Here is a 286,164-nt window from a genome sequence, read left to right as displayed (position 1 = left end):
GCAGTGATGTGTTCTACATATCAATAACTATTCAAGTATGACACCTAATAGGTGTGTACTGACTTACTTAAATACACAAGAGGAGGATTTCTTAATTTGTGGCATTTTGTGCCTAAGTAATTTAAAATAATTTCTTTTTACTTCAAAGTTTTACAATTATTGATTTTAAGTCCATTTAAAAAACAAATTTCAGTCCATCAGAAAAATTTAAAAAAAATATGTTTCATAATGTATCATTTTAGTTTTAAGAAATAGGTAGAAAAATTATACAATTTTTAATTTCAATTTTGTTAATTTTTCCAGAAAACCAAGAAAAGTTAATTTTATATTTAATATTGAGTGTTAGTGGAGGACTATTATCTATTTTAACACTAGTAATAGGAAGATTGTTGTGGCAACGACGTACAACACATCAGCGAGCCAAATATCATGCTAGTGCTGCTACTACAACATTGCCAAATGGATTTGCCGATGATATCAGTGAGATTGACGCAGACATTGGATTAACTACTGTTAATACACCTCCTGTTACAATGATAATTCCGTCTCAGATGCCATCACATCACTCACACTCCCACTCGCATTCACCTAGTGAGGTATGTTACTGTAATATCTTTTTACTGTTAATATAATTTGTGTCAAAGCTGATTATGAATGATTTTTTTTTACCCCACTCTTGTTTTTCTCATATTTCCTAATATATATATATATATATATTGAATCTACATGTAAAATCTGATTCAAATTAGATTACATTGTATGAGAAATATGAAAGCTAGTTTTTACCCAATAGCATCTCAGAAACTAGTTTGGCTTTACTTTTTGTGCAACCCTGAATAGAAAACAGCATCTTTAGATGATCAAAGCATAAAAAGCTTCCTTCCGCTGTACTGAGCCTCAATAAAAACTCAGCTGCGATCTTTGCAGTTTTTCCATCTGCAAAAGCCAGCTAAACTAGAGTGGCAGGTCACCATATCCTATGGTATTCATCAAAGGAAGATTGGAATAAAGGATAAGGAAAAGGAAAAAACAGGAAGGGATAGTTATAGTTATAAGCATATTCCCCCAAACTATTTGTTCTCTTACACTATTTTTTTTTGTGGCTGATGTATTACAATATTTTATTTGTCTTCTTTTATGTATATTTTTTTACACATTTCTCAAAATTTTAGTACTCCTATGAATTCAAAGATTCATATAAAACTCAGTACTCTGATTTTTACGTGAATAAACATTGAAATATTATACTTTTCACCTCTATTTCTATTATTCCTCTATTTTCTGTCTCTATTATGACATGTGATAATGACCTGGTGTATCACTTAAAAGTAAGAGTGATAATCTTTTGTAGAACAGTTATTTTATATTAGGCTAGTGTAAACTTACCTCTATCACTAAATACTCACTAAATACTTCAAGAATACAATATTCATTTAGACATTATATTCAAGTTAGAGGTAGTATTTATTTCTTTCTTTAATCTGAAAAATTCTGGGTTCAAATTGTGATGAAGAATTGCGTTTTTTATATTCTTCAATACCATATTCCCATTCATAAGCACTGTTTATGTTAAAAATTAATAATGCACATAAGAAAAACACTGGTAATCTGGATAATTATAATGTTAAAATTAGTTTTTCATTTCACTCTTTCTCTTCTTATGAGGAACATTTGCTTGTAGTCTGTCAAAATTTGTAATAAATTAGGATAAATTCATTATTTGTAATGACTTCATTAATGTTTTTAACATTAGTGAAAACTAATGGGACCACTGAAGGAAAACATCAATTCCAAAAGGTACAATTTTGGCTTCAGGAAAATTCTCAACCTCATAAGGTCAGCAAAACAATCCTTTACTTTAAAGATTTCAGAACTATAAGGGAATCAGGAATAATTTTTGTTCTGATGAAGAGTTCATGAAAGTGATACAAAACTGGCTATACATTAAATTGAAAAGTCTCTTCTAGCAAGGAATTTAAAAATCTGTTTAAAAGATTGGCAAGTGCATAGAAGTAAGAGGGGAAAATTATACTGAGAATTAAGCTCATGTTATTTATGTAAGTACATATAAAAATAAAAACTTTTTTAATTTCTCTCTACCTTTTTACTTACACTTATATTTTTATTGATATGCAAAACTTGAAAGTTTCATGTAAAATGCTCCTTGTTTTATAAATCTAAATCTTTTCATTAAATTTTAATAAAGATGCTTAGAATAATGAGTCTATGAAAGTGAACATTTTTATGCTCCCTATTAGTTTTTGTTTGGTAGATGTTCAAAATTTAAATTTTCAGAGAATTCATAAAAAGCATGGATTGCTGATTTTCTAGCAAATTTTTATTGGTTGTGAATGTCTGTATTCTTACTTTTCCAATATTTTTTGGATTCAAAAAGTTATGGTTGTTATACAGGGTATCTTAAATTTGGAATGCTGTTGATATTTGTCACTGCCTTTAAAAATGGTGACCTATCTGTTATGCTTTACTTTAAAAGATCTGACGTTGCACTGTAATAGATTATGAAAATATAATCAAACATATATCAACAACCTAAATTAGAAAATTTATTTTTGTCATTACTTAAGTACAGAATTAATTATATATAAAAATAATTTTAGTCTCCTTTCAGATCTGTATTTTTAAAAATTGTTTTGTGATTGAATAGTTTTTATTGTTAATACTTATATAAATATAAATATTATATTAATATATATATAAATTTATATTTGCAGGTTGTGCGGTATGGTGGTGGTGATAGTAATGCACCTCGGAGTTTGAGTCGCAGTGGTAACAGCCAGTATTATTATGGCTGACCTGAGGGAGGGGGCCATGCAAGCGGTCCCCCTCAAGTACAAGTGCACAGAAGTAGTAGTAGCAGTGTTTGTCCACCAGGGTCACGTACCTACTGTTTCTAGCAGGAGCTTGGCCAGTATCAACCGATTCATTCACATCAAGTTACCACTTCGAATTGTGATGACTGTGATGATGATGATGACGATGATGTTGCCCATTTGTGACTTGTTAACTTTTAAAAGACTAAAGTATATATTTGTTATGATGAATATTTAATTTGAAATTAAAATGTACAGTTATTTATTATTTAAATTAGTGAATGATATAACGAAATAGCGACCTCAATTTAGCCTAAGATTATTCTTTTTTCTTTAATAGTAAATTAATGAACTAATCATTTTGTTTTTCTATTAATATTGTATAAAATGGGAACAGTGTTTTTTGATTTATCATAAATTATAGCTTTTGTTTCTTTAATGATAGCTGTTTAGTAACACCCCATTTTCTTGTATTTATGTAGATGATCACCAAAATTGCATAAAATAAGAAAAAATGTATGTAAGTGAAGATATTATTTTTTGAATTATATATATATAATTCATATATATATATATATATATATATATATATGTATAAAGAGTATAACATGTAATATTATAAAGAGTAATAATATTGCTGTATGTAATAGTGGAAATGAAGTTTTTTTTTTTTAATTTTTTTTTCATAACAACTGATTAAAGATAATGCTAACTACTAATTTAAAAAGAAGTTCACATCATAGTTTTGTTGATGTTTGTTCATCAGCAAAAAATTAGTTACAAAAGCATTATTTATTTATCTTATTTTTTTTTATATTACAAAATAGAGAAAAAAATATAAGATATTGTAATTAGAGCTGTAAAACAAACTTAGTTCATAAACCAATTGTTTTAAGTTGAGCCAAATAATATATAGTTTCTTCCTACCAATCAGACCATGGTATTTCTGTTACATCTGACAGATCACATGATCATGAAACATGATCACTACTTTCGGTTAGTTTATTGTATTCGTTCAAAAAATAGAGTATGTTGATTATCTACCCTGGTAGATAATATGGTAGCCATCCACCATTATCCTGTTTTATATGTTTTGGGTCAGGAATAATGTCATTTATTGCTCATGGTCATTCAGTTTATATATATATATATAAATACACTATGTACACTTGGAATGATCCACTGCATCATTGTAGTCTGTGCATGCACCTTGTCCATCAGACCATTGAGATATTTTCACATTTCATTGAGAATATTGGCACTGACAGCCAAATTTTTATTATAATCACCCCTTCATCATTAATCTTTGGTATGAGTCAAGTTTTTTTTAATTTTTCAGAGTATGTTTACCAGATGTTTGCAGACTTGCCGAAGAAAACTGGTTCATTTATTTTTGGATGATCACGATTCACTCTCTTAAACTTATGAAAATATGCTTCGTCATTAAAGAAGAGTGAGTGATTTTACAGAATCATTAACTGCAAGCTTATTCAAATTAAAATGCACTCTTGTATCACTGTAATACTGCAACTGCATATTCCTCCAACAGCTGAAATTTGTAGGGTTCATCCTACAGTTTCTTAGAAAAGATTTTATATGTTTCTAACACATAGAATTTCATCTTTGCTACTATTCCCAGCCAGTGGACAACTACACCCAACCAATTTCCTCAACTGTAATTTAAAGAGTTAATCTTAATTTTAATTTAATACAACTTAATATCTGTTACATAACCTGTGAATGGTAATTATTTCAATTATTTTAGAGGTTTGAGAATTACTTGGTAAAAAGAACTGAACACAATTATAAACAAGTTGTATATATTTCATTTTATGATTCTGAGTCAGCATATAGTGTTATGCTACCTAAGCTACATTGATAAGATTATTTCCTGAAGATCCCCTGGGCTAACTATTGAATAAAATATTTTCTTGCATATGTGTTTGAGCAGCCAGTAATTTTTGTATTAATTAACAACTTCAACAAAGTTACATTCATTGAATGCTTAATTTATGGTGCTAAACTACAGTATACATCCATTCGACTATATCTCAGTATGGAAGTTCTTTTAAAATGAACTCTATTCCTGCTCGCTTTTCACAAATTAAGACTTTTAATTGCATCATTCAAGGTATTAATTAATGTTTAAGACTAGCACTAAAATTTCTGCATGGAATCTTGAGCTGCTTAAAAGTACATAATTTGTTCATGTATACCTATTCCTTCATATATCTCCCATAAAATGTAATCTGAAACTGAAACATTCAAAGAATGAGGTGGGCAACTAAACTGAGAATATTTTCAAAATTATTTTCTCATCAAATCTTTGTGGCCCTGCCTGTAACCATTATGTCTATTATGGGTAATAAATAGTCTTACTAGAAATTACATTTCAAAATAATTTTTAACTGCAAAATAACAAATCTTTCAATCATTTCCTAATATCACATCAATAAGAATCACCATAGTCAGTTTCAGGGAAGTAGGGCGTAGTAACTTACTGTAAAATCACTTTTTACCATAGGGTACATTTGGTAAGATGCTATTGGCGCTGATGAATTATCCATGGATTTTCTGTATTTCAAAAGCAGTAGTTTTGCTGATTAATGAAACCATTTAAATTAAAATGAGCTTGATCAAACAGATGAGTTGGTGAATTTAATTCATTGCTTTCTCTTATTAATTCTTGAATGCAAAATTGCATGACTTATGTGTTGAGATTGGTCTGTGGTTTTTGTTCTTGTGCCAAATTCATATTATATTCAAATTATCCTTAATTTTTTTTTTTTCAAGATTCACCTTACCGCTGGAACCGCTGTCTGTTTTCCTAGAATAATAAGCAATTTTTAAGCGTAGTGAAGGCCTGTATTAAAAATTATTACATTTAAGTTTTGCAAATAAAATGTAATTTACCATTTTATTTGCAAAATTCTGAATAACATGCTAATGTAAAAATTAGAAATTTTCTTGTAACCTTTTATTCTAGTAGCTTTACTTGATAAAAAAAAGAAAAAACAAAAATTGAACTTTTTTGTGTTTGCTTTCACTCTACAGATAGCACAAATTTTACACTCATTTTATTCCATTATACATAAAAAAACACAAAATTAATTCCAAAACATAAAATTTTGTAACTAAAATAAAATAAAATTATAATATTTACACACACATGAACTGTAGCATAAGTTTTAGTATGATTCTGAGTCAGAATATTGTCTTTTCCTACCAAACATCATTGGTCTCCATAAGTACTGCAGTTTGTGATAGGAAGTAGGGTGTATTCTGGAATTGCAACCTGGGCACCAAAAATGGCTTCTTGATTTTTTGTTTCCTTGAACAAATAATTCACAGCCAAAGTTTGTTACCAGAGAGACATACATTTAGTTCATTTTTATCTGTGCCATTCAGACCCGGGATGACATCTATTACTGGACCTGGTAAATTTTCTTCATATATTAGATCATTGCTCACAACAAAATCTGTCATTCCAGAGGTTTGTCTATATTGTTTGTATGCAAAATATAGGCATTCAACAATTCCATGTCCAACACATTATAGAACATTTTTTTTCCAATATTTCCTGGTCAGTCGTAAATGAAATATGATAAACATGAGTTATGATTATCTGATCAGTCGTATTTGAGATATGATTATCATTTGAATCCACCCCTCTCATATTCAAATTGTACTTAACAATTAATATGGGCTTTTTCACCTATAATGCACTCCTGCTTTGGATTACAGCATCTTCAGTATGACCGCCTGTAGATACTAAATACATTGGTTTCGGATTAGTTTTTGCTTGTTACACAGAGAAGAATTTCATTTCTTCTAAAATAAACACTGGAGCTATTAGCATGATCTATAAGAGAAATTTGGGTGAATCTTTTGTTTAGTGTTCCAGTTACATAAGATAAATTTTCAAACAGCTTCTTAGCAAGCTTTAACCTTATGTAGAAATTGTCTGGAAACAAATTGTTGCCCTTGTCTAACAACCTACTCTTAGTCATCAAATCAAGTATTATTACTTTTTCAGCAAAAGGAGCATGCTCAGCTTCTATCTACTGCATAGTTCCACATGTACAACATAACTGGTCTCGCTATTGCAAAGTTCAAATTCTTTCACTTCAAATCGAGCATGCTTTTTATTCAGCATATATTTGTATACTGAATAAATCAGTACAAATATTTTGTTTAGGTATGTAATATTTTTTAAAGGCTTCATTCATTGCATTTATATTTTCTTACTTATACCAAGGATCATGCCCAGGTTGCCCCTCTGGAATATTTGGCTGATCGAACTAATTGTCTGAAATTGGTTAAGAGCCATTGTCTCAGGAAAGTAAAGCATTCTCTGTGATCATTCTATCCCATTAATGGTCTACATTTTTTCCGAGTGATACCCATGTTTATTACCAAGGAAATATATTTTTTCATTTGACTGTTGCATACATCCATCCAACTTTATGATCTAGAAATTTTTTTTTTATTTTCCCCAGAATCCCTCACCATGTTTACGTTTTTTGGGCATAAGCATTGGTTTCTGTAAACAAGAGATTCCATATTTTTCTGGTAAAAAATAAGTAATAGGGTTACTGTTATGAGGGAAACAGTTTCTTATTCCAGGATGTCTAACCTGAGATTTGTTTCCATTATCAGCCTCTGGGGGATAACCCATAACCCATAGAGGATCATTTACAGGCCTAGTTGCAGGAATATCTACTTCTATGAGGCCATCTCCCATGTCACTGAATAAGTCACAATCTATCTCTAAATAATCATCAATTATCACTTGCGTCATATATATCATTCATATAATTTTCAATGGCTTGATTTATAAATCACTCATTTTCAGCAACTTTTTATAGAAAAAATAGAAATTCACAGTAAACAGAACACAAACAAACACAAGTGTAAACTGTAAACAAAACAATCCAGTAAGATCAGCTGTGTGCAAACCATTGTGATTACTTGCATAACTGTAGTTTCACCAATAAATTTTAAATAATTTTCTTTTAAAAAATTGTAATTAATGGTTTTTAAAAATTGAAATTTTAGCTTTATAATGGTGTATGATACATTAATATTTTTAGATAATAAGCAGGGATATATAATCATAATCTAAGGTTCTATGTAATGTATCTGTAACGATTAGCAGTTGATGATGTAGCTAATACATCGAATATTAAGATGTTTAGCAATTCCAGGGTTAAGGATGTCCAGTACAGTCAATATTTCCTACAATATCTTCTGTTTGATATTTATTGTTCTTCTTCACAACTAATTTTCAACTGTCTGTGATTTTCTTAATCGCAAGCTAAACATAATATGCAAGTACATCACAAAACCTTTTTCTAAACATTGCATTAGTTTTCGAATCATAGTTACTGTGGATTTCTTATACCGAGTGATAACAGTAATTTATTTACATTAAAATAATGGATCTGCCATTACGAAAATAAATTTTACTACCTTTACTCATTATAACTTTGTTATTACGTTTAATAATTACTTTATTTTATTATCAGTTTGTAAGTTTAGGTTACAAACTTACCTTCTATATTAAATCAGTTATTTTCATTCTGGAGTTAATTTTGTATAGTAAATATTAATGAAGAATGTTCTCATTTTAAAATCATAGATGTTTGTGTAGAAGACCACGGTTAATAGAATAAATAAAAATAAAACAATTTTTTGTCGGGTGGGCAGTTATATTTCTCATTTGTTTGGTTTGATGCTTTTATTTGTTGCTTTATGTTAGGTTGATATACACTATATCATGAGTTATTTATTATACACCTTTGATATTTACCTATTAATTTTATAAACTAACTTGAGATCCTGTCAGGATAGACTAGGTTATTAAATTTATATGTAATTATTTACATTTCTGCATTAACAACAAAAAAATTACAAATTTTGCTTGCGAAAAAATATTTTTAAATAAATCTCATTAGGTTCCAAAATCTTAAAGAACAATCATGAATGAATCTTATGATTTTATTATGAAAATGTAAATTACTTGAATTTATAATCATTAGTTGTGAATTGTTGTGTAAAAACTGCAGCAGGCTGAATGTTGTTAACATAAAATACAAGATTTTTATTGTTATTCTTATATTTCTATAAATATCATTTAGATTGCTATATCATATTGATTTGAATATTAACTGTATTTAACTGTCTTTTATACAGTAACAATCTGTTTAAATCTGAAATAGTACTGATTACTATAATTGTTAAGTCTCCAATAAATTTTTACAACATTTAATGTTCTACTTGTATAATCCATGGAGAGGTACCAGTCTAATAATGACTTTGACCGCTGGTATTTTGTATTTATTTCACTTCCTTTAATTACCAGGATGCTACTACCTGAGGTATGAGATCTGATCAAAAGTATCCTGGTTGGTGGTATTACATCAAAGAAGCATCCTTGGTTAGTCATAAACAACTAAGTAGAGGTTGATGTTGGAACTTACCATATATTCAGTATGCATTAAAAATTCCCTGCTTACCTAATTTGCTTTTAGTAGCTCCTTACTTTTATGTGTGTAAATGTGTTTATTGCAGTTATCATATTGGGAAAATAGATCAATAGATTTCAGCTGGATTTTCTTAAATATTTTTGGTGAAATTTGCAAATACTTACAAACAGCCTATGTGGAAAATTGTACAAATCATATGCAACTTTCTTATAGGAATATAAACATTTTAAAGATGACCATGAGAGTACTGAGAGTAAGGGACACCTACTGTGCTTGGAAATTAACAAATCACTTTTCTTAAGTTATCTTGAGGCTTATGTTTTAGTTTCATTTCAATCAATTCTTATTCTTGCTGTTTTAGGTGTAGATACGTATCAGCCAACTTAGTGACAAAACTGCTTCAGAAATTGGCCCATCTTTTATTTGCTAATGATTGCTTGAATGCACTGAAAGTAATGAAAACTTTTTAATTATTACTGATAATGAATCTTGTGGTTATGAGTATGATCTAAAAACAGAGTTCAATTTTTACAGTGGTAGATCTAAACTTATCTAAGATCCAAAAACTTGCAATAGACCTGCTACAATAGCAAAATTAATTTGTGTGTGTGTGTGTGTGTGTGTGTGTGTGTACACGTATAAGTCAATTATTAACTGCAATGTAGTAATAAATTTTATTGCAGTACAAATAGGAAAGTTACATGTACATAATTTTTCAACATAGTCCCCTTACATTTCAACTCACTTGGTCTATCTTTGCACAAGCTTCCTAATGCCCTCATAAACGAAGGTTTTCGGTTGAGCTGCAAGCCAGGAATGCACCACTTCTTTCACTGTTTTGTCCAAGGTAAATCGACGGCCCCTTAATGCCTCTTCGAGTGGACCAAACAAGTGGTAGTCAGAAGGGGCAAGATCAGGACTATACGGAGGATGAGCCAGTACTTCAAAGTTGATCTTCTGGAGTGTTTCAGCAGTGTGGGCAGCAGTATGTGGACGGGCATTGTTGTGAACAACACAACACCTTTTGACAGCAGTTCTTGGCGTTTGCTTCGAATTGCAGGCTTCAGCTTGGCATTAAGCATCTCACTGAAACGCGCACTGTTAATTGTCATACTCCTTTCCTCATAATGTTCCAGTACTAGGCCTTGTGAGTCCCAAAAAACCATAAGCATCAGTTTTCCTGCAGAAGGTTGGGTCTTAAGCTTTTTTTTGCAGGGCAAATTTGGATGTTTCTATTCCATACTCTGTCGTTTACTCTCCGGCTCATGATGGATCCATCTTTCATCATCAGTGATGATTCTGTCTAAGAAGATGTCCCGTTCGTTACCATAACGATCCAAATGTTTTTGGCAGATGTCCAAGCGCCTTTGTTTATGCAACTGTATGAGTTGTTTTGGGACCCATCTTGCACAGACTTTATGAAACCCAAGTCCGTTGTGGATAATTTTGTAGGCAGAACCATGGCTAATTTACAGACGATGTGTCACTTTATCAATAGTTACTCGTCTGTCTAAGAAAACCATGTCACATGCACGCTCAATGTTTTCATCATTTGTGGCAGTAAATGGTTGTCCGGCTCCTTCGTCGTGCAACCATTTTTGAATTTTTCAATCCATTCGTAGACACTCCATTGCGGCAACACACTGTTCCTGTACTGTACCGAAAGTCTTCAATGAATTTCGGCCCCTGTTACACCTTCCAACCACAAAAAACAGATCACTGAACATTGCTCTTCTTTGGTACAAACAGAAAGCGAAGCAGCTGTGGTTAACGGCTAGGCAGTAATAATGGAATTAACCTAGCAGCATCAAACCTGCACAGACATAACAACAATTAAACCACGCATGTGTCATCTACGCAACACGACAGTACTGTACTACCAACATAAACAAAAATATAACCAAATTGCGGATAATAATTGACTTACCCTCATATATTCTCAGGTAAGCAATAAACAAGGAGTATTATTCTGAATTCTAGTAGCAAATTGGCTGGGTTGCAATTCACTGCAAACACCCAGCATTGCATTAGAGTGGCAGGTACAATGGTGATGCTCACGTGTCAAACTTTGTTCAGCAATTTCTTGTGATCAAATTCTACAGGCTCAACAGCCAGTCTATTTACCTGATCTCATTTTCTTTGGCTTTTCTCTCTTTCCATTAATTAAACATAAGTCTTTTTTTTTTCAGTATGATAATCACAACAAATAAATTCACACAAGTAAGAAAGAACAAAGCACTACTGGAAATAAACATGAGGACAAGTTTTTTTTTTTGTTGTGAAAGAGCAGGCATCAACAGCTATATTCATTAATTCGATGGAAATTGGTAGCGTATGAAAAAATGGCATACCGACCAAGATTCGAACCCAGGACCTCCACACAAAATGCTGAGACTGCTACCTACTCGGCCTCAGAAATTGGCTAAAGTGAAACATGACACGTGCAATAGATTCCAGTGTCAACCCCTGCCCATTCACATGCGATCCATCAATTGGTTTTGGAATTATGCTGCCAATTAGATATCTGAATAGACCTTGTACTCCAGTTGTGTGAATCTTCTGATAGTTTAGAAATGTTGTTTACCAACCATACATAAGAATACTGTATAGAAGAGGCACTTAGCTTTCTTATTAGTACAGTTGATCTTGAAAAGACCCATACCTTAATTCACTATTTTATCTAGGTTGTTTGATACATTCTTAAAGATGTAGAGTGAGTGAGTTGCATTTGGTATTTTGACTTTTAAACTTAACAGGTATTTATCATGCCAAAATGGGAATTTTGAGAAATGCCAAAATGGTAAATATGAACAGTTATATAACTGTTCATGAATGGGGACAGTTATAACTGTCAGTGGAATAGCTGACAGTTATTTCTTTATTTGGGCTCGAAATATGGTAATTAAACATTCTGAATGCCATTAGAAATGTTTACTTCTATAAGTCTTTGAGGGGTTTCACAAAGAGCCAAACTAATGGCTGATGTACTTGCTAGATATCTGGTATTTGAATGATGTCAACCATTAATAACAATTAATTAAGGGGAAAACCCTTGAGAGTTCTGATGTATTACATAAAATAAAAAAATTAAAATTCGATTCAAATGAGCTGACTCAATTGTAAAATTCTGAAATGAAGAATTTTGCATCTTTAATAAACGACAGGCACTTTTTTTTCTGTAGTTACATAGGAAAATAATTTGAAGTAGATCATTACAAAATTAATTTCTAACTTTATATGATCATTTGTAGTCTATATGTTACTAATATACAAAATAAAATAAAGCTCATTTAATGCTTTTAAATGTCACAAAAATAGTAAAATTTAACCTAATTGAGTTATCTAAAAAGAGAGAGAGAAAGACAACTGATTTGGTGTTTTATATAGAAAATAGTGTACAAAAAATAATAAAATTTGCTTAGGACGTGTAGACAGATAATAAAATCTGCTGTAATTTTACTAAAGTAAAAATTCTGTTCCCAAATCTGGTATAAATGTAAATTGAATAAAATTATTTAATTTTGGTTTCGGGCAAAAGTATTCATTTAATTGAAATTTTTAGCAGAAGCATGTAATATATAAATATTAAATAATGATAACTCAATAAGAACTCTCATTATGTCAAATTGTTATAACCTTTGATGAGGGCTGACTTCAATGCTCAATTAAAAACTTAAAAAACACTAACTAAAATATATATATTATTCAAAAAAACAATTTTATAAAGACCTTCAAACAAAACAAATTTATTATTGAAATCGCTGTTATGCAAGATGACTTGTAGTACCTTTCTTTCTTCTTCATTTCCTGAACTAATAAAAATGTGGCACAATAGTTGTTAATCATGAATTTGTGGAATTCTATTGTTTAATATATATCTTATTAATACAAAAGTTAAATTTATTTACTGTAATAAATAACTAGATTTAAAATTAAAATCATGTTAAATTATTAACATAAATTTAAACCCTATAGTGTGAAATTGGTCCTTAAGAATCCACACCAAATTGACATAATATCCTCACTATTATGTAAAGAGAGAAAACTAGAAGGTAGGTTCCAAACAGCTAATCAGGCAATCATTGGTCAAATTACTATATATGACATATTAATTTGGTTGAAAGGAGAAATGATCTCATTGCTAAAAACATAATAAAATTTGCTAGAAAATCAAGAAAAAATCTATGTGGTAAAATAATCAATTTCCACAATGCTTAACAAAGGTACGTTTATTACAGAATATCAGAAGTTGATTTACCACATTATGATATTGAGTAAAAGTGAAGTTTATTTGATTTGTATTCCTTCATACCTTATGAATTTATTATATACCGGGTGATAATTTGGGAAGTTACCACATTTATTATTCAACATCTATCAGTCGCATCGTATTTCTGTTTATAGCCATATATACCATTCTCAGGGGGGAACCTTTGTAAAATTATTTTCAAAGCAGTGGAATGCACCCCCCTCCACTACACCTTCCCCAACTCAAAACTCTTAAATTGCAGTGGTAACATTTGATTACATTATTTGACAATCTGAAAAAAATAATGAATTTTGATGAAAAAAAAATTAAAATCCACCCACTCCTTCACTTGGTAGATGCAAAAAACTATTTGGGGGACTTTTTTAAATTTCATTCCAACAAAAATAACTATAAAATTATGTGATATAACTTTTTAAAGCATTTGAAATACTCATAATCTGTGGATTAAAACTCAGAAAATTATTTTTAAAATTACCAACACAAAATGTCACCCTTAAGTGACACTTTGTCACTTTAAGTTAAATGTTTTCTAAGTTATAAAGGGTTGAAAACTTTTTTTTAAATAAAACGATATAGCTTATGACACCTCATTGGAAGGCCCTTTTAATGGCAAATAATAAATAAAGTACAAATAAAATAAAAATTGAAATTGGTTTAGTGGTATTGAAGTTATGATTAAAATATTTTGTTTTAGGTTATGTTGGGATACAATGTTACTGTATTTTAATGTAATGAAAACAGAACCATAAGAAACCCCAGTTTTATGGGATGTTTTATGAATTGAGCTCTGAGGATTTATTTTACATTTCCCAAAATTTCAATCATAGTAATTTGTTTAAAACCTTTTGTCCTGCCCGTTTCTTATTCATGACAGATACTGTTTCTTGCAATTTTTTACAAGTCATTCATTAAACGCTTGGGCAATTCTAGCACATTTATTTTGTTCTCCGTATGTAGAAATTAGTTCAGTCCTTTCTTCCAGATCATTTTATCAACAAAAATTTACAAAAGACATAAATGAAAGGCCAAATGGTAGACTAATAATCACAAATCAAATGCCAATTTTAACTAAAAAAAACTACAATTTAAACAGAATATGACAATAAATTAAATACAATAAATATTTTTTGCCACTAATTACATTATGAAAGAAAACAATTTGAAAAAATTTACCATAGAAACTGAGATTTCATTGACAACAATGGGATCTTCAGCTTTTTAAAACTGTAGAGTGCATTTGCCAGCTTTAGAATTCAAAATATCAAAGAACGGTAATTTCAGACCTAATGCTTTGAGCCAGTAACACTGTATCCCAACATAATCTAAAAAAAATCCTAACATAATCTAGAAAAACACATTTTTAATCATAACTTCAACACCAGTGAACCAATTTTTATTTTATTTATACCTAATTACTTGCCGTTAAAAGGGCCTTTCAATGAGGTGTTACAAGCTACATCATCTTGTTTAAAAAAAAAATAAGTTTTCAACCCTTGAAAATTTAGAAAACATTTAAAAGCGATTTTTTGTGTCAGCAATTTTAAAAATAATTTTCACAGATTATGATTATTTCAAATGGTTTAAAAAGTTATATCACATAATTTTACAGTTGTTTTTGTTGGACTAAAATTTTAAAAATGTACTACCCCAAATGGTTTTTTACACATAGTAAGTGAAGAAGGGGTGGGCGGATTTTAATTTTTTTCCACCAAAATTCATTATTTTTTGCGGATTGTAAAATAATGTAATCAGATGTTACCACTAACATTTATGATTTTTGAGTTTAGGTAGCTGTAGCAGAAAGGTGGGTTCCACCATTTTGAAAATAGTTTTAAAAATGTTCTCCCTGAGAATAGTATACATGGGTGCAAACAGAAATATGACGGGACTATTATTATTATTATTCAACAGATATATGTTGAATAATAAATGTGGTAACTTTTTAAATTTTATATATATATATATATATATATATATATATATATATAAAATATTTACTTATATGTATTTTTTATATTATTTATGTATATATATAATTTTTCTATATATATATTATATATATGTATTATATATTATTTAAATATTATATTGACTGAATAAGCAAATTTAAACATCATTTTATTGGGATAAAATGAATGAAGGCTTTTACTGGTTGCTGTAATTATAGTGCATAATTATTTGTGTTACATTTTCCCTATTGATAGATAAAAACTATCAAAAAAAAAAATAGCAATTAATTACAACTCGAGCTAAGTATAACAACGTGAAAACTCCTAATACTATGACATTTTGTGTGTTATAAATTAATGCTTTCTTTATTAAGTTTTTTTAAATATATAAACCTGTAATGATATGACAGAAATACTGGTTGATCTTTTACATAATTTTAGATTGTTTCTTGCAAACCGACTAATAAATTTCTGTTTCGTATCATGATGGCCGAGTGTATATAAACTAAATAATTAAGATAAACTTAAACATCACTTCATTATGATGATTGATTTTTCTTTGCAGGGTACCATCATTATAGTGTATATTTACTCGTATTTTATAAGATATAACTTTTTGTTTATGTAGTGATTAATAGAGATAAAGAAAATACTCACATAATGATTTTTTTCAAGATCGATACCCGTTCTGAAAAAACTGATGGTTGTCCAAATAATGAAAGATCGAATTTATAATTTAGCTGAGATACCTCTATTTATTCTTATTTAAAAAAAAAAACATTGATAATATGTGGCCCCTGCATTATGTGTACATGTATATAACTAGTCAAAAAAACGTTTAAGCCAGTAAAACGAGAATTGTTTATTTAAAAGTATACATAATTAAATTTGTTTTTAATAACATCTGTTAAGAAGATATATATATACTGTATAAATATTAATTATTAAAAATGTAAATGAAATATATCAATAAATATAAATTATAAATGTTGGTTTTATTATATAATTGTATATATGAATAATTATACAGATAAACTTCTATAAAAAAAAAATGTAATTTTATACTGTCGTTAAAAATAAAATTTATTAACCAAATAATAGTGTTTATATTTTACAGAAAATCATGCATTTCAGGATGATATCCAATTATGTCCTGAAATCTGACCAGTTGGATTTAAGGCAGTTAATGTACCTTCATCATTTTTAAATTCATTATTTTTAATATTGTTATGTAAGCTAATACTTGACCAGGGTTTTAGCAGTAACCTGGTGTTGGGTAAAGTTAAAAAAACACACAGCTAGTATTTGCCAAAAGAAATTGGACTTTAATGAAAACAAATGAATTTATGTTATAATTATCATAACCTTAAAAACTAAAAAGAAATTATGAAAATAACATAATTTAATGATACATGAGAATATCAACTGAAATCAGCGTCTGAACAATGATAGTTAAATGAAAAAATACATGAATATACGCTTCTAAATATAGATTTTGACAATATACATTTTTGACAAAGCCTGAAAGAGAACATGAAACACCTTAATTTTAATTATAACTTTAGAAAAATATAACATCAATAAACATAGTATGTCTGAAAAACTATTGCATTGCTGACAAATGCTGTAATATTGAAAAATTAGGAATGAACAAATGTCATTAACTTAGAAAAATAAATTACAGTAAATCTTAATTGGCACTGGCCTTTCCTGATTTATGAACCACAAACTTAACATTAAATAATGTAAAAATGTAATTCTAGTTTAACGTAGAAAAAGGACACAATAATATTACAGTACAAAAGAGTTAATTACAATATAATCACACTGAACTTAATTGAGCACATGAAATAGGTTGCAGCTGAACAATGACAGCCTTATGTAAGTAACCTGTCGTGACTGTACTTAAGTGAAATTGAAACTTGAACGGCATAGGTATGATGAACTGAATGTTCCACAAATTTGAATGATAACATAATGGTTTAACGTAATAAGTAATGAAAAACTGAACTTGCCTGTAGCACACAAATATTAGCCAGAGATGAACTCGTAAAAGCAAGTACAGATGAATACCTATGTAATCCTGGGCGTAGTCCGCACGGTGTATCAGGAATACAGAGGTGTGATGTGGTTTGGTGGTAGAAAGATGCGTAGGATCTCAGATGTGTAGTGATGAGTTTGAGATTCTGCTTGAATGAGAAATGTTACCACAAAGTTTGCAGGAGAGTATGGCCATAGGCGACTGCACTGGTGAGATGTTGGATTTACTCTGCCGAAAAGATGGCGAAAGAAAAAGGGGGAAACCAGATCCAGGTAGTGGTCAGGAGAGAGTGTGTGTAAAAGACAAGAGATGTGTGCATGTATTAGTAAGGGGACGAAAGAATAACGGGTGTATGAAAAGGGTGGCCAAAAATAACTCGATAGAAGAATGAACGCGGGCGCTAAGTATGACGGAGGGAGGGTCGAACACAAGAACAAGAACAAGAACAATAACGAACAAGAACAATAATAGAAACAGGTGGACTTTACAAACACAGAAATACGAAACAAAGTGAGATTTAAACATTCCTTGTAACAAAACAACGGGACCCACCCTAGCTTGGAATTCGTAGAAAATAACGGAAACTTTATGCCAGAATGGCGTAAACACCTGGTAAAACCTTTAGGTATTACCCAGGGTTAGGTAAGTCCATACCTGATCTTGGACTACAACCTAGAACCTTTCAGATGAAGGCAGAGATGTTATTTTGCCACCAATACTGGAAAAATGCATATAGAGTAAAACAATGTTAATTACATTTGTATTTTGTTAAAAGTAAGAAAATGTAATTATCAGCTGAAATTTGTTGCAGAGTGTTTAACCAGTGTTAAAAAAAAATATTTTACTGTATTAATATGTAAAATCCTTAGCACTGTTTCCAGAAGTACCAAACATTACTAATTAATGACTGTTAATAATCTAATATACTTTCCCAATAATCTCCATGTTTTTTGAATTTAAAATAATGTTCTAACTACAGTTTATACAAAAAATATCTACATTGTAAAACTATATATAGAAAGATTTTATATCAGGGGTGATTACTCTTGAGTTAGGTGTAAAGTCAGGAATGTTTCCAAAGCTATATTGGCAACTATTTTGAAATGGAACTACTACAAAAATTATTACACACATATACTTTGTCTAACAAGGGAAACTTAGAATAAAATTTCATAAAAATGAGAAAATGTCTGATTATAATTGCATCACAAACAGAAAAATGCTGAGTTAAAGTAGGATCTCATTTTTCTCAGGCAATGCATGAACGGAAGGAATATGATAAGAATTGTAATCTACACTACATAGAAATTAATTTAAAATAAAAAAAGGAAAAGTGGATAAAACATAATTTTGAAAATGATGTACAACGCTACAATTATTGTACATTCTACTAGTTAACAATTTTTCTTTTTGAAAAAAAAAATCATGTATAGTTTCAATGCTACCCATGTAAATTGGTTTTGTACTTATCAAGGATGAGAAATTCATTACAGAGCAGCAATTCTCAACCTTTTTGGAAGTGTGTAGCAACACACTTCCCAAAACCTAAAAAAGTTTATAATGAATATTTTGTGCCCCCCCCCCCCACACAAGGAAACCTAGTTAAAATTATTTAGCTGTGTTGATAGTGACGAGTATGGACATGCATGTATAAAGTGTACAAAGTAATTTACAGATTCCAACTTTATGTGTATGTGTTCCTTATTGTTTGGTCTGCTTGCATAATATTTGCTGTGAGAGTGTCATGTTCAAACATGCATATGATATGTTTGAATATGTCGTGCTCTCAGCAATATAAAAGAGGCATAAGGGATTGCAGAACATCAGTTTAGTTTCGAATACAAAGTGTGTGTTTGGTGCCTTATTTAAGTTTTAAAAGCAGTTTCATTGAAAATAATAATTAAGATTTTGGTTTTTTAGTGTGCGGCCAAACGGTGTAACTGTTTCTTATGCAAAATGGATAAATTTGTGAAAAAATGAAGTGAGTCATCTATATCCAATGAATAGATTGGTAAAAAGAGAAGATTGTACAGTGACAGTTATTTAAATTATGGTTTTACCTCATTGGATGGAAAGTCACAATACCTTGTTTGCTTTAAAGTCCTATCTGATGAAAGCATGAAACCATAAAAGTTAATTTGACACTTGGGGACTAAACATCCGAATCATAAAAGCAAACCCTTGGAATTTTTCAAAAGAAAAGAAAATTACATAATTTGAGAAATCAACGAGCTTCTATTTGTAAATCAAGTCAAACTGATAAAAGTACACTTGAAGCATCTATCTTGCAGCATTAAGAATAGTTAAGATGTCCAAACGTCACACAATCCCAGATAACCTCATATTGCCTGCTGCAGTTAGTATGGTTAATGTTTTTAATAGGCATGCAAGAAGCAAAAAAACTGAAAAAAATTCCACTTTCTACAGCATAAAGATGAATTGAAGACATGGCTGCTGATGTTTACAATTAGATAATTCAGCCAGTGAGTTCAAGTTAATGTTTTAGTATTTAATTTGATGAATCAGCAAACACTTCTCAATTCTTATGTTTTGTAAGATATGAATAGATCATTAAAAAAAAAAAATATGTTATTTTGCAAACCAATACCTGGTCATGCAACAGGACATGTCTTTTTGATGTTTTTTATAAAGCTACTTAAAAACTATATAATATAAATTGAACAAGATGTACTGCAATATGTAGTGATGATGCAAAGGTAATTAAGTTTACTTTCTTTCTTGGACAAGAATGAAAAAAATTTAAGATTTCAACAGATTAAAGTGTTTTAATGCATTTATAATGAATATAAACTTTTTTAGTTGTTAATGTAATTTATTATTTATCGCAACATCCCAAACCTTACAAACTGGCCTCATGATTAAAATTAACAATCATGTTTACTTAAAATTAAAAACTACCATTACGTGTTTATTCTTTCAGTTTTGAAAATGTACTGACTACACCGTATAAAAGAGTATACATTCACATGTATATCCATCAGCAGGTGTTCGTCTATGGTGTGCTCTCTCTCTCTCTCTCTCTCTCTCTATATATATATATATATAGATGAAAGTATAGGTAGGAGAAGAAAAGTAACTGAGCACACTGTAGGCGAACACCGGCTGATGGATGAACAAATATATATAATGTTCACAGTTATAAGTGTATAAGGATATAGTTTTTAAGGATATACATATGTAGATACAATTATATGTATTCATAATTGCTCCGAAACTGTAAATTCATAAATTTACATGCTCCAAAAATTTCACTGAAAAAAAGCAACTAATTTTTCAACGATAACTTACTTCCTTTATTATTAAGCTATCCATAATCATTCAAAAAATCATTTTGCAGTGAATTTCAAGGACTACAAGGCATGTTAAGTTCAGATTCCTTGAGCCCTTCTTTTTTTAAATTTTTGAGTTTAAAGGGCTTGGGGAAGGTGGTCCTTACATTCAGATATAAAATTCTAATGATGCGCCCTTACATTCAAATACAAAATTCTAACGATGATATCTCAATCAATTTTTATTCTACAGAAATAAAAAAAAACCATAACTTTCAATAAAAAAAAACTAAATTTTTGTATTCTAGCATTTTTCTTCATTTTTACTGATAATAATTTTTTCTACAAAATGTAATTAAGATTATTATTATGGTACAGAATGTGTAGCTGATTGAAGGTATGGGTAAAAAGTCCTTTATGCTTTTTAAATTGAATTCATGTATTTTATATCAACAAAAGTAACAATCATTGTTATGATTAGTTGGTTCTCTCCAAAGTAAAAAGACTATTATTTTTCTTTGTGACCACTGGCTCTTCAATACACTCTGAACAAACCTTATGAGGAGCCCAAGATTTGTCTTGGTCTCCTAATTTCACCCCAAAATATGCAAAATATAATTTTTATATAAATTTTGAAATGTTATTTTGTTTTTTTTTTTTACAGTAAAGTTTCCGCAAATATAGCAAAAAGAGTCAGGTGTATTGACACAGCCTCTTGACACCATTGGAATTTAATTTAATAAAAACTTGTAAAATAAAAATTACATAAAATTAAAAAGAGTTATGAAAAAAGATTGTAATATATATTAAAAAATTATGATTAAAAATATTATAAGTTAAATGTATGAAATTGTCACAAACTAATAGTGCAAATGTACACAACAGTTGTAAACAAGAGATAAATATTAAAAAACAAATCTGCCAAACAAAACATTGCTGACAAACACTGATTACTATTAACCATAGGATAATTTAGTAATTATATACTAAATTATGCATATAATATCATGCTATATTAGTTATAGCAGAGTAAGGTGACAATTTTGTATGTAGTATTTATACAGAGTATAATTTTTTCAAACTTTTTAAATTTATTTGAACTTATACATGTATATGCAATATATACATATTTATATAGCCTATGACACTCCCAATGACATAAGGATTCCAATGCAGGGTCATACATTTAAATCGGTTCAGCCACTGAGCAGCTACGATGGAACAAACCCCCCCAAAAAAAAATTTTCAAACCTAAAACAAATTCATCCTAAATACATTATACTCCTTTCTGGGCAGTAATGGAAAAAGGTATTGAACTTAATTTTTTGTCTAGAACAGCAGATGGTGAGGAGACAGGCACACAATAACAGGAAAATGATCACATGTAGTAACATGAAAATTGCTGTATGTACAGTTAAGTTATAGATTTTTTACTGTTTAACTTCTTTGTCATAAATCCACTATATTTTTATTCAAAATATCAACTTCTTGCATTTTCATATATAAAAAAAATTATGATAGTTTATTTAAATAACAGTTTTACAGAATGATCCTTTGTAATATATCATCTATAGATCGAACAAAAAAAGACAAATTGTGAAATCTTTCATGATGGAATTTTTTTTATATTTTCCCATTTTCAAACCAAAAAATCTATTGAAATCATTAGATAGATTCCAGAAAATTTTACCATCGCAGACCTGTGTTGTGATTAATGATTGATGATAGATTATAATTCATGTGATGAATAACACCCGATTTGACAATTTTATGGTCAACATAAAATTTAGAACTGAAAAAGGAGTAGATGTTCTATATAATATATGCTGAATCTGAATATGTATTCTTAAACAACCCACCACATAACATTCTTAAATTACAACACCTTAAACTTATCACCACAACACCTTTAATTTGTTTGTTCCATCATTTGTGGAACAAATTAGTATGTTTGTATGTTTGCTTATTTACATCTGATGTAGATTGTGATGCATACCGTAAACAGATTTATATTTGATACATAACAGTTGAATGATATCATTTCAAGTCAAGCCAGACATGTCAGTGAGTAAAGTAATGAGTAATTCAGTGTAATTCATCTACAGCTGAGTTTCCAAGAGCCGCGTTCAACTCTTGAAAAGAAGATTACAGAGAATTCACCACAAAAAATCGATGAAACCAGTAAGTATCAAATCTGCTAAAAACTGCTTATAAACATTATTTTGACTGTCCTTTGGGAGACCAAGATAAATCCTGGGCTCCATATGTAACATGCATCAAGTGTTACTTAAACTAACCCAGTAATTAAAAGGAAACCCTTTAACAGGCAAATTATCTAAAAGTAACTTAAAGGCAGTGTGGTAGTATAACTTGAATAAGTTTTCTTCTATACTGGTAGCACATGCTGTAGGACTGAAAGAAATATATTAAAGTATGTCAAAAATTGTAAAAGCTATTAATTATTATGAACACTCATGGCGAATCATCACTGACATGAAAGCGATAGGGCTTCTTCTCAGTCTCCAGAAAGGCTTTTCAAAATATATGTGTTTCTTGTGTTTATGGGATAGTCGAGCTACAGTAAACACTACGCACTTAAAAACTGGCCAAAAAGAAATCAGTTTACTCCAGGAAAGGAAAATGTTATCAATATCCTCCTTGTCGAAGTAGATCATATTATTTTACCATTTCTACAGATAAAACTAGGCCTGATGAAGAATTTTTTAAAAGCATTAAATAAAGATGGAAGTGGGTTTAAATATTTAGCTGAGGTTTTTTCATGATTAAGTGAAGCCAAATTAAAAGAGTGAATATTCATTGGGCCACAAATAAGTAAATTCTTTTGTGGAAATATATTTGACTGCAAACTGAATCCTAAAGAACTAGCAGCATGAAGGTCATTCAAAGATGTTGTTACTGATTTTCTTGGAAACAAAAAGGATGAAAACCAAGATTGGTTTATAAATTAACTCCTAGCGAAACTACAAAAATTTAGGCTGCAGAATGTCATTGAAAATTCATTTTCTACAATGTCATTTTGACTTTTTCCCTTTAAACTTGGGTGACATCAGTGACGAACAAGGAGAAAGATTCCACCAATATATATTGGAGATGGAACATTGATATCAAGGCAGATGTAATAAATCTATAATGAGTGACAAATGCTGGATGATAAAAAGAAAAGATTTCACTGAACACAAAAGGAAAAGAAGAAAAAAGAAATTAAAATAAACGTAAATGTCTGCAAAATAAAGATAGGAATTTTAATTGTAATTTATTTATTTATTTATTATTTTTGTATTCTATTCTTTAAGAAATTTCTCAATATTTTAAAGGGTCATAACTAAAAATCTGAGGGTGATGAAGAAAAAACTAATTTCATTTTAAGATTTGGTGTAAAAAATACATTCTTCTAATTCACCTACTTTTATTTCAGTACCAATTTTTTTTTTTTTTTTTTTTTTTTTGTTGACCTGTATGTTGATTGATAATTCATGTTTGATGATAAATGTTTGTGACTGGTGATAATGCATCGATCATTATCATGGGGACTGATGAATGATAAATTGATTTTTGATGATGATCAATGATTGATGGTGACTGATCAAGATTGATAATTGATTATGATGACAATGATGACGGTGGTGATGGAAATACTATTATTGATAATCATTTTAATGATGATAATGATAATGAATATGAAAATGATGATTTCTATGATATACCTATTACAATTGAAAATGAAAAAAATTGAAACTTGTTAATTACCCAAATTCATCGCAATCATAATAAAAAGTTAATAACAATAAAAAAACAATATAATTAATAAAATTAATTAAATCAGTTGTATTTGAAATATTGCATAATTTATCATTATTGAACTTAATGGAAAGCACCAGTACATGTAAAAAACTAACCTGCTGATCTAGTAGCAGTTAAATTGTATAATTATAATCCATATTGTAAAAACTGATTAATGACATATTTTAAGAATTAGTTACATTATGAATTCGTCGTTCCATATTAGAATTTTGTTGTTTTTTTTTTTGTAGATTTAGAATACAGGATATGAAATAACATAAAGACCATTTAAAATATTTAAATAATGTACAAATGGGCACATACAGTTTTTCCCTCCTGCTTTCCCTACACCTGTAACTGATAGAAGTTTTCTATTTTAATTTCAACTTCCTGTATTTGACAAGATTATATTTGTAATATTAAATCAACATCAATGTATTATTACAATAGTATCCAGTATCTCTTTATAACTTGTTAACGAAAAATGGCTATATGGTTTCAGTTTAACAAAAACAGAATTAAATTTTGAAGAAACAAAGTTAAAGTATATTTAGAAATTCTAAGTTCAAAAAAAATGTTTTTTTCGAGTTGGTTGCTTCAGTATTAAAAAGGGGTTTAAACAGTTTCCAATTAGCTGTGCTGAAACTGTTTATTAATTTAGATCTAACAGAATTGTTTAACTATTGTCAGTTTTGAATAACCTCAAATTTGTGAACTGCAGTAGTTCTGAAATTACACATCTCATCTTTTAAATTAATTTTAAAGGTTAATTTTGAGTGTTAGTTTTATATCATACTGTTGTTAGCTGCCCATGTAACAAAACAAGCAATTTTTTGAGAGCAAGTGCTGCATTCTGCGCCTGTTGTTGAAGCAGACTACGTGATTTTCATTTATGAAGTGCATACTAGTTTGATTGAAATGGTTTATAGTTAGTAGGATGATTTACTAATACGTTTTGTATTTTTCAAATATTGCAATATTATTTTTGATAAATATTACGAAATTTCATAAAATGAATTCAACTTTAACAGTTTTAGTTAGTAGATATTAGGAGTTGATATTCTCAAAAATGAATTTACAGAAAGTGTATGGAAATAATTACAAATTCCTGTAATATTTTCATTTTTATCATACAATTTTGTTTTTTCCGAACGATACAACAGTTTAAAACGAAAGCATGCATTAATGGCGGCACACTTGATTGAAGTCGATTAAACGAGTCGAGTTCGATTCTGCACGTATTTTATAAAGTGTTACTTGGAAGGTTATGTTTACGTTGCAAACTGATAGCTGTTCTGTTAAGCTGTTTGAATGTTATACGTGCGTTTGGTCTTTATAGTGGTGTTTGTTAAATAAAAGATTTTTATTTAGTAATCTGAAATGAAACCAGTTACGGTTACCTTTCTTCATCCGGACTTGGGTATTGGTGGAGCTGAAAGATTGGTAATTGATGCCGCATTAGCGTTGAAGAATAAGGGTTTTGAAGTAAATTTCGTTACAGCTCATTACGACTCTTCACACTGTTTTAAAGAAACTTGTGATGGAACGTTTTCAATTACTGTTGTAGGTGACTGGTTGCCAAGATCATTATTTGGACGTTTTAATGCAGTTTGTGCTTACATTCGTATGATATATGCAGCTTTATATTTAATATTTTTTTCGGGTATAAAGCCAGATTTAGTGGTCTGTGATATTGTATCAGCGTGTATTCCAATTCTCCACTTTGGTGTTAAAAATGTTTTGTTTTATTGTCATTTTCCTGATCAACTTTTAAGCTTACCAGGTAACAATTTAAAAAAGTTGTATCGTTTACCAATTAATTGGCTTGAAGAACGAACTACAGGATGTGCTGATAAAATTTTAGTTAATAGTGAATTTACTCGTGGAGTATTTAAAAACACCTTTACTTCTCTCAATATTATTCCAGATGTACTTTATCCTTCCATTAATACTAAGCATTTTGATAGTGAAAAACCTAACAGTTTAAAAGAATTAAATTTGAATTTATCTGAAGATGCTATATTAATTTTATCTATTAATCGTTATGAAATAAAGAAAAATGTGAAATTGGCCATATCTGCCTTGCATGAATTAAAAAATATTGTTGAAAATTACGTTTGGGAAAAAATTAATTTGGTAATTGCCGGTGGTTATGATCCAAGAGTTGAAGAGAATGTTTATTACTTAAGTGAACTTAAAAATTATGCCAAAGAAATGAATTTGATAGAAAAAGTACACTTCTTAAAATCACCTTCTGACAAAGAAAAATTTTCTTTATTGATGAATTGCAGATTATTAGTTTATACACCATCAAATGAACATTTTGGCATTGTACCGCTTGAAGCAATGTATGCTAAAAAACCAGTAGTTGCTGTAAACTCAGGAGGACCAACTGAAACAATAAGTGACAATGTATGTGGTTTCTTATGCGAACCAACACCAAGTGAATTTGTTAAAGCAATGAAAATACTATTGGAAGATGAGAGTAAAGCCATAAAAATGGGAAATGAAGGCCGTAAAAGATTTGAGGAACTATTTTCATTTAATGCATTTACCAATCAGTTAAACTCTATTGTTAATAATATGTTAAATAAAAATAAAACTGATTAATTTTATTTATAATTACATTAATATAATTATTCCATATATTCGTTGACATTATTATTGAATAATTAACGCGTATTTAAGTATAAGTGTATGCAAATATGTTAATTTTAAATCCCATATTTAAACTCAAATAAACTTTATTTTTGAACTGTATTTTATTATTGTTTTAAATTTTTAAAGTGCTTTAATAGAACTAGCAGAATTAAGGTAAAAGTCAAGTTTCAATTATTTCATTTAAACATGCAGATATATGTTCAGGTTACAGCATATGGACTGCATATCAATCTGGTTTTGAATTAGCAATAACTTGCATGCTAATTTTAAATTTAATGAACATTTTTGTGTAAAAAAATTAAACTTCATTACTGATAAAGAACAATAAAAATTATAAAATATTTTTATTATATTAATTTTTTTAAATAATTAATTCTTAATTATTTTGATTAATATTAATGTCTGTTCTATAATGGATGATGAATTATGTAGTGCAATCTTTAAAAGTGTATTACAGTATGGGTGAAGTTATGTAATTATTACAGTTATATAATTATATATATTGATACTTACTTACGTATTAACGCAACCGCAGCTACAGCATTATTTAAAAACAAAGTAGTCAATTGGATTTCGGTGGAAAATGAACAATCTCTTTATTAGTTTTAATAAATGGTTATTTATATTTATTTATTTTATAAATATAATTTAACCAAACTTAACCTACGCTCGCTAACATTGACTAATTAACACCGTAATTTTTTTGAGTATTTATGTAATAAATTCAGTAATTATTGCAATTATTTATTATTTAAATAATCAAAACACTCCTGTTAATTAGTCAAGGTTAGCAAGCGTAGGTTAAGTTTGGTTAAATTATATTTATAAAATAAATAAATATAAATATTTATTTATTAAAATTAATAAAGAGACTGTTTTGAATCTATGTTAAACTCTATAACGACCCATTTTCCACCGAAATCCGATTGACTACTTTGTTTTTAAATAAAGCTGTAGCTGTGGTGGCGTTAATATGTAAGTACCTATATATTATAAGTATATTATATTATTATAATAGTTATACCATTATATAACGGCACTCTGTTATATAATGGAATAATTTTTTTTTTTTTTTTAAGAAACAGCTACTGACTGACATATTCTGTGTTTCATTTCCATAATACGTGAATGTATGTTGTCATTGGTTCATATAATAATAACTTTAAAATTCATATTGGATGAAGTAAATATAGTGAGAAGGCAGCATTATGCAGAATTTGACACTTTAAAGGTGAATGTATGTTCTCATTGGTTCATATTATATAGGCTTTAAGATCTTAATGGATGTAGTACAGACTTTGAGAGGGTACCATTAGGTGCAAAATTTGATGCTGATAGGTGAATATATGTTGGCAATAGTTCATATTATATAGGCTTTCGAATTTATTTTCTATGAAGTAAACACAGTGAGAGAGCAACATTAAGCGTAGGATTTGATTCTGAAATGGGAATGTATGTTCGCATAGGTTCATATTATATATCCTTTCCAATTCATATTGGATGAAGTAAACACAAACAATAAATGAAGAATTTGATACTGTTATGTGAATGTATTTTGGCATTGGTTGATATATATAGGATTTCCAACTCATATTGGATGTTGTTAACACAGTAAAAGTCCAAATTTAGTGCAGAATTTGATACCGATAAGTAAATGTATGTGGTCATTTTTTCATATTATACAGGCTTTCAAATTCAAATTGGATGTAGTAAACATACTAAAAGGCTAACATTAAGATTTGAATGTGATACTTATAGGTGAATTTATGTTGGCATTGAATCATATTATATAGGCTTTCAAATTCATATTGAATGTAATAAACACAATGATAGAGCAAAAATAAGTGAAGAATTTGATTTGCTAGGTGAATGTATGTTGGCATTGGTTCGTTTTATATTATCATTCAAATTTTTATTGGATGTAGTAAACGCAGTCAGAGGTTTACATTAGGTGCAGTATTTGATACTGATAGGTGAATGTATGTTGACATTGGTTCATATTATATAGGCTTTCAAATTCATAATGAATGTAGTAAAAACATTGATAGGACAACATTAAGTGAAAATTGGATACTGATAGGTAAATGTATGTTGACATAGCTTCATGTTATATAGGCTTTCAAATCATATTGGTTTTAGTAATCACAGTGCGAGGGCAACATTAAATGCAGTATTTGATACTGAAAGAGGAATGTATGTTCGTATAGGTTCATATTATATAAACTTTCAAATTCATATTGGATGAACAAAACACAAACAATTAATGAAGAATTTTATACTGTTACGTGAATATATGTTGGCATTGGGTCATATATATATATATATATATATATATATATAGGCTTTCCAATTCATATTGGATGTTGTTAACACAGTGAAAAGGCAAAGATGTAGTAAACACAGTCAGAGGGCTACATTAAGTGCAGTATTTGATACTGATAGGTAAATGTATATTGTCATTTTTTCATATTAAAATGGCTTTCAAATTCATATTGAATGTAGTAAACACGGTGTAAGGGCAAAAAGTGCTGAATTTGATAATCATAAGTGAATGTATGTTGTCATTAGTTCATACTATATAGGCTTTCAAATTTATAATGCATGTAGTACACACATTGAGAGGGTACCATTAGGTGCAAAATTTGATAATGATAGGTAAATGTATGTTGGTAATTGTTCATATTATATAGGCTTTCAATTTTATATTCCATGAAGTAAACACAGTGGCAGTGCAATATTAAGCGCAGAATTTGATACTGAAAGGGGAATTTATTTTCGCATAGGTTCATATTATATATCCTTTCAAGTTCATATTGGATGAACAAAACACAAACAATAAGTTAAGAATTTTATACTGTTACGTGAATGTATGTTTGCATTAATTCATATGTATATAGGCTTTCCATTTCATATTGGATGTTGTTAACACAGTGAAAAGGCAGAATTATGTGCAGAATTTAATACTGATAGGTAAATCATGATAGGTCTGTTGCCATTGTTTCATATTGTAGAGGTATTCCAATTCATATTGGATGTAGTAAGTCAGAGGGCTACATTAAGTGCAGTATTTGATACTGATAGGTAAATGTAGGATGTCATTTTTTCATATTATGCAGGCTTCAAATTCTCATTGGATGTAGTAAACACACTAAAAGGCCAACATTAAGATTTGAATTTGATACTTATAGGTGAATTTATGTTGGCATTGATTCATATTATATAGGCTTTCAAATTCATAAAACATGTAGTAAAAACAGCTAGAGCACAATATTAGGTATAAAATTTGATACTTATTGTTAAATGTATTTTGTCATTAGTTCATTATATATTTGTATTAATTCATAATGGATAAAGCAAACGCAGTCAGAGGGCTAAATAAAGTGCAGAAGTTGAAACATAAAAGGGAATGTATGCTGGCATAGGTTCATATTATATAGGCTTTCAAAATCATATTGGATCTAGTAAACACAGTGAGAGGGTACCAATTAGTGCAATATTTGATACTCATAGGTGAATGTATGTTCTCATTGGTTCATATAATATTGGTATTAAAATTCATATTGGATGTAGTAAATGCAGTCAGTGGGCTACATTAAGTGCAGTATTTGATACTGGTACGTGAATGTATGTTATCATTGGTTCATATTATAATGGCTTAAAAATTCATATTGGATGTAGTAAACACAGTGTATGGGCAAAAAAGTGCTGAATTTGGTAATCATAAGTGAATGTATGTTGTCATTAGTTCATACTATATAGGCTTTCGAATTTATAATGGATGTAGTACACACTTTGAGAGGGTACCATTAGGTGCAAAATTTGATAATGATAGGTTAATGAAAGTTGGTAATTGTTCATATTATATAGGCTTTCAAATTTATATTCGATGAAGTAAACACAGTGAGAGGGCAACATTAAGCGCAGAATTTGATACTGAAGGGGAATGTATGTTCGCATAGGTTCATATTATATATCCTTTCAAATTCATATTAGATGAACTAAATACAAACAATAAGTGAAGAAATTAATACTGTTACGTGAATGTATGTTTGCATTGGTTCATATATATAGGCTTTCAAATTCATATTGGATGTTGTTAACACAGTGAAAAGGCAAAATTAAGTCCAGAAATTGATATAGGTAGGTAAATGTATGTTGTCATTGTTTCATATTCTATAGGCATTCCAATTCAGATTGGATGTAATAAACTGAGTAAGAGGGCTGCATTATGAGCAGTATTTAATACTGATAGGTGAACGTGTGTTGACATAGGTTCATGTTATATAGGCTTTCAAATTCATATTGGTTTTTGTAATCACATTGTGAGGGCAACATTAAATACAGAATATGGCACTCTGAGGTGAATGTATGTTCTCATTGGTTAATATTATATAGGCATTCAAATTCATATCAGAATTAGCAAACGCAATGTCAGGCGGATACGTTAAGTGCAGTATTTGATACTGATAACTGAATGTATGTTGCATTGGTTCATGTTAAATAGTCTTTAAATTCGTATTGCTTGTTGTTAACACAGTGAGAGGGTACCATTAGGTGCAGAATTTGATACTGATATGTGAATGTATGTTGTCATTGGTTCATAATATATAGGCTTTCACATTCATATGGAAAGTAGTAACTACAACGAGATAGCTATAATAAGTGAAGAATTTTATCGTGCTAGGTGAATGTATGTTGGCATTGGTTCATATTATAATGGCTTTAAAAATCATATTGGATGAAGTAAACACAGGGAGAGGGCAACATTAAGTGCAGAATATGATACTCATAGGTGAATGTATGTTGTCAGTGGTACATATTCAGATTACACATCAGTAAATCTATTGTCATCATATAACGCTTCCAACATACACTTCATTTTATCATAACCAAGTTCAGGCTCATGAAGTATCACAGCCGGATCTAATGATGATAGACCCGTCACAACTTTATATTTTAAAGGACTTCGTTCAACAAGCTTTGAGATGAGTTTGTCACTCTTTACAAAACCTCAATTCAGCAACTTCTTAGAAAATTTACGTAACTTAAAGAAAATTGACTGGGATTCCACAATACTAAATATCTGAAAGAAATAAAAACATAAGAAGTTGATGAATTGAGGTTTTATAAAGACAAACTGTCTGTGTATTTAGTACATACAATATGAATTTGAAAGCCTATATATTATGAATTAAACACAGTGAGAGGGCAACATTAAGCGCAGAATTTGATACTGAAAGGGGAACGTATATTCACATAGGTTAATATAATATATCCTTTCAAATTCATATTAGATGAACTAAATAGAAACAATAAGTCATGAATCTGTTACTGTTACGTGAATTTATGTTAGCATTGGTTCATATATATATATATAGGCTTTCCAATTTATATTGGATGTTGTTGTTAACACAATAAAAAGGCTAAATTAAGCCCAGATATTGATACTGATAGATAAATGTATGTTGCCATTGTTTCATATTCTAGACACATTCCAATTCATATTGGATGTAGTAAACACAGTCAGAGGGCTACATTAAAAGCAGTATTTGATAGTGATAGGTAAATGTATGTTTTCATTTTTTCATATTATACAGGCTTTCAAATTCATAATGAATGTAGTAAACACAACGAGAGAGCAAAAATAAGTGAAGAATTTGATCTTGCTAGGAGAATGTATGTTGGCATTGGTTCGTATTATATTAGCATTAAAATTTTTATTGGATGTAGTAAACGCAGTCAGAGGGCTACATTAGGTGCAGTATTTGATACTGCTAGGTGAATGTAGTTTGTCATTGGTTCATATATATATATATATATATATATATAGGTTTTCCAATTTATATTGGATGTTGTTGTTAACACAATGAAAAGGCCAATTTAAGTCCAGAATTTGATACTGATAGGTAAATGTATGTTGCCATTGTTTCATATTCTAGAGTCATTCCAATTCATATTGAATGTACTAAACACAGTGAAAGGGCATATTAAGTGCAGAATTTCATGCTGATAGGTGAATGTATTTTGGCATTGGTTCATATTATAATGGCTTTAAAATTCATATTAGCTGATGTAAACACAGGGAGAGGGCAACATTAAGTGCAGCAATTGATACACATAGTTGAATGTATGTTGTCATTGGTTCATATTATATTGGCATTCAAATTCATATTGGATGTAGTAAAGACAGGGAGAGCGCAACATTAAGTGTAGAATTTGATACAAAAAGGGGATTGTATGTTCGCGTAGGTTCATATTATATATGCTTCAAATTCATATTGGGTGTACTAAACACTGTGAAAGGGCAATATTAATTGCAGAATTTGACTGATAGGTGAATGTATGTGTTCATTGGTGCATAATATATAGGCTTTCAAATTCATAATGCATGTACTAAAAACAGCTTGAGGACAACATTAGGTAAAATATTTGGTACTGGTAGGTGAATGTATGTTGTCATTAATTCATAATATATAGGCTTTCAAATTAATATTGAAGGCAGTAAACAGAATGTAAGGGAAAAAAGTGCTGAATTTGATAATCATAAGTGAATGTATGTTGTCATTATTTCATACTATACAGGCTTTCAAATTTATAATGGATGTAGTACACGCTTTGAGAGGGTACCATAAGGTGCAAAATTTGATAATGATAGGTAAATGTATGTTGGTAATTGTTCATATTATATAGGCTTTCAATTTTATATTCCATGAAGTAAACACAGTGACAGTGCAATATTAAGCGCAGAATTTGATACTGAAAGGGGAATTTATTTTCGCATAGGTTCATATTATATATCCTTTCAAGTTCATATTGGATGAACAAAACACAAACAATAAGTTAAGAATTTTATACTGTTACGTGAATGTATGTTTGCATTAATTCATATGTATATAGGCTTTCCATTTCATATTGGATGTTGTTAACACAGTGAAAAGGCAAAATTATGTGCAGAATTTAATACTGATAGGTAAATCATGATAGGTCTGTTGCCATTGTTTCATATTGTAGAGGTATTCCAATTCATATTGGATGTAGTAAACAAAGTCAGAGGGCTACATTAAGTGCAGTATTTGATACTGATAGGTAAATGTAGGATGTCATTTTTTCATATTATGCAGGCTTCAAATTCTCATTGGATGTAGTAAACACACTAAAAGGCCAACATTAAGATTTGAATTTGATACTTATAGGTGAATTTATGTTGGCATTGATTCATATTATATAGGCTTTCAAATTCATAAAACATGTAGTAAAAACAGCTAAAGCACAATATTAGGTATAAAATTTGATACTTATTGTTTGTTGTTGTTGTCAAATTCATTTTGAATGTTGTAAAAACAGTGTGAGAGCAAAAAAAGTGTTGAATTTGATACTCATAAGTGAATGTATGTTGTCATTAATTCATATTATAATGGCTTTAAAATTCATATTGGATGTACTAAACACAGTGAGAGGGCAACATTAAGCGCAGAATTTGATACTGAAAGGGGAATGTATGTTCGCATAGGTTAATATTATATATCCTTTCAAATTCATATTAGATGAACTAAATACAAACAATAAGTGATGAATTTGATACTGTTACGTGAATTTATGTTGGCATTGGTTCATATATATAATGAAAAGGCCAATTTAAGTCCAGAATTTGATACTGATTGGTAAATGTATGTTGCCATTGTTTCATATACTGGAGGCATTCCAATTCATATTGAATGTACTAAACACAGTGAAAGGGCATATTAAGTGCAGAATTTCATGCTGATAGGTGAATGTATTTTGGCATTGGTTCATATTATATAGGCTTTCAAATTCATACTGGATGTACTAAACACAGTGAAAGGGCAGTATAAATTGCAAAATTTGATACTGATAGGTGAATGTATGTGTTCATTGGTTCATAATATATAGGCTTTCAAATTCATAATGCATGTAGTAAAAACAGCTTGAGGACAACATTGGGTAAAAAATGATACTGAAAGGTGAATATGTTGGCCAAATATGTTGGTGAATATGTAGGTGCCAAATATGTTGGCATTGATTCATATTATATAGGCATTCAAATTCATAATGAATGTAGTAAACAAAACAAGAGAGCAAAAATAAGTGAAGAATTTGATCTTGCTAGGTGAAAGTATGTTTGCATTGTTTCGTATTATATTAGCATAAAAATTTTTATTGGATGTGGTAAACGCAGTCAGAGGGCTACATTAGGTGCAGTATTTGATACTGCTAGGTGAATGTATGTTGGCATTGTGTCATATTATATAGTCTTTCAAATTCATATTGGGTGTATTAAACTCATTAAGAAAGCTAAATTAAGTGCAGTATTTGATACTGCTTGGTGAATGTATGTTGGCATTGGTTTATATTACATATGGTTTCATGTTCATGTTGGATGTAGTAAACACAGTGTAATGGCAAAAATGTGCTGAATTTCATACTCATGATTGATGTATGTTGTCATTGGTTCATATTTTAATGGCTTTAAAAGTCATATTGGATGAAGTAAACACAAAGAGAGGGCCACATTAAGTGCAGAATTTGATACTCATAAGTGAATGTATGTTGTCATTGATTCATATTATAATGGCTTTAAAATTCATATTAGATGATGTAAACACAGGGAGAGGGCAACATTAAATGCAGCAATTGATACACATAGTTGAATGTATGTTGTCTGTGGTTCATATTATATTGGCATTAAAATACATATTGGATGTTCTAAACACATTGAGAGGGCAACATTAAGTGCAGAATTTGATACTGAAAGGGTAATGTAAGTTCGCATAGGTTAATACTATATATCCTTTCAAATTCATATTAGATGAACTAAATACAAACAATAGTGATGAATTTGATACTGTTTCGTGAATATATGTTGGCGTTAGTTCAGATATATATATATATATATAGGCTTTCCAATTCATATTGGATGTTGCTAACACAGTGAAAAGGAAAAATTATGTGCAGAATTTGATACTGATAGGTAAATGTGTGTTTCCATTGTTTCATATTCTAGAGGCATTCCAATTCATATTGGATGTAGAAAACACAGTCAGAGGGCTACATTAAGTGCAGTATTTGATACTGATAGGTAAATGTATATTGTCGTTTTTTCATATTATACAGGCTTTCAAATTCTCATTGGATGTAGTAAACACACTAAAAGGCCAACATCAAGATATGAATTTGATACTTATAGGTGAATTTATGTTGGCATTGATTCATATTATATAGGCTTTCAAATTCATATTGGATGTACTAAACACAGTGAAAGGGCATATTAAGTGCCGTATTTGATGCTGATAGGTGAATGTATGTTGGCATTGGTTCGTATTATATTAGCATTCATATTTTTATTTGATGTAGTAAACGCAGCAGAGGGCTACATTGAGAGCAGAATTTAATACTGATAGGTGAATGTATGTTGTCATTGGTTCATAATATATAGGCTTTTAAATTCATATTGAATGTAGTAAACACAGTATAAGGGCAAAATGTGCTGAATTTGATAATCGTAAGTGAATGTATGTTGTCACTAGTTCATACTATATAGGCTTTCAAATTTATAATGGATGTAGTACACACGTTGAGAGAGTACCATTAGGTGCAAAATTTGATAATGATAGGTAAATGTATGTTGGTAATCGTTCATGTTATATAGGCTTTCAAATTTATATGCGATGAAGTAAACACAGTGAGAGGGCAACATTAAGCGCAGAATTAGATACTGAAAGGGGAAGGTATGTTCGCATAGGTTCATATTATATATCCTTTCAAATTCATATTAGATGAACTAAATACAAACAATAAGTGAAGTATTTGATACTGATAGGTAAATGTATGTTGCCATTGTTTCATATTCTAGAGGCATTCCAATTCATATTGGATGTAGAAAACACAGTCAGAGGGCTACATTAAGTGCAGTATTTGATACTGATAGGTAAATGTATGTTGACATAGATTCATGTTATAAGGGCTTTCAAATTCATATTGGTTTTAGTAAACACAGTGAGAGGGTACCATTAGTTGCAGTATTTGATACTGCTACGTGATTATATGTTGTCATTGGTTTTTATTATATAGGCTTTCAACTTCATATTGGATGTACTAAACAAAATGAGAGGGCAACATTAAGCGCAGACTGATACTGAAAGGGGAATGTATGTTCACATAGGTTAACATTATATATCCTTTCAAATTCATATTAGATGAACTAAATACAAACAATAAGTGATGAATTTGATACTGTTACGTGAATTTATGTTGGCATTGGTTCCTATATATATATAGGCTTTCCAATTTATATTGGATGTTGTTGTTAATACAATGAAAAGGCCAATTTAAGTCCGGAATTTGATACTGATTGGTAAATGTATGTTGCCATTGTTTCATATACTGGAGGCATTCCAATTCATATTGAATGTACTAAACACAGTGAAAGGGCATATTAAGTGCAGAATTTCATGCTGATAGGTGAATGTATTTTGGCATTGGTTCATATTATATAGGCTTTCAAATTCATACTGGATGTACTAAACACAGTGAAAGGGCAATATAAATTGCAGAATTTGATACTGAGAGGTGAATGTATGTGTTCATTGGTTCATAATATATAAGCTTTCTAATTCATATTGAATGTTGTAAACACAGTGTGAGAGCAAAAAAAGTGCTGAAGTTGATACTCATAAGTGAATGTATGTTGTCATTAGTTCATATTATAATGGCTTTAAAATTCATATTGGATGTACTAAACACAGTGAGAGGGCAACATTAAGCGCAGACTGATACTGAAAGGGGAATGTATGTTCGCATAGGTTAATATTATATATCCTTTCAAATTCATATTAGATGAACTAAATACAAACAATAAGTGATGAATTTGATACTGTTACGTGAATTTTTGTTGTAATTGGTTCATATATATATATAGGCTTTCCAATTTATATTGGATGTTGTTGTTACCACAATGAAAAGGACAATTTAAGTCCAGAATTTAATACTGATTGGTAAATGTATGTTGCCATTGTTTCATATACTGGAGGCATTCCAATTCATATTGAATGTACTAAACACAGTGAAAGGGCATATTAAGTGCAGAATTTCATGCTGATAGGTGAATGTATTTTGGCATTAGTTCATATTATATAGGCTTTCAAATTCATACTGGATGTACTAAACACAGTTAAAGGGCAATATAAATTGCAGAATTTGATACTGATAGGTGAATGTATGTGTTCATTGGTTCATAATATATAGGCTTTCAAATTCATAATGCATGTAGAAAAAACAGCTTGAGGACAACATTGGGTAAAAAATTGATACCAAAAGGTGGCATTAATTATATATGTTGGCATTGATTCATATTATATAGGCTTTCAAATTCATAATGAATGTAGTAAACAAAACAAGAGAGCAAAAATAAGTGAAGAATTTGATCTTGCTAGGTGAAAGTATGTTTGCATTGTTTCGTTATATATTCGCATTCAAATTTTTATTGGATGTAGTAAACGCAGTCAGAGGGCTACATTAGGTGCAGTATTTGATACTGCTAGGTGAATGTATGTTAGCATTCTGTAATATTATATAGGCTTTCAAATTCATATTGGGTGTATTAAACTCATTAAGAAAGCTACATTAAGTGCAGTATTTGATACTGCTTGGTGAATGTATGTTGGCATTGGTTTATATTACATATGGTTTCATGTTCATATTGGATGTAGTAAACACAGTGTAAGGGCAAAAATGTGCTGAATTTCTTACTCATGATTGATGTATGTTGTCATTGGTTCATATTATAATGGCTTTAAAAGTCATATTGGATGAAGTAAACACAAAGAGAGGGCCGCATTAAGTGCAGAATTTGATACTCATAAGTGAATGTATGTTGTCATTGATTCATAATACATAGGCTTTCAAATTCATATTGAATGTGATAAAAACACAGTGTGAGAGCAAAAAAAGTGCTGAATTGGATACTCATAAGTGAATGTATGTTGTCATTGGTTCATATTATAATGGCTTTAAAATTCATATTAGATGCTGTAAACACAGGGAGAGGACAATATTAAGTGCAGCAATTGATGCACATAGTTGAATGTATTTTGTCATTGGTTCATATTATATGAGCATTCAAATTCATATTGGATGTAGTAAAGACAGGGAGAGTGCAACATTAAGTTTAGAATTTGATACTCATAAGTGAATGTATGTTGTCATTGGTTCATAATATATAGGCTTAAAAATTCATATTGGATGTAGTAAACACAGTGTACGGGAAAAAAGTGCTGAATTTGATAATCATAAGTGAATGTATGTTGTCATTAGTTCATACTATATAGGCTTTCAAATTTATAATGGATGTAGTACACACTTTGAGAGGGTACCATTAGGTGCAAAATTTGATAATGATAGGTTAATGTAAGTTGGTAATTGTTCATATTATATAGGCTTTCAAATTTATATTCGATGAAGTAAACACAGTGAGAGGGCAACATTAAGCGAAGAATTTGATACTGAAGGGGAATGTATGTTCGCATAGGTTAATATTATAAATCCTTTCAAATTCATATTAGATGAACTAAATACAAACCATAAGTGATGAATTTGATATTGTTACGTGAATTTATGTTGGCATTAGTTCATATATATATATATAGGCTTTCAAATTCATATTGGATGTTGTTAACACAGTGAAAAAGCAAATTTATGTGCAGAATTTTATACTGATAGGTAAATGTATGTTGTGATTTTTCATATTATACAGGCTTTCAAATTCTCATTGGATGTAGTAAACACACTAAAAGGCCAACATTAAGATTTGAATTTGATACTTATAGGTGAATTTATGTTGGCATTGATTCATATTATATACCCTTTCAAATTCATATTGAATGTAGTAAACACAACGAGAGAGCAAAAATCAGTGAAGAATTTAATCTTGCTAGGTGAATGTATGTTGGGATTTGTTCGAATTATAATAGCATTCATATTTTTATTGGATGTTGTAAACGCAGACAGAGGGCTACATTAAGAGCAGTATTTATTACTGATAGGTGAATGTATGTTGGCATTGGTTCATATTATATAGGCTTTCAAATTCATAATGAATGTACTAAAAACAATGATCGGACAACATTTTCTGATAATTGGATACTGATAGATGAATGTATGTTGACAAAGATTCATGTTATAAAGGCTATCAAATTCATATTGGTTTTAGTAAACACAGAGAGAGGGTACCATTATTTGCAGAATTTGATACTGATAGGTGAATGTATGTTGTCATTGGTTCATAATCTACAGGCTTTCATATTCATATTGAATGTAGTAAACACAGTGTAAGGGCAAAAAGTGCTGAATTTGATAATCATAAGTGAATGTATGTTGTCATTAGTTCATACTATATAGGCTTTCTAATTTATAATAGATGTAGTACACACTTTGAGAGGGTACCATTAGGTGCAAAATTTGATAATGATAGGTAAACGTATGTTGGTAATCGTTCATATTATATATGCTTTCAAATTTATATGCAATGATGTAAACACAGTGAGAGAGCAACATTAGGCGCAGACTTAGATACTGAAAGGGGAATGTATGTTCGCATAGGTTAATATTATATATCCTTTCAAATTCATATAAGATGAACTAAATACAAAAAATATGTGATGAATTTGTTACTGTTACGTGAATTTATGTTGTAATTGGTTCATATTATAATGGCTTTAAAATTCATATTGGATGTACTAAACATAGTGAGAGGGCAACATTAAGCGCAGAATTTGATACTGAAAGGGGAATGTATGTTCGCATAGGTTAATATTATATATCCTTTCAAATTCATATTAGATGAACTAAATACAAACAATAAGTGATGAATTTGATACTGTTACGTGAATTTATGTTGTAATTGGTTCATATATATATATAGGCTTTCCAATTTATATTGGATGTTGTTGTTAACACAATGAAAAGGACAATTTAAGTCCAGAATTTAATACTGATTGGTAAATGTATGTTGCCATTGTTTCATATACTGGAGGGATTCCAATTCATATTGAATGTACTAAACACAGTGAAAGGGCATATTAAGTGCAGAATTTCATGCTGATAGGTGAATGTATTTTGGCATTAGTTCATATTATATAGGCTTTCAAATTCATACTGGATGTACTAAACACAGTGAAAGGGCAATATAAATTGCAGAATTTGATACTGATAGGTGAATGTATGTGTTCATTGGTTCATAATATATAGGCTTTCAAATTCATAATGCATGTAGAAAAAACAGCTTGAGGACAACATTGGGTAAAAAATTGATACCAAAAGGTGAATATATGTTGGCATTGATTCATATTATATAGGCTTTCAAATTCATAATGAATGTAGTAAACAAAACAAGAGAGCAAAAATAAGTGAAGAATTTGATCTTGCTAGGTGAAAGTATGTTTGCATTGTTTCGTACTATATTCGCATTCAAATTTTTATTGGATGTAGTAAACGCAGTCAGAGGGCTACATTAGGTGCAGTATTTGATACTGCTAGGTGAATGTATGTTGGCATTCTGCAATATTATATAGGCTTTCAAATTCATATTGGGTGTATTAAACTCATTAAGAAAGCTACATTAAGTGCAGTATTTGATACTGCTTGGTGAATGTATGTTGGCATTGGTTTATATTACATATGGTTTCATGTTCATATTGGATGTAGTAAACACAGTGTAAGGGCAAAAATGTGCTGAATTTCTTACTCATGATTGATGTATGTTGTCATTGGTTCATATTATAATGGCTTTAAAAGTCATATCTGATGAAGTAAACACAAAGAGAGGGCCGCATTAAGTGCAGAATTTGATACTCATAAGTGAATGTATGTTGTCATTGATTCATAATACATAGGCTTTCAAATTCATATTGAATGTGATAAAAACACAGTGTGAGAGCAAAAAAAGTGCTGAATTGGATACTCATAAGTGAATGTATGTTGTCATTGGTTCATATTATAATGGCTTTAAAATTCATATTAGATGCTGTAAACACAGGGAGAGGACAATATTAAGTGCAGCAATTGATACACATAGTTGAATGTATTTTGTCATTGGTTTATATTATATTGGCATTCAAATTCATATTGGTGTAGTAAAGACAGGGAGAGGGCAACATTAAGTTTAGAATTTGATACTCATAAGTGAATGTATGTTGTCATTGGTTCATAATATATAGGCTTTCAAGTTCATATTGAATGTTGTAAACACAGTGTGAGAGAAAAATGTTCTGAATTTTACACTCATATGTGAATGTATGTTGTCATTGGTTCATATTATAATGGCTTTAAAATTCATATTGAATGTGATAAAAACACAGTGTGAGAGCAAAAAAAAGTGCTGAATTGGATACTCATAAGTGAATGTATGTTGTCATTGGTTCATATTATAATAGCTTTAAAATTCATATTAGATGCTGTAAACACAGGGAGAGGACAATATTAAGTGCAGCAATTGATACACATAGTTGAATGTATGTTGTCTTTGGTTCATATTATATTGGCATTTAAATACATATTGGATATTCTAAACCCATTGAGAGGGCAACATTAAGCGCAGAATTTCATACTGAAAGGGTAATGTATGTTCGCGTAGGTTAATATTATATATCCTTTCAAATTCATATTAGATGAACTAAATACAAACAATAAGAGATGAATTTGATACTGTTACGTGAATTTACGTCGGCATTGGTTCATATATATATATATATATATATATATATATATATAGGCTTTCCAATTTATATTTGATGTTATGTTAACACAATCAAAAGGCCAATTAAAGTCCAGAATTTGATACTGATAGGTAAATGTATGTTGCCATTGTTTCACATTCTAGAACTATTCCAATTCATATTGAATGTACAAAACACAGTAAAAGGGCATATTAAGTGGAGAATTTCATGCTGATAGGTGAATATATTTTGGCATTGGTTCATATTATATAGACTTTCAAATTCATATTGGATGTACTAAACACAGTGAAAGGGCAATATAAATTGCAGAATTTGATACTGATAGGTGAATGTATGTGTTCATTGGTTCATAATATATAGGCTTTCAAATTCATAATGCATGTACTATAAACAGCTTGAGGACAACATTAGGTAAAAAATTTGATACTGATAGGTGAATGTATGTTGTCATTAATTCATAATATATAGGCATTCAAAATCATATTGGATGTTCGATACACAGTGAGAGGGCAACATTAAGCGCAGAATTTGATACTGAAAGGGGAATGTATGTTCGCATAGGTTAATATTATAAATCCTTTCAAATTCATATTAGATGAACTAAATACAAACAATAAGTGAAGTACTTGATACTGATAGGTAAATGTATGTTGTCATTTTTTCATATTATACAGGCATTCAAATTCTCATTGGATGTAGTAATCACACTAAAAGGTCAACATTAAGATTTGAATTTGATACTTATAGGTGAATTTATGTTGGCATTGATTCATATATACATATAGGCTTTCCAATTTATATTGGATGTTGTTGTTAACACAATGAAAAGGCCAATTTAAGTCCAGAATTTGATACTGATTGGTAAATGTATGTTGCCATTGTTTCATATACTGGAGGCATTCCAGTTCATATTGAATGTACTAAACACAGTGAAAGGGCATATTAAGTGCAGAATTTCATGCTGATAGGTGAATGTATTTTGGCATTAGTTCATATTATATAGGCTTTCAAATTCATACTGGATGTACTAAACACAATGAAAGGGCAATATAAATTGCAGAATTTGATACTGATAGGTGAATGTATGTGTTCATTGGTTCATAATATATAGGCTTTCAAATTCATAATGCATGTAGTAAAAACAGCTTGAGGACAACATTGGGTAAAAAATTGATACCGAAAGTTGAATATATGTTGGCATTGATTCATATTATATAGGCTTTCAAATTCATAATGAATGTAGTAAACAAAACAAGGGAGCAAAAATAAGTGAAGAATTTGATCTTGCTAGGTGAAAGTATGTTTGCATTGTTTCGTATTATATTAGCATTAAAATTTTTATTGGATGTAGTAAACGCAGTCAGAGGGCTACATTAGGTGCAGTATTTGATACTGCTAGTTGAATGTATGTTGGCATTGTGTCATATTATATAGGCTTTCAAATTCATATTGGGTGTATTAAACTCATTAAGAAAGCTACAATAAGTGCAGTATTTGATACTGCTTGGTGAATGTATGTTGGCATTGGTTTATATTACATATGGTTTCATGTTCTTATTGGATGTATTAAAGACAGTGTAAGGGCAAAAATGTGCTGAATTTCATACTCATGATTGATGTATGTTGTCATTGGTTCATATTATAATGGCTTTGAAAGTCATATTGGATGAAGTAAACACAAAGAGAGGGCCGCATTAAGTGCAGAATTTGATACTCATAAGTGAATGTATGTTGTCATTGATTCATAATACATAGGCTTTCAAATTCATATTGAATGTGATAAAAACACAGTGTGAGAGCAAAAAAAGTGCTGAATTGGATACTCATAAGTGAATGTATGTTGTCATTGGTTCATATTATAATGGCTTTAAAATTCATATTAGATGCTGTAAACACAGGGAGAGGACAATATTAAGTGCAGCAATTGATACACATAGTTGAATGTATTTTGTCATTGGTTCATATTATATTGGCATTCAAATTCATATTGGATGATGTAAACACAGGGAGAGGGCAACATTAAGTTTAGAATTTGATACTCATAAGTGAATGTATGTTGTCATTGGTTCATAATATATAGGCTTTCAAGTTCATATTGAATGTTGTAAACACAGTGTGAGAGAAAAAGGTTCTGAATTTTATACTCATACATGAATGTATGTTGTCATTGGTTCATATTATAATGGCTTTAAAATTCATATTAGATGATGTAAACACAGGAAGAGGGCAACATTAAATGCAGCAATTGATACACATACTTGAATGTATGTTGTCTTTGGTTCATATTATATTGGCATTTAAATACATATTGGATGTTCTAAACACATTGAGAGGGGAACATTAAGCGCAGAATTTGATACTGAAAGGGTAATGTATGTTCGCATAGGTTAATATTATAAATCCTTTCAAATTCATATTAGATGAACTGAATACAAACAATAAGTGATGAATTTGATACTGTTTCGTGAATATATGTTGGCGTTAGTTCAGATATATATATATAGGCTTTCCAATTCATATTGGATGTTGCTAACACAGTGAAAAGGAAAAATTATGTGCAGAATTTGGTACTTATAGGTAAATGTATGTTGCCATTGTTTCATATTCTAGAGGCATTCCAATTCATATTAGATGTAGAAAACACAGTCAGAGGGCTAATTAAGTGCAGTATTTGATACTGATAGGTAAATGTATGAGGTCATTTTTTCATATTATACAGGCTTTCAAATTCTCATTGGATGTAGTAATCACACTAAAAGGTCAACATTAAGATTTGAATTTGATACTTATAGGTGAATTTATGTTGGCATTGATTCATATTATATAGGCTTTCAAATTCATATTGAATGTAGTAAACACAACGAGAGAGCAAAAATAAGTGAAGAATTTAATCTTGCTAAGTGAATGTATGTTGGAATTTGTTCGAATTATAATAACATTCACATTTTTATTGGACGTAGTAAATGCAGACAGAGGGCTACATTAAGAGCAGTATTTAATACTGATAGGTGAATGTATTTTGACATAGATTCATGTTATAAAGGCTTTCAAATTCATATTGGTTTTAGTAAACACAGTGAGAGGGTACCATTAGTTGCAGTATTTAATACTGCTACGTGATTATATGTTGTCATTGGTTTTTATTATATAGGCTTTCAAAATCATATTGGATGTACTAAACACAATGAGAGGGCAACATTAAGCGCAGACTGATACTGAAAAGGGAATGTATGTTCGCATAGGTTAACATTATATATCCTTTCAAATTCATATTAGATGAACTAAATACAAACAATAAGTGATGAATTTGATACTGTTTCGTGAATATATGTTGGCGTTAGTTCATATATATATATATAGGCTTTCCAATTCATATTGGATGTTGCTAACACAGTGAAAAGGAAAAATTATGTGCAGAATTTGATACTGACAGGTAAATGTATGTTGCCATTGTTTCATATTCTAGAGGCATTCCAATTCATATTGGATGTAGAAAACACAGTCAGAGGGCTACATTAAGTGCAGTAGTATTTGATACTGATAGGTAAATGTATATTGTCATTTTTTCATATTATACAGGCTTTGAAATTCTCATTGGATTTAGTAAACACACTAAAAGGCCAACATCAAGATTTGAATTTGATACTTATAGGTGAATTTATGTTGGCATTGATTCATATTATATAGGCTTTCAAATTCATATTGGATGTACTAAACACAGTGAAAGGGCATATTAAGTGCCGTATTTGATGCTGATAGGTGAATGTATGTTGGCATTGGTTCGTATTATATTAGCATTCATATTTTTATTTGATGTAGTAAACGCAGCAGAGGGCTACATTGAGAGCAGAATTTAATACTGATAGGTGAATGTATGTTGTCATTGGTTCATAATATATAGGCTTTCAAATTCATATTGAATGTAGTAAACACAGTGTAAGGGCAAAAAGTGCTGAATTTGATAATCGTAAGTGAATGTATGTTGTCACTAGTTCATACTATATAGGCTTTCATATTTATAATGGATGTAGTACACACGTTGAGAGAGTACTAAAACAGCTACAGCACAATATTAGGTATAAAATTTGATACTGATTGTTAAATGTATTTTGTCATTAGTTCATTATATATTTGTATTAATTCATAATGGATAAAGCAAACCCAGTCAGAGGGCTAAATAAAGTGCAGAAGTTGAAACAGAAAAGGGAATGTATGCTGGCATAGGTTCATGTTATATAGTCTTTCAAAATCATATTGGATCTAGTAAACACAGTGAGAGGGTACCAATTAGTGCAATATTTGATACTCATAAGTGAATGTATGTTGTCATTGGTTCATATTATAATGGCTTTAAAATTCATATTAGATGCTGTAAACACAGGGAGAGGACAATATTAAGTGCAGCAATTGATACACATAGTTGAATGTATTTTGTCATTGGTTCATATTATATTGGCATTCAATATCATATTGGATGATGTAAACACAGGGAGAGGGCAACATTAAGTTTAGAATTTGATACTCATAAGTGAGTGTATGTTGTCATTGGTTCATAATATATAGGCTTTCAAGTTCATATTGAATGTTGTAAACACAGTGTGAGAGAAAAAGGTTCTGAATTTTATACTCATACATGAATGTATGTTGTCATTGGTTCATATTATAATGGCTTTAAAATTCATATTAGATGATGTAAACACAGGAAGAGGGCAACATTAAATGCAGCAATTGATACACATACCTGAATGTATGTTGTCTTTGGTTCATATTATATTGGCATTTAAATACATATTGGATGTTCTAAACACATTGAGAGGGCAACATTAAGCGCAGAATTTGATACTGAAAGGGTAATGTATGTTCACATAGGTTAATATTATAAATCCTTTCAAATTCATATTAGATGAACTGAATACAAACAATAAGTGATGAATTTGATACTGTTTCGTGAATATATGTTGGCGTTAGTTCAGATATATATATATAGGCTTTCCAATTCATATTGGATGTTGTTGTTAACACAATGAAAAGGACAATTTAAGTCCAGAATTTAATACTGATTGGTAAATGTATGTTGCCATTGTTTCATATACTGGAGGGATTCCAATTCATATTGAATGTACTAAACACAGTGAAAGGGCATATTAAGTGCAGTATTTGATACTGATAGGTAAATGTATGAGGTCATTTTTTCATATTATACAGGCTTTCAAATTCTCATTGGATGTAGTAATCACACTAAAAGGTCAACATTAAGATTTGAATTTGATACTTATAGGTGAATTTATGTTGGCATTGATTCATATTATATAGGCTTTCAAATTCATATTGAATGTAGTAAACACAACGAGAGAGCAAAAATAAGTGAAGAATTTAATCTTGCTAAGTGAATGTATGTTGGAATTTGTTCGAATTATAATAGCATTCACATTTTTATTGGACGTAGTAAATGCAGACAGAGGGCTACATTAAGAGCAGTATTTAATACTGATAGGTGAATGTATTTTGACATAGATTCATGTTATAAAGGCTTTCAAATTCATATTGGTTTTAGTAAACACAGTGAGAGGGTACCATTAGTTGCAGTATTTATTACTGCTACGTGATTATATGTTGTCATTGGTTTTTATTATATAGGCTTTCAAAATCATATTGGATGTACTAAACACAATGAGAGGGCAACATTAAGCGCAGACTGATACTGAAAGGGGAATGTATGTTCGCATAGGTTAACATTATATATCCTTTCAAATTCATATTAGATGAACTAAATACAAACAATAAGTGATGAATTTGATACTGTTTCGGGAATATATGTTGGCGTTAGTTCATATATATATATATATAGGCTTTCCAATTCATATTGGATGTTGCTAACACAGTGAAAAGGAAAAATTATGTGCAGAATTTGATACTGACAGGTAAATGTATGTTACCATTGTTTCATATTCTAGAGGCATTCCAATTCATATTGGATGTAGAAAACACAGTCAGAGGGCTACATTAAGTGCAGTAGTATTTGATACTGATAGGTAAATGTATATTGTCATTTTTTCATATTATACAGGCTTTGAAATTCTCATTGGATTTAGTAAACACACTAAAAGGCCAACATCAAGATTTGAATTTGATACTTATAGGTGAATTTATGTTGGCATTGATTCATATTATATAGGCTTTCAAATTCATATTGGATGTACTAAACACAGTGAAAGGGCATATTAAGTGCCGTATTTGATGCTGATAGGTGAATGTATGTTGGCATTGGTTCGTATTATATTAGCATTCATATTTTTATTTGATGTAGTAAACGCAGCAGAGGGCTACATTGAGAGCAGAATTTAATACTGATAGGTGAATGTATGTTGTCATTGGTTCATAATATATAGGCTTTCAAATTCATATTGAATGTAGTAAACACAGTGTAAGGGCAAAAAGTGCTGAATTTGATAATCGTAAGTGAATGTATGTTGTCACTAGTTCATACTATATAGGCTTTCAAATTTATAATGGATGTAGTACACACGTTGAGAGAGTACTAAAACAGCTACAGCACAATATTAGGTATAAAATTTGATACTGATTGTTAAATGTATTTTGTCATTAGTTCATTATATATTTGTATTAATTCATAATGGATAAAGCAAACCCAGTCAGAGGGCTAAATAAAGTGCAGAAGTTGAAACAGAAAAGGGAATGTATGCTGGCATAGGTTCATGTTATATAGTCTTTCAAAATCATATTGGATCTAGTAAACACAGTGAGAGGGTACCAATTAGTGCAATATTTGATACTCATAGGTGAATGTATGTTCTCATTGGTTCATATAATATTGGTATTAAAATTCATATTGAATGTAGTAAATGCAGTCAGTGGGCTACATTAAGTGCAGTATTTGATACTGGTTCGTGAATGTATGTTATCATTGGTTCATATTATAATGGCTTTAAAATTCATATTGGATGTACTAAACACAGTGAGAGGGCAACATTAAGCGCAGAATTTGATACTGAAAGGGGAATGTATGTTCGCATAGGTTAATATTATATATCCTTTCAAATTCATATTAGATGAACTAAATACAAACAATAAGTGATGAATTTGATACTGTTTCGTGAATATATGTTGGCGTTAGTTCATATATATATATATAGGCTTTCCAATTCATATTGGATGTTGCTAACACAGTGAAAAGGAAAAATTATGTGCAGAATTTGATACTGACAGGTAAATGTATGTTGCCATTGTTTCATATTCTAGAGGCATTCCAATTCATATTGGATGTAGAAAACACAGTCAGAGGGCTACATTAAGTGCAGTAGTATTTGATACTGATAGGTAAATGTATATTGTCATTTTTTCATATTATACAGGCTTTGAAATTCTCATTGGATTTAGTAAACACACTAAAAGGCCAACATCAAGATTTGAATTTGATACTTATAGGTGAATTTATGTTGGCATTGATTCATATTATATAGGCTTTCAAATTCATATTGGATGTACTAAACACAGTGAAAGGGCATATTAAGTGCCGTATTTGATGCTGATAGGTGAATGTATGTTGGCATTGGTTCGTATTATATTAGCATTCATATTTTTATTTGATGTAGTAAACGCAGCAGAGGGCTACATTGAGAGCAGAATTTAATACTGATAGGTGAATGTATGTTGTCATTGGTTCATAATATATAGGCTTTCAAATTCATATTGAATGTAGTAAACACAGTGTAAGGGCAAAAAGTGCTGAATTTGATAATCGTAAGTGAATGTATGTTGTCACTAGTTCATACTATATAGGCTTTCAAATTTATAATGGATGTAGTACACACGTTGAGAGAGTACTAAAACAGCTACAGCACAATATTAGGTATAAAATTTGATACTGATTGTTAAATGTATTTTGTCATTAGTTCATTATATATTTGTATTAATTCATAATGGATAAAGCAAACCCAGTCAGAGGGCTAAATAAAGTGCAGAAGTTGAAACAGAAAAGGGAATGTATGCTGGCATAGGTTCATGTTATATAGTCTTTCAAAATCATATTGGATCTAGTAAACACAGTGAGAGGGTACCAATTAGTGCAATATTTGATACTCATAGGTGAATGTATGTTCTCATTGGTTCATATAATATTGGTATTAAAATTCATATTGAATGTAGTAAATGCAGTCAGTGGGCTACATTAAGTGCAGTATTTGATACTGATTCGTGAATGTATGTTATCATTGGTTCATATTATAACGGCTTCAAAATTCATATTGGATGTAGTAAACACGGTGTACGGGAAAAAAGTGCTGAATTTGATAATCATAAGTGAATGTATGTTGTCATTAGTTCATACTATATAGGCTTTCTAATTTATAATAGATGTAGTACACACTTTGAGAGGGTACCATTAGGTGCAAAATTTGATAATGATAGGTAAACGTATGTTGGTAATCGTTCATATTATATATGCTTTCAAATTTATATGCAATGATGTAAACACAGTGAGAGAGCAACATTAGGCGCAGACTTAGATACTGAAAGGGGAATGTATGTTCGCATAGGTTAATATTATATATCCTTTCAAATTCATATAAGATGAACTAAATACAAACAATAAGTGAAGTATTTGATACTGATAGGTAAATGGATGTTGCCATTGTTTCATATTCTAGAGGCATTCCAATTCATATTGGATGTAGAAAACACAGTCAGAGGGCTACATTAAGTGCAGTATTTGATACTGATAGGTAAATTTATGTTGTCATTTTTTCATATTATACAGGCATTCAAATTCTCATTGGATGTAGTAATCACACTAAAAGGTCAACATTCAGATTTGAATTTGATACTTATAGGTGAATTTATGTTGGCATTGATTCATATATACATATAGGCTTTCCAATTTATATTGGATGTTGTTGTTAACACAATGAAATGGCCAATTTAAGTCCAGAATTTGATACTGGTTGGTAAATGTATGTTGCCATTGTTTCATATACTGGAGGCATTCCAATTCATATTGAATGTACTAAACACAGTGAAAGGGGATATTAAGTGCAGAATTTCATGCTGATAGGTGAATGTATTTAGGCATTAGTTCATATTATATAAGCTTTCAAATTCATACTGGATGTACTAAACACAATGAAAGGGCAATATAAATTGCAGAATTTGATACTGATAGGTGAATGTATGTGTTCATTGGTTCATAATATATAGGCTTTCAAATTCATAATGCATGTAGTAAAAACAGCTTGAGGACAACATTGGGTAAAAAATTGATACCGAAAGTTGAATATATGTTGGCATTGATTCATATTATATAGGCTTTCAAATTCATAATGAATGTAGTAAACAAAACAAGGGAGCAAAAATAAGTGAAGAATTTGATCTTGCTAGGTGAAAGTATGTTTGCATTGTTTCGTATTATATTAGCATTAAAATTTTTATTGGATGTAGTAAACGCAGTCAGAGGGCTACATTAGGTGCAGTATTTGATACTGCTAGTTGAATGTATGTTGGCATTGTGTCTTATTATATAGGCTTTCAAATTCATATTGGGTGTATTAAACTCATTAAGAAAGCTACAATAAGTGCAGTATTTGATACTGCTTGGTGAATGTATGTTGGCATTGGTTTATATTACATATGGTTTCATGTTCTTATTGGATGTATTAAAGACAGTGTAAGGGCAAAAATGTGCTGAATTTCATACTCATGATTGATGTATGTTGTCATTGGTTCATATTATAATGGCTTTGAAAGTCATATTGGATGAAGTAAACACAAAGAGAGGGCCGCATTAAGTGCAGAATTTGATACTCATAAGTGAATGTATGTTGTCATTGATTCATAATACATAGGCTTTCAAATTCATATTGAATGTGATAAAAACACAGTGTGAGAGCAAAAAGAGTGCTGAATTGGATACTCATAAGTGAATGTATGTTGTCATTGGTTCATATTATAATGGCTTTAAAATTCATATTAGATGCTGTAAACACAGGGAGAGGACAATATTAAGTGCAGCAATTGATACACATAGTTGAATGTATTTTGTCATTGGTTCATATTATATTGGCATTCAAATTCATATTGGATGATGTAAACACAGGGAGAGGGCAACATTAAGTTTAGAATTTGATACTCATAAGTGAATGTATGTTGTCATTGGTTCATAATATATAGGCTTTCAAGTTCATATTGAATGTTGTAAACACAGTGTGAGAGAAAAAGGTTCTGAATTTTATACTCATACATGAATGTATGTTGTCATTGGTTAATATTATAATGGCTTTAAAATTCATATTAGATGATGTAAACACAGGAAGAGGGCAACATTAAATGCAGCAATTGATACACATACTTGAATGTATGTTGTCTTTGGTTCATATTATATTGGCATTTAAATACATATTGGATGTTCTAAACACATTGAGAGGGCAACATTAAGCGCAGAATTTGATACTGAAAGGGTAATGTATGTTCGCATAGGTTAATATTATAAATCCTTTCAAATTCATATTAGATGAACTGAATACAAACAATAAGTGATGAATTTGATACTATTTCGTGAATATATGTTGGCGTTAGTTCAGATATATATATATAGGCTTTCCAATTCATATTGGATGTTGCTAACACAGTGAAAAGGAAAAATTACGTGCAGAATTTGGTACTTATAGGTAAATGTATGTTGCCATTGTTTCATATTCTAGAGGCATTCCAATTCATATTAGATGTAGAAAACACAGTCAGAGGGCTAATTAAGTGCAGTATTTGATACTGATAGGTAAATGTATGAGGTCATTTTTTCATATTATACAGGCTTTCAAATTCTCATTGGATGTAGTAATCACACTAAAAGGTCAACATTAAGATTTGAATTTGATACTTATAGGTGAATTTATGTTGGCATTGATTCATATTATATAGGCTTTCAAATTCATATTGGATGTACTAAACACAGTGAAAGGGCATATTAAGTGCCGTATTTGATGCTGATAGGTGAATGTATGTTGGCATTGGTTCGTATTATATTAGCATTCATATTTTTATTTGATGTAGTAAACGCAGCAGAGGGCTACATTGAGAGCAGAATTTAATACTGATAGGTGAATGTATGTTGTCATTGGTTCATAATATATAGGCTTTCAAATTCATATTGAATGTAGTAAACACAGTGTAAGGGCAAAAAGTGCTGAATTTGATAATCGTAAGTGAATGTATGTTGTCACTAGTTCATACTATATAGGCTTTCAAATTTATAATGGATGTAGTACACACGTTGAGAGAGTACTAAAACAGCTACAGCACAATATTAGGTATAAAATTTGATACTGATTGTTAAATGTATTTTGTCATTAGTTCATTATATATTTGTATTAATTCATAATGGATAAAGCAAACCCAGTCAGAGGGCTAAATAAAGTGCAGAAGTTGAAACAGAAAAGGGAATGTATGCTGGCATAGGTTCATGTTATATAGTCTTTCAAAATCATATTGGATCTAGTAAACACAGTGAGAGGGTACCAATTAGTGCAATATTTGATACTCATAGGTGAATGTATGTTCTCATTGGTTCATATAATATTGGTATTAAAATTCATATTGAATGTAGTAAATGCAGTCAGTGGGCTACATTAAGTGCAGTATTTGATACTGGTTCGTGAATGTATGTTATCATTGGTTCATATTATAATGGCTTTAAAATTCATATTGGATGTACTAAACACAGTGAGAGGGCAACATTAAGCGCAGAATTTGATACTGAAAGGGGAATGTATGTTCGCATAGGTTAATATTATATATCCTTTCAAATTCATATTAGATGAACTAAATACAAACAATAAGTGATGAATTTGATACTGTTACGTGAATTTATGTTGTAATTGGTTCATATATATATATAGGCTTTCCAATTTATATTGGATGTTGTTGTTAACACAATGAAAAGGACAATTTAAGTCCAGAATTTAATACTGATTGGTAAATGTATGTTGCCATTGTTTCATATACTGGAGGCATTCCAATTCATATTGAATGTACTAAACACAGTGAAAGGGCATATTAAGTGCAGAATTTCATGCTGATAGGTGAATGTATTTTGGCATTAGTTCATATTATATAGGCTTTCAAATTCATACTGGATGTACTAAACACAGTGAAAGGGCAATATAAATTGCAGAATTTGATACTGATAGGTGAATGTATGTGATCATTGGTTCATAATATATAGGCTTTCAAATTCATAATGCATGTAGAAAAAAAAGCTTGAGGACAACATTGGGTAAAAAATTGATACCAAAAGGTGAATATATGTTGGCATTGATTCATATTATATAGGCTTTCAAATTCATAATGAATGTAGTAAACAAAACAAGAGAGCAAAAATAAGTGAAGAATTTGATCTTGCTAGGTGAAAGTATGTTTGCATTGTTTCGTATTATATTCGCATTCAAATTTTTATTGGATGTAGTAAACGCAGTCAGAGGGCTACATTAGGTGCAGTATTTGATACTGCTAGGTGAATGTATGTTGGCATTCTGTAATATTATATAGGCTTTCAAATTCATATTGGATGTAGTAAACACAGTGTAAGGGCAAAAATGTGCTGAATTTCTTACTCATGATTGATGTATGTTGTCATTGGTTCATATTATAATGGCTTTAAAAGTCATATCTGATGAAGTAAACACAAAGAGAGGGCCGCATTAAGTGCAGAATTTGATACTCATAAGTGAATGTATGTTGTCATTGATTCATAATACATAGGCTTTCAAATTCATATTGAATGTGATAAAAACACAGTGTGAGAGCAAAAAAAGTGCTGAATTGGATACTCATAAGTGAATGTATGTTGTCATTGGTTCATATTATAATGTTACGTGAATTTACGTCGGCATTGGTTCATATATATATATAGGCTTTCCAATTTATATTTGATGTTATGTTAACACAATCAAAAGGCCAATTAAAGTCCAGAATTTGATACTGATAGGTAAATGTATGTTGCCATTGTTTCACATTCTAGAACTATTCCAATTCATATTGAATGTACAAAACACAGTAAAAGGGCATATTAAGTGGAGAATTTCATGCTGATAGGTGAATATATTTTGGCATTGGTTCATATTATATAGACTTTCAAATTCATATTGGATGTACTAAACACAGTGAAAGGGCAATATAAATTGCAGAATTTGATACTGATAGGTGAATGTATGTGTTCATTGGTTCATAATATATAGGCTTTCAAATTCATAATGCATGTACTATAAACAGCTTGAGGACAACATTAGGTAAAAAATTTGATACTGATAGGTGAATGTATGTTGTCATTAATTCATAATATATAGGCATTCAAAATCATATTGGATGTTCGATACACAGTGAGAGGGCAACATTAAGCGCAGAATTTGATACTGAAAGGGGAATGTATGTTCGCATAGGTTAATATTATAAATCCTTTCAAATTCATATTAGATGAACTAAATACAAATAATAAGTGAAGCATTGGTTCATATATATATATATATATATATAGGCTTTCCAATTTATATTTGATGTTATGTTAACACAATCAAAAGGCCAATTAAAGTCCAGAATTTGATACTGATAGGTAAATGTATGTTGCCATTGTTTCATATTCTAGAGGCATTCCAATTCATATTGAATGTAGAAAACACAGTCAGAGGGCTACATTAAGTGCAGTATTTGATACTGATAGGTAAATTTATGTTGTCATTTTTTCATATTATACAGGCATTCAAATTCTCATTGGATGTAGTAATCACACTAAAAGGTCAACATTAAGATTTGAATTTGATACTTATAGGTGAATTTATGTTGGCATTGATTCATATATACATATAGGCTTTCCAATTTATATTGGATGTTGTTGTTAACACAATGAAATGGCCAATTTAAGTCCAGAATTTGATACTGGTTGGTAAATGTATGTTGCCATTGTTTCATATACTGGAGGCATTCCAATTCATATTGAATGTACTAAACACAGTGAAAGGGGATATTAAGTGCAGAATTTCATGCTGATAGGTGAATGTATTTAGGCATTAGTTCATATTATATAAGCTTTCAAATTCATACTGGATGTACTAAACACAATGAAAGGGCAATATAAATTGCAGAATTTGATACTGATAGGTGAATGTATGTGTTCATTGGTTCATAATATATAGGCTTTCAAATTCATAATGCATGTAGTAAAAACAGCTTGAGGACAACATTGGGAAAAAAATTGATACCGAAAGTTGAATATATGTTGGCATTGATTCATATTATATAGGCTTTCAAATTCATAATGAATGTAGTAAACAAAACAAGGGAGCAAAAATAAGTGAAGAATTTGATCTTGCTAGGTGAAAGTATGTTTGCATTGTTTCGTATTATATTAGCATTAAAATTTTTATTGGATGTAGTAAACGCAGTCAGAGGGCTACATTAGGTGCAGTATTTGATACTGCTAGTTGAATGTATGTTGGCATTGTGTCTTATTATATAGGCTTTCAAATTCATATTGGGTGTATTAAACTCATTAAGAAAGCTACAATAAGTGCAGTATTTGATACTGCTTGGTGAATGTATGTTGGCATTGGTTTATATTACATATGGTTTCATGTTCTTATTGGATGTATTAAAGACAGTGTAAGGGCAAAAATGTGCTGAATTTCATACTCATGATTGATGTATGTTGTCATTGGTTCATATTATAATGGCTTTGAAAGTCATATTGGATGAAGTAAACACAAAGAGAGGGCCGCATTAAGTGCAGAATTTGATACTCATAAGTGAATGTATGTTGTCATTGATTCATAATACATAGGCTTTCAAATTCATATTGAATGTGATAAAAACACAGTGTGAGAGCAAAAAGAGTGCTGAATTGGATACTCATAAGTGAATGTATGTTGTCATTGGTTCATATTATAATGGCTTTAAAATTCATATTAGATGCTGTAAACACAGGGAGAGGACAATATTAAGTGCAGCAATTGATACACATAGTTGAATGTATTTTGTCATTGGTTCATATTATATTGGCATTCAAATTCATATTGGATGATGTAAACACAGGGAGAGGGCAACATTAAGTTTAGAATTTGATACTCATAAGTGAATGTATGTTGTCATTGGTTCATAATATATAGGCTTTCAAGTTCATATTGAATGTTGTAAACACAGTGTGAGAGAAAAAGGTTCTGAATTTTATACTCATACATGAATGTATGTTGTCATTGGTTAATATTATAATGGCTTTAAAATTCATATTAGATGATGTAAACACAGGAAGAGGGCAACATTAAATGCAGCAATTGATACACATACTTGAATGTATGTTGTCTTTGGTTCATATTATATTGGCATTTAAATACATATTGGATGTTCTAAACACATTGAGAGGGCAACATTAAGCGCAGAATTTGATACTGAAAGGGTAATGTATGTTCGCATAGGTTAATATTATAAATCCTTTCAAATTCATATTAGATGAACTGAATACAAACAATAAGTGATGAATTTGATACTATTTCGTGAATATATGTTGGCGTTAGTTCAGATATATATATATAGGCTTTCCAATTCATATTGGATGTTGCTAACACAGTGAAAAGGAAAAATTACGTGCAGAATTTGGTACTTATAGGTAAATGTATGTTGCCATTGTTTCATATTCTAGAGGCATTCCAATTCATATTAGATGTAGAAAACACAGTCAGAGGGCTAATTAAGTGCAGTATTTGATACTGATAGGTAAATGTATGAGGTCATTTTTTCATATTATACAGGCTTTCAAATTCTCATTGGATGTAGTAATCACACTAAAAGGTCAACATTAAGATTTGAATTTGATACTTATAGGTGAATTTATGTTGGCATTGATTCATATTATATAGGCTTTCAAATTCATATTGCATGTAGTAAACACAACGAGAGAGCAAAAATAAGTGAAGAATTTAATCTTGCTAAGTGAATGTATGTTGGAATTTGTTCGAATTATAATAGCATTCACATTTTTATTGGACGTAGTAAATGCAGACAGAGGGCTACATTAAGAGCAGTATTTAATACTGATAGGTGAATGTATTTTGACATAGATTCATGTTATAAAGGCTTTCAAATTCATATTGGTTTTAGTAAACACAGTGAGAGGGTACCATTAGTTGCAGTATTTAATACTGCTACGTGATTATATGTTGTCATTGGTTTTTATTATATAGGCTTTCAAAATCATATTGGATGTACTAAACACAATGAGAGGGCAACATTAAGCGCAGACTGATACTGAAAGGGGAATGTATGTTCGCATAGGTTAACATTATATATCCTTTCAAATTCATATTAGATGAACTAAATACAAACAATAAGTGATGAATTTGATACTGTTTCGTGAATATATGTTGGCGTTAGTTCATATATATATATATAGGCTTTCCAATTCATATTGGATGTTGCTAACACAGTGAAAAGGAAAAATTATGTGCAGAATTTGATACTGACAGGTAAATGTATGTTGCCATTGTTTCATATTCTAGAGGCATTCCAATTCATATTGGATGTAGAAAACACAGTCAGAGGGCTACATTAAGTGCAGTAGTATTTGATACTGATAGGTAAATGTATATTGTCATTTTTTCATATTATACAGGCATTCAAATTCTCATTGGATGTAGTAATCACACTAAAAGGTCAACATTAAGATTTGAATTTGATACTTATAGGTGAATTTATGTTGGCATTGATTCATATATACATATAGGCTTTCCAATTTATATTGGATGTTGTTGTTAACACAATGAAATGGCCAATTTAAGTCCAGAATTTGATACTGGTTGGTAAATGTATGTTGCCATTGTTTCATATACTGGTGGCATTCCAATTCATATTGAATGTACTAAACACAGTGAAAGGGGATATTAAGTGCAGAATTTCATGCTGATAGGTGAATGTATTTAGGCATTAGTTCATATTATATAAGCTTTCAAATTCATACTGGATGTACTAAACACAATGAAAGGGCAATATAAATTGCAGAATTTGATACTGATAGGTGAATGTATGTGTTCATTGGTTCATAATATATAGGCTTTCAAATTCATAATGCATGTAGTAAAAACAGCTTGAGGACAACATTGGGTAAAAAATTGATACCGAAAGTTGAATATATGTTGGCATTGATTCATATTATATAGGCTTTCAAATTCATAATGAATGTAGTAAACAAAACAAGGGAGCAAAAATAAGTGAAGAATTTGATCTTGCTAGGTGAAAGTATGTTTGCATTGTTTCGTATTATATTAGCATTAAAATTTTTATTGGATGTAGTAAACGCAGTCAGAGGGCTACATTAGGTGCAGTATTTGATACTGCTAGTTGAATGTATGTTGGCATTGTGTCTTATTATATAGGCTTTCAAATTCATATTGGGTGTATTAAACTCATTAAGAAAGCTACAATAAGTGCAGTATTTGATACTGCTTGGTGAATGTATGTTGGCATTGGTTTATATTACATATGGTTTCATGTTCTTATTGGATGTATTAAAGACAGTGTAAGGGCAAAAATGTGCTGAATTTCATACTCATGATTGATGTATGTTGTCATTGGTTCATATTATAATGGCTTTGAAAGTCATATTGGATGAAGTAAACACAAAGAGAGGGCCGCATTAAGTGCAGAATTTGATACTCATAAGTGAATGTATGTTGTCATTGATTCATAATACATAGGCTTTCAAATTCATATTGAATGTGATAAAAACACAGTGTGAGAGCAAAAAGAGTGCTGAATTGGATACTCATAAGTGAATGTATGTTGTCATTGGTTCATATTATAATGGCTTTAAAATTCATATTAGATGCTGTAAACACAGGGAGAGGACAATATTAAGTGCAGCAATTGATACACATAGTTGAATGTATTTTGTCATTGGTTCATATTATATTGGCATTCAAATTCATATTGGATGATGTAAACACAGGGAGAGGGCAACATTAAGTTTAGAATTTGATACTCATAAGTGAATGTATGTTGTCATTGGTTCATAATATATAGGCTTTCAAGTTCATATTGAATGTTGTAAACACAGTGTGAGAGAAAAAGGTTCTGAATTTTATACTCATACATGAATGTATGTTGTCATTGGTTAATATTATAATGGCTTTAAAATTCATATTAGATGATGTAAACACAGGAAGAGGGCAACATTAAATGCAGCAATTGATACACATACTTGAATGTATGTTGTCTTTGGTTCATATTATATTGGCATTTAAATACATATTGGATGTTCTAAACACATTGAGAGGGCAACATTAAGCGCAGAATTTGATACTGAAAGGGTAATGTATGTTCGCATAGGTTAATATTATAAATCCTTTCAAATTCATATTAGATGAACTGAATACAAACAATAAGTGATGAATTTGATACTATTTCGTGAATATATGTTGGCGTTAGTTCAGATATATATATATAGGCTTTCCAATTCATATTGGATGTTGCTAACACAGTGAAAAGGAAAAATTACGTGCAGAATTTGGTACTTATAGGTAAATGTATGTTGCCATTGTTTCATATTCTAGAGGCATTCCAATTCATATTAGATGTAGAAAACACAGTCAGAGGGCTAATTAAGTGCAGTATTTGATACTGATAGGTAAATGTATGAGGTCATTTTTTCATATTATACAGGCTTTCAAATTCTCATTGGATGTAGTAATCACACTAAAAGGTCAACATTAAGATTTGAATTTGATACTTATAGGTGAATTTATGTTGGCATTGATTCATATTATATAGGCTTTCAAATTCATATTGCATGTAGTAAACACAACGAGAGAGCAAAAATAAGTGAAGAATTTAATCTTGCTAAGTGAATGTATGTTGGAATTTGTTCGAATTATAATAGCATTCACATTTTTATTGGACGTAGTAAATGCAGACAGAGGGCTACATTAAGAGCAGTATTTAATACTGATAGGTGAATGTATTTTGACATAGATTCATGTTATAAAGGCTTTCAAATTCATATTGGTTTTAGTAAACACAGTGAGAGGGTACCATTAGTTGCAGTATTTAATACTGCTACGTGATTATATGTTGTCATTGGTTTTTATTATATAGGCTTTCAAAATCATATTGGATGTACTAAACACAATGAGAGGGCAACATTAAGCGCAGACTGATACTGAAAGGGGAATGTATGTTCGCATAGGTTAACATTATATATCCTTTCAAATTCATATTAGATGAACTAAATACAAACAATAAGTGATGAATTTGATACTGTTTCGTGAATATATGTTGGCGTTAGTTCATATATATATATATAGGCTTTCCAATTCATATTGGATGTTGCTAACACAGTGAAAAGGAAAAATTATGTGCAGAATTTGATACTGACAGGTAAATGTATGTTGCCATTGTTTCATATTCTAGAGGCATTCCAATTCATATTGGATGTAGAAAACACAGTCAGAGGGCTACATTAAGTGCAGTAGTATTTGATACTGATAGGTAAATGTATATTGTCATTTTTTCATATTATACAGGCTTTGAAATTCTCATTGGATTTAGTAAACACACTAAAAGGCCAACATCAAGATTTGAATTTGATACTTATAGGTGAATTTATGTTGGCATTGATTCATATTATATAGGCTTTCAAATTCATATTGGATGTACTAAACACAGTGAAAGGGCATATTAAGTGCCGTATTTGATGCTGATAGGTGAATGTATGTTGGCATTGGTTCGTATTATATTAGCATTCATATTTTTATTTGATGTAGTAAACGCAGCAGAGGGCTACATTGAGAGCAGAATTTAATACTGATAGGTGAATGTATGTTGTCATTGGTTCATAATATATAGGCTTTCAAATTCATATTGAATGTAGTAAACACAGTGTAAGGGCAAAAAGTGCTGAATTTGATAATCGTAAGTGAATGTATGTTGTCACTAGTTCATACTATATAGGCTTTCAAATTTATAATGGATGTAGTACACACGTTGAGAGAGTACTAAAACAGCTACAGCACAATATTAGGTATAAAATTTGATACTGATTGTTAAATGTATTTTGTCATTAGTTCATTATATATTTGTATTAATTCATAATGGATAAAGCAAACCCAGTCAGAGGGCTAAATAAAGTGCAGAAGTTGAAACAGAAAAGGGAATGTATGCTGGCATAGGTTCATGTTATATAGTCTTTCAAAATCATATTGGATCTAGTAAACACAGTGAGAGGGTACCAATTAGTGCAATATTTGATACTCATAGGTGAATGTATGTTCTCATTGGTTCATATAATATTGGTATTAAAATTCATATTGAATGTAGTAAATGCAGTCAGTGGGCTACATTAAGTGCAGTATTTGATACTGATTCGTGAATGTATGTTATCATTGGTTCATATTATAACGGCTTCAAAATTCATATTGGATGTAGTAAACACGGTGTACGGGAAAAAAGTGCTGAATTTGATAATCATAAGTGAATGTATGTTGTCATTAGTTCATACTATATAGGCTTTCTAATTTATAATAGATGTAGTACACACTTTGAGAGGGTACCATTAGGTGCAAAATTTGATAATGATAGGTAAACGTATGTTGGTAATCGTTCATATTATATATGCTTTCAAATTTATATGCAATGATGTAAACACAGTGAGAGAGCAACATTAGGCGCAGACTTAGATACTGAAAGGGGAATGTATGTTCGCATAGGTTAATATTATATATCCTTTCAAATTCATATAAGATGAACTAAATACAAACAATAAGTGAAGTATTTGATACTGATAGGTAAATGGATGTTGCCATTGTTTCATATTCTAGAGGCATTCCAATTCATATTGGATGTAGAAAACACAGTCAGAGGGCTACATTAAGTGCAGTATTTGATACTGATAGGTAAATTTATGTTGTCATTTTTTCATATTATACAGGCATTCAAATTCTCATTGGATGTAGTAATCACACTAAAAGGTCAACATTCAGATTTGAATTTGATACTTATAGGTGAATTTATGTTGGCATTGATTCATATATACATATAGGCTTTCCAATTTATATTGGATGTTGTTGTTAACACAATGAAATGGCCAATTTAAGTCCAGAATTTGATACTGGTTGGTAAATGTATGTTGCCATTGTTTCATATACTGGAGGCATTCCAATTCATATTGAATGTACTAAACACAGTGAAAGGGGATATTAAGTGCAGAATTTCATGCTGATAGGTGAATGTATTTAGGCATTAGTTCATATTATATAAGCTTTCAAATTCATACTGGATGTACTAAACACAATGAAAGGGCAATATAAATTGCAGAATTTGATACTGATAGGTGAATGTATGTGTTCATTGGTTCATAATATATAGGCTTTCAAATTCATAATGCATGTAGTAAAAACAGCTTGAGGACAACATTGGGTAAAAAATTGATACCGAAAGTTGAATATATGTTGGCATTGATTCATATTATATAGGCTTTCAAATTCATAATGAATGTAGTAAACAAAACAAGGGAGCAAAAATAAGTGAAGAATTTGATCTTGCTAGGTGAAAGTATGTTTGCATTGTTTCGTATTATATTAGCATTAAAATTTTTATTGGATGTAGTAAACGCAGTCAGAGGGCTACATTAGGTGCAGTATTTGATACTGCTAGTTGAATGTATGTTGGCATTGTGTCTTATTATATAGGCTTTCAAATTCATATTGGGTGTATTAAACTCATTAAGAAAGCTACAATAAGTGCAGTATTTGATACTGCTTGGTGAATGTATGTTGGCATTGGTTTATATTACATATGGTTTCATGTTCTTATTGGATGTATTAAAGACAGTGTAAGGGCAAAAATGTGCTGAATTTCATACTCATGATTGATGTATGTTGTCATTGGTTCATATTATAATGGCTTTGAAAGTCATATTGGATGAAGTAAACACAAAGAGAGGGCCGCATTAAGTGCAGAATTTGATACTCATAAGTGAATGTATGTTGTCATTGATTCATAATACATAGGCTTTCAAATTCATATTGAATGTGATAAAAACACAGTGTGAGAGCAAAAAGAGTGCTGAATTGGATACTCATAAGTGAATGTATGTTGTCATTGGTTCATATTATAATGGCTTTAAAATTCATATTAGATGCTGTAAACACAGGGAGAGGACAATATTAAGTGCAGCAATTGATACACATAGTTGAATGTATTTTGTCATTGGTTCATATTATATTGGCATTCAAATTCATATTGGATGATGTAAACACAGGGAGAGGGCAACATTAAGTTTAGAATTTGATACTCATAAGTGAATGTATGTTGTCATTGGTTCATAATATATAGGCTTTCAAGTTCATATTGAATGTTGTAAACACAGTGTGAGAGAAAAAGGTTCTGAATTTTATACTCATACATGAATGTATGTTGTCATTGGTTAATATTATAATGGCTTTAAAATTCATATTAGATGATGTAAACACAGGAAGAGGGCAACATTAAATGCAGCAATTGATACACATACTTGAATGTATGTTGTCTTTGGTTCATATTATATTGGCATTTAAATACATATTGGATGTTCTAAACACATTGAGAGGGCAACATTAAGCGCAGAATTTGATACTGAAAGGGTAATGTATGTTCGCATAGGTTAATATTATAAATCCTTTCAAATTCATATTAGATGAACTGAATACAAACAATAAGTGATGAATTTGATACTGTTTCGTGAATATATGTTGGCGTTAGTTCAGATATATATATATAGGCTTTCCAATTCATATTGGATGTTGCTAACACAGTGAAAAGGAAAAATTACGTGCAGAATTTGGTACTTATAGGTAAATGTATGTTGCCATTGTTTCATATTCTAGAGGCATTCCAATTCATATTAGATGTAGAAAACACAGTCAGAGGGCTAATTAAGTGCAGTATTTGATACTGATAGGTAAATGTATGAGGTCATTTTTTCATATTATACAGGCTTTCAAATTCTCATTGGATGTAGTAATCACACTAAAAGGTCAACATTAAGATTTGAATTTGATACTTATAGGTGAATTTATGTTGGCATTGATTCATATTATATAGGCTTTCAAATTCATATTGCATGTAGTAAACACAACGAGAGAGCAAAAATAAGTGAAGAATTTAATCTTGCTAAGTGAATGTATGTTGGAATTTGTTCGAATTATAATAGCATTCACATTTTTATTGGACGTAGTAAATGCAGACAGAGGGCTACATTAAGAGCAGTATTTAATACTGATAGGTGAATGTATTTTGACATAGATTCATGTTATAAAGGCTTTCAAATTCATATTGGTTTTAGTAAACACAGTGAGAGGGTACCATTAGTTGCAGTATTTAATACTGCTACGTGATTATATGTTGTCATTGGTTTTTATTATATAGGCTTTCAAAATCATATTGGATGTACTAAACACAATGAGAGGGCAACATTAAGCGCAGACTGATACTGAAAGGGGAATGTATGTTCGCATAGGTTAACATTATATATCCTTTCAAATTCATATTAGATGAACTAAATACAAACAATAAGTGATGAATTTGATACTGTTTCGTGAATATATGTTGGCGTTAGTTCATATATATATATATAGGCTTTCCAATTCATATTGGATGTTGCTAACACAGTGAAAAGGAAAAATTATGTGCAGAATTTGATACTGACAGGTAAATGTATGTTGCCATTGTTTCATATTCTAGAGGCATTCCAATTCATATTGGATGTAGAAAACACAGTCAGAGGGCTACATTAAGTGCAGTAGTATTTGATACTGATAGGTAAATGTATATTGTCATTTTTTCATATTATACAGGCTTTGAAATTCTCATTGGATTTAGTAAACACACTAAAAGGCCAACATCAAGATTTGAATTTGATACTTATAGGTGAATTTATGTTGGCATTGATTCATATTATATAGGCTTTCAAATTCATATTGGATGTACTAAACACAGTGAAAGGGCATATTAAGTGCCGTATTTGATGCTGATAGGTGAATGTATGTTGGCATTGGTTCGTATTATATTAGCATTCATATTTTTATTTGATGTAGTAAACGCAGCAGAGGGCTACATTGAGAGCAGAATTTAATACTGATAGGTGAATGTATGTTGTCATTGGTTCATAATATATAGGCTTTCAAATTCATATTGAATGTAGTAAACACAGTGTAAGGGCAAAAAGTGCTGAATTTGATAATCGTAAGTGAATGTATGTTGTCACTAGTTCATACTACATAGGCTTTCAAATTTATAATGGATGTAGTACACACGTTGAGAGAGTACTAAAACAGCTACAGCACAATATTAGGTATAAAATTTGATACCGATTGTTAAATGTATTTTGTCATTAGTTCATTATATATTTGTATTAATTCATAATGGATAAAGCAAACCCAGTCAGACGGCTAAATAAAGTGCAGAAGTTGAAACAGAAAAGGGAATGTATGCTGGCATAGGTTCATATTATATAGTCTTTCAAAATCATATTGGATCTAGTAAACACAGTGAGAGGGTACCAATTAGTGCAATATTTGATACTCATAGGTGAATGTATGTTCTCATTGGTTCATATAATATTGGTATTAAAATTCATATTGAATGTAGTAAATGCAGTCAGTGGGCTACATTAAGTGCAGTATTTGATACTGGTTCGTGAATGTATGTTATCATTGGTTCATATTATAATGGCTTCAAAATTCATATTGGATGTAGTAAACACGGTGTACGGGAAAAAAGTGCTGAATTTGATAATCATAAGTGAATGTATGTTGTCATTAGTTCATACTATATAGGCTTTCAAATTTATAATGGATGTAGTACACACTTTGAGAGGGTACCATTAGGTGCAAAATTTGATAATGATAGGTTATGTAAGTTGGTAATTGTTCATATTATATAGGCTTTCAAATTTATATTCGATGAAGTAAACACAGTGAGAGGGCAACATTAAGCGCAGAATTTGATACTGAAAGGGGAATGTATGTTCGCATAGGTTCATATTATATATCATTTCAAATTCATATTAGATTAACTAAATACAAACAATAAGTGAAGTATTTGATACTGATAGGTGAATGTAAGTTGGCATTGGTTCGTATTATATTAGCATTCAAATTTTTATTGGTTGTAGTAAACTCATTAAGAGGGCTACATTAAGTGCAGTATTTGATACTGCTAGGTGAATGTATGTTGGCATTGGTTCATAATATATAGGTTTTCAAATTCATAATGCATGTAGTAAAAACAGCTTGACGACATTAGGAAAAAAATTTTGATACTGATAGGTGAATGTATGTTGGCATTAGTTCATATATATATAGGCTTTCAAATTTTTTAATGGATGTAGTACACACTTTGAGAGGGTACCATTAGGTGCAAAATTTGATAATGATAGGTAAACGTATGATGGTAATTGTTCATATTATATAGGGTTTCAAATTTATATTGGATGTTGTTGTTACTCATAGAAAACGCCAAATTAAGTCCGGAATTTGATACTGATAGGTAAATGTATGTTGCCATTCTTTCATATTCTAGAGGCATTACAAATCATATTGGATGTAGTAAACACATTCAGAGGGCTACATTAAGTTCAGTATTTGATACTGATAAGTAAATGTAAGTTGTCTATTTTTCATATTTTACAGGCTTTCAAATTCAAATTGGATGTAGTAAACACACTAAAAGGCCAACACTGAGATTTAAATTTGAAACTTATAGGTGAATTTATGTTTGCATTGATTCATATTATATAGGCTTTCTAATTCATAATGAATGTAGTAAACACAACGAGAGAGCAAAAATAAGTGAAGAATTTGATCTTGCCAGGTGAATGTATGTTGGCATTGGTTCGTATTATATTAGCATTCAAATTTTTATTGGATGTAGTAAACGCAGGCAGTGGGTTACATTAGTTGTAGAATTTGATACAGAAAGGGGAATGTATATTCGCATAGGTTCATTATATAGGCTTTAAAATTCATATTGGTTGTACTAAACACAGTGAAAGGGCAATATTAAATGCAGAATTTGATGCTGATAGTTGAATGTATTTTCGCATTAGTTCATATTATATAGTCTTTCAAATTCATATTGGATGTACTAAACACAATGATAGGGCAACATTAAGTGCAGAATTTGATATTGAAAGGGGAATGTATGTTCGCATAGGTTAATATTATAAATCCTTTCAAATTCATATTAGATGAACTAAATACAAACAATAACTGATGAATTTGATACTTTTCATTGATACTCCATTTCATATTGGATGTTGTTAACACAGTGAAAAGGCAAATTTATGTGCAGAATTTGATACTGATAGGTAAATGTATGTTGCCATTGTTTCATATTCTAGAGGCATTCCAATTCATATTGGATGTAGAAAACACAGTCAGAGAGCTACATTAAGTGCAGTATTTGATACTGATAGGTAAATGTATGTTGTCATTTTTTCATATTATACAGGCTTTCAAATTCTCATTGGATGTAGTAAACACACTAAAAGGCCAACATTAAGATTTGAATTTGATACTTATAGGTGAATTTATGTTGGCATTGATTCATATTATATAGCCTTTCAAATTCATATTGAATGTAGTAAACACAACGAGAGAGCAAAAATCAGTGAAGAATTTAATCTTGCTAGGTGAATGTATGTTGGGATTTGTTCGAATTATAATAGCATTCATATTTTTATTGGATGTTGTAAACGCAGACAGAGGGCTACATTAAGAGCAGTATTTATTACTGATAGGTGAATGTATGTTGGCATTGGTTCATATTATATAGGCTTTCAAATTCATAATGAATGTAGTAAAAACAATGATCGGACTACATTTTCTGAAAATTGGATACTGATAGATGAATGTATGTTCACAAAGATTCATGTTATAAAGGCTTTCAAATTCATATTGGTTTTAGTAAACACAGAGAGAGGGTACCATTAGTTGCAGAATTTGATACTGCTAGGTGAATGTATGTTGGCATTGTTTCATAATGTATATGCTTTCAAATTCATATTGGGTGTACTAAACTCATTAAGAGGGCTACATTATATGCAGTATATGATATTGCTAGGTGAATGTATGTTGCCATTGGTTTTTAGTACATATGGTTTCAAATTCATATTGGATGTAGTAAACACAGTGTAAGGGCAAAAATGTGCTGAATTTCATACTCATGAGTGATGTATGTTGTCATTGGTGTATATTTTAATAATTTTAGATGATGTAAGCACAGGGAGAGGGCAACATTAAGTGCAGCAATTGATACACATAGTTTAATGTATGTTGTCATTGGTTCATAGTATATTGGCATTCAAATTCATATTGGATGTAGTAAAGACTGGGAGAAAGCAACATTAATTGTAGAATTTGATACAAAAAGGGGAATGTGTATTCGCATAGGTTCATATTATATATGCTTTCAAATTCATATTGGATGTACTAAACACAGTGAAAGGGCATATTAAGTGCCGAATTTGATGCTGATAGGTGATGTATTTTGGCATTGGTTCATATTATATAGGCTTTCAAATTCATATTGGATGTACTAAACACAGTGAAAGGGCAATATTAATAGCAGAATTTGATACTGATAGGTGAATGTATGTAGTATTTATTTCATAATATTTAGGCTTTCAAATTTATATTCGATGAAGTAAACACAGTGAGAGGGCAACATTAAGCGCAGAATTTGTTACTGAAAGGGGAATGTATGTTCGCATAGGTTAATATTATAAATCCTTTCAAATTCATATTAGATGAACTAAATACAAACAATAACTGATGAATTTGATACTTTTAAGAGAATTTATGTTGGCATTAGTTCATATATATATATATAGGCTCTCCAATTTATATTGGATGTTGTTGTTAACACAATGAAAAGGCCAAATTTAGTCCAGAATTTGATACTGATATGTAAATGTATGTTGCCATTGTTTCATATTCTACAGGCATTCCAATTCATATTGGATGTAGTAAACTCAGTCAGAGGGCTACATTAAGTGCAGTATTTGATACTGATAGGTAAATGTATGTTGTCATTTTTTCATATTATACATGAAAACAGCTTCTGTTTTCAATGTACTAGGGTCATTCATTAATTAAAGATACAAACTGTTCTGGAATTAAAACATTTTATTTAATCAATGTAACTTTTTTCACTTTTCAACATAATCTCAAGCAACATTAAAGTTGTCCAATCTGTGAATCAGGCTATTTATGCATACTGCAAAGAAATCTTTGTCTCGTTGGTCCCAATTTGGCACATTCTTTTTGATGTCATCAACGGAATTTTACATAGCGTCTCCTTGAGTGAAAAATCAAACCAATCAAGTGAAAATCCATTGGGGCTGAAATAGGACTTCCCAATGCAATTTTTTGACTTCTAGTGTTACCTGAACTGTATAAGGTGGATTTTTATCAGGAAGTAAAATGATGCCTTTGTGCCGAGATGAAAATCAGACCTTAAACATCCCAAAAATGTGTCATCCTGATTTTTCCTGCTGATAATTGGTTCAGAATTTATTCTTGACAGGTGAACTTATGCACTTCCACTTCAAGCTCTGTCTTTTCGATTTCAGTTTATAATGGTGAGGCCATCACAGGTTAGAACACAGTGCAAAAAAGCAACATCTATCTGCTGATACCTTTGTTTCAGCTCTGTGCACATGCCATGTCTCCTTTTGGTGTTTGTCAATTTTCTTGAAATCTTTTTTGCACTTATTTTACATTAGCTTTATGAGCTTGTTGGTGATAATTTACTGTACTGATACTTACTTGTAATTTTTCAACTTCAGTCGGTCGTTCAGAACGGTGCTCATAATTTGCTGAAATTTGACTGTTTATATTTTTCTACCCCCGTATAAAAATTTTTGCAGTTCACACAACTTTATCCGTATTGTTTGGTCATACAAGATTAAATATTAACTGGTTTTTCACCTTCAGAAAGCCAAAAATGGATCACTGAACACTGTCAATTAATTCATAGTAAAAAACTTGTTCAACTAATTCATAGCAAATTATTAAACTTAAACATATTCTAAATAAAATATTTAAGTGTATTTGAAAAAATATTTTATTATATATTAAAGAAAAATATAATTTTAAATATATTTAACCATTTTTTCAATCTCATAGTCCACTTAAAAAATAATCTCAAGACAACACAGAAATGTATTTCCTACTCATGACTATGGCCAGTAATTGATTCATCAGTGTGACAGATAATTTTTAATGACTGAATACAATATTTTATTTTTCCTGTTGAATTTGCTATTGCCTTTATAAAAGTTGCTGAAAGTTTATATTTTTTTTAATTTTTTGATAAAATAATTGATAATATTAAGTATTTATTATTAATAAATAATGCCATAGTAAATTTTATTAGTCATAAGTTACTTGTCAATTTTTCGTTTTTACATCTTGTTTTATTTTTAATAACATTAGCTTTTAAGTATAACAGCTTTTACTATACATTTAATTTTTAAAGAACTATTCTTAACATGTTATAATTGTTGATTGATAATTTTTATTTATTCATTATTGTCGCATAATAACGTAGTTTTTTGTTTTATGTATGTTTTGTTATTTTGTTATGAGAAAAAAATGTAATTGTTATCCCACCGATAATTTATTATATATATATATATATATACTTTATAATTAAATATAACTTATTTTATATATATAATATTTATAATTCTATATATAAATTGCATTTATTAGATTCTAAGACACTTTCGATTCCATACTAAAAAATGTTGTATAGCTTTACTTTCCTAGTAAAGAATATATATATAAAATAAAGGGTAAATATATATAGAATAAAGGGTAGATTAAAGGGTATGGTGATCTTATCAAAAATGGAGTATCAGGTTTTTTCAAATCTTTATGTTTTTGGGTCCAACTAGTTCATCTAAACCCAAAAAAAATGTATGTACATGTATGTGTTACTGCTTTTGGCCCTATATCCTAGGTTTAACCAAGCTGATTTTTTTCAAATTGGCTCAAAAATTTCTATATATATGGGGCATTGATAGTATTAATTCTTTTCAAAATTCATTAATGGATTGAAGACATATCGCAAAAAAAAAAACAATTTTGATTTTCTTTTGATGCATTTTAGAGAAAACTTTATTAAAGAAAATTTGTTGCTTACAATGAATACATAAATAATCTCAAAAAATTTTTTTCCAAAAAATCAATCTCCCTAAAGTTGAAATATATGTTTTTACTCTTTTGCTCTGACTCCATTTGGTTTAATAAATAATTTTTTTCAAAAAAAAAAATTTGAAAAGTTATATAGTGCTGTCAAGAAATATTCATAATTTTATTAAATTTTAGACTTCAACTAAATTTTATTCAGGATTCATAAGAATTCTAATTGCACTTCTTTATTGGCATCGAAAAGTTTATAAACAAAGTGAATAGTATACAGGTGAAATTTGATTTTGCACTGTAAGATATGTCAAACATTCAGTCGGATATGTTTAAAGAAACATATGTTAGACATCATATGTATGATGCCTAAAAGAATGAGTTAAACTTTGAATAATTACTGCTGTAACTCTCAACATTTCCTGAGTACATACTATTCGTATAATAACTACAAATTTCACTAACATTACTCATGTTGATTACATCTCGAAATAACATTTAACTAAGAAATTCTTCCATGTCTATTTACTTTAAATTCTTGGGTAAATCTTCTTCTTAGATAGAAAATTGTAAATATAATGGACATTTTAAGAAATAATACAAGTAATGATGGATACCATGATCTGAGATTGTGTAAGTTGAGCTACCATGAGCGTTATGCTTAAGATTACTACATCCTGTCTATGGAAAAGAATCTTACTGAGTTTTTGTGGTTTCCTGAACTAAAGATTAATTTCAGTTCAGTGCTCATTATAGCATACATAGAACTTTTTGATCGCACCTTTCATGTAGATAAAATTATATAAAATTATAATATTGTATAAACTTATGTAATGTTTGCTTATATAAGATAAAACTCATGAGACTTGGCTGCTGATCTGTATGCATTCTCACAGATATTTTGTTGCTTACCATATAGTACTGAACACAAACTATGTTGTGGATGCTTCCATCAAGCATCACATTCTCTCTTCACTTCAGAGGATTGGCTGCTGTCACAACTGTTTGAAAACCATCGAATTCCATTGTTGTACCCATTATAGGAACTTTTTCAGTTCTTCATTAATAAATAATGTTTTGCCAAATTGATTAGTCGTTTAGTTAAGTTAAACAGTTGTTTTTTTTTTGTAATTTGTTGTCAACTTCTAAAAGATAAAATTAAAAAGTATGAAAAATTTTGTTTATTTCAGCATTTAGGTTTGTTTTATTCAATTTTTAACAGTTTTAATAAAAGGAAATTTTTGGCCTCATCTGGTTACTTATAAAATAACATGTATCTTTCAATTAATTATCCAGATTATTTGATAATCCAAATTTCTTTTGTATTATTATTATTAGTGTTATTTTAATGTTACTATAATTATAATATATTTAATTTAATAATTAACTCATGGGCTTCTCTTTTTCTATTTTTTTAAGATTATTCATTAATTATGGTACTTCTTCCGTAAAACATTGTCTTCCATGCTATTTAGTTCATCCATTAAATAATAAAACACTGTATGCTTCCAAATGAAAGAATTTGCTACCATACAGCTGAAACTTATTCATTAACTTTGAATAAGCTTCTTTCTTATTATTGCCAAAATCCATCATCAGTAAAAGTTTATGGAAAAATTAATATTTCAAAATCTTGCCTTAAATAATTGAAGGGCTGGGAATAATAACATGGTAACCTACTGAACCTAAATTGTTGGCAAAATGAGGTTTTATGTTCTACAAATAACTGTTAAATGTACGATTTTCAGATTTTGTCCATATGTTAATACAGGGTTGCAAAGCAACTGTCAAATCAAATCGCATTTAAACATTTTCTAATGGATCTTCATTCAACTCTTTTTCAGGTCTATGACCTTGAAATAGTTTCCCAGAATACATTCAGAATCTAGTTTTTAAGTGGGTAATGTATTTCATCCTTGAGACATAAGTTTTTCTTTTTGATGCTTCTAAGGGAACAATGATGAACTTACAAGTACTTGTTTTCCTCTTGAGTCACAGACTTACTTTCATTTCTTTAGAGGTGTAGCTATGTCTTTCTTAACCTTCATAGGTTTTTCAGATGAAAATTTACAGCTTTTGCAAACTCTATTGGTTGCTTCTCTTCATCTTTGATTCTGAAAGTAAACACTTTGATTGTAGATCGAAATACTATAGAAATCTTCTCTTTTCATATAGGTAACAATGAATTTATTTTTATAACAGGAGTTTTGTGTAATGCCTACCCGTTGTTCAGGAGTATAAACATCTTGCCCCGTGCCTTCCGACATAGTTCTCTATGCCAAAATCCTGGAAAATCATTTGGAAACAAGGTATGACTTGATATTGGAAAATAGTGAGTTAATGTTTTTAATCGCCCTTTTGCTACTAAATATGACCAAAGTGATACCTTAGACCAATTCTTGATTTGGCTGCCACCTTTGTCACTTATTAAAACCAGCTTCTCACCGTTAATCATATTTCTTAGAGTGTGTTTTTAGGCAACTGCCAATTTCTTTGGAGCCACGTCCTGCTGTAAACTAATCCCAAAAATAAAAGTAGCCCCCTCTCAGTTTTGCAGTCATGTAAGCTTATGTTATACCCCCATAGGTTTCAACAGTAAAATGCAGGGCCTGTGTTTAACTTAGGAAGGGGCAAGGCTTACTGCAAATCAAAAGTATAAACATATAAAAACCATCCTCTCTGGCATCTTTCCTAAAAGTTTTTATTATTTCTAATCCAGCCTTTGCTTTCCTGTGGTGTAATTCTTGTTCAGATAAGAACTTTGGAAGTGGCTTGAATCATTATCCATTCTTCATTGTTTTATTTTTATATGCAAAGCATTGCATGAGTCAGTTTTGGGCTGTTTGAAAGCAATGTTGAGTTTCCTCAGCATACTTCTATACTTGTCAGAAGATACAAGGCTTTACATTACATTCTTTGCAAAATTTTTCACAGTAATTATCATATATGTTTGCAAAAGAGTACTCATGATCAAAATAAACTTTGTCTGGGTTCTTCTTCCCACTGTAATGACTTTGGAATTTAGAAATTCCATTTACGTGGGCAAGAACAAAGTTAGTTTGTTCTAAAGTATATTTATTCGCTCTGTTATCACAAAGTTTCCTGTTACCTAATGAAGTACTCAAATCTCTGACATTTTTTTTATTAGCAGTTCTACTCATCCTCTTGACTTTTTTTGCCCATGAATGTTAAGAAATGCCTTAATACGAACGTTTACTTCAACAGAATTGATTAATATTGTTTAAGACACAGTATTATTCCTTCTACTCTCATCATTCTTGGTGTTTCTGTGCTTTATTGTAAAAATTTTGATTCGTTCATGCAAATAAGAGTTTTGGAGATCAAAGCTTCTGTACTTCCAACACTCACTAATTGTTTTTCCCTGTTTTCTTTCCCAAGCCTTTCATAACACTTTATAGGACATTTGCAGTCGTCACAATATCTCTTTTGTTTAAAAGTCCCCAAGCCATGGTTTCTTTTCCTTTAAAGGCCGTGTATTAGGCCCAAGTTGTGTAATCCCCTCCTGTACCTTTTCCAACTCTATAACAGCCCTTAGCGCAGGTCTTTTCTTCTTCAGTGTGAAGATAAGAGCTATTTGCAGTCGCATTACTTCCATGTTCTGCAATTTTTTCTCAGCATTTAACTAAAAAAATGGATATGTGATCCACATTGGCTGGTTATAGAAAAGTGCAGAACATGGTAAGCCACACGTTTTTGTGTTCGGTACATTGGACGCCCAAATGGTTATGAATATGCCATTATTGCATGTAGAAGCATCTTAACAACTATGTTAAATCACATTTAATGTCCAGAACTTTATTTAAAACTATATTTTATTTCCTAGAGTTCAAAACATGGTAATCAACATAATATTTTAGTACATGTTGAAAGTATGTAAACATAATTTACCAATTCACATTTACCTCTTACAACTCGCTATCTTCTTCCCTTCCTGGATTATAATCGCTTCCAGAAGATTCTGGAAGATTGGATGCACTATTTGAAGATTCAAATAGTGCATCCATTCAAAGAAGTCATTAATATTAGATCAAGAAGGGCTCTTCTACGTCTTTTTGCCACACAACACTACTCAAACTTTCCATTATAACTACGTGGTTTTAAGGGTTACCAGTTTATGCATTGTGAATCAGGTGGGTGTGGGATATCATAACATGCCTTACTCTGCCAGCTGTAGAGCTTCCAGCAAACTACTTAGTAGTGTTCCATAAATGTTGATATCAACAGTACAGCATGGTTAAAATACTTCGAATTTGCACAAAGTGTGGGTTACCATGTTATTACGTCAAGCCCTTCAAATTTTTTTTTAAGGTTAGTCATTGAATTTTTCACTCGTTCAGCTACTTAAACAATAATAAAAATATTTTATTTTTTTTATATTTACTTATAATTCATGATGTATGAATTATTGTAAAATAAAACAACCCATTCAAATAAAAAATTAAATTAAAAAAATATAGTGTCTTAGAGTCAAAGAATTTCAATGTACAGCAGAGTCTCGATTATCCAACTTAAACATGAGCAATTAAGTAAAAAAATTGATAAATCTTGCAGAAATATGGATACTGACAAATATAAATAGAAAATGAGTAAAAATTAGAACAATTAAATAATTCTATTGTTTTTAATTCAACTAAAACTTTTCCACATTTAAAAATTTATATATTGAAGTTATATATGTAATAAAAATTGATATTTCTCATATCAAAGTCCAAAAGGTCTTTGAATTAAAGGAATAACCAATAAGAAAACAATATTAAAGGAATAAGAAAATTCATTTAGGAATAAAAAATAATTAACAATAATTTTTAAATATAATTTTAATTAATTGCTTTTACAAAGAATCATAAGTTTATTTACTGAATACAGAAAGTTTCCTTCTGATAAGATTTATACTTATTTAATTAAAAAAGTTTTTTAAGCTGAAGAATGTTTTTTTTTTCATTTGAATAACTATTCTGATTATTACATTGTGAATTATTTTTTTAATTAAAATTAGTATAAGGTATTATCCAAGGTTTGTTCAAAAAAATAATCTAACTTTACAGTTGTATGGCTATAAAAATTTTATTAATGTGTAGTTGTTACCACTATATGAAGTAAAACTTATGTATGCCATATCACTTTAAATTTAATTTGTTGTGCCGTCATTAACTGTGTGTAAATTTTTGTTTGTGTTAAATATCATATAACTTATTAACTTGTCATAATTTTTGTCATTTTTATGATTTAGTGATGTACAGGAATAATATATTAGCCTGAAACTCTACAGAAACACATGAATTGTTTATGAAATTTCACTGTGATAATTGTTTTAAGCCGTACTCTGTGTTAACAAATTGGCTGGAGTATTGGTTATGTATATCCTATATAAGCATTTACAGCAAGGCGTCCTGATCTCCCACTGATAAGCCTTTTGTTTAGCAGATGTATTTTTCTTCTATAAATCTCATTTATTTTTGGGAATGTTTCATCCTCATGGTAGTTGTTCGGTTTATTTTATTTGAACATTAATAGCGCTTCATTTACAAACCTATCAACTGTTACTGCATGATATAAAACGAATCTTCTACCTCAACCGGTAGACACAGGCATAGTATCGTCAAGAGTTTCATCAGTTCATGCTTTTGGGTTTTTAGTGGTTAGCATTAGCCAAAGTTTTGTCTAATCAAAGCATTTCATTAAAATTAACAGTCTTCATTTGCTTCAGAAATACTACTACGAGCAACAATATTATGCAACACTTTTAGTAAAAATGTGTACTTTCCGTAAAATAACTCAACCTACCGAAGAGAAAATAATAGCTTCTTAGTTGTTGGATATTCATTCTTTGAGTACTAATTGTAAATGTGTCTGCAAATGAAAACAGCTGTAAACATATCTAAATCAGTTACTGGAGAACCTCTTGGTCGTTCTTAACTCAGTGTTGATAATTTGGATGAACCATTCTGCACAGTTAAAGAGCCATTTCCCATACTTGGCTATGAACAATTACGCCCTGACTGAAAACTGCCTTATCACAAATAGAGTGACAGGCCTACCTCTTTTTGAAGTCATTGCACGACAAAAATAATTAAAACCAACAATTAACTAATGGTTCTTGAAAAATATTATATACATTCTACAGTATATAAAAATACTATGTAGAAAATCTACAGTTATATGTACAGACTAATGTAATTTCTGGCAGTAATAGTACTTGTATTATTAGTACTCTGTTTTGTATTATTGATGATGAGAGCCAATACCTTTCCAGCATTTCATTTAGAGAGAGAGTAAGAGAGACAGCAGTACTTCAACGGCCAGAATCAAACATTAGATAACATTAGTATAGTATACTTTTCTGTACAGTTGTTTCACTGTAGAACAGTATGAGATAACTGTATTGTTTTTTAACAAATTACCTAAATTGCCAGCAATTTTAATTTGTTTGATTCAGGAACCAACAAAAAATAATTTTTAATATAGTGTAAAACTACTTTTTTCCCAGAGTGGTTTTTAAAATACAACTTTTAGCCAAGACAACTTACGCTTTCATAATAATAATGTAGCACCGTAATTATACTGGTCAATCATTTCATTTAGTTTATAAATTTTATCTGAACATATAAACTACTGGTATAATTTTTACAGCCAGGTATATTTGTTACTAAAATATTCTAAAGAAGTGATGTATGAAATATGTAATTACATGTAATTTATCCATTTTTGATTGTGTTAGATATCTGTAAGTTGGATAGTCAGTATTTTATCTTTATTAATTACTAGTAATTTATATTAATTTAAATTATTACTTGTATTTATGCATTTTATATTAACATTATAAATGATAAAATGTTGTAATTTTTTTTATTTTATAATTTTTTTTTGTATTTAACTTTGGAAGTTAGGAGTCTCCATTTGTAATTAATATTATTTTTATTTATTGTTTTTGGTATTTTTGTATTATCCCAATTCAGTTGATTTCTTTTTTTTTTAATTTTTAAGAAAAATCTCATGATTTTCTCTCATTTATATTTCAAATATAAAGTATCATATAATATATAATATATATTATATATATATTATATATATTATATATATATATTATATTGTATCATATAATTGATTCTTGTTTTATCAAATTCAGTGTTATGAAATGGTAGTTAGAAAATAATGATTGTTTTTAAGTCTTGGAACTCAAAATAACTATAAAATCATCTGTGATGATTTAAATATGATGTAGGTTAATAAAAAAATTGTGTTTAATATATTTTTTTTTATATTTTTACAAGGACTTACCCAAAAGCTGTTAACTGGTTGACATGTTAAAAAGAAAAAAAATTATTGGTTGGCAGTATATGATTATTTCAAATCAAATAATCATAAATTCATTTGATTTTAAATATCTGTTATTAAAACTATTATACTAATTGCTGTATAAATGAAAAAGATATCAATTTAGAAAAAATAAATAAAATGAGGCGAATAAAGATAATACAAAAATACATTTTGTTAGTATTACTTTAGAGCTTTTCTGTAGATTTTATTGGTAAATAATTTACCTTTAATCAAACAAAGGGTACAAGTAATAGAATTTTTGATTCTTATATTTTTGTTAATATTTATTAATTTATTTTACTAATTATTTATCTTTTTTTTAACAAATATTTATGTTATTAATAAATAATATACGTGTACATTTTGTGTATTTATTTATTTTTTATTTTTTAAATTTTACAGGTGAAACATGAGTAATTTTTTAAGTTGTCAACACTGTTTATCTAAGAAATTAAGGTTAGGTTTTCTTACTTTTACGTTTCATTTTTTTAAATAAAATGAGGTGTTAGGTGAGGCAACCTTGGAGCTAGTCGATAAGGCCACCATGCTCAATCCATTTGTTTAAAAGCGTTGTCTAACTGCTAGAAAAAAAGTGTGGAGTTGCCACATCATGTTAAAAATCTTCTGCCTTATTATTATTTGAAGAACATCTGCCAAATTTTTCCTAAGTATGAAGAAGCACTTGAAACAAACACATTGAAAATAAATGGTTCCAATATTTTTTTAACTATATACTGCACCAAACATTATGTAGAACCTGTGTTTGTATCCAGTTTTGACGGTGCTGTATGATTTTCATGACTTCATTTGTTACTTTTTTTAATTAAAAATATCACTTTGAGTAAATGGGGTTTCATTGGTAAACAATATAAAATCTACATTATTAACAATGTCCAGAATCCTGTAACAAAAATTTTAATATACAGGAAGATCTCTAGGAAATAAATGTTGTACCTTTTGTAGATTAAAAGGTTTATTAAAAGTATATATTTTCTAAACATTCGTCATACTTTGTGTTAAGAACACAACCAGTGTGGTAAGACATTCTTCTGGTACTGATGTCTGGGCTCAGTTCAATATCCTAAATTACATTTCCTTCTTCCCTGTTAGGATATTTTTCTTTTCATTCAGCAGTATATGAAGAAGATTGCAATGATCCAATGGTTTGTAAGCACCGAAAATACCAAAGCAAGTTCTGTGGCCTGGAATTCTATTCAAAAAGTTGTAAAGATATCCTTGCTGTACAGCTCTTGCGTTTCTATTGTAGAACCCATAATAAAAAAAATTATGTCTGTGTATTCTTCACCGGAAAATTTATAAGGCATTTTGAGTGATGTCCTTCAAAATGGTCATTTGTGCGTTTTGTGAGGCAGCCCTGAGAAGGACTGTTGGGTCCGGAATGTAGTCTCCAGCGATGTTGGCTCGCCTATAATAGGGGAGTAGGGGCTCGTCCATTGGAATCTGACCGAGCTTACCCTCAGCGGCAGTTGGGTCGCGGCAGTCACGGCACACCCTTATACCAGGTTATGTGTTGGACATCCTGCTCGAGAGATATCCTCATCCCAACCCCCTAGGGAAAGACACCCACCTTGTGACATTACCGATCGCCACATCACCCCCTCCATTCCGAGTCCTGAGGGGCTTTACCGGAAGTGTCTTTAAACCCTCTAACTGATTGCATCTCACAGTCATCAGCCAGGCCTTGGTTGGGTGCCACCGATGTAAAAGCCTCGGCAGACATTTACATCAGTAAAATACAATTCAAATTTTGCCTTCACGTAGGCCTCATACGGACATCTTCACATCCAACCTTACATGATTCCCTCAAATTAACTAACCGAGACCACGCCTAACTGGGGTCCACAGAAGCGTGGACCCCGCGCCTAGTCTAAATTTGACAACACCGTTCATGACTGTCAGTGCCTCAGAAAACAAATGAGTCATAAGTCTAATAAGTACTACACTCATACCAATCAAAATTATGTTTTATGCAACATAGAAATTCAGACCTACACCCAATAAATTGGCCAAATTAGATTACCTAACTAGGGGGCATAGTCACAATCAGGGACACTGCCACGCCCCCAGCCATATCCCAGCAGTGCGGCCACCCCTACCAATGGGAGCCCCAAATTGAATCACAAATGATACCAATATAACCATGGCACAATGCCAATGCGCCTACCTCCAACCAATCTAATGTCTAGGCTCGACCTCTAGCCACCCAGGATCCTACCATGATCAAATACCTTGATTAAACTCACTCTGCAGACCTACATACCGCAAGGGTGTGAAGAAAACCAGCCACTTATAGACCACTCCTCGCGGATCTTCCAGTTCATTCGGAGATCCAGAAAGGGATGTATTCTCTCAAGTTTCCTAACAGCTCGTGAACATTCGACCTCATATCAGGAACAGACATAGAGGACATGGGTCCACTGTATCATTAGTCCCACAATCCAGTCATTGACCCAAATCCACCAAACAAAACCTATCCAAACTCGCTCTAAAGGCGCCATGCCTGGAGAGAAACTGTGTGATATACCAGTTGGAGGAAACCCATCTAATTGCACCTAAATCAGACACTATAGGAAATATACTGTGCGTGTAGCAACCTGTGGGGGGATTCATCCCATCTAACCTGCCAAGACGCAAGGCCCAATCTTGATTGAAAAAGACATTGAGATATCCTCAGTGTCTTCTTCACCTCCTCATTACGACGTGCCGTGGATGGTAGAAGGGAGTCCAGTGTGCAATGTGACGGAAGCGGCATAACTTCTTCCACTTACATCTTGTAAATGCATTCCCATTATCTGTCAGGAGGGCTACAGGATACCTCCATCGGCAAAACAGTTCTTCCTCTAAACAGCTTTCTCCTCCAGTTGCTCGAGCAACGGGCCTAGCTCTACCTAGCAGGAAAACAGATGTCTGTTGCCTCGTTCCGTTTCTGGATATGGACCCATTAAGTCAATCGCCACATCCTTCCAACAAGTTGTATTATAGCAGAGTGATTGCCGGGTGGTTAGGGTCCTATCCTAGCTAGTGCTACTATACCTATGGGCACTGTTGCCCATATTATGCATATGAGTTCCTGAGGCACTCGCCTTAGAATTTGGGTCCTGGCATAATTGTTGGCAACTGGTGGTGACTAACAAATTGACTCGCCCACTACAACAACAGGGAATGTTAATTAACTACTAACAGATTATAAAATAAATTCTAAAGAGTAATTCATTAAAATGAAGGTAAATTTGCAAAGTTTTTCTTTTTATACGCACAATGTGTTTAACTTTGCAGATATGATAGAATTCAGATGATACTCCATTTCATCCCATATTATATAAGAATCTACGGTTGCAGCTGTGATAATATATATTAAAGTGACATGAAAATATTCAAAACAGTATTTTTCATGAATATGAGAATTGACAAGAGTTGTCTTTGCTTTAGTGAACATTATAGATAATTTTTTCTCTCTGTTGATTAATTAATTTACATCATCATAATTTGCTAGTAAATTTGTTCTTTGTGAAGTATTCTTGAATTTAGAATCTACAGCTATAACAGAGAAGTATACAGATTCTTAAAAAAATTGGTTTTTTAGTTTTGTGCCTTAAAGAATCATTTTAATAAAAAAATGTTCAACAAAATAATAAATTTTAATAAATAATCTCCAAAAAAAGTTTTTACTTCTAATGCTCCCAAATCCAAAAAATCTATTTTGTATCAGATGGACATTTGTTTGTATGTATGTATGTAGGTAAGTCTATATTTGATTTTTATAACTTTGGATCCTGTTGATGAATTTTTTCAAACTTGGTTGACAGGTGTTACCTTCAGGAGGAAATTGTGTAATAAATTTCTGCAAAAATTGGAAAAAGCTGTGTTATGTTTTGGCTGAAATAAAATTTCAAATCTTTACTTGGGGGATACTTTAGCAAAAATTTTTCATAGAAAGTTGAAGTTTCTTTTATCAAAGTCATAAATTACAAAAAAAATTATTTAATATTCACCCCCTCCCCAAAAAATGAATTAATAATTTGTGCTTCCTTTTACAAAGTCAAGGAAGTGAAAAACTGTGAATGTGAAAAATGCTGGTTTTTAGATTTCAACAGAAATCTACATTTTGACCATCCCTCAATCCATTTTGACTAGTTTCAGTATGACGTCTATACGTACGTACATTCAAATGTGTGTTTCTCGCATAACTCAAAAACAATTAGGTGTAGGATGTTGAAATTTTGGTTTAGGACTATTTTAACACCTAGTGCTGTGCACCTCCCCTTTTGATTCCAATCGACTGAACCAAAAAAGCCCTTTCTTAAAAAAAGCCCTGGATTTTGGACCTTTCTTAATTGCAGTAATAACCCCCCTCATTGAGAGCTTTTCAATGATATATCATAAGTGGTACTTTCATTGGTTCCAGAGATAGCCAAATAAAATTAAAATATTTTTTTTTCAATATACTGATTTTATTTTTAATTATAGAATAATTTCCACTTACTAACAATTTTTATTATTATGTCTGAGTGCTTTCGGAAATTAATCCATCATCAGGGACATTTATGTGTTATGGAATAATTATTTCCTTCACAAATTAATATATTTAATGAATTTTGAATTTTTTAAAAACAAAAATTATAAATACAACAATTGATCGTCAAAAGGTCTACTGTCGACGTTGTCCATCATGTCAGTATGAAGCTCTCAATTGTTGTGTTTGCTAGTATGAATCAGTATAACCAATCTAGGAATCAATATTATTATTTAACATTTGTTTAAATAATACATCATTATCAAATTTTGTTTTTTCATTTATCAAATTTGTATTATTTAAGTATATGTAATTTGTTTCAATCATATTTGTTTTATGAAAGTTACTGGAATATTCAAGAATATAAATAAAATTATCTGGATTATAATTATGATTATTTTCTAAGATATTTCTAGCAAAATTGGATTGTTCCATATTTCCCTTATTTATACAATTAATGTGTTCATTAATTCTGATCGAAAAAGATTGGTTTGTAATCCCGATATATTCCAAATCACAACTTGCACATTGTAAACTATATACTCCCTGTTTATCTAAATTAGATTTATTGTTATGTTAAGTTTTCATTGTATCCATTAATTATAACTATATGTTTGATATAATCCAATGTTTAATTTTATATTGTTATGTTTTAAATATTTCATAGCTATATTAAGAATTAAACATCAATATTTTTTGATTCCAAGGTTGAGACGAATGGTGCCCTGTTTAGTGGGTTTCCTATTTATATCAATATCCAGTTTGTTAGTATTATAGTTTTTATTAATTTTTATATCTAAAAAATTTATGATAATAAATTCTCTTGAGGTCGAGAAAATAACGGCATGAATTTTTCACTTGGCATGAGTGCTGCGCAAAAATGTTCATTTTCTGTATGGTCCTAATATTTAGAAGCGTAAATAACTGTTTGGCTAATTTTAATCATTAACCTATTGCCTTGCTTGCAATGATAAGATTAATGTTCATTCTTCTGTCAGAGTTGATCAGTAGATCTGTAGTCATATTTAATTAATATAACTTTAATATTTAAAATCATTTTATTAATTAAAAGGACACAATTATTATAAGACTGTAAAATCCTAACCTATACACTTGAAAATATCATATATCATGACTTTGTATTGTATCAAATAGATCGTATATTGTGGTATTGCAATAAGAGTGTGGTGTTCCAAAATTAACTTACAGTCAGAAAGATCTAACCTCATTTATTTTGATGATTATAATTTAATTCCTTTACTATTAGTTATATGAATTAAATCAATGAATGGGTGTAAGTGAGAGAAAAGTCAATAAGTATAGTGGATTGACACATCTGATCATGATTCAAAATGGTACATGTATGCATTGTGTACTGTTATAGATGTTTAAAATGGTTATAATATCTTAAAAGTATTAATTATATATATATTTATATTTATGTTTTTTTTTTCTCTAGGAGAAAACAACAAAACGTCCTGATTTCCAGACATTTGTATCAAAAGGTAAAGAAAATATTGTTGAGAAGACTATTGGAAGTGAAAATAGGTCTGCAAAAAAGGGGGAAAAACCTAAAAAGGTATTTTTTATTTTTTTTCAATTAAAGTGTTTTTGTTCATGTGTTCTAATGATAATGCACATTTAATACTGCTCCATTTTAATCAGTATTAATTAGACTGCTTTAAGCGAATCAGAATAAATAAATTAAATTTAATCATTTATTGAGTGGTGGCATTTTATTCAAAATGCAATAATTCTCAGAATATTTTAATAGTAAAGTCTATTTAATATTTTATCGTTTAGTATTTAATGTCGAGGCTAAGAGTCCAGTTTAATTCAACAAGAATATAGGACCTTAATGTAGTCCGGCTTAATCTGAAAGGATTATCATGCAGCCACCAGACAAAACACTCTGTGTTGGGTTGATCTGTAGTCAGCTCTTAGATCACAATAAAAATGCACTGATTTTCTCAGTGTTCCTGGCTTTACCAAACTGGTTTTCTCAAATTTTTCATCTACTTTTTCAATCAAATTCTTACTGCCAGCCGGCTTCTATGGTCATCATCATGAATGTCGTTTGTCATTTTTTTTTTTAAATGATTGCCACCACTGTCTTACTTTAGAATCGGTTCATAATATTTGGTCCATAAATTTCACAAATTTGTCTTTGAATTTTAGCTACAGAATTGTATTTTGTCATCAAAAATTGGATTACTCTCATATTTCACACTTGTGAGAGATCACAAATTGTAGCACTCATTATTAATAGATGAATATAAACAACTAATAACAAAATGACTAATTTATTATTGCTAACAGCTGACTACTGATTGAAATAACTGAGTTACACAAGCGCCATCTGTTTACATCATGTATGTAGACAGCCAGTTCAAAACACATCTTACTTTAAAAATAAGTCTGGTATTATTACTAGAATCTGAGTGCTGAAGAGATCTTGTAGTAAATGAATTTGATGAATAAAGTTGATCATTTTTATTTATGCGCCTTTATTGAATTATTTATAAATAATTATGTTTTCACTTTTTTGTGCTTATTTTTAGGTTTTATCTGCGAGATCGTTGACCGATGCAGAATATGATGAAATATTTACTGCTGCTATTCAGAGGTCGTTTACATATAGTAGTGATGAGAAATTTCTATCTAATGATAACAGTAGAGAAAACTCTACATTTTTTGATGGACTAGACTCTTCTTCAACAACTGTAATTATTATTAAATTTATGTTATTTCTTTTCTTGTTTTTTAGTTACCTGTAGATGTAGTTATAATACAACAATAATTTTTAAAACTGGTAATCTGATCACAAGATTTATGAGTAACTGTGTTTTAACAATGATTTAATGTCATATCTATTTATAAAACGTAGTTTAAAAAGGTTGTTGAAATATTTTTATTTTATTTTACGAAAACTGTATAGAAGAATGATTTTTTATTATATTGCGGTTAGGGAAAAAGTTTCTTCGTATTCTCCCAGCAGATGACTTTAAGATCACATATTTCTGGTAATATTAATGAAATCTGGTAACATTTTAATTTGGTGTTTTTTAAAAGATAGCAGCATATCACTGAGTACTTTTAAAAAGATTATGATTATATTAGTATATTTAAAAATTATTGTGTCGAAAGGAGTGAAAATAATAATTAAATGAATTACAATACATTTTGAAATTTTATTACAAAAATGAGAAGAATTGATGGAACCCAGGCTGCTAAAAAAATTGTTGTTATTTTTGGACATAATGTGATATGAACATGGAATGAAATCGAAACATTTTTGAAACTGCTCATTACAGATGATGAAAATGAATGGATCGAAATGTCAATAACATATGGAAAAATTCATGGTTGAAGCATGTTAAAACTCTGCAAATGGTAGAAAAGCAAGAACTGATGCCAAAAAATTGTGGTATCACAATTTTTGCCAGGAATGTGTATATGATGAGATTGAAAAGCCGTTGGTCAAATGATTGACCGGTGCTATCAACGACTGAAAAGATTACACCAAGCAGTTAAGATAAAGCAGCCAAAATTGATTGACTGGAAAAGTGTCTTCTTCCATCACACCAGTGCCAGACATCTTTGGTGATCCATTGAAAATAGTGAAAGAAGCTTGGCTAGGAATTTCTGATGCATTCATCATATAGTCCTATTCTTGTACTGTCAGACCACCATTTATTTTGGTCTCTACAGAACTGTCTTAAATAATATAAATTTGGCTTCAGAAGAGATCTGTGATGATCACTAGTCACAATTTTTTCATCAGAAAACAAGTTTTTAGGTTCTTCATTTGTGTTTTGTGAAGACAGTCATTGTTAACCTGGTTGGTATCAATTTTCTTTTAAAATCAATCTGAAATAAGAAATATGTCAAAATTATCAATGTCAGTCTGGGAGAGTATGGAGTGTTCTACATCTTAGTGATAAATTTTATGTGAGGAAATAAAATATGTACCCTATTCACTGATATTTTTTTCCCTTTTATTGACAGTCGGTTCTAACTGCTTAAATGCTGTATTCTCTCGGGTTATTGTTTCTGCAACAACAACCCACAACAGCTCCTGTATCATAAAACAGGGATTGAAGGTATATTTTATAATGATCTCAAATTTAACACCAACTTTCAGAAATTATATATGATGTGATAGATCTTGTGTAAAAAAATCTAACAAAAAAGGATCTATGATAAGATCATACGTTTTTTGTTGTCGCTATAAAGTTTTACTCTTTAAAAGAGTGAACTAAATTTTTTTTTAAAAGTTGTTTTACTTGATCTCCTAGTAGCTTAAAAACTTAGCTTAATGTTTAAAAGAGTTTTATTTAAACAAATTTTAGAGACATTTAGGTCAAGTAAAGCAATTTTAAATTATTTAGTCTTGCTCTAATAAAGAGTAAAACTGTTAGAGACAGCTAAGAACCTGTCGTAGGTCTTTCTTGTTATATTCTTTCTGTCTTGAAAGATGATGATATGCTATTTATTTTTTAAAAATATTTTTATGTGTATATTTTTTTTAGGCTCCAGGCAGTAAAGGAAAGAAGAAGAATATTATAGAACCAAAGGGCAGTATTAAAATGGTTGAAAGTAACAAGAAACCTTTATATGAGGAAAATGAAGGTCATAAAAATGATACAGGTACGTGCTGTGCTATGTTTAATAATTGTTTTTTAACAAATCATAAGTTTGTATAATTTACTCTGGTAATGTATACAAGATTATAATGTAAAACAGTTTGTAAGACTTAGAAAATTGTTATGTACCCTTACAACTAACTTTACAGTAATACAGTCTTTTAATGTTTGTGTAAAAATGTAATATCTTCTCTCTAGTAAATCGTGCCTAAACAAAAAATATTCTCTATTTTTTTTCTTTTATGATTGTGCGTTTATATTATTTGTTTTACTTTCCTGGCATCACAGCTCAAGAAGAAAAGTGTAAATCAATCAAAGAATCGAGTATGGTTTTTTTATATTTTTCAAAGTTGATGACCAGAAACCTCAAAAACCAAAAATAAAATGGTGGGGGTAATGTTCATATGTACTTAGGTGGTGTGTATGTACCCATCGGGTTGGTCTAGTGGTGAACGCGTCTTCCTAAATCAGCTGATTTGGAAGTCGAGAGTTCCAGCGTTCAAGTCCTAGTAAAGCCTAGTAAAAATCAAGTCCTAGTAAAATTTTTACACGGATTTGAATACTAGATCATGGATACCGGTGTTCTTTGGTGGTTGGGTTTCAATTAACCACACATCTCAGAAATGGTCGAACTGAGAATGTACAAGACTACACTTCATTTACACTCATACATATCATCCTCTGAAGTATTATCTAAACGGTAGTTACCAGAGGCTAAACAGGAAAAGAGAGAGAGGTGGTGTGCATGTGTGTTAACATATTTGAAGCTAATAACTTTTGATTGGATTGACTGATCTTGAAATTTTTTTGCAGACTTGTGTATAGGGGGCAATTTTTTGGTAAAATTTTGGAGTCAATATTTCCAGGGAGGTTTTTTGGAGGTCATTTTCTCAAAAACTTGCAAACATAACCCCACTTTATTTTAAGCTTAGTATGTGTGTGCATGCTTATCTTACCATTTAAAAAATAAAATTGCCACATATTTTCCCCTTTCCCCCAAAAATTGAGAAAAGCTATCCTTTTGTTTATTGCATATTTTGTATCAAATTTTTTTTTAATGTCTTCTTAGGCATAGTAGTAGTGCAAGTGACCCCAAAGAAATACTTTGGTAGCAATATTGATGGTGGGGAACTAATCAAAATTTAAAAATATTGATTTTTTTTTCAAAGCTTTTTTGGATTATTTAAACTTTAATGTTATTAAAAGTTTAAATAATAAACTTTTAGTAATAATATTACAATAAAATTCATCATAATTCATCCCCACTCCCAAAAAAGAAATCTTAGGCAACATGAAATATTTTGTAGTTTCAATGTTTAAAGTTTCAAGTTAACTTTTTTAGTTTCATATTAAGCCCTTAACTTTTAAAGGAAAAGGTATAAGTAGTGAAAAAATACAAGTATTTTAAAAATTCAACGTTGGTGAGGGTTGTTTTGAAAAGTTCTCTGCCCGACAAAGAAAACAAGGTTCAGAATATTTCTTTATTTTTCAATGAAGTCACTCCTGCAATGTTCGTAAAAACAAATTTGTTTAACTGTTCTAAATAAGTGGTTTTCTCAGCTTTGACTTTATCGTTTGAATTGAATATTCATCCAGCGACCCTTTTCTTCATGTTTGGGAAGAAGTAATCAGTGGGAGCCAAATCTGGTAAATACACACATGTAAAAAAACTTTGAAGTGTAGATCATGGAGCTCTACAGCAATAACTTGAAACGTGTGTATTTTTTTATCATGGTGAAAGAGAACTTTATTTTTGGCCAGATGTGGATGTTGAGTTGTTTGTAATGTCATCAAGTTCATACACCTTCAGTCAGCAAACATTTAATATAGCGTTGGTGATGATTTCATTGGCCGTAGCAGTTTTGGTTAACCCGAGTGTTTATCTTGAATGGATGTATGAGGCACATTTAAATTTGCAGCTCACTTTTTATTTTTGAAAACAAAGGAAAAATCGTTTAAAGTGGTCCATTCCTTTTTTTTTGTCCTTGGGGTTAATCTTTTAAAACAAAGTACCTTATAACAGGTTGAACTTTAATTTTATCCATTTGTCAGAAAATGTTTGCTTTATTTGTTTTAAAAAAGAAGCAGCTAAACACCACCTACACATCTGAAAATTTGCAGCATGCAAATCGTGCAAAAGATCTTTAATGATTATGAAAATCTATATAGATCTATAGAAAACATCTAAATGTATACTGTTTTGATCATACTTGACAAACATTATACTAATTTGGTCATATTTGCACAGTCTCTGTGTCAGGCCTACAACTTTCCAAAAGTCTGTAGTATCGTATCATTACAGTTAAATGCAAAATATACAATTTATAAACAGAAAGGGCTTAAAATGAATTGTTTCACATAGGAAGAAATTGATTAATTCATTGCTTTACACTGCTTTTAAATTTCTGTTATGCGACTGTGATGCTTGTTAAGCATGTAAGATACAAATGGTGTTAGGATTGATTTTTCTAAAAGTAATGATGTTCATTATACAATTTCTATGGTAAATGGAGCATTCACCATGAATAACTTGTAGGATTGAACATTAGTTGTATCTCAGTAGTTTAATATAATAATGTGACATTTCAGCTTGATGGGGAAAAAATGGGAAATTGCTTCATTTCTCACTTTCTTTAATAAACAGTGTTAATCTTGGAAATGGCTCTGCCATTTTTATAATGACTGTTCACATGTCAAATTGTATAAACTATTATGTTTACTGAACCTAACCTAAAACATGTACATTTTAGTAAGCATTTTAAAATGTTAGAAAATTTGAATTGCTTAAGGTTTATTTTTATTTACTTGTTTTCACAAATAATTTTTATCATATTTTACAGTGGAATCTCACGACGAAAGTGTAATAATGGAAGATAGCCGTGAAGATATAGTATCTAATTCTGATTTAGATACTACATTTGATAAGACAGTAGATATTTTTGAGAAGAAAAAGAAAAAGAAGAAATCAAAATTGTCACATGGTGAAAAATTAAGGATGATTTGTGAAATGATGAGTCCTTGGGGAAGTCAGGCTAGTAAATCACATAGTCAAAGTTCTTCACTTAGTACTCAGATTGATTCTGTAAGTTTATAAAGTATTTGTTGTTTTAGAAATGTTAACATCTGTTATTGAGTTTGCCATAATTACTCAGCTGCCAAATTTTAACTACACATCTAAGATGGGTGAAAATGTATTAACACCAAATTTTCATGTAATCTAGGCATGTACGTTCACTTGAGATGTTCAGAATGTAAATGACCTTGTAAATCATTTTTTCAACAATCTTCCAAAATGGTATCATGAATTTTCTCAATGATTACTGATGTTTTTATCTTATTTGGATGATCTTTGTGCGATTCCTGTTTTGTGCTTGTCCAATCGTGTTTGAATCCACCAAATTGAAAGATAAATGGTTGTTTTCAATGGTATATCTGTAAAATCATTACTGAGCAAGGCTTAAAGACCCATTTCTTGAGTCAAAGATTTTTTTTTAGTGGTTATAACTAATTGATCAGCTCTTATATTATTAGCTATTCTTCAGTGATATATGTTTGAATTCCTGGGAGTTCCTGAATGCACCTCATATAGGGTGTCCTACCTTACTAAACAGCATTCTGTGTGTGCATCTCCATTAGCTTAGCATCAGAATGTACTGATCACTAGTGGAAAATCACCATTTATTAGTACATGTCTCGTCTTGGTCAGGTGTATACTTGTTATATTATTATATAATGATATACGGTATATATATATATCTGTATATATGCGAAATATGTATTGAAGTTTAGGGAAAATTTAGTATTTTTTAAGCAGATTTGAATTTTCAGACGAAAATCACAAATATCTCGAAAACGGCAAGTCCTTGCGTTCTGAAAAACTTTTTTGACCCCCTGGACGAGTGCCCCATCTGTTCACAGTGGTACCCGTTGGATGATAATATTTTCAAGTGTCCCTGGGGTACCATTCAGAAATTGGGGAAGGGGTATGATGGGGGACCTCCATAATATCTCTGCAATCGCTCGTCCAAGCTTGAATCCTTATTCTGCATTTTCATCCCTATAGATTTTTTCGTAGCACAGAAAAATTGTTTGTAAAATTAATTACCCTCAGTGATATTGTATTCTTATTATTTTTTAAATATATTTCTTTCACAAAAAATACATGACATATAAGCAACCTTAAAACAATCTCTCAATTTACTAACAATAACATCAGCATTGTAGCTGTTTGGAAAGCCATCATCATATTTTTAATATAACTTAAAGTATTTATACATATAACGCTTTCAAAATAATGATATTTATTTTTTAATATTTCTATTGAATAATACATTTTTTTATTAGTGCTATCAATTTTTTATTCTAGTCATTTCAAGATTCTGAGGAAATCATTTCAGAAAATTTGAACAAAAAAGTATCAACAACTCTTTCAAATGAAAAATTATCTGAACGACAGATTAAATCAAATAATTCTAATCAAATAATCAAACCAACTATGGTATTATATGAGAATAATAACAACAATAATAATGATATTGTTTCTGAAGAAAATAATCAGATAAAGGATTCAAAAAAAGGTACTACTAGTGTTAAAAATGATAAAAATAAGAGTTTGTCAGTGAAGAATAATGAAGTTATGAAAAATCCAAAAGATTCAACTTTGAAAAAGAAAAATTTATCGCATAAAAATATTACTGATATTCCAAAAGTTCAATGTTCATAACTCAAATAATAATAATAATGTTCAAAATGAATCAGTTGCGTCATCGTCATCAAGCGATAAATACTCATGGTCAGAAGTTAAGAAAAGGTTCTATCAGCCACTGCCGTCAAAATTTAAAAATCATAAAGAATCTTTAATGTGGTTAATGAAACAGCGAGACGTTGGGACTTGGGTAAGTTGTAATTTTATATTACTAAGAATTTACTATTAAGGAAGCTACTTTATATACGTATGTATAAAAGGTACATCAGCAAAGTAGAAAATTTTTAAAAGAGATTGGTTATTCATTTTGGTTGCGGGGAGCTAAACTTGATGGTATATTGTCAGTCATTTAATGCATTTAATATTCTGTGTTAAATCGTTGTATAAAAATGGTAATTCTGCGACAACTTTACAAAGGTTATTTTGAAATCTGTTCAATATTTTGTGTCATGAGCAGCTACTGTCTGTTCATGCAGTTAACTTATGGTTTAAAACATTGTGGAAACCAGGTCAATATTAAATTTTAAACTTGAAGGACCAGCACACTGATACTGATTGAAAGTTCAAACTACCATTACACACAGTACAAAATTTTTTTTGGTCATTTTTCTGTATTTTTTTTTTATTAAAAAAATGTAGCAAGATGCGAATGTCAGCTGGCAACCATATGTTTGTGATGATTAGTTTTTAGTTTTTGATGATTTTAGTCATATCATTTTACTTGGAATCAAATTCTCCATAGATTAGGTTTAAAACTTAACAAACTTTTTAAAACATTCAACAAAGTTATTTTTACACCAGACATAAAATAGTGTAAAAATTCATAAAATAGTGTGTTTTTACCCCAGATTTCTCAAAAACTACTAAAAATACAGTTCCAGGACCTATTTTTTTTTTTTTTTCAATTTTTAAGTTAGATTTCATGTAAACCATAAAATTTACCTCATTGTTTTGGTTCCAACAGTTACAGAATGGCTTAATTTTACCAAAGGCACAGAAATCAGGGTGAAATATTTCACCAGTAGACTTTTCTAATAAAGTATTTCTGAACCTGTGTTTGTATGAACTTTCTTCTTTATTTTCACCAGTAGTATTTTCACCATGTCAAGGTGTGTTACTTTATTTATGAATCACCTGGTATATATAAAAATATAGAACAATATTTATACTTTTTATTTTATTTTTTTTTACAGATAACGTGCTCCAATTCATAGTGTAAAAAATGGCGATATGTTCATAGTATAAAAGATCCAAGTGATGTGCCAGAGAAATGGTTCTGTGATATGAATCCAGGTAATTGCTATAAAATTAAAATACAAGTTATCATGTCTATCTATATTAACGTGATAATTTGAGAGCAATTTATCATGCAAATGGAGTTTGTTGTAACAGTTTTTTCTTAAGAATTAAAAAATTTTTTTTAGTCTAAAGTATTTACAGAAAAACTTTACTATATTCACCAAATTTAATTAAATTAAAGTGGAAAGTTCCAGTAAAATAACTTGTTGACGATTAGTAAGAAGTAAATTTGTATAATATAATTAGATTTTATGAGAAGTAAAAGGTCTGGATTTTTTCCAAAGTAGATGCCTTAGCTGTTAGTTGGTGTTTTATATAAAATTGTCTACATGTATTTTTTTTTATATTTTATTAAAGATTTTTTTTGTTTGTACATGTAGAAATTGTCATCCAAACTGTGCATTCTTACGTTATACTGCAGATAGTCAATTGGGAAATTTATCAGTCCATAGTCTTAATTCCTACAAGCTTTTTTGTTTATTGCTAAGCATAGTACCTAATATACAGGATGACACAGGGAATTCGGAAATTTTGAAAGTACTAGTGGCAGCCCTTAGGAACTGGTAGAAAGGTCTTCTGAGCACAACTACCTGCTATTTAGTAATCATAGACCAGTGGGTCGGTATACAGCATGATGCATTTGCTGTGAAGGCATTTTGCAAGAATGGTGACAGTGTGACTGCTGCTTAACAGGAATTCCGACATCATTACAATTTAGTACATCATGATCGCGTTCCATCTTGTCACGCATCAAGACGTGGGTTGAGAATTTTGAGGAGATGGGTTCAGCTCTAAAAAAGAAACCACCAGGAGTTCAAAGAACTCAATGAACACCAGAAAACACTGAAGCAGTTCAGGCCTCAATTGGAAGGAGTCTCCGATGATCGACAAGGAAACACGCAGCAGCATTGAAGCTAAACTGAACAATTGTCTGCCAAATAATCCACAGTGATTAGAAGTTTCATCCTTACAAAATTCAAGTTGTGTAAGAACTGAAACCATCAGACTATATGGTCCCATGGAAGTGTTTCAAAGTGCCATGCAGAATCTCAACATTTACTTCCAAGAATGCATAATGGCCATCATCTGATGGACATTGTTTTTAGAAATTGAAAATTTTTATGTTGGTACGTTTAATGGCATGTAATTTGCTTTTTGTTTTCAACAATAAAACTTGTAAATTCATTTTATTTTATTTTTGAGAGAGTTACTTCAAAATTTCTCGTTTCCTTGTACCACACTGTAGAAGGATTCTGGACGGAGTGATAATCACATATCAGTCCAAGCTCTATTTATGGTACTGTACTAGATACTTTTATTTAGTTACATATGTGAAAATCATAAGGAGCAGGTCTGCTATAACTAAATTTTGTTTTTTATTAAGAATTACAAATTAAAAAAATTAATTTATATAATTCAGTTTTATTTAACTGTTACCTTTTAGATCCAGATTCATATAAATGCAACGAAGGACCTGATGTAGAAATACCAAATTTTGACCCTGAATATGATTTTGATATATTATTTAACAAATTTACTGCTGGTTCAGTTGTATGGGCTAAAATGGTTGGATATCCATGGTGGCCAGCTATGGTTGATGATGATACTGATAAAGAATACGGAAGCTTTTTATTGGTTGGATGATGAAGATTCTCTTGTACCAGTGAGTTAAAATTGTCAAACTTATTTAATATATAATATGTATATATATATATATATATATATATATTTATTTTTAGTAAGTGTATTTTAGTGATAACATCTGAGAACTAGCTTTTCATAGAATTTTTTTTTTCTGTTCATGTTTATCTGTTAGTTTATGTCTTTTTGATATTTTCTCAATATCTGCTGAAGAATTTGGATTGATACTGAGAAAGCTTATGTCTTGAGGAATTTCAAAGAATTGTAGGTAGAAAGCATATACATTGATTTCATTAAGCTCCTTATAGATCAATATATATCAGGTTAGAATAGGTTTATGAATGACAAGATTCATAATAGATATGTGTATCTGTTCTGTCATGTCCATGTCTCTGCATTTAACCCATTTGCTCAGTTTGGCTGATGAATATGTGTTGACAATTCAGATTGTAAAGATAAATATGGGTACACTTAACTTATTTTAAAAATACCAGTTCTTGATATTAATTGTGTTGAGGGAAATAAAATGTATTCTCTAATATTTTGATATTATTATTAAATCTTTATTGACATCATTTCTATCCCGTAAATGCTTTATTTTGTTTACAACAGTGATAAAGATTATGTTCTGTGTTGATATTAACTAAATAGAAATTTTTTAATGAAACTAAATTAGTTATCTTGTTTTTCTCTATTTCAACTTTAATTTTACCGTAGATTTTTTTTTGTCTTCAATCATTTGACTGGTTTGCTCTCTTAAAAGATTCCCTATCTAGTTCAGTCATTTCATTTCGATATACCCCCTACATCCTACATCCCTAACAATTTGTTTTACATATTCCAAACATTGCCTGCCTGTATAATTTTTACCCATCTACCTGTTCCTCCAATATCAAAGCGACTATTCCAGGATGTCTTAAGATGTGGCCTATAAGTCTGTCTTTGCTAATTCTTTTAGCTATATTTTTCCAAATGCTTCTTTGTTCATCAATTTGCCGCAACACTTTTTCATTTGTCACTTTATCCACCCATCTGATTTTTAACATTCTCCTCTAGCACCACATTTCAAAAGCTTCTAATCTTTTCTTGAACTAACTATCACTTCGGTACATCTTCTTCAAACCACGACCACCTACCATAACTTACAACTCTCAACTATCAAATTAACCTGTTCGTGGAAGCGTGATCCCTGCACCTTCTAACATCAAACGTTTCACACAAAAACAACTATATTTAAAATTCCTATATCTAACTTTAATTAGGCTGTGCTCTTAGATCATTATTTGATTGATTCTTTAAACACATATCAATAAAACAAGTCTTTATCGCAACAATGACAATTTTATCCTACAGTTCAATTTACTCTTGGTTTACTTAAAAATCAAGAAACAGGTTCATAAACTTAATAAGCCTCTAATGAAAATATACTCTATTTCTCTCTGCTGTGGTCTGCTTTCAGGAGCAAGGCCAATGCTTATACCCTCCCACACCACAGTGTTGAATGGAGACTATTAAAAACTAGCAGACACATGTAAGATGACTGTAAAAATCCATTGCTTAAAAAAAAGTGTAAAAATAAAAGCACAAAAAAAAGAATGCAATATTTGACGTAAGAGTATAAAGAAATTGTACTGAAAATGAACATGAGTTAGAAAAAGGCTAACAAAAGCCTAATAAACATAAAAAATATTAGTTTGTTAATTTTTGCTTTATCTCTACTCAAAATACTACTAATAGTTTGTGCTAAATTTGAATCTTTGCCAATTATGCACACCTGCAGTGGTAGCGTTACTATATCTTAAACCAGACAAATGAAACTTTATTTTGATAAGTCATCCGTTTCTTCTAATCATACTGTTCTCAGTTTGTTGATGTGTATGGAATCACAGCACACATGAAAATGGTAGTACCAATTTGTGGCATGATGTAAGAACTTAGTACAGGAAAAAGTTCAGCTCTTCTGTTTGCTGGGTTGATGAGGAAGATAGAACATGCTGATTTGAGAATGTAACAAGCGCTCTCTTGATTGAATCACCTTGTTTATATCCACAATTCTTATTAACAATATTTGTTTTAATATGACAAAGAAGGTTAGAGAATAAATTACTGATATTGAAAGTCACATTACCGTTCGTTTCCGAAAATCACATTCTTCTGCATTGCACATAATCTAATACATGTTTGCGCTTACTTATTTTGTAATATATAACCCTAATTTTCTATAGTAATTGTTTCCATATTCTTTTATTTAATTTTAGTGCTTTGTTTTGTTTGTTATTGTTCATTTTTGTGTATTTTTTCTGAAATTGAGTCAATACCAGGCCCATGTGGAAGACTTACCGACGATGATATTCACGAATATTTTGACAAGTATAATGATAGTGAATATACACAAATAGGGGTTATGAAAGTGACAGTGATCTTCTAGTTTACATTTTAAATGAAAGTGAAGATGAAATGAAAGACACAATACATTGAAGTGATAGCAATACAGAAAACCAGGAAAAAAATTGTCATGTATTCAAATTTCTATTTATCATAACATTGTAAATAATAATTCAAATTTCATACTTATATGATTTTATTTAGTAATTTATGTACATTTTATGGAATGGTGAGTTTTCTTCAAATTAAGTATAGTGTTAGGAATATGGAAACAAAATAAACTTTAAATATTCTTTTTTATTTAAAAATTAATTTTGTGAACATTTTAAAGTGAAAAATATGACATTTTGCTAAATATCATCATATTCTACATAATTTTCTGAGTAATTTGTATTTTTTTCAAATTTATAAATTGAAAACAGCATTATATGCAATGCCAGTATAAATTTCTTGACAGTTCAGGGGGGGGGGCACAACCCCCTCCAAAATAGCTGACAGCGAAAGGGTTAACTTCAGTAATCTGTGGAAATTGGTTGATTAAATATAACTTTGCTTATTAACATTTGTTGTATGCAGTTGTTTAACATTTTATTGTTTGTTTATTTTCAGAGTTACTACAATGTAGTTTTCTTTGATGAAAAAGTTACTAGAGCTTGGATATCAACCGATAATATTATGAAATATAATAGAGAATTCAGATACTCAAAATAGTTCAAGGTATGTAAATATGAATTTAATATGATTAATACAATTCCTCTTTAGATTTACTTGGTTGTGTAATCTGCAATTTAGGTTTTATTTGCTCTTGTACAAGTTTGTCCACAAAATTATTTTTCTTAGACATACTGCGTGGAAAGTGAGAGTAACGGTGAACTCTCATATGCATGATTGTAATAAGATATAAGATTTGCTGGATTTCATCTAGCTGTGTCAGAGTACTTTTTCCCCATCATTCATTTAGTAATAGCTTTTTAAAATGTGTGCTGCAGTTTAGAAACTCACAAGTTGTAAAGTACATTAAGTAAAAAAATTATGTTTTCACCAGAAACTGTGAAGCAGTTAAAATCCTTTCATCAGCTGAAGGATAATGTTGCAATACATTTAGAAATGGATAGTGACGTGTACATACCTGTGATGAGGAGAGAACTAGACAGACAATGAATGGTTACAGTCAACTACATGGTGTACAGCATGTAACAAGCCACAGTTTCAAAGTTTTTTGATTGGTTTCTTTATAAGTTGCTCGATTCATTATGAAGTGATCAAAGTTAAGCTAGGCTATTGAAAATTTTCTACCTAATTAGTTCCTAAACTTCTTTCAAAACACAAAAGTCAATGGATGAACTCTATAGTAATATATCTTCAGCATTACAAAATTAAAGGTGATATTTTTTGTATATAGAATTGTTGCAAATGATAAAACCAGAGACATAAACTCAGTATTTGGCCATACTTGCTCGCCAACAAAATCAATAAAGTGTCAGCAAACATTTTCTAGTCAGAAAATCATGGCGAATGTCTTCTGGAACAGAAAAAGAGATGTGATGGTTGATTTCCTGGAATTGAGGTCTACAGTCAATTTAAAAGTTAACAAGGGCCATTCAAAACAAATGTGGCATATTGAGCTATGATATTGTTCTTTGTATGACAATGTATGCCTGCATATTCCAAAATAAGTTGAAATTTTCTGTTACAATTCAAGTTAGTAATCCTCCATACAGTTTAGTTTGGGTACTTGGTGATTGTAATATTTCATGAATGTAAAGTATGACATCCAAGTACTTTGACAATGAAAATAAGATGTGAAAGGCCAACTTAAATCACAGAAAAATTTTATAACAGTGGCTATGTTTAAGAAAAAGGTTTGTTTTTTGTGTACATTACAAAAATGGTTTTACTTATATGTTTAAATGAATAAAGCTGCTTTTGCATAGCCCTTCTAATTACAGCAACTGGATATTAAACCCAGCCCACCAGGTTGGTCTGTTTGATAACTTGTCATCACAAATCAGCTGATTTTGAAGTTGAGAATTCTAAGGTTCAAATCCTAGTAAAGGCAGTTACTTTTATATGGATTTGAATGCTAGATTGTGGATACCGCTGTTCTTTGGTGGTTGGGTTTTATATCTCAGGAACAGTCAACCTGAGACTGTACAAGACCACATTTCATTTACATTTATACATATCATCTTCATTTATCCTCTGAAGTAAAACCTTACGGCGGTTCCGGAGGCTAAACAGGAAAAAAGAAAAAGAGAGAGAGAGTATTAAACCCAGTTGCTGTGGTTGCGGTTGGATTGTTGCTTTTTAACTACCATAACCACAATGAATGTAGGTCTCTGTGGAATGAAATTAATAATGGTTTATTATAATACAGCTATAGTAACAACAATGAAAATCCCACATCACTATAATTAAGAATATTAATATTGGTGCAGTTTCCCAAATTTTAATTGAACTGACTAACTTAGGCTTGTCAACCCACTAAATTTGTCTGTTAGGTTAGCTCTCCTCCAGTCTAAAGTCTAATTCTCAGAAAACATCTTTTTGCATGTATCATTTCATTCATCTCAATGATGATGCCCTGACTGTGCAAAAGCACTGTTTTATAGCTGCTGGATTTCAGTGATGGGTGACTCGTGATTGGTGGTTGAGTCGGTGCACGATGTGGTTAGAATAGCTTTCATCTGACTGATTGCCATTCTCAATCCACTACATATTGGTGAAAATTTCTAGTCTCCCATTCAAAGACTTTGACAGTCTGGTAACCCAATTGTTTTAAATATTGACAGCCAAGAGAATTCTAATAGTACTTTTATTAATCTTTTTTTTTTATTACATTGATTTTATCATTTTGTAAATTCAGTGAATTAAGAAACAAAATTTTAGATAATTCCCTGTATGGTTTCTTATCATGAAAATATAAATAAATAACTAGATAAGTTTAAAAAAAAGAGTTATCTGTGTGACAAACATTACCAACATTTAAAAAGTATAATGAAAAATAAATACAGATTGGAATTATAACCTAGCATAATACTTTTTGAATAACAAATTAAATTCTTTGTATATGATTTAGAATAAAATGTATAACTCTAAAAAAAAAAAGTGTGTTAGATTTGACACTGGTTTTTTGTAATAAAAATTTACGGTGTGATATCAGATTAGAAAACCTAGTTTGCAAGTTAATCATAACTATTTTTGCTTAATTCTTTTAATGTAACATTCATTATTACATTCACTATTTATTGCTTTTTATACTTGGTCATCAGTTTTGAGGTATGCAGTTTATATACAGTTTTTCTTTTACCATGTGTGTAATTGTATATATTGATATACACATACATTTTTCCACCTATTTAATGTTTGTTTTCTTTTTAGACCAAAAAAGAAGGTGTTGATTATGCATTTAAAATTGATAAAGCTATGATTGAAACTGATAAAGCATTACTCTTGTCTAATAATGAACGTTTGAAGAATTACAGTTTTTTATCACGATATAATTGACCGATTCGGCGACCAAAAGATGTAGATAGTAGTGATGATGAAAAATGTGGTAAGTTATAAAATCAGTTTTCTTGATTATTTTTCCGCTATAATGTTTTACCTTCTTCAACTGATAGATTTATTGATTATATTATTATATGAGAAGAATTCTTTTTATTTTGTTTCTTTCTACTCGGATTTTTTTCTTTTCTTTGTTTGCTTTGTATTTTATGTTTTTAGATAGTGAGGAATATTTAACATAAAGGATCAATTGTTTTATTGTTTTCACACTCTTTTTAAGACTTCAGAGTATTAATGCCATTTGACAACTTTTCCTTAATATTGGCATCTTTACTTAAAAATCAAAAATTTTTATTATGACCTTGATTTTTTCAAACTTAACACGCTTATTTTGCGCTTTGTGAACTTTTCCCTACTGAAGTTTACATCATAGATATAAATATATGTTTCATCACTATTATAATGTTACTGAAAAACGTTTTGTCTACATTGGCACAGTTTAATCTTGTTTTATTTTTGGCTAACGAAACAGATACTCTTCAAATTTTAGAAAATAACCTTTGTGTATGTTTGTATTTTTAAAATATGTTTTATTAATTATATGTTAATAAGGAGGATTCATTGATTTCATTACATGTTGTTTGTTAAAAGAGCAAAAATTGAACTTTCAAAGTAGTACAGATTTGAACTGCTCGTAGGAATTTATTCAAAAAAATATTCCGTTTCTACATCATTCTATGCTGTGTTTCATTTTCTGATATTAATGGAATGAATTCTTGTAGAGCACTGTGTTTGTGAGAAATTATGTTTCAAATTGAGGAACATATTTACAGAAACCTTAAAATCTTTGGAAGACGTTTAAGAAGTAGGATATATAAACCAAATTCAGTGTTATGATTAGTTATCAGTGTTTCTCAGATTTTGCACAACAAAGTCACTCCGATTTGAAATTGATGTTGATCATTTTTTTTTTGGAATGGTGTTGTTCATTATTCCACATGGTTATAACAACAATAATAATTTTATTTAGCAATATTTAAGAGGCAATGAATAAGTGTGGGCAAGCAAAAGATGGATAGTGCATGATGACAATGCTATCCACATTTGGCATTCCCATTCTCCAAGGATGTTACAAAAACTTTGTACCTCAGCCTCCCTATTTGCCTGATTTTCTACCTCCTGTAGACTTATCTAGTTTTCTGCTGACATCACAACTGCTAATGTGTTGGTCTTAGTCAAATTTTTCCAATGATCTCATTAACTTTTCAGTCACTGGTTGACCAGACAGAGATCACCGACAACAAAATTTCCAGATTGAAAATCTTTGAACCAACTCTGTACCACACATACTGATACCGCATCGTGTCCAAAAACATCATAATCAAAAAAGTAAAATAATAATTTTTAATAAAATTTTAAAACGTATTAAATTTTCACTCATTTTCAAGATGTAATAAACTAATACAATCTCAATGATATTTCGTCTATCAAAAGCACACATATGCAAATATAGACAAATTTGATTAATATTACCACAGTTATGCGATCCTAAAGAAACTTTTTCCTCAAATCCAATATTTATCTTTGCTACCAGTCAAGCTTAAATAAAAATCAGGTGTGTACCATTAAGAACAGGCCAAAAAAAAAGAGTAGATGACATGAAAATTAAAAATGTCGGTACAAAAAATACACGGTGACCAAACATGTTTAATGGTAAATGATAAACTTTATGATCTCAGCTATTTTTGAATTTGTATTCTTACTTGTTATTTTGTTTTTCAGGGACCAGGAAGAAATGCAGAAGAGAAATAAATGAGAAACAATCGCAAAAACATAAGGAGTTAAACCAAGATGGTAGAGATGATATTACTAGCGATCATAATGAAATTAATAATAATAGCAATAAGTCTATGACAATTACAGAAAAGTTATCGTCTGCAGATGAAAACTGTAAAAAAATTTCTGGTAATAATAATAATAGTATAATATCTTATGGTAACGAATCCTATATAGGTATTGATGATGATGATAATAATAATGAAATTAATTCAAGTGATGTAGTTGTTAGTTGTAAAAAAATAGGTACTGATAAATCAACTGTTAATGATGGCAGTGTTAACAAAAATTTAGATAAAGAAGAAATGGGCAGTAGAGAAAAAATTCATTGCAATGATACCAATAATGATAAATATCAGGATTCTATGGAATCTTTTGATGAAGGTAATAATGATGTTGATGAAATAATCAATAATGACTTTATGAACGATACTGCAATGAAAATTGATAAATGTCAATTGTTAAGTGGTACTTCTATGGCGGTTGATGATGATAACGATGACTTTGTTGAAGTTCTTGGTAGTAGAGAAAATCAAGAACCGATTTCATCTAGTGTTCTTAATAACGCATTAAATGATGCACCAAATTCACAATCATCAACCCAGTCTTTCAATCCGTTGATTGAAGATGTATTAATAAATAGATATGATTGTGATGATGAATTAACAGATAGTATTCTGTCAAATTGTTTTGTTAGTGAAGGCGATGCTGTTGTGCCAAACAGTTGTAGTTTTATAGAATCATCACTGGTATTCGAGGAGTAATTATTATATTATCTAAATATCCAATATTGTAAGTGATATTTAAATCGCTTTAATTATTTCAAAGTGTATTTTAAGAATTTAATTTGTATGGATAATGGAACATAGAAACGTAATTGCCGATTTGTATATGACGGTATAGACAGATATCAATAAGATTAATTAATTAATTATACTGCAGCTCATATTGTAACTATTCATTTTGTAGTTACATACATGATATAGACATATAGTCCTTGGATTATATTTGATAACACAGCATTCCACATTTACACATTAGCGATAATGAATTTAACAAATAACATAGAATTACTATTCATTTACATACACCATATTTACACATACACATTAAAGAAAGGATTTAATAAATGAACATAGAACTAGTATTTATAATGATAATTTAACATACATCATCTTTCATCATATTTTTCAATCTTCATATATGTGATAAATTACTTTATTTATTAGATAGTCCTCCAAAATTTTTTAAGAATGTTTTTCCCCAGACATTTGTCTTACGTAGACTCGTAATTTGTAGGAATTTCTTACCTTGGTATTAATGAGGTCTTCTCTGCAATCGACAGTTGTGTGTTTATCAAACCCTGTGTAGAGATGTACTGATGTAGTGAATATCATGGTACAAATTGCTTATTTGGGACCACAAAAATGTTTCTTTGTCTAACGAACAAATATATAAACATTTTCTTTTTTGAATTCAGTATATTTTTGTAACCTAGTTTTTTAACACTTACACAATGCTCTTTTTTGTTTAAAAATAGTGATTTTCCCCAATTTGTTTGGGTGCACAAACTAACCACTTCATACTTTCAAATTTCAGCAGTCTCCAAACCATCCATGTTTTTAGTACTTTTTTGACTGTCACATACTGCCTACGTTTGGATTTTCTTACTTATCTATTCAATTGAAACCTACCTGTTAGTTCAGATATATAATATTTTCATTTTCCTCTTTTGTTATATGACTCCAGTCACAGCACAGAATATTTCACCCTCCTTATTTCATTCAGTTTTGATGTTCACTTCATTAAATAATGTGTTATTTGTTCAGTTTTCATTTTTCTATGTTGTACTAAAGGTTATTTTATTTTCAAACTATGAAATTTTTGATTCCAATCAATTTTTAAAAAACCTCTGATTGCTAACCTCAGTCAAAATTTACTCAAATCAATATATTATAAATACATCAAACTTTCTTCTTCCCGTGTTTATTTTCAGTTTCCTTTTAACATATGAGATATAACTGATAAATCATTTATAAAAATAATTTTACCTGTATATCAATATTATTAGGTCACGATAAAAATATTACCTGTAAAGTATATTCTCATTTTCTAATAATCGTAGATTATTTGGAAGTATTAATCTTGATAAATAGATCCATTAATCGAATTTAAGTGGGTTGTAACTAATTTATATTTATAGACTGATCTGTATCGCTTCACAAATACCATTCACTTCTGTTTAATCTCTTTCTAGAACTTCATGTGGTCTTCTGTCATTAGTTTCCTCTGTTAAAATTATTTTTTTAATTATATTTATTTAATTTATTTTGTTTTTAAGAGTTATCTATGTATGCCACTATTCTTGATATCGATTGTCAATTTTATTGTAATTGATACTGGAGTGTAATATAAAATGTATATAATATTTAAAATACTCTGTTTAAGTATTAAATTTAATTAGTTTAATAAATATATTTAAATGTGACACTTGTTATAAAAGTCAATTCAAATTTAGATTTTTGTATATGTAGTACAAGTTTGTACAGGTGATAATTTTTTATTTATTCATTATATAAATTGTGTTTATTATGATTTTATACATTTATTTACTTATCTTTTATACATTTGTAATATGTATATAAGCTTTAGTGTGACAATTGTAATAATACAATGTTTAGTTTTTTATATGTATAGTACAAGTTTTGTACCGGTGACAATTTTCTTTTTTAATAATATTTTTGTTTTTTGTTATGTATGTTTAGTACACAGATAATCTTTTTATTTTTTGAGAGTACATTTATTTTTTTTTCAATATAATTGATGTATTTGTAAGTAAATTTATGTAATTAAAATAAATTTGTTACAAATTTAAAGTTACCTATTGTAAAAATTTAACATTAAAAATAAAGAGAGTATATTTTCAATTAATCCCTTATTTCTTTACTTAGTATTGTGTATTACCTCATTTGTGTGATTTGATGAAGTGTGTGGCTCATTATAGACACATGTAGCCCTCGTTAGAAAAGTCTTGCTCATTGCTACAATTAAAAAATCTGTCTTGTCAAATTAAAATATTCTTACCAGTGAATTAATCGGCACGCATATTATTTTATATAATTTTCTTATTATGTATTTTTTATTTAACTAATGCTAGTCTTAAAATCGATTTAAGTACTATGAAGTAAAAACAATTATAGAATAATCATTTCATTACGTATCATTCATTTGGCACCCAGAAAATAGATATTCCTTCCAAGTAGTGTCGAGCGGTTTTCTGGTGTTTTTTGTTCCTCCATTCTTTCGATTTGCTGAGTATGTGATACCATCTCCCCGGGTTTATGAAATTGTGATGGGTTAACTTATGGATATGTATAACCAGCCGCCTCCAATTCATCATGCTGATAACAATGCCGACAGTCTGATATGATAATCGCTTCAACTTTTTCTTTAATAATTCCCAGTAGTATTTTTGCAGAACAATCAGGAACTTTGGCAGTGAACATTTGGCTTAGTTCTTTGTAAATTCCCCCAAAAATCCACTCTTGTGGAAGAACCCTGCTCGCATTATATTTGCATCATGTAAACAGACTTTCAATAGTCTCCACGACTGCCACTTATTTTGTTACAACTTATTTTGCTTATCGGAAACTGATGTACAATAAAAGCAGACATTTCTCTTTTGTACATATTCCAGTCAACTGCAGTGCATTGATTTATGTTCAACTGCTGATCACTGAAGTCGGTTCCTCACACCAAAAATAAATGTATAGTGTAACAGTAACTATCAGAAGCCTTATACCCTCCAGCCAATTTCCAACATGAAATTGCTTAGTTTCATTATAAATTCCTTTGTTACATTTCCACTTCACAAAGTCACAGAAATATAATTTCAAGTCGTGATCCTGTCTGCATTTTCAGGAACATAACACTACTACATATTCCTGTAACAACTGTATTTCAGTACTGCTGTCCCCTTCAGTATTTGATTACTGCCACAAATTCATTACTGTTTCTTCTTATTACAATGGAAAAAAACTGAATGACAAAAACACCACAGCCAAATAAACTAAATAAATGAACAAAATTATTGCGATGACAAGTAGAATAACGTGAAATAAAATAACTTACAACAAAAATAATGTGTTACAATAATATATATAATTGGGGCTAATGACCATAGTAGTCAATGCCCTTAAAACTTCAAAAAAGATGAAGAAATTTCTTCTTTTTTATTTACACATATATATCTATATGTGTAAATAGCTATATATGTAAAAAAAATATGCGTCGGTTAATGCACAAATACCAAAATATTAACACATTTTAAGTCTATTTTTACCGTGAGCCCACTTGGTTAGACCAGCCTAGTTAAACTGTAATCAGGATCATAAGGAGTGTATAAGAACAGAGAATACAGTTAATTTTGAGGAATAAGAGAATCCACTGCAGGTCATTCACAGGACTTTATTATAAACTGTAGGGGGTCAGAAGGAGTTCTTAAGATTGAAGTATAGAAAAAATGTATTGAAGAAAGAAGAGTATGTATATATTATATATATATATATATCAGAGAATAATTAAAATTTACTATAATTTTTTATATTTACTATTAATTAATTTATAGTGGTAGCGTCTTGGCCTTTTACCCGGAGGTCCTGGGTTCAAATCCCGGTCAGTCATAGCATTTTTCACACACACATACTACAAACCATTCATCTCATCTTCTACGGAATGAATTGCTTGACTGCAGACCCGGAGGTAAAACAAACCAAAAAAAAAATTAATTTATATAGAAGATTTTATTGTTATTAGTCAGCTCACTGTTTATCCTAAAACTAAACAAATAAACGTATACTAACAAATAACAAATAATAGTAACAAATAATACTAACCAGATAAAAGTTTTTGGGGTAAGTCCTGTTTTGTAAGTTCAAATTATCCATGATTCTGAATTAAAATATTTTACTTTTTCTTTATACATCAAAAAAAGTTACTCCCCAACAAATCAAACAACTATACAATAAAACCTGAAATAATGGAATCCTGTCTACAACAGAAAATTTCCCAGGTCGTGTGAATTTTACCAAAGATATGATGTTAATTTTCCCAAACTAATTGAAACCTGGCTGATCCGGATATGGAAACAATCTCACGAGTTTATGGAAATGTTTTTTGAGAATAATGTAGAGTACTGTAATTTACGCAAAATAATACATATGTCCATTTTAATGCTATACATAAAGTACGCTACTAAATTTTCCCACAATGCCTACTGCCCTGTGAATCATAACACACTCATCATTACTTATCTAGAGTCACAGCCCGAATGTTGACAGAAAACAGAGTAGCTAAAAGTAAAAGTTCAGTACAAAAAAATAACCAATTTTTTTTTTGTCTTCAGTCATTTGACTGGTTTGATGCAGCTCTCCAAGATCTCCTATCTAGTGCTATCCATTTCATGTCGGTATAACCCCTACATCCTACATCCCTGTAAAACAATTTGTTTTACATATTCCAAATGTGGCCTGCCTACACAATTTTTTCCTTCTACCTGTCCCTCCAATATTAAAGCGACTATTCCAGGATGCCTTAATATGTGGCCTATAAGTCTTGTCTCTTCTTTTAACTATATTTTTCCAAACGCTTCTTTCTTCATCGATTTCCCGCAACACCTCTTCATTTGTCACTTTATCCACCCATCTTATTTTTAACATTCTCCTATAGCACCGCATTTCAAAAGCTTCTAATCTTTTCTTCTCAGGTACTCTGATCGTCCAAGTTTCACTTCCATATAAAGTTATGCTCCAAACATGTACTTTCAGAAATCTTTTCCTGATGTTTAAATTAATTACAATCATAACAAATTATATTTCTGACTGAAGGGTCGTTTCGACTTTGCTGTTCGACATTTTATATCACTCCTGCTTCGTCCATCTTTAGTAATTCTACTACCCAAATAACAAAATTGTTCTACCTCCATAATCTTTTCTCTTCCTATTTTTACATTCAGTGATCCATTTTCTACTACATTTCATTATTTTCGTTTTGTTCTTGTTTATTTTCTTGCATAGGACTTCATTCATGCCGATTCTTTTAAATCTTTTTTATTCTCGGCTAGAATTACTATATCATCAGAAAATCGTAGCATCTTTATTTTTTCACCTTGTACTGTTACTCCGTATCTAAATTGTTCTTTAACATCATTAACTGATAGTTCTATATAAAGATTAAAAAGTAACGGAGATAGGGAACATCCTTGTTGGACTCCCTTTCTTGTTACGGCTTCTTTCTTATGTTCTTCAATTATTACTGTTGCTGTTTGATTCCTGTAAATGTTTGCAATCATTCTTCTATCTCTGTATTTGAACCCTAATTTTTTTAAAATGCTGAACAATTTATTCCAGTCTACATTATCGAATGTATTTTCTAGGTCTGTAAATGTCAACTATGTTGGTTTGTTTTTCTTTAATCTTCCTTCTACTATTAATCTGAGGCCTAAAATTGCTTCCCTTGTCCCTATACTTTTCCTGAAACCAAATTGGTCTTCTCCTAACACTTTTTCCGCTCTCCTCTCAATTCTCCTGTATAGAATTCTAGTTAAGATTTTTGATGCATGACTAGTTAAGCTAATTGTTTTGTATTCTTCACATTTATCTGCTCCTGCGTTCTTTGGTATCATGACAATAACACTCATTTTAAAGTCTGACAGAACTTCCCCTTTTTATTAAATATTACGCACCAGTTTGTATAATCTATCTATCACTTCCTCATCTGCACTTCACAGTAATTCTAATACAATAGTAATTTCTAATGTGGAGGAGTCTTTCTGGCAGAAAGACTCCTGCGATAATGCTCTATTAAATTCAGATCTCAATATTGTGTCTCCCTTTTCATCCTCTTCTTCCTCTATAACACCAGTTTCTAATTCATTTCCTCTATATAACTTTATAATATATTCAACCCACCTATCGACCTTTTCTTTCATATTATAAATTGGTGTACCATTTTTATTTAACATATTATTAGATTTTAATTCATGTACCACAAATTCTTTTTAACTTTCCTGTATGCTTTGTCTACTTTGCCAATGATCATTTCTCTTTCCATTTCTGAACACTTTTCTTTAATCTACTCTTCTTTCACTAATTTGAACTTCCTGTTTATAGTATTTCTTAATTGTTGTAAGTCCTTTTACTTTCTTCATCACTAGCATTCTTATACTTTCTTCATTCATACATCAGCTGCAATATATCCTCCGATATCCAAGGTTTTTTATCAGTTTTCTTTGTTTTGCCTAAGTTTGTTTCTGCTGATTAAGGAATTTTCTTTTTATCATTCTCTCATTCGCCTTCTATATTTTCTACATTATAGTTTATGGTTGTCAATGGGAGATATTGAAAAGTGATTGCGTGTTCATTGGTTGAACTATTGTCGGCTTTCCTGCTCAGATTATATTGTTACTTATGTAATCTTAGTACATAAAACCAGTGATGGTTTTATGCCGTAGGAAATATTGAAAAGTGACTGCGTGTTTTTTTTTTTTAACTATTATCGGCTTTCCTTTTCTGATAACCAGTTACTGATGTTATCTTTAAGACAGTAATGGTTTAATGTATTAGGAGATATTGAAAGGTGTCTGTGTGGTGTCACTGATTTCCTGATCTGATAATATTGTTACTGAAGTAATTTTAGAAGGCAGTGCTGCTTTAATGTAGTGGAAGATAATGAAAGGAGACTGTGTGTTGCCATTGGTTGAACTATTATCGGCGTTACTGTTCTGATAATTTTGTTATGTAAGTAATACTAAAAGGCGTTGATGGTTTAATGTTGTGAGAGATATTGAAAAATGACTGCGTGTTGTCATAAGTTGAACTATTATTGGCTTTCATACTTTGATAACTTGTTACTGAAGTAATCTTTAAGACAGATAGTTTAATGTAGTGGGAGATAATGAAAGGTGACTGCATGTTGTCATTGGTTGAATTATTATCGGTTTTCCTATTCTGATATCATTAATACTGAAGTAATCTTAAAAGGCGGGGATGGCTTAATTTAGTATGTGATATAGAAAAGTGACTTCGAGTTGTCATTGGTTGAACTAATACCAACTTTCCTATTCAGATAACATTGTTACTGAAGTAATCTTAACGGCGGGGATGGTTTAATTTAGTGTGAGATGTTGCAAGCTAACTATGTATCGTCACTGGTCTAACTGTTATCGGCTTTCCTGTACTGATTACTTTGTAACTAAAGTAATCTTAGAAGGCAGTGCTGGTTAAATATAGTGGGAGATATTGAAAGGTGACTCCGTGTTGTCATTGGTTGAACTATTATCAGTTATCCTATACTGATATCATTGGTACTGAAGTAATGTTAAAAGGCGGGGATGGTTTAAGGTAGTGGGAGATATTGAAAGGAAATGCGTGTTGTCATTGGTTGAATTAATATCTACTTTCCTATTCTGATAACATTGTTACCGTAGTAATTTTAGATAGCAGTGCTGCTGTAATGTAGTGGGAGATATTGAAAGGTGATTGTGAGGTGTCACTGATTTTAATATTATTAGCTTTCCTGATCTGATTATATTGTTACTGAAGTAAATTAAGACAGCAGTGCTGGTTCAATGTAGTGGGGGATTTTTAAAGGAGCCTTTGTTTGTCATTGGTTGAACCATTATGGGTTTTCTTATTCTGATAAATTTGAACTTAAGTATGGTTAGAAGGCGGTGATTGTTTGATATATTCGAAGGTATAGAAAGGTGACTGAGTGTTGTCATTGGTTAAACTATTATTGATTATGTTATTCTGATAACATTGGTACTGAAGTGTTCGTAGAGGGAGGTGATGGTTATACGTAGTGGGAGATATTGAAAGTAAACTGCATTTTGTCATTGGTGAAATTCTTATCAGCTTCCCTATCCTGATAACTAGTTGCTAAAGTTATATTTAAGACAGTAATGGTTTAATGTATTTGGAGATATTGAAAGGTGACAGTGTGGTGTCACTGGTTTAAATATTACCTGCTTTCCTGATCTGGTAATATTGTTACTTAAGTAAATTTAGAAGGAAGTGCTGGTTTAATGTAGTGGGAGATAATGAAAGGAGACTGTGTGTTGCCATTAGTTGAACTATTATCGGAGTTTCTGTTCTAATAATATTGTTACTTAAGTAAATTTTGAAGGAAGTGCTGGTTTAATGTAGTGGTAGATATTGAAATGAAACTTTGTTTGTCATAGTTTGAACTATTATCGGTTTTCTTATACTGATATCATTGGTACTGAAATAATCTTAGAAGGCGGTGATGTTTTATGTAGTGTGAGATTTTGAAAGCTGACTATGTGTTGTCATTGGTCTAACTGTTATCGGTTTTCCTGTTCTGATAACATTGGTACTGAAGTATTATTGGAAGGCGGAGATGCTTTAAAGTAGTGGAAGATATGAAAAGTAAACTTTGTATTTTCATTGGTGTTGCTATTATCGGCTTTCCTTTTCTGATAACATTGGTACTGAAGTAATCTTAGAATGCGGCGATGTTTTATGTAGTGTGAGATTATGAAAGCTGACTGTTTGTTGTCATTTGTTGATGTATTTTTTGCTTTCCTTTTTTGATAACATTGGTACTGAAGTAATTTTGAAGGCGGTGTTGGTTTTATGTTGTGGGAGATATTGAAAGGTGACTGTGTGTTGTCATTGACTTAAATATTATCGGCTCTCCTATTCTGATAACACCGTTACGGAAGTACCTTTTAAAGTACAGGTAGCAAGCTAATCTATTGAAATGAACTTAAAAGAGAATTGGCATTTAATTTTTCAAAAGTAAAAATTCTACTCATATATTGAAAACAGAATAAAATAATTTTATGCTTTGTGGTAGTGTATGTGATTTTTCACTCATATTTTTTATTTCTACATGCCAACAATCTGGAAATTTTTTTAAACAACTTTGAAATTAAAAGTTTTTTCTTCGTATCGGTATAAATTTAATACAATTTTTTGTAATTAACCTACACTTTGACAAAGCAATACTTGTTGACACTTACATTCTATCTCTTTTAAGAGACCTAGTATGTGCTTAATTCCTTTGGACAACCATGTTACAAGTTCATGGAATTTTTGTACAGAAAAAAAAAATTTTAATTACTATTTTTTGACTATACATTTTGTATGATGCTATTCTACTGTCCAAATACAATACTCTCTACTGTATCATTCTGTTGGAATTGTACATTAATTTAATGTAAAACATGTTTATATTTATACTGCAATAGTTCTCATGTGTATCTGTATATGTAATATGACACAGATCAATTTCAACAATTTTTGTTGAAGAGAAAAATGATGACAATTATTTAGAAAGATGATCTTCATTCAAAAGTCAATAGACTTGGCATATGTTGTTACGGTCATCATGTTAATCATCAATAAACAAGAAAAATCGGTCACTCTACGGTAGTTTTTAAATTTTACAATCTTTTTTTTGTAATAATGATACATTTTTTTGGTTTTTCTTAATATATGAGAAGGGAATAAAAACTCAATTATGACACAAGCATTAATATTTAAATAACTATATTTGAATGGAAGAAAATTTAAAAAGGGAAATGGTTAGGGTAAACATGGATATAGTAGGAATTAGTGAGGTTCAGTGGGAAGAGGAAGGCGACTTTTGGATAGGTGACTTTAGAGTAATTAACTCAGTGTCAAATAATGGGCAGGCAGGAGTAGGTTTCGTGATGAACAAGAAGATAGGGAGGAGAGTGGAGTATTTCAAGACGCATAACGATAGAGACATTGTAATAAGGATAAAATCAAAACCTAAACCGACAACAATTGTTAACGTCTATATGCCTACAAGTGCCCATGACGATGATGAGGTAGAATGTGTATACGAAGAGATTGATGAAGCAATTAAACACGTAAAAGGAGATGAAAATTTAATAATAGTTGGAGATTGGAATGCAAGCATTGGAAAAGGCAAGGAAGGAAATATAGTGGGTGAATACGGACTGGGCAAAAGGAATGAAAGAGGGGACCGACTTATAGAGTTTTGCACGAAGTATAATTTAGTAATTGCCAACACCCAATTTAAAAATCATAATAGAAGAATATACACTTGGAAAAAGCCAGGCGATACTGCAAGGTATCAGATAGATTATATCATGGTTAAGCGAACTGGTGGAAAACCTTGGGTTTCAGACGATATATTACAGCTGATGGATGAACGTAGAAAATATAAGAATGCTAGTGATGAAGAAAGTAAAAGGAACTATCGGCAATTAAGAAATGCTATAAACAGGAAGTGCAAACTGGCGAAAGAAGAGTGGATTAAAGAAAAGTGGAAAGAGAAATGAACATTGGTAAAATAGACGGAGCACACAGGAAAGTTAAGGAACATTTTGGGGTACATAAATTAAAATCTAATAATGTGTTAAACAAAGATGGTACACCAATATATAATACGAAAGGTAAAGTCGATAGATGGGTGGAATATATTGAAGAGTTATATGAAGGAAATGAATTAGAAAATGGTGTTATAGAGGAAGTTGAGGAGGATGAAATGGGAGAAACAATACTGAGATCTGAATTTAAGAGAGCATTAAAAGATTTAAATGGCAGAAAAGCTCCTGGAATAGACGGAATACCAGTAGAATTACTGCGCAGTGTTGGTGAGGAAGCGATTGATAGATTATACAAACTGGTGTGTAACATTTATGAAAAAGGGGAATTTCCGTCAGACTTCAAAAAAAGTGTTATAGTAATGATACCAAAGAAAGCAGGGACAGATAAATGTGAAGAATACAGAACAATTAGCTTAACTAGCCATGCCAAAAATCTTAACTAGAATTCTGTACATAAGTATTGAGAGGAGAGTGGAAGAAGTGTTAAGAGACCAATTTGGTTTCAGGAAACCAAAGGGAAGGAATTAGGGGCAAGGGAAGCAATTTTAGCCCTCAGATTAATAGTAGAAGGAAGATTAAAGAAAAACAAACCAACATGCTTGGCATTTATAGACCTAGAAAAGGCATTCAATAACGTAAACTGGAATAAAATTTTCAGCATTTTTAAAAAATTAGAGAATAAACTAATACAGAGAAATACAGAGAATAGACTAAATACCTGTCGAATTACTGCGCAGTGCAGGTGAGGAAGCAAACCAGTCAAATGACTGAGGACAAAAAAAAAATTTTAATGGAAATAATTCACAAATAACCTCAACATGACACTTTTCACCTGAGTTACGTACCTTGTACCTACAAGGTACAAGGTACAACTTTATACATACCTACGTATAAAGTTTTCTGTAAGTACCATCACAAAAAACTTCATAATTCAGTACTATTAGTAATATACATTATTTTCAGACTGAATAACTGGTTATTGTATACAATTATTGACTCGTCCTAACTATCCACCAATTTAATATTTGAAGATAATTACACGAGGTTAGGTTATGTTTGCTGAACTCCCTCTAATTGATCTGAGTGTTATTTCCTAGCATTGTCACTTTAATAATCGTGGTTTAAGCATTTTGGAGTACCTCTGAAATTACATTTAGCACTTGGAGCTGAGTGTTAAAAGTAGTTTTTAGAGTGAAGGGCTGAAAATAAGTCAAATCAATTATGATAATTATAGTGGAAATATGAAATATTGTGGAAAAAATCTCTCTTAACTAATTTAATAACATTCTTTACAATCTATTAGTTGATACAAATTTCATTGGTTTATTTAAGAGCAAATAATCATCATTAGATATGGATCATACGAAAAGGAAAAAATGTAAACAAAAGTATTCAAACAAATTCAAATCACTATTCTCAGCTGCTATGGGAATAAGTAATTTTTTGATTTTTCATTTTAAAACTTTAAAGTCAAAAACTACAATAAAGTGATTTTTTGTAGAATTAAAATCAACATGGAGAAAACAATATATACAAAAATTAATGACTTGAATGTGCAGATCTTTCGAAATGAATTATACACAGTGTACATCATCCACTTTTGCAAAAAAGTAAAAAAAACTGTACCACCCCTTTTATTTATTTTGATTATTAGATTGTACAGATTATAAAATACTGATATAGCATCAATAGAATAAAACTGGTGGTATTATTGGAGATAATTAATTTTCCAGCAAACTTTTTATCCATCATTATTCTAATAAAAATGAGTAAATAGCATCCGAATATATTTCTGTCTATTCATTTGCATTTATCTGTATACATAACATGATTATATTCATTAAAAAAAATAATAATATACATCATCCAATTTTGTGAGAAAGTAAAAAATCATAATCCCCACCATTTTTATTTATTAGTTTTATTGATTATAAGAGTAATGACATATCATTAATATTTTATTAATTGCTGGAGAAAATCCAATTTTCATGTAACTTTGAATGCATCATTATTATAAGTATATTAAAAATAAATTAAATATCAACCAAATGTATTAGTATGTACTACTCCTGTATATTTCTTTATATATATCATATGAGAGAGAGAGAGAGAGACTTTTGCTGAAATAAAAACGAATTATACACCAACAAAGTGAATTAAAAATTTCAACAGAAAAATTTTTAGTGATGAGGCTCATTTCCACCTTGTTGATATCACGAATATACAAAATTGTTGAATTTGGGCAAGTGAAAAGCCAAAAACAGTTCAAATGTGTTCATGTATCCACAAAATGAAACAAAATGTTGGTTGGGCTCTTTTCTTTGTGAACAACACTGATGTTACTGTTATGGTAATGCTGTTCGTTATTGCACAATGCTCATTAATTTTTTGTCAGGTTTGGCTGTGGAAGTTATGATTCCAACAAGACTGTGCACAAAATATATGAAACCATCCAATTTCAGCAGACCAAATTTCCAAGTCGTGTAATTTTTTAATTTGAATATTAGAACTGGCTGGCAAGGTCATGTGATCTAACACCTTGTGACAGATATGTGAATATATGGTTGAAAAGTTTTTAAAAAGAATGGACACTACCAACAGACCTATGGATCACTTGGATAACATATAATTCCATATTTAACCTCCTATATTGTACTTTACATTACAAAAACAAAAATATTAAATATTGTCAACAAAAATTGAGTTTTTCTTAATTAAAATACTAGTTATTATTGAGACATATAAACAGGATGTTCATTTTTAAATCTGCCTCACTGGGATCTCATACACAAGACAAGGTTAGAAGAAAGAAGAACCTTTCCTCAACTTTTGAGTACAATCAAATATTATCTCTGACAATAAATTTACCCCTATCACTATCAGTTTTAACAAACAGTGAAATTAATAATTGCCAAAGATAGTATATTATTTTAATAACTGATGATGAATCCATGTCTTCAAAAAGCTTTTTTTTATTAACTCATGTTTGCACTGACGTTGGTTTTTATTTTTTGTTGTTTATGGTGATAATATATAATTCAAAATTTGTACCACTATAAAGGTCACTTTTGAAACAAGCTGTGAAAAAATCAAGTTGCTGTCATTTTGGCTACATTGTTATAGCCCAAAGTTTTTATTTTATGATAAAATTTTTGTTTTTAATGCCTTTAAAAGGATATGTTACAACTGCCATTCTTTCCATTTAATTTTTGATTTGCATTCTCCCATGGTTGCTAGGTGTAATAATATTAAATAGTAGATTATTTTAAGGTGAAAGAGTTATTTGCTGAACTTCATTTTACTTTATTAACACTCCTTATATATATTACAGCATGCAAATGACTTTTTTTTGTTTATTTCCAGATAAGATAAAAATATGTTCCTGATATTTGTTCATATCAGTACCAATTCTATAAGATAAAAATAAAATATTTTATATATATATATATATATACTTTAATAGCATGCTTGGAATGTTCATATCAGTATTTCTCTATTCTCACAAAACTACACATACAGTAGAATAAAAAAATTCCCAGAATTGCCTCATATTGATAGTAATTGAAATAAGGTGCTGTGTGACAGCACACATATCAAATTCTGTATTTTACTTACAAAAAAAAAATCATCAGGAACATTATGACTGCTTGAACAAGCATATGTGAAGCAGTAATGAACAAATCAGCAGATTACAATCTCTGTAAGTATTTAAGAGATGGTTGTACTATTGCTTAAATGATATTCGTAGCAGATACTCAAATCTACCACGATAATACTGAGCATGTCAAAATTTTGTTTGAAATGGTAGAAAAGAAACTGTCAAGGAAATAACATCCTAGTCTGAAATTATCACAATATTCTACATAATGGTCTGAACTTCCAAAAATGTTATCTGCAGATTAGAAAATATCCCACATGACAATGGCAGGGCACCACCACAGAATGGACCTATCAAGATCATAACAGGAGAAATTTTTGTTTTTTGTATGACCCATAGACAAACAAAACACCTGTTTTCAAGAGTGTATATCAACATAATCACAATCACAGAGATATCATTTGGATAGAAGTAAATTTTTAAAAGTTTTTTTTGATTTGCAGGATATCATTCAAAACAAATACATTCCTGAATTTGAAATGAACAATACCAACAAGGAAATCTACTTCATTATACTTTTTTGTTTACAGGAAAGAGTTGGGAAGAATCAACTTGAAGAATAGGAAATAAAGAATTGTTTTCTTTTGCATTACAATGCAGCAGTACATATTTGTGCTCATCTGATACCTGGCATGAGACTATGTACGAACTCTGGAGCATCCATCATAGTTTTCTGATTTAGCACTAGCTTATTTTTTATTTGTATTTGTTTCCTTGCTTAAAAATGTTCTGAAGGAGAAAAATACAAATATGCTGATTACATAAAGCTTGATGCAATGAAGAATCTGGGTACACCTCAAAATGTATCCTAGTAATGTTTCCAACTTATAGAAACTGGCAAGAGAGATGTAGTAACAGAAGGAAACTACTTTGAAAAAGTGTATTACAAAACTTAATTACTTAATATATATAGTTATTACAGATTTCACGGCATCTCTCGGGAGATGATCCTATAGCCAATATAAAATTCATATAAACATAGGTCAGAAAACAGGTTTGTCAGCAATTTTTGACTCGCAAAATATATAGCCCAGCTTTCTGCTTCGTCTGTGAAATTGAACAGTACTAAAATTCTTGGATATGAGTCGAGTATGGATACTCAGCCTGAGTGGACGTGTATTTCTTGCTCTGCGTTTTATGCGTTTTTGGTTTGGTTTTTTGCGGCTTTTTTATTGGACAAGTAGTGAATCATTTCGAGGTAAGGATAACGGACAATTGTGTAAGATTTTGTGAATTTTGGTGACCGGACTGTGCTGTAATTACGTTTTTTTTTTCTCTGTCGTAACGTTTTTCTCCATAAGAGCCAATGTTAAATTGGCTGTTGAGGCTAGTGAAAATAAGTTAAGACAATAGACAAGTAATCTTATCTATAATTACTTTATATTATTAATAACAATAGCTTACAGTGATAAGCTATTGTGGCTTGAACAGAGTTAAATTTATTTCTTTTGTTTGCGTTATCTCTTGATAAGAGACCTATAAATATAATATTAAGCTTTTTTATTATATTAAGACTGTGCGTGTAAGACTATACACAAGTAAGTATACTTGTGTATAGTAGTGAGTAAACTATTTACATTTAACTGCATTTGTGTGTGTGTTATTAACATAACAGTGTGTTAGTATATAAATATTTAATTTATAAGTTACTGGAATAGAAGTCAAGTTTAATCTTGTTATATATAGACCTAGTTTTATTGAATTTACTTCTAGTAAGTGACCCCCTGACCCCCGTATTGGACCCCCTCCGATTATAGTGAGTGGGGTATCAAGTTAATTGGGATTGAGTTGAGAGTTAGATTTTTAACATTTTATAATTTTATCTGCTTTTGCTGAATTGTGAGATGGCTGACAAATGTTTTAAACCTAAAAAAACACTGGCTCGTTCCCCTGTTAGGATGGAAGTATCGCAGCAGGAACAGTCTGTGAGCCAATTGGAGAGCGTGGCTCCGCAGACTACACCTAGTGTACGGACAGTCCCACTTCCACAAAGAGACAAGAGAAGGGAGGCCCCTGGCGATAAGCCTCAAAAACGTAAACTAGAGGAGATTGAAGCTAGCACAGATAGTGATTCTATCGAGGGCACAGACTTTGATCAGTTGATGAAATTAGTTGGAAATTTAGTGAAATTAGTGCATTGAAGCACTAATACTAAGAAACAAATTAAAGAATGCGCTTTTAAGATTCTTGAATTAGCTAAAGACTTAGGAACCTCGGTGAGGGCTCTTTATGAGCTCTCACATCCGAAACAATGTAATGAGATTCCGACTCAGACTGAATTGCCACACCAAAGTCAAGTAGTGGACATAATGGCGGATATAACATCGGACGATGATCTGATACACCTCCTACATAGGAAATGGCCTATTGATTTATTGCAGCGTCTTGTACAACTAGAGGAATATCCACAGGAGGGTGACACGTGTCATTTTCATGACATTGTGGAAAATAAAAGCGTTCAGGAATCTAGGAGGTACCAAGCGAAACCAGGTGAAATAAAGCAAGATATCTCTACTATAATGTATAGTGATGTTTCAACGATTCAATTTACGCGATATACAATATTTTATGACTCATCGGAGCATGAGGAGCCATTACTCAAGACGATATTAGCTGCCTTGAAAAGAGTTGTAAGTAGTTCTGCAGTGCCGACTTTCGTTCTTCCTGGAGGCAAATTCGGGACAAGCTTACGCAAGATTATATTGTACTTGCTTCGTCAACAGGAGGGAAACATTAAGATTTATGTCCGACCAGGAGAAGGACGTCAAGAAGTAAAACAGGTCTTAAGAACTACACCCGCGGTAACTGATAGCGGTACTGTTATTGTTAAAGCGCAGGGAAGATCCTATGCGGATTTATTACGGACTGTCAAGTCTTCGGTGTCACAAGAAGAAGTGGGTGATATTTTGTCACTAAAGAAAGGTGTAAATGATGATTTATATATTCGGGTCCAAGGTTCAAAGAAAGCTGCCGAGCTGAAAACGTTATTGAAAACCAAGGCGGCTGATCTTAAAATTGATCTCAGGTCACGTGAAAGCAGGCGGATCGTGGTACATGTTAAGGGCATAGCCATGGATACAACAGAAGAAGAAATAACCACTGCGTTATCGCGAGTACTCGGTGAGGACGAAGACTTTAAATTATCGTCAATAAGACAAGCTTACGGTGAAACTAAAAACGTCACCGTAATCACGAACCTCCGGGCTGCAAAAAAATTAACGGAAAGGCGGGTTCGCATCGGCTGGGTTCATTGTGGAGCGTACATAAGAGAACCGGAAGAAAGATGTTTTAGATGTTGGTCTTTTCTCCGGGAAAAAATCCAGGTGCGAGTGGAGGAAATGTATTTTCAATAACATATTACATCCTATAGCTCTGTATGAAAGTAAGAAGATGATTAACAATATTGTGGTAATGGTCGCATTTTTGTTTGTCAAGAAAACTTTTACAAACGTCTTTAAATGAAACCCAAGCTACACTTTCTACAATATTTAACATTGAATTAAATACATCATCTTTGACCAACTCTCTTACTTGAGGACCAACAAATAATCCTTCTTTAATTTTTCCTTCACTTACATTTGGAAATTTATGCCTGATGTTCAAAAATCCAGGGCTATCCTTCTTCATTGCTTTTAAATGATTTTCCTTTAGTCTTAGCTTGATATGGTGAGGGGGTAAAAATATTTTTTTCGGTTCAAGTAAGGGGTCGTGAATAATATTTTTCCCATTTGGAGTTAAGTTGTCTCGTTTCTTCCACACTCTTTGGTAACGTAATGTTTATCCCTAGCTCGGCTGTCCCGTTCACAAAAAAACCACAAGCACTTAGTATAGCCTAGCAAAATAGCTATAACTTTCAAATCACCACATATGTTCCAGCTGTTTTTTTATAATTTATTTTTTCAAGAACGTCCTTCATCACATCGTATGTCTCTTTCAAATTAATACCACAAGCGATTGGTATCGAAGGATATTTGCTACCATTGAGTAGTAGAACCACTTTTAAACTATACTTGGACGAATCTATGAAAAGGCGCAGTCCTAAGGTTTATGAACTTGTCCAAGTGTAACATAAACTCATCAATATTTGTGGAATAAATCAAATTATTTCCATCAATAAAATACTGAGAAAGTATTTTATTGATGAAGTACTTCAAAAGCGCGATATTTTTGTATTTTTTTGAAGTAAAATCCGACCTTGCAGTCTTGATCCTACGTTGACCCTAACATAGTCATTTAATTTACCTTGTGATACAAGATGTGGCTTATTGGAAGATAATTCAAAATCAAAATCATTGTTGTCTTCTTCAGTACTGCCAGATTCTTCATTGCTGCTTTCCAAACATACATTTACAGGTGGCTCAGGAACCGGAATAATTTCACTGTAGGTACAGGCCTGATACAGATTGCAATGAAGGGTATTTTACAGTATGTCTAAATTTTTTTAGAAATTCCAGACAAACTTGTTAAACAAAACTATCGGTTACATGATGCTTTGGTTCACACCAAACCACAGGTACACCAAATGGCAGAGCCTTCTGTGTACCTTTCAGCTATCCTCTTAAATATACAGAACAATTAGTGCGTATTATATGAGAAGCCCGCATCTTATCCCGATCAATTTTACATTGAAAGTACAAATGATATGCATTTTTAATTAAAGGTGTAATGTTTTTCAATATGATTTTACAGTAAACTCACCACATACATATCAAAGGCATCGCATCATTTACACAATTTTGAGGCATTATGACACTGCACTGTTAACAAACTTAAGACATCAATAAGACTGAAAAAAATTAATTCATTCCTAAATCCAGTGCTTAATACAAACAACACAGCTGTTTTCCAGCTACATGTTCTGGCCTGTTTAGACATGATTAATCTTGTCCATGAAGGCTCACTCTTCAGTATTACATACATTCACAGGTGGCTCAGGAACCGGAATAATTTCACTGTAGGTACAGGTCTGATTGCAGATTGCAATGAAGGGTATTTTACATTTTGTTTAGATTTTTTTTAGAAATTCCAGACAAACTTGTTAAACAAAACAAAAATATATCACAAACACATAAAAACATATCACAGTCACATATGTGACTGTGATATGATTTAATTCTTTATCTAGTATTGCTTATTTATAGCTTACAAATTATGTTAAAGTTAAACAATAAAAAATGAGGTAACAAAATACAATATATAGGAGCTTAATAAGCTAACTTTACAGAATAATGAAAAACATACTTTAATTAAAATTAAAAAATTTTTCAAAAATTGTGGATGATAGAAGATTCTGAGTTCATATTCGTTTTCAGCATCAAAAAACAATTAAAATCATATATCACATGTTAGGACACAAAAATTATGTTAATCAGGGTAATTAGAGAGGAATTTCTCTTCTTTCAGTCACTTATACAATCTTATCAAAAATTGTACAGAACAGAATAGAAGGGCACATCAATAAACAACTTGAATACATCAGAGTGGTTTAGAAAGTTAATGAACAGAACAAATAGTTTGTGCAAGAATAATAATATGAGACAGAATGGTGAAATACAAGAACTATATAATTATATTTTACAAAGGTATGTGATTCTGCTGGTAGAAATGGACATAAACATTAAACTTTTTAAATGAACAATTTTCATGCCTTTTCTAAAGTTAAATTTATTTTGAATTATCGGTACCATTAAATTAGAAAAAATGCTTGGTAATGAGATTCTCGTCCCTTTTAATTGTTCTGGATAGTGAAAGAATGGAGGAAAACTAAATGTGGTAGGAAAAGTTTAGGTTACAAAAAGGTCAATCTAGGAAATTAATAAAATTATAAATTATACATCACCCATTTCAAAAAATAAAAACTGTACCCCATTTTTTATTTAAAATCTTGATTTCTTCAATTGCACAGATTATAAACTGCTAAAATTTCATTATTTTATGAATTTGTGTAATTACTGAACATTAATCATTTTCTAGCAATTTAAATTCTATTAAAATACGAAAACATTTACTAGTAATCAAGAAGAAGAAAGATTGTTTGTTTTGTCACATCTTTGTAACAATAATAGAATACTGAAAAAAATTAATAGATTTTTGCTGTAAGAAAAACAAAATAAATTACATTGAAGCAATTAAAAAAAGGATCTTGAGAGGTAGGAATTGGACAAAAGTTCTTGAAAACAGGAACTCTTTAGGAAATTAATTTTCAATCATGAGTTGAGAAATAGAAAAAGAAAATGGCTGTGGAAACGAACTGAAAAAAAGAGAAAGAGAACGAGTCAAAATTAAAAAAAAAAATGCTGGAACAAATTTTCTTTAAATTATTGTCCATAAATGCCTAAACAAGAAAATAAAGCAACATTACAATGATACATAAAAAGAATAACAAGTATAGGTAGTGTAACACAGGCCCTAATTGCTGTTCGGCCACTAGACATAAAAAAATGAAATTTTTATAAAACTGCATCTCAAAACAATTATTTTTTTATAAGACACCACACTCAGAACTCCACAGTTGGAACACAACATTTAAAATGGAATAGTTAAGGTTACAGAATCCCAAACCTGGATGTACACACACTTTAGTAGCACTTTCACCACATAGGTTGGGCAACTTTAAAAGAAAAAGGTAACTTAATTTAGTTTTAATCATCATAACTAATACAAAATATGTTTAATAAACTTGCACTCAGTCACACTAATACAATCTATTTATTTTTACAAAAAGGAATGGTGTATGTTTTAAATAAAAAAGCAATCTGTTTTCTGTGGAACTTTGTTTATTAGATTAAAAAATGAATCACTTGGAATGTACATTTGAAAATTAATTGATAATACAACTTTTAAATTAAAATAAACATACATAAACTATCGTTTCAATTTCACAGATATAATAAAAAAATCTAACTAAATAAATCTGAAATATTTTACATTATAAATAAAATGTTACTAACATCACATAAGAATTACAATTTATATTTTATAGATGTGTATTTCTAAAACTGAAATTTTTATTACAATAAAATATGTCTATTCACAAAGAAAATTAATTGCACATAAAATTTAAGTAAAACTATTTTTAATAAGTCGTATAAACTTCTTATAGCAAACCTTTAGTAAATTATTATGAAAAACTATTGAAATAGCAAAGAACGCCAAAGAAAAGCTCAACTGTTTAAAACCAGTAACTTAACTAAAAAACTCAATCCCCCAAATAAACAAAAAATAAAGAATATATAATCATATTTCTAAAAATTAATAAAGCATCTGGTGAGACTAACAATGCAATTTTTAAAATTATGATGATTAGATAATTAATGTATGATCTGTTGGAGAAATTATTTGAAAACATTTCGGAGACAGAAAAAAAATCCCACAAGAACGAGCAGTCTGCCCTAATTCACCTTCTACACAAAAAAGAAGACAAAATGGAAGTTAATAATTTCAGAGGAATTTCTCATCTTTCAGTAACCTATAAAATCTTGCACAAGTTGTAGAGAACAGAAGAACACATCAATAAACTATTTGGAGAATACATCAGGTGGTTAAAACAGGAAGATTTTGTGTGGAACAAGTAGTCTGTGTAAAATTAATAATCTGAGATAGAATAGTGAAATAGAAGAATTATGTAATTAAATTTTAAAAGGTATATGATTTTGCTGGTAGAAATGGACATAAATGACAAACTTTTTAACTGAACTAACTGGTGGCAAGAGTAATTTATTTTATTTTAAAGATTCTTCATTTTTTTAGGAAGGGTTTTTTACATTGTCAAGTAAACAAGAAACATTTTTTTATATTTTCTAACAGTGTATACTTTCAAAGATATGTCTGTAAATATTCATGTCTGTAAAAATTCATAATATTTGATAAGTTATAACAACTTAAACTAGCAGAGATGCAGAGAGAATTTCAGAGCACGGTGAAAGAACTGGCATCTAAAGTTTTTATCCTCTATTGTTTAAGGTTTGCAGCTTCTATCCTTCCAAAACCTCTTTGTATTGTGAACAGAATATATTTGACAATTTAATAGGACTATTACAATGATCTGAGACGTACATTTCAAAATGTTAGTTTTTGTTTTAGGTTATGGAGCATTTTTAATCATTTTGTTAATGCAAAAAAAGGAAAATAATTCACAACCAGGGGATAACAATAAAAGAAAACATTTTTAAAGAAATCGAACTAATAAAGATTTTGAGGTCAATATTGATAACAGGCACAAATACCAGATTACACACTTCTTGTTTAGATTCATTCAAGACCAGTGTTATTTGAGAACGGCAATGTTCAAGAAAAACACATTTAATATGTGATTTTTATAAGAAGTCTCAGTTGTGAACTTTATACACGTTTTTCTACACCACTTTTTCTGAACTGATGGAATTCCTCAGTGCCAACCAAATCACTCAATTGGCATTATTCTGGGCTTAAAATGTTCATAAATATCACCCACTTATTATAAACTAAAATTATATATAAATCTAAAGCTTTTTTAAATAGTATCTAATTTTTCTAAAAGTAGTTTGTAGCCTTGGCTGATTTTTGTGGCGAGTGATAGTATCTCAGCCTTTCATCTGGATGTCCTGCGTTCAAATCCTGGTCAGGCATGGTATTTTTCACATGCTACAAAATTGCTATTTTATCTCATCCTCTGATGCGATACCTAACAGTAGTCCTAGTACTACTTTGTAGCTAAAAGTTATTTTTTTTAATTTCATTCTAGTCTACTTGTGTTGATGTTTACCTGTTATAAAGCTACTAAATTTTAAATTTCACATAATTCCTTCAATAACTATCCCTTATACCATCAACCATCACGTTCAGACCTTGACTGATTGCCGTTCATTACCTTTGTGTTGATAAAAAAATGTAGTAATTTTTCTTTTCCTCAATAAATATACATGAACTACATAGTAAGAAGATTGCATCTTTATTAGGTTTTTAAAAACCTATTTAAATATCACCTGTGTTTGAGGCATACAAGGTAGAAACCTCCCTGCCTGAGGTTGTAACAAACAAAAATGAGAAAATGTAACGTTAAATTGTAAACCTTAGATAAATTTTGTAATACTTTTTTTTAAATATGCACACTTGAAAGAATGCTATCAATTTTTTTCCTTAATCAATTTTCTTAATATAAGATTTTTAAAGGTCACAATGATTCAACTGATTAAAAGATTTTTGATAAATGTTACAAACATTAATTCTTTTCTTTAGCATGGAAATGTTTTTTTTTTTTAATCACAACTGCAATTATAAAGACTTTTATAAATATGCATGTTAAATTAGAAAGATAATTTAAAACCTTTTAGTAGAAGTTACAAATTAATTTTTCTCTTTTATATGAATATTATTAACATGTTTTTTTTAAATCGCTTCTGAAATTAAATGACTTTTGACAAACGTTACAAATAAAATTTTTCTGCTTAGCATGAATATTTAAATGTAATTTTGAAGCAGAACTTTGATCAAAAAAATTCCGATTCTCGACTAAATTTTCTATAGTTACATCACCATATACACACTTACAATCACTGGATTTTTTGTTTATAATTCCATCATTTACTGAATTATTCATGCATCTCTTACAAGTAATACAACTCTTGGTAGTTCCCTTGATGTTTCCTTTATCTTCAGTAATCTGTAGAATTAAAAATAACTAATAATTAAACGGTAATTGTGAATTAATGTAAAATTATTTCAATTACAATAACTTGCTATATCTTGTAAAAAGGCACTAAATGTGTTTAAAAATATATATAACATATATGTTATAACATATATTCATAATAACCTTATAATAAGGAACTTTACTTATCTTATAGTATGCACTTGGCTAAAACTTAATTAGCATATACATGTTTTAAGAAAAATGAACAAATTAACTATACGAGGTCTGTAAATAAAGTAATGAGACTAGTTTATTTTGGCAGCCAAAGTGGCAACACTGTAAAGTTACTAGTAAACATATGGTTATAGAAACAGCTGATTATATTTTAACTTTTCATGAAATGTTTTTGTTGTGCATTGAAAAAATGAGTGATACTAATTACGAGCAATGTTGTGCAATCAAGTTTTGTGTTAAACTCTCTGTCACGAGCCCACGTTTTTAGGTGGTTTAAAGCATTTTCAGATCGCCGGGAGTCAGTTGCGGATGATCCACGCTCTGGAAGACTGTTAATATCAAGAAGTGACGACAATATTGAGCAAATCAAAGACTTGATATGGTACGACCGGTGATTAACTGTCAGAATGATTGCAGAAGAATTGAATTTGAACTGCACCACAGTCCATCAAATTTTGACAAATGAATCAGACATGAAAAAAGTTTGTGCAAAATTGGCCCCAAAAATCTCATACCCTCACTGTTGAACAGAAAAACAACAGGGTGGAAGTGTGCTGCGATCTTCTAGGGCAAATTGAAACCGATCCTGACTTTCTAAAAAAATGTTATTACTGGTGATGAATCTTGGATATTTGAGTACAATCCAGAAACAAAATGCCAGAGCAGAGTGGCATACTTCAAACTCAACACGTCCCAAAAAAGCAAATATGAACAAATCAAAGCCAAGCTAATTTGTTTATTCAATAGTAATGGCATTGTCCATAATGAGTTTTTGCCTATAAGATCAATATGTTTACCGAAAAATTCTTGAAATACTGCAAAAAGGAGTTGCCTGACTGAGACCAGTCATCAAGGCAACTGGACAATGCACATTGTCATACTGCACTCTCAATTAATGAGTTTTTGACAAAGAAAAACATTCCTGTAATTCCTCAATCACCTTATTTACCTGACTTAAGTCCTTCCAACTCTTTCCTGTTCCCAACTTTAAAAGAACACGTAAAAGGACAACATTTTGGAACAGTAGAAAACATTAAAAAAATGTAACCAACCATCTGAAGGATAATCCAGTTTCTGAGTTCCAACACTGCTATAAAGAGTGGGAAAACCATCTGAAGCGTTGCGTGGTTTCCCAAGGGAATTATTTAGAAAGTGATAGAGTCCACGTATAATTGGATTGTAAATAAAAAGTTTTTCTGAACTAGTTTCATTACTTTATTTACAGACCTCGTAGAGCAAATTTACAATAACATATTTATTACTTCTATATCCAAACTGATCAGATCTATAAACCCACCAGCACATTTTAAAATATAAAATTTTACTTACAGGATGTCTGCATGTCCAAAAGTAATGACTTATATTTAGGAAACCAGACACTGTAATTTCTTAAATGTTGGCTCAAATGACACGATATATCTCCAAGATTTGTTCAGTGTACTCTCAGAGTCAGCAGAATACGCATGTGTGGACAAGCCAACTCCAATGCAATTATTTATTTATGCTGTTATCACAAAGCTTTGTAACCCTCAAATATTTACTGGTACTCCAGGAATAAACTTCCCAATTGACGACCCTAATAATGTATATTCTTTATTCAAGTTAGTTTTTACTGATAAATTAGGTGATATTCTAGTGAAGCAGACTAATCTTTACGCCAAAAATTTCTAAAAAAATAAAATACTACTAGTTTTCAAGGTTTCACCTATGGAAACCAACTGATAATTATGAGAGGCTTTTGTTTCTATCTGTACATATGCTAACAAGAATTATTTGGAAGCCACAAACTGAAAGCTATTATACAAACAAGCAGCCTTTTTTACACCTCCAGGATTTGGAAAAATTTTACCCCATAAAAATCACTTCTGTCACGTTTCCTCCATTTTACTAATGATAATAATACTAACCCACCTCCAAAAAAAGTAAAACAGATTATTCACTACCTTGTTAACAGATTCAGAGAATATACGCCTGAAAAAAATTTAGCAGTTGATGAAAGCTTACTGCAGTTGGAAAGGTAGGGTAAGCTTTATTCAGTTTAATAAAATAAAAACGGCACACTTTGGCATTAAGACATATGTTATTTCAGTCAGAAACTGGTTATATTTATATCATGATAGTTTATGTAGGTGCTCACACAGAAATTGTAAAAAACCCGAATCATATTGTAGCCATTCTTGGCTACACCACTTATTAGTGGTGTAGCCAAGAATCTTTTAAAAACTAGGTACCTGTTAGACAAAGGTTACTATATAATATTTATGAATAATTTTCATAAAAAAATAATCTGTTAATAGTTTTTAGGGGGTTTAGTGTTCATTTATATCATATATTTTTTAATTGTGAAAAATATATACATAGAGAAGATGTATATTTTTTCTTCAGTCATCATGTCAAGTTAGTTCATTATACACAGATTGAGCCAAAAGATCTATAACCCAATAATTTATATTCTTAAAAAATCTTTATTAACATAATATACTCTACTGTATTTTGGAGGTGAACAAAAATATATTTATATTTATTTTTCTCACAATAGATGTTGGAAATATTCTATATCTGCTGTAAACATGCCTCAACACATTTCTTCATGTTATGTGCTATTTTTCAGAGGGTTGCTGCACTTGTGGGATATTTTGTCTTAGATGTTGTGTTTGAGTCGGTAGATAGTGTGAGGGTTGTTCTTATCGACATTAACCTTCAGATGTCCCAAAAGAAAAAAGTCAGCAAGAGTTAAATCTGGCGATCTCAACAGCCACAGTCCATGAGAATGATGTGATCCCTAAAGAATCTGCGCAACATTGTGCTATTCACTGTGTATGGTGTTGCACTGTCTTGCTGCAGCCTCGTTCAACAGTTTAATAGTAACACGAATTGTATGACGATATCCTGGTAACTTCAGCTGTTATCAATTCCGTGAAAAAGATTGGTCCTAAAAGATTGATTCTTTTCTGTAAAATTGCACCCCAAACTCCAACCTTCTGTGAATGTAACAGGGGTCTCATGGAAAATGCAACGGTTTTCTGAACTCCAGTATCTGTCACTCTGGCTGTTTATTAGCCACTTAGGTGAAATTGCACTTCATCAGAGTAGTGTTCAGATGTTGACCACTGAACACAACATCTGAATACTGCTGCGAATTAAAAAAAACCATTAAGAGTAATGTAGTCTTTTTCTCCTATGAGGTTCTCAAACCTCATGCAAAACATTAATGCAATACGAACAGAGTTTCAGCTTCTTTCTGGTTCTGCCAATACTCCCTTAAGACATTTTGGTTTATTGACACAATTTTCTTATCGATTTTCTTGAAGAGTGCAGCAAGGATACGCAGTTATTTTCCAAGGACAGATCACTTAAACTATAAGTAAGCTGGACCTCTCTTTTTCCTGTTTAGCCTCTGGTAACTACCGTTTCGATAATTCTTCAGAGGATGAATGAGGATGATATGTATGAGTGTAAATGAAGTGTAGTCTTGTACATTCTCAGTTCGACCATTCTTGAGATGTGTGGTTAATTGAAACCCAACCACCATAGAACAATTTTTTAACCACCAGTTAAAAATAACTGGCTTTACTAGGACTTGAACACTGTAACTCTCGACTTTCCAAATCAGCTGATTTGGGAAGACGTGTTAACCACTAGATCAACCTGATGGGGTTAGGTAAGCTGGATTCATCCACACTTCCAGTTACTCTAAACCGAGCAACTACGTGTCAAATCATTGATTTATTAGGGACCTGCGATTCAGGAAAAGCTACCCTAAAGTCTCCCTGACATTTTAAGAATGACAGCAATTTAAAGTTACTTTAAACAATGAATGCAGTGTATAGTCTACGAGAAATGCATGGTTTGTTCGTTCACAGCTTACTCACTACTGTCATCAAAAGGGAGGGAAATTGCTCACTTATTGTGCACTAATCTTCTACCATAGCGTACCTGTTGCCTACACACATTCTCCCACCAGCAAAAAAACTAAATCTCCCTCTGGAGTAAGTTTTAAAATTTAGGGTTATATATCTTTTGGCTCACTCTGTTTTCTTTAAATAGGTTCTTAAATTTGTTTTTTTATCGTATTTCATTGCATAATCAGAATATGTGAAAAAATATGCCCTTTTTTTAATCATAATAATCGCTAAAACTGTTAAGGGGTTAAAAACATTATTACAGAAGATACCATTCAAAATCTGTCTAACTGTTAAAAATGACAGAAACATTCAAGAATAAAGACAAAAATGTGCCAAAGTAATAGAAAATTGTTTTTTTTTTTTAATATAAATTTACTATCAATGAAATATTGCAAAAGTAATTTAAAAAAAAAAAAAATATATATATATATATATATATATATATATATATATATATATATTACTCTCTTAATGTGTACGTTGCAATTTGTTCAACTAGTGAACAATAAAGCTACTCCTCCACAGCCCAGTGAGATGAGGATGATGTGTATGACACATAAAATATGTACAATCTTGTACACTCAGGCCGACCATTCCTGAGAGTATGGTTAAATGAACCCCAACTACTAAAATACATCAGTATCCACTGTTTAGTTTTTAAATCCATATAAAATCAACTAACTTTTACTAGAATTTGAACCCGAGAACCTTAGACTGAAAATCAGCTGTTAAATAACTGATTTACGACAAGTAGACAACCACTAGACCAGCCTGGTGAGCTAAATATACAATGAAATCTATGTAATCCAAAATTTAGAAATTAAGTAATAATGAAAATATAATACAGTGATACACCAATTTTCCAGATGTCCAGTTCGACTGGACTGTTCAAATCCAGACTAGGCAATTTAAAAAAAAAACTAATACATATTTGAAAAATTTAAATACCAAAATCTTTGCTTCAACAGGAATTTTTTTATTTACCTTTTATTTTACAGGGTTTTTTAACTGACGGTTTTGCAATTCATTTAGCAAAAAATAATGTGTATCTAAAATGTATATATATATGGCCCTTGTTAAACTAGTTATAAATGAAAATTTCTATACATTGTATTTTTTACACTATATTACTGATCTCTTTTTTCTTACATAAAATATGTAAATATTTAAACATTAGAATACTATGTACAGTATATCTGATAAAAAGTTTTTAAATTATCCTTTCCAATTATCCTGACTTGGCTTTGCAAAGTCCATCTGGATAATTAGTCTCCACTGTATGTGAAATCTAACACCCTTACCACTTCATTTTCAACTTCTAGATTTTTTGATTTAACTAAGTTCGTCTCTTCTATTGTTAAAGAATGTTTTTCAATACCACCATTATCAATATCAAGCGGTTCCTCTTTCACTTGTACTAAATCTCCTTGCTGTAATGAAAAACAAAAAAATGAATCCTACAAAGTAAATATGTTTATCATTATTTGTATAATTTATAAAATTAAAATAAATTGTATCTATAATTCACTTACCACACACATTAATAGTGCAGCCACAGAAAAGTTATTAGCGACTTTAATTTGGCAAGTTTTGCATGGGAAAACCTAGAAAATATTTCTTTTGCTAAATGTTATCCAAATTTAAATGTTAAAAATGCTGTTTTCTGCAGTAAATCAAATTGTTATAAGTATTTCTGTAATATTTCAGTTTAATTTATTCATTAAATATTTTGAATTTTACAATGAATAAAAAATTGGACTTGTAAAAAAAATTCTCCAAATAATTTTTGTTATGTTTGCGGAGAATTCACCACGAAAATTCAATGAAAACCAGTATCAAATCTGCTGAAAACATTTTAGAAACATTAATTTGATTGTCCCTTGAGAGACCGAGATAAATCCTGGGCTCCACGTGTAATATATATCAAGTGCTACATTAAACTAACACAGTGGTTAAAAGGAAAAAAGACCATTTGTCTTTTTGCATACATATGTTTTGGTGAGAGCCTACTAACCATTATGATGACTGCTATTTTTGCTTAACAAATGTTTCTGGTTTCAATTCAAACAATAAAAGCAGTACTGCATACCCAAATGTTCATTCAACTGTGAGACCAGAACTTCATGGTGTTGATTTACCGATTCCAATCACTCCAACCTCTAGGAAAGAAATTTCTGATTCCCTCAGAAGGCTCAACCGATGAATCCTCAACTTCAATAGATATTAATTACATTCCAAAAGAATCAAATTCTAAACTTCATCTCATCACAGAAACAGAACTGAATAACGTAATTCATTTGCATTTGTCAAAACAACATGCAGAACTCCTAGCTTCACGTCTTAAAGAATGGAATTTATTAATCAAGAATACTAAAATTTCAGTATATTGAAATTGAAACGAAAATTTACTGAAATACTTTAGAAGAGATGGTTTAATTTCTTCCTGTCACTAGGGGACCCTAGTGTGCCCTGGGGGCTAATGTCTGAACTGGAAGTTGAATATCTTATTCATGATCGCCGTTTATTTATACTCATCAAAAAGAAGCTTAAAGGCAGTTTTATTGCATAACTCGAATAAGTTTTCCTCTATACACCAGTAGCAATACTCTATTTATGAAAGAAACATGAATTATGTCAAAAATTTTAAAAGCTATTATGTATGATGAACACTCATGACAAATCATCGTTGACCTGAATGTGATAGCACTTCTCCACAATCTCCAAAGTGGCTTTATAAAATACATATGTTTCTTGTGTTTGTGGGATAGTCAAGCTACAGATAAACACTATGTAGTTAAAGAGTGGCCAAAAAGAAATCGGTTTACCCCGGGAAAGGAATGTTATTAATATTTCCTGTCGAAGAAGATCGTATTATTTTATCACCTCTGCACATAAAACTAGGCCTGTTGAAGAATTTTGTAAAAGCATTAGATAAAGATGGAGACGGCTTTAAATATTTAGCTGAAGTTTTTTCACGATTAAGTGAAGCCATGTTAAAAGAGGGAATATTCATCAGACCAGAAATAAGAAAGTTAATTCATGAAAGTATATTTGACAGCAAACTGAATCCTAAAGAACTGGCAACATGGAAGTTATTCAAAGATGTCATCACAGGTTTTCTTGGAAATAAAAACGCTGAAAACCATGATCCACTTATAAATGAATTCTTAGTGAGCTACAAAAATTTAGGCTGCAGAATGTCACTGAAAATTCATTTTTTACATTCTCATTTGGACTTTTTCCCTTTAAACTCAGATAACATAAGAGATAAACAAGGATAAAGGTTCCACCAAGATACGTGACTACTGCTGGATGATAAAAAGAGAAGGCTTAACTGAACACAAAAGGAAAGTCAGAAAAAATAAATTAAGATGAACATAAATGTCTGCAAAATAGAGGTAGGAATTTTTATGGCAATTATTTTTGTATTCTATTATTTAAGAAGTTTGACAATAATTAAAAGGGTCATAACTAAAAATCTGATTTCCTTTTAAGATTTAACGTAAAAAATACATTCTAATTCACCTATTTTTACCTCGGTTCCCAATTTTTCTTTTTGACCTGTGTTATCGACCTATTAGCAAATGTAATGTTTTTGCCAAGCTCTTAGGTTATTTTGTATGAAAATTACACCTTACATAAAGAAATTTATATTTCCTGAACAAAATGGTTTTTTGTAAGTTAAATCTATGTAAACGAATTTGTAAGAATATATGGAAGACAGTGTTGATGTGCAAATGATGGTTATTATTTTGATGCAATTTATATTGATTTTTGTTGTCGTTTGATATAGTTAATATCAAATTAGTTATTAGAAAACTTGCTGTGTGAGGATTTAATAATAAATTATTATTCATTCATACAAACAGAATTCCCTATGTTAAAATTGATAATTTTATCTCTAAGCCTATTTATGTTAGATCTGAAGTAGGACAAGGTGTGCATTTGGGTTCAACAGGTATCCTGGTACTGTATTTATAAATAACATCAGTTAATTTATACGCTAGTTAATTTTTTTTTTCAACAGATCTGATTTTTTTTTGTTTAAGCCTATTACAAATCTAGTAGATATTCAGTTATTTCAAATCGACTTGAACTATGTGTAAAAATTATGTCAAATAGTACTTCTTCAAATTGAAAAAAATAAAAATTGTTTTCAAATTCAATTTGGAAGGTTTGCAAATGTTTACTGAATAATACTGCAATACAAAAGATATCTTTTATTAATGGCTTAGTTGTATATTTCGATAGTAAGTTATCCTTCAGTGAATGCATTGTTTATACTGTATCTAAGTCACTAAAAATGGTAAATTTTATTAAGAGATTCTCTACAAATTTTAGAAATATTACCTCTGCAGAACTGTGGGTTACACTTTTATATATCCAGTACTAAATTATGGCTCTGCTGTTTGGCGACCTTTGACCGACTTGCAATGAAAATTACAAGAAATATCACATAGAATCTTTCTTAGATATGCTGCCTATATAATCTGTGATTCTATGCACATTACTAATCATAACTTTACTCATACTTCAAATTTGTTAAAAATAAAAAGATTTGAACCATCTCTGATGAGGATAGATTTAATATTTGCCAATGAGATTTTGGTAGTTATTTTGACTATCCTAAGTGCAACTTTTTGACTTTGTAAACTGTTTAGGCATAATTTTCCATGTTTTTATGTTTCGATCGATTTTCACAGGAAATCACCTATTAAGTACTGTTAATACCTTATACAGTTAAGGTATTAAGTACTGTTAATACCTTATACAGAGCTATTCTAGCTTACGAATAATAATTTTGTTATTTACTTACGTTTATTCTTTTTTTTTAATGTGATCTTGTATTGATAAGTTTTATGCTTGTCTATCTGAATTAAATATTTAAATTTACAACACTTACCAAAATGTATAAACTTACCAAATACCAAACAACCAGCCTTTGCTTTAGGATAAAAAGACAATCACAAAATTCTAGCAAGTACTTTGAAAATTATTAAACTATCAAGAACCCAACCTAAGATTTCAATTCCAAATTCAGCAATATGAACTAAAAAATCCAAACCACCTAATGAAATATAAATAGACAAAATCATCCAGAAAATAAACAAGGTAGCAGGTAATGGCTTGATTGCAGCAGAATTACAGAAAAAATCATGAAAACAGCCAAAAAAAACTTAAGAACTTCCATAGAAAATTGAAAAATCTCTCAAGATTGGAAAAATGCTTTAACACATCAACTACGTAAATAAAGAGATGAAACAGATGTAAACTACTACAAAGGGATTTCCCTCTTACCTATCCTTTCGAAAGCATATCAAAGTAGAACTGAATTAATCGTACTCTGACAACTGAGAGAATACAAAGAAGGATTCATAAAAGGAAAAACATGTATAGAACAAATTTCAAACCTTAAAACAATAATAAGGGGGAAAATGACAAGATATAAAAAGTAATTCTCTTCACAGATTTTTCAAAAAAAAAAAAGTATACTTTTCTACTGATAGAACTTCCTTATTTAACATCCTAGAAGAATTTGTTGAAGATCCCAAAGCAATTAACATTTTCAAAAAGACTCTTTCCAAACACAAGTAAAATTCATGTTAGAAGTAATAGAAGAATTAGAAATTACAACAGAAGACAACAAATTGGTTTAACATCAACTCTTTTTATCAGTATCCAAGAGTAAGTAATAATAGAATGGGATAAGAATATGAAAGAAATTGCAATTAACTGCTTAACCTTAGCTGATGGATATTACAATTTTCTTGGAGAACCTCAAAAAGGCAGCAGAACAAGTAAACAAACTAAAATAAATTGCATGGAAAATAAGGCTAAAAATTTCTTTCAAAAAGGTAGAATTTGTAACCAACAAAGATTCCACCTACAACCCAAAAAATAAAATATGGAAAAATCAAAGTAAAATTTAAATATATGGGAGAAATAATAAATTAATAAATTAGATAAAGAAGTCAAACAAGAATGAGAAAAATAAAATAAGTCCACCAACAAAAGATATTTTCAACAAAAAGAACATCTTCGTAGATGCCAAAATCAAGCACTAAAATATGGTTATCAAACCAGATGCATGTTAGCGTCAGATGCATCTTCAGCTTAAAATCATATAAAATAAATCAAATAGAAAGTAAAAACTTCAAGATAAAATTGCACTTCATCAGAGTTGTAAACATAACCCAACATCTGAACACTGCTGCGAATAAAACACAAAAACCATTAAGAGTAATGTAGTCTTTTTTCCTATGAGGTTCTCAAAGCTCATGCAAAACATTAATGCAATACGAACAGAGTTTCACCTTCTTTGTGGTTCTGCCAACACTCCCTTAAGACATTTTGGTTTATTGACACAATTTTCTTATCGATTTTCTTGAAGAGCGCAGCAAGGATACGCAGATATTTTCCAAGGACAGATCACTTAAACTATAGGTAAGCTGGACCATTTATATTCATCCACACTACCAGTTACTCTAAAACGAGCAACTACGGGACAAATCATTACTTTATCAGGTTCCTGCGATTCAGGAAAAACTACCGTAAATTCTCCCTGACATTTTAAGAATGACAGCAATTTAAAGTTACTTTCAACAATGAATGCAGTGTATATTCTACGAGAAATGAATGGTTTGTTCGTTCACAGCTTTTGGAATGAAATCAGCTGTTAAACAACTGATTTACGACAAGTAGACAACCACTAGACCAGCCTGGTGGGCTAAATATATAAATAAATATATTATGAACTGTATGTAATCCAAAATTTACAAATCAAGTAATAATGAAAATATAATACAGTGGTACACCAATTTTCCTGATGTCCAGTTCAACTGGACTGTTCAAATCCAGACTAGGCAATTTAAAAAAAAAACTAATACATATTTGAAAAATTTAAACACCAAAATCATTGCTACAACAAGAATTTTTTTATTGATCTTTAATTTTACTGGTTTTTTTAACTGACTGTTTTGCAATCAATTTAGCAAAAAATAATGTGTATATATATATATATATATATATATATACACATTATTTGTGAAAGAAACATTCGGTTTGTAAAAGAATGTCCCATATATATATATATTATATATATATATGGGACATTCTTTTACAAACCGAACACCTTTCTGACAGACACATTTTTGATTTAGCTAAAACTTTTTTTACGTGTTCTATATGACAAAAAATACATACCTATTCGAGGATTTTTTTTCTTTTCATTTTTTTGGAAAATAGAAAGGATTGAAAATTTAAGAATTTGGTGATTTTTGGCTTGTAGTATATTTCTTAAAAATTCATAACTCTGGTTCTATTTGAGCTACAGATTTCATTTTTTTTTTTTTAATTTTAAAGGTAAAAGAACGAGCTTTAATAAAAAAGTACTTGAAAAAAATTATTTACAAATTGAAATTGTTATAAACAATTAAAATGTTTAAATCGATTTTTAACAATTGCCCCCCCCCCCTGTAACAAGTTTTTAATATTTCTATCGTGTTCTCTGTCAAATTTCCTTTCGAAAACGCTTTTTTTATCGATGGGGAAATAATTATTACTATATGAAAAAAATTAATCTAGCGCGGTTCGTCACAGTGGCGCGCGGGTCACAGCGCATGCTATTGAATCGCACAAGGAGTACTGACAGAACGGAAACGGCCAATACGCAGCTGATTCGAAGAACGCGCTAGATTAATTAATTTTTTTCATATAGTAATAATTATTTCCCCATCGATAAAAAAAGTGTTTTCGAAAGGAAATTTGACAGAGAACACGATAAATATTAAAAACTTGATACGGGGGGGGGGGGGGCAATTGTTAAAAATCGATTTAAACATTTTAATTGTTTATAACAATTTCAATTTGTAAATAATTTTTTTTCAAGTACTTTTTTATTAAAGCTCGTTCTTTTACCTTTAAAATGAAAAAAAAAAAAAATGAAATCTGTAGCTCAAATAGAACCAGAGTTATGAATTTTTAAGAAATATACTACAAGCCAAAAATCACCAAATTCTTAAATTTTCAATCCTTTCTATTTTCCAAAAAAAATGAAAAGAAAAAAATATCCTAGAATAGGTATGTATTTTTTGTCATATAGAACACGTAAAAAAATTTTAGCTAAATCAAAAATGTGTCGGTCAATTTTCGACCAAATCTGTACGATTTGTAAAAGAATGTCCCATATATATATATGACCCTTGTTAAACTAGTTATAAATGCAATTTCTATACATTGTATTTTTTGTACTATATTACAGATCTCTTTCTTCTTACATTGTATGTAAATATTAAACATTAGAATACTATGTACAGTATATATGATAAAACGTTTTTAAATTATCCTTCCAATTATCTTGACTTGGCCTTGCAAAAGTGCATCTGGATAATTAGTCTCCACTGTACGCAAAATCTAACACCCTTACCCCTTCATTATCAACTTCTAGATTTTTAGATTTAACTAAGTTCGTCTCTTCTATTGCAAAAGGATTTTCTTCAATATCACCATTATCAATATCAAGCGGTTCCTCTTTCACTTGTACTAAATCTCCTTGCTGTAATAAAAAACAAAAAAATGAATGCTACAATACAAAGTAAATATGTTTATGATTATTTGCATAATTTATAAAATTAAAATAAATTGTATCTATAATTCACTTACCACACACATTAATAGTGCAGCCACAGAAAAGTTATTAGCGACTTTAATTTAGCATGTTTTGCATGGGAAAACCTTGAAAATTTTTCTTTTGCTAAATGTTATCCAATTTTAAATGTTAAAATGCTGTTATCTACAGTAAATCAAAAGCCTGTTCAGATTATTATTCAGAAATGAATAGCCACAGTTTTAAAAATTGGTTTACAAATGACTTTTTAAATTACTTACAAGATGGGAGCTTAATAATAGATAATGCAAGTTATACCTTACTGCGGTGAATAAAGTTACCACAAACAGCTGGAGGAAACCTGAAATTTAACAGTGGCTCCAAGAAAAACAAGTTACTTGCAACCGCTTTTACAGATTTTTTTAGATTTCAGTGTTTATAATAAATTGTATAATGTTTACAGATATGATTTTAATGCCTTTTTTTAATCTGTTATTCTTTTTATACGGGTAATTCTTTGATAAGAGATATTATGCATATTTGTAAAAACAAAAATATATGAAACAGTAACAGTAGCAATAGTAGCAATAATAGTATTTATGTATGTAATATTATTTACAAAAAAATTTAATTTATAATATAAATGAAATATAAAGTAATCTGACAAAACTATGTGAAAGATAATATTAAACCATGCCCGCATGCCGTTGGTATACATAGCAATGAACAGGATGCACACTCATCTACCAGTTGCAACTGTACTTTTTTAATGATAGTTTCATACTTTTCCCACCTCAATTGTTTTTTTCCTGTAAAATATTGATTGAAACTAAAGATGAAGCTGTCTCGTAAAAACCGCACTGGACACTTAAATAATAGTAGTTTTGTGCTAAATCTTAATTTATAATTATTGAGAAACTATCACTTAATCTAGCTCCTAAAGTAGAAAATTTTTATCTATCGATTTTGATTTTATAGTAATTCAAAATTGACTTTCTCAAAACAATGCAAAAAATCATGATTTTTCCGCTTTTCACACCCCTAATTTTAAAAATAATGAGGTTAACTAAAATCGTCTGAATCCAGTTAGCAAAAAAATAACTGCAGTTTCCGACAACTTCTTCATTTTTTTGTTCAATTTTTTAACTGAGATACAATAGTTTAAACATAAGCACCATCTTTTATGGCAATCACTAAAATAATATGTTGATAATAATGTATCAAAAATACTTATAAAAAAAGATTTAATTTTCGAAGCGGTTCTCTAGTGAAATTATTAAGAAAAAGTACCATAAGCTACAAAAACAATATAAATTTACTTATTATGAAGAATTATTTAAAAATAAAGTGTAAAGTGTATGTAATACTCTTGGTCGTAAAAATTTATTATTAAATTATACTAAAGTTGAGTAGTCTTAACTGATAATTCGAAAGATTTTTTTAAATTTGCTAATAAAATTGACAATGGTTGATCTTATCCATCGCATATGCATTTTGAAATTGAGTGTGCCGATATAGGGACTGATATTGTAAAACTTTTGGTTAAAAATTTTTGGTGTCTATACTAACATACTAAATGATTTTTCCTCGACTGAAATTACTTTTAACTGTAATGATCGCTGCAGTAATATTATTTTAACTGAGAATGATGTTGAAGAGGCAATTTGTAGAATTAAAAATAATTCTTTGATTAACCCAGAAAACATTCACCCTCTTTTAGCAAAAAAATGACTTTTTGTATAGTTTTTAACCAAGCTCTTCATCTTTCTTTAAATGCTGGTGTTTTTCCTAGTGTTTGGAAAATCTGCTACATGTGCCCATTATTTAAAAACGGTGACATTTAGATATCAATAATCATAATTACACTGGGCAACATAAAATTTAGAACTGAAAAGGGAGTAAGCGTACTTCTATGCAGTATTTTATATGCAGAATCTGAATATGTATTTCGAAACAACCCATCATGTAACTTTCTTAAGTTACAATCCCTTAAATTTATTTGTTCCATCATTCATTGAACAAACAATACATAATATATACGTATGTTTGTTTATTCACATCTGATTTATATTGTGATGTATGCTGTAGATGTACATTTTGATATATAACAGTCTAATGACGTCATTTCATGTCAAGCCAGACATTATAGACATGTCAGTGAGTCAAGAATGTTTTTTCAGTATGAGTTCAGCTATTGGTATGACTTGCTGTGTACTTTAGTTGTGGTATTTAGTTTACTTTAGTTTGTGGTTTTTGATATTACTTTATTAAACATCAAGATTTATTAAGCATGTGTATTTTGTACTGTGTTTTATTGCACTCCATGATGAAACAATTTTATAAAGTATGTTAAGTAATTAAGTATTTATAGATTAAAACTAAATTATTTTTATAATTAAGTATTTCTGTAATATTTCAGTTTAATTTATTCATTAAATATTTTGAATTTTACAATGAATAAAAATTGGACTTGTAAAAAAAATTCTCTAAATATTTTTTTGTTACGTTTGCGGAGAATTCACCACGAAAATTCAATGAAACCAGTATCAAATCTGCTGAAAACTGTTTAGAACATTAATTTGATTGTCCCTTGAGAGACCGAGATAAATCCTGGGCTCCACGTGTAATATAAAAGGAAAAAAAGACCATTTGTCTTTTTGCATACCTATTTTTTGGTGAGAGCCTACTAACCATTATGATGACTGCTATTTTTGCTTAACAAATGTTACTGGTTTCAATTCAAACAATAAAAGCAGTACCGCATACCCAAATGTTCATTCAGCTGTGAGACCACTACTTCATGGTGTTGATTTACTGATTCCAATCGCTGCAACCTCTAGGAAAGAAATTTCTGATTCCCTCAGAAGGCTCAACTAATGAATCCTCAACTTCAATAGATATTAATTACATTCCAAAAGAATCAAATTCTAAATCTCATCTCATCACAGAAGCAGAACTGAATAATGTAATTCATTTGCATTTGTCAAAACAATATGCAGAACTCCTAGCTTCACGACTTAAAGAATGGAATTTATTAATCAAGAATACTAAAACTTCAGTATATAGAATTTGAAACAAAAATTTACTGAAATACTTTAGAAGAGATGGTTTAATTTCTTCCTGTCACTAGGGGGCCCTAGCGTGCCCTGGTGCCTGGTGCCCAGATGCATCTTCAGTTTAAAATCAGATAAAATAAATCAAATAGAAAGTAAAAACTGCAAGATAAGTCCTAAGACCAATAAGAATACAAAAAAATGGTTGCAAATTAAGAAGCAATAAAAATATTTTTACAAATATAATGAAACTGAGAAAATTTCAGATTCCACCAGAAAAAGAAGAACCAAATCTTTTTTCACGCTCACAAAACAGATCTTTAACCACATTTACAGTAAAAAGAACAAAAATTAATAGATTTAAATGGTTCTAAATAAAATAAAAATATCTGCAGGAAATAGTACAATGTAGAACAATGTTTGGAAAACTGATAAAAGATTTCAAGGATTTCAAAGAGAAGTAAAAAACGATGACATTTGGTCAGAAGAGAGAAGGCAAAAATAAAGCAAAAGAATGAACAACTCTTGGAAAACAAAGAAAGAAAACATAGAGAAGAATAAGAAATGAATGCAAAATACTACTTCATGGTCCTCAGTCAGTCAAACATACAAAAAAAAAATAAAAATAGCTTACATGCACAGATGCATCAGTTTCTGATGCATCCTCCTGATCAGTCTCTAATTTAATATCTTTATTAAGAGGAATAGCTTCATTAATAAAAGTATTATTTACAGGCCCATTCATTATCTGTATAAAAAAGTCAAAAAACAGAAACAAAGATTAAAATAAATATCCATAATAAAAATATATATATGTATAAAAAAGACTGTTCATAAACATCTCACTTGTAATTCCTTAATGATTGTCCTGGTTTATGCTTTATATGGTGGCTTGAATGAGTTATACTTGATACTAATGCAAGCTTTCTTTATTAAAAAGATAAGAACTGGCAAATAATATTAACACATTGATTGCCATGTGGCTCACATTAAATCTGTTTGTGAGACCATGTCACACAGCCCTTGGCTCACTGATTCTTTGAATCTTAATAAAGTATGATTTTTATTTTTTTGAATCTATTTTTTTTCTTTTTACTTGTTTGCTGTCCATTGGCCGAGGCCACTGTAGAACCCTATCACAGCCAGTCTTGATGGCCCAGCCGAATTGCTCAGCCATCAAATTCCACCTCCTCCCTGTGTTCCATGAGCCAGTCCAACTCCTGCAAGGCAGCTGCGGCACTCGCGCCGCAGCTTGTGTTGATCCAGGCCCCTTAGGTTATAGTGGCCCAAATCAAGAGCTCTTAGGTCCGTAAACGATCTCATAGGTATAAGCCTATGATCTCTCACACTGGGCTCAGGCCAGACAGTCCAACTACTTGTACTTTGCACCAAGTGGCTCGTCACCAAAGTGACGTCGCTGTAACTTTCTCCCAGTTTGGAAGAAAAAGTTGGCGGTTGTTCTGCATCATTAATTAAGTAGAGATTCCTGGCTTCAACAAACTGTTCGAGACCAGCGCCTCTGCGGTCAGCGAGTCATGCAGAAATTCAAAGAGGGGATCCTAATGATGAGGTGACATATTCTGCTTGGATATCTACTGACAGACCTCAACAGGTGCAGCTCACTGCAATAAGAAGAATATCTGGAAATATTAGTTGAATACCTAGAAAAACTAATACCGTTATCTTTCATTACAAAATCTCAGACCAGATATTTGAAAAAAATCAAAAGCAATCTGAAAGTAGATGAAGCCATTGTTCTTATTGATTTTAGTGAAAACTACTCTTTTTTTTTCAAAATGAAGCCCAAGGCTATCAGTGGACAAGCAAACAGCTGTTCTCTTCATTTGGTTGTGATCTACACATGTCATGACAACAATGAAGACCTAATAGTTTCAGTTTGAGCTAGTGTCTGATTACTTGGAAGCAAGATGTACCATTTGTTCATAAAATAAAAAAAGGTTGTTGCTGGATACTTGAAAAAAAGTTTTCCAGAGGTAAAAGCATGATTTATTATAGTGATGGATGTGCAGCACAGTACAAGAACTGTAAAAACTTTGTCAATCAATGCCTTCATGAAAAGGACTTTGGATTAAAAGCTACATGGTCTTTTTTTTGCCAGCAGCCATGGGAAGCACCTTCTGATGATATTGGTGGCACTGTCAAGCGCATTGTGACAAAAGCAAGTCTCCAATGTAGTCCTGGTAATGCCCAAAAATTGTGATTAGGACAAAAATAGAAAACAAAATTCACAATGATTAAAAAAGGAACAATGATAGATGCACGCCAAAAACTAGAGGCTCATTTCTCCAAAACCAAGACAGTTCCTGGGACACATAGAAACATTTATGTAATTCCACTGAGATAACAGATGTAGATAGCAAATGAGCCTTTGTAAAGACTTTTAGAAGACTTAAGTTCTTCTTTCATTCACAGATTTTATTCAACTCATTGCATGTTAACTTTTAAAGTTTTGTCAAAATTAAATTATACACTTTCAAGTCTTAATGTTTAAAAAATGGTACTTTGTACACAAACTTATGAATGATTTTATGTACTAAATTAAACAAATATAGAAGGTAATATACATTTTAGAAATGAGACATAAATTAGTTTACAGGATCTTGATGCTATTTCGAGTTGGGTCACATTAATGTGAATTATTTGTCAGCTGTTTCATCATGTATTAAATGTATTGGCATCAAAAAACCACAGATTTTCTTTCAGAACCTACTTGTTCATACTTTTAAGATTATACATAAAAAAAGGATATTCTGGTTACTGTAGTGCCTTTATCTTAAATCGCATTTTAAAATTTGGTTTTTTCTTTAAAAAATTGTGAAATCCAGGTTTGAAATTATATTTACTCCAGCAATTAAGATAAGTTGCTAAATGCATTTTTACCTTATTCTGTATATTTTTCTGAAAATTTTAGTGGAAAACCCATTGTGATACGATGAAAATTGACAAAGTTATTACTAAATCAAATAACAATCACTAAAAGCCTCAAAAACAATGACGTACTTTTTAACAAATTTAAAATATTAATGATTTTTTAAATTAGTTTAAAATAAGTTCTGAGACCATGGTTTCATTTTAATTTTTGCTGGGCGATTTGAAACCCATTCTAGTTAAAGAAAGTCATGCACTTGATCTCAATTCTAAGCTAACTTTCGTGCCATTAAACTTACAAGTAACTTTATATTCCACAATAAATAAAAACAAATTGAAACTAGATACAATTATGTGAGGAAGCTGGTGAAAGAAGGAAGCTACATTTCATCTGAAAAACATGCAGCAGATATGTTTACAAAAGGACTATCATCTGCTTAAAGGAATGAAGACTCTCATGGGTATGAAAATTCAATTTGATTTATAGACTTCTGATAGCTTGAATTATGAACATCAGGAGGGAACATCAAGTATTATTAATATTTACATACAACTTTCATGTTATATTGTTTCAAATATTATTTATAATTCTTATTTTTGTGAGATGCTATTTAATTTCTGACGCTTTTTAATAGAAAAGATAATTTGCAATATATTAATTAGGCATACATATTAGTTAGTTGAAAAGATGTTTTTAGTTTTGTTGTTCGGTTTTTACAATAATTCAATTAGTTTTTACAACAGTTTTTTGTAACCGATCCGTTTATTTTAGTGAATTTGACCTAAAACTAATAAAAATGACAGACTTTCCTTGAAGTTACCAAACAAATCTGTTTTCTATTAATTGTAAAATAATTGAAAGCTTCAACAATCTATTACAAAATTGTGAACTATCAACTGTATTTTTTTATTAATTTGGGAAAAAACGGATAAGAAAAAAATTTTAATTTGAAATACAATAGGGACAATTATTACTATTTACAACTAATAATATTAATAATGTGTCCACAATTACGAAGAGATTTTTTAATAAGACATAACTTCAATAAAAGATTTTACAACGAACTAAAATGAATTTACATCACAGAATAAAGCCCACACTACCGATTCATCATTACTAAAATAAAAAATCAAACTTAATTATAATATATTATTAAAAAAATCAAAACTTACATTCTATTAAAATATAATAGAATAGTATAAAATTACTTACTTATCAGATAAACAAATATGAACCCCAACGAACAAATAATACTGAAATTATAACACAGACCTATTATCCTTAGAGCAACCGGACAGCATAGAACAGATGATCAATAATGCCACACATGCAATCTTACATGTCAATGCACGATGTCTGTTGGAAAAAAATATATACATTAGATATATAAATTGCAGAATAGACTGAATAAATAATTTTTCATTCAATGAGCATTTAAAGTAGTTTTATACAAAAATAAAGAATTTACAGAAACTTTCATAAAATTCTTAGAAGCAATTGTTATTTATTAATTTATTTTTAAAATGGACTGTCATTTAATTATAATGTTTTTGTTGAACACAAAACTAATATAACACAAAAAAGAACATAGTTAAACATAAAAATTCAAATTACATTTACATTTACATCAATAAATTACAACCTTTCATTCTTTCCCTGTAGCCTCCGGGAATTACCATTCAGGTATTACTTATGAGGATGATGTAAATGATATGTAATCTTGTATACAGTACCAGTTCGACCATTCCTGAGATGTGTGGTAAATTGAAACCCAACCACCAAACAACACCGGAATCCACGAACTATTATTCAAATCCATATAAAAGTAATTGCCTTTACTAGGAAATAAATTACATGTAATAATTTTTAATTACTTATGTATTTTTGTCTATGACGGTCGGCGATGATATTAGTTTAAAAATATAAACTTCTGTAACTACAACCCACCCAAATTTTATATATATCTATTTAAAAAATAAAAATACTTAAATAAACTTAACTTGTAAATAATTAGGTCTCTTTTATTTCACGTCGGTGGAGAGGAAATCTTTAGCGAACACCGTCCGACCGCAGAAATGATGTCGAATTCTCATCGACCACTGTTTCTAGCGATCACAATATCTATTGTGTTGTATTGAGTCTAACAACCACTAATTTGCGAATTAAGGAAATAAGTCTTCCTCGCAGTTGTATTTTAACACTGGCGTCATCTGACAATAGCGGCGGTTTTTTTAAATCAGTATAATCATACGTTATCCCATCGGCTGGACTTGTGGTGAACTCATCATCGTAAATCAGCTGATTTTGAATTCGAGAGTTCTAAGGTTTAAGTCCTAGTAAAGACAGTTATTTTTATACATATCTGAATACTATATCATGGATACACGTGTTCGTTGGCAGTTGGGTTTTCAATTAACTATACATCTCAAGAATGGTCAACCTTAAACGGTACAAGACGACACTTCATTTACATTCATACATATCATCCTCTGAAGTAATACCTTATGGTGGTTCCAGAGGCTAAACAGAAAAAGAAAGTATAAGCATATGTTAGAATGTAGTTGAAATAAATAACAGCTGATAATAGACCTTTTTTAGTGGAATTTTAACGTATCTTTAGTCTGTTCTTTTAGGACGATGCATAAATGAATGTTTACAAATGTCTTGAAGGAGAAAACCTCAACGGCAAAAGTTAACTTGCATTATGTCATGCTTTCCTTAGAAGGGTTCACTTCTTAAAAATCTTCAAATTAAAAAAATCAGTAGGACATAAGTGTCAAATGTGGTTTGAAAGGTTGTCAGACCATTGTTGATGAGATACTGATTAATAATACATTGAGATTTCTTTTGTGGCAGTATGTTGAGGGTCTTGTAAATTATTATGTACCAAGCTAGATCTGTGATTGTGCGTAAAATTCTGGATTGAAAACAATATAATTATGTTGAATTTTGTTAATATTACTAGTAACTGAATGCCATAATTCCAGATTGGATTTGGGATGGCTTTGTAAATAATTAACTTGATCAAAGACAATTTTGAGTTTCAATTTAGAAATTCAATTGACAAAACTTTGTATTGAGTTGTCCCTTTTTTTTCAAATGTGAGCCTTTTGTAAAGGTGAATCCCAAAGTATTTTGCAGAATCTGATTATGGTAGCTGAATGTCAATGACTATAACAAGTGAATATTTGTTTGGAGTGAAACTATCATGTTCTTTTATTTTCATTAGTTTATTTCCCATAACTTTTTCCATGCTTCAATGTGGTTTAACTTTTCTTCAAGGTACTGTGACGTAGTATCTGGTGACTCATGAATAACTTACACAAACAAAGAAAAATACACTAATAAAATATGCTTGTTAGTATTAGAAGAAACAGGCATATCAGAAGTGTATGTAGAATAATATACTTCCTTGAGTAATGCCTGCAGTTATTGAAAATAATTCAGTCTGGAATTTAACCTTGAAATATCTATTATTTAAAAAAAACAGATGTTTAAATACTGATAACATATATACTGATTAATTTCAAAGAGGCCAGTATGTCACACTATCTTAAATGCTTGGCAGATATCAAGAAAACTGGTAGAGCAGACTTTTTTTGTCTAAATCTGTCTAAATATTAGCAAAAACTCTATGAATATGTTCGATGGTACTATGATCTAATTGAAAGCCAGACTGGTAGTCGGATATTAGTTTTTGTTGTAAAAAGGTTTTAAACTTGTATGCAAGATATTTCTTGAAAACTTATGAAAGTACAGGTAACATGCTAATTGGTCAATATGATATTGTATAATTAGGTGATTTGCCTGGTTTGATTGGTTCTGGCTATTTTCCATAGACCCAGAAAATATTAATTTCTGATAATGATTGTATAGTAATAATAACTACAACTAGCAAAACAAGTTTACAACGTTTGTAGTTTATATTGTAGATAGTTAATGAATTAGAGGTATGTGAACTATAAGTAATCATTCGTAAACTAACTGAATTTTAAAAAAGTATTTGTTTTTAAAATTCAATTTTGGAAGTGTTTTAATAGTTTATAATAAGAAAATTTGCATTAATTTTACAAAAGCAGCAAAATTTATTTGAATACATAAAGTTGTTTACAAAAATCTGTTCGTTATGTGATTCTTCACTCATTTTTTTTTATTCTGCATCCCAATCTGTAATTTTTTTTAAACTTTTAAATTAGAAATCTTTTTGGATGGACTTGAAATTATTTAATACATATTATTAGAATGAGACTTCTCCTTGATAAAGCAGTACTTGTTGACACTTTACGTTTCTTATAGAAGACCTAATATGTGCTTAATCCCTTTTAGCAACTAAGTTACAGAGTCATGGGGTATTTATACAGAAATTAAAAAATATTGTTGTTATACGAACAAATATAAAACTTTCCAAACTATCATATTGTTGAAATTGCACATTAATTTGGCGTAAAACATGTTTTTATTTATAGTATAATTCTCATGCATATCTGTATACGTATTAAATAGATCAATGACATCAACCATTGAAGTATACATCATCCAAGTGGATGAAAACTTTTCAACAGAAAGGTCTTTAGTGACAAGGCTTATTTCCACCTTACTGATATCATGAATAAAGAAACTGAAATTTTTGGGACAGTGAAAATACAAAAGTAGTTGAAATGGATGCATGTATCCACAAAATGACAATATCAACTAAAAATAACCTTACAAAAAAACTTTTATTTATAAATTTGAGTTGTGATAGTGATTGGGTCTTTTCCTTGGAGAACAATACTGGTATTACTGTTGCGGTGAATACTGTTAGTTACAATGCAATGCTCCAGAATTTTTTTTTTGTCAGAATTGGATGGTCCCAAATAGGCCAGTGAAACCTGCCATTTCTTATTTTGAAGATTAGAATTGCCCTGCAAGGCCGTCGGATCTAGTATCTTGTGATTAATTTTTATGGAATTATTTGAAGAGTAACATATATACCGATAACCCACAGACACTCCTCCCTGAAGTAGAAGAATTAAATGCACCACTTACTGAAAAAATTGACATAGACATGTGAATATGCAGTTGAAAATTTTGTAATAAGTGGACACTGCCTACAGAACCATGGTGCATTTGGCAAACACATCTTCCATATTTAACCTCATACATTACAATAAAATTATTAAATATTGTTAACAGAAAAAGTAAGTTTTTCTTAATTAAAATATCAGTTCTTATTGTGTCGCCCATTATATATATTTTTACACCCATTTTAAATATTTCTACTTTAGTTTCTCATACAATAGAAAAGCTAAGAAGCTATTCAAAACTTCTGAGTATAATGAAATATCTTAATGATGTGTTGAAAATTCTGCTGTTTATCTACTACTATCTTAGCCAACTTAATTTTATTATTAAATAAAAATCTTCACTTTCTATAACATTTTCAAATGCAACACAAAAGTGCATGATATCCCAGTGATGGCACATTTAAAACGAACACCTGTAAACCTAAAGATAATATTATACATAATAATCAGCATGTCGCAATAAATAAATTACTACCTATGAAACAAAAAAATCAGAAGGAAGCCGAATGGAAACTTACCAGTTTGTATAAAAAGCACTTTTATTATCTTCTTTTATTAAAATACTATCTACACTACTACTGAAGGCCACTTTTAAAATAAGCTGTGAAAAATATTATAGTTGTTACAGCCTTAAGTTTTTTTTAAAAGCTTTGTTTTTAATGCCATTTAAAATGATGTGTTACAACTGCCATTCTATCCATTTAATTTTTGATTTGCATCTTCCCATGATTCCTTGGAGTCATATCAAACAGATTATTTAGGAGAACATTTGCTAAGTTTTATTTTTCTTTGTAAAATTATTTAAAATTCCCTTACTTTATTTTTAATTTACCTGATATACTTGATACCATGCAAATTATTTTTTTCAGTAATGTTTTGAATAAAACAGTAATACGGTAATTATTGCAATTATTTACTATTTAAATAATCAAAACATTACTGTTTAGTCAAGGTTACCGGGGTTAGGTTAAGTTTGGCTAGTTTTTAATTTGTAAAATACGTCAATATGGGTAATGTTTGAAATGACCGGTATAAAAGAGCATGTTAGTGTGTTATCAGGTATTTCTCCAACTGGTTATTGTTAATATCAATATTTCCTGCCATTTTGAAAAACGCACATTCATACTAAACTCTTATTGTACATTAAAAATATATTGATTTTTGGACAGTTGTTTAAAAAATTATTTTTTTATAGTAGGAGGAGAATTCCAAAAAAGATGTAGTTTTAGTAACAACTAAAAAAAGTAATAAAATAATTTATACATTAAAACTTTATTTAATATTTATTTTTGCTGATAAGTTTTTTTAACCTTTAGATGCGTTATGCTGTACTATTATTATGGCAGTGAAAATTCAGTCCCACAGTGTTTTTTCGTAATACTACGCTTCGCGTATTGCTATAAGCTGTGGATGTGTAAAATGACAGACTTAATTTACTTAGTAATACAGGGGAATCGTATCATTAGTAACTGCCAACACCCAGTTTAAAAATCATAATAGAAGAATATACACATGAAAAAGCCAGGTGATACTGCAAGGTATCAGATAGATTAATCATGGTTAAGCAAAAATTTAGAAATCAACTCATTAACTGCTAAACTTACCCTGGAGCAGACATTGATAGCGACCATAATTTGGTGATAATGAAATGTAGATTGGGTTTAAAAACCTGAAGAAAAGGTGTCAGATGAATCTGTGGAATTTAGAGAAGCTTGAGGAAAAAGAGGTAAAGAACATTGCAAGAGATCTGAGTAATAAAGATAAAGAAGAAAATGTACAAGAATGGGAGAATGTTAAAAAGGAAATTCTTAAATCAGCAGAAGCCAACCTAGGTGGAACAAAGAGAACTGGTAGAAAACCTTGTATTTCAGAGGATATATATTGCAGCTGATGGATGACATAGAAAATATAAGAATGCTAATGATGAAGAAAGTAAAAGGAACTATAGACAATTAGGAAATACTATAAACAGGAAGTGCAAACTAGCGAAAGAAGAATGGATTAAAGAAAGTGGAAAGAGAAATGAACATTGGTAAAATAGACGGAGCATACAGGAAAGTTACCGAAAATTTTAGGGTACATAAATTAAAATCTAATAATGTGTTAAACAAAGATGGTACACCGATTTATAATACGAAAGGTAAAGTCGCTAGGTGGGTGGAATATATTGAAGAGATATACAGAAGAAATTAATTAGAAAATGGTGTTATAGAGGAAGAAGAGGAAATCGAAGAGGATGAAAGGGGAGAAACAATACTGAGATCTGAATTTAAGAGAGCATTAAAAGATTTGAATGGCAGAAAGGCTCCTGGAATAGAAGGAATACCGGTAGAATTACTGAGCAGTGGTGGTGAGGAAGCAATTGATAGATTATAGAAATTGATGTGTAATATATATGAAAAACAGGAAGTTCCATCGGACTTCAAAAAGAATGTTAAAGTCATGATACCAAAGAAAGCAGGAGCAGACAAATGTGAAGAATACAGAACAATTAGCTTAACTAGCCATGCCAAAAATCTTAACTAGAATTCTGTACATAAGTAATGAGAGGAGAGTGGAAGAAGTGTTAAGAGACCAATTTGGTTTCAGGAAAAGTATAAGGGCAAGGGAAGCAATTTTAGCCCTCAGATTAATAGTAGAAGGAAGATTAAAGAAAAACAAACCAACATGCTTGGCATTTATAGACCTAGAAAAGGCATTCAATAACGTAAACTGGAATAAAATTTTCAGAATTTTTTGAAAAAATTAGGGTTCAAATACAGAGATAGAAGAACAATTAAGAAGAATTACTGCGCAGTGCAGGTGAGGAAGTGACTGATAGATTATACAAACTGGTGTGTAATATTTATGAAAAAGGGGAATGTGTGTCAGACTTCAAAAAAAGTGTTGTAGTCATGATACCAAAGAAAGCAGGGGCAGATAAATGTGAAGATACAGAACAATTAGATTAACTAGCCATGCATCAAAAATCTTAATTAGAATTCTGAACAGAAGAAGTGAGAGGAGAATGGAAGTATTAGGAGAAGACCAATTTGGTTTTAGAAAAAGAATAGGGACAAGGGAAGCAATTTTAGGCCTCAGTTTAATAGTAGAAGGAAGATTAAAGAAAAACAAACCAACATACTTGGCATTTTAAAAAAATAGGGTTCAAATACAGAGATAGAAGAAAAATTGCTAACATTTACAGGAACCAAACTGCAACAATAATAATTGAAGTACATAAGAAAGAAGCCGTAATAAGAAAGGGAGTCTGACAAGGATGTTCCCCATCACCATTACTTTTTAATCTTTACATAGAACTAGCAGTTAATGATGTTAAAGAACAATTTAGATCCGGAGTAATAGTACAGGATGAAAATATAAAGATGTTAAGATTTGCTGATGATATAGTAATTCTAGCTGAGAGTAAAAAAGATTTAGAAGTAACAATGAACAGCATGGATGAAGTCCTACGCAAGAACTACTGCATTAAAAAAAAACAAAAAACATGATAGTAATGAAATGTAGTAGAAATAATGAAGGTGGACCACTGAATGTGAAAATAGGAAGAGAAAAAATTATGGAGGTAGAATTTTGTTATTTGGGAAATAGAATTACTAAAGATGGACAAAGCAGGAGCGATATAAAATGCCAAATAGCACAAGCAAAATGAGCTTTCAGTCAGAAATATAATTTGTTTACATCAAAAATTAATTTAAATGTCAGAAAACCATTTTTGAAAGTATATGTTTGGAGTGTAGCTTTACATGGAAGTGAAACTTGGACGATTGGAGTACCCAGGAAGAAAAGATTAGAAGCTTTTGAAATACAGTTGTACAAGAGAATGTTAAAAATCAGATGGGTGGATAAAGTGACAAATGAATAGGTGTTGTGGCAAATTTATGAAGAAAGAAGGCATTTGGAAAAATATAGTTAAAGAAGAGGTAGACTTATAGGCCACATATTAAGGTAACTATGTGTAATCGTAAAGATCTATTAACAACAGCCGTTTTTGCTGAAACAAATTATGAATTACAAAAACTATCAGAAATCTAACCCCTGTTTTTTTATTTATTATTTTCATGTATTAAATTGTACACGTTATAAAATCCAAATATCTTATTGGTATTTTATGACAATACACGAGCTGAAAGTTTTCTCCTTGCAAACTTCTGTCTAGTGTACTAGTATTGTACTACTGTTGTGTTTGCATTTTATATACAAACATGTTATGTTATTAGTAATCAGATGATGTCATCTGGTTAGATAGTACAATAAACACTGCTCACCCATCTAGCCTAAGCCAGTCTACAGTTCGGTTGACAAAGACAGGGGGCAAACCTTCAGCTCATGTAGTGTAATTGGTGAAAATACTGAACGTTTATCATTTTCCAGCACATCATTGATCCATCATACTCCTCTTTATTTGTCTATATATTTAATGAGACATATATATATATATATATATATATATATATAACCTTTTTTATATAAATTTATATATTATATTTTTCTGTTTAGCCTCTGGAACCACCATAAGCTATTACTTCAGAAAATGATATGTATGAATGAAAATGAAGTTTAGTTTTGTACAATCTTAGGTACAACTCATAATAACACACTGATATTTTATTAATTGTTGTAATACAGAAAAATAAAGTAAACAGCATACAAATGTATTTTTGTACATCACTCATGTGTACCTGTTGTTTATACATAGAAAAAGAGATTTATGACAAAACAATTTTTGCTGGAAAAAAAATATTAATTATTAATAATTTCATTTAAAAAAATTGTAAAAACTGTATCCAATTTTTTTATTTATAATCTTGATTTCTTCAATTGTACAGATTATAAACTGCTAATGTTTCACTATTTTATTAATTTGTGTCATTGCTGAACATTAATCATTTTCCAACAATTGCAATTCCATTATTATTCTATTAAATATGAAAACATTTACTAAGCATTGAGAAGAAAGACTGTTTCTTTTATCACATCTTTTTAACAAGTTATATATAATAGAACACTGAAAAAATTAATAGATTTCTGCTGAAAGAAAAACAAAATAAATTAGATTGAAGCAATTAAAAAGGATGTCCAAGAAGTAGGAATTGTAGAAAGATTTTTAAAACAGGATCTCTTCAGACAAGTAATTTTCAATCATGATTTAAGAAATAGAAAAAGAAGATGGCTGTGGAAAGAAATGGACTGGAGAAATGGGAAAGAAAATGAGTCGAGACATAAAAAAAAAAATGCTGGAACAAATTATCTTTAAATTGTCTGTAACTGCCTAAACAAGAAAATAAAGTAAGATTACACAACAATGACATATAAGAATAAGGAGTACAGGCAGTGTATGCACACAGTAATAACTATTCGACCATTACACAGGGAATAATGAAATTTTTACAAATGCTACAGTTCATAACAATCAATTTTTTGATATGAGGCCACCACACTCAAACCCCCCCATGGCTGGGACACTAAAATGTTTAAATGGAAAGGGTAAGATTACACGTCATTTTTAAAAAACATTTCAAAATACAAAAGATACTGATAAATCATATTTTATCTTTTATAAAATAGACAGGCTGAAAATATTTGTAGGCACTTAAATAAATAATCTACTTAATGTGTTAACAAATTCAAAACCAATCTAAGATTTCAAACCCCAAAGATGCACACATTAGTACCACTTACATCATGTAGGTTGGACAAAGTGGATAGCTTTAATTTAGTTTTAATCATCATAACTAGTACAAGACAAATAATAAACTTTCATTCAGTCACACTAAAATACAATTGATTTGTTTTTATGAAAAGGAATGATGTACCATTTAAAATAAAGAAGCATCCTGGTTTTCTGTGATCAGATAAAAATCACAATTTATATATTATAAACATATTTATAAAACTGAAATTTATATAAACTGAGCTTTTTATTACAATAAAATAGTCTATTTCATAAAGAAAATTATTTTCTAAGAAATTACAGATGAAAAAATATTTTTAAAGTCATATAAAGTTGTTATAGTAAACTTTTAGCAAATTATTATATAAAAAAACTATTCAAACTGCAAAAAACGCAGAGAAAGGTTGCATTGAACCAGTAACTAAACTAGAAAAAACAAATTCCCAAATAAAGAATACATAATTAAAAAATAATAAAAGTATTTGGGTGAGGACCCAAACTTTGCAATTTTTAAAATTATCATATTAATTAAAGTATGATCTATTAGGAAAATTATTGGAAAACATTTTAAAGAGGGAAAAAATCCCACCAAAATGTCCTAATTCATCCTCTTCAGAAAAAAGGAGATAAAATGGAAGTTACTAATTACAAAGGAATTTCTCTTCTTTCAGTAAACTATAAAATTGTTGAGAATAGAATAGAAAAGCACATCAATGATGTATTTTCCAAATTGTTTAAATACATCAGGGTGGTTTAGAAAGGGAAGATCTTGTGCGGAACAAATAAAGTGTGTAAAATTAATAAGCTGCATAAAATATAATCTTTTAAACTGAACAAACAATTTTCATTGCCTTTTCTGAAGTTTAATTTATTTTGAATTTTCAGAACCATTAAAATTAAACATAAGGTAATGAGGCTGTTGACACTTTTAATTGTATAAAGAATACAATTAAAAGATGATAATCATAGAAGCATAAAGGAGAAAACATTGAAACTAGTTGTGGTAGAAAAAAAAGTTTAGCTTACAAATGGGACAAACCAGGAAGAAATTATTTTGCTTTTACAACAGATCGGGCAACAATTGCAGACAATTTTAAAGAAGCAAAAATTCAAATCGAAATGTTAAAGTAATTGCATAAAAAACAGGATTATTTATTTCCTACAGAGAAACAAATTAAATATTTCCTATGGAAAGACAAACAAAACTTTTTCCTGTTTAATATTTGTCCTTTTTCCAAAGGATATTAAAAACAAACCAAAATCTCTAAAAATTAACAATCTTATAGAATTAATTCATCAGTCAAAAAAAAGCTTAAATATAAATCTCTTCAAATATATAACAAAAAATTCCTTAGAAGTTTTTTGGCATTTTTTACATTTTCTGGCAGTATGTAGTTTCAAAAATATTTAGATATATTTTCAAGTATAAATTCATAATATTTGCGAAATTATAACAAATTAAGTAGTAGAGGTGCAGATTGAATTTCAGAGCAAGGTGAGAGACCTGGCATCTCAAGTCTCTGCCCTCTATTGTTTAGGTTTGCAGCTCCTATCCTTTCCAAAATCTTTTTCTATCGTAAACAGAATATACCTGAAAACATTATAGAACTAATCGTTTGTGTCTCAAACGATTTGAGACACATATTTCAAAATGTAAGTTTTTGGTTATTTTCAAGGTTAACAAAAGAAAAAAGAGAAAATTCACAACCAGGAGGTAACAATAAGACATTTTCAAAGAAATTGGTACATGAAAGAAGGACTAATTTTTTTACAAGTGTGTTGGTAATAAATTAAAAGCTAGTAAAGATTTTTAGGTCAATATTGATAACAGGCACAGATATGAGATTACACACTTCTTGTATGGTTTTATTATTTGAAAACATTACTAAAATAAAAAAACATGTTATAAAAGTTAACTTAATATAAAATCAGAACGAGGCTTTAAATTCTCTCAAGATCATGGTTATTTGTGAAAATGCACTGGAGAAAAAAAATGTTCAAGAAAAACACATGAAACTTGTGATTTGTATATAACAAGTCACACTTAAGAACTTTACACTCTTTTTTACACCAAATTTTCTGATTGCCATGGTTCTGGGCTTAAAATGTTCATAAACTACCCACATTATAAAATACAGTAATATATAAATCTGTGTTTGAAGCATATAAGATAGAAAAACCTCTCCATCTTTAGTTGTACCATACAAAAATGAGAAAAATATAATGTTAAATCATAAACATTAAATAAATTTTGTTATATGAATTTTAAATTACACACACTTGAAAGAATGCTATTTTAATTTTCTTCCTTTATTAATTTTCTTAATATAAGATTTTTAAAGTTCATAATGATTCTCTAATAAGAATAAGATTAAGATTAACTGTTATCAAAACGTTTCTAAACTCTATCAAAAGATTTTTTATATACAAATAATATTATACACCAATAGTGCCATACTTAAAAAACTTAAAAGATTTTTGATAAATGTTACAAACATTAATTTTTTTCTTTAGAGTGGTAATAAATGTGTTTTTTTAAATCACAAATGCGATTAAACGACTTTTGGCAAATGTTACAAATATAATCTTCCTCTTTTGTATGAATATTAAGATGTCTCTTTAAATGACTTATTATTGAACGACTTTTAACAAAAGTTACAAATATATTTTTTCTCCTTAGTATGAATTCTTAAATGTGATTTTAAAGCAGAATTTTGATTAAAAGACTTCTGACAAAAATTACAAACATATTTTTTCTCTTTTGTGTGAATATTTAAATGTACTTTTAAAGCATTACTTTCACCGAAAGACTTCTGACAAAAGTTACAAACATATTTTTTCTCTTTTGTATGAATATTTACATGTCTCCTTAAATTGCTTCCGCAATTAAATGACTTTTGACAAAATTTACAAATATAATTTTTCACACCAGCAGTAGTATGAATATTAAAAATATGCATCTTTAAATAAGATTTATAATTAAATGACTTTTGACAAAAGTTACAAGTATAATTTTTCTCCTTTGTGTGAAAAATTAATATGCACCTTTAAATAAGAAATACTACTGAAACGTTTTTGGCAGAAATTACAATCATAATTTTTTGTTTTTGTATGAATATTTAAATGTGATTTTAAATTACCACTTTGATGAAAAGACTTCTGACAAAAGGTACAAACATATTTTTTCTCTTTTGTATGAATATTAAGATGTCTCTTTAAATAGCTTTTACAATTAAATGACATTTGACAAAAGTTACAAACATAATTTCTCTCATTTTTATGAATATAAAGATGTCTCGTTAAATTGCCTTTGTTATTAAATGACTTTTGACAAAATTTACATACATAATTTTGTATGTAAATTATATTATCTGTATTTAATTATATTATCTGTATGTAAATTATATATGTAAATTATTATCCTTCTTATGAGTAGCAAGATGGATATTTAAACGGTATTCAGAATTTAATGACTTATGACAAAAGTTACAAACATAATATTTCTTATTTTTATGCATTTTAAGATGCCTCGTTAAATTGCATCTGAAATTAAATGACTTTTGACACAATTTACATACATAATTTTTCTTTTTGTTATGTTATGAGAGTGGATCAAGTAAGCGATATACTGCCAGATAAGTCTATTACGCGATCTAGTTATGGGCTGAAGATTCCTTTTTCTACTGTTCACGACATCGGTCATAAGCGCTCCATTTGCAAGTGTACATTACAACTGCTTCTTCACATTAAACCAAATGATTGCCGCAATATCAGTTTGCTGCAGAGATAATCACCATATTGAAAACAATCTTAATAATATTTTATTTAGTGATGAGGGTTACTTTTCATATATTTGGGATAATTAAAGACAACTGTCAAATTTGTTGTACCGAAAACTCCATACAGTAATCAAGAATGAAAGGAACATACTGAAAGTAAGTGTCGGCTATGATGGGAAAAAATGATGTCACAGAACTGTTTTTTTTTTCATAGAGTCCACTGTGACAGGGCACACACACGTCTAGATGTTTCAAAAGTTTGCTGTTCCTCAGATTCCTGAAGGATTCAGTTTTCAACAAAATGGTGCTCCACACCACTTTTACCGAGAAATTAGCATGTTCCTGGACAACACTTAGCCAGATGTTGGATCAGATGAGAAGGTCCAACTGCAGTGATATCTCTCAGATATCACTTCTCTGGACGTTTTTGCTTTGGGTTTTATTAAAAGTTATACCAAAGAAAAGTTTGAGATTTGAATGATTTAACATAAAAAATTGTTAAAGGTGGTTGGTCTAATAATGCCGCAGATGCTCCCAAACACCTGGCAACAGTTAGATTATTGTCTAGGCATCTGACCAGCTAAAAAAGGTGCATACACTGAAGTTGACTAACCTACATTAAAACATGCCGAGTTGCTAAGTTTATTAAAAAAAAGAAGAAAGTTATTAAATTATATTAAGATTAGTTATTATTCTTAATATAAGATTTACTTTTAGTCTGGACATCTGCAGATTATTAAGTGTATATATAATAAAACAAAGAAAATATTACTTATAATTATATATTATAAATAATACAATGATAATAAATTTATAACTAAAATAAAATCACCTCATACTGCTTGGTTTTTTTTTAATTCTTGCAAATTAGCACTTTTGTGGTACACAACTTTTCATCAATGTATTTAATGTGTTTTATTAATAAAGTTTTAAATTCTTTTAAAAGGTTAATACATCTGATGAAGCGGTGCACACAGCAAAAATGCTAATAAGTATATTTACACATATAGGGTAAGAAACATAGAACTGAACTGAGAGAGCTTGAACTGCAGTTATTTGAATGTCACCTTTAACACTGCTTCTATTAACATCATTATTGGTTACGTATGTTACTACTCTAATCTACTGCTGTCAGTTGTAAACTATTTTACTTTACTTTACTGCAATAAGTTTTGTCCCTTGAGTAGTGATTTTCTGACAATGCCTTAACCCATTCCTGGGTTACTATTTTGGAAGCTACTCACTGTTCTTGAAACCTTAGCAGTTACATATCAAATATTTACTGAAAAATTTTTGAATAACAGAATCCCAGACAACAGTAGCATACACAATTCAGTTAGAAAAAGGCATACAACAAGGTTGAATGAATAATCCAAGAATTAAGAGAAAAAATAGGCCAAAAAAAGAAGAAAATTGTTTTAAACAATTTTCAACTGTTAAACAACTGATTTCCAATGAGTTAACCATTATATCAGCTTGGTGGGCTAAACACACACACACACACACACACACACACACACACACACACACACACACACACACACACACACACACACACACACACACACACACACACACACACACACACACACACACACACACACACACACACACACACACACACACACACACACACACACACACACACACACACACACACACACACACACACACACACACACACACACACACATTGAAATAAGCTGTATGTAATCAAAAATTTACATAATGAAAAGTTAATACAGTGGAGCACCAATTTTCCAGATATCCAACTAACTACACTTCTTAGTAATTTAAAAAAAAATTAATACATTATTTTAAAAATTTAAATACTATTCAAATAAATTTTTTCTTCAAAAGGACTTTTTTATCAATCTTTATTTTACAGGATTTTTTAACTGTCTCTTTGTAATTCATTTAGCAAAAACAATATGTATATCTAGGCATTTGTTAAACTAACCATAAAAGAAAATTTCTACACATAGCATTTTTTATACCAGTTACTGTTTTTTTTTTCTTACACTGTACATATATTCAAAATTTTATTTTAGTATTACTGAAATACATTTATCTTTCTATATACTTTTTTCCTTAGCGTGTTACCCATTAAATATTAGAATGATATGTACATCATATATAATAGCAGTTTTTTAAATTATCCTTTCCAATTATCCAGCTTTGGTCTTGCAACGGTCCATCTGGGTAATTGGTGTTCCATTGTATCTAATACCCTTACCTCTTCATTTTCAAGTTTTACATTTTCTAATTTAACCAAGTTGGTCTCTTCAATTGCTAAAGGATCTTTTTCAATATCATCATTAATAATATCCAGCAGTTCCTCTTTTGGTTTTACTAAATCTACTGGCTGCAATAAAAAACAAAAAATGAATTAAATACGTTTATGATTATTTGTATAATTTATAAAATAAAAATATATGTATCTCTAATACACTCACCATACACATTAACAGTGCAGCCACAGTTAAATTATTATTATGTGACTTTAACAGGGTTCCCACCGAATTTTAAGATTAGTTTTTCCTGACACCCATAATCTTATGCTACAGAGCTGTAGAGCAAAAATGGTTTATCATATAAATACAATGTTTTTATCTCCTTTTCAATGTAATCCCTATCAGTTTTATTGCACTTGTCCAATTTTTTTACGAGTCTTAAAGCCATTTTTTATCTCAAAGCCACTTTTATACTTTTCTTTCTTTACCTCGTCATTGTCATTGAATTTGATGCCAAGCAAAGCTTCTTTCATCAGATCAAAAACATAAAAATCTGAAGAGGCAAGGTCAGGAAGTAGGAACTCCTAACCCAATTTGCCAATAATTTCCAGCGTCAGTTGGGCCATATGAGGGGTTGAGTGTTGTCTTGAAGAAGAAGCATGCCCTTCTTTCCTCTGCCATCACAGACATTTCCTCTTCAACCTGGGCTTGACTTTGTTCTCAATCATGGTCGATAATATAGGCAGTTGATAGTGTATTGCTCCTCCAAATAATCACAGAAAATCGGACCATGGGCACTCCAAAAGATAGTTAACATGACCTTACGAGCCGATGTGTTTGTGTTTTGAATTTCTTATGGACAGGTGATTCAGGAAGTTTCCACTGCATGCTTTGACGCTTGGACTCTGGCTCAAAATGATGTATCAAAGTTTCATTACAGGTTAAAATCCTGTTCAAAAATGCATCACCTTCGTTATTTGGGCTATTAGGCTATTTTTTGTGATAAACTGTTTCAGTAAATTATCGCAAAGTACAAAAGAAAACAATAATTAACAAGGTTTTTTGCATAAAATGAAAATCATGGTAACTATAAATAACATAGATAAAAAATAAAAATTAATTAATCCAATTTTTAAAAATAATTGGCTCACACCTAAGATTGTATAAAAATTTTTCACAAAAACCAGCCTACAATATTTTGCAAAGTAAACAAAAAAAAAATATTTAAAAAAATATTTTATGCAGGTTTACATTTAAATCATTTGTGTAAGTAAATAGATAGCTAGGCTGGGTAAATCTGATACTTATTATTCAGCAATAATCAATATGCCTTACTAATTAAAAATAATTATTAACATGGAAGTTAGAACAAGCATGAATAGTAAAATGTAACTTTGTTCACGAGCCAAAAAATATTAAAACAGTATAAAAGTTTCGAATAAAAGATCGGTCAAAATTAACTACAAACGTAACGTATTGTCACTTACAGTTTTATATTATTTAGATAACATAATTAGTATGAATTAAAACAGTAAATAAGTAATGGGGTTCAAAAACTCACATTCATATTAAAAACAATTAAGAAAATTATATGTCATTACTTACTTGTAGTAAAGGACCACGGCGGAAAATAGTATTTCATTATTCATTTTATTTACTTTATATTATTTGTTTTGGTATTTTGCAAAATCAGTCAGTAGATCTATTAAATTATTTATCTTAGTAAGCATTCAAGTAAGATTATTTAGACTAACAAATTAATCTGCATCGTTAAATTCAATATTATTAGCCGTTAACACTGCCACCAAAAAGGACGCTAACTATAAACAAGAACGTCACACGATGTATTTAACGCGTTTTCTCGCTGCTTGTGGGAGATGTAGAAAATAATCTTAAACGGCTGCCATATTTAACGCGTTTTTTAAAATCAACGCGGGAAGCAAGTCAAATGAAAGTGTTATAAATGTATTAAAAAACAATATTATTCTGGAACTTATCAAAACCTAATAAAGAGTTAAGATTATTATACCTAATTAGAAAAATATGCAAACAAAATCCAGTTACAAATTTCATATAATAGATTCCAATAATAAAAGTAGAATCCAAACCATGAAAATTTCAGAATTACAATCAAAAGGGTAGAAAAGTTTAAATATTTAGGTAAAATAATTACCCTGAATTTTTTAGAAAGAAAAAGAAATAAAAGCCAGAACACAAAAATGAAAGTGGCTTTCATCTTACAGAAACATAGAATAAAAGATTCTTATTAAAAAGCACATAATTAAGACACTATAAAACCATAGTTTTACCAGACGTGTTGGGTGTTATATAGTATGGAAGGCCTACACAGAGCTGCTTAGTTAAATCTAGTAATTGCCAAAAAAAATTATTTTAAAAAACTCTACGGCCAAAACTCAAAGATAATATTTATAAATTAAGCAAATCTTAAGAAATTTACCAACATACAATTAGAAAAAGAACTCAAATTTTATGGTCACTTAAATCGAATGTCAGAAACTAAATTAATAAAATAAATATTTAACTTTTTTTGAGAAAAGATAAACCAAATAAGCTAGTTAAAAAAAATTGAACATCTCAAATTATTAAATGTTTCCAAAAAAATAATTTTTGATGAAATCTTTCAGAAAACTAGTGGATGAATCTACATTTCCACAAAAACAGAAAAGAAAACACAGTGAATGGATCAAAGAAAGGAGAGAAAAGTTTAGGGAAAAAATGAAACAATTTGGAAAAGAAAGAACCGAGGAACTATGCATGGGTGATCCTTTGAAGGTCTGATCGCAAACAAAAAAATTAAATAACAAGATATGTTTAAACATTTGAAATGTAGTCTAGCTTATCAGAAACAAAACAGAATCAATCTGTTATGACACTCTTGGCTATTGATCCTACACATTATTTTATTTATTAGTCCACATCTTTTTTGCACTGACAACAGGATTCACACGTTTATACATTGAACCACCCAATTGAATGACTGTAATTACCAAATTTATCAGGAACATCAAAATAAAAGATCTTATGCAGATTCAATTTATAATTTCATCCCTATTAAGATGTCAAATTAAAATAACTTTATCAAAAACTCAAGAATTATTAAGACTTATATTTTTTTTAAACTATATTTTCTATAATTTAACTTAAACCAAAACTTTTTTTTAAACTATAACAGAAGTGGCTTCTTCAGAACAAAAAATATAGTACATTTAATAACTAATTCAGAGTTGGGTCTTACTGTGACAACGTCTTATCTGTACAAGCGTTTTCATGAAAAGAATTTCATTTAAAAACATTTCATAACAATGAAAAAACATTGAAAAGTTTTGTTTTTTTTAAAATAATGATTGCACATAGTCATATAGTTTAAAACAGTTATTTTGAAGACACTTAATGGTTCACATTAACTGAAGCCCATTAAGTAACAGAACCACCTATGAACTCACCCATTTACTTCTGCTGGATTATTCAATTCTATGATAGTTTATGATAAAAACATCATGAAGTATTATTTATAAATATTATATTCAATCAAAAAGTGAAATTACCACAATAAAAAACAGTATTTTTGCCTTAAGTCTTATACTGTTCGAAAGGCCTATAGAATTTCTTAGGAAAAAATAATAAAAGTTGTAAATATACAAATATGTAAATAGAGCAAATAACTAACACTTTTAGGCAGTAAAATAAGATAAGAAATCCAGAAAGAAAAACACCAGAAAGTTTAGAAATTGAATTACAATGTTACAAATTAAAGTTGATGATTTTGTACCCTAAAAAAATGAGTTTAAAATATCCGTTCTCAAAGTGGGTGATAATGCTCCCTTGTAAGCACTGGAGGCAATCTGGGGGGCTCACAGAAAATTGGGGGTGTTCAGGCAGTCTAAAAAGGCTAACTGATTAAAAAAAAAAAGGCAAAAATTATGTTTTTCTGATATTTCAAACTAAATACCTACTACACTAGTAGAAAAATTGTTAATATGCTATCACTATTGCTACATAACTATACACAATTAACATTTTTCTGAAAGCAATTTTAATAAAAATACTTCTAAATATGATTAAATATGTGTTTTCATTGCTCATTTAAAATGTTAAGTTTCAACTTAGAAATAGGCTATGCCACATTTAAAAACTAATTGCAATTTGTTTTTAAGAGCGTATCTTAAAAACACCAATTGCAATTATTATTTTTAACAGATGGTAAGTTTAAAAATATTGGGGGCACTAGAAAAGTTTTGATTTTCAATATGGGCCAGTGGGTGAAAATTTTGAGAATCAATGGTTTAAAAGAACATTACTACAAGATTACTATAACATATAAAAGAAGCATCATGAATATTTTCACTGTACAACTAGGCTAGCCAGGGGTTTGTAACCTTCATCATTTGGCCACTAGCATTTTACTTTATAATCTTCAATTTCCAGGATCTTACTCTGCACAATGTTGTGGAGTAATCCAACGGTAAGGAGTTGTAGGGTATCGTCTTACCCAAACCTCCCTCCCACTGCTGAGTTGGTTATAATTTAGTAACAAAAAGAATGATCTACTATAAAAGATATGAGAAGATATAATGTTAAGAATTAATTAACATGTTATACTAATTAAACACACTGAGATCAAAAGATAAGTAGAATTTTGGAAAAGTTTTTAAACATAACTTGGAACAAATAAAAATACATTTTGAATTGTTTTGTAAAAGAGGAAAATTAAAATTTGTTTTAAATCAATTTAACAAAATTACTTCCCTTGCAGAAAAACTGATTCATTAACTTCTTCCATTTTCCTTAAAAATCTGAATTCTAGTTTTAATTCTCTAAATACATTTGTTTTACATTTACTTTTAATGGGTCAAAAAAACACGTCCATACTCATACTCTCTCTTCCTCTCCCTCTATATATCTCTCTTTCACATAGACAAGCACGATTTGTAGAAGCAGATAATAAAAAAGAAACTATTAGATAATAATTTAAGTAAAAATTTAATTGTAGGCTGTACTTAAGAATTTATATTTATACGAACAACGACCACGCTATGCTCCTAAAAAATTAATATAATTACAATTCCGCTCCGATCACCGCGATACAAAAAAACTTAAATGATACAATTATACTCAGTAATTTTATTAATCCGACTATCAATTATCCGGACTTCCGCATTCATTTATCCGTAAAATATGCACATATTTTTTATTGTAAAATTTACTTTTATGAATTATTAATAGTATCAAAAAAAACTTCCTTTGTTGGAAAATAGAAAAGTAAATATATTCAAAATAAACATATTCATTAATTAACATCTATCAAAATCTCGATTATCCGTACCTCCATTCTCAAAAGCTTACCAGTAAGTAATTTGAAAATATATAATTAAAGATACTAAATAATCTGCTGAACCGAACGGTAGATAACGAGTTTTGACACTAGCACCGCACCTAATCATTCTTCTCGGACTCCGTTACTGAAGAAGAGACACTAATTACAATTGAATTGTTGCGAGTATCATTAAGGAGGGTAAAATATATTTACGGATTCTAACCAGGTACTTTCGGATTGGACAATAAATGTTCTACTACTGAGCTATCTTCACCAAACTTTCTCTCTCTCTCTCTCTCTCTAGAGGGCTATAGTCCCGAACGAAGTGGTCGGGCGATTATGTTCATTAGTTTATTTGTCAGTACATAGAGATATTACTGTTAATCCTAATGAAGTTTTAGATATTATGGCGAGAAATAAAAATCGACGATTAGCTTTATAATAATTCATAATTTTTATTGGAGTGTAAATGTGCGAGTGTGTAGTATAATGTGATTATGAAAAAAATTATATAATAACATTATGATTCTTATTTGCGTAGTAAATTATGTATTAAATCTAAGCATATGTTTCGCGTTTCTCAAGTGCAAGAAAGTATAAAAAACCGTTTCAATATAAAATAATTTTCATTATTATTATTATTATTATTATTTTATGATCTCATCAGCACCCTACACAATATGTAATGTTAAATTACATAAACTTTAAAATACGTATAATATAAAAGATTAATACAATGTTGACTCTTGTGTTTATTTTAATAATCAGTTTTAAAATAAAAATGTTGCTGAAAGGTGCCGAATCCCAGACAGCCTTTGTATTTTGAATATGCTAAAATATTAATTTCATAATAAAAAAAATAAAAAATAATTTAAGGTTGATATGCTGTCGATTCAAATTTGTTAATAGATGCATTTTGACCCGTCAGTAGAGTATTTGTTTTAGTAAACGCGGAAGACATAACAATTTTTATTCACCCGCTGTCTATCTATATGTAACATATGTAGCAACGGTTGTTAGGAAACCGAATTCCATTCCTCACTCGTCTACTACAACCTTTCAAGGTTAGACAGCTATGTATCTGCCAACGTCTGTTTGTAAGTCTGGCAACAGCGGTTGCTAGGAAACCGAATCCTCCCTTCCTCATTTCCACTACATACAAACGTTCAAGGTTACACAGTTAGAACGTAAATGCATCACTTTATTACTGTAATTTATAAAATTATAACTAACCAAAAATATAAAATTAAACAAATTTCTGTCCAAAACGAGAATCAACTCAAATCTTCAATTAGCGGTTGCCGTAACATCTCGGCAACCGCTCGTCCGATTTTCACGATTCAAACGGCGTATGTATCGGCAGGTCGAGTGCTAAGTGTTTAACGCATCGCATACACTCTTGATCGACCGGATGTTGAATATCCGGAAATTAAATCGTTTAGTCCTATGTTTTGATTGCACTCACCCACCGTAAAACGTACAGATCCGATCTTTCGATAAATACGCTCAAACCTGTGCGCTAGCGCAGCTGTAAATTATAAACTTATGAAGAGTAAAAAACAGAAAATAAAAAATATATAAAAGAAGTTTTTAAAAACCACTCTTATATTAAATGCCATAAAACGTTGAAAGAAAAAAAATTAAAACATCGCTCTTAAATTAAACGCACTAAAAGTAAAAAATAATTTTACGACGGTATCTCAGAATGGATTTGACAACAAGCTTTGGTGGTGATATGTAAGATTACGTGAAAGTCACAGCTTCAAATTAAAAATTTGATGTCTGCCAATTTTTTTCTTATGCGTGATGAATGACCTAAAGAGTGGGGGGGGGGGGCACACACGCATAAGAAAAAATTGGCAAAAACATCAAATTTTTAATTTGAAGCTACGACTTTCACATAATCTTAAATATCACAATAAAAGTTTGTTGTCAAATCCATTCTGAGATACCGTCCTAAAATTATTTTTTATTTTTAGTGAGTTTAATTTAAGAGCGATGTTTTAAATTTTTTTTTCATATTGTTTATTTATTTGTGTCATTGTTTTTCTTCACAAAATAATGAACTATAACCAAAAATCCAAACTCTCGGTCGAATACATTAATGGGAAAAAACGGACCATGGGGTTGGAAATGGGGTGTTTTTTCGAAATAAACAATATATCGTTATAACTTTCTTATTAAGTAAAATATCGAATTTGTTTAAAGTTCCTACTATTCTTTGGATAAGGGCCTAAAACTTATATAAGTAAATTTTTTTGATATCACCAACTATTAACCCAGAGGGTGGAAAAATGGGGTTTTGAAGACAAAAAAAATCATACCTCCCTTAATAGGCACAGTATCGAATCAATTTAAAGTGGTCATTAGTCCTCTAAAAATTACCTAAAACTTTTGTCTTAAACAATTTTTGATATGACCAACCCTTACGGCAAGGAAATTGTAGGAAGATGGGCTTGTCGTATGCTAAACATGTGAAACTTTTTTCACTTGCAACCATTGTCGTATTGAGTAAATTTGAAGTTTTTCTTTAATTTAAGGTGGAAATATTTTTTATCTCCTACTTAGCACCGGTGAGATCTAACTCCGCCTTCCGGCGTGCGAAGGGGTTTTTTTTTTTATAATACTTTACGAGACAAAAATTTATATCCCCCTTAATAGGCATAGTATCGAATCGGTTTAAAGTGGTCGTTAGTCCTCTAAAAATTACCTAAAACTTTTGTCTGAAACAATTTTTGATATGACCAACCCTTACGGCAAGGGATGACCAAAATATTGCTGGAATTCTAAGATGGGGCTCGTCGTATGCTAAACATGTGAAACTTTTATCAGTCATATTCAATACCTGCATTCAATACGGTGTTACTTTCAATATAATTTATTATAAATTTATTTTTTAAATGTAATTAATAATTTTTTTCACTAAAAAATGCTTTAAATTTTTATTTTCAATTAGAATTGTATTATCTTAAATTAATTTCAGTGATTTTCTGAGGAAAACGGATTATTAAACGTAATTAAATAAGTGAAAATCAAAGTTTAAGTGAAAAGTTATTCTCTTTAATATTTTATGTAATTATAATTTCCGCAAGATTGACAATAAGTTTTAAAAATAACAAAAATAATTTAATATTAGACAACGCATAATGGTCTATTGTTAAAAAAAAATTGATAGTGAATTAAACAGTTTGCGAACCAAAGTTTAGATGATAATTTTTCATCATAGTTTTGTTGTTTAAAAATAGTGCTTGTTGAATGTCAATCAAGGTCGTTGCCGTAGTGGTGCGAAGGCAGAGAAACATTATGAGTGTAAGTAAAAAACTTGAAACGCAACCAGCCGTCTGTCTTGTATTTACTGTCGGATAATAATCGGTAGATTACTCAAACACAGTCAGTTAATGCTTCGAGGGAACAGTGTGTTTAACCTATCTAATCCACTAGTAACCGTCATCCAACTTTTCTATTTATTGAGATATTACTGATTACAGTGAGTTTTATTTATTTTTTTTAATATTATTACAATTTTTTAAACAATAATTTGCAATTGTTTTATTCTTTGTTTGTATTATTCAAATAAAATACGAGTAAATTAAGCAATCTTTTTAATAGAAATTCTTTCATAGAAAGATTAGAATTACTAAAGAGAACATACTTCAGTATAATGTAAATTTACTTCAAGTTACCTTAAATAAAATTTCACACACACAAGATTTTATTAAGTGCGATATTACACAGAAAACCGTCTTTATTTACACACTATAAACTACCAGTCATTGTATTTACTAAATTAGTGTACTCAAATACTCCATTTTTTAATATTTATTAGATTAAAAATGTTAGAACCCAGTTTACACTTGTTTATTTTTACAAAATAAATTAATTATTTATCTTAATACTGTATCAAATAGCAGAGAAACATAATCGAAAAAATAAATAAAACGAAACAAGTTATATGTTTGGTTATCTGACCCTTAATTAACAAAGGAAATAAAATATATGGTATATCGAATTTAACTGTACTTTCTTTCCAAAAAGAAACAGTTTTGAAATATGGAATTTAACATTTAATTTTATATATATCAACAAGTTGTAAGTCTGGTAACGAGAATGAAGCGTGATAAGCAAGAATTCGCATCGGTAACATTATCAAAAATATACTGTTTGCTGGAGCTCCTGGGTTTGACTCCCAAATAGTATACTATTTGTTCACCGATCTCATTCGTGTCGTAAAAATATTCATAAATGAATGAATGTACACTCAGGAATAATACAATAAACGTTTGAAAAACCCTTATTTTTACTAGGAATGAAAGTAACAAATAAACATCTTAATAAATTTGTAAAAATATTTTTATAAATTTACTGGCTGTACTTTTTATGAAACATAAATATGTACATCTTTTTATGTAACATCTCTTTCCTCTCTTACAATTATTTTTTTATTAAAATATGATCGGTAGTGAGTTTGTAAAAGAGCAACCAATACTTTGTAATTCACGTAAGGTTCAGAGTTCGACTCCCGGTAAGGGCTCGGTATCATTACATACATTTTCCAAATTTAATTTATCTACTTTTTAGTTAATTAAAAAAAAAATCGTAAAATTGTTGAAAATATATAGTCGATCATTTTTTTTTAAAGAAGAAAATGATTTTTAGGAAGATTTAATGACCTTTAGATCGATCGGTTGGTAAATTAACCGACTGATACACCGATAATCCTGGGTTCGAATCCCGGCATCATTCGGCATATCTTCTCGGTCACAAATCATCTCGTTAACTACTCATAATTAAAAATTTAAACAGAAATTACTCGTAAATTATACGAAAATTAATTTTTCCTTGAAAATATTCAGAACGAGCGTTAAAATATTTTAAATTTTATTCGTAACATTTAAAAAAATATTTACCGGTAATTTTTTTAATTGATTTTCCTTTTAAAGTGTATTATAAGGCACAAAAAAATCGCTTCAGTGGGCTGACTGGATCAAACAACCTGCTAACATGTCGAAGGTTCTGGTTTGATTCCAGGAACGGGTTCAGCGATTCTTATCAGCAGTGATTTATCTAATTAATTATGTGTTTAAGAAGGAATTATGCATCACAAATATATATGGTAAACTGTTTTTCATTTTGAGACATTCCTAGCGTACTGTTAGATTTTGTAGTAAAACTATCAGAATAATAGTAATTTAAGGGGAATAGGCAGTGTCACGAAATTATCATAGGTCTTTCACTCAGGAAGACATTTTTAAATTGTGAATGATTCTGAGATCGGCCCGTTAGATCTTGAGATTATCCAGGACAAACTAATTGTGTCTTCCTGGACAAACATTCTAACTTCCTGGAACGATGGCCGGTAGTTTCATGCGTCTAGGTCCAACCGTACTCGAGATACGTCCTTTTCTCAAATATTTTTTGTATTTGATGATGAAATAAAATACAGATAAGTATTTATTATCTAGTAACCGTTCAGTTAACAGTTCTGATCGCTTTTAAATTTATAACGATTTTTGAAAATAAATCGGGCATCATTACTTTCAGCGAAATCGGGAAGATATGTGATAAAAGGTTTTAAATTTTTTTTTATTGTTGAGATAGCTAATGAACTTTATCTTATATATATTATACATAAGAAACTGGTAATATCTTATATTAAATGATTTCTAAAAAAGAGCGTATCTCAAAAAACGGCGCGTCTAGACGATTTTTAACGCAATTTTGAAAGGCTTGTTCAAAAGGGTACTTTCCAAGTTCCTGGAACGATAGCCAGTAGTTTCATGCGTCTAGGTCCAACCGTTCTCGAGATACCACCGCAAGCGAAATTCGCATATGTCAATTCACCTCGTGTAAATGAATGAAAGGTATTTTCATGCGACTTTTTAAATTTATAAATTTTCTCACGATCGGCATAAGTATTTTGTGTAGATATTCCCGTAGTAGATTCGTTTATAATTGTACGTACCAGTTATAAAATGGTGAGGGAGAATAAGGCTATTTTTCTTTATTATGATAAAGGCTGTCGGGCGTAGTTATGGATTCATCACACATGCGTACATGAGTGTGAAGGATAAATGTGGATTATGAAAAAAATGATATACTAATATTATGATTCTTATTTTCGTAGTAAATGATGTATTAAATCTAAGCGTATGTTTTGTATTTTTCAAGTGCAGTAAAGTATAAAAAACAGTTTCAATATAAAATTATTTTCATTATTATTACTATTATCTCATCATCATCATCAGCCCCCTTAGCCTCCCCCGAAAAAACTCCTAGCTACGTGCTTCTCTGTCACTCTCTCTCTGTGTGTGTGTGTGTGTGTGTGTGTGTGTGTGTGTGTGTGTGTGTGTATAAAATCTCTCACTCACTCTCTCACTCTCTCTCTCGCTGTGTGTGTGATCGTTATTTTTCTCATCACGGTCTGTCGTTTCAAACAGAAAAAAAAGAAAATTCGGTAACCTAACTTGTGTATATTAAGACAAAAATAAAGCAAATTTTTTAATTAATTTAAAAATGGTTTAATTGAGTATTTGTTTTTGTAACGCGAAAGAGAGTAACAATTTTTTTCAAAAAAAAAAAAAAAAAAATGAAATGAGACACGATAATATTTAGTAACATGCCACTAAATGAACACTAACATTTTAGCCGAGCGGTAGCGTCTCGGTCTTTCCTACGAAGATCCCGGGTTCGAATCCCGGTCAGGCATGGTATTTTCACAGTCTACAAAATTCAAATTTGTATCATTTTATTTTATCCTCTGACGCAATACCTAATGTTGGTCTAAGAGGCTAAAAAAAATCTGATGAGAACATCACATATCTTCATTTTTTACGCCTATTAAATTACATATACGCATTTTTTTTTTTAAATGAAATGTACATAAAATTTTATTTCATTAACTTCTGATATTTTTTCATTTAAAAAATGTTTTTTTATTGTTATTGAATTATAATTTATTGTATTTTTTTTTTAAATCAGATGTTAATAATTATTAATAAATCAATATATTTAAATTAAAAAAAAAGAGAGATGAAGTCTGATTCGAACCTAGGTGCCTTCCTCTTGTAAGATCCAAATAATTCATTAATTAAAATTTTATTTGGCTATAACTCTGGAACCGATGAAAATAATTATCACTTATATCGTTGAAAAACTCTCAATGAGGATTTATTATTGCAATTAAGAAAAAGTCCAGAATCCAATTTTTTTTTTTGATTTTGGGCTGTTTTGGACACTTTTAGCCCGGTCGATTGCAATCAAAAGGGAGGTGCAAAACTAGATGTTATAACAGTCTTAAATCCAAAATTTAAACATGCTACGGCTAATCGTTTTTAAGTTATGCGAGATAACATACGTACGTAAAGACGTCATGCCGAAACTATTCAAAATGGATTCAGGAACGGTCAAGATGGATATTTCCGTTGAAATCTGAAAAACGAAATTTTTCGCGATCACAATACTTTCTTTACTTCGTACAATTAAGTTTAAAAAAAAAAAAAAATTAAATTTTTTGTGCTATATGACAGCTAATAAGAAAAAAGTTTAACTTAAAATGTCTAAACGAAGGTAGATTAGTTCACACATTACTTAATCTTAGTATTATTAATAAATAAATAGATCTCATCTCTCTCTTACTGTGTGTGTGTGTGTGTGTGTGTGTGTGTGTGTGTGTGTGTGTGTGTGTGTGTGTGTGTGTGTGTGTGTGTGTGTTTGGGCGCGTGCGTATTTGTATTGTAGATTTGCTTACAGTAAACGTTGTAATCGGCTAAGTTAGATAAATTTATAATTAGTGTAATCGTATCATTACCCCCTTACATACCACTTGTTAATCTTTTTTATATCTATAATAATTTGCGGTTCAGTTTAGTTGTGGAAAATTTTTCAGATACTAAACTGGAATCGAACCCAAGACTTTGGTTTAAGATTTAGTAAGCAAAGCACGTTTTCTGTGGCACTGAAGCGGCAACATTACATTTTTAATTGTTAATTATATTTACCAAAAAAAAAGTATAAAAACAAGCACGCGAATGTGCTTTTGTATACGTGCAATCATTATGTTTACGTGCGCGGTTGTAATTATATATAATAAATTGAATATTAGATAAAATTAAATAATTGAAAGCCTCATAATTACCCGTTTATGTACCGTTAGCTATGTTTTTTAGCTAACACATACAGGCGAATTTTAAAAGTCGTTTTCATTTATTATGTTGTACAATTTGTAAGTTATCACGGTGAAAAAAAAGTCAGAACAAAAATTTTGGCTAAATTTTGTCGAATAAAAAAATTAATAATAAATCTGACCGTCTAACGTAAAAACCGACCGTTTCGATCTGCAGAACACATCAATATAAATTTCAAGAAAAGTGTGAAAATATTTGTAAAGTATTTCACGGTGACAATAAAAGGAAATTTACCTTCCTAAAATAGATAGCTAAATTATTAATCACCAAATGCAGACACAGGTAAAACAATTTGTTAACAGAAACGTAAATTTTTTAAAACAAAAAACTTCAATAAAATATTGATATCCGAAATAATAAGTAGCAATTATTAGAGCACATTTAAATAAAAATAAATTTAGTATACAAAAAAATGAGCAACCCCTTTTCTAGTGTAACGGTACTTACTTGAAAGCAAATTATTTTTATAAAGTAATCTACGTATATAAATTTTATTTAATTTAAATTAAAATAACAAGAATAAAAATATATTTCGCTAAGCTAAAAATAATCATTTTTGCCAAACAATTCATTAAATTCCCATAATTCCTGCTAATGGGTTAACCTTTTGTAGGATTAGCGGATGTCTTTCGATGACGTCGATTCCGTAGTGGGGGGAAGATGAGTCTAACTAAAGAAATTCACCGAGATGCTTTGTTTTGTGGTTAGTTATTGGCGGGAATTATCGGTAGATAGCCGACTGAATACGTAATGCTTCCAGTTAACATTGACGTCATCCAATTTACATCTTTTTACTGAGATATTTCTTATTACTGATTAAGGTGAGTTGTATTTATTTTTTTAATATTATTGGTAGTTGTTTTATTCTGTGTATGTGTTATTCAAATTATTTATTAGATTAAAAATGTTAGAACCCAATTTTTTACAAAATAAATTTAATAATAATAAATTTGTTTATTTATCTCTTAATAGCGGCTAAACAGTATCGAAAAAATAAACAAGTTATATGTTTGTAAGAGTATTTCGTGAGTGATTATTAGATGTATTTCGTTTTAAATATATTATGTTTTAAGTCGGGTAACGAGAATGAAGCTAAGAAAATAATTCGCATCTGTATCGTTATAAAGAATATACCGGAGAATATATTTAAGAATAATATATAATAAATATAAATAAATATATAATAAATAATATATAAGAATAATATATTTAAGAATATATTTACTGGAGTCCTGGGTTCGACACCTAAATAGCTTACCGTTTATTCACCGATCTCAATTAATGTCGTTAAATATTCATAAATGAATGTCTCGGGAATAACACAAAAATTTGAAAAAAAATATTTTTTGATAGGAAAGAAAGTAACAAATAATCGTTTTAATAAATTTGTAAAAATATTTTTAGAAATTTATCGGCGTAGTTTTTATTTAACATATATATATTTAATAATATAAGTAAGAAAGGAAAAAAAAACATAGGTAGTGAGTTTGTAGAAGGCAACCAATATTTTATAATATGAGTCGACACCCGGTAAGGACTCTGTATAATCGTGTATCATCTTAATTATGCGTACATAATATTTAAAGCAGAAATTATTCGTAAACAGTACAACGAGATATATACAACAAATAGTTCATTACAGATTTTTATATTTAACATTTCCCGTGTTTAATTTATATTTTTTAAGCTAAATTAAAAAAAAAAAATCACAAAATTGTAGAAAATGTATAGTCGATCATTCTTTTAGAGGAAAACTATTTTTAAGAAAGTTTTAATGACCCTCAGATCGATCGGTTGGTAAATTAACCGACTGATATACCGAAAATCCTGGGTTTGAATTTCGGCATTCCTTATAGGTTACAATTCATCTAATTCATTACGTACAATAATAAACGACGCGAAATAAATAAATTACAAAAAAACTATGTTTGTTTAGCTGATCAAAGGAGCGCTGAAATTTAAAAACAATTGAAGTAACATAATTTAACGGTGTACTCGTATTTTCGAAATAAAATTCTATACGCGTAATTTTTTATTACTACAAACGACGTTGTAACTTTTCTTCTCGTCGGCAAAAACCTTAAATGGTCAATTTTTTTTATTACAAAGTTTTTGTAAAAATGCACTTTGAGTGAGAAAATTGAAAAAATACAAACATGTTTAAGTAGCCCACCGCATACAGCGAGAGAGATTGACGGAGGGGGAGAGTGAGAGAGTGACTGGGAGAGAGAGTGGTCGAGTGAGAGACAGAGCGGGTAGTGTGAGAGAGATTTGGTGGGAGACGGTGCGAGGGCGATGGAGAGAAATTGAGAGAGGGGTTGGTAGGGGGATCAGTGATGGAGAGGAAGCGAGACAGAGGGTCTCTCTCTCACTCTCTCTTACTTCTCTTCTCTTCTAATACTATTCTTAATACGGAGTGGTATTATATTAACACAGCTCTAACATTGTGACTACAACAGGTGCTGCTATGTTGCCAATTAACCTAACTTTTCCTTCCCCCCCTGGCCCTTTGGCCGCCAAGATCGGCATCAGGTAAATCACTGCGCTTGAGTTATTCAACACTTTTAGATAGAATATCTTCCAAGCTAACCAGTAAGGAAGATGAATGAAAAAAATAATTTTTAATATTTTTCGTAAAATTTTTATTATTTATTTTTTTTTTAAATTTAATAATAAATCATATTATTATTTTACTATTATTTATATTTATATATTAAAAAAAAAAAAAAAAAAAAAAAAAAAAATTAAATCGTGTTAAATTCTTTGTTTGACAACAAGGTCAATGAACTTATAAGGTCAATGAACTTTGATATTTATCGTTTATGTATTAGTGTTAAAAAATTAAAAATCATACTTGATAACTTTTTTGTTTATTTTAATTTTTTTTATGTTGTTATAATACAATTAGTAAAATAATCACTGATTTTATACATCCGACTCTTGGTTAACCGGACTTACATATTTTATTTATCCGTAAAATTTACATAAACTATTGCTTGTTTAAGTACTCGAATTATCAGAGATTTCCTTGTTACAAAATTGTGATTCAAATTAAATATAATCTGAGATTAATGTTTGTTAAAACGTCGATTATTCGGACATCCATATCTCAAACATTTTTCGACTAATTGCGGGGCCTTTTATCCGGAGGTCCCGGGTTCGAATAAAAGGAAATAACTGAAAACCTTAACATTACAGTTTAACGTTGGTTACGTTCCTTTGTTAACTTTGTATACATAGGTTTAAGCGAAAATTTGGTTTCAGTTATTATTTTGTAAAATTAAAAGTTTTCAAATCTGTAAAACATTAATGCTATACTGTCGGTTGTTATTATGAGAGGAGAAACAGTACAGTGTAGGTAATACATTTTAGTTGGCGCGCCAATTTTCATAATTTATTTTGCAGATTTGTTCGGACGTTGTTTGAAGCGACAGAGAAATAACGTGCGTGGCAGAGAACGAAAGCTTATGGAATCTAGCGACATTACAGATGGCCTGTGATATGCAGTTCAATTTGGATCCTCGTGTCTGCGGTCATTCTTGTTTAACTATTTCTTATACGTTGTTTATTTTGTTTTGGTGTTTAATGACCTTCATTATTAATCGAGGTAAGTTTCTTTATATTAATATTATTTTAATATAGCTTAAAATAAGTGTTATTATTTTTGTTTTTTATCACGTACTGCATTTTCTATTTAACACCGGCCACATAGTATCCCCCAAAAATAAACTACACGATTCGGTTAAAAAACGGCGCCGTTTTTTTACAACGGAGTCCGTTTCAAACTCAAAATACAAGGTTTGCGATTCGCAAAATACAAGGTAGCGGGTGGCTAAAAATCCTCACTGAATGTTTGAACGTCCATTTCGTTAGAAAATCGGTAAATTATGTACTGTTTCTGATAATCGTATATCGAGGCCGATATTTTTTTTTAACCGGACCGTCAATACAAAAGTGTACCGTACAATTTTAAAATAATTGTACATTCGGTTAACAGATCGTGAAAAATAGTACGCCTTTATTGAACAAGACGGATCAACTTGTTACATATCAAACTATTCAGTTGTAGTAGTTCGTGCTGTTTTTACAGAAGAACGAACCGTCAGCAGAGAACTGCGATTATAAATCTAACAGAAAAATTATTATTAAAATATTGAAAAAAATATAGTTTGTGGAACCAGGACTCAAATTTAAGCAAGAGCTTATTTATAACAAAGGTATTCGTTGCGTAATTTCACAGCCTATGGTATCTAATGACGTAATGCTCTAGCATTTCACTTAATTACTTTTTATCTTCATCATTCATAGATTTGTAGGGTATGAAAAATACCAAATCTTGTTGGGATTAAACCCAGAACTTTCCATTGACACTACCACTCTTTCCGTCGTATATGTTTCCTCAGCTTCATTTAGGAAATATTATTCTGTTTTATATTTGCGCTAGGTATAGGCCGACATTTTTTCATTATATTTTATTCAACTACTAACTCGTAACAAAAATAAAACTAATTAGCCAACCCGTTAATTTAAATTGTAATCGATCCCTTGACTGTTCCGTTCACAAAAACTTTTTTTTCTGCATTTACAACCTCAGGCTGCTCTTCATAAAAATATAGAAGTAATTTGGAAGTCGTAAAATTATTATAGGCATTTTACTAAAAATGAATTGAACTTGCAAAATTATTTTATGGAGCCTGATGCATATGATTTTTTTGGCATCTTATAAAATTATCTTTTATAATTTTTTTTATTATTTTCATTTCTTAGAAATTAAAAAATAATAAATTGTACTTAGGTTGTTTTATTTTTTGTCATATTTATCCGCGATATGATTAGGCGTAAATGTGCCTCGGAGTTGAACAATGAGCAGCGCCCGTGCGAAGTTAGATACTATAACTAATTTTACTACATTGCATCTTGAGTGAAAAATAATATTACTGTCTCTTTATCTCGTACCTAGTGTGGAAACGCACGCGCAGCTAAGGAGAATTTCAAACCTTTTTATTTCCTTGTACAAAGTAAAGGAAGTACTGTTACCGCAAAAATTTGGGTTTTCCGATTTCAACGGAAATATCCATTTTAACCATCCTTGAATCCATTTTCACTAGTTTGTATGTATGTATGTACACATATAACTCAAAAACGATTAAACGTGGAACAATGAAATTTTGGATTTAGGACAGTTAAAACATCTAGTTGTGCACCTCTCCTTTGGATTGCAATCGACTGGACCAAAAGTGTCCAAAAAAGCCCAAAATCCAAAACATTTGGATTCTGGACGTTTTCTTATCTGCAGTAATAAGCCCTCGTTGAGAGTTTTTCAACAAAATATCATAAGTGGTACTTATTTTCATCAGTTCTAAAGTTATAGCCAAATAAAATTTTAATTTATGAAATATTTGGATTTTACAAGGGGAAGGCACATCAGATTTATTTTTATATTTAATTTTTTTTTCAATTTAAATTTATTGATTTAGCAATAATTATTAACCTCTGATTGTAAAAAAAATTACATTAAATAATTCAATAATAACAATAAAAAAAAAAAAAATATATATATATATATATATATATATATATATATATGAAAAAATCATTAGTTATTAATGAAGTAAAATTTTACGTACTTTTCATTTTAAAATAATGTGTATATGTATTTAATAAGCGTACAAGGAAGTAAAATAAAATTTTATCTACTTTTGATTTAAAAAAAAAAAAAAAAATTAATTTTGTAGGCTAACACGGAAGTCATAAGGGCCTACGTCAATTTTTTTTTAAATGAGACATCCATATTGTGAAAATTAACGGCTACTTACGGGCGATTTATCAGTCATAAAAATTAACGTTTAAAATTTATGTTTTAATACTGGTCTCGTTCGTCACCCGTGTTTTATTTCTATCGGAATAATTTCGTTATAATTACATTATTAAAATCAAAGATGTTTAAAATTTAAATAAACAGATTTAAAGAAATAGAAATTAAAGATTGTTAACGATTCAGAAAATTGTTAAATTGTTGCGGAAATTCTCCTGATTCAGTCTTTTCTAATCTTACACACATTAGTGTTAATATTGTTTATGGTGAAAGTTTTCACAGCGATAAATATAATAAACCTTTAGATATAATGTTACTTAAAATTTTGAATTCTAATCTTATATCTGATCAATACACACCAGATTATAAAAATAAAAATTTTCTAAGATTCAACGTCTAATGAATGAAAGTTTGATTCTAAATAATATTTATTTACTTTTAATGTCGCCACATAAGCTTGAAGCTTGTGTGTAGAACATGAAAATATAATTTTTTAACATAAGAAAAATGCCATGCCTGACTGGAATTTGATATTGATCATGATATAGAAATTTTTGTTGAGTAATTGCAATGAAAAAGAAGGCGCTTATGTTTAAACTATTGCACCACAGTAAAAAAAAACAAAAAAACTGCAATTATTTTTGCGCTAACTAGATTCAACCGGTTTTAGTTACTGTCATTTGTTTAAAAATTACGGGCATGAAAAGCACATTTTTTGCAATTTTTTTTTGAGGCCATCAACTTTGAATTGCTCTACAATCCAAACCAATAGAAATAACAATTTTATACTTTTGGAAATAGATTAAACGATTATTTCTCAATAATTTTAATTAAGATTTAGCCTACAAGTATTACTATTTAAGCCTACAAGGTTGTTCAAGTAAAAACATCACAATTTGGTTAACATTAGGTATAGTAAAAATAAATTTCCATTAATATCAGGCATTCATTTTGTAGAATTTTTATTTGTAGAGTTGAATTAATAAACATTCGCGTTTTATGGTGAGGATCACAATAATCGATTTAAAATTGTGGTAATATATAAAGGACTGAAGAAGCAATCTCAGTGAGCAGTTGTCTCAATGCTGATTACAGTATATTAATATTATATCATTGTATATTAGTATAAATTAATTGCAATGCCAGTGTTAAGTCTGATGAGTTCATTAAGCCCTTAGTGTGGTATCTAACAAAGTATACAATATTTTATTTCCATATGTTCAGTTCATACTGGTTTGTTAGCAAGATTATTTAACGGTGCCACATTGCATTAGACAGTTTAGAATAGGAGATTAATTTACATTTTTTTATCGGGTTATAAATAGTTTTTCTGTAACTATCTTAAGTTTCATATGAATGAGATGGAAACACCTTCGTTTCCCGATCAACATGGCTGAACAATTAAGGGTGGTTCCAGAATGTAATCTACAATGAATACCAATTTCTTCAAAAGCTATTTGACTTTGAATTTCGTAGCATGATTTACTTTGATGAAGTACATGAAGTCTCTGCTAAAACATGCGGCATTAGTTGGAGGTCGGCACAGAGGATATGTAGAACAGCTAAGGAGTGTGATAGTAATGACAGTTGTGTTCAATTTGAAATACCAAGGAAAAGTAGGACATGGAATGCAAATCTGTTACTGGACGATTTCAATTATCATGTATTGCACACAAACATATATCAGTACTACTCGTACAGTTCAGAATGATCCCTACTATTAAGAAGTTCAAAGAAGAAATACGAAAAAAACTGGATGTAAATCCATCATCTATGACTGTTCATCATATTGTAAAAAAAAATTGGTTTTTGTTATAAAAAATTGAAGATGGTTGACGTTTCTTGGTGGAAAAACTTGATATTGCATTAAAAAGAATTAAATTTTAAACACATTTCACAAATTAAAAGCGTCACCTGATGATCAATGTATATTTTACACAGATGAGACGTGGATTAATGAAAATCATTCTCATAAATATATATATGGCAAGATTCAAAGCAAAATAAGATATTAAAAATAAATACTCATCAGAAAGGCAGTTGCTTAATAATATGTCATGCAGGTTTGGCTAAAACAGGGTTCATTAAAGAAATATTCACAGTAAATTCTTCACAGATTATCATTCAGAAATGAATAGGGACAGTTTTATAAATTGGTTTACAAATCGGCATTTTGAATTACTTACAAGAAGGGAGTGTAATAATAATAATAGATAACACACAGAACTTATCATCCTTTTGTGGTAAATAAAGTTACCACCAACAGCTGGAGAAAAGCTGAAATCCAAACAGTAGCTTCACGAAAAGATGGTTGCTTGCAACCAATTTTATACATTTTAAAAAATTTATAATAAACTGTTGATAGAATATACAAACTGGTGTGTAATATTTATGAAAAAGGGGAATTTCCGTCAGACTTCAAAAAAAGTGTTATAGTAATGATACCAAAGAAAGCAGATAAATGTGAAGAATACAGAACAATTAGTTTAACTAGTCACGCATCAAAAATCTTAACTAGGATTCTATACAGAAGAATTGAGAGGAGAGTGGAAGAAGTGTTAGGAGAAGAACAATTTGGTTTCAGGAAAAGTATAGGGACAAGGGAAGCAATTTTAGGCCTCAGATTAATAGTAGAAGGAAGATTACAGAAAAACATACCAACATACTTGGCGTTTATAGACCTAGAAAAGGCATTCGATAACGTAGACTGGAATAAAATGTTCAGCGTTTTAAAAAAATTAGGGTTCAAATACAGAGATAGAAGAACAATTGCTAACATGTACAGGAACCAAACAGCAACAGTAACACTTGAAGAACATAAGAAAGAAGCTGTAATAAGAAAGGAAGTCCGACAAGGATGTTCCCTATCTCCGTTACTTTTTAATCTTTACATGGAACTAGCAGTTAATGATGTTAAAGAACAATTTAGATTCGGAGTAACAGTACAAGGTAAAAAGATAAAGATGCTACGATTTGCTGATGATATAGTAATTCTAGCCGAGAGTAAAAAGGATTTAGAAGAAACAATGAACGGCATAGATGAAGTCCTACGCAAGAACTATCGCGTGAAAATAAACAAGAACAAAACAAAAGTAATGAAATAGTAGAAATAACAAAGATGGACCGCTGAATGTGAAAATAGGAGGAGAAAAGATTATGAAGGTAGAAGAATTTTGTTATTTGGGAAGTAAAATTACTAAAGATGGACGAAGCTGGAGCGATATAAAATGCCGAATAGCACAAGCTAAACGAGCCTTCAGTAAGAAATATAATTTGTTTACATCAAAAATTAATGTAAATGTCAGGAAATGATTTTTGAAAGTATATGTTTGGAGTGTCGCTTTATATGGAAGTGAAACTTGGACGATCGGAGTATCTGAGAAGAAAAGATTAGAAGCTTTTGAAATGTGGTGCTATAGGAGAATGTTAAAAATCAGATGGGTGGATAAAGTGGCAAATGAAGAGGTATTGCGGCAAATAGATGAAGAAAGAAGCATTTGGAAAAATATAGTTAAAAGAAGAGACAGACTTATAGGCCACATACTAAGGCATCCTGGAATAGTCGCTTTAATATTGGAAGGACAGGTAGAAGGAAAAAATTGTGTAGGCAGGCCACGTTTGGAATATGTAAAACAAATTGTTAGGAATGTAGGATGTAGAGGGTATATTGAAATGAAACGACAAGCACTAGATAGGGAATCTTGGAGAGCTGCATCAAACCAGTCAAATGACTGAAGACAAAAAAAAATAAACTGTATAATGTTTACTGATATGATTTTAAAGGCTTTATGCAATCTGTTATTCTTTTTTTTCAGATGAGTCTTTGATAGAAATATTGCAAATAGTTATAAAAATAAAAAATAACAATACCATCAGTATAATAACAATATTTACAAAAATTATCATTTATAATATTAACGAAGTAATCTGATGAAATATAAAAGTAATATGATAAATATAAATTAATCTGATAAAACTGTGTGAAAGGGTATATTATTAAACCATGCCTGCATCTCACTGATTATTATAGCAACAAACAGGATGTACGCTTAACTATTGGCTGTGGCTGTACTTTCTGAATGATCTTTTCATACCTTTCTGAGCACAATTAAAAGCTTAATATTAAATACATTATTTTCAAAATATTGTTATCTTATTCAAATTGTTTCAATGATTACAACGATGTATTTTTTAGTTTCATTGAAACTAAAGGTAGGCTGTCTTGTAAAACATACTCTGCACGCTGAAATAACACCAGTTTTGGGCTAAATCTTAATTATAATTATTGAGAAACAATCGTTTAACCTACCTCCAAAACCAGACAATTTTTATCACAATGGTTTTAATTTTATAGCAATCAAAGTTGACGTTCTCAAAAAAATGCAAAAAATTGTGAATTTTGTGCTTCTCCTGCGCTTAATTTTCAAATGAATTACTAATTAAAATTGGCTGAATCCAGTTAGTAAAAAAATAATTAATGTTTCTAATGATACTTTCATTTTTGTGCGATTTTTTTTTAAACTGAAATATAACAGTTTAAACATAAGTGTTATCTTTCATGGCGACCACTATGATAATATTGTTCAAAGTCATGTACCAAAACTACTTACAAAAAAAATAAAATTTTCAAAGCAGTTCTCTAGTGAAATTATTATCATAATTATTAATAACAAAAGTTCCATAAGCTTCAGAAACAATGTAAATCTATTCACTATTAAGAATTACTTAAGAACAAAGTGTATGCAACACTTAAGTCATTAAGATTTATTATTAAATTATACTGTTAAAGTTAAGGAATCTTTATCTGACGATTCCAAAGATTTTTTTTAATATGTTAATAAAAATGACAACAGCAGAGATCTTACCCAACTTGTATTGCTTTTTGAAATGAGTATGCTAATAAGGGTGCTGATGTGGTAAAATGTTTTTGCTAAAAAATTTGGGTGTGTCTATACTAACAATGATTTTTCCTTCACTAAAATTACATTTAACTAATGATCGCTGCAGTTAAACATTATTTTAACTGAGAATGATGTTGAAAAGGCCATTCAACTTAATGATAACTATTTGATAAGCCCAGAATATATTCACCTTCTTAGTGAAGAAATGCTCTGGTTTTTTTGAAGAGTTTTTAACTAAACTCTTCAATCATTCTTAAAATACAATTCTCCCTAATGTTTGAAAAACGCGTTACTTATGCCCATTATTTAAAAATATTGACATTGCCCTCAGCAAATGCAAACAGATCCTGAACATAGTTTTTTGGAAGGTAAATCTACACAAACTTGTATGTATATTTGCAAGATACTGTTGATGCACTAAATGATGGTAATTATCTTGACGCAATTTATACTGATTTTCATTGTGCATTTGGAGTAGTTAATGTCAAATTACTTATTAAAAAACTTGCTGCATGTGGATTTAATAATAAATTGTCTTGGATACATCCATTTCATATAAACAGAATTCCCTCCCTATGTTAAAATTGATAATTTTATCTCTAAACCTATTTATGTTAGACGTGGAGTAAGACAAGACATACATTTGGGTTCTCCAATTTTCATAGCATTTATAAATGATATTAGTTTATTTATAAATGATATTTTTTTTTGAGATATGAAATTGTTTAATCCTATTACAAATCTAGTTGATATTCTATTACTTCCAATCGACTTGAACTTTGTGCAAAAATGATGCTATTTCTTCTAACTTAAAAAAAAATTGATTTCATACTCAATTTGGAAGGTTTGCAAATGTTGATATAATTGTGCAACTAAATAATATAAAATAATACTGCAATACAAAAAGTATCTTCTATTAAATACTTAGCGGTACGTTTTGATAGAAAGTTATCCTTCAGTAAATAACGAGGTTATACTGTATCCAAAAATTGTTAATTTTTATAATGAGATTCTCTACAAATTTTAGAAATATTAACTGTACTGAATTTTAGGTCATGCATTTAAATAGTAATAAAAACTTGCAATTAAAATTACTAGTAATATAACGTAGAATCTTTCTTAGATATGCTTATAAATAACATTTGTGATTCTATACACATTACTAATCATAATGTTAATGATATTTTAGATTTGTTAAAAATACCAAAAACTGAATAACCTCTGATGCAGACAGATTTAATATTTGCTACAAAAATGTTTGGCAGTTTTTGACTATCCTAATTTATTGCAGCTTCTTGACTTACATGAATTAATAATAACTAGATTGCTTAAGCATAATTTTCAATATTTTCATGGTTCAATTGATTCTCATAGATCTATTACTAGGTTACCTTTACCATGTAAAGTACATTAAAGGTGCACTTAATACCTTATAAAGAGCTACTCTTAACTTATGAATGATAATTTTTTTTTAATATGATTTTGTATTCATGGGTTTCATGTCTATTTCATGAACTATTCATGACTATTTCAATTAAATAAACAGTTTCAAATTTACCACATTTACTGAATACCACTAACCCAGTCTTTGCTTTAGGGTAAAAATAGAAAATCAGGTCACAACAAAGACAATTGTAAAATTCCAGCAAGTACTTTGAAAAATTATTAAACTACCAAAAACCAAAAGTAAAATTTGAATTCCAAAATCGACCAACTTGAACTGAAAAATCCAAACAACATAATTAAATAAAAATAGACAAAATCAGCCAGAAATTAAATAACAAGGTAGATGGCAGAGTTACGGAATCTCGAAAACAACAAGAAAAACTGAAGAACTTGCTAGAAGAGATATGGAAAACTGAAAAAAATCCCATAAGATAGGAATAATGCATTAATACATCTACTATACAACTAAGAAGATTAAACAGAAGTAAATAACGACAAAGGGATTTCCCTCTTACCTTTGACAAACAACATCTTTTCAAAATAGAATTGAATTAATCATAGACTTAACTGGGAGAATACGAAAAAGGATTCTGAAATGCAAGATCATGTGCAGAACAAATCTTGAACTTTAAAACAATAATAAAGGAAAAAATTACAAGGCATAAAAACTAAATAATTGTCTTTGTAGATTTCAAAAAGGCATACAATTCAATCTATAGAATTTCCGTATTTAACATAACAGAAAAATTTGGTGTGAATCCCATCACAATTAACAATACTAAATCAGACTCTTCCAAACACAAAATCAAAAGTAAAATTCATATGAGAAGTGTCAGAAGAATTAGAAATTAAAACAGAAGTAAGACAAAGGAGTGCTTTAGCATCAATCCTTTTCACCTGTCCTAGAGAAAGTAATAAAAGAACAGGAAAAGAAAGTGAAAAAAGTTAGAACATACCACTCTAAATCAAACTGGAAAGTAATTGGAATTAACTGCTTAGGATTTGCTGACAATAATACAATTTTCTTGAAGAACATTGAAAAGGCAGTAGAAAAAGTAAACCTCTTAAATTAATTTGCAGGTAAAGTAAGTTTTGTTTTCATTTACTTCCAGATCCAGTCTGTGTGTTTTGTTTTTTATTAAACTAAAAATGCATGACCAACCAAGATTTCCCAAAATAAATAGAAATAAGATGAAATAAAAGAAACAAAAAGTAAAATCAGAATACGAAAAGTCTAAAAATTACATTTTAAACGGTAATTTGCCGAGTTTAATTTCACTTCTTAGTCCCTAAAAATGAAATATCTAAACAGTTACATTTAAATTTAAATATATGGCAGAAACAAACCAAATTTATTTAGATAAAAAAAGCCAATCAATCAAACAAGAATGAAAAAAATAAAACTAACATACCAACTAACAAAAGAAATTTTCAACAAAAAGATCAACAAAATCAGGCACTAAAATACAGTAATCAAACCAGAGGACCTGTTTGCATCAGATGCATCTTCAGTTTGAAATCGGATAAAATATATCTAATAGAAAAATAGAGTAAAAACTTGAGAAAGAAAGATTCTAGAACCAGTAAGAATACAAGGAAATGAATGCAAATTAAGAAGCAATAAATATATTTACAAATACAATGAAATTGAAAGAGCCAAATCTTTTTTCAGTCTCACAAAACAGATTTTCAACCACATTTACAGAAAAAAGAATAGAGATTTCTATTAGAATAGATTTCTAAAAGAATAGAACACATTTCAGAGGTTGTAACAATGTTCAGAAAACCAGTAAAGATTTCAAAGAAAAGTAGAAAAAACATCTGGTCAGAAGGAAGAAGGCAAAAATAAAGCAAAATAATGAAGAGCTTTTGGAAAACCAGGTAAGGAAATATGAAGAAGAGAAATGAATGTTTCTCTTCATTTTCCAAAGATGACCAAACATAGAAAAAAAAAATTAAAGAAGCTTACAAACAAGGTCATGTGATGTGGTAAAAAAAGTAACATTTCGGCCACATTATCCTGTTCAGTCACTAATTTAATATTTTTATTAAGAGGCAGAGCTTCATTAATAAAGTATTATTTACAGGCCCATTCGTTAAACAGGCCTATAAAAAATTATTACAGTTAGTATTATTAGTACAGTAAGTATTATTAGGCCCATTCATTAAATGGGCAGTATGTAAAAATACTATTCAGTCTTTTACACCTTTTGTAAACAGTTACTCTTATAATTCCTTAATGACTGTTCTTTGTTTATGATTTACGGTGGCTAGATTGAGGTTTTATTTCATACTGATGCAAGTTTTCTCAATGAAAAAGATAAAGAACACAAGAACAGGCAAATAATATTAACACATGATTGCCATAAGCGCCATATGTGGCTCACATTAAATCTCTCCGTTAGGCCACGTGACATAGCCATTGGCTCACAGATTCTTTTGATTCGTATTGTGTGATTTTTTATTTTTTTAAATATATTCTTTATTCATTTTTTCTGTTACCGATTAGTTTTCTATTTGTTTTCATTTAGTTCCAGATCCAGTCTGTGTTTTGTTTTTTATTAAAACTAAATTTCTGTTTAATTTTAATAAGTGTTATTTACATTCATTTCTTCATAAGGATTTTTAATTGTTTATTGGTAAATTAATAGTTTTTATTTCAAACCTAATTCTAGTATTTTCCAGCATAACGTTTTTGGGTTTTGATTTATTTTAAAATGATTTTTAGTGATAATACAGATTTTGTAGATTCAGATGAAAACCCTAAATACAGATAAAAATTTGACTAACCAGTTGTAAATGACAAGACAAAAAATTAGAGGTTTAGAGAGTGATTCCGAGGAAAGTTATGATATAACTATGAATCTTTCAGTAATTTGGCTGACATAAGTAGCAGGCAGCAATATTCAGATTTCTTGTATTCCTGGTGAAACTAAGAACATCTAGAAGTGTGCACTGTTGGAGCCTCCAATGCTTCTTGGATGCATTGGAAGCTCCAATGCATCCGTAAATGCAATTACCCTAATGCGTAATTTTTAGCGATTACAATACTTAAATAATTCATACAAGGAATTAAAAATGAACAATGCAAGGTTGTTTATATATATATGAATTTCAATAAGCACAAGTTTATGGAACTTTTATTTATTATATTATTGTCATGTTATGCAACATTTTCATAATACTGGTTGCACATTTTTGTTTATTCATATATTTGTTTGACATTACGTTATACATTGCTTACCATTGTGTCATACATTTCAAATTATGTATATATAAAGATTTTATAGAACATTTTTAAATTTAATAAATGAATTATTATACTTTAATTAAAGCTAAGTGACTCTTAAGTCTCCTAGTACCCCTAAGGAAATGGTATCATTTACTTTCACAATACCTGATTTATTCAATTCATAATTATTTCTTGATGTTAAAGAACAATTTAGATCCGGAGTAACAGTACAAGGTGAAAAGATAAAGGTACTATGATTTGCTGATGACATAGTAATTCTAGCTGAAAGTAAAAAGTGTTTAGAAGAAACAATGAACAGCAAGGATGAAGTCCTACGCAAGAACTATCGCATGAAAATAAACAAGAACAAAACAAAAGTAATGAAATGTAGTAGAAATAACAAAGATGGACCACTAAATCTGGAAATAAGAAGAGAAATGATTATGGAGGTAGAAAAATTCTGTTATTTGGGAAGTTGAATTACTAAAGATGGACAAAGCAGGAGCGATATAAAATGCCGAATAGCACAGGTGAAACGAGCTTTCAGTCAGAAATATAATTTGTTTACATAAAAAATTAATTTAATTGCCACGAAAGATTTTTGAAAGTATATGTTTGGAGCGTCGCTTTATATGGAAGTGAAACTTGGACGATGGGAGTATCTGAGAAGAAAAGATTAGAAGCTTTTGAAATGCGGTGCTATAGGAGAATGTTAAAAATCAGACGGATGGATCAAGTGACAAATGAAGAGGTGTTGCGGCAAATTGATGATGAAAGAAGCATTTGGAAAAATATAGTTAAAAGAAGCGACAGACTTATAGGCCACATATTAAGGCATCCTGGAATAGTCGCTTTCATATTAGAGGGTCGGGTAGATAGAAGGAAAAAATTGTGCAGGCAGGCAACATTTGGAATATGTAAAACAAGTTGTTAGGGATGTAGGATTTATTAGGGGGTATACTGAAATGAAACAACTAGCATCAAAAAGGGAATCTTGGAGAGCTGCATCAAACCAGTCAAATGACTGAAGACAAAGAAAAAAAATTATTTCTAACTATAAATTTAATGTAGCATACTAAATGTTAATAAACAAGAACTAATTATAAAGGAAGGAAGGAATTATTATTTATGTACAATGTTCATATGTTTAATGTGTTTCAAATATTATTTATAATTGTAATTTTTATGAGATGCTATTTAATTTCTGAGGCTTTTTAATAGAATCAATTAGTTTGCAATATTACAATGTTTTTTGTTCCTTTGTTAAGTGTCAAAACAAATGGTTTTTTTTTGTAACCAATTCCAGTTTATTTTAGAGAGTTTTACAAGCCACAATAAGTGAGTGGGCAGCTTTCAGTTATTAACAACACATTAGATGGAAAATAGACACATGAGTTTTTCCTTTATATTTTTTGATAATGGGTATAAGGTTATCAAGCGATGTGGTGTTTTTTTTTCTACCTTTAGTTGGCAGCCTATTGAATATTTACTGAAGTCTGAAGAAAAGAAAATTAAAAACTTAAAGTCACTTTGAAAGTATTGTACTGATATGTTTAGTGTGTGATCATCTTTTTCAAGTTGTTAATCGAACAATTTTCTAAGGCCAAGAAAAGAATTATTCTTTCTCTAGACAGAAATTTTTTTATGGTAACTATTCCATCAGTGCCCACGAAGTATGGTTGAAATTGAAAGAAATCTGATATTCCTATTGACTGGTACAATGAACTTCAAATGAAATGACACTCTTAGGCAAAACAATATATGAGGATGATGTGTGCAGGGCTTTTACAAGTATTGCCACAAGAATTTTACCCATTTACATCAGGTGGTATGACTTGCCAAAAGAAGATAAGACATGATCTAAATTGCAGAACGACTTTTTTAAGTTATGAATTGAGGTTAAATGGACCTCTTTAATATCTTGGACATCTTTAACTCAAGGTCAATTCTCAACCGAAGAAGCGTGCTTCTAGATCTAATTCTACAAAGGGGAGTCGTACTACCGCTAATCACAATGATATGAAAAATTTTCTTGTAGAAAATTAGGCAATTTCTAAAAACCATTCACTGGGACTTATTTGTTGTAAATGCAAGTTAAAGGGCTGTAAGTCAATGAATGTTCACCTAATAAGAAACACTGTGCTATAAATGAATCAGGCTTGGAAAAATTAACAATCCGGAGCAGCTGAGAGAGAAAACATAATAGTTTGTGAGGTGGCAAGATCCTGTTTGTATTCTGCACTCCACTTACCCAAATCTCTTAGGAGTGAAGTGTGAAGCAGTCCTTTCTTCTACATATACATGAAATAGAACAGCACCAACAAAAGTGAAAGGAAAGGCTACTTGAATTCTGGGCAAACAAAAAGGAAATCTGATGCAAAATCATTAAAGGTTGGATATGCAGACTGTGGTTATAGTTTATTTTCCAGACAAGTAAAAGTTTGTCTGTTGGGACATAACCTAAATTCAGGGAGCCTAAATTCAGACGGGAAACATTACAAGAATCTAAAATTCATAATTTTTCTTACATACCAAGTAAAGACCTTACTGATATACCTAAGAAGCTATAATATGAGTTGATTCCTTTGGAAAAATCAACAGATGAAAATTTGATTCCCCTTGCATAAGCAATAGATAACAATGAGTACAGATACCATTTAATTAACCAGGGACAAATAAACCTTCCAGGTATCAAGAGGAGGAATATTTTTTCTTCTCAATCTAACACCTTCAAATTATCAAGAGGCTATGCAGATTGACAGAGCTTCTGAATGAAAGAAAGTGATGAAAAATAAATTCTCTTCATCAGAATCAAATGCGGCAGCTAGAGAAGAAGCCTCCAGATTGTGGAGTGGTAGATAATCAACGGGTATGTGCTTTCAAGACTGATTAGATGACAAAGTATAAAGTAAGAATAGTTGCCAAAATCTATAGACTACATACAGGGATTGATTATTTTAACAATTTCAGCCCTGATTCCCATTGAAGACATTCAGGGCAATTTTAGCTTACTCATGATGTGAAGACTGCTTTCCTCAATGGACAACTAAACAAGAATGTGTTCATGCGATAACTTCCAAGAAATGAGATAAAGCTCAAAAGGGTACAAATTAATAAAAAAATATGTATAGCCTTAAACAAGTTTCTAAGTGTTTGTATAAATGCCTAACACATTTCTTTATAGCAGTGCGGTCTAGAAGGCAAGACAGATCTTTGTACCACAGTAAAACAAATTGTGGTGTTTTTTCATGTTGATGACAGACAGTCTTATTACAGATCCTTCTTCAATGATCATGAGCCTAATCACAAATTTAAATTCTTTTTTGAATTAAAATCAAAGGTACAAAGGTATTTACGTATTAATGCCACCGCAGCTACAGCTTTATTTAAAAACAAAGTAGTCAATCGGATTTCGGTGGAAAATGAACAGTCTCTTTATTAATTTTAATAAATGGTTATTTATATTATAAATATAATTTAACCAAACTTAAGCTACGCTTGCTTCGCTCGCTAACCTTGACTCATAAATTTTAACACCGTAAAATTTTGAGTATTTATTTAATAAATTCAGTAATTATTGCAATTATTTATTATTTAAATAATCAAAACACTCCTGTTAATTAGTCAAGGTTAGCGAGCGTAGGTTAAGTCTGGTTAAATATATTTATAAAATAAATAAATATAAATAACCATTTATTAAAATGAATAGAGACTGTTCATTTTCCACCGAAATCCGATTGACTACTTTGTTTTTAAGTAAAGCTGTAGCTCCGGTGGCGTTAATACGTAAGTACCAAATCAAATGAAGTGGAAAATTACCTTGGGATAAAGATTACTGTTAATGAGAAAATTTATCAAGATGGACCAGTGCAAAAACAGATATGTTCAAAGATAATTCTACAAAAATATGAGTTCAGCGACTGTAAACCTTAATATTTCCAATTGAACTTTACTGGGAACTTGGAAACTCCTCTAATCTCCAATGGTGAACATTACATGGAAATAGTTGGAAGCTTAAATTATTTAGCTTCAGGCAAAATACCAAACCTAAGTTTTGCCTTGATTATTGGATCTGGAGCACAGATTCAACCAATGAAAGGCCACTTTTAGTTTGGTAAAATGAGATTTCAGATATTTTTAATTGTTTCTGAAGATTGTATTAGTTAGTAAAACAACCGGTAGACAAGAGGCATACAGGAATGCCTTAAATACTGTGTGGTAGATTAGTTGTGTGGAAAACTAAATTGCAGAAATTTGTATCATTTTCTTCTATGGAAGCTGCATATGTTACTATAGTAGACAACCAAATAGTTGGTACACATTATGTCAATCCAAAGCAAACTCTCTTATTAGATAATCAGTGCCATTAAAAAATAATTAATATTTCACATACATCAAAACTAGATGCCATTATGTGAGGAAGATGATGAAAGAAAAAAGCATTCTGAAAAACAGTCAATATATTTACAAAAGAACTATTACCTGCTTAAAGGAATGAAAACACTCATGCGTATGAAAATTTAATATAGACTTCTGAGAGTTTTAATAAGGAGTATTAATATTTTTGTACCACGTTCATATTTTATTCATAATTCTTATTTTTGTGAGAGTTAATTTCTAAGTCTTTTTAATAGAATCGAAGTTTGCGAAATTATTAAGTAGTTATATCTACTTAGTTGTGAAAATGGTTTTCTTCTTTTGTTCAGGGTCACAATAATTCTTTGTAACCTACGTCCGTTTATTTTAGCGAGTTCCACCCGACACTAATAAAAACGACTAACATTTGCTAGAAGTTCTCATGAAACACTTCTGTTTTCCATAAATTGTAATAATTAAAGCTTCAACAATTTATTACAAAACTGTTAACTATCAACTATTCTTTTTTATTAGTATTGGAAAATAAGCATTAAAATTAACAATAAACAGAAAGAAAATTACTAATTAAAAACTAATAATAATAAAACTACGTCCACCATTATTCTTTTTTTTTTAAATGTTGCTTATTGACACGATTTTACAATGAACTCGAATTTACACACATGTTTAAAGCCCACACCACCAATTCATCAATACATAAAACTCAAACTTAAATTCTATAAATTTATATTAGAACAGTATATAAAATACTTACTAAGATAAAAAAAGATGATATGTATGAGTGTAAATGAAGTGTAGTCTTGTACATTCTCAGTTCGACCATTCCTGAGATGTGTGGCTAATTGAAACCCAACCACCAAAGAACACCGGTATCCACGATCTAGTTATATTAGATTATTTAACTCGGGTTAGGATTTTTGACAACGCTTTCACGCAATTATTGATCAATGATGCCAACACATAAAATTGTATACTTGAATGCATACAATGTCTCGTTATAATGGGGGGAGGGAATAATATATATACACACACGTACAGAGAAGAAAGAAGAGACAAAAGAAGAAATTGAGATGAGATCAAATTACATGCAGAATGCATATGAAAGTTTTCCTGGGATTTTCATAACCTATTCTGCTAGTGAAATTAATGGAAAAAGTTCATATAAACATATGTCCTAAAATGCTTCGTTTGAAATGTAACGGCTATGAAAGATTTCGCTTGGATTTTAGCAATCCCGCAGAAAAGTATTGAATTTTTTAGGACGTTAATTAAGGGGCAGAATTAGTCATTTTTTAGTGCTTAAAAATTGAATAAAATAGCTTCCAAAACTGTGGGATGAAAATTAATAAATTAGGGTAAAAAACCCGTTTTTATATTTGACGTACAATAACTTTGTTAAATGGGTAATAAACCCATAAAACCTTTAAAAAATGTAAAGATATTAATTCTGAACAAAATGGTGCAAGATAAATCCAACAAAACAAAAAAAAGTTTAGAAAAATTAGAATTTTATTTAGAAACAATACAGTAGATCGTACCTACCAGTTTTCTAATAAATATTCAAAAAGAAGCCCGCCAGTTTCAAAACATTTCTTGGCTTACTTTGGTACTGCTTTTATATCTCTTTATAGTTCTTCAGAGCTATGCTTAAAAGTTTCTCAGCAGCATAATGTGAAAAATTAATTCCTTGTGAGAATGTAATTTTGTAATTCCTTGTAATTTTTGGTTTATATCTGATATTTTTCATCCGTTCCCAGATGTAAAAATCAAAAGATGTTACATCAAGTGTTCTTGGTGGCCAGAAAGGCGGACCTCTATAACCGATCCATTTCTCAGGGAATTTGTGCACATTATCAATTAGGTTTATTTATTTTACCAGTTTTTTTTTTTAACGCAAGTATGTAAATGACTATTTACATATCCTTGCAGATTTCATCAAATGTAGGATCATCAATACAGAGGGAGTACAGTACTTATAATTTAAGATCTTATCATATGATAATCGGGTTCAAAAATTAAGGAGCCAAATTATTGAATAACATCCGATTAGTTGTTTCATATGGCAGTCATAAACTTCATAAAATTTAATTATTTTTATTACCTTCATTGATTTGTAAATATCAAAGGTCTTAATGATAATTAAAAGCTGTTTACAAGTTATTTAATATAAAAACCATTTACAGATTAACTAACTTAAGAAGATGTATTAATTTGAGAATACAGTGTAAATTCAAGTGAGTCATGTTGGATACCCTGGTTGTGGATTTCTCAAATCAGTTATGCAAAAGTTAGTGTTGTGGTGCAACAATTGCTTAAAAAATTGGATAAAAACTTGCCAGTTTTTATCCATTTGTCCTAACATTGCATAAGAACAGCTGAACAACTTTTTTTTAAATTGAGAATTACCTCAAACCTGACTGAAGTTTAGATTTTATTTTAAAACATGATAGAGGAACTGCAGCTACGAACTGCATTTCTACTTACCTAGGAAGAAATTGCACTTTGAAAAAAATCAATATAATTAGTCATTTATACATGTTATATACCATAAACAAAAGATATGAGATAAAAGTCCCACAAAACAACATTGCCATTTCAAGAAAAAAACATTTCATGCCAGGCTTAGTAAGGAAAGTGAGGGATGAAGTGATTTCCCATTGTCTTCTACACAAGAGTAGGCCAAGCCCACCAAAATGCAGGAAATCTTTCAGCTCTACAAGTGACAACTTCACTCTGTCACCACTGGGACTGGTCACATATGAAAATCATTATTATTAATGAAAAGAAAGCCTCTATTAATAAATAAATTGTACCTCTTACCTGTGTTGTGGTTTATATATATTGTGATTGTGACAGATTATGTAAATTCAACAACTTGAGGATACAACTTATGCTAGATCACAGAGAATGAATTGCAAAACGTACCTCACAGTTGGGAATGTCCAACCTCGTAGGGGAAGACAAACTGTCTTGTGATGCTTCTGGTTGCCACACCACCCCTCCTGTTCAAAGCCCTGATGAGCTTTAACAGTAGTTGTCTTTTGCCTTCTAACTTTTCACATCTCATAGTAATAAGCCAGGCCTCATTGGGATGCCACTGATGTAAATGTCTATTGAGGCATTAGTGATTTATAAACCAGCTTTTGACTTTGCTGCAGGCCTCATCTGGATCACAGTTGGGAACAATAAAAGCATGTGTTTCGACTACTCTATAACCAGCATTAAATGGAATGGAGATTATAGATAGCCGATTAGTGACTAAGCATTATATACTAAATTCTTCTAATCTAAATGCTTTATTAAATGTAAATAAAACATTGTGTCAAATGTTGAAATAACACTGTCAACACAAAGTTTGTATCTAACCTATGTTCCTCACTGTAATTAGAGTGCTGATGTTAAATATGCTATTGAAATTGTGTTGCTATGTAAAGGTTTTACATAAATCGTAAATAGTTAATCAACTACTCTTTACAATTAAGAATAATTCCTGTATTTTTACTTTTAAAAATATGCAAACATGCTTAGTAGACACGTATGATATCATACAGACATCTGTTGTTGCCTACAACAGTGCTTAAAATCTTATTCAGTCTAGCTTCAATTGGTCTACACTGTGTGTCGTGTTCATCCAGGCAATTAATTATTGTTGCATTAGAGGTGAATTTATGCATTAATCTCAAAGTATTAATTATGAATCTATAAAAACAGCTTATAAATTTTATTTTGATTGCATACTTGGGGATCAGTGGGTGTGTGTGTGTGTGTGGGTGGTTGGAGTGGGTGTGTGAGGTTGGGGTGTGTGTGTGTGTGTAAATTATATAAATTTAACATTATGCGAAATATAAATCACCTAAACATAGTAATTAGATCTTGCAGTTCAGTTTGTATTAAATTATAATTCATTCTTTTTAACTGATTTATATTCTTTTTTTTTTTAGATACATTTATGTTCAATATCATTTAAAATTTCACAATACATAACATAATTTATGATAAAAGAGAAATCATTAAAAAAAGAAGTTTTAATATAATAAGAATAAAATTTAATACAGACTGAAGATGAGGGATACTGTGAAAAACAGTCAGTGGAAATTAATTTGGTAAGTTTAACTTATCTAATTACTGTGTTTTGGTGGTTTATATTTTAAATAAAATATTTATCGGAGACAAATTAGGCAATTACCAGATACTGGCATTTCTTGATATGTAACACTATTAAGTTAATTCTCTATACTGATGTTTATTATATTGTATTATATTATATTTGCCACACAAAATTTCTGTGTTCCATATGACATTTAATATCGATCTACCTAAAATTTTTTTAAAAATTTAGAAATAATAGTAACTGCAGTATCACTAATGCCTAACCCCCTCTTTTTTCTGTTTAGCCTCTGATCCAGAGGCTAACGGTGGATCCCACCGTTACATCAGAGATTACTTCAGAGGATGATATGTATGAATGCAAATTACATGCAGTTTTATTCAGTCTCAGGTCAACCATTCCTGAAATGTGTGGTTAATTGAAACTACCATGAAAGAACACCGATATCCCCATCTAGTATTCAAATAGTATATATTCAACTCTAGTATTCAGAACTCTCGACTTTGAAATCATTTGATTTGCAATGATGAGTTAACCATAGACTAGCCAGGGAGGTCTAATGCCTTGACCCTGGCCCCTGGTACAAGGTAAGTGATAATGGCTGGTTGAAGCCACAGAATGAGCAGCTCCATTACTTGGTTGCTCTAACTGAAGCTAAACATTGCATAAATGGATGGAGTCTTAATAAATACTAGTATTATCAAGAAATTATATAATGTAGTAAAGAATTAGTAGTACCTTAATATTTTACCATTTGGCTACACAGCTTTGGCTATCACCACGACTAATCCATCGAGCAGCTGAAAGAATTGGTCGATCTGGTACTCTGAAGATATAGGATTAGCATGAAGTGAAAAGTTGATATATTGATGAGATGTTGAATATAATCTGGTAATCTGCATTATTTCTAAGTCTCATATAGTTTGTATATTTTTGTAGTGAGGAAGATAATGCTAATTTAACACTTCGATCTTGATTTTATTTACACCAATCACTTATTTCCCCCACAATTTCAAAATATGTAAAAGATACATGCCTTATTTTTATAAATATGTAAAAGATCAGTTCATGCCTTTTTGATATGAAAGGCAAATATATTACATATAAAAATGATTAAATTTTGAAGTAATTTGGATTACTGTTATGCTAGAAAAAATCCTTCTACTTAGGATTTTACCACAGAAAAAGGTAAATGTTGCTGTAAGTTAATTTTTTTAATAAAAGAATTAGTAAATAAACTGAGAATTTATTATGGCACCTCTAAAATCAGCTGACCCTGGTTTGAAATTAAACTAACATGCAAGCATGATTCTCCTTTGAAGCAGGTGGCTGAATGCTGACTAGGGGTATTCAAAATTTAAAATATTTCAAATTAACAAAAAAAAAATGTTAACTGTAGATGTGCACAAAAAAAAAATTTAAGAAATATTTATTATTTTATATAAGCTATCAAAGTAAAAAAAAAAAAATATATATATTTGAAAATAAATATATATTATATACTCTGTGAACCATATTTAGAAACTACATTTAATCAAGAAATTGCCACTATATTTTAAATTATGTTTTTAATTTCTTAAATGATTAATTTTCAATGAAATCAACAAAATTTAAACAATTTATAAAAAAGGGTAATTTTAAAAACTCAGTCAATATTATTTCAAACAAAATTTATTGTTATGTTATTGTTTCTATTGTTCCATCATTTTGTCTGTCTACTTGATCAGTGGTGTCTGCTTCAATGGAGTGGCGTTGCCTTTGCGTTTCTTGGCTCGAGTCAGAGGCGGGGGTTGACTCCCCGGTCGGTGGAGGTGTACCCATACTCTTACCGGTCTTGCTTTCCAATTCGGGGAACGATGGTATTGCCCGTTTGTGACGCCACCTGTACTTCCATGGCGGTCTTTTCTATCGTTTGGTGTTCCAAAGCGTCACGTTCTTGCTCACCACTGGTTGTATTCTTCTGTACTGCCTCTTTGGATCAACTCTGATCTCCATCAGAATTGGTGGGGTTTTTTTTTATTAGGTGGATCGCCAACCACGATAAATGTGATTTTGAAAGTAGTCTTAATGTCCCATGAGTACCGACGATAAAAACAGACCACCTCGGCAGTGCACTGCTTTCCAGGGCGTAGGGTTTCATACATCCTTGTTCCTGGAGGCCACCATTCCATGACTCACTCTGCAGAGACATTCACTTCTCTGCAATGCATGCATTACTATCCAGACCTCTTAATTACCTCTTTTAAGATTCTCTTAAAATGCATTTTCACAGTATAATATGGCCGATCTGGGTAGGAATTAAAACAAAACAAGCTCTATAAATTATATTATTGAAACAAAGATGAAGAAAAGTATGTTTGATGTAAATGATATTAACTTGTAATTTATAATTTAAATTTCAATTTAAAAATTTTATAAATTACAAGTTGCTGATGAATAGCAAATTGAATCAAATTATGATCATTAACAATCCAGGTGAAAACGGGGTATTAAATAATAGAAAGTAGTATTGAAGTTATCTTTAATCTGCAGGATTATAGAAAAAAATTAAATTGTATTATAATATAGTATATTATATACAGTAATCCATAAAGAGGTCCTTTTTCAACAACGATATGAAATACAATTACATTTAAAATTATGTATTTGAGGTGGGAGGTGCAGAATGATTAATAGCAGGTGACAGGTAATCTCATACAATAAAAGAGAAGGTGCTCGATTTCAGTTTTACAAGATTTGGGAAAATAACCAGCAGGCAAGATAGGGCATATACCCTAGAAGACTAAAATCAGGGGGTTTATATCTATAGTTTGCTCTCATATAAACGGGTTAATGTATTGTATTTTTAGATTTAACATTACCGTAGACGTTAACTGTATTAGTGATGGGCCTTTTAAATAAACTAAACTGATTACTGACTGATATACTGTAATAGTTCCTTGATGTTTCAAGGCAGAAAACTAATATACATTCAAATACAGTTTGATGGTGTCAAAAATTGATTTATAGATGTATGTATGTGTTGTATCCTTAAATTTGTTTATATGTAGATAATCAAAGGGACATTTTAGATTTAATTTTGTTGTTAATTATCATTTTTTTAAGAAATTACTTCATATAAATTAGATTGCAATCGAGAGACCCAGAAATGAATGATGCGGTTAACTGCAACTGATATCCAGGAAAAATTTAGAAATATAGGAAACAAAAATAAATTTTTAAGTGATAATTGGCTTTTATTTTCTAAAGAATTACAGAAATAAGAATTCAACAATGTAGATAATGAAAATTGTTGAGATTCAGATTGTTGTACTGCAGAGATAACACAATTATAATCTGAAAAGTATACTAACTATAAAAGAATAAGTGTGATATATATATTATGATATACAACTGCACATTCCTAATTCAAAATAAGTTCTTTTAATACAGTTTCTAAAAAAATATTCCTGTTTCAGCAATAATAAAGTATTTGATACATCAAACAATAAAAATTGATAGTTCCTATTAGTGACTAAGCATTATATACTAAATTCTTCTAATCTAAATGCTTTATTAAATGTAAATAAAACATTGTGTCAAATGTTGAAATAACACTGTCAACACAAAGTTTGTATCTAACCTATGTTCCTCACTGTAATTAGAGTGCTGATGTTAAATATGCTATTGAAATTGTGTTGCTATGTAAAGGTTTTACATAAATCGTAAATAGTTAATCAACTACTCTTTACAATTAAGAATAATTCCTGTATTTTTACTTTAAAAATATGCAAACATGCTTAGTAGACACGTATGATATCATACAGACATCTGTTGTTGCCTACAACAGTGCTTAAAATCTTATTCAGTCTAGCTTCAATTGTCTATACTGTGTGTCGTGTTCATCCAGGCAATTAATTATTGTTGCATTAGAGGTGAATTTATGCATTAATCTCAAAGTATTAATTATGAATCTATAAAAACAGCTTATAAATTTTATTTTGATTGCACACTTGGGGATCAGTGGGTGTGTGTGTGTGTGGGGTGGGTGGGGGTGTGTGTGTGTGTGTGTGTGGTTGGCGTGTGTGTGTGTGTGTGTGTAAATTATGTAAATTTAACATTATGCGAAATATAAATCACCTAAACATAGTAATTAGATCTTGCAGTTCAGTTTGTATTAAATTATAATTCATTCTTTTTAACTGATTTATATTCTTTTTTTTTTTAGATACATTTATGTTCAATATCATTTAAAATTTCACAATACATAACATAATTTATGATAAAAGAGAAATCATTAAAAAAAGTAATATAATAAGAATAGAATTTAATACAGACTGAAGATGAAGGATACTGTGAAAAACAGTCAGTGGAAATAGTAAATAGAAATATAAAATATAACAAATAGAAATATAAAAGAATAAGTGTGATATATATATTATGATATACAACTGCACATTCCTAATTCAAAATAAGTTCTTTTAATACAGTTTCTAAAAAAATATTCCTGTTTCAGCAATAATAAAGTATTTGATACATCAAACAATAAAAATTGATAGTTCCTGCTAGATATTCATTGTACTAAGGTATTTGTACTCAGTAGACCATTTAAAGTTAGTGAAGCACAAGAAAAAACATGTATTCAATACATATAAATTACAATTACTATTAATACAAATAATGCATCTAGATGTAATATAAAAATCGGGCAATTCCTATAAAATTATTGAAAATATTCGTCTTTTACTTTTTTCCAGAATAAAATTTATTTCAATTTATACATAAAATTCATCTGTAATTTATTTTATAAAAAATAGTCATATTTTTATATTTAGTCATATTGATGTATCCATATCAAAAATCATCACCCACCTCTTTTTTTGATTAAAACAAATTTTGTAAAATAGAAGATTATTATTTATCTACAGTAGATTTAAATTAAAAAAAATCATAAATTGTAGTAATGTGCTTAAAAAATCATATAAATTGTAGTAATGTGCTTAAAAAATCGTGTTAAATTTTAATTTTCATTAAACTGTAAATTAGGAAAGAAATGTTTAATTTAAAACAGATATATTAAAAAAAATATCTATGTTGTATACAATAAAATAAATGTTCCCTCACTTTAAATAATGTCCTAAATTTGGTGGTTTTCCTTTCTAGACTGTAGTTCAAAGTTACCACACAAACGAGATGCTCACAGGTAAATGATTTCGACTATGTGTATGACGTTAATAGATTCAAAAACAGAATTGCTATTCTGTGTTTCTGATTGGTCAATCATATAGAGTTGTTTACTACTTGTTATAGACTCAAACGACTCCCTCATGACGTATCTAATCCAAACAACTTTGTTATAAGAATAGACAAACAACTTTGTTATAAGAATTGAAAAAGTTAATTACTTTTCTGTGTTTCTGATTGGTCAATGGTATTACAGTTGTTTAATCAATCTAATGAATCCCTCCTGACGTAACTTAGTAATCTTCAATAAATAATCTCATTAAAATATATGTTTGAATTTAAAATAAAAAGAAGGAACTAATTTCAAATCGATTTTTTTTTTTGCTTTTACCTTTATTAAAATATTTTATAAAAACAAATTACGTCATCAGAATTGTCAATGTAGTTGAAAATAACAAAATTTTTTTTTTTTTTTTTTTAGTTAAGGAAGAAAAAAATTTGTACTATTATGTACGAATAACACATTAATATTTCATTGATGCCAATTAAATTCTTATTCTGAGTTATTCGTACATAAAACGAATTTGGTAATAAATTAATTTCCAGAAATAATATTTTTTTATTAATGGGGATATATTAGGTCTGCGCCTTTCCTAACACCGAAGGGAATTTTAGAGAATTTTCGTAAAAAACCTATCTTATTTCAATTAGACTATACACGCACACATCATTTTTGATTGTCTTAAAACGCCAAAAATTACTATCCTCACACCAACAAAACAAGTGCTGACTGCAACGACGACAGTTTTGTCCTACAATTCAATTTACTCGGTTCTCCTGAATTACTTTGATTAAAATTCAAAATCAAGAAGCAGATTTACAAATTTAATAATCCAAAAACATACCCTTCTGTCTTTGCTCTGATGCACATTTGGGAGTGAGGTTGATGCCTCATCCTAAACAGATTCCAGGCCTCCTTTTATATTTCTGATGGACCTTGACCTCCAGCCTTTTACTAACGACAGATTCTTAAATGACTGTCATCCGGTACGGCAAGACCTTTCCTACTGTCCTTTATGTCCCTAATTTGCAAAATGCCTTTAAAGGCATCCTGTAATTCCTTTCTAATTTCTAAAATATTAACAAATATTTTAGTCTGTAAATGCCTACTGAAGAATAAATCTCAAAATCTCAAAAAAATTTATAGATACTACCGTAACTGTATATCGCATGTCTCCCTGAAAAATTTTATTTCCACAGATGACAAAAAGGCTGATACCCGATTACAATTTTTTAAATCATTTTAAAATATACTATAACTTTTCATTTAGTGATTAATATTTTATAAAACTCAGAGATTTAACATTATATAATTGTAATCTGGTATCAGCCTCTTTTTGTCATCTAAATCTCTGAGTTTTATAATATATTAATCACTAAATGAAAACTAGGATTCAAACCCAGAACCTTCCAGAAAGAAGCAACTATGACCTAGATGTCCAAATAAATATCAAATTTCTAGTGACATTACCAGAAATATATTGTAAGAAATAAATCTTAAGATAAGATTGATAATTATTTATTAACTGAATGTGACATTCTATGTTGCATTAAATTTTGTTGAAATTCAATTTTTTTTTTTTTTTTTTTTAAAATGAGCTCATTGAAATAAGGAAAAACTAACATTGTCGCTGAATCATTTTTGTTAAATACCTAGTTAAGTGTAATATCCTTCGATTTAAAGTTTAATTAAAGCATCTGAATTTTTTTACTTTAAATATTATGGACTCCCCGTTCGGGAGTAGAGTGAAATGTATTTCGCATAACTCAAAAACAATGATGTTGAAATTTTGGGGTTAGGACTGTTGTAACATCTAGTTGTGAAATCTCCCTTTTTGATTGAAATTGACTTAACAATTTGGACTTAGGACTTAATGATTTACCGCTTATGATTTTCAATCATAAGCGGTTCTTATTTTCATTGGTTCCAGAGTTACAACTAAAAAAAAATTTTAATTAATGAAATATTTTGATCTTACAAGGGGAAGGCACATCGGTTCAAATCATACTTCATCTTCTCGCTTTTTTTAACTTTATTTTTTAATTTAAAATTGATTTATTAATAATTATTAACCTCAGATTGTAACATATTTTTACGATAAATAATAATTCAATAATAAAAAAATATTTTATTAATGAAATAAAATTATATATGTAATTTAATAGGCGTACAATTAAATCATGTGGTGTCTACATCAGATTTTTTATGAATACCTATTTATAATAAATAAATACAAAAAAAAAGTTTCTACACTTGTAGAGAACTTGAGACTACTGTTTTGTGTTCTTCAAATACGAATAGATTTGTTTAATTTTTGGGGCTCCCATAATCAAAGGGAAAGGGGATTCAGGTAAAATTAATTTTTAAGAAAATCTCTAAATGCTGATATTATAAAGAAACTTTTTAAAATTGTTTAAAAAATACAAACATACAGCCATAATTCTAAATAAAGTTGTAATTTTCTGGGAAAGGGGTGAAAATTAAAAAAAAAAACTTGCTAAACAGGCAAGGACTATTAAAAAACTAAGGTGTTTAATTTTTAAATGCGATCAAAATCTTACGGACATGGATTTAAATTTAAAAGAAAATTCAAAATAATTGTTTTCTTTTACTAGAGCGTTGGAGTTTGATGGGCAAGACTTTATACGAATATAAATATTTTCTTTTAATAAAACCATTTTTTGCGGATTCATTCCTCTTCCCCAAATATTTTTATTTACCTTATTTAATATTTTATATTTTTTTTTAGTTTTGTAAAAGACATTTTTTCCCTCAATAAAGATTTGAAATTTTATTTCAGCCAAAATACCTTATCCCTTTTTTCAAATTACTGCAAAAATTTAATATATTCTTCCCAATTGAAGGTTAAATATAATATACAGAGTATAATATAATATACAGAGTTTAAATATAATCTGCCCACGAGGTCCCGAGATATCGGACCAAACACAGGCCAATATACTCACGTACTGATATGCAAAAACGTCCTTCTGACAAAAATTTGTTTTTAGAATTAGAAACTCTGGGAAGATTTTTTCGCAGATTATTTACAATTTTTAAAAATTGAGATCATTTTTTTAAAATGTGTCCTTAAGGAACATCTTTTGCTGCACTTCATTTAAATTACATGTTACATGTACACATGTTTTGCTGCACTTATATCATTTTTATAAACTTATATCATTTGAAAGTGAGATACGATCCTCCAATTCTTTAATAAAATGGACAGTTGCACGATTGCATTGTTGTGGAGATCACATTGTGCATCACTTTTTGTACTGTCCGTATCAGCATTTTATATTAGTTTCGTTTCATATCGCTAAGTGAGAACGTGTCGATTTTGTAACCATGTGCATGTCGGTTCAAATCCGACTTCATATACATACATTTTTTTTTAACTTAAATTTATTGATCTATTAATAATTATTAACTTTTGTTTGTAAAAATATTTTTACTATAAACAATAAGTTATTAATGAAAAGTGTATGTAAAAGGAAGTCGTGTGGTGTCCAAATCAGATTTTTTTATGAGAAAGAAAAGTTGTGACAAGAGCGTAATCATTTAACTGGTAATAAGATTCCCAGTTTGAGTTTTTGGTCGAGATTTGCTCGACTCCCAAACGGGGTGAGTATTCATAATACTTTCAGTTAAAAAAAAACTTCAGATGCACGTTAAATTTTTAATACAAGGCTATTATTACACTGTTAAATATTACACTTTTAATTCAATAAATATTTAACAGAAATGACGATATTATAGATTTTATTTTTGTTTGTTGTATTTCTAACGAATTAAGACCATTTATTATTTTTAATTTTTTTACTGTATTTAAAAAATTTTTCTTAATTTAGTCAGCTCATTAATATAAAATAAAACAGAATTTCAACAGCCTTTAATTCAACTTAGAATGTCACGTGCAGTTAATAAATGTCAACATTTATATCTAATATTCTGACTATATCATTAGATATGTTATTTATGTGGACCTCTAAGCCACAGCGGTTTTCTTTTGGAAGGTTCTGGGTTTGAATCCATCAGGCGTGGAATGAGGTCTAGATGAAAAAAGTTAACCGATTAGAATTTAAAAAAAATTATATAATTATAATTGGGTTCAGCCTTTTATGATTGGCAAATAAATGTTTTCGGAGAGAGTCATGCAATGTACCAATATGGTATTGTTTAATTTTTTCAGATTTATTCTTCAGTTAGGCATTTACTGATGGAAAAATATTAATTTTTTGAATTTGTCGCATTAAACCCTTTATTTATGTTCTTATTATTAACGTCAGAGTCAAGGGCTTAAAGTTTTGTTCGTTCAGTTAAATAAGATAAGGAAAAAATTGTGAAATCATGGACTTTAGTATTATGATGACACTATTTTTAAAAAATTATAATATTAATTTAAAAAAAAAATAGTATCTATCGCTTTTAAAATAATTTAAAATCATTAGTCATTTAAATTCATTCACTTGTGAGATAATGTGTCGTATGTTTAACTTATACTTATTTCTGAAAATTCTTCACCAGAATTATGTAAAACAGATAAAATCATAAAAAAAAAGACAGGAATAAAATTCGATAAACAATAATATTATCGCACAGAGGATATTGATAATTGATTTGTTACGATATTGTGGAAGTCCCCATTTATCTACAGTTCTCGAATTGGAACCAGAAGGAAACTTTACATGTTCCATTGTAGTTTCTATAAAAGTGCAGAAAAGATTACAGAAATTACCGATCACTGAATTCCAACGTACAAGAACGAAGATAAATTAATAGGTTTTTAGAATGACTTTAAATTTGAATGCCTGAAGGACGGATGAGCACGGTAAGCATAACTATTTTTGTCTGCTTGAACTCTGCGCAAGCGTGCATCAAAGCAATTAAAAACATGGTACCTGTTTTTTTAAAGATTTAATTTTTTTGTAATTAAGTGGAAAACGAATTCCCATTAAAACTAGTCAGGAATCTCAGCTGTACATTACAAAAAAGTAAGGTTCCTAATCTACCGTGTAAACAGCAAAAAACAAAGGACAAAAATGAGAATCCTAACCCCATTATCTCTGATTAAGGAATCCCACGCCCAGTGTTAATGATTTATAAAAAAAATGTAATGTCATTGAGCTAAGTAGCACATGTGACAAAACTTGATCCATCAATATAAAATATTTTTAATAAAAGCAGACAATTTAAGTTATTGGTTGTGAAACTCTGATTGAGAATTACATTCATGTTATTACAACGAATAGATTTTTTTATTAATTATAATTTGGAATTTATAGAATTTTTTATTATTCACTTGTTTTGTCACATATTTGTATTAAACAAGTTATAATATTCACCACAGCCTTTCAATTAGAACAAGCACGTTTCTTGATTAGAACTACGTATGACATATTTATGTATAACATGTTGTTAGCTCAGCTCCCAGGTCGTTTTCACAGGACTTAACCCAACAGACAAGGCCATTATATCTTCTCATAATATTTTACCTCTGTTTTTAATTATTTTAGTGCTTTTTTTGAGCATGTATTCATTTCCGGTACATGTGGTTCATAATAATAAAATTGGATGAAAATATACTTGGATCGTGTGTACTATGTGGTACACAAATATTATAATTCACATATAATTTGATAAAATTATTTATACTGTAATAATTAACTAAATACAAACTGATTCTAGGTATATTTTATACTATGTACAACTTGATTGTTTGTATGTTCATCAATAGGATCGCTTTATTTCTTGAATTTCATTAGGCAGTTCGCCATTAACTTTTTAGTAAATGGCAATTTCTGTGATATGCATAGTGTGAGTTTTTACAGATTTTCTCATGCAGGAACTATAAGTAAGCACCTTTTTGATCAGATACATCTGTAAAAGATTTCAGTTCGTATTGTAGATAGTTTAATTCATGACCTCTTTTCTCTTTTCCCACTTGTGGCTGACAGTTGTCAGAAACAAAACCTCTTTCTTATTCACCCACTTCCCAGCAATAACTTTTGTACAACTGTCATTTCTCCCCTTTGTAATCTTCTCTACAATTTCCTTGCTGTTGTGTTTATTTCTTCTTAGTGACCCAACAAGGGAACCTTTTTTTTTTTTAGGTCACTGGCTAAATGTATGCTTGTGTAAAAGTTATTTACACGTAGAATTCAACCTTGGTTTAAGAGGATTGATTAATCTCAGGACAACTTGAGTTGCAGTGGTGTCTGTTACCCTGCAGGAACGAATAACAATCTTTACCATCATAAATGCCTTCTAAATACAGCTTAAAAGTTTTAATCCACATTTGTCATTTCCCTGGCAAGTACTGCTTAAATTTTAATGTCCTCGAAAAGAAACAGCCTCGTCGATACACTTTGTGGATACACTTTTGTGTATCCACAGCCTTCTGAAATCTAATATTCAAAAGACAACTAGTGGGTTTATTTTATACAATCTATCCTCTGGAGGACATTGTTAGCTATCAGAAAAGTGTAATAATTTTAGGAGACTTTCAAACCTTGTTCTAGAGAGTCCACATGAAATTCCTTTTTTAAAGAGGATTTGTACTAAAATAGTTTCTTATAGGATTTTTTTGTTCAAACCCATCCACATACATATTCCAAAAAATACTTTGGTTTGCAAGGAGAGAACCTCATATTTTCTTGAAGAATATTTTTAACTTCTGTTCAATATACAAGTATTTATTTGTTTCAAGAACTATTATCTTAAGTACTGTACCTCTTAAGTTCTGCAGGTATAATTGGATGAAGTCCTGTAGCTCTTTCATAATTGAGGTCTCCATTTACGTCACCCCATATCACATCAGGAATAGGGCTATTTGCTCTAGGTAGACCAAAATCATCATCATCATCATTGCCATTTTAATTGAACTAGGGCTTTTTGAAAAATCATTAGGCCTAAGAGTATTTGGATTATTAGGAATTGATGTTGACTGTAAGCAGTAAGTGTACTGCTTTTTCTATTTTTACCTTTTGTGTGACCTTTTTTTATTTTGCATTTTTAAATGACAATTCATCATTAGAATCTGAAGAATTGCCTTCTTCAAAGTCTACTTGCAAATCTGGATCTTCATCTGTTGCATCACTGCCAAATAAATCACTCTGTTCATTAGATTCCTCTCCTTCTGACTCATCACTCATGTCACACAGTTCACTTCATTTCTAACCATTCACTAATTTTATTATCCATTTTTATCTTACCACCTACATGTCTGTTATCTAACAACAATCAAAACATTCAACTGCCTTCTATAACTTGACGTTATTTTATACAATCCAACCAGATTAGTTACAATCCCAAGTTTAGTGTATACAATATGTAGTACACATGGGAGTTGACATTTAAATCAAAAAACCTTTTGATTGCTTATCGATATACTAATATAAAAGTATGTTGAATAGTATTATCACTCTGTACAATAATACAAAAGAAATGGAATAAATGCTATGTCTACATAAATGTTTACTTGCTGAAGCAAGTAAAACAATCTCCATTTCAACAATTAATTCAATATTAACAATTTTTACTATAAAAATCTGAGTATTACTGTTTTTGCATATGTTGACATTTCAAGATGCCCTTCATATACCAAAAAAGTAATAGAAATTTCCAAATGTATGTACATTCATAAGTTCGCCTGTGTTTATATCTCTTCTGGTAAAAATTACCTTGTCTGGTAAAAAAATTAACAATTTTTTACATTTTCTCACAATTTATACTTTCATAAAAGTTACGAAAGTTACATTCATAAAAATAAATAAAACAAAAATAAATTTAAAATAAATCAAAATAAATTAATACAAACTGTGATAGACTTTTAACAAAATCTACATAAATAATTTTCTCTTTGGGGTGTTAATTAGCATGCAATTTTAAATTAAAGACGATTAAAAGTCTTTAAAAGATTAAAAATCTAATTTTTCTTGTTTAGTATGAATATTTAAATGTAAACATAATTTTCCTCTTTTAAATGAACATTATGCGTTTTTAAATAGTATTTTTGATTAAATGACTTATGATAAAAGTTACAAATATAATTTGTAACATTTGTATGAATATTAATAATATGTCTCTTTAAATTGTATTTGTGATTAAATGACATTTGACAGAAGTTGCAAACATAATTTTCCTCTTTTGTATGAATATTTAAATGCAATTTTAAATTATATATCTCACTGAAAGACTGGACAAAAGTTGCAAAAAAGGTTTTTCTCTGTTCTATGAATATTATTAAGATCTATTAATATCTTTAAACTGTTAATGTAAAATGGCTTTTGACAAAAGTTACAAATTTCTCTTTTGTATGAAAATTAAGATGTCTCTTTAATTGGTATTTACTATGACATGACTTATGACAAAAGTTGCAAATATAATTTATCTCTTTTGTATGTATATTAAGATGTCTCTTTAAATGGAATTTATTATTAAATGTCTCTTGAGAAAACTTAAACATAATTTTCTTGTTATGGGTAATAAGGTGCGTTTTATATCATCATGAATAAGAGACTTTTGACAATTTTTTTTCTTCTCTTTAGCATAAAAGTTAAAATATGTCTCTTTAAATAATTACAGCTGAATCTTTTATTACAATATTCACAAACCAATTTTTTTCCTTTTTGCATAGGTAACTTGTTTTCACTACTTATATTTTCAACTAAAGTTTCTATTGTAACATCACTGTACGCACACTGGATTTTTTTTATAATTCCATGATGTACAGAATTATTTACACATCTCTTGCAAGTAATACAATTCTTGGTACTTCCCATGTAGGTTCCTTTATTGAGGGTAACCTGTAAATTAAAAATAACTAAATTAAAAGATAACTTATGAATTAATATAAAAATATTTCAATTACAAGACTAACTATTTAGCAAATTTATAACTGGTGAATATATTTTACTTCTATATTCATTTGATCAGATCTACAAACCCACACATTTTATTTATGTACAGAATGTTTGTGCTAAAGGTACCCAAAACATAATGCCCTCCATTAAGGAAAGCAGTCATTGTAATCTCTTACAACATAGGCTAAAACAACAGGATATATCCCCCAATTGAACTGTGTATACAAACTGATGAAGCGCATTGCAAAAGTGCTAATATATATACTTACATACATACAGTAAGAAACTTAAAAACCGAATTAAGAGCTTGTACTCCAGTTAGCACCATTATTGGTTGTGTATGTTATGACTAATCTACTGCTGTCAGTTGTAAACTATTCATGCTTCAGTGCAATAAGTTTTGTTTCTTGAGTAAGAATAAGTTATTATTTTGGAAGCAAATTACTGTTGTTGAATCCTTTCTAGGAAGACATTAAATGGAACACATTCTCAATTATGGAATCCCATTTCAAATTGCACAATGAAATAAATGGCCTTCTTTAATTACTCCAGAGGTCATAGCCAATATTTGAAAAAGGATTTGTCAGACCAAAAAATTTATATAATAGTGACACAATAAAGCAATTTAAAACATTTATTTTGCCTTAAGATTCTTCACAATTTATATTTGAAACCTTATCGTGCAACAATATATGAGAACAAATTGAAATATCTTAATTAATGTGGATCAGCTTCTCAAAAACATTGCCAATGGACAGATAGACCCAACAATATATTTTTTGTCAGATTGAGGCATGATTTCATTTATCAAGGTTAGTGAATGAAACTCCTGATGTTTCTGTATAGAAGGGCAATTGTTTTTACTGTACCGTCAATATAAAAGTGTTCTGTACAATTTTCAAACAATTCTATACCTTATTAACAGATTGTGAGGAAAAAAGTCTTCTTACATCGAGATGAAGAAACAATGTGTTGCACATAAACAACTCCAACTCATTAGCACACATTCTTTCAGCTTTTACTGTTGCCAGCGGACAGTAAGTGTTTCCCAGATCTGTCTAGTTGCAATTTCTTTCTTAGGTTATTTGAAGGATTAATTAAGTCCAACACTATCAATAAGTGAAAACAAACATTCACAATAAAAAACTAAAGTAACTGAAAACACTTTGCGTCAGGTGGCTCCTAGTACAATTACTTCAAATATCTTTAGTAATATATTCAATTTTTTTAATGTAAATACAGAATTAAATTTTATAATAAAATTTTATGTCAAAAATGTGTTTACTCTGTATTGGGTCTCTTTTTTACCTAATTGCTTACCTAATAATATTCAAATATGAAACCCAATGCAATTAACAACAAATCAACCAGAGATTATTAAAATGTAAAAGAGGTTAAAATTACACACATTTCAGTCATCGCTTAACTTTCAAAACAGCACTTTTACCCAACCATATTGACCATTTATCATTCACACACAGCTTAATAAGTTGGTATTAATTAAACAGAATTGAAAACAATTTTTTTTTATGACTGAACACAAGTTAAATGAACTTAAAAACAGAAACAGAATTAAAAACAATTTTTTTTATGACAGAACACAAGTTAAATGAACTTAAAAACCCAAAATTCACAAATCAAGTAATAAGATAATCCAGTGGGGTGCCAATTTTCCAGATCTCCAACAACTGGACTACTAATTCGGACTAGGGAATTAAAAAAAAAAAACTAATACATTAATTGAAAAAATTAAATACTATTCAAATAGATTTTTTCTATCAATTTTTATTTTACTGGATTTCTTAACAATATTTAACAAGAAACATATTTGCTATAACTTGAATATTCAAGGAATAAAAAAATTTGACTCAGGAAAAAGTTATTATATAATAAGACTATGCATTTTATTGACAACAATGATTTTGGATGTGCTGGGCAGTTGACAAGAAATAGAACATCTTTCTGTTTCTCAAAGACCCATTTTTCAAAGATTTCACTAGTAAACCCATGCTTTTCTATTGGCTTCATACTGAATAGATAAGATTTAACATTAGCGAAATATTATTCAATTTACCAGAGGTTTCAACTTTTCTGTCCCCACCGTATTTGCACCTAAAAGAACTGTGATGTGGTCTTTACTTCAATTTCCACTTTGGCATTTATCACCTTTAAAAGTTAGTTTTGTCTAAATATTTGTAAAACAGTCCAGTTTCATCAGCGTTAAAAATGTCAGATTTGTTGCATGTACTCATCATTTCTTTTAGCGTACTGTTTATCCATGTATTACAAACTTCTTTTACACTGGCACTATGAACATTTTTAAAAATTATTCCATGCCTATCTAAACTTAAGCCAACCAACTCTAGTTCTGAAATCGATGCAATTGAACTAACTGTCTTGCAAAGTACTTGACTTTCTCATGTAAATTTGGTCCACTGATAGGTAAATTTCAATGGTGACTGTTTTTAAACCTCTCTAAAACAAAATAAGACCCTTGTTTAAAGTAGCTAACAAACCCAAACAGACAACAAAAACTATGCATATGAGCTGAGATGGTTATAAAGACACACTGACTGTGTTGGTCATTGTCCTTTATAGAAGTGTCTTCTAATGACAAATGAGTTCCAGTGAATACTTATGCCTGATGCCTGATGTTTAAGATTTCGCTTCCCTCGATGATTCTTCCTTTTTTTTTATCATGTGGTAACAGAAGTGAATCATGCTTGTTTCATGTTTTGAACTGAAAATAGGATCAGTAATATAGGACTTCAAAAACAATGTTATAGTCATGTTACCAAAGAAAGAAAGAGCAGATAAATGTTAAGAATTATAGAACAATTAGCTTAACTGAGAGGAGAGTGGAAGAAGTGTTAGAACACCAATTTGGTTTCAGAAAACGTATAGGGACAAGAGAAGCAATTTTAGGCTTCAGTTAATCTTCCTTCAGTAGAAGGAAGATAATAAAAACAAACCAACATACTTTGCATTTATAGACCTAGAAAAGGCATTCAATAATGTACACTGGAATAAAATGTTCAGCATTTTAACGATTGCTAACATTTACAGGAACCAACAGCAACAGTAATAATTGAAGAACATAATAAAGAAGCCGTAATAGGAGTCTGACAAGGATGTTCCCTATCCCTGTTACTTTTTAATCTTTACATAGAACTAGCAGTTATAGAACAATTTAGATCCGGAGTAACAGTACAAGGTGAAAAGAAAAAGATGCTACGATTTGCTGATTATATAGTATATATATATATATATGATAGAACAATGATGGCATGGATGAAGTCCTACACAAGAACTACCGCATGAAAATAAACAAGAACAAAACAAAAGTAATGAATTGCAGTAGAAATAATGAAGATGGACCACTGAATGTGAAAAGAGAAAGAGAAAAGATTATGGAGGTAGAAGAATTTTGTTATTTGGGAAGTAGAATTACTAACATAGACGAAGCAGGAGCGATATAAAATGCCGAATAGCACAAGCTAAACGAGCCTTCAGTAAGAAATATAATTTGTTTACATCAAAAATTAATTTAAATGTCAGGAAAAGATTTTTGAAAGTGTATGTTTGGAGTGTCGCTTTATATGGAAGTGAAACTTCCAGAGTATCTGAGAAGAAAAAAAGATGTTCAGCATTTTAAAAAAATTAGGGTTCAAATACAGAGATAGAAGAACAATTGCTAACATGTACAGGAACCAAATAGCAACAATAACAATTGAAGAACATAAGAAAGAAGCCCTAATAAGAAAGGGAGTCCGACAAGGATGTTCCCTATCTCCGTTACTTTTTAATCTTTACATGGAACTAGCAGTTAATGATGTTAAAGAACAATTTAGATTCGGAGTAACAGTACAAGGTGAAAAGATAAAGATGCTACGATTTGCTGATGATATAGTAATTCTAGCCGAGAGTAAAAAGGATTTAGAAGAAACAATGAACGGCATAGATGAAGTCCTACGCAAGAACTATCGCATGAAAATAAACAAGAACAAAACAAAAGTAATGAAATGCAGTAGAAATAACAAAGATGGACCACTGAATGTGAAAACAGGAGGAGAAAAGATTATGGAGGTAGAAGAATTTTGTTATTTGGGAAGTAAAATTACTAAAGATGGACGAAGCAGGAGCGATATAAAATGCCGAATAGCACAAGCTAAACGAGCCTTCAGTAAGAAATATAATTTGTTTACATCAAAAATTAATTTAAATCTCAGGAAAAGATTTTTGAAAGTGTATGTTTGGAGTGTCGCTTTATATGGAAGTGAAACTTGGACGATCGGAGTATCTGAGAAGAAAAGATTAGAAGCTTTTGAAATGTGGTGCTATAGGAGAATGTTAAAAATCAGATGGGTTGATAAAGTGACAAATGAAGAGGTATTGCGGCAAATAGATGAAGAAAGAAGCATTTGGAAAAATATAGTTAAAAGAAGAGACAGACTTATAGGCCACATACTAAGGCATCCTGGAATAGTCGCTTTAATATTGGAAGGACAGGTAGAAGGGAAAAATTGTGTAGGCAGGCCACGTTTGGAGTATGTAAAACAAATTGTTGGGGATGTAGGATGTAGAGGGTATACTGAAATGAAACGACTAGCACTAGATAGGGAATCTTGGAGAGCTGCATCAAACCAGTCAAATGACTGAAGACAAAAAAAAAACTTTTCCATGTTTCTCTCTAACTTTGATTTTGTTTTTCATTATAGGCCACTAGTTTTTTTTTTTATCTTTATCATTCTTTTAATATAACATTTATTTTGTTTTCTTGAGTGTTATCTTTTCAGTTTTATTGTATATTGCTTCTTAATTTGTATTCCTCATTTACTGTAATTCGTCCTAAAATTTTCCTTCCTTTCTTTCTTATCAATCTTCTGCGTAGCTGACTTCATTCTTTTTGATAAATATTCTATAGCATATATTGCTACCCATTTAACCACACAATAATGTCTTATTTTGACATGGAAGAATTGTGTTTTTTGTTATATGTATTTTGTATCTGTTAAGCTGTTTTTCTTTCTTTTCTCTTTAGAGATTCTGTAAGTTATTTTAAACATGGAAAAATTAGAAGAGTTGATGTATGTTTTGTATATATTTTGCTTTTATCTCCCACGTATCTCTTTATCTTTAATCATAACTTCTCTCTTTTCAAAAGAAAACTGTAATTTGACTTTACTGCCTACTTCCTTTAATAGTTGTATATATGTTTTTGTTGTCTCTTTGCTTTCTGAAAGAATCAAAATATATCATTTGTACTAAGCTGTTTCTGTATTATATTTCAATCTTCCGGCTTGATTCAGTAGTGCTTAATTTCTGAAAATACACAACAAAATGAGTGAGGTGTATTGTTCGCACTAATAGTAAACTTAAAAAAGTTGTTAATGGTTAATGTGATGTGGAAAAAGTATTTAATTAGCACCAATAGAACAAAATATCAAGTAAATATATATCTTTAATTATTACAGAAAATATTTGTTAAATTATATGTACAGTGTTTCTAAAATGGTGGGCTGGCTATACTTTTTTGGATTCTACTTGTAAAACTAAACAAAAAATATCCGTAAGAAAAATGGCAATTTTTCCTTCGTTCTCCCCTTATCTGCCATTTTGTTATTTTTATATAAAAATTTATCTCAAGTTCAGATAGAGGAATCACATTAATATTTATTTGGTAAGGGTCTTGGTAATAAATTTTTTAAATTAGCAAAAAATCAGAAATTAAATACTTTTGCAAATTACAAAATGGTAGCTATGTTTATTTTTCAATCTGTTATATCTCCTTAAATATTGGTTGTATATTTTTTAATATTAGTTTTATTTTTTTAAATTAGTTAACAAATAGCCGAGTAGGGGCAGGAAAAGTTGATGTAATTTTGTCTGTTTTCATGTTCTCCACTTACATTCAATTTGATTAAATATTAATTATTTTTATTTCTTGTTAATTCTAGTATTGTAAATTAGTATCAAATTAAGTAATAATTTTTTCAAAATAATAGACCTAATAATTAAAAAAACAAAAAAATTACCTGTGATCATCTTACGTTAATTATTGTAGAACATTAGGTATACTTAAACAGTTAACAATTGTTAAAAGTTTCAAGAGATGTTCAAAGTGTCCACTATTAGAAATTACACAAGTCTCCAGTATTTTTCTGAGAGATTGTCTTAACCGTTCCAAAATTCCAAGAGTATTCTTAATTTCTCGAAATTCATTTTGGATCCTTTGTTGAAGATCCTCAATGTTGGGTTGAATAAACAATAATGTTTCAAATGGCTCACAGGTAGAAGTTAGAAGAGTTTAAGACAGGTGATCGGGCAGGCCAGGGCACTGTCCGTCTACAGCCTACCAATTTTTCATGGCAAGTTTCATGCAGGATATCTGATATCAACCGACTGAAATGTGTTGGAGCTCCATCATGGTGAAACCACATATTTCTTCTTAATTGTAGAGGTAGGAAATCTTCCAAAAAATATGGAAGATTTTCAATTAAAAGAGCAAGATAATTTTTCCCATTTAAACGATTTGGTAGAATGACAGGACCCAAGAGATAGTCATTAGAAATAACGGTACTTACACATTAACGCCACCGCAGCTACAGCTTTATTTAAAAACAAAGTAGTCAATCGGATTTCAGTGGAAAATGGGCCGATATAGAGTTTAACATAGATTCAAAACAGTCTTCTTATTAATTTTAATAAATGGTTATTTATATTTATTTATTTTATAAATATAATTTAACCAAACTTAACCTATGCTCACTAACCTTGACTAATTAATAGGAGTGTTTTGATTATTTAAATAATAAATAATTGCAATAATTACTGAATTTATTAAATAAATACTCAAAAAATTATGATGTTAATTAGTCAAGGTTAGCGAGCGTAGGTTAAATTATATTTATAAAATAAATAAATATAAATAACCATTTATTAAAATTAATAAAGAGACTGTTCATTTTCCACCAAAATCTGATTGACTACTTTGTTTTTAAATAAAGCTGTAGCTGCGGTGGCGTTAATACGTAAGTACCAAAATAACTGCCCTTATGTTCGGGAAAATCTTTGTTGGTAGCTACTTTGGAAAGTACGACAAGCATTCTTGTGCTCCAGATATGCTAGTTGTGATAGTTTTTGAACACCATTCCTGTTGAAAGAAGCTTCATTTTTACATTGTTAACATGATCAACAGTAATAGTCGCTGTGTAAAATTATTCAAAAGTGAAAAAATAATATTAATTGTTTTATTATTACTTAATATTAAATCTTATTTATTCTTAATATGTATAATATTCTATACATCTTAGTATTTAATTTAACGTACAGAGGAGGACATGAAAACAGACACAAAATTAAATCAATTTTCTGTCATAACTCTGCTATTTAACAGATTTTAAAAAAATAAAATGTAATTTTGTTCAAAATAAAAGACTTAATATTTTAGCAAACAACATACATTTTGATAAAACTAATATTTATGGAGATATAATGAATTGAACAATAAACATGCGGCCATTTTGTAACTTGCGAAGGTATTTAATTTCTGATTTTTGCTAATTTAAAAAAGCAAAAAATTCATTTTTGCCCAAATATTAATGTGATTCCTCTATCTGAACTTAAGATATAAATCTTTATATAAAAATAACAAAATGGCAGTCAGGGGGATTTAGAAACCCACCGGGTTGGTCTAGTGGTTAACACGTCTTCACAAATCAGCTGATTTGGAAGTCGAGAGTTGTAGCGTTCAAGTCCTAGTAAAGCCAGTTATTTTTACACGGATTTAAATACTAGATTGTGGATACGGGTGTTCTTTGGTGGTTGGGTTTCAATTAACCACACATGTCAGGAATGGTTGAACTGAGAATGTACAAGACTACACTTCATTTACACTCATACATATCATCCTCTGAAGAATTATCTAAACGGTAGTTACCGGAGGCTAAACAGAAAAAAGAAAGAAAAGGGGGATTTTGAAGGAGAAATTGCTATTTTTCCTAAGGATATTTTTTGTTTACAAGTAGGATCCAAAAAAGTATAGCCAGTCCACCATTTTAGAAACACTGTAAATATAATTTAGCAAATATTTTCTACAATAATTAAAAGTATGAATTTAGTTGATATTTTGTGGTATTGGTGTTAATAAAATACTTTTTCCACATCACATTAATTCCTTTTTTAAGTTTACTAATAGTGTGAACGATAGATCTTGCTCATTATAATACAGAAACAGCTTAGTACAGATGATATATTTTGATTCTTTCAGAAGACAAAGAGACAACAAAAACAGACACAACTTTTAAAGGAAGTAGGCGGTAAAGTAAAATTATAGATTTCTATTGAAAAGAAGTTATGATTAAAGATAGAGTGATACCTGGGGGATAAAAGCAAAATATATACAAAACATATATCAACTCATCCAAATTTTTCCATATTTTAATAACTTGCAGAATCTCTAAAGGAAAGAGCAAGAAAAAAACAGCTTATCGTATACAAAATACATATAATAAAAAACACAATGTTTCATCTCAAAATAAGACATTATTATGTGGTTAAATGGGAAGCAATATATGCTATAGAATATTTATCAAAAAGAAAGAAGTCAGCTATGGAGAAGATTGAAAAGAAAGAAAGAAGATTTTAGGACTGATTAGAGTAAATCTAACCATGCTGAATTGGTTCAGAACACACAATTAAATTCATTTAAAAAAAATGTAGAAGTATGTTTAATGTTAAATGTGTATATATAAGATCACAGTATTACTGATTTTATATAACATATTTAGTAAACAATGAATTTCAATGCTGAATTAAGATTTTTAGCATTCTGGCTTTTGGATCAGCTGATCTCGGTTCGATTCCTTTCATATTGTAACAACTATGAATCCTCGATAAAATACATGTATCATGTACTTATGGCGTTCATAATTTATAAAGAAAAAATATAGTAAATTTACAGTTTAATCAAATTAAGAGGCATGCCAAGATACTCATGTTGCCATTATTAATGCATCTAATGAACTCCATTCACTGGATTTTTCCAACTATTTTCTATTCAAACTCAGTGCTCTCATTACCCGTGATATTTACTCAATTATTCGCACATATATATACATATATATATATATATATATATATGGAGTGTAATATTAACCAGACTGCTCACAGTTTGTAAACTCAAAATATATTTAATGAGATGTAACCTGGGCAACAGTTAAACCAAAATGACAAAGCACATATTTAATTATTGTCAGAAGTCATTGAAAATGATTTCGCAATACTGACGAAAAAGTTCAGAATATATAACTGCTGATCACAATCAAAATCAGAAAAAGTGGACAATGTAGTTTTGGCAGTTTGTGTTATATATAATTTTATAAAAAAAGTACAGTGGAATTACAGACAAGTTCTAAGCTCATCCCACACACGAAAGTAACAAAAAACTATTGCTGCGAAAAACGTTGTTGGAAAAAAATTCATCACAAGATGCTCTTTGTTTAAGAAAAACATTTAAAAGTACACAAATAAATAATTCTTAATCTGATGGAAACATAATGAACTAGGTTTATATATATATATATAAAAACCTAGTGATGTCTGTCACTCTTTCACCAAACTAGTTAGACAACTAAGGAGAAATTTTTCATGAATATTTTTTATACTTGGAAAGAAGATAATACTATTGCAGTTAAGAATTGTAAAACATTTTATTTTTAATATTAAAATAAAATATTTTAACTGTTATACTTAAATTGAAATATCTCTCTTGCTACATGAAATTATAAAATCATCCAGCAGGGTTCCCTTACATGTACAAGCAGATGATGACCAGACTTAAGGGACTGATTCAGAACATCAAAATAAATAAAAGGTTCACGTAGGTAGTTGACTATCCCTCTCCATTTTCTCTCTTTTATGGATTTTTTCAATTAAAATAAATATCTTGAAAAAAGATGAAAGACATTTAATGAAATTGTATGTGTATTTACCCAACAGCATCTCCTCCAAAATTTCTGCTCTATTTATTACCGATTACTATTTAATTAATGAGGAAAGAGAAAATTATTAAAGGAAAAGAAGACTAATTTACTTACTTTAGTAATCATTTATTTCTTGATATTTTCCGATTGTAATGAATGATTTTTATGAAATTTTATACAATGCTTTCTTAATATGGATTTAATTTTAGTTACAACTGATCAAGGGAAATACTGCTATTATAGGTACTTTATATCAAAACATAACTCAAAGAATAATCTTTATATTTGCATATTTAATAATTTTAATATTCAAATTAAGTAATAATCTGTCAAGGGTGTTGCATAACTTTTATGCACCTATGACAGATTCTCTAAACACCAGCAGAGTTTACAAAAATTTGTCTACGAGCTTCATAAATCTATTAATGATGCGTTTGGAATAAATGTGGTATTTTTTTCTGTAAATGAGTTTATTGTGGAGTAATGAATCCCTAAGCCTCCATACATTGTTTTTTTTTTTCAGAAAAATACAACTTCTTAAACACAACAAAGAAAAAAAACAATTTCTTATATAATGTGACATAATGGTTGTGCACTATTTACTATATCAGAAACTAATTGCCATTGTGATATTTGAAGGCAATTCAACATTAGCAAAATCACTATTGTAAGATGGAAAAGTTTCATCTAAAAATTTTTGCATTTATTCTTTCAAATGATTATCAATATGAAAATGAGATCAAATTAGATAATAAATGCAACAATTTTTTCAAAATAAAAAGTTTTCATTAAAACTTGTAGATGTTACAAAAATATATTTTCATTGCTGGTGTGTATAAAAATAAATATATAAACAATAATAAGACATTTTCTATATATATATATATATATATATATATATATACGGGGGTTATTTTTTTCAAAATCCGATCAGTTGTAAAATAAAAACCAGCGCAAAGATTGGATGAAACTTTGCACATATGTGTTGCGCAGCGTCTCTAGTATGGCCTTCAGTCACGCTGTGTCACTTCAATTAGTTCTGAATACGCAGCTAGCACGTAAACATGTCTACAACAATAGCATCTCCCGCCAAGTGTGAAGTGCGTGCGTTAATTCGATTTCTTCAGGCTGAGGGGTGTAATGCAGCTGAAATTCATCGACGAATAAGTAATATATGTACGGTGAAAATTCAATGAGTGACAGTAAAGTGAGACAACAGTGCAGGAACTTTAAAGCAGGACGTGCAGATGTTCATGATGCAGGCAGTCAGAGAAGGAAGCGAGTGTCAACCGATGATCTCATTGAGCGAGTGGATGAGGCAATTCGAGAAAATCATCAGTTCTTAATTTCTGTATTGAGAGATTCGTTTCCTGAAATTTCAAGGTCAGCTCTCTACACCATTGTGAGTGAGAGTCTTCAGTACCGCAAACTGTGTGCGAGACGGGTTCCCAAGATGCTATCCGACCATCACAAAACAATGAGAATGGACGCCTCCCTGACGTTTCTCCAGCGCTACCACAAAGAAGAAGATTTTTTGAACAAAATCGTCACAGGTCCATTTCAAAACTGAAGAAACAAAAGAACAATCCAAACAGTGGATGTATTCTCATTCTCCCAGTAAATCAAAGAAGTTCAAGCTAACCTTCTCCAACAGAGAATGTATGGAGTTCTCTTGGTGAAATTCATGGAACGTGACACGACCATCACTGCAGCCTCATACTGTGTGACTCTTCAACGTCTACAAAGGGCAATTCAGAATAAGCGGAGAGGAATGTATCAGGCAACAATGCTTGGCTGCACACTATAGCTGTAACAAAAAGCTCCTGCAGTGTTTTCATTGGGAAGTGTTTGAGATCACCCACCATACAGCCCGGACTTGGCTCCATCCGATTTTCACCTCTTTGCTCACATAAAACGCTGGCTAGGAGGGTTTGCTCACATAAAACGCTGGCTAGGAGGGCAACATTTTGGCACAGACATCGAGTTGCAGACCAGCGTGAAAACATGGCGGAAAACACAGGCAGCTCCGTTCTATGACGAGGGTATTGGAAAGTTGGTACCATGCTACAACAAATTTCTAAATCGGAGTGGCAACTATGTAGAAAAATAGCGTAACTATATAAGTACTTGTTACAAATAAAAAATTTTTTATTTTCACTGTGGTTTTAATTTCATGACCAATCGGATCTTGAAAAAAAATAACCCTTGTATATGTATATATATAAAAAATTATTAATAAATATAAGCAGAAAATCAAATCACATATAGCTACTTTATCTACAAAAAGTTATTTCTAATAGAAAATTATTCTGATTGGCAACATTTGATCACTTGAGGTAAGTTTACAGCCATCATACCAATTTAAATGCAACTCTTATGTTTCTTGATCCAATTGTCTTATTTAGTAAAGGATATTTATTTTTAAATTTTGCCACTAAACTAGATATATTTTAGAATAATTATTAAAATTTCACTGAATGTATATTCAGTGAAATTACATCAAAGTATTTTGATGAAAAAAAAGATCCATAGATCAATATATCTTATAATGAATAATTATTTTGTATCAAAACTATAATGAAGCAAGCAATAACTTAACAATATGTCTTTCGTACAAATATTTAGAAATAAAATATAATACGTCATAATTAAGAAAAACACACTCACATAACTTATCAGAATGTTCAACAGTACAACAATTATTCTTATCAGCTTCATATTTCTTAGGATTATACGATTTAATAATTCTATTTGATATAATTAATTTCTCTAAAGCATTTATTAAATATCTTTTACTAAAATCGATCTTACATTTTTTTATTTTCATAATAATTATATCAGAATAAATTGGGAACAGTTGTTTAATTCGCTCATCATTGTAAACACAAAAATTACCAGATTCTGATATCAGATTCATTTCATGTTCAGATAACTTACAACAAAATTTAAAAATTGATAAATCTTATTTAATTCAACATTACAATCATTAATAAAATCAGTATAATCTGATTTTACTTGAGAGTATCTATCCAACTCTTCAGGAAGTACATAGTAAATGTTTTATAAACGGTACAATTCGGCTATAATTAGAGCGCCTGTTTTGTAAAACATTGTGACATGTTATTTCTCCACTATTATTTCTTGCAGTAACATCAGCATTACCATATATAATTAACACATTGATAACATCTGGTAAAACAGTGAAATGAAGTGGTGTATTCAACTTAGAATCTGTCAGTTTAGCATAACATTTTTCTAAAACTGCTTTCATCAATTTAACTATTTTTTTTTTTATCTCGAGTGTAGTTCAGTCTTCTTTGATGGACTTCGTCCAGATCATTTATATTTAAATCGCTACAAAAAAATATTTTTTCAAAATAAATCCACCAAACACTTTTAAAAATATTGAAAATCAATGACTTATCTTTCTTTAATAAATCCTTATGATCAGAGATAAGCAAAAAGGCAAGTTCAACATTAAAAGTATATAATTTACTTAAAAATGACGTATGATGTTTATCATTCTCATTAATATCTTCTTTACAATATAAAAGTTCAATTATAATTTCAACACGTTTTCTACATCTTACAGCATTAATTAAAGGTGTTTCACTTTCACCATATGCCAAATATTTACGAACACTTGCTCCATTATCTAATAGTAAAATCAGAATTTCGTATTCATTTTTTTTGAAAAAATGCATGGCATAAAGCTGTATGACCATCTCTATCAACAGCATCTACATGTACGCCACTTTCAATTAATATAGATATAATTTCTGTTATAATACTTTTTTCACCATATAGTATAGCATACATTATTGGTGTTAAACCTTTGTTATCACAAATATTAACATCAGCACCTTTCTGAATCACAAAATTCACATGTTCTTTATTATATAACATCTTTTAATAAATACAATAAAAGTATATTATTATTTTCATTATTTGTGTTTATTTCAACACCATTATCAATAAGTATTTGTATTATTTCTTTAAACATATGAGAATGAAGAGCATGTTTCAAAGGTGTTAATCCGTTATTATCGATTACGTTAACATCAGCTCCTTGTTCTATGAGTTTAATAATGATATCGATATCACATTCATACTTTATAGCGTAAATTAGAGGTGAATATCCTTTGTTATCAGTTGCATTAATATCGGCCCCACTATGTAACATATTATAAATAATATTTTTATTCATATTTAATTCTATTGCATACATTAAAAATGTTTGACCACATACATCTCTTATTTTATTCTTGTTTCTATTAGTAATAAGTTCAGCCATAAATTTATCATTGCTTTTCTTCACAACTTTATGTTGAACCAAAACTGATCGTAACCATCACTTATTTTACTAATATCAGCTCTTTTATTAATAAGTAAATTAACTACATCTTCATCATTACAATACATAACAGCATAACATAAACTTGTTCTGCCATATATATCCATTGCATTTACACTGGCTTCAGCATTAATCAATCTTTCGATATTATCATTATTATTATTTTTAATAGCATACATTAAAGGAGTAACTCCATCAGAATCACATTTATTAACGTCTGCACCTAAATTTATCAATTTATTTATTATTTCCACTTATTAATCCATGTCCATCAACGGCATTAACATCTGCACCATTATCAATAAGTGCTGATATAATTTCCTTATCTCTATTAAGCTTTAAAGCTATTAATAATGGTTTAGTACAATCATTTTCATCAGCGATAAAGTTAAAAATTTCATCATGGTATTTCATTTCATTAACATCTGCACCATTATGTATGATTTCTATAACACTATCAGCAGAACAATTATTCTTCAGCGCTAAATGTAGAAGACGATTACATATTTTATTCATTGTATCTGTACTGAATTGATTATAATTAAGTATATCTAAAACCTGTTTAACTCTACTTGTTTTAGACGCTACATTAGTTAAGAAGGTATGATAGAATGAATCCCTTACAAATCTGCTTTCAACAATGTATAATCTTCTCTTTATAAGTTCTAACCACAAATCTTCATCTGCATTCAATGGTAATTTCATTATAGGTGTTTCAAGAAAATAGTTCTCAGCATTGGTATTTTATCCTTGTTTATAGAAACACTGATAAATTTATGGCTGAACTTATTACTTATTTTACCATTGCTTTTCTTCACAACTTCTATGTTGAACCAAAACTGATCGTACCATCAGTTATTTTACTAATATCAGCTCCTTTATTAAGAAGTAAATCAACTACATCTTTATTACAATACATAACAGCATAATATAAACTTGTTCTGCCATATATATCCATTGCATTTACATTGACTTTAGCATTAATCAATCTTCCGATATTCTCATTATTGTTATTTTTAATAGCATACATTAAAGGAGTAATTCCATCAGAATCACATTTATTAATGTCTGCACCTACATTTATCAATTTATTTATTATTTCTACTTTATAATTTTTATTTATCGCATGTAATAATGGTGTTAATCCATGTCCATCAATGGCATTAACATCTGCACCGTTATCAATAAGTGCTAATATAATTTCCTTATCTTTATTATTCTTTAAAGCTATTACTAATGGTTTAATACCATCATTTTCATCACCATTAATGTTTCATCATCATATGCACCATTATGAATAATTTCTGTAATACAATCAGCACAACAGTTATTACATAGTGCCAAATATAGAAGACGATTACATATTCTATGCACTGTATCTAATGGGAATCAATTATCATGAAGTATATTTAAAAATTGTCCAATTCTAGTAGTTTTAGATACTATGTTAGTTAACAATATCATTTATCGAAAAAAACATCGCGTAATCATCGGTACGTAGGTAGTCTTCTCTTTATAAGTTGTAACCACAAATCTTCATCTGCATTCAATGGTAATTTCGTTAAAGGTATTTCATGGGAATCATTTTGGGCATTTATATTTGCACCTGAATCTATCAACAATCTAATAACTTCAATATCGTCACCACTACAAAAATTACTTACTGTTATATGTAATATTGTATTTCTTACATCGTCACATATTTCATTAACATTTGCACCCATTTCTAATATTTCCTTTACGAAATTTACATTTCTTTTACTCTTTATAGATTGTAATAATGGTGAAACATGTCTTACATCTCTATCGTTAATACTTCCACCTCTGTCAATCAATCGTCTTATCATTTTGATATCCATACCAAGCCTTATATTTCTTTACTTTTTGTCTTATAAAATAAATAATGTAATTTAAAATTTGTCATTATCCTTTTGATTTCATCTGTGTTCCGTTCCAATATTTCAACAACTTTATCCACACATCATCAACAATTCCTTCAACAATATTATCGTAACACATCTTTATGTTATCTTTTGTAGAACTTTGAAACATCTTTAATATTCTTTTGAAAACATTTAAAACTTCTTTACTTCTGATTTGAATTCACCAGAGAATTTTGAATCTGAAAAATTAAATTGAATATTTTTAATGTAAATTTATGCTGCACATGATTTATAGGCAAAATTGTTTATTATGAAACAATATTTAAATCTTTTTTTCTTTATATATGGGAAAATCCACATTGAGACAATTAAATTACAAAAACAAAATAAATAATCTTAGGTAATAGTACAAAATAAATCATTCACATCGCAAAACTTTTGACAAAATTAAACCAACAGAATACAAATTAATTATAAATATCGAATTAATCGCAATGTTTAATTTAGCGATTATCCTTCCTTTTACTTTATTATATTTTTACCACTATGGCAAAGAAATAGGGAGTGCATCCCTCAGGGTAGATGGGAATGGCAATTGAAACCAAGCTCTGTGGGTGTCCAGGGCGCCAGTCTCTCTGGAAAATTGGGAAGGAAGAGCAAAGCAAGCTATACAGCCTTGGGGGTAACTCTACATTTCATTAAGTTCAGTACATGCCTACATGCTTATTTAAATAAAAATGCCATTTAAAAACTGAAATTTTTTATTTATTTAATAATTTTTTTAATAATTACTGATTAAAATATAAATTTTTTGAATTTTTTAAACTTTTTTCATATATCATGTATATATTATCATTATAATTTGACATGTATATATTTTTTGTGTTTGCGCATACCTTTTTTCCTATAATCTGATTGAAATAAATCGTGTTGCAATCAACACAGCTGCTTTTCGCGATTGTACCATAATGATGGAAAAAATGTTTAGACCCAAAAAATCGGTCTGAAAAGTGATAAAAATAAATTTTTCGCCAGCTGCTAAGACGGGACAATAAAAATCTTGATATTCTATATGTGTGCATCACATTAGGTGATGTTTTATAGTCTTCTGTAGGACAGGTAATGTGAGTTTCTGCACAAGATATGTAGCACCATTAATAAAATTATCAAAAATCAACACATCTTGTCTTAATCCTTTTGGACCCAATATACTTTGTACATAATGCATTGGTAGGAACAGTAGGAATCTTATAATTCTGTTTATATGAATCACATTACATGAAGTTTTGCAGCCTCTTGCAAGGTTGAACAACTAAATTTCTTCATAATACTCGTAACACTGTTGATACGTGATTAGTAATCAATGTATCGACGGCATGAGTGAAGTGTAGGAGATTATTCAATCCTATGCGTGGTTTCCAATGTTGCCGTCTCAGAAAGTGGTTTTTTTATCTTGTGGGCTTTGAAGACTTTACATAGATGTAAATGACTCTAGGTTAAACAATTTAATCTTCTGATTCAACTTAAGAGCAATATAAACTTGTCCTTTTGCAAATAGTTAATATTATATTTTTCAATTTGTGCACTTTTACAGTCAAACTTAAAATTAAAGGTAACATACATAATTCTACATCTTGCTATACTTTAATAGATTGAAACGTTGTACTTCCTGGTGTAATAGGTACAAACCACCTTAATCTTTCATTTTTGTACCTATTGGTTCGTCACTGAATTTTATTATTAACACAGCTTTTGGTAACTCATCAATTTCCAGTTGGTCCCTTGGTAGGGCAGGCCACTTGAATTTCTTCATAATTCCTATAGCGCTGTTAAATAAATTATCAGAACTCAACATATTACGCTGGAACATAACTCTTGAACCCTCTACAGATTGTTCATTATGCAACAATGTTGCATTAATGTTGGATATGCATTCCCAATGTTGCAGTTTCTTGTGAATCATGTGAATCATCAACAGCGTTTTAATCAGACACAGAAAATTATAAAATAATAATTTAAAAAAAAATTGAACAGATATCAAAATGCGCTAAAATAAAGAAATAATTTTGTCCAAATACTTAAGTAATTCCTTAGACACTTTTTTGAATTGGTGCCAAAATACATGATCATGCTTATGTGGTACTTGAATGGACTTACAGATTACATACCGGTATATATATAGACATAATAATTACAAACAGAAGCAATCAAAGCCCATAAATATGAATTCCAGAGATGGAATATCAGTATTGGTTTTTATGACGTATATACATGTGTATAGCATTATAAAACAAATTTATATTATATGTTGAAATTAATTTTGTAGAAGCAGGTGCAGATTCAAAAAAGGAATTAAGTATTTGGAAGAAATTATTTCTTACTTTTTAACACATTTTGATAACGGTTTCATTAAAAAAAAAAAAAAAAAAAAAATTATTTTTATTCTGTAATTGAATTAATAACCAATGGCAGGAAAGTATAAAAACTTTGTTGTCGCTTTTTTTATTTATAATTATCTATCATAAAATCGGACAAGAATATGCTTAATTTTCTACACTGAGCACTTACGGTTAGAATAATGTAATATTAACAGGTTAGCCTGAACATGAAATTGTAGTTAATAGATGTGAAACTGCTTACACTGCCATCTTTTAAAGGATTAATGTTAGTTATGCACATTATACTACAACAACAGTAATAATTTAAATAACGATATTAAAATTTCAGTAAGTTTTATTTTATTAGTGGATACTAAAAATAACTACAAATGAATTTATGCTAAAGGAAATCATAAAATATCATACTTGGATGTTCCGATAACATTACTAATAATGCACTGATAAATAGTTATATATACTTTCTTTTAACTTTTCTTACTAGCATACAAGTTTTTGTATCTCTGTTTCAAACCATGCAGTAACAGTTCTAAACACGCAATTATATACCTTTAAAAAATATATATAAATAATATGTGAAATTATGTTTAAGTTTATATAAGATCACCGTATTACTTATTTTAAATAACATATATTTACTAAAAAACAAATTTCAAAACGTTGAATTAAAATATTTAGCTATTGGCTTTTGGATCAGCTGGTCTCTATTCAATCCCCTTCATAATCTAACTCTTCTCATCATCATTTTCCTCGTTAATATGTACATTAACACGTATGAGGTAATAACTTAAAAAAAAAATTATTGTATATTTTAATTCAATCAAAGAGGTGTGGCAATATTGCCTCAATATTTGTGCAACTAACGAATGCCATTTAATGGGCTTTTACATCGATTTTCTTTTTTCAAAATTCAAACACAATGTCTTCACATTACCTGTGATAATTTAGCCAACTATTCGCACACATCTATATATATATATATGCAGTACAATATTAAAGATGGTCTATTCATATAATTGATGAAGCCATACAAAAGTTTAACATTAGTTTCAAGCGTTCATTTAATTGTTGTCAGTAGAGTCTTTGAAAATGTTTTTGCAATACTTACCCAAAAATTCAAAATATATAACCTATTTTAATCAAAATTAATAAATGTGGACAATATAGTTTTGGACATTTGTGTTACACAGGAGGGTGCTTATGATCTACTGTACTATATATATATATATATATATATATGTCACTGTTCTATTCTTTTGTTCTGTTATTGCTGTTTTATTTTCTTTCCAGATCATCATTGTTTAAATCATGGCTAGTAATTTAAGCAACGACCAACATAAGTTGATAATCAAACAATACTGGAAAACAGAGAATGCTGAACAGGTTCAACAGAAATGGGCAGAATTCGATACACCTCCTCCAAGCAGACTATATCAATTCACAAATGTGTGTTAAATTTGATAGAACTAGGTCCATCTGTAATATGCTGAAGAGTGACAGTCAGTGTTACTACCTAAGAAAATGAAATAATAGTTGCTCAGGCATTTACTCAAAGCCCAAAGAAAACCAAAAAGAGAGCTTCTGTTATTAAGTTAAACATTTCCTATAGATCTCTGGTTCATCTAATGCAACATTTAGGTTTGCAAATGTATCAGTCAAGAATTACTTCATGGATTAACAGTAGGTGATCTGATTTTACAATAGGTGAACAGTAGGTGATTTTACAATTCTGCAAAATACTTTTGAATAAAGAAAAACAAGATGATGGCATCATACGAAAAATTTGTTGTTCTGATGAAGTGAATTTTAAACCGTCAGGTGCTGTTAACAGGCATAACTACAACTACTACTCAACAGATAACCCCCATGTAATGATTGAAAAATAACCGACTCAAGCTGAGGTTACAATTTATGCATGCCTTTAATGTGAAGGAGTCATTGGTTTGTTTTTTCCATACAACTGTTACCCAAGACATTATCTTAACACTGTATTCAACAATTACAGCTACAGCAGGATAATGAACAGTTCTATTACCAGCAAGATGGAGCTCCTCCCTGCAATGCTTTAACAGTGAATTGGTTTCTTAACAACTAATTACCCAATAGGTGGATAGGTTGATGAGGGCCACTTAAATGGCTTTCACGATCACCAGAACTTATCCCAAAGGACTTTTTCTTTTGGGGTGATATCAAAATTCTTTTGGGGTGATATCAAAATAAAGTATTTACAAGAAAACCATGACATGACATGTGTCAATTCATAAGAGAGAGATGCATGCCAAGAAATTGATAACAGTAATCTCTATGTCAAAGTGTGCTAGAGTATAGAAACAAGATTACAGGAATGGGTAAATGCTAAACGCTGGCAATTTGAGTACTTAAGAGATTGCTGCACTTAATTCTATGTCTCAATTGAACTAATTAACTTCATTACAACAGTTTCTCTGTCATCCTTACTGTCACAAAGCTATTGTTTTTCATAATTAAACCTGCATACCTACTTTTGCACCCCTCTGTATATAGTTTTATAAAAAATTACACTAAAATTACGAGCAAGTTCCAAAAACTAAAAAAAACAATGATACCATGCACATAAGTAAATAAAAACTGTACGGTTGCTGGGAAGTAAACAAAAGATGCTTTTTGTTTAAGAGTGAATTTTAAAAGTAAATAAATATATAATCTTAAATTTGATCGCAACATAATATATATTATGTCAGTATAAGATAAAATAAATCATAAATATAAAAAAAAATTATAAGGTTAACAAATTAATGTTACAGTAAATATGCTAAATGTAAAAAATTACTACAAAATATATCGCACTTCAGATGTTACTATTGAAAATCATTTCTTGTTCATACTTATAAATATGCTGAACGGGATGCAGATTTGTTATTTTTTTGTAATTAATAGTAAAAATGTCTGAATAAAAGAAAATTAAATTCAAAAACTGGATGAGTGTACAGCATGACAAGAACACCATACTTAAAAATCTATATTTATAGGCAACTGTAAATAAATCACATTGTGAAAAAATTTATGAATCTGTATTCCTAAATTAATTTTTATCGGATATACGTATGCAAATCTAGTAGTGTCTATGGGTTCTGTTAATCTTTCACATAAAAACTACTCAACTGATTAAGCTGAAATTTTTTATGAACACATTTTTTTTATACTTGCAAAGAACATAGAACTCACCATATCAAATTAGATGCCATTTTAATGACTTGCATAACCGATTATGTTCTTTGATGAAATTCAATTTGAATATGGCCATATAGTTGGGTTAGATAAATTCAGAAAATGCTTGGAGTACTAAGACTGCGTTTTCTACATAAAAGATCTCTTTGTCTTTTAATGGCTCAACCAACACAAGTACTTTACATTCTTAGTGCATATGCAACACGACTGGACATGAACCTGCCTCTGGTAACTTGACTGAAAAGCATAAAAAAAATATAGGTACTTATGTATTAACGCCACCGCAGCTACAGCTTTATTTAAAAACAAAGTAGTCAATCGGATTTCGGTGGAAAATGAACAGTCTCTTTATTAATTTTAATAAATGGTTATTTATGTTTATTTATTTTATAAATATACCATTTTACAAATATAACCAAACTTAACCTATGCTCGCTAACCTTGACTAATTAACACCGTAACTTTTTGAATATTTATTTAATAAATTCAGTAATCATTGCAATTATTTATTATTTAAATAATCAAAACACTCCTAATTAGTCAAGGTTAGCAAGCGAAGCGAGCGTAGGTTAAGTTATTTATAAAATAAATAAATATCAATAACCATTTGTTAAAATTAATAAAGAGACTGTTTTGAATCTATGTTAAACTCTATATCGGCCCATTTTCCATCGAAATCCGATATTTTATATATATATATATATATACAAAATATCTTTCTAATTTAAAAAAAAATTTTAAACTAATAATTTATGAAATTTTTAAATGTATCTTCTGAACTGAAGGTTGCAAGTGTTACACCCAGCAACAAAAAGAGTACATTTTAAAAAAATTTTATAAAAGAAAAATATTAATTAATAATCATATTTTAATAAAATATTTTAACTGTTGTATGGTAAATTGAAATATCCCTCTAGCTACATGAAATCACAAAATCATTATCCAGAAGGGTTCCCCCCCAGATGTACAAGGAGATGTAGGCCCAACTTAAGGGACTGATTCAGGACATCCAAATATATAAAAATATTCATGAAAACAACTATCGCTCTCCATTTTCCTTCTTTTAATGACATTTGAATTTTGGCAATAAGAATTAATGTCTTGAGAAAAGATAAAAGATAATATTTAATGAAATTTATATGTATATACCCAACATCTCAAAATTTCTGTCCTATTTATTACTAATTAATAAACATTACTGAAGAAAGTGAAAAAATTAAAGAAATGAAGAGTAATTTACTTACTATAAGAAATTACATCACAAAATGTAGTTGTTGAGAGTTAACATAAAAAAAGTAATGCAGGAAAAAGTTAAAAAGAGTAACACAGGAACGTTAAAAGGTAATAGAGGAAAGATATAATGATTAAAGAATTATTTTTTTATTTACTTACTACAGACTGTTTAATGTCTACTGATAAATAATTACCAGAAATGTAATTATAATATTAAAATGTAATATAAATACATTGAAACTGTTGAATCCATTACAATTAATAATTCCAAAGAAAAAGAGAAGATATTTAACAAATAATTTATTAATATTGCATAAAGTTAGATAAACTATTAGTTGTATGAGACTTTACATCAATACAGTAGTATTCAAAACCAAATCATGAATCAAAACAAAAAAAAAAATAATTCTATAATATAAGGCATTACTCAAATTGTATTCATAATGGAATAATTGTTTTGTATCAAAATTATAATGATACAAGCAATAAATTAACAATTTGTTTTTCATACAAATATTTAGAAATACTGATATGTCACAATTAAGAAAATTACATTCATATAACTTTTCAGAACGTTGCAACAATTATTTAAACCGGTTTCAATATTTCTTAGGATCATGTGAATTAATAATTCTATTTGAAATTATACATCTCCAGAATACAAATAAAAATATTGGAAATTAATCTCTATAAAGCGTTTATTAAATGATTTTTACTTAAATAGATCTTACATTTCTTTATTTTCATTATGATATCATAATAACTTGGAAATAATTGTTTAATTCGCTCATTACTGTAAATACAAAATATTATCTGATTCTAATTTTAGTTTCATCTCATATTCAAATAATTTACAACAAAATTAAAAAAAAAAAAATTATCTACCACATTTATAGATTGAATCTCATTTAATTCAACATTACAATCATTAATAAAATCAGTATAACCCAATTTTACTTGAGTGTATCTATCTAACTCTTCAGGAAGAACTAAACGTAAATGTTTCATAAATGGAATATATGCACTAAAAAAGGGGCACTATTTTTTAACACTTTTTCACATGTTAGTTCTCAACTATTATTTCTTGCAGTAACATCAGCATTACCTACATATATAATTAACACATTGATAAGTTCCGAATAAACAGCGAAATGATTAAGTGTATTCCACTCAGAATCTTCCAATTTTACATAACAATTTTCTAAAACTGCTTTTATCAATTTAACTGTTTTCTTCTCATCTGAAATGTACATCAATATTTTTTGATGGACATCATCCAAATCGTTTATATCTGAGCTGCTACAAAATAATTTTTTTCAATATACATCAGAATACAAGTAAAAATATTGGAAATCAGTGACTTCTCTATCTTTACTACATTCTTATGATCAAAGATAAGCAAAAAGGTAAGCATGACATGAAAATGAAATACTCTAGAAAAAATAAAACATGGTATTCACTCTTCTCAATATCTTTGTTATAACATAAAAGGTTAATACAATTTCAACACTCGTACTATGATTTATAGCATAAATTAAAGGTGTTCCCACAAGAATTCTTAAATATTTATGAATACTTGCACCATCACCAAATAGTAAAAACTCAATTTCCTCATCATAAGTCTTTTTTTAAAAATGCATGGCATAAAGCTGTATGACAATCTTTATCAATAGTCTTTACCAAAGAGTGGAAGAAATGAGACAACTTAACTCCAAATGGGAAAAATATTATTCATGAGCCCTTAGTTGAACCCAAAAAAAATATTTTTACCCTCACTCCATATCAAGCTAGGTCTAATGAAAAGCAATGAAGAAGGATAGTCCCAGATTTTTGTACATTATGCAGAAATTCTCGGATGTAAATGAAGGAAAAATTAAAGGAATATTTGTTGGTCCATAAATAGGAGAGTTGGTATATATACAGTTGGATGATATATTTAACTTAATGTTAAATAATGTAGAAAGCGTAGCTTGGGCTTCACTTAAAGACGTTTGCAAAACTTTTCTCGGCAATCAAAATTCGACTATTACCACGATATTCTGACAAACATCTTACTTCATACAGAGCTATAGTATGTAATATGTCTTTTACTCACATCTGGATTCTTTCCTGGACGACGTAGGTGACGAACACGGTTATCGTTTACTGTTGGACATTAATTCGGGATGTGCTTGAGGCTATTTATTAAAAAAAAACATCGGCGTAATCATTCTAACGTAGGTATGGCCAAACAAAATTATAAATTGTTGAGATTTTAACTATATTTTACCTGATTTTTTTTGAACCGTATTTTATTTAAAACTAAGGATGATAGAAAAATTTTATTTACAGATCTGTAATGTACGCAAAAATTCAATTCGAGATGGTGAGAAACATTAAAAAAAATGTTTTTTCGTCTATCAGTGTTAATTACAATTCACTAAACTACATTTTTTTTGTATCAAATTATATACTTCATATCAAATTATAGGTTATAATAAACATAATATAATAAACTGTATGCTAAATCTTAATTGCCATCCTACATTAAATAAAATAACAGTGGTAACATTAAATGAAAATACTTACACAACTAAAAAAGAAAACTTCTCTAATTCGTTTACAAGTTGTTATGTACTTCATAGTTGCGAACCACATGCATCGTTAATACAAAAGACTCGATGGAACGTTACTAGCGTACGAGATTGCCAACAAGTTTATTAGTAAATTACGTCTTTCATATACGTAAAATAAATACAAAGGATAAAGTTGTGCGTGCAAACAGCTGAAATCTAATTGTAAAGCACATAAAAATACCTTGTATAAACCATTGCAGATTGCATTATATCGTTGACGCAGATCAGGAACTATGCAACACAGTTTTCAATTTTGAGATATTCCGTGTAAATATTCTTTGGGTTCATATCAATTCAAGTCCAATATTCAACAGAGAAGCTATTAAATATTGTATAAAAAAACTAATTTCTTCATCCAGAAGTAGCCTATTGTACCATAGGCTCCACCAAGAATATTTAATTTATTTATACATATTGTCAGTGCAGAAGTACATAATGTAACTACATGTATTTGCTCACCAGTTGGCATCAGTGAAAAAGTAAAAATTCAGTAGTGGTATCTTCGCTCGTATTTTATTAGTGAAATACTTGTTTTCATTTTATTGTTTTGGTAGTTTCAACAATCAATTCAAAATGAATAGATGAAGAATAATGGTAGAGCATGCTGAAAAACTATAAAAGTATTCATATTTATTTCAAATTACGTTTTTCGCATTATTTGCTTAAGTTGTAGGTTAACTTTTTTTATAATGTTTTGCATTAATATTTATGATTCTTTTATGAAGTTTTATTTCATAAAATGTTTATTAATTTTGTTGAATAGTTAGTTAATTCATTCATGAATCTGTATACTTTTCTTTAATTCCTATACAGATAAAATTTTTCTGGTTTGTAACTAACTATTTTAACTGAATTGAGTTTTTTAATGGTTCAAACTTCATTTTAATTATTTGAATTAATCTTAACGTATGCTACGGGGCCTTTTAATTTCGATTTAAGTTTAAAAACCATTTTTTGTTGCATAACCTAATTTATTTGTTTTTATGATAACAGTTTTGAATATGTGACTTTGAATCAACACTGTCCAGTTCTATTCTTTTTGTTTTATTGAATTGTTCATTGTACTTTTTTTTAAATTATTGGTGTTATATTTTTTTCTGCCTGGTAATTTCAGCTAATTAGGTGGACTATATAACTTCTATATTAGTTAATAACCTTTAATAGCAGTTTAGTTTTAGAGTACCTTTATTTCAGATCTGTTTAATAAAATTTTCAGGTGCTCTAAAAGCAGATAAAGAAGGTAATGCAAATTAGTAGCAAACAACTGATAATGACATTTTTGATTGGAAAAGCATGATGATTTCAATAAAGAAAATAAAATTCAACCATATGGAAATTTACTTCCCCAAGTACCACCAATCTCTTGTAATTCATATTTGGGTAAGCCTACTTTAACTGTTTTAAAATATTAATGGATTTTTTTAATGATATTTCTAGACGGTCCGCATGGCTTGATGTGAGTGAGTTAGTATTTACTGCTCTTTGTATATGTCATGACTGTGTTATTTACCTTTATTGTAATAATTGGCCTGTGACTAAATTTTATATTTTTAAATCATCTAAAGCTTCCACTGCTCTTAAATATTTATGTACATTTAGTTTTGTTTTTATTATTTTTTTTTTGTGTGTAGTAGCGTCTTTTGGTTGTTGGCCTTAGCTTACATACAAAAAAATTCTTTCTTATGAAAAACACATTTAAAATCTTCATTATTATAAAATTTTACCGGCTTTCTAAGAAGTTACTAACATGGTTGATTTTATTACAGATTATACTACAAAAAAACATTTTGGGGATGGTGTATAAAGTGTAACTTTTTATGATATGGATGATGAAAGACTTATTGAACAATGTTTGGCTTCAAATAACGTAGCAACAGAATGCCAAGTTGTAGACGTCAATGGAACTGCAAATTCAGGTAAAAACTAATTCAGTCACCATGACATTACTTTCTTTCACTTATTTCAATCATTATCTCAGTTCCAATGATAATTTCAAAATTTTTCTGTTGATGGTGAGTCCTGCTCTTTTCAGCACCTTTGGCTCCAAACTGAATACATTTAAAAAATTTTAAATAGAGCATTTATATAAATAACTATAATACAAAATAGAATTCATTTGAAAAGATTTACACCTTTTAGTTAAGTTTGTAAATTATCCACGGCATGAAAGTGACTAACTGATCATTGCCTACTACTTTTATGATATAACAACCAACCGGTGGGGTAATATCCAGTCTAATTTCTAGCTCTTTCAGCATTCTGATTGGGCACTACCAACTACTGCCATCTGCCTCTACATTTAGAGCTTTGTTGCTGTCTACTCAGCAGTAATGATATTTTTCTCTTTTCAAAAATATCAATATGCATTTTCTTTGCATAAAAGAAAATGCATGGGCTGCCTTTACTTCTCCAGCATCTCTGTATTTGTACAGTTTGAATAACCATCAATTGAGTTGTCATGTGAGCTTTAATAGAAGTAAGATATTGATATAATATCTTTACATAACGGAACATGTCATTACATAGGTATGCTTGTGTGAGCACTAGCTCATATTGTTGATATTGTAGAGAATAAACACAGAAAAAAATGTTATGAGTATTCATGAAAAGTGTTGGAGACATGAGAATGGAGAGTTCCAGTTACATTGTCTTTTCTAATTCATTGTTCATTTTGTTTCAAATAAAATTGTCTGTAATAACGTTGATGATGATGAGCAACCACTGTGCTGTGGTGATACAACTTTCAATATCTCATCTTTGGAAATGACACCAAGCAGGGATGAAACAAATGTGGATATAAATACCCCAATGAAATTAATAATTTCACCTCTTCATTTGTCACTTTATCCACCCATCTGATTTTTTAACATTCTCCTATAGCACCACATTCAAAAGCTTCTAATCTTTTCTTCTCAGGTACTCTAATCATCCAAGTTTCACTTCCATATAAAGCGATGCTCCAAAGATGTACTTTAAAAAATCTTTTCCTGACATTTAAATTAATTTTTGATGTAAACAAATTATATTTCTGACTGAAGGCTTGTTTCACCTGTGCTAGTCAGCATTTTATGTAGCTCCTGCTTCGTCCATCTTTAGTAATTCTACTTCCCAATTAACAAAATTCTTCTACCTTTATAATCTTTTCTCTTCCTATTTTCACATTCAGAGGTCCATCTTTATTATGTCTACTACATTTCATTACTTTCGTCTTGTTCTTGTTTATTTTAATGCAGTAGTTCTTGCGTAGGACTTCATCCATCCCGTTCATTGTTTCTTCTAAATCGTTTTTAGAATTTTCTCGACTAGAATTACTATATCATTAGCAAATCGTAGCATCTTTATCTTTTCAGCTTGTACTGTTACTCCGAATCTAAATTGTTCTTTAACATCACTAACTGCTAGTTCTATATAAAGATTAAAAAGTAACGGGGGATAGGGAACATCCTTGTCAGACTCCCTTTCTTATTATGGCTTCTTTCTTATCTTCTTCAATTATTACTGTTGCTGTTTGGTTCCTGTAAATTTTAGCAATTGTTCTTCTATCTCTGTATTTGAACCTAATTTTTTTAATATGTTGAATATTTTATTCCAGTCTATGTTATCGAATGCCTTTTCTAGGTCTATAAATGCCAAGTATGTTGGTTTGGTTTTCTTTAATCTTCCTTCTACTATTAATCTACTATACAGAATTCTAGTTAAGATTTTTGATGCATAGTTAGTTAAGCTAATTGTTTTGTATTCTTCACATTTATCTACTCCTGCTTTCTTTGGTATCATGACTATAACACTCTTTTTGAAGTTTGATGGAACTTAGCCTTTTTCATAAATATTACACACCAGTTTGTATAATCTATCAATCGCTTCCTCACGTGTACTGTGCAGTAATTCTACAGGTATTCCGTCTATTCCAGGAGCCTTTCCGCCATTCAAATCTTTTAGTGCTCTCTTAAATTCAGATCTCAGTATTGTTTCTCCCCTTTCATCCTCTTTGACTTCATCCTCTTCCTCTATAACACCATTTTCTAATTCATTTTCTCCATATAACTCTTAAATATATTCCACCTACCTATCGACTTTACCTTTCGTTTTATAAATTGGTGTACCATCTTTGTTTAACACATTATTAAATTTTAATTTATGTACCCCAAAATTTTCCTTAACTTTCTTGTATGCTCCAACTATTTTACCAATGTTCATTTCTCTTTCCACTTCTGAACACTTTTCTTTAATCCTGTCTTCTTTCACTAGTTTTCACTTCCTGTTTATAATATTTCTTAATTGTCTATAGTTCCTTTTACTTTCTTCATCACTAGCATTCTTGTATTTTATACGTTCATCCATCAGCTGCAATATATTGTCTGAAATTCAGGTTTTTCTACTAGTTCTCTTTGTTCCGCCTAAGTTCGCTTCTGCTGATTTAAAAATTTCCTTTTCAACATTCTTCCATTCTTCTTCTATATTTTCTACTTTAACTTTTTTACTCAGACCTCTTGCGATGTCCTCCTTGAAAATCTTCTTTACCTCCTCTTCCTCAAGCTTCTCTAAATTCCACCGATTCATCTGTCAGGTTTTTAAATCTACATTTCATTATCAATCTACATTTCATTATCACTAAGTTATGGTTGCTAACAATATCTGCTCCAGGGTAAGTTTTGCAGTCAACAAGTTGAATTCTAAATCTTTGTTTAACCAAGATATAATATATCTTATACCTTGCAGTATCACCTGGCTTTTTTCATCTGTATATTCTTCTATTATGATTTTTAAACTGGGTGGTGGCAATTACTAAAGTATAGTTCGTGCAAAACTCTGTAAGTTGGTCCTTTCTTTCATTCCTTTTACCCAGCCCGTATTCACCCACTATCTTTCCTTCCTTGCCTTTTCCAATGTTTGCATTCCAATCTCCAACTATTATTAAATTTTCATCCTCTTTTATGTTTTTAATTGTTTTGTCAATTACTTCGTATACACACTCTTCCTCATCATCATCATGGGCACGTGTAGGCATATAGACAATCCTTGTCGGTTAAGGTTTCGAGTTTATCCTTATTACAGTGATTCTATCGCTTTACATTTTGAAATACTCTACTCTCTTCCCTGTCTTCTTGTTCATTACAAAACTTACTCCTGCGTGCCCATTATTTGAGCTGAGTTAATTATTGTAAAATCACATGACCTGAAGTCGTTTTCCTCTTCCCACCTCACCTCACTAATTCCTACTACATCTACATTTATCCTATCCATTTCCCTATTTAAATTTTCTAACCTACCAACCTTTTTTAGACTTCTAATATTCCACACTCCAACTCGTAGAATGTTATATTGTAATTTTCTGGTGACCCCTTCCTTAGTTGTTCCCACCCAGAGATCCGAACGCAAAATTTGAACAGAAACATTGTAATTATGTTCCTGTATTTGGCTGTTAATCATGGCATCAAAATAGCACATTGTTTTCTTGAAAAGGGGCATACACAAAATGAGGGGGATAGTGTCACAGTAGCATATTGAGCGTGTATCAAAAAATGTATCCATTTATGTTGTAGATCAATGGTAAGCAAGAATGGCGTGTAGAAAATCTCTATATCATGTAACTGAAATGGAATAGTTCTATGACTTTTGGATACTGAGAACTGAGATATCCAACAGATTGGAGATACAGTAAAGTGGCAGAAAATAAAAGTACTTATGATTCAGTCACAAAACCCAAAGACTGTATTTTTTAAATATAAATATAATGAAAGCAATTTCAAGGAAATTAATATTGAGTCTCAAACAAGAAAAAAATTGGAGGGGTTAGCTCATTGAAAATTGCAGGTTCTTCTCCATCAAACCTGTTTACCAATTAGTACCAAAAAATGTAAGGATCTAAAAGCTGTTTGCAAAATCATGATAATACCAATGGCAACAATCATTACTATCAAAATTTGAAACATTGTAACAATGTGGAAGATGTCTAAAAACCAAGGTGAAGTAAAGCTTCTTACAATAATGTTTCTATAATTTTATTTCCCTATGTATGTTTGCTTTTATTTTCCAATGTTTTTTATTGAATATCATTGTAATCCTCAAGTTTTTTTAATGTTGTAATGTGAATGTTTCACATATTATGTGATTAGAATTATTGGTAAGAAATTACAAAACTAACTGTAGAAATTAAAAAATTCTTCTGATCATTTAGTGTATTTTTGTAATTCTTTATGTTATATTTTGTGTTCTGTATTTTTTTTAAACTTTTAAATTTTTTTGTATTTTTAGTTTCAGTTTTTACGAAGCAAGTTTCCATTTTATTTTTTTTATGTTAGTAAACACATATTAATACAGTAAAAAATTATGTGCAATGTATTGGTATTGTTATTAATAAAAATTGTTTCTTATAATTTTTGTGTTTTTTTTTCTTCCACCCAATTTGGGTCAAAGAATTAAAAAAGTCAGGTAGTTTGTTGTATAGTATTATAATTTTATTATTAATAATTCTATAGTGTTTTTTAAAGAAATATTTTTTTTTTTTTTTGTCTTCAGTCATTTGACTGGTTTGATGCAGCTCTCCAAGATTCCCTATCTAGTGCTAGTCGTTTCATTTCAGTATACCCTCTACATCCTACATCCCCAACAATTTGTTTTACATACTCCAAACGTGGCCTGCCTACACAATTTTTCCCTTCTACCTGTCCTTCCAATATTAAAGCGACTATTCCAGGATGCCTTAGTATGTGGCCTATAAGTCTGTCTCTTCTTTTAACTATATTTTTCCAAATGCTTCTTTCTTCATCTATTTGCCGCAATACCTCTTCATTTGTCACTTTATCCACCCATCTGATTTTTAACATTCTCCTATAGCACCACATTTCAAAAGCTTCTAATCTTTTCTTCTCAGATACTCCGATTGTCCAAGTTTCACTTCCATATAAAGCGACACTCCAAACATACACTTTCAAAAATCTTTTCCTGAGATTTAAATTAATTTTTGATGTAAACAAATTATATTTCTTACTGAAGGCTCGTTTAGCTTGTGCTATTCGGCATTTTATATCGCTCCTGCTTCGTCCATCTTTAGTAATTTTACTTCCCAAATAACAAAATTCTTCTACCTCCATAATCTTTTCTCCTCCTATTTTCACATTCAGTGGTCCATCTTTGTTATTTCTACTGCATTTCATTACTTTTGTTTTGTTCTTGTTTATTTTCATGCGATAGTTCTTGCGTAGGACTTCATCTATGCCGTTCATTGTTTCTTCTAAATCCTTTTTACTCTCGGCTAGAATTACTATATCATCAGCAAATCGTAGCATCTTTATCTTTTCACCTTGTACTGTTACTCCGAATCTAAATTGTTCTTTAACATCATTAACTGCTAGTTCCATGTAAAGATTAAAAAGTAACGGAGATAGGGAACATCCTTGTCGGACTCCCTTTCTTATTAGGGCTTCTTTCTTATGTTCTTCAATTGTTATTGTTGCTATTTGGTTCCTGTACATGTTAGCAATTGTTCTTCTATCTCTGTATTTGAACCCTAATTTTTTTAAAATGCTGAACATTTTATTCCAATCTACGTTATCGAAAGCCTTTTCTAGGTCTATAAACGCCAAGTATGTCGGTTTGTTTTTCTTTAATCTTCCTTCTACTATTAATCTGAGGCCTAAAATTGCTTCCCTTGTCCCTATACTTTTCCTGAAACCAAATTGGTCTTCTCCTAACACTTCTTCCACTCTCCTCTCAATTCTTCTGTATAAAATTCTAGTTAAGATTTTTGATGCATGACTAGTTAAACTAATTGTTCTATATTCTTCACATTTATCTGCCCCTGCTTTCTTTGGTATCATAACTATAACACTTTTTTTGAAGTCTGACGGAAATTCCCCTTTTTCATAAATATTACACACCAGTTTGTATAATCTATCAATCGCTTCCTCACCTGCACTCCGCAGTAATTCTGCAGGTATTCCGTCTATTCCAGGAGCCTTTCTGCCATTTAAATCTTTTAATGCTCTCTTAAATTCAGATCTCAGTATTGTTTCTCCCATTTCATCCTCCTCAACTTCCTCTTCTTCCTCTATAACACCATTTTCTAATTCATTTCCTCCGTATAACTCTTCAATATATTCCACCCATCTATCGACTTTACCTTTCGTATTATATATTGGTGTACCATCTTTGTTTAACACATTATTAGATTTTAATTTATGTACCCCAAAATTTTCCTTAACTTTCCTGTATGCTCCGTCTATTTTACCAATGTTCATTTCTCTTTCCACTTCTGAACACTTTTCTTTAATCCACTCTTCTTTCGCCAGTTTGCACTTCCTATTTATAGCATTTCTTAATTGCCGATAGTTCCTTTTACTTTCTTCATCATTAGCATTCTTATATTTTCTACGTTCATCCATCAGCTGCAATATATCGTCTGAAACCCAAGGTTTTCTACCAGTTCTCTTTATTCCGCCTAAGTTTGCTTCTGCTGATTTAAGAATTTCCTTTTTAACATTCTCCCATTCTTCTTCTACATTTTCTACCTTATCTTCTTTACCTATTATTTACCTACCCTTATTTACCTACTATTCTTTACCTCCTCTTCCTCAAGCTTCTCTAAATTCCACCGATTCATCTGACAACTTTTCTTCAGGTTTTTAAACCCCAATCTACATTTCATTATCACCAAATTATGGTCGCTATCAATGTCTGCCCCAGGGTAAGTTTTGCAGTCAACGAGTTGATTTCTAAATCTTTGCTTAACCATGATATAATCTATCTGATACCTTGCAGTATCGCCTGGCTTTTTCCAAGTGTATATTCTTCTATTATGATTTTTAAATTGGGTGTTGGCAATTACTAAATTATACTTCGTGCAAAACTCTATAAGTCGATCCCCTCTTTCATTCCTTTTGCCTAGCCCGTATTCACCCACTATATTTCCTTTCTTGCCTTTTCCAATGCTTGCATTCCAATCTCCAACTATTATTAAATTTTCATCTCCTTTTACGTGTTTAATTGCTTCATCAATCTCTTCGTATACACACTCTACCTCATCATCATCATGGGCGCTTGTAGGCATATAAACGTTAACAATCGTTGTCGGTTTAGGTTTTGATTTTATCCTTATTACAATGATTCTATGGCTATGCGTTTTGACAAAGAAATATTTTATAATTTTTAAATAATAGAAGATTGCAGTAATGTAAATACACCAAATGTTATAGTAGCAGGAAGAAAGTAATACATAAAGTATACCAAGAAGCAAAAGGAAGTGTAATAATTCAGATTTCAAAAGTTTATTGGTGTAGAACTAACCTAAGTTTTCTTGGGATAGTTCTACAACAAATGTTTAAGTGCAGAAGTAGCCTAAGTCTACTCAAAAGTTAAAAGAAATAATTGAGAAATCACATGAAAAAGTTTGATATCAAAAACATGAATGTAATGTTAAAAACATTTAAGAAATATAAGTTTAAAAATAGGAGATAATTTTTGGACTTAGTATAGTCCTGATTCTAGACAATGGTATAACAACAAAATGGGTGTTTGTGTGTTAGTCCATATTCACAAAAAAAGGATTTTTTTTTATGATGGCTAAATACATATATTTTGTTATACTTCCTCTTCTGAATAATTGTAATTGTGACATGTGTTTTTTTTTTCACAAAATCTCCAAAAGAACAATGTATGGATTAGTAAAGGGATTGTAAAATTTATTTTTACACTAAGAAACTTCTACTATGCAAAATGCTAATGTTATTCGTACTGCTAAAAAAGGTTATATTATGATAATGTATGGGCAGTTATCAAATTTTAAAGTGGATTTGAAAATAAAACGGGTTTTAGGGAAAATTTGTTTACCGATGCAGTAATTTCTCAATTTTTTGGAAAAATATTTTAAATTCTGTTTATAACAAATATACTTTTACTGAAAAATACTTAATTGCTATCACATCAGTGGAGCTGGTTACAGTTGGTTAAAGTCAAACCTTACCCCATCAACAAGCAGTTGAAATCAACTTCTGTGTGCCTGCTGCAATGCACATAGTGGCTAGTGATGGGATCTCTTAAATGAAAAAGTAGTAACAGTTCAATTATTGAAATATCTCAAATTACCAACTGCATCATTCCAATGATGTTCTTGCTTGGAATACTACTACTAATGTAGGTGAATACTACTAATGTTATGAATGATGAGTGAATTTCACACCTTTTAATTTGTCTCTTGCATGGATTTGGTAGATGAATAGGCTGAATAGTAACCACTAATATGAATGATGAGAGAATCTCAACTACTACTTTTTACCTTCGCTGAAGTAAATATTTTAATACACAATTACTAATTCCAGCAACAAGACATATATTTATTTTCTGATGTCATCACTACATCGTCCACTATGCTATATCACCACTCCTACTATTAATTAAGAAAAAAATTTATCCATATTTAAATTCATACTCACCGTGAACTCTTATTTTATCAATTCCAGATCTTAGGAATTAACAGATCCCCACACTATAATCATTCCACTTTATCACTTTTATTAATTACACAAAATATATTAAATAAAATACCAGAACTATATATTGATATATTTTTTAATTAAAAAGGGAAAAATTTGATCTGCACTGCTGTATTCTTAACTACAAAAATAATTATTAATTAAGGTTTATTCAGAAAATCTGATAAATAAAGATGATTAAATCAAGTAAAAATTAAACAAAATAAGAATGTTCTCCATCACTTTCAATTGTCATTCATAACAATGTTTTAAATAGCTTGTGATCTATTTAATATTTTAATTAAAATTATTCACAAAAATACACTTAAATTGAGGTCTTAATTTTTCTTTGTAAATTTAAAAGTTATTAACTTAATAACAGGAAAAAAAAGGTTATAAAAGATAAATCAGTTTAAAATCCCATGAAAAATAATATTGTGTCCAGGTTTTTTTTGGAGATATTCTATTCCTACATAAATTGGTTAACTGTCCAGCCTTAGAAAAAACACCCTTTCTGAGGGCACTGGTATTGCAGGTATACAGGAGTATTTTAAATTTATCTCGTATAATTCAGGTAATAATAAATTTTTTGCAATTCCCAAAATTCCAAAGAATCTTCAGTCTATTTAGGTGTGACATTTCCAAATATTGTCACCGGAATATTTAAAAATATTCCAGTTGTTCCAGGGGTCATTTTTGTTTGCACTTTACATAATTTTTCTTGACAGTTGTTAGGATTTGTTGTGTCTGAGGCTCTAAGATTTTCATCTAATGGAAGAGTATCAATGTCTATTCGCCTCGAATTAATTAAATTTGTAACCTCATCAGTTATCTGTTTTTTGACATTTTTTTCCATTTTCATCTACATCAAATGTGGTTTTTTAAACCTCTTACTGGTAGCACTTTGTCAAATTTTTTCACAATTTTTTAGTTCAAAAATATTTCTTTGTTAAGTCGGGACATTTTTCTTTAATTGAAAGTAAACTTTAATTTTTCAAGTATAAACTCTGTCTTTACAAATAATATAACATTTGAATGTAAAAGTTTGGTTAGCATCCATGTATAAGGTGAATTTAACTTGCGTTATGTTAATGTATTTTTTAATCGCAGATTTCTCAAAACCATATTTTTACACATAAATGATATAAGTAACCAGTAAGGTTATTGAGTTGAAATTTTTACCAGGTGTTTTTGGCTGTAAAGTACACAGATAGACACACAGGATTGTTAGTTTTTCAATGACTGAAAAACATTGTGTAATACAGGGTGATTCAAAGAAACGGGAAGTTTAAAAAATTAAATAACATTAATGAAAATTTTTTTAGAAAATGAATGTTATTTCATGCAATTGTACAAATGTTGCCATTTTAGGATACATACATTTTAGTTTATTTTTTAAAGATGACATCTTCCAAGTGACCTCCTCTTCCACGTAAACACTCACGAAGTCTCTTCGTTAAATTGTTCATGGTTTGACGTAACATCTCGACTGGAATTTCCGCAATTGCTTCTCGGGTCTTTGCCTTCAGTTCTTCCGTTGTAGCAGGTCTACTGTGGAACGCTTTGCTTTTAAGGCGACCCCACAAAAAGTAATCGCAAGCTGAGAGATCAGGCGATCTGGAAGGCCATCTAATGTCACAGTTTCGTGAAATGATATGTTGTCCAAACAATCGGCGTACAGCTGCCATCGATATTCGTGCAGTATGTGACGTTCCGTCTTGTTGAAACCAGGCTGTGTTAAGAATCTGTGGAAATCTCTTTTGTTGTTTCACAACAAAGGTTTCAAGCACGGCTACGTAACGAGCCGACGTCACTGTAATCACAAGACTGTTGTCATCCTCAAAAAAATAAGGGCCTATAACACCGTAAGATGACATAGCACACCACACGGTCGCTTTCTAGCTGTGCAACGGATGCTGGTGTAGCTGCATAGGATTTTCTTGTGCCCGGTATCTGAAATTTTGCTTGTTAACAAATCCACTGAGGTGGAAATGTGCTTTGTCTGACATCCACAGTTCGTGAACAAAATCTTCATTATCGTTTATCTTCTGAAGCGTTACATTACAGAATCGTGCTCGCACAACTGCATCGTTCGGTTTCAGTTCCTGGATGATCCGCAACTTGTACGGATGGTATTGCAAGTTCTTCGCTAACATTCTTCGAACACTTGAACTATGCAATTGTAAAGATGCTGAGAGACGACAGATTGACCGATGTGGACTTTGTGTGACAGCATCTTGTAAAGCTTGAACGTTCTGTAGTGTATGGACGGTTTGCTCACGGCCTGGAGGTTTCTTTTTCATTGCCAAACTGGTTTCCTCAAAATTAGATATCAGTGTTTTAATTGCATCTGGGACGGCACGACTTTGTTAAAATGATGATGAAATTCTCTACGCGCTCCCTCCATACTGTCATTGTTTTTGTAAAACGCTTTGATAGCAAATGCACGTTGCGCACCACTACAAGGATCCATGACAACTAAATGGCAGGTTAGGTTAGAGAGGCTGGCGCTACTTATCAAGTGGTACCAATCGCCCACGGCTACCAACACAACTTTCAAAATTTCCCGTCTCTTTGAATCATCCTGTATAAAAATATTTTTCTAACGTAAAAAATAATGAATCAGAAAACGACTGTGTTAAACGTTGTAAAAAGTTACAAATTATGCGTAAAAAAAATGTAAAGTTTATAAGTTTAAAGATGACTGAGAAAATGGGTCAAATATTAACATGGGGAAGGATGGGATGTGGGTTTCGAACCTCCCCTCAAAGGTAAATGTAGTCAGTAGATTGTAATTTGGTTCAAAGCAATGATAGAAAATGAGTTTGACTGCTAGTTGCAGCAAGAAACATTAAAATGTTTCATTTTTTTATTGGAGGAAAATATTATTTTCATGTTTTTTTTCTGGTGATCTAGATCACCAGAGTTACTTCCCCTGAATATTTTTCTTTGGGTTTACTTGCAGAAAAATGTTTCACGCATACCATATCTCAAATATACCTTTTGATTTGACTCATCAGTCACGTGACTGGTTTGATGCTATTCCCCGTTCCACTTTGCTTTTGTGTTAAATTTTAACCTCAACATATTTACTACAACCTACATACTGAATTATATGTTTCATTTATCCAGTTTTTTGCCATCTGCATGTTACAAAGTTTAATCATAAAATTAGGTAAACATAGTTTACTTAATATGTGACTCTAGCTAATGTTTTTTTTTAAAATTGTCACAAATCTTGATCAGCTCTTATTCATCTTAAGATCTTTTCAGTTAGGATTTTTCTAACATTAGACTCATCTTATTAACATTTTCCTGTAATCCCTTATTTGAAAATTACCTGTTTTTCCTTTATTTTATCTTTTACCTTTCACTATCATGAACTGCTACACTCCCCATAAATATTTTAAAGAATTTCTTTCTAATACTTTGTCTATATTTGATTCCAGTAGAGTTCTATTGGTTGACTGACTACCCGTTTCTTTAAAACCAGTGAAGCTCATATACTGATTAGCTGCCTAGATACCACGATTGAGTTCTTTAACAAGTCTGCAAAAACTGGTTTCATAGTAGATGACTACATGTGAGTGATAACTATGTACAGAAAATAGTAGCGGCCTATAAACTTAAGGTTATAAACAAAGAAGTAAGGTAAAATGCCACTGGCTGAAACCACGTTTAATAAACCAGTTCCTCCTATAGATTACCAAAGTTAAATTACATTGAATTCAATTTTATTGCTGTTGAAGTTTTATTATTCATTATGATGGCTGACTTTTTCAATGACTAAAGCAAAAATATCTTTTAGCCTTTGGATGGCCACTTGTCTAAAAGTTAATTCAAAATCTTATCTCACTCTTTCAGTCTTCTGCTCAAGCAACAGGATAACATCCTATGAATAAAATTAAAAAAAATAATAGAGACGCTGTAAAATAGTAGTACATATATAAAATGTCTTCTTTTTCTTATAGTAATCAATCCTAAAATTGGTTTACAGCAGTCTTCCTCCTCCTGACAGTTCTTGTGCTAATCTATTTTTCCCATTTACATTTTATACCCAACATCGTGTGTGGTTCCTCTTTTGCTGTTAACAATGATTGCAAATATTTCCTATTTCCGACCATACTAAACAACATATTTAGTAGACTTGGGCTTACAAATACGTATTACTGTTCGACACGATTGGCTACACCTGGCTCCACTTACTTGACTAAAAAAATATATATCAGAAATGAGGGACGGTCACCTCGTAGTGGTGTTTGCGGGTAACGTAGAAAACCGGACAAACCGCGGACAAAATACATTTTACCTGCCCTTTGTATGGAAAACCAGCTATATTAGGAGGTGAATGTACCTTGTTTTTATTTTCTTTAATGTTTTTTAGTCAAGTAACTGGAAACAGATGCGCAGCAGTTTTGTCATATGGTTAACAGTGGCAATGGCTGTGTTGGTTGAGCCGTCATGCCCCTTAAAAACTCAAAATAAAAAAAACCAGAAAGTGGTTTTTAGATATTATCTGTTAAGTTTTTGCAAGACCAAAACTGCTGAATATGTTGTTTAGTATAGTCGGAAATAGGAAAATTTACAATGATTGTTAAGAATCTTTGAACTCTTTGAGGGTCAAATTTGGAAAAATTTTGAAATTGGTTTTTCATTCACATAAGATTTACACACCAAAAATCTGATATCTTCATTTGTTACCAAGAAATTAAAAAAATAGCTGAATTTAAAAAAAAATTCAAAATCCTTTTTAACTTTTTAAACTTGGAATTTCAAAACATCTAGAAATTGTTTTTTAGATATTCACATGAAGATTACACACACTAAAAATTCAGGTAGATTTTTTAATTTGCTACTGAAAAATTCAAAAGAAGTAAATTTCATTGTTGCTCCATTTTAACCCTTAAACTCAAAATTTCTTTTTTAGTGTGTACTTACTCCATAAGAAAAATGTGTTTACAAATTTTTATCAATTTATCTTCAGTAGCTTTTGCTGGTCGTTTATTATGAATAATTCACATGTTGTTTTATATATATAGATTGCAGTTTTATAATATAATACAGTATAAACAAAAAATTAAGAAAGCAACTGATGGAGATATTTGTTTGGAGTGTTTTTCTATATAGCAGTGAGGCATGGATCTCATAGGGGTAGAAGGAAAAATGAGAAGAAGAAGAAATTTTATATAATATGTACTACTTACTATAATTTTTGTTATACATTTATTTTGTGGATAATTACCCAATTTAACTTAAATAAACAAAAAAAAAAAAATAATTCTGAACAGAAGACTTGAGAAAAGTGACAGATTCTGAATTAACTTTAGACTAGTGCAGTAAAGGACCACCCAAAAAGCTGAAAGATTTTTTTTGTTAGTTTTATTAATTGCTCTAACTATTAAAAAAGTCAATTGTTGTTATGAATAATAAAATTCCACCAGCATCCAATGAAATATATATATATATATATATATAAATAGAATTAATATTATTTAACTTTGGTGATAGGAGAAATTGGTTTATTAAATGTGGTTTCAGCCATTGGAATTTATCTTACATCTTTCTTTACAACCTTCAGTTTCTAGGCTGCTACTCCCTGAGAGGTTTTACAGAATCATCAGGCTTTAGATGCAGTTTCCAGTTTTAAACAGGCTACTAAGACACTTTATACTACTACTACTTACATTCTCAAAAAAAAATAATTTTCTCAAAAAAAAAGCCTAACTTATTAATTTCCATCATGTTAATAATTTGCGTAAACTTAAAATATTTATTGATTTTATTGCAATATTTACAATTTCATAAAATGACAACAAATGCGATTATTTTTGATCTGAGATCAAACCAACAATAAAGTTGAAACCTTTTTAATTCATTTAAGAGGAGGTGGTACAGGCTATATCGCTAATGTAATCTTGCAAACTTTTAAGTACACTTTTCTCAAAAAGTATTTAAGATAGTTTTTTTGATTCATAAACCAAGTTATTTAGCATAACTCTCTCTATTCACTGGCTATTATATTTGGATACTTAAGCAAACATTTGTTAATTTTTTAAATGGCAGAAAGGCTCCTGGAATAGACGGAATACCTGTAGAATTACTGTGCAGTGCAGGTGAGGAAGCGATTGATAGATTATACAAACTGGTGTGTAATATTTATGAAAAAGGGGAATTTCCGTCAGACTTCAAAAAAAGTGTTATAGTAATGATACCAAAGAAAGCAGATAAATGTGAAGAATACAGAACAATTAGTTTAACTAGTCATGCATCAAAAATCTTAACGAGAATTCTATACAGAAGAATTGAGAGGAGAGTGGAGGAAGTGTTAGGAGAAGACCAATTTGGTTTCAGGAAAAGTATAGGGACAAGGGAAGCAATTTTAGGCCTCAGATTAATAGTAGAAGGAATAGTAAAGAAAAACAAACCAACATACTTGGCATTTATAGACCTAGAAAAGGCATTCGATAACGTAGACTGGAATAAAATGTGCAGCATTTTAAAAAAATTAGGGTTCAAATACAGAGATAGAAGAACGATTGCTAACATGTACAGGAACCAAACAGCAACAGTAACAATTGAAGAACATAAGAAAGGGAGTCCGACAAGGATGTTCCCTATCTCCGTTACTTTTTAATCTTTACATGGAACTAGCAGTTAATGATGTTAAAGAACAATTTAGATTCGGAATAACAGTACAAGGTGAAAAGATAAAGATGCTACGATTTGCTGATGATATAGTAATTTTAGCCGAGAGTAAAAAGGATTTAGAAGAAACAATGAACGGCATAGATGAAGTCCTACGCAAGAACTATTGCATGAAAATAAACAAGAACAAGACGAAAGTAATGAAATGTAGTAGAAATAACAAAGATGGACCGCTGAATGTGAAAATAGGAGGAGAAAAGATTATGGAGGTAGAAGAATTTTGTTATTTGGGAAGTAGAATTACTAAAGATGGACGAAGCAGGAGCGATATAAAATGCCGAATAGCACAAGCTAAACGAGCCTTCAGTAAGAAATATAATTTGTTTACATCAAAAATTAATGTAAATGTCAGGAAAAGATTTTTAAAAGTACATCTTTGGAGCATCGCTTTATATGGAAGTGAAACTTGGATGATCAGAGTACCTGAGAAGAAAAGATTAGAAGCTTTTGAAATGCGGTGCTATAGGAGAATGTTAAAAATCAGATGGGTGGATAAAGTGACAAATAAAGAGGTATTGCGGCAAATAGATGAAGAAAGAAGCATTTGGAAAAATATAGTTAAAAGAAGAGACAGACTTTAGGCCAATACTAAGGCATCCTGGAATAGTTGCTTTAATATTGGAAGGACAGGTAGAAGGAAAATATTACGTAGCAGGCCACGTTTGGAATATGTAAAACAAATTGTTAGGGATGTAGGATGTAGAAGGTATACTGAAATTAAACGACTAGCACTGGATAGGGAATCTTGGAGAGCTGCATCAAACCAGTCAAATGACTGAAGACAAAAAAAAAAATTTTTTTATTTACCCAATTTTTTGTTTTTGCCATAAAAAATACTGAAAAACTTTTTGTGGTTAGAACAACTAGAAAGTAGTCAGCACATTTAAAATGTTCTAATAAAGTTGTGACAGAAATTTTATCATCTTCCTCTAAGTAGTTTTTGAGAAAAGCGTACCTAAGTATTAAAAAAAATCTCCGGAAAACACTTAATAAAAATTATGTACTTTAAAATAAGCCAGGCCCATATACTGAGTCATTGGGGTCATCTTCATCATCTTCTTTTTTTATTTTCATGATACTACATTTTTATTTTACTGCATGAAATATCACCTTTTCTTATTCTTGTGTTAAATTTGAAAATATTTACTTTATGATTGGGTTGAATTCCTAGCTGGTTAATACAACTATTCTTCCTAAGCAGCCATCATTAAAATGACAGCATCATATACTTTGAATGGGTCGACTCCAATGAAAATGGTTTTGGGAAGTCTGTTTCAGATAACACTGTTGAATGACACATTGGGATTTTGGGTGTTGCCATGTAAACATTTCCATAAAAGAACTCTGCGGTCTTTTGATTTTTGTAAAAATTATTTATGTAAAAATATTGTGCAAACTTGTCTTCTCATATTTTCTAAATTTTCTGATTTTCATCAAATACCAAAACCATAATCATTCTGTAAGCTAGTTTTTTCCTTAACAGTCAACCTTCCAGCACCAGAAGTTTCTATCATCAACTTTATCTTTTATTTCCCTTTTGTTTATCTTTATGCAACCGTCCCAAACGTGATCCCATTTGCTTTTGTATGCACCTAAAGTACTCCATTTTTTCATTGGGAACATCATCACATACAGCTTTCTTTTGATTACCTAAGTAAAGGCTTTGTTATCACCATTACCCAGGTATTTTGTATATCTAACATTATTATTCACAGTTTATTATCAAATGTGGCCACTGCACTGGCAACTTCCAGATAGCTCTGAAACATAGACTCTGCTAACTCCAGATAGTTTCATCCTAGAAGTACTGCTTTCTTTATGTTTTTCCAGTTTTTCATTATAATTTTTTAAATTTTCACACTGCTGGCAGTATTTCAACATCTATAACCTTTCCAGTGTCAACATTAGTAGATGAAACGACACAATTCAAATTCTTGTGGCTCCTTTTTTGCCAAGTTCTATCTAATGCCACAGCTATATCTATCTGTACAGTTACCATTTCCCTTTACAGCCTCCTGAAATGATTTCTTCCTTCACATTTCAGCACAGAATTTTGTTTTATCACAAGTAAGGTTATTAAATTTGGTGGGAGGTTTTGAAAGATCATTTTTTACAGAAAACCTATCCAGCATCATGACATTTTCTGATGCATCGCATTCTATAAACTAAACAAACATTTACTTTATACACTTCAGTTTCTGCAAATAATTTTTTTTTCAAGAAACTAATTACTGTAGTTGTACTTGCATTGCTTGAAGTTTGATATAACCTAGAAATGTCACCGTTTGAACTTAGTCTAAACTAGCACTTAGTTAAATATGAACACTTACTTGGTTTTTTTTTTACCTCTTCCTGGATCACCTACATGTTTTTAAAATATGTATTTGGATTGTCACAAAAATTTTTTTAGTTAACCATAAAAACAAAATAACACGAATTATCAACTCAAAAGAAATTGATATTCAATGTCACTGCTTACTTGAAGCTGCAATAATAATTCTTGTAATTATGCCAGAAAATAATGAAAATCTTTTGGAGGACAAAAGTATCACCAAATATGATCCCAAATATATAAGTAGGTTTTTTCTAAAAATGTATACTTCAGATAAGTGGAAAATGCAAAAAATGAAAATAAAAATTTCCAAACTTTGTGTACCACCTCTCCTAGAAACAGTACTTCCTTTCAGACCAAAACTCAGGTGCTCTTTTAATTTTTGCATTAATTCCAAAGAACACTTAGGAAGAAAATGTTCAGATTGTTTGGTTAATGTAATTCATATAATAATTTTAAAGTCAAACTGTTTATGAAGGTAAGAAACCATATTTATGCCTTCTACGATTATTGCAGCTCAATAATTTGTATAAATCAAAAGCTAATGGGTATATAAATTTTGGCAAAGTCTGCTGTAAATTCAAATAAATTACTTGTACTGAAGCATCGTTTACTAACTCATAGTACTCAGAAGTTTTGAATTAATTGAAACTATATCCAAAGCTGAAATTTTTTGTCTTTTTTTTGAAGATTTGTTTGTGCCATTTTCTATTTTCATTTAGAATCACAAATCTTATACATAAAAAAAAAAAACTTCAAACGATATTATTATACCATTTTTTAACGTTTCTCTGTATTTTATCTTCTGGAAAAATTGGAAATTTTCCTGTAGCAAACTTAAAGTACATATAAAAAAAAACTATAATCTTTTTATATCACTTTCTAAACACACTCAGTTGTGGTGTAAAGCCTACTGTAGTGAGGGAGATGCTTTGGGAAGATTATAAGTGTGACTATGAACTGTTAATGGCTTCACTTGAAATGTAGTTATATCTGTTACCATCTCCCCTTTTATCTAAGGATGGTGTGCTCGACTTTGATTCTATATTCTTTGTTATATTATTTTCTCTTTCTCTGTAGTTTTGTAAGCCAGGAATACTCAATATTTCAAAAAATTTCCTGCAGTTTTTTTAAATTTTCCTACAAGGTAAATCTACTTTCATAATAATCATAGATTCTCTATGTTACTACATCCCTACCATCAACAAATTTTTCTTTGCTGATATTTTAATTTTATTAATTATATTTCTAAAGAGCTGAGATATAGTTTCCTACCTTGTGTGGATTATAGAGGATAATAAACTTTATTTTAAAAATTTGAGGAAATTACTTATCAAGAATCAGTAGAGAATCATTGTATGGGTATTTCTACTATTAAACTAGTGTAAAAAGTAATGTTGATTTGTGTTAGAAGGTGACACTATTAACATTTTTAATGAATCTTTAGTGGAATATCTAATGAGGTTATCAGTAGCACTGATACGTGAATGAAAGAATGATGCAGAATTATCATAATTAGTTTAATTCTCCCACTTCACTTAAATCCTGTAAATTATTATAAGCTTAGTAAATGTATGTATATATATATATATATATATATATATATATATATATACACACACACACACGAGTTTAATGTCTCTAAAACCAGGTAAATATTTAGGTATTGATAAGATCTTTTCTAAGTAAATTATATTCAGTGACCTCTTTGTCTTCTGTTATGTGTAAAAAATTTCCTTCTGCTCTGAAATTGGCAAAAATTATTCCAGTTCATAAATCAGGATCTGTTCATAAATCAGTTTATTCAAAATTGCTATAAAAAGCAATTAAAATAATTTGTGGATAAGTTATATTTCTTTTGCAGATGATATTGCTCTAGTACATTTGTCTAAGGATCTTGGCAGGTCAGACTAATCTGGAATGCATTAAAAACCAAATATCTAAATTTTTCTTTATTGTCTGTTTCCAGGTTATTAGCTCCATTAATATACCATAATGTTGATTGTGCTCATATTTGATCTCAGTGTGACAGTTCAGTCATATCAAAGGTAAATTTTATTAAATTATTGGGGTGGATGATAGATGACAAATTATCAAAGAATTTGCATATACAGAGTTTGAAGAGAGAAATTTTTGTAGCATTAAAAAATGTTATAAATTTTTTCCAGTAAATGTTTTTCGTCATATTTACTTTGCTTCTCATTCATTCGAAATTAAATCATGGATTGGATTGCTGGGGGTCAACCTATCTCAGTGATCTTCATCTGATTATAATTTTGCAGAAATTTATTTTACAGGTAATGTGTGGTGCGAATAGAACATTCTTTCCCTGTTTTTCTTTTTTTAGAAAATGTTCCATTAGATCTCTTTCTTTATAAGATGCTTCTAATCTTTGACAATGGAAGTGATAATTCCAGGGTGGGGATAACTAAGGGTGAAAGCTATTATAAAACTAGGCAGATTTTTACATGAAATATTACTGTTCCAAGGCTTTACTGTATGTTGTTTAAAATAATTTTCTTTTTGTAACACCTAAGTTTTTAATTGCCTTCCTGGTAATGTAAGAAGTACCTGTAACATGAATCAGTTTAAATTTAACTTAAAGGAATGGATTTTGTGCTTGACAATCGATGAGGTGGAAGCACTGTGTATTCAGTGGTGATTTAATCTAAATGTAAGATTTGCTAATTTTAATATGATCTTAATATATTTATATTCATACCTGGTTGGTGACAATAGTGTGTGCTTAGGTGTGCATGTGAGAGAAAAAAATAACTGAAGAAAACTGGGTGTGTGTAAGAGGTTATTATTTTTTTTTAATGTGTTTCTAATTATTATTACTTCGTTTCTTTGTAGGTAATATATTTTCATATGCAACTATAGTAATATCTTTATCAAGATATTAATTTATTTACATATTAATATGATTAAATATCAGTGCGTGCTAAATTAATTACCTAAGTGCTTTATATTTTATATAATTCATTGTATTTTTATTACTTGTCTTTTGTGTGTATGTATTCATGTTATAGTTGAAAATAAATTAATTAATTTGTTAATAGTAATATTTTGTATTTGAAATGCTTCAGTGTTGGCAAATAATTTTTAGACAAGGTACTAATATTAGTATCACTTACGGAAATTATACCTACACTCTTTAAATTTGACATAACCGAGAAATGTCATCTTCTAAATTTAAATCTAAACTAGCACTTTGTTATTATTAATTATTTTTTCTTTATATCTTCCTGGACCACTCTCTCTTTTTCGGTTTAGCCTCTGAAACCACCGTAACCTATTACTTCAGAGAATGATTATGGATGATATGTATGATTGTAAATGAAGTGTAGTTTTGTACAGTCTTTGGTTGGTTCCTGAGATGTGTGGTTAATTGAAACCCAACCACCAAAGAACACTGGTATCCACAATCTAGTATGCAAATCCGTGTAAAAGTAACTGCCTTTACTAGAATTTGAACCTTGGAACCTTCAACTTCAAAATCAGCTGATTTACGATGAGTTCACCACATGACCAATTCAGTGGGTTTCTTCCGGGGCCACCTAAATGTTGTTTTTAAAATATATATATGGATTTTCAGAGCCCTTTTTTGTAATTAACCTTAAAAACAAAATATCGCTCTGAGCGCCAATATAAAAAAATTATAGAAGTGTTGTTAATTATTCAGTGATAATGTTTATTAAAATACATTGGCATGGAAATTCTCAGGTGAGATAATCTTTCGGAGGACAAAAATTACTAAAATGATCCCAAAACAATAATTTAGTCTGTAGCTGAAAATTTATACTTGAATTATGAAAAATTCCAAAAAAATGAAAATCAAAACAAATTACCTAACTTGGTGTATCACCACCCCTTATCACGATTCCATTACTTTGTATAACAAAGTAAATGTGAACCGATAGACGCTAGTAATATAAGGTGTAAAAATTTTTTACTAAGGAGTATACTGTTATATTTGATGTAGGGGAAATTCATACCTTGACTTTAGTGGATCTTTTTCTCTAAAGAGAACAAGGTATGAACTTCCTCTAAAGAGGACAAGGTCCAATAAGAGCATCAGTAGGATTTCTAAGATCTGTAGCGTAACAAAAACAAACCTGCAAATCCATTTTCGATTAATATTTTACATCCTTTCTTTATACTTAGATACTTACGATTAATAATAGACCAGAAGAAAACATGAGCTCTAGCTGCTTTCAATTAATGAAACTTAATAAGAAATGATATTTAATGTTTTACCTTCAGACATCAAAAAAACAAATTGTAAATGTAGCACCAAATGTTATGAAGTCATACCAAATTATGTCATCAGTTATTAAATGTAATCATAACAGCAAGTCTTTCCTTAAACCCATTTGATACCGTAAAGAACTTTTAAATAAATAACAGTTTTGACCTAGAATCTGTGTGTGGTTTACAGTAGTAATTATACTACCATATTACATGAAGTGTAACAAATTTTTTTTTAAAAAGATTTGTAATCTATTTGAAAATGATGGTTGGTTGAAAAAGCAAAATGTTGTAAATGTAAATTAAGTAAACATTACAAATTTAGTTACGAAACAAAATAAATTTTGAGTACACTAAGATGAAGTTCGATCTTTACTCTTTCCAAAAAGCCTTTCTTGACCCTCTGTATGATGTAAATAAAGAATGCTACAGCTCATTGAAAAAGTGACAGAAGTGGGTGTTTTTACCTGTTGCCAGGTAAGAAAATTATTACTCAAAAAAATCTTTTTAGTTTGAGTAGGGGGAAAAGTAAACAGTTTATCTTATACAGGAGGATTAGTTTTGGTTCAATTCATGATTTATTCTGGTGGAAACTTATCTTTTCTGCAGTTAAGTATAGAGAAGATCAATCGTCGCCAAATATTTATGTTTACTAATAAACCTTTCATCCAGTGCTGCTCGTTACGTTACATATGTAAAAAATCTATTACTGTGTTAAGACCAATAGTATAAACCATTATAATTAATTATATATGTAATCATAAATCATGTAATTACATGGAACATACTTTCATCATCTTCAATATTAATAAGCCATCGTCTTAGTAGCTTTAAGAAAGTGTTTAGGTTCCTACTGGTCTTTATATGATTAGGAAGTATGTTATACAATCTAGGAGCAGTACTTGAAAAGAACTTCATATAACTCGTTTTATTTGCTCTGGGGACATATACATTCCTTTTACTTCTAATTTCGTATTCGGTTATCATACTATTTCTATGACCGCTTCTGATAAAGATAATTTTCATTACTTTATAAACATATAAATAACGTAGCGGTAATATAGACAATTCCCTAAATATTGGCAAAGAATGATCCGTATTTCTTTTTTTATTTATCATTCTAACGAATCTTTTTTGGATTTTGATTATGGAATTTAAATTTGTAACATAAGTTCCTCCCCAACAGCTGATGCCATAGTCTAGTCGACTATGTGCAATAGCAAAATAAAGTTTTCTCGTGGTTATTTTTGAGAATAGTTTGTTTAAAAAATAAAATATCCTAAGATAGCTTAAAAGTTTTTGATTTAATAGCGCAATATGATTCTTCCAGGTTAGACCGCTATCTAACACAATGCCCAAGTATTTACAAATATAACATAGTTCGATCTCTACATTCTAAACAGTCGGATTTATTTATCACACGTTTTTTACATTTATATTTTACTGTAAGCGGCAATTTTATTTTCCCCTTTAAGCAAAAGTTGATATACAAAGTTTTTTCAACGCTCAAGATCATATAATGATGTGATAAGCATAACCGCAGTGCGTCTAAATCTGATTGCATCTCCTCAGCCACTTCAATCCAGGTGTTGCGGACATAACACAAGGCAGTATCATCTGCAAACGCATATACATTACCTTTAAGCGGTGCCGAACAGACACTATTTACATATATTATGAATAGTATGGCTCCCATACGGATCCTTGTGGGACTCCATATTGTACCCTAGCAAAATTACTTAAACACCCTTTTATTCTCACGCATTGTTTCCTGTTGATCAGATAGCTCTCAAACCAATCAAATGAAACACCTCTAATACCACTGATCCACAGAATGCGTAAAAGGACATTGTGGTCTGCACAATCAAAAGCTTTTGTTATGTCTAAAAATAGACCGCTCACACATTTCTTATCGTTTATGCCCTGAAATACTTGGGTAGTAAAATTTAAGAGCGCCTTTTCAGTATTGCTCTCAGCCATAAATCCATATTGGTTTTTATTAAAAAAAGAAGTTTTATTGAGGTACGATATTAATCTGTTCTTCATACATTTCTCATAGATTTTAGAGAAGATAGAGAGTAGAGATATTGGTCTATATTGAGTAACAAGAGTTTTTATCTCCTTTTTTAAAGACAGATATTACTACTGCTTTTTTTAAAGCGTCCGGGAATTTTCCAGATTGGAGGCTTATATTTACAAGAAAGGTTAAGACATGTGATATATGATCTACCGCTAATTTAACAATTTTTGAGCTTATTCTATCGATACCAGGGGACTTATTGTTTTTGAGATTTTGATAATATTTTCAATCTCAGCATTAAGGACAGGCTCAACAAACATTGATGACACTTCACATTTTATATTTGCCAGATCATTACAACTTTCATTTAATTGTTTACGTAAGTCACTTACAACATTTATGAAATAATCGTTAAATATGTTAGCTACTTGAAGTGGTTCAAAGATATTTTTATTATTTCCATTATTTAGTTCAATAACTTTTATCATTTCTTTTTTGACCGGTTAAGGAATTAATTACTTCCCACTCGTTCTTAGAATTTCCTTTACATCTGTCAAACATGTTATCATAGTATTTTGTTTAGCCGATGTAATCTTAATTTTAAGTTTATTCCTATATGTTTTATAATGTTTAATTAAATGTACGTTATTAGGGTGCGCTATTGTTTTTTTGTATAATGAATTGCGTATTGATATCATTTCACACAGTTTATTTGTTATCCATGGTTTTAATTTTTTGAATTGCTTACCCTGTATGACTAAGTTTGAGATTCGTTTATAATTTCAGTAAATTTTCTTATGAAAATATCAAAAGCTGCTGACGCATCGTTATGTATATAAACATCACGCCAGTCTACTTTAGCGATAAGGGAAATGAATTTATGATAATCAGTTTTAATAGCATTCATATCATTTTTAATAATATTGGAATGCGTCACATTACAAATATGCGATATCCCGACACCTATAATACTATGATCTGTTATCTGCAAATGACTCACAGTTGAAACTATTTCATAATTATTTTTATTTTCTATTCTTGACAATAAGTGATCAATGCATGTTCCATTTGTAAGTCGTGTGGGTTCATTGACTAATGATTCAAATCCATGGCAGTTATAAACAGTTTTTTATTCATCTATTAAGTGGGATTCGGAAAGTAACTTTAAGTTAAAGTCACAGATTATTATGCAGTTATTAGAATTAATTTTAGACAGCACATCATTAAATTCATTTATGAAGTGCCTCTTATCCTTACTATGTAACCTATATAGCGCAAGTATTGTATATTCAATACCATTGTGCACTAGGTCAATAAGAATTGCATCAGATGCAGACAGAGATAAAGAAAATTTGACATTATTCAAATTTCCGATAAAACAATTAAATCCGGCATGTTTTTAAATTTAGATAAATTAACTAATAATTCATCAAAGTTCTTTCTTAGACTACTAATGTTTTGGTGCATAATTTTAAATTCACAGTTCATTAATTTATTAAAATTGGTAGAGATCATTAGAAATAAAAATTTATTTTAACATAAATAAGTGTGCTTACGGTAATTTGTTTAAGTCCTCTTCATTCCGAATCTGCACAACTTTGTCTTTTTCATTCTTCCGCATAAGTATTTTCCCATCTCGTAGCCAGATGTACTTGTAACCTTTAAACTTTTTTGCCTGCCGAGCGAGCGCATATAGCCGTCTCCTTGGTGGACAGAGCGACTCATTTATGTACACAGGAGTATCAGTTGTAAATCTCATGTTTAATGTAGTGATAAATTTTTTATCTCGTTTCTTATTCATGAAATTTTCTTTATCCCGCCTTCTGACGAACTTGACAATTATTCCGTCGGACATATTATTTTTCTCTGGCAATCTGTGACAAGCATCAATCATCTCATCCGTAATTTGGAAACCAATTACGTCTCCCACTTTTTTAATTGTATCAACAACATCTTCATCATCTTTTTTGGTGATACCATGATATGTATGAATGAAGTGTAGTCTTGTACATTCTCAGTTTGACCATACCTGAGATGTGTGGTTAATTGAAACCCAACCAACATAGAACACCGGTATCCACGATCTAGTATTCAAGTCTGTGTAAAAATAGCTGGCTTTACTAGGACTTGAACAGTGGAACTCTCGACTTCCAAATCAGCTGATTTGGGAAGATGCGTTCACCACTAGACCAACCCGGTGGGTTTATCATACGTTTCTGGGCTCTCTTTAATTCATTTATAGCGGCTTTTTGTTGTGATTATTAAATCTTTTTATAAGCCGTTATGCAATCTCCAAGTCCATTCAAGAATCACTTAAGTATGATATGTATTTTGGCGCAGATTCAAAAAAGTGTCTAAGGAATTAAGTATTTGAACAATATTATTTATTCATTTTAGTCCATTTTGATGTCGGTGGAGTTTTTTTAAAAATAATTTTATAATTTTTTGTGCCTAATTAAAGCACTTTTTATAACCTGCAACATCGGGAAAGCACCCCTGGGAATGTTATTGTGGTGGCCTGTTGCTTAATGTGCAATCGGCAGAGGGTTTAAGAGTTATGTTACAGCATAATACATTGAGTTCTGATGGTTTAGTTAACAACAATATGGGAATTGTGAAGAAATTCAAATGTCCTGCTGTATGAAGGGACCAATTTTTGAGTTACCGAAAGCTGTGTTAATAAAATTCAATGACAGAACTAGTTGCAAAAATGAAAGATGAAGGTGGTTGTGTACCTATTATACCAGGAAGTACAACGTTACAATCAACCAAAAGATAGGGAGATGTAGATTCACATATGATACCTAATTTTAAGTTTAGCTGTAATGGTACACAAATTTGCAGAAGGACAAGTTTATATTGTTTTACGTCGAGTCAGAAGCTTAGGTTATTTACCTTTGAGTGATTTAGATCCATGTAAAGTCCTTACTAACCCACATGATAAAAACAGTACTTGGTGAGATGGAAGGATTAGTTACTAGTTTTTTTGTTTATCCTGAACAAACAAAAACCTTCTTCCTCTTTATGTAATAGTATAGGTAAAATTTTGTTTATTTTATTTACTTTATATCGCTTTCAACACCTAGCACAGAAACTGCTATGGAAATTTGATATTTATAATTAATTTATATTCACACATAATTAAAATAATACATTTTTATTGTATATATTAAAAAATGTTAATTATAATAAAGTACATGCAAGCTTTGTGATTCAGAAAGGTGCTGATGTAAATATTTATGATAATAAAGTTTTAACGCCAATAATGTATGCTATATTATACGGTGAAAAAAGTATTAAAACAGACATATCTATCTTAATTAAAAGTGGCGCGCATATAGATGCTACTGATAAAGGTGGTTGTACAGCGTTATACCATGCATTTTTTCATAAAAATTATGAAAATGAGGAAATTCTTATTTTACTATTAGCACTTGGAGCAAGTGTTTGTAAATATTTGGCAAATCTTGGTGAAAGTGAGACCCGTTTAATTTACACTCAAAATTATATTACAGGTGTAATTGTGATAATTGTGTGTAATTGTAATTGAACTTTTATACTGTAAAGAAGATATTAATGAGAATGATGATGATGATCATACATAGTTTTTATGTAAATTATATACTTTTAATGTTGAACTTGCCTTTTTTTCTTATCATAAGGATTTGGTAAAGAAAGATAAGCCACTGATTTTTAATAAAGCTCCGGAGATTTACGTTGAAAAATTATTTTATAGTGATTTAGATGATGTCGATAGAATAAAATTTATGTAACATGTAAATTACAAAAGAATTGTTAAATTGTACAATGCAGTTTTTAGAAAAACATTGTTATGCTGAATTGGCAGATTCTCATCTGAATACACCATTTCATTTCGGTTCTTCACAAGACAAAGTTAATATTTTAATTATATATGCTAATGTTGATGTTACTGCAAGAAATAAGTATGGAATATTAACGTGTAATCAATTGCAATACAGTTACGGCTTTTTTCAAGCTGCAGTAAGACCATTTATAAAACATTTACTTTTATTTTAGTTCTTTCTGAAGAGTTAGATAGATACACTCAAGTAAAATTAAACTATACTGAATTTATTAATGATTGTAATGTTTAATTACATAAGATGCAATCTATAAACATTGTAGATAATTTATTGTGTTTTTAAATTTTGTTGTAAATTATCTGAATATGAGATGAATCTAATATCAGAATCTGATAATTTTTGTATTTACAATGATGAACAAATTGAACAACTATTTCCAATTTATTATGATATAATTATTATGAAAATAAATAACTATAAGATAGATATAAAGTAAAAGACATTTAAGTAAGTTAATAGCTTTGTAGAAATTACTTATAACAAATAGGATTATTAAATCATATGATCCTAAGAAATATGAAGCTGATAAGAATAATTGTCGTAGTGTTGAACATTCTGATCATATATGTGAACATATTTTTCTTAATTATGACATATTTATTGTATTTCTAAATATTTGTACGAAAGACAATATTGTTAATTTATTGCTTGCTTCATTATTGTATTGATATTATATAATTATTCTATTATGTTACGAGTGACGCCTGTATTGTAGATTTATTTTATTGGTTTTGATTTCTGAGGACTGGGTGATGAAGAAACTGCTTTCTTGATGTAGCTGTGTTTAGGTTGAGGCTCATATAATTAAAGGTTTGTTTTGTCTGTCTAAATTTCTGCAGTATTATTAAGTTATTTGTTATATATCTTCTCATTTTCTTTGATTACTTCTTAATTGTAATGGTTCAACGTATTTAATAGTTCCAACATGTGTTTATTACAATTTCATTTCTGCAAATTTTTTATTGGTATACATGAAATTTTCTGTAGTAAATAAATAAATAAAAATTCTGTAATCATTATATCTTTCCTGGGTTACTTGTTAACTGACTATTTTTTTTTCATCTTTATGAATTACTACCACTGAGTAGTAATTATAAAGATGTTTAATTATTAAGTTCTATATAAGTACATTTTGTGGTGTAATTTCACAAAATTAACAAGTATACTTCAGTTACAAAAATCGTCATGTTAAATGAATATAGTTTTCATGAACTTATAGTGTATCTTGGCTAATTTTTTTTCTCAAAATTTATTCATTGATATTTTAATAATTATTAAAATTATAGGAAGAAATATTTAGTTGGCAATTTAAACGTAAGTGTTGTAAACTGTAGTAAGGCAACTGAATCAAGTAACACTCTGTAGGTTTCTGCTGAATTGTGAATTATTTTGTTGTATCTTTGTTCTACATTTAATGCAACACCAAAATATTATTGTATTTGTATTTAAATACATAATATTGTTTTTAATTAAATAATATTAATATAATACATCAATTTTTGTTTTCCTTGCATCAGAGCTCCAGAAGAGCTATGCTGCAAGAATGAAAATATGGTAATCGCTCAAAAAATGGGGTATGGGTTTTTAAGAGGTCAGCATTAAAAGTTGCATTTCTCGACGATTCATCACTACAGACCTTAAAAAAAACAAAAACTAGGTATTAATGACGTATCTATGTACGTACATTGGCGTGTTTGAAGCTTAATAACCTTTAAATAGATAAATTGATTTTGATGAAATTTGGCATAGAGACATATGTATACTGGGCATATTTGTTTTTAACATTTCGAGGTCAAATCGGCAGGAGTAGGGTTGTTGGGGTTTAATTTTCTCAAAATTTTGCCAACGTAACTAATTTATATTAAGCTCAGTACATGCATATATAAAATGTTTTTTTTTTAATTTTTCCCAAAATTCTCACCTTTCCCAAAATTTGGAAAAATGACATTCTTTTAATCAAATTTTTTGTGTCTTCCTAAGATTAGTAGTACTGGAATGGATCCAAAAAAATAATACATTATATTTTGGGTGCAAATTAAGTTTAAAAACAGTTTCTTATGAATTTAAAAAAAAATTTTACAATTTTTCCACTATGATGTATAGAAATAAATAACCAATGCCAGAAAAGTATAACAACTTTGATGTCAGCCTTTTGTATACAGAATTCTTATAGATTTTATCTGTTATTTAAAGTATTTCTGTTAACATCATTTCATGTATTCGTATTTAAATTATTAAAATTAACTATGTAAACATATCAATTTTTTATTTTATAATTTGTTTTTATATTCATGGTTTATGTTGAGGTTATTTATTTTATTACTTATAATATTTTTTCTTAAACGAAAAACATCTTGGATGTATTTCTTCTCAGTAACGGAAAAGTTTTTAGTTACTTTTGTATATGGTGTCATTGTTTTTATTAGTAAATTTTTGGAATTAGACCATAATTTCGATGTACTTTGTATAAAATTATATATAACATAAATTGCCAAAACTATATTGTTCACATTCTGTGATTGACATCCAAGCCGTTTTATATTCTGGATTTTTGGGTCAGTATTGAAAAAACATTTTCAAAAACTCTTTTGACAGTAATTAAATGTGTCATTGTCATTAAACTGTTGCGCAGGGTATGGTCTCATCAAATGTATGAGTGGATGAAGTTTAATGTTGCACTGCACTTATATAGATGTGCACGAATAGGTGAGTAAATTATCATGAGTGTTGTGAGAATTTTGTGGTTAAAGAGAAAATTTTTATAAACCCTCGCACAGCGTTTGTTAGTTGCATTGAGTAACTTGGCCATGCTTCATAAGTTGATTATACTAAACACGCCGTAATTCTTTTTAAATTACGACCTCATACATGATGACATGTATATTACGAGGAAAATTAAAAATGTAAAATGTTAGATTATAAAGGGGATCGAACCAAGACAGGCTAATCCAAAAGCCAGAATGCTGAAAATTTTACTTCAGCAGTTTGAAATTCATTTTTACTAAGTATATGTTATTTTACAGTGATCTTATATAAACTTAAGTTGGTATTCGTCCGGAGGTCCTGGGTTTGAATCCTGGTTGGGCATGGCATTTTCACATATTGCTTGTCATCATTCATCTCATCCTCTGAAGCCATACAATGGTGGTCTCCGAGGTAAATAAAAGTTGGTATATTGGCATTTCTCCTGCCACCACCTCATTCGGTCGCCCCAAAGCATTGATAGTCAAACTTTTTCGCTTACTGCTTTACATTGAGAATCAAACATTTCCTAGCGCCCCCAAAATTTTTGATATTGCCATCTGTTAAAAATAATAATTGCAATTGCGGTTTTTAAGAGAGCATCTTAATAACTGCAATTATTGTTTTTAAACATGGTATATCCTATTTCTGAGTTAAGCTTACATTTTAAATGAGAGCAATTAAAAAGCATATTTAATCATATTTTGAAGTATTTTTAATAAAATTGATTTTCAAAAAAATTACAATTTTATTTATATAATTAGATCAGAACGCTTTAATTAACATATTTATTTGTATCAATACGTTACTTAGATCGGGAAATATGATAAACGATTTAAATGATTTTATTACAGTTTACTGAGAAAATTTAATTTCCCAATGTGTTCGATCAAATACGAAGAAAATCTTTTCTTCTCACTGGTTTTTTTTTCTAATTTGATGGTTTTTGAAATATTCTCAAGCTTTAATTTTTTTTTTTCATTAGAAATATAGGTGTCCCTTTAATTTTTGAACTATTGTAGTAAATATTTAATTATAGTTTGAAATATCTGGAAAACAATTTTTGTCTTTTTTTTAATCAGCTATCACCTTCCTAGACTGCCTGAACAACCCCAATTTTCTGTGGGCCTTCTACTGCCCCCCTCCCTTGCTACCACCAGCGACAACAAAGCAGGGCAACAAATGCCCTAAAGCATAAGACTGGATGTCCGTACCACGAAGCGCTTCTGTGCCTCAAACAGTTTAATTAACCAATATCCTATTAGCTCCTAGATCTAACTTAGTAGTGTGAACGGTATACGCTTAGTAAATCCACCAGTAGCTTTTTGTGTCCGGCTGTTCATTTGTCATATATTAAACTAAATTGGATAGGCGCACCCTATCTGTACTACATATATGGCTATCATAAATATAAAATTTATCGTATCAACTTAAATTGGTCTTTGCTCGGCCAGTAACTGAACCTTCAACCCGTTCTTTTTGAGAACATCAGCCTTTAGCAGTCATGCTGTCTGCTGCTCATTATGCCACCAGAATTATGCCATTCCCTTTTCTTAGTGACTGGGAAATCTGGAACCTTTCCCACTAAAGGTCAGGACCTTCTTTAGGGTTAGCTCTGTCGAAGCCCTCTGACCAGGTTATACAGGACTTTCTTAATGGCGGCCCCCTTAATTTTGATGGCCAGTGTCTGGTCTGACAGCAGGGGATTAACCAACTTAGGACCAGGAGCGACAATTACATTGGCGATGGAGACTGGTTTCTTCACAGTTTCCTCCACCTGTTTAATAGACAAGTGGACCTCGCCAAGGACCTCACCCATCGCCAGTTTGAAGCCCCTGACTCCCTCCAATAAAAAAGCACTTGCTGAGATAAAAAGATTGAGAAACCTTGCACAGGATTGAATAATGTGCTAAATTTCACTGAAGTCATCGATATGTTCCACAGTATTATGTATTAAATCATACATGTTAGTATTAAATCATACATAGAATAAATTTTAATTAAAAATATTTTTTATTTCATTTTTCAGATAGTAATAAAGTTTTGAGATAGAAGTAATGAAGTTTCAAAAGTGTCTAAAAGAACATTAAAGATATTTCAAGGTCCTCCAAAACATAACATAAAGATGTGTTACGATAATATTGTTGAAGGAATTGTTGATGATGATGTCGATAAAGTTGTTGAAATATTGGAAAGGAACACGGATGAAATCAAAAGGATAATGACAAATTTTAAATTATATTATTTATTTTATAAGACAAAAAGTAAAGAAATGTTGATTATTTTATTGGATTATTTTGATGTTAAAAATATTTTTGATATAACCAATAATTTACCATCAATTATTACTGCTGCTATAAGGCTTGGTATGGATATCAAAATGATAAGACGATTGATTGACAGAGGTGGAATTATTAACGATAGAGATGAAAGACATGTTTCACCATTATTGCAATCTATAAAGAGTAAGAGAAATGTAAATTTCATAAAATAAATATTAGAAATGGGTGCAAATGTTAATGAAATATGTGACCATAAGGGAAATTCAATATTACATTTGGCAATAAGTTATTTTTGTAGTGGTGACGATATCGCAGTTATTAGATTGTTGATAGATTCAGGTGCAAATATAAATGCCAAAAATAATGCCATGGAAGAACCTTTAATGAAATTACCATTAAATGCAGATGAAGATTTGTGGTTAGAACTTACAAAGAGAAGACTAGAGATCTCGCCATACACATTTAGTGATACAGTCTTAACTAATGTAGTAGTATCTAAACCAAGTAGAATTAAACAGTTTTTGAATATGCTTAATTATAATAATGAAATCACTACTTTTAGAATGAATGAAATATATAATCGTCTTCTATATTTGGCACTGAATAATAATTGTTGTGCTGATTGTATTTTAGAAATCATTCATAATGGTGCAGATGTTAATGAAATGAAATACCATGATGAAATTTTAAACTTTATCGCCGATGAAAATGATTGTACTAAACCATTAATAATAGATTTAAAGCTTAATAGAGATAAGGAAATTATATCAGCACTTATTGATAACGGTGCAGATGTTAATGCCATTGATGGACATGGATTAACACCATTATTATGCGATAAATAAAAACTACAAAGTGGAAATAATAAATAAATTGATAAATTTAGGTGCAGACATCAATAAATGTGATTCTGGTGGAGTTACTCCTTTAATGTATGCTATTAAAAATAACAATAATGAGAATATCGGAAGATTGATTAATGCTGAAGCCAATGTAAATGCAATGGATATATATGGCAGAACAAGTTTATATTATGCTGTTATCTATTGTAATGATCAATAAAGTGATCAATCTAATATCAGGAGCTGATATTAGTAAAATAAGTGGTAGTTACAATCAGTTTTGGTTCAGTATAGAGGTTGCAAAGAAAAGTGATGATAAATTCATTGCCAAAATTATTCAAAATGGAAATAATATTAATGTGAAAGATGTATATGGTGAAACATTTTTAATGCTTGCAATAAAATTAAAAATGAATAAAAATATTATTTTTAGATCATACATAATGGAGGCGACGTGAGAGCACTTGATAACAAAGGGTATTCACCTCTAATTTATGCTATAAAATATGAGTGTGATATCGATGTCATTATTAAACTCATCGAACATGGAGCTGATGTTAATGTAATCGATAATATTGGATTGACACCTTTAAATTATGCTATTCGTTCTCATATGTTTAAAGAAATAATACAAATACTTATTGATAATGGAGTGAACATAAACAAATATGATAATATACTTTTATTGTATTTATTAAAAGATGTTAATTGTAATAAGGAACGTGTAAGTTTTCTAATTCAGAAAGGTGCTGATGTAAATATTTGTGATAGGAAAGGTTTAACGCCAATAATGTATGCTATATTATACGGTGAAAAAGTATTAAAACAGAAATTATATATACATTAATTGAAAATGGTGCCTATATAGATGCTACTGAAAATCATGGTTGTACAACTTTATGCCATGCATTTTTACGAAGAGGGTGTGAGGAAATTAAGGTTTTACTATTAGATAATGGAGCAAGTGTTCGTAAATATTTGGCATATCTTTGTGAAAGTAAAATGCTTTTCTATACTATAAAAAATATAAAATGTGTAGAAATTATAATTGAACTTTTATGTTGTATAGAAGATGTTATAGAGACTGATGAAGAATATACTGAATTTTTACATGAATTACTTACTTTGCATGTTGATCTTATCTTTTTACTTATACTTGATCTTAAGGATTTAGTAAAGAAACAACTAATTTTAGATATTTATAAATGTTTCCTAGATATTCTCAAAGAAATAATATTGAGTTTTTTTGCAAATACAATGTGGAAATATGCTATCACTTGAGATTAAAAAGCACTAGTAAAGAAAAATATATTAAAGTAATCAAAGCAATGTTAAAAAATTGTCATCCAAAGTTAACAAAGACAACATACATTCACCTATCAGTATCAAATTTTTTACCTAATGTTGTCCTCAAGCTGTTTTTACTGCATGCATTATGAATTTGAATGCCAATATAATATGAACCAATGACAACATACATTCAACTATGTGTATCAATTGCAGCACTTAATGTTGCCCTCTCCCTGTGTTTACATAATCTAATATGAATTATAAAGCCATTATAATATGAACCAATAACAACACACATTCACTTATGAGTATCAAATTCAGCACTTTTTTTGCTCTCACACTGTGTTTACATTACTCAATATGAATTTGAAAGCCTATATATTATGAACCAATGAAACATACATTCACATAGCAGTATAAAATTCTTCACGTATTTTTACTCTCTCATTGTGACTACTACATCCAAAATGAATTTGAAACCATATGTAATATAAACCAATGCCAACATACATTCACCTAGCAGTATCAAATACTGCACTAAATGTAGCCTTCCTAATGAGTTTAGTACACAGAATATGAATTTGAAAGCCTATATAATATGAACTAAAGCCAACATACATTCACATAGCAGTATAAAATTCTTCATTTATTTTTGCTCTCTCATTGTGTTTACTACATCCAATATGAATTTGAAAGCCTATATAATATGAACCTATGCGAACATACATTCCCCTTTCTGTATCAAATTCTACATCCAATGTAATCCTCTGACTGCGTTTACTACATCCAATAAAAATTTTAATGCTAATATAATACGAAACAATGCCAACATACATTCACCAAGCAAGATAAAATTCTTCCTTATGTTTGCTCTATCGTTGTATTTACTAAATTCAATATGAATTTGACAGCCTATATAATAAAAACTAAAGACAACATACAGTCACTTAGCAGTATCAAATTCTGAAATTAACATTGCCCTTTCACTGTGTTTAGTACATCCAATATGAATTTGAAAGTCTATACAATATAAACCAATGCCAACATACATTCACGTAGCAGTATCAAATACTGTACTTATTGTAGCCCTCTCACTGTGTTTAGTACATCCAATAGGAACTTGAATGTTTATATAATAAAACCAATGACAATATACATTCACGTAGCAGTATCAAATACTGCATTTATTGTTTGTATTTAGTTCATCTAATATGAAATTGAAAGGATATATATGAACCTATGCGAACATACATTCCCCTTTCAGTATCAAATTCTGTGCTGAATGTTACCCTCTAACTGTGTTCAGTACATCCAATATGAACTTGAAAGCCTATATAATAAAAACCAATGACAACATACATTCACGTAGCAGTATCAAATACTGCAATTATTGTTTGTATTTAGTTCATCTAATATGAATTTGAAAGGATATATAATATGAACCTATGCGAACATACATTCCCCTTTCAGTATCAAATTCTGCGCTTAATGTTGCCCTCTCACTGTGTTTAGTACATCCAATATGAATTTGAAAGCCGATATAATATGAACAAATGAGAAGATAAATTCACCTATTAGTATCAAATTCAAATCTTAATGTTGGCCTTTTAGTGTGTTTACTACATCCAGTTTGAATTTGAAAGCCTGTATAATATGAAAAAATGAAAACATACATTTACCTATCAGTATCAAATTCTGGACTTAATTTGGCCTTTTCATTGTGTTACAACAACATCCAATATAAATTAAGAAGCCTATATATATATATATATATATATATATATATATATATAGGAACCAATGCCAACATAAATTCACGTAATAGTATCAAATTCATCACTTATTGTTTGTATTTATTTCATCTAATATGAATTTGAAAGGATATATAATATGAACCTATGCGAACATACATTCCCCTTTCAGTATCAAATTCTGCGCTTAATGTTGCCCTCTCCCTGTGTTTACATAATCTAATATGAATTATAAAGCCATTATAATATGAATCAATGACAACACACATTTACTTATGAGTATCAAATTCAGCACTTTTTTTGCTCTCACACTGTGTTTACATTATTCAATATGAATTTGAAAGCCTATATATTATGAACCAATGACAACATACATTCACAAAGCAGTATAAAATTCTTCACTTATTTTTGCTCTCTCATTGTGTTTACTACATCCAAAATGAATTTGAAACCATATGTAATATAAACCGATGCCAACATACATTCACCTAGCAGTAACAAATACTGCACTAAATGTAGCCCTCTTAATGAGTTTAGTACACTGAATATGAATTTGAAATCCTATATAATATGAACTAATGCCAACATACATTCACATAGCAGTATAAGATTCTTCATTTATTTTTTCTCTCATTGTGTTTACTACATCCAATATGAATTTGAAAGCCTATATAATAAAAACCAATGACAATATACATTCACGAAGCAGTATCAAATTCTGCAATTAATATTGCCCTTTCACTGTGTTTAGTACATTCAATATGAATTTGAAAGCCTATACAATATAAACCAATGCCAACATACATTCACGTAGTAAGATTAAATTCTTCACTTGTTTTTGCTCTCTCGTTGTGTTTACTACATCTAATATGAATTCGAATGCCTCTAGAATATGAAACAATGGCAACATACATTCACGTAGCAGTATCAAATACTGCACTTATTGTTTGTATTTAGTTCATCGAATATAAATTTGAAAGCTTATATAATATGAACAATTACCAACATACATTTACCTATCATTATCAAATTTTGCACCTAATGGTACCGTTTCAAAGTTTGTACTACATCTATTATAAATTTGAAAGCCTATATAGTATGAACTAATGACAACATACGTTCACTAATGATTATCAAATTCAGCAATTTTGCCCTTACACTTTGTTTACTTCATCCAATATGACTTTAAAAGCCCTTATAATAAGAACTAATGACAACATACATCATTCATGAGTATTAAATTCAGCACATTTTTGCCCTTACACTGTGTTTACTACATCCAATATAAATTAGAAACCATATGTAATAAAAACCAATGCCAACATCCATTCACCTAGCAGTATCAAGTACTGCTAGGTGATTTAGTACACCCAATATGAATTTGAAAGCCTATATAATATGAATCAATGCCAACATAAATTCACCTATAAGTATCATATTCAAAGGTTAATGTTGGCCTTTTAGTGTGTTTACTACATCTGGTTTGAATTTGAAAGCCTGTATAATATGAAAAAATGAAAACATACATTTACCTACCAGTATCAAAGACTGCACTTAATGTAGCCCTCTGACTGTGTTTACTACATCCAACATGAATTGGAATGCCTCTAGAATATGAAACCATGGCAACATACATTTACCTATCAGTATCAAATTCTGGACTTAATTTGGCGTTTTCATTGTGTTAACAACAACATCCAATATAAATTAAAAAGCCTATATATATACATATATATATGAACCAATGCCAACATAAATTCACGTAACTGTATCAAAATCATCACTTATTGTTTGTATTTAGTTCATCTAATATGAATTTGAAAGGATATATAATATGAAACTATGTGAACATACATTCCCCTTTCAGTATCAAATTCTGGGCTTAATGTTGCCCTCTCACTGTGTTTACTTCATCGAATATATATTTGAAAGCCTATATTATATGAACTAATGACAACATACGTTCACTTATGATTATCAAATTCAGCACTTTTTGCCTTTACACTGTGTTTACTACTTTCAATATGAATTTGAAAGCCTATATATTGTGAATAATTGACAACATACATTCACTTATCAGTATCAAATTTTTTACCTAATGTTGTCCTCAAGCTGTGTTTACTACATGCATTAGGAATTTGAAAGCCTATATAACATGAACCTATGTCAACATACATTCACGTATTAGTATTAAATACTGCTCTTAATGTAGCCCTCTAACTGTCTTTACTTCATCGAATATATAATTGAAAGCCTATATAATATGAACAATTACCAACATATATTTACCTATCATAATCAAATTTTGCACCTAATGGTACCCTCTCACTGTGTGTTACTACATTCAATATTAATTTGAAAGCCTATATATTATGAATTAATACATTCACTTATCAGTATCAAATTTTTTACCTAATGTTGTCCTCTAGCTGTTTTTCTTACATGCATTATGAACCTGAAAGCATAATATTATGAACCAATGAACACATACATTCACCTATGAGTATCAAATTCTGCAATTAATGTTGCCCTTTTACTGTGTTTAGTACATCCAATATGAATTTGAACGCCTGTCAAATATAAACCAATGCCAACATATATTCACCTATCAGTATCAAATTTTTTACCTAATGTTGTCCTCAAGCTGTTTTTACTACATGCATTATGAATTTGAATGCCATATAGTATGAACCAATGACAACATACATTCAACTATGTGTATCAATTGCAGCACTTAATGTTGCCCTCTCCCTGTGATTACATAATCAAATATGAATTATAAAGCCATTATAATATGAATCAATGACAACACACATTCACTTTTGAGTATCAAATTCAGCACTTTTTTTGCTCTCACACAGTGTTTACATATTCAATATGAATTTGAAAGCCTATATATTATGAACCAATGACAACATACATTCACATAGCAGTAAATATGAATTTGAAAGCCTATATAATATGAACCTATGCGAACATACATTGCCCTTTCTGTATCAAATTCTACATCTAATGTAATCCTCTGACTGCATTTACTACATCTAATAAAAATTTTAATGTTAATATAATACGAAACAATGCCAACATACATTCACCTAGCAAGATAAAATTCTTCCTTATATTTGCTCTATCGTTGTATTTACTACATTCTATATGAATTTGACAGCCTATATAATAAAAACTACATTCATTTAGCAGTATTAAATACTGCCTTATTGTTTGAATTAAGTTCATCTAATATGAATTTGAAAGGATACATAATATTAACCTATGCGAACATACATTCCCCTTTCAGTATCAAATTCTGCGCTTAATGTTGCCCTCTCACTGTGTTTAGTACATCCAATATTAATTTGAAAGCCTATATAATAAAAACCAATGACAATATACAGTCACATAGCAGTATCAAATTCTGAAATTAACATTGCCCTTTCACTGTATTTAGTACATCCAATATTAATTTGAAAGTCTATACAATATAAACCAATGCCAACATACATTCACGTAGCAGTATCAAATACTGTACTTATTGTGGCCCTCTCACTGTGTTTAGTACATCCAATATGAATTTGAAAGCCTATATAATAAAAACCAATGACAATATACATTCACGTAGCAGTATCAAATTCTGAAATTAACATTGCCCTTTCACTGTGTTTAGTACATCCAATATGAATTTGAAAGTCTATACAATATAAACCAATGCCAACATACATTCACGTAGCAGTATCAAATACTGTACTTATTGTAGCCCTCTCACTGTGTTTAGTACATCCAATATGAATTTGAAAGCCTATATAAGAAAAACCAATGACAATATACATTCACGTAGCACTATCAAATACTGTACTTATTGTAGCCCTCTCACTGTGTTTAGTACATCCAATAGGAACTTGAAAGTTTATATAATAAAACCAATGAAAATATACATTCACATAGCAGTATCAAATACTGCACTTATTGTTTGTTTTTAGTTCATCTAATATGAATTTGAAAGGATATATAATATGAACCTATGCGATCATACATTCCCCTTACAGCATCATATTCAGCACTTTTTGCCCTAACACTGTGTTTACTTCATCCAATATGAGTTTAAAAAGCCATTAAAATAAGAACCAATGCCTACATACATCACTCATTAGTATGAAATAAAGCACATTTTTGCCCTTACACTGTATTTACTACATTCAATATGAATTTGAAACCATTTGTAATATAAACTAATGCCAACATTCATTCACCTAGCAGTATCAAATACTGCACTTAATGTAGCCTCTTAATGAGTTTTGTACACCTAATATGAATTTGAAAACCTATATAACATGAACCTATGTTAACTTACATTCACCTATCAGTATTAAATACTGCTCTTAATGTAGCCCTCTAACTGTATTTACTTCATCGAATATAAAATTGAAAGCCTATATAATATGAACAATTGCCACCATACATTTACCTATCATTATCAAATTTTGCACCTAATGGTACCCTCCTCACTGTGTGTTACTACATTCAATATGAATTTGAAAGCCTATATTTTATAAAATAATGACAACATACAATCACTTATGATTATCAAATTCAGCACTTTTTGCCCTAACACTGTGTTTACTTCATCCAATATGACTTTTAAAGCCATAAAAATATGAACTAATGCCAACATACATCACTCATTAGTATGAAATAAAGCACATTTTTGCACTTACACTGTGTTTACTACATTCAATATGAATTTGAAACCATATGTAATATAAACCAATGCCAACATACATTCACCTAGCAGTATTAAATACTGCACTTAATGTAGCCTGTTAATGAGTTTAGTAAACCCAATAGGATTTTGAAAGCCTATATAATATGAAACAATGCCAACATACATTCACCTATCAGTATCAAATTTTTTACCTAATGTTGTCCTCAAGCTGTTTTTACTACATGCATTATGAATTTGAATGCCAATATAGTATGAACCAATGACAACATACATTCAACTATGTGTATCAATTGCAGCACTGAATGTTGCCCTCTCCCTGTGTTTACATAATCAAATATGAATTATAAAGCCATTATAATATGAATCAATGACAACACACATTCACTTTTGAGTATCAAATTCAGCACTTTTTT

At 29.9% G+C, this 286,164-nt stretch overlaps 6 protein-coding genes across 19 annotated transcripts in view; 4 read left to right on the top strand and 2 right to left on the bottom strand.

Moving 5' to 3' along the window:
* Positions 1-16,613, top strand: part of LOC142327916 (protein eva-1 homolog C-like) — a 475,977-nt gene extending 459,364 nt beyond the window's left edge. For 2 of the 4 annotated variants that reach the window (XM_075371285.1, XM_075371286.1), the window contains 2 exons: positions 304-596; positions 2,733-3,351. In XM_075371285.1, the coding sequence (XP_075227400.1) occupies positions 304-596; positions 2,733-2,813 (374 nt within the window). In that variant the 3' untranslated portion in view covers positions 2,814-3,351. Of the gene's footprint in view, positions 1-303; positions 597-2,732; positions 3,352-16,213 lie in introns of those variants that run through there. The other 2 variants (XR_012757123.1, XR_012757124.1) reach the window with 2 other exon arrangements.
* A 9,296-nt stretch (positions 16,614-25,909) lies between these two features.
* Alg2 (alpha-1,3/1,6-mannosyltransferase Alg2) lies at positions 25,910-27,430 on the top strand. The gene has a single exon (XM_075370919.1). The coding sequence runs from the start codon at positions 26,051-26,053 to the stop codon at positions 27,278-27,280; it is 1,230 nt and encodes a 409-aa protein (XP_075227034.1). The 5' UTR covers positions 25,910-26,050; the 3' UTR covers positions 27,281-27,430.
* A 3,415-nt stretch (positions 27,431-30,845) lies between these two features.
* On the top strand, positions 30,846-108,121 carry LOC142327938 (uncharacterized). The gene is made up of 8 exons (XM_075371330.1): positions 30,846-30,945; positions 32,929-33,021; positions 81,759-81,811; positions 85,890-85,946; positions 86,642-86,761; positions 87,744-87,905; positions 89,715-89,832; positions 105,148-108,121. Exons 1-8 carry the CDS (start codon positions 30,846-30,848, stop codon positions 105,963-105,965), a joined length of 1,521 nt encoding a protein of 506 aa, XP_075227445.1. The 3' UTR covers positions 105,966-108,121.
* Positions 108,122-127,030: 18,909 nt separating this feature from the next.
* LOC142327593 (uncharacterized) lies at positions 127,031-167,130 on the bottom strand. Its single transcript, XM_075370772.1, has 7 exons — positions 166,916-167,130; positions 165,313-165,441; positions 149,770-149,913; positions 146,302-146,415; positions 142,435-142,563; positions 135,311-135,439; positions 127,031-129,900 (listed from the first exon to the last, which is right to left on the bottom strand). The coding sequence occupies exons 4-7, from the start codon at positions 146,410-146,412 to the stop codon at positions 129,613-129,615; spliced, it is 657 nt and encodes a 218-aa protein (XP_075226887.1). The 5' UTR covers positions 146,413-146,415; positions 149,770-149,913; positions 165,313-165,441; positions 166,916-167,130; the 3' UTR covers positions 127,031-129,612.
* Positions 167,131-174,008: 6,878 nt separating this feature from the next.
* On the top strand, positions 174,009-279,079 carry LOC142327594 (uncharacterized). 8 transcript variants are annotated; one of them, XM_075370773.1, is made up of 8 exons: positions 174,009-174,132; positions 179,442-179,649; positions 182,234-182,435; positions 243,683-243,846; positions 244,233-244,382; positions 263,942-264,020; positions 272,871-272,937; positions 276,899-279,079. In XM_075370773.1, the coding sequence occupies exon 8, from the start codon at positions 277,373-277,375 to the stop codon at positions 277,994-277,996; it is 624 nt and encodes a 207-aa protein (XP_075226888.1). In that variant the 5' UTR covers positions 174,009-174,132; positions 179,442-179,649; positions 182,234-182,435; positions 243,683-243,846; positions 244,233-244,382; positions 263,942-264,020; positions 272,871-272,937; positions 276,899-277,372; the 3' UTR covers positions 277,997-279,079. The 8 variants fall into 8 exon arrangements, with proteins under 8 accessions (XP_075226888.1, XP_075226890.1, XP_075226892.1 ...); XM_075370775.1 differs by lacking the exon at positions 179,442-179,649; XM_075370777.1 differs by lacking the exons at positions 179,442-179,649; positions 182,234-182,435.
* LOC142327595 (uncharacterized) lies at positions 212,361-242,598 on the bottom strand. 4 transcript variants are annotated; one of them, XR_012757021.1, is made up of 4 exons: positions 242,420-242,598; positions 238,616-238,855; positions 229,446-233,254; positions 212,361-216,738 (listed from the first exon to the last, which is right to left on the bottom strand). XR_012757021.1 is itself a non-coding variant. In XM_075370782.1 (3 exons), exon 3 carries the CDS (start codon positions 231,835-231,837, stop codon positions 231,370-231,372), a length of 468 nt encoding a protein of 155 aa, XP_075226897.1. In that variant the 5' UTR covers positions 231,838-233,254; positions 238,616-238,855; positions 242,420-242,598; the 3' UTR covers positions 226,910-231,369. The 4 variants fall into 4 exon arrangements, 1 of the variants encoding a protein (XP_075226897.1); XR_012757023.1 differs by lacking the exon at positions 242,420-242,598 and adding an exon at positions 241,947-242,218; XR_012757022.1 differs by lacking the exon at positions 238,616-238,855.
* Positions 279,080-286,164: the final 7,085 nt, after the last annotated feature.

Source organism: Lycorma delicatula, chromosome 7 (assembly GCF_047948215.1).
Source record: "Lycorma delicatula isolate Av1 chromosome 7, ASM4794821v1, whole genome shotgun sequence".
Classification (NCBI taxonomy): domain Eukaryota; kingdom Metazoa; phylum Arthropoda; class Insecta; order Hemiptera; family Fulgoridae; genus Lycorma; species Lycorma delicatula.
The sequence above is the reverse complement of the archived record's forward strand: the minus strand, read 5'-3'. Positions and strand labels throughout refer to the sequence as shown.

What these genes read in the sequence shown, in the direction of transcription:
- Alg2 (XM_075370919.1), top strand. Translation starts at nt 26,051, where the DNA reads ATGAAACCAGTTACGGTTACCTTTCTTCATCCGGACTTGGGTATTGGT.
- LOC142327938 (XM_075371330.1), top strand. Translation starts at nt 30,846, where the DNA reads ATGTATGTTCTCATTGGTTCATATAATATTGGTATTAAAATTCATATT. An exon ending in AAGATTGCAATGATCCAATG is followed by an intron (nt 81,812 to 85,889) that starts GTTTGTAAGCAC and finishes TTTGATTCCAAG; the next exon opens with GTTGAGACGAATGGTGCCCT. An exon ending in AGGTCATAAAAATGATACAG is followed by an intron (nt 89,833 to 105,147) that starts GTACGTGCTGTG and finishes TTTGTTTTTCAG; the next exon opens with GGACCAGGAAGAAATGCAGA.
- LOC142327593 (XM_075370772.1), bottom strand. Translation starts at nt 146,412, where the DNA reads ATGAATGGGCCTGTAAATAATACTTTTATTAATGAAGCTATTCCTCTT. An exon ending in AAACTGATGCATCTGTGCAT is followed by an intron (nt 142,564 to 146,301) that starts GTAAGCTATTTT and finishes TTTTTATTACAG; the next exon opens with CAAGGAGATTTAGTACAAGT. An exon ending in TAGAAGTTGATAATGAAGGG is followed by an intron (nt 135,440 to 142,434) that starts GTAAGGGTGTTA and finishes TTTTCATTACAG; the next exon opens with CAAGGAGATTTAGTACAAGT.
- LOC142327595 (XM_075370782.1), bottom strand. Translation starts at nt 231,837, where the DNA reads ATGAAATTACCATTGAATGCAGATGAAGATTTGTGGTTAGAACTTATA.
- LOC142327594 (XM_075370777.1), top strand. Translation starts at nt 277,373, where the DNA reads ATGGGTGCAAATGTTAATGAAATATGTGACCATAAGGGAAATTCAATA.